Here is a 240,722-nt window from a genome sequence, read left to right as displayed (position 1 = left end):
CCCGTAAACCCTAGTTAATAGGAAAACAAATATGATAATACGAGAAAAAAGAAGCACAATGTGAATATAATAGTGTAAAGTTAGATGAATTAGACGCGTAAAGAGACCTACTTACGTCTACATATATGTATGTATATATATATATATACATACAAGTACACATGTTAATGAAGAATAAACTATAAGAAATGAGCTTTTATGCAAGGTGTTCCAGTATTTACGTTGTATCTTTGTGCATATTTCATATGTCTCTGTACGCCTTTTCTTTTTTTTTTTTTGGTTTCTTCTTGGTTTTTCTTTTTTTAAGATTCCTAGAATCTAATTTTTGTTATGTAAATTGAAATAAGAAAAAAAAAAAGAGAAAATGAAAAGAAATAAAATTAAAAAAAAATTAGATGTTAAAATAATATTATTTTTTATTTTTCAAAGATGTTACATTTTTTATTTTTTGAAAAAAAAAAATAAATTAAAAACATTTTTATTTTCAACTTTTAAAAAAAAATTATTTAAGCAAGAAATTTTTAAATATCTTATGCACACTTTATTAGAAAAGTATTATAGTAACGTTATAACAGCTAATTTATGAAAATAAAATATTACCTAAGTAGGATAATAAATCAAATTGAGTAAAGAGAAATATAAATAACATAAAAAATATATAAATTAAAATAAGCAAAAAAAAAAAAAAAAAGATCAGCTATCCCTCCTGTATGAGCTGTGTATAGGTATACATACCAGCGTATATAGATATACGTGAGTATTTATCTATATATACACATGCATGTAGGTATACTTGTAAATTTACAGATACTTATGGATACATATAGATGCCCTTATAAATTTACAAAAATATATACATGCATGTAGGCATAATTGTGAAGTTACCTAAACATACGCATGCATATCGGTATTCTTGTGAATTTACCTATATATACACATATAGATACATGTAGTTAAACTTGTGAATTTACCTATATATACACATATAGATACATGTAGTTAAACTTGTGAATTTACTTAAACATACACATGAATATAGGTGTACTAGTGAATTTATGTATAAATATATATACAGATACATGTAGTCATACTTGTGAATTTACTTATATATATGCATGCACGTAGATATACTTGTGAATTTACATAAATAAACACATACAAATAGGTATTCTTGTGAATTTACGTAAACAAACCCATACAAATAGGTATTCCTGTAAATTTACCTAAATTTATGCATGCATGTAGATGCACTTGTGAGTTTACCTAAACATACACGCACAGATATATATAAATGTACTTGTAAATTTACCTAAACATATACACACAGATATATATATAAATGTACTTGTAAATTTACCTAAACATATGCATGTATATAGATACACTTATGAATTTACATGTAAATACAAGTACAGATACATGCAATTATACTTGTGAATTTATCTATAATTACATATACTGATGCAGTAGTTGTGAATTTATCTATAAATAGGTATATATATATATATATAGTTATACCTGTGAGTTTACTGAAACATTCATATGCATATAGATATACTTTTTAATCTACACATATGTATATAAAGAGATACACATAATTGTGAATTTACATAAACAAAAGCATACATATAAGTTTACTGGTGAATATAAATAGACACACAGATACATATATGTATATCTGTGACTTTACATATACATCCGCACACACGAAGATATACTTGTGAATTTACTTATACATCTACACTTACATCGATAAACATGTGAGTTTATCTATATATATACATATAGATATATATGTAGTTTTACTTGTAAATTTACAAAAACATATAGATACATCTAAGCATATTTGTTAATTTACACAAACATACAAATTCATATATGTTTACTTATATATTTACTTACACAAAAGTACGCATACAGGTATTCTTGTGAATTTACCTAAACATACACATACAGATACATATATGTATACTTGTGAATTTGTCTATAAATATCTATATAGATATATGTAGCTGTACTTGTGAATTTACATAAGCACACAAGCATATAGATATACTTGTGCATCTACGCATATATACACAAAGATATACGCATAATTGTGTATTTACATAAACAGGCACTTATATAAAGTTTTACTTGAGAATTTACCTATATATACTCATAGATATACACATAATTTTGAATTCACCTATACATACATACACATACATACATACATACATACATACACATACATACATACATACACATACATACATACATACACATACATACTTACATACATACACATACATACATACATACATACACATACATACATACACATACATACATACATACACATACATACATACATACATATATATATAAGTGTCTATTTGTAAATATATGTACTTATATATATATATTTAGAGAAAAAAAAAGCTAGTGCTACAACAAATAACTACACGCAGAATATAGAGTGTTCAACTAAAAATATTTTCAAAATGAGTAAAGATAAATTTATTATCATAAATAATTATTTTGCTCCTAAAAGAAACTTCAAGGAAACGCTGTGTGCCCAAATGAGTCCGAATGAATTAAAGGATATCGATAGCCCTGTGGATTCTGATAATGTGCTAGTAGAAAAAATGAGAAACGAACAGGAACAAGGAACAGAAGGAATGAATGTCAATGGGATGACTCAAAATGCATTGGTTCTACATAAAATTGAAAAAAATAAGAAGAAAGATGAGAAAGAAGTAAAATGTAGGGAAAATAACAAGGGCGAAGAAAAGAAAGAAGGTAAACGTAAAAGACAAAGAAAAAGATATTTAAAGGTACCTAAAACTTGTGATAACGAAGGTGATCAGAATAGGATCATTACTAAGAAGGTGCAGTCAGATGATTCTTCTTCGTGTAGCACAAGGACAAGTCAAAATGGTACATCATCCAATGAAGGGAAATTTAACGAAGACAAAAGTGATAAGAACAAAAAAAATAAAAAAGAGGATGATGATGAATGGATTGTAGTTGCTGAAAAAAATTTAGGATATAAACGAGACTCATGTGCTAAAATAGCTTTAAGCGATAGAAGAAATTTAAACGCAGGAAGAACTACAGATAGTGGAAGATATTTAAGCCCTAGAAGAACTTCAGACTTTATGAGAGGTTCATACATTAGATGTTTGTCCGTTAAAAGAAGTTCATCTGTCAAGAAAAATTCATCTGCTGGGGAAAATTCGTCTGCTAAGGGACATTTGTTTAGTAAAATAAATTTGTGCGATTCATTAAATATGGCCTTTAAAAGAATATTTTTCTTTAGAAGAAATATGCCCCCAATGAGAAGTTCTCCTCCTAAAAGAAGTCCATCTGTTGGAAAAGATTCTACTGTTGGAAAAGATTCTGCTGTTGGAAAGGATTCTGCTGTTGGAAAAGATTCTGCTGTTGGAAATAATGCTGCTGTTGGAAATAATGCTGTTGTTGGAAAAGATTCTGCTGTTGGAAATAATGCTGCTGCTGGAAAAGATTCTGCTGTTGGAAGAGATTCTGCTGTTGGAAATAATGCTGCTGTTGGAAATAATTCGACTATCGATATAAATTCGATTCTTGAAAAAAATGAGGACTTGGAAACAAATTCTGCTGATGAAAAAAATTTGACTGTTGAAAAAAGCTCCTCAGAAGAAATAAATTCTGCTGCTGAAACAAATAAGGCTTTAAAAACAAATTCGTCTGCTGAAAAAAATGAGGTTTTGGAAACAAATTCTGCTGCTGAAAAAAATGAGGTTTTGGAAACAAATTCTGCTGCTGAAAAAAATGAGGTTTTGGAAACAAATTCTGCTGCTGAAAAAAATGAGGTTTTGGAAACAAATTCTGCTGCTGAAAAAAATGAGGTTTTGGAAACAAATTCGTCTGCTGAAAAAAATGAGGTTTTGGAAACAAATTCGTCTGCTGAAAAAAATGAGGCTTTGGAAACAAATTCGTCTGCTGAAAAAAATTTGGCTCTTGATAAAAGCTCGTGCGATAAAGAAATTTCAGAAGACAAAGTTCCTAAGGAAAAGAAAAAAGCCATGAAAAAGAAAAGAAAAGCCCAAAATAAAAAAGTCCTGGAAAAAAAAAAAGCCAAGAAACGAAAAAGAAAGGTGCAAGATAAAAAAGTCCAGCAAAAGAAAAGACTTAAGCAAAATAAGGAAATTCAGCAACGTAAAGTAATTCAGGAGTATGAGTCAGTTCAGGTGAATGAATTAGTTCAGAAATATGAAGCAATTCTGGAATATGAAGAAGTTCAGGAAAATAAAGATGTTCAGGAAAATAAAAAAGTTCCGGAATATGAAGAAGTTCAGGAAGTTGAAGAATTTCAGGAAGTTGAAGAATTTCAGGATTGTAAAGAATTTATGGAATTTGAAGAATTTCATGATTGTAAAGAATTTCAAGAATATGAAGAAGTAAAGGTAGGTGAAGACGTTCAGTATGACGAATTTCAGAAATGTGCAGAAGTTCCGAAAGGTAAAATAACTACGATAAAGAAAAAAATTCAGAAAAGAACGAAAAAAACACAAAAAAAAAAAAATTCCCAAAGTAAAAAAGGATTACAAAATAAAAAAGTTCTGAAAAAGCAGAGAACGCCTATCAACAAATTAAATAAGAATAACAAAATAATTTCTCGTAATAAAAAAAATTCACTTAAAAAAAGAAATAACAAGGAAGAAATAAATGAATCGGATGCTATTAAATTATTTGATTTACCTATTTCATCTGATGAAAGCATTGTATCTGGCGATGCATTATCAGATGTAAGTATTTCATCAGCGTTGAATCTGGTATCTGGAGTTAGCAGCATATCTGATGAAAACTTGACATTTGAAAAAAGCATAGATATTAGTGATTTTATATTTTGTGATGACTTAGTCTCATGTGTTGAAAGCTCTTTTTCGGATAAAAGCACTTCAACAGAAGAAAGTACAGCATTTGAAAAAAATAGTTCATTTAACGAAGGGAACTCATGTGACAATAGGAACTTATTTAACGAAAGGAATTCATCTGACGAAAGTGATTCACGTAACGAAGGAATTTTACTCACAAAAAACACATCATCAAACAAAGGCTCCACATCGGACAAGGGCTATTCATCTGACAAGAAAACCTCACCTGACGAGGAAATCGCATTTGACAAGGAGGAGGCAGTTGACAGAGAAACCGCAGTTGACGGAGAAACCGCAGTTGACAGAGAAACCGCAGTTGACGGAGAAACCGCAGTTGACAGAAAAACCACAGTTGACGGAAAAACCGCAGTTGACGGAGAAACCGCAGTTGACAGAGAAATCACAGTTGACAAAGAGACCGCACATGACAAAGAAACCATAGTTAACAAAGAAGAATTAGTTGACGTGATAGCCGCAGTTGACTTAGAGGACGCAGTTAACAAAGAAATAGAAGCTGACGTAGTAACCCCAGTTGACAAAGAAACTGTAGTTGATCTAGAAACCGTAGTTAACAAAGAAAAAGTAGTTGATGTGAAAGCTGCAGTTAACCAAGAAGTCTCAATTGATCAAGAAGCTGCAGTTGACATAGAAACTTCTGTTGACAAAGGAACTTCTGTTGACAAAGGAACAGCAACTGACGTAGTAGCAACAACTGACGTAGTAACAACAACTGACGTAGTAACCCCAGTTGACATAGAAACTTCTGTTGATAAAGGAACAGCAACTGACGTAGTAACAACAACTGACGTAGTAACCCCAGTTGATAAAGGTACAGTAACTGACATAGTAACGCCAGTTGATAAAGGTACAGCAACTGACGTAGTAACCTCAGTTGACACAGAATCCGCAGCTGATAGAGAAACTTCACGTGAAAGAGAAACCACAGTTGACAAAGATACTTCATCTGACAAAGACACTAAGTTTAAAAAAAAAGTTACATTTGGTGGAGTATACTTCTTAGATTGGGAAACAAAATATGATAAACTTCTGCTAGAATATTATAGTGCGTATGAAGAAAGAAAACGTAAGTCTTCAAAAACTAATTTAAAAAAAACAGAGAACAATGAAAGAAAAGTTGTAGCGAAAAAAACTCATGCACAAATGAGAGACAGAAAAAAAGTTGATTCTCAAAAAAAAGGAACTAACCAAGCAAATGAAAAAAATGAAATGGAAAAAACAAAAAATCATAATAACGACGAGAGAGCTAAGGAAACAAATGAATTATCTGTAGACATACGCAAGAATGATAAGGATGACTTACAAAGTGGAAGAAGTAACTCGAGCCACAGAAATAAAGAGAGAGAGGGAATACATAAAAAGGAAGAAATGCGAGAAAGAGAAGAAAAAGAAGAAAAACAAAAAAATACACAAAAAGAGAACAAAACTGAAACATATTCATATCACGGAAAGTATAAAACATACAAAGTGAGTGACAAAAATGCACCATACAAAGGATATGAAATATCCGATGAACATGAAAAACGTGAAAGTGATTCAAACAAAGATGATGAAGATTATCACTTAATAATGAACAGGGAAAGTATAGGATATAATACCAGCGCACCCAGTGAAACTAAAAAGTATCCCGAAGATAATTCATGGCAAAGGAATAAAAGAAAATATAGAAACTCTGATGATAATGAAGAAGATTATATAAAAAAGAAAAAAAATTATGAAAAGTTAATATATAAGGATAACAGTTCAAATATGGAGGGGAAAGAAAGAATGAAAAGTCTAAAAGAAGATTCAGCATATGAACGTACAAAGAGTTTAGGTCGGGAATTAAGATATAAAGACTCGGATAAAAATTTAATGACAAAAAGGTGCAGTAGAAAAATGAGAGAATCTGAACGTTTTAGCGAATATAAGCATGGTGATATTGTCAATGTTGATGAACGTTCCTGTGGACACAAGCATGAGAATTATGATGAATATGACAATCATTATAATAATAACAAAGATATTGGTGGAAAAGATAACTACGTTAATAAGGAGGGTCGTTCTGAGAAGGTTTACCCAAGAGACAATGAGAAAAATAGCTATACAAACATCGAAATACGGAAAGGAAATTTAGAAAATGAACACCAAAAAAATGCTGAAGAAGAGGGAATTGAAAAGGACGAAGAAGGAAAAGCTCCATATAAAAATGAGTCTAAGGAGGAGCAAAATTTTAATCCATCTGGTTTATTAGCTCAGCAGAAGAATTACAAAAATGGGGTTGAACTGAGATATACCGAAGGTATAGACTCGGAAAGACCAGACAAAAAATGGAGATTGTACGTCTTTTTGAATACAGAGTCGAAAGAACCAGAGGGTGAGTTTAAAAAGCGAAGATCAAAATACGAGCATGCATACAGAAGTGTATACATGTTTACTATATATGTGTATGCATGTATGTATGTGTGTAGTATATATGTATATATATATATATATATATAAACATAAAGCCCATACTAAAATAACAAAAAGTGCAGACACACATTTTTACATAATTCCTTACTTGCGATCGCTAATCCCTTTTAACATTCACAATTCTTTTTCTTGTAGATATATTATACATACACAGAAAGTCTTGTTATTTATTTGGAAAGGACCCATTAGTTGCGGATATATTATTTGCTAATGATACTGTATCTAAACAACATGCAGTTATTCAATTTAAGAAGCGCCAAAATAGGGTCGTGCCTTTTCTCCTTGATCTTAATAGCACAAACGGAACCTTTTTAAACAACATAAATATTGAGCCGAATAAGTTCTACGAATTGAAGTAATTGCAAAATTTTGCTAAAATAAGGGAAAAATTATGAAAAAAAGCAAAACTAAATATATTCATATTATTATTTTACATGTATGTGTGTGTGTGGGTGCTTCCGTCTTCCCGAAGTTTCCATGCATTTCTTATCTTATTTCTTACTCATTCTGTTTATTTTTGCCTCTTTTGTACAGAGTTACCGACGTGTTGAGATTTGGGTGTTCAGGCCGCGAATTTGTCCTACTTCAGGAAGACTAGGGTATTACTTTAAATGATTAATTTTTTCAAAATAAACAGTTATAAAAATGGAAGAAATATTAGCATATGAATATATGCGGATATGTGCGCGAATATATATATTCATATGTTTATGCACACATTTATAGAAGCATATATTTACACACCCATGTAGACGTATATATGTACATACACATATAGAAGTGTATATTTACACACCTATATAGAAGTATATATCTACATACACATATAGAAGTATATATTTACACACATTTATAGAAGTATATATTTACACATACATATATGTGTAATGTCAATACACTAATATATGAGTATATATTTATACGTAGATATATTGTTTACACGTATATTAAAGAAACAATTTTTAGATGATTCATTTTCGTCCTATGTCGTATGCAGCTGTTTCTTTTATCATATTCCATACATACACCTTGCCGTGTTTTTTGATTTTTAATTTATGCAACCTTTTATCAATTAACATCATCTGTAATGTACAGTATAACATCAGATGTAATTCAACAAACTTGAAGTTATTAAAGTGTAGTTCTTAATTTATAAAAAAAAAAAATTATATATGTTATATAGCCTGTATACAATTTCTTGGGGAATGGGCATATAAGATAAAGAAATAAAAAAAAAAGTTCACCGATTTGTCATAAAATTTATTAAAAAACTAATACAAAATTTTTTAATTTAAAAAAAGTTTTTATATACATAAAAAAAAAAAAAAAAAAAAAATTCAGATATATATACCAGAGATAGACTTAAAAATATTTACAAAAATTAGAAGCCGAATATATATATTTTGTGTAAAAAGCAAAAATAATATTTGAAAACTTTTTTTCATTAAAAAAATACAAAAAAAAAAAAAGAAGGAAAAGGAAGATGAAAAGAAAAAAATGAATAAATAAAAAAGAGAAAAGAGAAAAGAAAAAAGAAAAAAACAAAATGCGAAAAATACAAAATAACACGCTGGTTCATCATAATGAATCATTATGATGAAACATAATTTCTCTTATGTAAAATAAAAAAAAAAAAAAAATTAATTATCATATTTATATATATTCATATTTTCAAAATTATCATTTAAATCATCTATAGCTTTAGTTATTTCGTCGATTTCATCAAAATTTATATCATTAGAATCAGAATTACTACTATTCTGGTCTTCATGTTTATTATCATTATTATTACCATTATAATCATTATCACTATTTCTTTCTTGAATCCTAGGGGAATTCTGTATGTCGTTGTCCTTATCAATATTCCGTTTATGACTACCATTTTTTAAACTTTTTTCCTCGTCAGATGATGGTATATTATTCTCCTCTGTAATATTACATTTCTGTTCACTCGAAAAAAGATTAGCCTTGTAATTCAATTCATCCAATTTAATTGTCAACGTTTTGACATAATTGGAATTATTTTCAATATTATTATTTACGTAATTGCGATTATATATCTTATGTATACTTTTCTTATTCGTTTGGTCTTCTATTATATCATACTTTTTTTTATCATTATTTTCAACTGAATCATTCGACCCTTCCTTTTCTTTGCCAAATTCACACATGTTATCTGAGTTTCGATTAATGGTTTTATTTTCTGATGAATAATCTTTGCAATGAGGAACTGGTTCTGCAGTGTTATTCGTATTTACGTTTACATTTACATTATTTTGTTCTAAAATTTCGCAGTTTTGAGAGTCTTCCTCACGTTTTTCGCAAGAATAAGTACTATTCTTTTCCTCAATAAAGGAAACATTAATAGTACTTTCATTACTCGCATAAGTATTTACTGAGTTTTCCAAATTAGTGCCTTTCTTGTTATCTGTATTTACTTGATTAAACGTATTGTTCTCCGTGCTGAAATCAAACGTATCAAATAAATGATCATAATTTTTTTCGTTCACATTGTCAGTGGAAAATTGCTGCTCATAGGCAGTATTACTCTGTAAGTTGTTTTGCAAAATGTTTTGAGAATTAATTTGAGAATTGTTCTGTGAATTATTCTGTGAATTATTCTGCAACTTCCTCTGCTGCTCATTCTTCGTACATGAACTGTTCCTGTAATTAGAGTAACTGTAATGAAATTCACTACTCTCATATGGATGAATGTTATTATTATTATCACTTATATTAAATGGAGCACTGTTATTTAATTTATTAGTTATGTTTTTTCCTTGGACTGATATTTCTGCATTAAACATACTTGTGTCTGTAATTATATTATTAACTTGTGTATCTTTTTGTAAATAATTAGAAATTGCATCAGAATTATACGATGAAGGATCTTCCTTTATATCGCTGTTTCTTTCATTATTTCCATTAAACTTCTGACCCTTGTAATTTTCAATTTCTGATAAGTTAAAATTGTTATTGTTTATGTCGAAATGTGCATTTTTTTGATTGGCTTCATTAAATATTATATCTACATGTTTGAAACGTGTTTTATTTGCAGATGTCACTATTTCTCTTCCAGCCATATGTAAAGCTGAGAGGTCATAATTTGAAGGATTCAGACAATTCATCATATTAATATTATCAAAACTGTTTTTGCTAACTTCTCCTAAGGCTGAAAAATTTTCTTTCCATTTTTCATTATTTAAATTGTTCCTACAATTGATATTATTAGAACTTCCACAATATGATGTGTCCTCATTTTGTGTCTGTCCTAAAGAAGCAGGAGAAGCCTCAATTACTGCTTCACTTAGAGTACTGTTATCAATTCCATTCTGGTTAAATAATTGCAAATGTGAATTATTACTAATATTATGAATATTACTGAAAGATTTATCATTATTAAAGTTTAATTCGTTAAATACGCTATATTTGTCTTCAATATCATTTTTTTGTTTAGGTGATGTATCGTCCACTTCCTTTTTTTCAGTTTCTTCACTAAAAAAAGAAAATATATTTTCATTATTACATAGAGCTGCCCTTTTGTCATCAAATAAAGTATCCATTAGTTTTTGCATACGAGTATTCGTATTATTATTAAAACTGTTTTCTTCTTCATTAAAAAATATTTTATCTGGTCCATCATTTTTATCCACCTTATTTTCGGTATTCCATGGATCATATTTATTAAAAATTATTTCATTTATATTAGATAAATCTTTATTTTCTTTTTTTTTGTTTTTATTTTTCTTTTTTTTTTTTTTTTCTTTTTCATCTTCACTATTTTTCCTTTCCCTTGCGATTACATCGTTTTGATTAGCTCTTTCATTTTCCTTCTCCTTTTCTAACTTCTCAAAAATACATAACTGATCGTTGATATAAAGCAAAGAATTTAACGTAACAGAAATATTTATGTTTCCCTTGTAATCGGACAACTTATTAATACTCTTCAAGACTTGATCTTTATATCTTGCTACGATATTAATGCATTTCGACTTTTCTTCATCATTATACATGTACTTAATTTCTTTCAGACTTTTCATAATATTGTTTATTTGTGACAAGCTTAAAGGTAAAGCATGTAATATATTATCGTCTGAAAAAGATGGAGATGTTTCTGCGTTTTTCACAAAAAATTTCTCAGTTTTATTTATAATAGGGAATGTTATGCCTTTCTCTTTTAATGATTTATATTCTTCAAAAACAGCAGTTGCTATATGTTGATGAAGTATAAATGAATCATGCCATAATTGAAGCATGAACAGAATTTTTCTTTTTATAAAATGAAGTCTAGGATCAGTTGCTACTCCTGGATGAATTATAGGAACAATAAGGAATTTGGATAATTTTGATTTCACATCTTTCGTAAGTGATTTTTTTAATGTTGTTGTTTTTAATAAAGCTGCTATTTTTTTCATAAAACTTTCGTCAATAAATCTAATAAAAAATAAACCTAAATTTTTAACACAGAAATTTAGAAATTCTAATGATATAACTACTTCTTCAGGTACATGTTTCCGTTTCAACTTTTTCCCAATAAATTTAATAGTATAAATGATTATATTAATTTTCTCTTGCATATATGTTAACACATTATATGCTCTGTACACATCTAAAAATATAATATCATTTAAACAGTTTATATTTCTGTCATTATATTTTAACATTTCATCTGAATCAATGTTTCCATGATTTCTTAATAAATTATCAAGACAAGAACAATATGTTTCATCGTTTGTTATATTCCTTAAATTATTTATTTCATTCGTGTAACCATTGCCAAATCCAGTTATACTATAATTTTCATTTAATATCTCTTTATTATTCAAAAAACTTTCTAAATTTTGACTATTAATAACGTTCCGGGTATTTTGCAGCTTCGTATTATTAACGCTATTATTATTTGAATAACTGTTACCTGAAGCACCTTTTTTGTTATTATTATTTTTGTTATTGTAATAACTCTGAGTATCCTTATTTTCATTTTTCATGAATGCATTATTTTCATGATTGCTAAAGAAATTAAAGTTTCCTATTCCTAAAGTACTATTTTCTAAGCTAAATTTTTGCACTGAATTTTTTACATTACTCAAGTAATTTAAGCTTTTAGCAAAATTCAAATTCACAATTTGATTTTCATAAAAAGCATTATTTGATGAAAAGCTTGATTTATTATTATTACCACTGTTGTTATTGCTGCTACTACTTGTAGAACTACTAATATTGTAATTTATATTGTTCAGCATATTGTTAAATGATTTCACACAGTTATTTGATATAACACTAATATTTGAACTATTAAAAATTCCAATCGACTTCTTTTTCCCTGACTTAGAACTATTACATGAAGAATCCCTTTTAACATTTGATCTACCATTTGTGGACAATCCTTCTATGCCGTTTTGAACATTCCAATTTTCATTCTGTCCTTTTGTAAAACCATTATTAGTACAGCTGTTGCCATATCTTGCAGACTCTTTAATAAATATATTATTTCTCCCTTGAAAATTTATGCTGTTATCTTTCGTATCTTTTCTTTTCCTGATTCCACCGCTATCCATTATCTATGTTTTTCTAACATGTAAATAATAACATACATACATATGTACACATATATATATATATATATATATATATATAATATATATATATATATGGATAGACAGGTATATTAATATATAGATATATTACAATTTTATTTATATATATAAAAAAAATAAAGTTTTAAATTCTTCTTTTTTCTCTGAATATATCTTAATGAACGTACTTCAAAATAAGCAGTATATCTTCAAACTTAAGCAGGATACTTCCATTATATCGTTTCAAATTCTACACAAATTGTGTAGGAATATATGTATATAAATTATGGTGTAATTCCTAGCAATTATGGCGCTTGTTAGTTTTTCGCGTATATATACATTTAAGTGTGGTGAAATATATTAGCACTTATATATATGTTTACATAAATGTGGACACGTATGTATGCGCTTATGGTGTTATGTACAAAAATTTATGGATAGAAACCTCTAAATTCTTATGAATTTACAAAAATGAACTATGTAATAATAAAAAAAAGGTATATTTATTTTTTAAAAGAGGCATTTATGCCATACACAAAAAAAAAAAAAATTGTAGTTACGCATAATTATATATTTAACTATTATATTATGAACTTTTATTTTTTGAACTTCAGTATAATCGCAGATATTTAATTTGTATAAACAATTTTCCCTCTAAAGAAGTGATTTTTTGAATATTTAGATAATAATATATATTTATGAATATACCGAATATTTATGTATAAATAAAAATTTAAATATATTTATATATATTTATAAATGAACTTCTAAAAATAGAATGTTTTCAAATAGGGAACTGAAAACAAAAAAAACAAATTTAAAAGTTAAATGAATTATATATGGATATGTACATATATATTGGAGGATTGATTTTTTTTATTTTTAGTTTTTCTTCCTTTTTTTTGTACCTTTTTTTTTTTTTTTTTTTTTTTCCTTACAATAAAGTTGCCTTCTATTTATAATTAGAAAAAAAAAAAAAAAAAGCTTAAAAATATAAATTTTTCTTTTTTTTCTCACATAAATTATATTGCACACATCTAACATTTTAATCTGAACTTGGAGGATGATGTTTTGCAAGATTTTGATAAAAGGAAAAAATATATATTGATAAAAATACAAAAAACGAATTGGTGAGAAAGAAAAAAAAAAAAAAAGAACTATAACATAATAAAATAAAATGGGGAATATATGATTTGATATAATATGGGTATAAAATAAATTTATTTGAGGGCAATATATAATTAAAAAAAGCATTTGAAAAATGAGGCACACAATGTTACCAGTAAATATAGGTATTGCATATAATTATATATATATATATATATAGTATGTATGTATAGATATAATTGTAAACTTTCTTTTTGCACAATGAAATAAGAGTTACAATTACAAACGTCATTTATAAGTATAAGATGGTTAAGCAAACATTTGTATATCTAAACTAAGTAACAAATAAGTGAACAAGATAAATGAAAATAAATGTGTATTAATAAATTAAAAGTATAATTTGTTTTTTGTTTTATTTATTTAACTAAAAATGAATGAAGGGGCTGTTTGCTTAATTTGTTGTGTATAAGTATGTGAAATTATTTTCCCTATATTTCACAATTATTTGAAACAATTTTCCTCATATGTTTGCGAACATTATAAATGATTTTGTTTCGTAAGAATATTAATATGTCTTGACATTATTGGAAGTTTTTTTTTTTTTTTCTTTCCCTTTTTACCTGTTTAATGGTTTTATTTTAAATAAATTAAATTGGCCGAACTTGTGAATATGTTATGAAAGCTCAGGCATATATTTATATCTGCATATATATTATATATGTATATGTGTACATCTTGGAAAGAATTTAAAATGATTGTTATTGAGATTCAATTCTCAAGCAGCAGTGTGAGTAATAGTAATATAATATAATGCTATTCTTGTTGTTACTTTTTTTTTTCATTACTAGTAATAATTCACTTTTCTGTTTAATTTTGAAAAGTAAAAGTCCGGCGTTTCTACCTGTACACACCAATCATTCTAAGCGTAAGAAGGAAAAAATTTACAAATACGAGTTTTGGTTTTCCTATAGGAGATATGCATGTATGTGTGTAGCATATATATATATATATATTTACATATATGTGTATATTATCGTATGGATGTCATTTCCTCTATTTTTTAGATATTAACATACGAAACAAGAGTAATAATATCAAACGATATTACGTAAATGAACAAGTAGGTAAGACAAATTCTCAAAACAGAGATATATATAAATTTGGTGCATTTGATGAAGAGGGCTATGAAAAAGCAGATAACGAGCAGTTAAACAATGAAGATGAATTTCATCGATACGATGTTTTGGATGAGGAGGGTGAGCACAACTTAGATGGTTTAAACTTAGGGGATAATGATGAAGGTTTAGCGGACTATGATGAAGATATAGCTGCTGATGGTGAAGGACGAACGGGTAATGGTAAAGGATTAGCGGATGATGATGAAGGCATAATGGATGATGACAAAAAGTGGATTGAATCAAAAAGTCATGTGACGGATAAACATAGATATAATGTATACGATAATGAAATAATAAAAAAGGACACAAAAGAAATAGACTTACAAAAAATGGATCAAATAGATAAGGAAAAAGGTAAATTACCTCCATATATATATGAAAGTGGAAAAGCATACGAAGGTATGTCAATGGACTATGAGCCAGAGGTATACGATTTTCATACATATAATAAATACTTTGATGACCTATGTAAAGAGAAAAAATCAACAATTGATTCTTATCAGCTGGATAAGAATTTATTAGATGATACATATTTTGATGCAAAAAAGGGAGGACCAAAAACATTTGGCTTTAGATTCAAGCAAATTCAACCTGTAAAATATCATGAGGGTAGAGCATACACGTATTTTTTTATGCATTCACATGATGTAGAATTATCTCCAATTTTTTTAAATGCTTTTAGAAGAGTAGCAATAAAACATTTAAAAGGAGGTAGAGTTACGGCATTGCGAATACCTAATATGAAACATGAATTTTACTGTATAGTTGGTGTAAGAGAAAATTTTTTTGATTTAGCACAAAACTTGAGACAAATAACTTTCAAAAATGTGCCTGAAGATGCAGATATGGATAATTATATAATGGGTAAATTTCGAATAAAGGGTCCAATGATAGTTGTTGCTGGACATATGCAATTACCTGACAATATTGAAATTATTAATAAGAATCAGTATATATGCTCCGTTGCTGCAGGGAGTTATTTAGAAATGGATGTAAAAATAGAAAGTATTGAAGAATATGTTATGCCTGAATATGGGTCGCAGTCAAGAAATAGAGATATATGTAAAGATAACTTTATACATTTTAGTAGTAGCTGTACACCAGTAGAACATTTTGGTTTTATAGGTCAAAGAAGAGGAATTAATTTAGATACTTTAGGTGAAATTAATATTTTAGAAATGCATACAGATGGATCCATAACGCCCAAAACAGCTCTATTAAAAACAATAGATTATATTTCAGAAAATTTTCAATATATAGAAAATGCATTGTATCGTAATTGTCATACATGTGATGATGGATCAATTGATGAAGAATTTAGGAATCCAGAATTTTATATGGCCAAGGACAGATACGTAGATGTACCATGGAATAAATATAAAAGTACTTCAGAAGAATTAGAAGATACCAAAAAATGGCTATATAGAAAGGATGTACACAGACAATATAATATAGACCCGGAAAGTGAGGAATCAAAGCAAGAAAGAGATATTTTATGGGAAAATAAGAAAAAATTACAAAGCGAAATTGACAAAAGAAAAGAACAATTAAAAAAAGAACCTTCTACGTCTGAGGGAGAGATTGTGCCAAACGAAGAAAGACATGATTGTTTACTTGATTGGCCTGTAGATAAATCGGAAAGAAATATGGATCCACCTAGGTGGGTTATTGAAAGACCCTTGGATAAAAGTCCTCATATTGGACACGAAGAAATTTACGATGAAGGAATTTGATGCAGAAAAAATGTGGAAATGGAAGAAGTGCATATTTTTAAATTTAAAAATGAAGATAACACATTTTTTTCATATTCATGTTATTAGAAAAAAATACTTCCTATGAAAAGAAGTTGTTTGTTCCTTTTCTTCTATTTTATTTTTTCATTTGTACATTTTCAGAGTACGAATATGCATAACTGTGAAGATACATATATGTATATATGTGTTATATATGTTGGAATTTTTTTGCGTAAGTGCGTGTATGTTGGTAAAAACACACATATATAAATACTGCAAAAGGACAATTGCTCTCTTACAACAATTATGAATTAAAAAAATAAATTAAATCAAAATTTAAGTCTTTCTTTTCGTTTCTGCCATGTACATTGCGTATTTTTATTTTTTTTTTTTTAACAAAAAAAAGACATTTATGCACATGTCTGAACAGAAAAAAATATTTATAAACATAAAATATACGTATAAATGTATATAAGAATTTTTTAGTACATTAATTTTTTGGTTTATATTTTAAATAAACTTTTGTCAAATGTAAACTTCATAAAAACATAATAAAACTTTTTATTTTCATTTATGTTATGCAAATTAATAAGGTATTTTAAGAATTTTTTTTTCGTTTAATCGTCAATCCTTCAATATAATTTAACATAAAATAGAACAAAACAGTATTAAAACAACGGTAAAACAGTATATTAGTTGATAACCAAAGCGAATGAAGAATAATTTAATAGAATTTAATTTTAATTTTAATTTTTTTTTTTTTTTTTTTTTTTTAAATCACAATGAGAAAAGAAAATTAATCAATCAAAAAATGTAATTTAAAACAAAAAGTAATCGTTTTTTATTTTTTTAATGAATCATTTTTGTTAGGTTCATTTTATTTTCCTCTTTTATAAAATTTTTTTCTGAAAAATATATAATCAATTTTTTAGTTCTTCAACTTGTATTTTTTTATTATTTTTGCTGAAACTGATTTTGGGTGTACACTGTACATCAGAATTGCCGCTTTATTGTAAAAATTTTGGAACATTTGTTTATATATGTAGCCTCGAATATTTGTGTGTATGTGTGCGCATGTGTATATATGTATATATATATATATTTATATATATATAATATATTTTTCTTGTCTAAAACTCGTGAATATAACATTTTTAACGTTCTGCATGAACATAAAAAAAAATCATTGATTTTAATCTTTCTATTTTTGCTTCAAAAGGATATCAACAAAAGCATTTTTTTTTAAATATTTGAAAGTAAAAAGCGCATCTTTGCATTTTTTATAAGCGAAACAGGGAGATATAACTACACAAATAACTGAATGGTCATAAAATATTACGGATCAGCTGAGCTTTTTAATACATGACTGAGCTATTATTGTCATTTTTTAATTTTATAGGGGAAGAAGCGAAGGGAAACAGTAAACCTATACATTAACATATATATGTAACTATATATGCTAACATACATGTTATTAAATCAAAATGATAACATTAATATCGGTGTGCTCGTATTTATTTTACGCACACAAAGATTCTATATTAAATTTAGTAGGATTAAATAATAAGGAACAAGAAAATAGAAATGATCAAAATAAGGTAAAAAATGCTAAAATAAAAAAATCCTTAAATGGAGAAAAAACATCTCTATCAGATTCGGATATGTGCAGGAAAAAATTTATCTTAAGAACATACAGTGACGTTGATTTTCATATAAAATTACATGGTAAAAAAATGACATGAATGAGCAAAAATATTTAAGAGATATTTTAGTATTAGTTTTTTATTTTATTTTATTTTTTTTTTTTTCCTTTTTTTAAAATGACATGATTTAATTAAAGTAAAATTTTAAGTAAGACTTATTCTTTTTAGTTTTCACTGTTTCTTTGTTACCAGCAATAATGTATTAACTCATACTTTAAAAGTGCATTAGAATGTGCAGATTATAAATTTTTTCTCTGCACTATTTAGCTTTACATAGCTTCGCATTTCTTGTATTTCTTTGTATTACATTATATTACACTATTTTACTTTCATTTGATGCTTCTCCTCCTCCTATTTTTTTTTTTTTTTTTTTATAATTTTCATGTCCTATTTAATATTATATAATCCTTTTTTCTTTGTGTATCAAACTTTTAACTAACATCAATTAAAACATTAACATAATTTAGACTAGAATTTTGTCATCAGGAAAACCAATGTTGTGCCTTAATTTTAGTATAAGCTTATGTGTATAAATAAGCATTATATAAGTTTTTTTTTTTCTTTAATATCTTGAATTTTTATATTATTTTTTTTATTAATTTTTTTAATATTTGCATTATACTGTATTGTGCTGTATTATTGTATATATTTATTATATTAAGTTAGGTTTACATGTTGAAGCGCTGAAATTAAGAATGAAAATAGCTATAGACACTAATTAAAAAAAGAATACTTAAGATACCTTTAAATAATTGTACCGTCTTATATTCAATTGAATATATCATTATTTAAAGTGGACTTTGTGAATAAGTTCTGCATTTTTAAGAATAATAAAAGCAAAAATTAAAATAAAAAGAAAACGCACATTTATAGGTGTCTTCATAGATATATATATATATAGGAAGAAATTAGTATGTATCTATACCATTTCACTTTTTTAAGCACAAAATTTCATTAAAAAACAATAAATGGAAATAATATAATATAAAACAAAACAAAATAAATAAGTAAATAATTAAATGAAAGCCAAAAAAAAAAAAAAAAAATGCAGCTACACTTAAGAAAACGTTTTATTGTGTGAAAGTAAAAAGATAAGACATTCTTTTAATATGTAGAAAGACGAATCTTTTTTTTTTTTTTTTTTTCAAATAGAATAATAATAAATGTAAGAATAAGAACAATAGCATTAGAAAAAAAAAGAAAAACCTAAAAGCAGAAAAAAAAAAGAATTGTTATTGGAAAAAATGGATATTTCCGATGATAAATTAACTGACGATAGTTCATTTAACGCAGATGAAATAAAAAAAAAAAAAAAAAAAAAAAAAATATGTAGAAATTTTCTACGAAAATGAGTGTGATATTTATTCTCCTTGCATAGATGTAGAGGGTGTATTATGTGTTATTTCAGATAAGGGTGATATACTTAGATATAAATTAGTATATCCAAAAAGGGATGAAAAAAGTAACAATTTATCTGCGGCATCTTCATCAGAAGAAATAGGAGATGATGAAGATGAACACGATAAGGAATATTTTGATTCCATTGATGAGGAGAAAACTGTAATGAGCATAAGAAATGAAAAGAAGAATACCAAATATATACAGGAAGAAAAATATTTTAACACTGATATTATGACAGAATGTTTGTGTGCGGACAATGATTATAATTTCTATATATTTGATCCTAGTAATAATATATAATATATCAAAATATAATATATACATATAAAAAATAATAATGTTACAATATCTTACTGTTACTGCATCAAAATATTTGTATATTACTATGTAGAATATGATAATATACTATATTAAAAAAAAAAAACAAAAGAGCTGTTCAATTGTTTAAGTTAGTATAAGGAATATGCATTATGCATTCGCCTTATTTTTTTAAATTTATTATGCATCATCTGATTACATTTTTTTTTTTTTTTTTTTATATGTTCTCATAGAGTTTTATTGTTCACATGTTTGCCATTTTTACATCATATCTTTATCACATGATTACATCATCACATCATCACATTATCATATTATAACATTACCACATTATTATATTATCATATTATATCTTATTTTCCCATTTTTATTTTGTCATGTTTAACGGATACGTTATAGTAACAAGGGGACTGATGGTTATAGACAAGGACAAAAAAATTGAGTTATACACTGATGAGTACGAGGATCAAAGCTTCAAAGGAATAAGCCACTTATTTTACGATAAGAAGGGGAATATCTTATATGTAGTAGATTCAGGTAATATCAACGAAGAGAATAAATGCAATTTATATTATATAAATAAAGATATTGAAACAATGATATCGATAGATGTACAAAATATTTCTTATGTTAAAAATATCTGTATATATCAAAAGGATAGGGTAAATGATATATATGTTTGTTTGACAAAAGAAAATAGAATCTTAAGGTTAATAAAAAAGGGGAACTCTTACATTAAAACCGACTTTTTGTATTTGAATGGAGCTTATTCTCCTTTGTTTATATGCACAGATAATACTAACTTCATCCTTTTGCTAAAAGATTTAAGTGATTATGAAAAAAGGGGAAAAATAATAGAAATAAATTCCAATGCAGAAGTTATTAATTCCTTCTATATAGCCGGAAATCAGTTCAATGGTATTTGTTATGACAACAACATGAAGAAATATTTTATAGTAGAAAAAAATATTATTTATACATATTAAAAAGACATATAGACAAGCTATTCGAATATTAATTATGCAACAAGCAAATTTGTGCGGAGGAGTAACAGAGGAAGGGGGAAGTTATATCGTATTACCCTACGTTATATAATACCACACTACACTGTATCGTATTACACTACATTATGTTCTCTTTTTTACAAGAGACGGGTGAACAATTGTATAGGGTAAGTCTAAAAATTTACTTCTAAAATATTCACACACTCACGTGTGTAAGCATTTGTTTACATTAATTTTTTATATTTTTCCCATTTTGCTTTTCTTAAGCTTGTTTTTTTTTTCTTTTTCATGTATTACTACTATTATGTAAATAATTTTAATGCACTGCCCCCTTTTTCTTCCTTATTACTATTAAATAATTTGAAATATAACTTCTGCTTTATTTTAACTATACTTTTCGATATACTGTTTGTATTTCTATATTTCTATTGTGCATTTTTTTCTTTCAGTGTAATGAGCATCATTCATTATTACTATAGCAACAGATCGTCCAAATCTTTCCTAATTTTCAGTTTCGCATTATTCTGCATATTTAAAGTTATAGCTAATTTACTTGAAATATGTGGTTGCTCAACTAATCCTGTGGACAGTAAAGTATTGTTAACAACATCAATAATTTCATCATCCGTTAATTTAAGGATAGCATATTTTGTTTTATAAAATCGCAATAAAGATGAATAATATGCATACGCTAAATACAAGAGCTGTGTATTAGACATCCAGCTATTTAAATAATTAGAAACATTCGTATTTTTTAAAATATAATCATTTGAATTTAATTTTTCTATATTTAAATCTTTTATTTGTTGATAAAATAGTTCATCAGCTTCATTCAATAAGATAATACTAGTACCTTCTCTATTGCATCTAGCTGTTCTACCAACCCTATGTATATATTGTTCCCTCGATATAGCACAATTCACTTGAATAATTAAAGTAACATCAGGATAATTCACACCCCTAGAACTTATATCTGATGTAAATAAAATACCAACGGATTCTACAGAAAATCTGTTAGATGTAATTTGTCTATGTGCTGCTTCTTTTTTCCTATGTATTTCGTATACGCTAATTTTGAGCTGATTTTTAAAAAAGTTTGCATAAAATGAAGTTGCTCTAGCTGTAGGGAAAAAAACTAATATTTTGTATGTAAATTGATTTAAGCGCATATGTTCAATTAGTAAGTTGTATAAAATAAGAGTTGTATCTATTGCTTTATGGAATATAACATATTGTTTCAGTTGATCATTTGTATGTTTTGAAGTATCTCTTATACAATTTAAAAATATATAATCAGTCTTACACATTTTCTTTCTTATGTCATCTAAACTATGACATAACGTTGCTGAAAAAAGAAAATTCCTTCTACTTTTTGGTAAATAAGTTAATATTCGACTAATATCATTTTGATACCCCAAACTTAACAATTGATCAGCTTCGTCAATTATTAACATTTTCAAATTTTCAAATAAGGTATTAAATAAATAGGTGCATTCAAAGTGATCTAGTAATCTTCCGACAGTACAAACAATAATATCTGGTTTAACTCTTCTAATATTTATTTGATCTTCTCTTCTTTTTATTCCTCCAATTAGAGTTAAAACATTAATATTATTTTTAAAGGTTAATAATAATTTTGCTTCATTATATATTTGGTTTGCTAATTCTCGCGTAGGTACTATTATAAGTGTATGGACGCTTAATATTCTATTTTTTATGATATCATCAATTACTAAAAGTAAGTACGATATGGTCTTACCGGTTCCTGTTTTCGCCTGAACAAGTAAATCGTTCTTTTTTCTATCTTTTATTATATTTTCATATATTATTTTTTGAACATCTGTGAAGTGTTTGTATTTAAACACTTCTAATAAACTCTTTTTTGTGTCTTCATCAATTTCGTCCGCATCTTCTATTGTTAATTTTGAGCCTTCATTTTTTATATCATAATCCGCGGTAATCTTCTCAAAAGAGTGTTCTTCTGTGTCTTTTGTATTAACACGTGCTTCATGATTTTTATTTTCCACCTCTTGTGTATTTGTACATTCTATGTTATTGTCCTCTTTGAGTGTCCACGTTAATTCCTGATTATTGCTTCCTTCGTTTGTAGTAGCATAACCACTGGTTATTTCGACATTGATTAATTTCCTACCATTTGAATTTTCACAAAATGAGGAATTTTCTATTTTACTAATATTTCTTCTTCTCGAAGTGTATGATGTAATACATTTGCTCTCTGATTTTAGCAATTTACTTTTCCTTTCCCTACCATTAATCTCAAATGAGTTCCTTCCTATGCATATATATTTATAGCTGTGATTGAAGAAAAATAAATACGTATATTTTTCTTCAAATGATAAAATATTTTTGACTAATTTGTTACAGCAGTACTTGTTTTTGAGGACAACTGAATTGAACATTTTCTTAAAACCAAAACTTTTAACCTGGAAAAGTACGTAGATGTTTACAAGTTCTTAAAATGGCTCATACGCACGTAACTATCATTATATGTGAGAAAAGTAGTATTTTACATGTATATACCAATAAATACATCTACATATATGTATACGTACTTGAATATATGCATATATACCTGAATATATGCATATACATCCTAATATATATATATATATGTATGAAATTTTTACATGCTCTTCGACTTTACTTTTTTTTCGCTATATTTCCTTATTGTAGGCATAGCTTAAAAATTCTGAGAAGATAAAGGCTATAACAGAGGTTGAAAAATGAATATTTTTATACCTTGTTTTACATACGTTACTTGAGCTATGGAGTGTATAATAATATTAAGTGTTATGTGTATATATATATATATATACCTTTTCCATCTTATTTTATTTATTTTTTTAACAAATCTTTCACTATGAACATGTTTATATTATGTACTAATAAAATATTTAGAAATTTTTTTTCATGTGTTTATGTTTGTAACTGAGTTATGTTTTAACATATGCAGAAATAGCTACCATATATATATATATATATATGCATATTCCGACGTGTATATTGGTTGAATAATTTTGGAAATATTACAATTTATTCTTTACAACACATTTGTATATAGTAATACATTATATATTATGGATTAAGGAGTAAGCACTAAAAAAAAGAAAAAAAAAAAAAAACATGGATGAACCAAAAACTATAGAAAAAAAGCTACAAGATGAAGGATTACATATGGAGAATATTCTAAAAAATGAAATTACTCAGGGGAACGATGGGAATGGGAAAAATGTGGAAATTCATATAAGTAGTGATAGTAAGGAGAAAAATGGCAATTCATCGAATAGTGGTAATATAAGTAACCCATTAGGAAGAATAGTAACAAATTGTGATAAGAGTAATAAAGGAGTAGATAATATTGCAAATAGCGAGAAGGGTACATCCAAAAATAATAACGAAAGTGATAATAACTCATTTAGCGGGATTGATAATAATAATGTAAGTACTGAAAAGGAAGAAATAGAAGAAGTAAATGAAGACAAATTGAACGAATTGTTTGATGACTTCTTAAAAGACATAGAAAATGTTTCCACAACAAAGGATAACAACCAAGATGGGGAGAAAAAATTAAATAAAGGAGATGCACAAAAGGAGATAAGAAGAATATTAGCTAATAAAAATAGCTCACCGTTTGAAATCTTTGAGATATGCGAAAATATAAATATGGAGATAATAAAAAGTAAATATAGAAGATTATCTGTCCTCATTCATCCTGATAAATGTAAGATTGAAAAAGCTAGTGAAGCGTTTCATATTTTAAATAAAGCATATGAAGAATTAAAAAAAGATGATATTAAAGATCAATATAAGAGTGTCTACGAAATAGCCAAAAAAAACATAATAAAAAAATTAAATTTAAAAAAGAAAAAAAACGAAATAGGTGAGTATTTAAACCAAAAAGAAGACGAATATGAAATTAGTAAGGAGGTGAAACAGCTAATTAATGAAGAATGTGAAATTTTACTAAAAGAACAAAAGGAGAAAATAGAATATGCTCAAAAATGTAAACTAGCCAATCTGAGATATGCTCAGGAAAAAGAGGAAGAAAAAATGCAGGAGGAGTTAAAAAAAGAAAAAGAAAGAAAATTATGGGTTGAAGGACAAGACGAACGGGTAAATAGTTGGAAAAATTTTAAAAAGGAAAATTTGAAAAGTGAGAAAGAATTTCAGTTATATAAAAATGTAAGTAAAAAGAAAGAAGAACGAACAGAAGAAGAAAAGAAGAAATTGAAAAAACTTCCTATTAGCAACAACGAGCAAAGTAATATGCATAAGAAAAGAAGAAAAAAATGATAACACCAGTATGTATAGATATTTTTTTTAAACCAGTTAATCATGCTTGGTGTTATATAGACATGAAGATAGGTATGTAGTGTTTGGCTTATATATGTTCAGACTTGTAAGAATTTTTTATTTTATTTTATTTTTTTTTTTTTTTGTAAATTCTTACTAATTTCATCTTCAAGCAAACAGTTATTCATTCTTCAACTTGATATGCATTGACTGTTTCGAAAACTAATGTAGCTCGTTTTTATTATTTAAACTTGTAATTTTTTTATTCTGCTTATATAATTCAAATGTATGTAATTTTTTATTAATACATTTTTTAAAAATTTATATTTTGCTGAAAGGAGTGGCGCAATGATGGGAATTTTTTTTTTTCTTTTTTTACGTAAAAATTTTAAAATTTGAAAAAATGTATGAAAAGCGTTATCAACAACATAAGTTATTTTATTATCATTACTACTACTATTAATATTACTATTATTTATTTTATTTTTTTTTTATGCAATTATATAACAGGAAAAGACGCAATTGTATGTGCTACAATAAGAAGTAATATTGTATTATAATAAGGCACACACATCCTTTTTTGCAACAAAGATTTATATTGCTTTAAGTTCATCATTATACACTTTTTTATACAAATGGATTAAATTATTTACTTCATTTTTTGTCAAGCTGTTTAGTGGTTTTTTCCTTATTTTTTCATACTCTTCTGCGACTGCCCTAGTTAAGTAGTGTTTTATGTCCTCATTATTTAAAAATATAATTAAGTTTAAGATACACTTTAAAATGGCTATTTTTACAAATGTTTCAATTTCTTTACTAAGTAACAAAAGCAATTCATCGATAATAAAAACTTCTTTTTCGGGTACTTTGTTTTCTTTTAAAAAATTCGTTTTATTTCCACTCAGTTCCATTTTTCCTTCGGTACTTTTGTCCTCCTCATTCAGTTTTCTCCTTTGATTATCTCCTTCGCTACCACTTTCAACTGCACTTTGGATTTCACTTTCATTTTCATCTTTGCTTTTACTTTCGCTTCCACTTGCGCCACTACATTGGTTTTTACATTCGCTTCTATCTTCGCTTTCACTTTCACCTCCGCTTTCACTTTCACCTCCGTTTTCACTTTCACCTCCGCTTTCACTTTCACCTCCGCTTTCATTTTCACCCCCACTTTCACTTTCACTTATACTCATATTATCGCTATCACTTTCATAAACATTTTTACAATTGGCTGCCTTCATTTTAAGATGAGAGTTCATTACCTTATTGTTTAGTTCGTTGTGTTCCTTCCTCAGGAGAGTGGGTGTCATTTTCCGTTTTTTGTTTTGACAATGTTGTGTTATAAGAATTTGATCAACTACGTGAGGTCGCTTCTTTTTCATCTTACTCATTTCGAGGTTTTTCTTGTTAAATAAGGAAAAGTAAAGCATTGATGAGAGAATATCACAGTTTCTACCAATTTCGTCAACATCGTAAATGAGATTATTTTTACTTACTTGAGAATGCCTGTTTTCAAATAAACATACACACGCAAAAAAATTTAGCTTATGTAAAAAATGATAAGTACCTGCGTCTCTTTCTTTTATATATTCTGTATTAATTCTATCAAATTTATAATTACCACACAAAAATATTTCATCCTTTAAAAATTGAAAAATTTTTAATTTCTCATGACTTGTTAATACGGGATCGTTCATATAAAACAGTATATTCTTATTGCTTTTGCATTCATTGCTTTGTTCTTTTTGTTTATCCTGTTCTATTTCATCAAGTGTAATATCTGTCAATTTAGCCACGGAGTTCTCCTCATGGGGTAATTTTACACTATTAGAAACGTCTATTTTAAAAACGTCGGAAATGTTGTTATAATCATTGAACGTATAAAATATGTTCGTAAGTAGTAAGCAAAATAAATATATCATAAGGTCATTATTAAGGGAGTTAAACAGATCAAGCAGTAAACTGTTTATTTCAGTTGCGTTGAAATATGTGTGAAGAATATTGTTTTTAGAGCAATTTTTAAAAAAATTATTACTGTAATTGGTGTAGTAATTATTTTTTAAAAAGAGAAAATCGTTATCTTGATAAAAGTCTAAATTTCCCTTACGCACACATTTATTAATGAATAAATAGTAATAAAAACATGGTTGCTCAAGTTTATACATTTCTATTGAATCAAAAACTAAATTTTTAAAATCTTGATACTGAAGAATGTAATTATTGATCCATTTATTTTTTTCCATTTTTAAATACACATTTAAAAGTATAACTATGAAAATATATAAATTGCTTTTATCTTTCTGAAAAGTTTTAAGGTATCTTTTTGCTAAAAATATTACTACATCTAGGCCATATTTTTCTTCGTCTTTAATAGTAGTAGATTCGTCCTCATTGCTTTCCTTGTCTATATGCTCATTCGCGTCGTTATTTTCATCGATGTTTATTTTTAGAAGGTCCTTATTCGTCCTTCCAACAGTTTCATCATTTCCTGCTTCTCTTTTCCTCTCATTTCTACAAAATTCATTAAATTTCCCAAACTTGTTATTCGAATTATCTTCTTTCTGCCTAAAGTTTTCTAATAATTTAAAAAGTATATCAAATTCTATATTAAAATATAGTATGTTTAGACAAAGGCTACTAGGTACAAATAAGATAGCCCTTGCATACAACTTCCTTGTATAAAGTATATTTTTTCGTATAGTATAAAAATAGTAAAGGTAAAATAACCATATTAATTCATTCTTCATATGATATTTTAGACTATGCAATATAGCATTTTCTAATTCATCTTTTTTGTGCTTTATAAAGCAAAAGTTAAAATAATGTAACCATACTAGAATATTATTATAATGTTTTTTTAAACATGATTGAAAAATTTTAATTATCCTTTTTGATAAAGAGTTATCTGATAAACTATATTGTAATAATTTTTCTAGTTTCTTTTCAATTTTTAAGATGCAATTTTTATAATGTTTAATATCATTTTCAATTTTATGTAATGACTTTTTTATATTTTTCCATTTCTTGGCACATTTTTCCTTTTTCATTTCTTTTTTTAAATTAATGTACTCACAATGGTGACTTTTTATCAGTATATTATACTCTTGAATTTCCTCTGTTAGTTGATCTTTTTTTTCTGACTTTCTCTTTTCCCTTAAACTTTCTAGGTTCATCTCAAATTCTAAATATAAAATGAAGTTAATTAATAAAGAAGAGGTACCAACAATTGAGTATTCGTGATGTCTTCTTTTATTTGCAATTGCTCTTATTTCATTTTCTGTAAATATGCCTTTCCTCTGCAAGTCGTTAAACTCGTAAACCATATTATCCAAAAATTTACATACCTTGTTCATCATTGTGTATACACTTTTCAGAATAGTACATTAAATAGGGGTTTCTGGGAGACGGAGGATAATGTAACTAAATAAAAGGCATACAAGGACACGATAACAAATGAGATAATGATATTAAGACGTAAACAGGGGGTGGAAGACGTCAGAAAAGGGGATTCCAAAGAGACAATTGCTGTTCCCACATTTACGTGAACGGTTCCTATAGTCACGTAGTATATGTATATATATATATATATATATATATGTAATACAACTGCATAAAATATTTGAAAGGTTAAAACATTAATACAGGATATATATATGAATATATATATTGTATATATTCACATATGTATCAGGTGAATCACAGTGAACTTTTTGCTTTTATGTCATATCTACATCGCTTTATTTACTACTGAAAAGGAAAATTTTATAATTTTTTATGCTTTTAGCTCATTTTTCTTTTTTCATTTTTTTTTTATGAATTTTTGTGTCACAAAAGGACATAAAGCAAAGTAAATGCTGAAGATAATTGATAATAGCTTTTTTAAAATTATAAACGCAGAATTTTTAAAGTACTTTTCTTAGAAACTTCAAATATAATTTTAAAAGTGACACAGAAAAGAATTCTTCATTATACTGAAGAGAAAAGTAGTATAAAAAGAGGGGAAAAATTTATCTTTGCATAGGCACTATTTTTCCATATATACGTATATATATGTATATACGTTATACAGATATTATTATAATACGTATACTGTTCAATTTGGCACGATGTTGAGAAACGTTGCTTAATTTTTGTTTAATGGTTCACTGAATTTACCATTTTGACAGATTCTTTATTTTTTCATTTTGCTAAAAGGTTTCTAAGTACATCTGGTACCAAATGGTTCGCTATTTTTTTTTTTTCTTTATTCCTCATTTATACATAAAAAATCCAAAAAAAAAAAAAAAAAATTTTAAGAAAACTTCATATAATTGTAAAATAAAAAATAAATAAATATTATATTTATGATATTTTACAATATATATATGTACGTACATATATTTATTGCATATACATATATGTACTTCTGTATAACAGGAATCATCCTATTTTTGCCTATTTGTATACTTGTGAAAAAGAAGAAAATGGAAGATACTGTTTTTATAAGCGGGGATTATGTTAATGTTGAGAAAAATAAAATAAATAAAATTAATGAAAATAATTTTGAGAAAATTCATGACAGTGAGTATGACAGCATATACAGAAGTAAATGTTCAGGGATCTTGTTAAAAACACCATATTATCCTTATAAATATGATATAATGAACAAAAGCCACAAGTATATACCCAAAGTAGGTGATCTAGTAATAGGTATAGTAAAATCAAAGAAGCTAGATTATTATATTATGGATATCAATTGTAACTGTGAATGTATTATACACAAAATTGAGAGTTTTAAGTATGCTACAAAAAGTAGTTTTCCTAACTTAATGAACGGTACATTGCTATATATGATAGTGGAAAAAATTAATTTGGATAATAATAGTGTTGTTGCTAGCTGTATTAATTCAGCAGATGTAAAATCATGGATAAATTATGAGAATTATTTGGGGGAATTAGTAGATGGCTTTTTATTTCCAGTTAATATTTCTTACTCAAAAAGCTTAATAGGAGACAGGTGTTATATATTAGATTTAATTGGGAAAGATATTAATTACGAAATAGCAATTGGTCATAATGGAAGGTTATATGGGACAAAATATATAATTTATGTATATGACATTAGTGACGAATGTATGTGTATGCATGTACGCAGGCATTCACATGTGACCGATTAAAACATTTCCTTTTTCGTTTATTTGTACAGGCGAGTACATGTATGTAAGCACGCATATATAGATGCATACCTTTTCTTTTCTTTTCTTTTTTTTGTTAGAGTATGGGTTAAAACGGATGATCCGCAGGAAACTAATATGATACACAGCGCTCTGCGGTACTCCTATGGGATGACTAAAACACAGGTATACTTTTCGCAGTTTACACACTTTTGAACAGAGTAATCTGACACACCATGGGAAAATTATGAAATGTTTTATTTTATTTTATTTTTTTTCGTTTATATATTATATTTTTTTTTTTTTTTTTTTTGTCTTTTTTGTTTCATTCTCCCATTTTCCCCATTTGCATATTTACAGCTGAAAGAATTATTTACGTTTATAAATATTTTTTATGGTTTTTTCTTCTTTTAGATGGATGTTTTATGGAAGTCTATTAATAACTTACGTAAAAAAGCTACATAAAAAAATAAAATACGCATGTATGTAAGGAGGATACACTTCTTGATGGTTGTAAGTTACTTATACATTTAACTGAATTATCTTTTGGCATATGATATTTTTAATTTGGATCCTTGTAATTCATAATTTTGTAAAGCTGCAAATGAAAAATATATAAAAAAAATTGAGATGAAATAAATATGCAAAATGCACATAATATATATATCGTACATGAACATATACGCCCAAAAATCGACGATAATATATTTTCTTTTTTTTTATTTTAATAAACATTTTTCAATGTTAGAACAATTTTTTTTATAGTATTTTTTGTGTATTAACTTAATTTAATTTTCTTTTTTTTTGGAGAATTTTAAAATATATACGTATTGTATATAATATCGGTTTCTATGGATGGGGATATTATATATAAGTACACATACATTCAAGCGCACGTGCACATATTTATAGGTATATATATTCTATGTAATACTAGAACAATGGTTTGCGCAAATTGTTTTTCTGATCTTATTACCTTTCATTGCATAGGTTGCTGCTGCTTCGTCAGAATAGTCAACAAAGGCAACATTTCTTTGTGGAATAATTCTAGCTTCAATAAATCCAGCAAAATTTTTAAATAAATCATTGAAAGCTTGAGTGTTAACATTTTCTACAACATTTTCGACAAATAAAATTTTGCATGCTATTACTACATTACTTTGTATAGGCACGAAGTTGTTCATAGGGTAAAAAGGTGGATGATACATATTATTATTATTATTAATATTATTTCTTTTTGACAAATCTTCGCCTTTTTTTTTATTTTTTTCTTCATATGCTTTTGCTTGGGCTTTTGCAATTAATGCTTGTTTATCCATTTGACTTAAATCAATTTTCTGTTTTTTTTCTATTTCAATATTATTCATTATATTAAAATTTTTCATTTGCATTTCCAAATAACTCCTATGCATTCTCTCAAAAATTTCTTTTTGTCTTTGCTCTCGTTCAAGTACTTGTTTTGGTTTTTTTGGCTGTTTTGATCTTTCAACAAATGTACCATCTCTTTTTGAATGTATGTCACTTTTGTTATGAGAATAATTTATTTGCATTATTTTTCCGAATAGTACAAATCCTTGTAATGCATTTAATGCTTTTGTTGAACTTTCAATATTGTCATAAACAATCCACGCTTGTCCCTTTCTCCAAAAGGATTTCATAACTATTAAATCTTCAATTACTCCATATTGTTTGAATAGATCTTTTAAGCTTTTTTTCATTTCTTCAGATTTAATTCTATCATTTAAATTTTTTACGTATAATGTTTCATTTGGCTGTATGCTTGGATCAGCAGTAATTACTTTATTATACTTTAGGTGTTTTAAATATGCTTTACTATTCATAAAATTCATATTATTATTATATACTATATTTTGCTGTGTTGGATACATAGGCATTCGTAAAGGATTTGGCATATTATCATTATTTGGATACATATTCATTAGTGCATTCATATTTACTGGATACTGGCTATACATTGTCTTTGCATTACCCATTGCTTTTCCGTGCATATTGTAATTCATATTTGGATTGCAATTTGGATTCATATTATAATTTGCGTTATTATGAGAATTATTTATAATATTATTAGTATTGGCATTTTCATCTGGATTTACATTCGCATTTGGATCTGCACATGAATTTGAATTTGCACTCGTATTTAAATTTACAGTTGCACTGGAATTACCTGAACTGTTCATATTATTCGAATTATTCAGAGTTTCAATGTTATCTGCATTTCCTGTGCCGTTTGAGGGTATGGAATTTCTTTTAGTACTATCATTATTGGGGGTAAAATTATTAGCATTCATAATATCCCCATTATAATTTTGCTCCAATTTGATATAACTTTCATTGGTAATATTATTTCCTTTATTCTGCATATCTACACTACAATAATTCGAATTTAAAAGTATGAAATTTTCATTTTGTACGTTGTTTGTGCTATTATTTCTATTATTAGTTGTTTTATTTATTAGTTGATTCTGCGAACTGTTATGAATATCACTAGGTATCGGATGTATGTTTGAATTCGTGAAAGGTTCAATAGTCCCCTTATTATTGTTTGCATTGTTTACCGTTTTGCTATTCATCCTTTTTTATAAGATCTCATTTCATTATTTTTTAAAATATTTCTATACATTATGTATGTATAGCTATCATTTGGAGAATTATTCAAGATCGCTAATTAATGATATAGATCATACTACTTTAATGTATTCTTAAATTTTATTTTAATGGATAATGCAACTATGTAATTATGCATATATAAATATATATATATAAATATATATATATATATTACTGCATACAAATGTTTCGTACATACGTAACATAATTCCCATTAAGCTAATCAAAATATGTGAAAACGTATACGACAAAGAAACGATAGCTCGACTATGTAATAATTCATGTAGTTAATAAAATTTGAAATAATAAGGAAAAGCCAAAGGAAATAGCAAAATAAAATATTAATTTAATTTTATTAGTGCTTCGCCATTATAAATAAAATCCTTTAAATAAAAGGCAAATTTTATTACATTTTTTTTGGATAAAATGTTAATATATCAGGTTTTCCAAGGGATATAAATAGGATAAAAAAAAAAAAATATATGTTCTATAAAACAAATCAGTTCCGCATATATATATAATATTTTAATGAGATAATTTGTAAAAATAAATGTGTTTTACATTTTTTTTCTTTTCCTTTTTTTTTTTATGTCAATTTTCTTGTTTTAAATTTGAACAGATATTATGTACAATAATATAATACATATTATGTTTGTGTACAATTTGAAATAAATTTTCTTTATAAACTGTAATTTATACAATACAGAAGATTTTATTTTCTTTTACTTAAATATTAGTCGCTCTTCAAAATAGGTTAGGCATATATATGGTGTTTTTTATTCCCTCTACCTTTTTCGATTTAATTCCATATTATGATATACCCATATATATATGCATACATACGAATTTAATATATGTGTTAACACTTCTTGACAGTGGTTCTCTTTTGAGGAGGTTGAAAGCATTTGTATGAATACGAGTTTTACACTTCTTTGTAAGCATTTTTGTATTTTACATATTAGAAAGAAGTGCATTGCTTCAGAACTTTTTTTTATAAAAATAGGACATTCTTTTAAATCATTATTTCTTCATGTCACTGAAGGGAAGTTTGTGGATTAGAAAATGTGAAAATTAAATATAAAATTAATGATCCTCTTTAATAAAAAAAAAAAACATTTGCTTATTCACATATGACAATTTCATTTTTATTATATTTTTTCGTTTTTTTTTTTTAAATCTTTGAGTTATTACACACTGATTCATATAAAGAGGCTTCACTTCCTATTTTTATTATATTACTATTTCACAATTTCACTATTTTGTCATTTAAGGACTTTATTAACCTTCGTTAATTTTGTTTGTATCATTTTTGAAGGCGCCGTGAGAACACACTGTTATTTTATATAACTATTTTGTGATTTTCCTTTTTCGCCCCTTTTTTTTTTTTTTTTTTTTTTAAATATATACACTAAAAAATATGTCTGGTGAATTAACAAATAATGACTTTCGTATTGTTTTTGATAATTATGAAAGAGAAAAAAAAGAAAAAGAAAATAATGCGTTACTAAAGGAGGAAAAAAAATTGAAGAGAAAACAAAAATATTTAATAAAAAAAAAAAAGAATGAAGAAAAACAGGAGCAAAAGTACAGAGATAGAGCAGCAGAAAGAAGAAAGGGCATAATAAAAGATGTAAAAGACGCAAGTGTATTATATAACAATGTAAATAATACGATTGATGAATCCAAATTTATGGGAGGTGATGTTGAACATACACATTTGGTAAAGGGTCTTGATTTCTTATTATTAAATAAAGTAAGAAATAAATTGATTGATAAAATTAGTTCAGAAAGGGAAAAATTGAAAGGAAATAGAACTACTGGCATCGGTAGTAGTGGTGGTCTTTTTTCTAATAAAATACCTTCCTTTTCGAATGATGAATCAAAAAATATTTTTAAATATTTTTTTTTGTATGAACATCCACACCACATACATTTTAAGAAAAAAATTGAAAATATTTACGATAATATTATGAATAATATGAAATTTAAAAATTATAATAAGAATATTCACGCAATTAATTATAAATATAACATAGGCATGGATGTGGACAAAAATGATGTACCCATTAAATATATATATAATGTAGATGATATAAAAACGAAATATACATATTACTTAAAAAACTCTTTTATTGAAGAAATTGATACTTGTTTTAAATGGCATATGGAAAATAGGAAAAAAAAAAAAGTGAAAGGTTATCAAAAAGGCCCCTAACAACGAACCTTTTAAAAAAGGAGGAACACATTTACGATGATGACGATATTGACATTTTTAAAAAGTGTGATGATACGGCTAGTAATAGTAATAATAATTTAGAAGAAAATAGTACCAACTTGTTAAGTAATGTTTACAATTTCACTAATAGTAATGTAAATAACAGTAAAGGTATAGATACCAAAACGAGTCAAAATAATTATGATATTATAACGCAAAAAGGAGTCAGGGAAGAACTCGACAAAGAAAAAAACGAAGAATATAAAATGTATGATATGAACAATAACTTAAATTTATTTAAGCCTGAAAGTATTCTTAGAAGAGCAACTAGCAAAGTTTCAAATGAAAATAAGAATAGTTTAACTCAAAACATTTTTGCAGATACTTATGAAGAATGTTACCCAGGATATGGTAACAATTAATATTTTTTTTTTCATTTTGTACGGTTTTTTATTACATAGGTAAAAAATCTGAAACGGTAAATATAAAGTATACGGTTAACGAAAAAAAAAATGACAACAGGAAAATAGCTGTGTCATGGATACAACGTGAAAAAAAAAAAGAAAAGGAATAATAGATAGCAAACGTATGCGCATATATATGTATATATATGGGTCTTCAATGCTCATTGATTAAACGTTCGATTAATAGCTAGTCCTGTATTGTACGCATGTGCTCATCACAGAGCTTTTATTATGTATTAACAAAACTATTCTATGAAACTCGTTTACCTAATTGTATATTACTAGGGGTTTTATAACAACATAACAACCCGTAATTTATAATAAGTAATAATGGCAAATGGTGAAAAACATGTATGAACTTTCTTTAATCGGAAAAAAGAAAAAAAAAAAAAAGACTGTCTCTACATTTTTTATCATGCACAAAACGAAAATGTTTGAGTTGTAAAATTTTGAAAAGCTGTTGCACATATAGAAAAATATATATGTATACGTATATAAAATATTTATGCTTACTCTTATAATTTTTTTTTTCAATATTTGTTTTTGTATTCAAGAAAAAAATATATTTTTTTTGTGTGAACATTTTTTTTTTTTTTTTTTAGTTGAACGGATATGAAATATAAAAAAAAAATTATGGAAAATACAGTTAAAGTTGAATATACTTCATTATTTTCTGATATTTCCCGCTCTTCCCTTTTTTTTATATAAATTTATAATAAAACAAAAATTAAGAAAATGCTTAAGTTAATAATTAAATTAACGAATAATAAATATAATAATACACGTGATATTTCAAAGCACAAAAAAAATTTTGCACTGATATATATTTAAAATATAAATTAGGACGAAAATTTATCTAAAATTATAGCCCATTTTATACTATTTTAATTTGTAAGGGCAGGCAATAAAAAAAATTTCATTAAGAAAATCATTCATTAATGTTTCTGTATATATATTACATACGAATATCGTTTGTGACTTGTATATTTATTTTTAAAAAAATAAGAAAAAGCAAAAAATTAAAATTAGGATCATAAGGATCCTAAATAAAGAGCAAAAACATAAAGAAAAAGAGGTAAAATAATAAGCTTGCACGTGCTTTTTAATTTAACAAATTATATTAAATCACTTAAATATTCTCTAATTATATGTATACTTATTTTTGTATATATTTACTAATAAGAAACTCTGACAATGGTATAGCAATATATAAAAATCATGCACGTTATTTTAATAAAAAAAAATTTTTTTTTATATACGACAAACGCCCATAATATATAATTATAAAATACTCTTTTTAAATTATTTATTGTTTATAATCTGTAGCAAATATATTTCGAACAATAAAAGTTTTTCGTATATTTTACAAATATACGTAAAATAATTTATAATTTTTTTGTGACTATTTAAAAAGAAAAAAAATTTTAATGTAAATTACAATTATCTTTAAAATATTGGTAAAATTTATGAATAAAATATATGAAAAATTAATGGGGCAAAAATTAAATGAATTTATATAAAAAAAAAAAAATATATATTTATACATACATATACGTATAAATATATATGGATGTACGTACGTTTATGTATATATATACGTATGTACGTACGATGTCATTTTACATAATTAGTTGATTCACATCGCCGATTTTTTCATCTATGCGTAATTTAATACATAAACTTATTTTTCAAAGGAATCCTCTGTAATTCCGTATTTCTTACAAATTCGCAGAATCAAGAGTATATTAGTATTTTTATGTGAAATAATGATTTAGCAAATATTCGCTACATATATATATATATATATATAATGCTTGTATAGTTGTGTGCATGTTCTTATGCTTACATTCCTCCGCGGATACGTATCTTCACAGATGCTTACATTCATATGTACATACATACATACAAAAATACAAAAATACAATATATTATATACACATGTATGATAATGTTTTGAATTAAAAAATTAGAAAATGCTAGGAAAGAGGAAGCTAGTTGAGGCCCAGCAACAGAAAAAGAAAAAAAAATGGATTGAAGAATTAGATGACGATTCAGAAGAGATAGATTTGGATTGTTTAAACAATTTAGATGAAAATGAAAATTTTGATTTAGAAGAGGAGGAAGATGAGGAAAAAGAAGACCTGAATGAAAAAGGAAAATATCTGAATAAAAAGGATTTAGAAGAGGTTGAAAAAGATGATGACACAAATGAAACAAACAATGATGGTAGCATATGTAATGGGAATAATAAAAAGAAAAAAAGGTATGACTGGATGAGTAGCGATGATGAAGATATATCGAGTGATGAGGAAGAAGAAGACGAGGAGAAATACGAGAATGGGCGTAAAAATGGAAGCAAAAATGAAAGTAAAAATTTAGATGAACAAAATAAAAGTTCGGGAGATCATAAAGAAAGTAGTAGTGACACAAATAGGGAATTAAATGAAAAGGAAAATGGAATTTTAAATTTAATAAATAATAAGGAGAATAGCAGTAATAATAATAGTAATGCAACTATAAATAGGGCAGAAAATGATAATTTAGTAAATGAAGATAATGATACTAATAATAACATCCCGGAAATTATTGATAATATAAATAAATATTCAATAAATCCATTGGATGTAAAACTGGAAGAAATTGAACATATTATATCTTTTGTTTATTTCCAAAACATTCATTTTAATTGTATTACGGAACATTTAGTGGAATTTTTAGAGAATTATACAAACAATAAAATTATACAAATTAATTCAGATAAATCAACCAATTATACAATTATATATAAATATGATGAAAAAAGTAATGACAAGGTTATTATAAATAAATTTTCACATTTTGGGAAATTATTTGTTCATGTGAAAAATTATCAAGTAACCTTTAAGCAAATTGTTGTTTAATAAATAAAAGTTTTTCAAAAGTTTTCTTTTTTCTTTTTTTTTTGTTTAAAATAAATGAAAATAAGACGTAAACATTTAAATAAATGTTTATATAAAATATTCCTTTTCAGTAGAAAAATAATTCCATTTTTTTTTTTTTTTTTTTTTTGTATTTTTTTGTTATAATTAAAAAAGGATGTTCTTAGGCTACTTAAATTAAATGATACTGAATTCATGGGGAGAATAATAAAGTAGTTTGCTTTTATACATATATATGTCTACATACTTTCATACATATTAATTTGCGCGTAATTTTCATTGTTTTAATTACTGGATTAATTTTTAGTATTTAAAATGATTATATAAACATTAATTAAAAAAATATATATTTTTTTTCATTCAAGATCTACACAAGCATATAAGAAGAAAAGCAGTTTCTTTATTTTACAAGCACCATCCCACTACAAGTAATGAAAAAACAAATGAATTTCAGTATTAATTCTTTTTGTGCCCAATTTTTGTAATATATTAGTTAATGATAAATGTACACGACATTTTATGATTTTTTTCGTTTGTCTCTATTTATTGCCAGTTTTATTGCACACTTTTTTTTTTTATTAGTGAATACATACGTAGATACATATATATATGTTATATATGCACATAAGCATATAATTTGTGTTAGTTTTTTTTTATGAAATTTATAGAATATATTTTAATATACCATGTGCATATATGTTAGCGTTATACATAACATTTTTATTCTCTTATATGAGCATTTTTTATGTACACAGTATAATTAGCTTTCCGCCCATTTTTGTATTCCTCCTTTTGATTTGTTTTTTTTTACCATGTAGGTACTTTATCCAAGTTGTAGTTAATGAAAAAAACAAGAATAATTCGAATTATGTATGGATGAGATAATAAAAGAAAAAAAAAAAAAAAGGGCTTACAAAATGTTCTGTATCACTGTACAATTTATGCTATGTGATTTTCCGTGAAAGTCCAGTATCATTTTTTGGATTGTGCGATTTGTTTACGATTGTATGTATAAGCATACGTGTTCTTACCTTTTTTTGTTTTCAAATAAAAAAAGAAATGAAGGAGTATCTTAAATAAGAAACTTTTTTTTGAAACTGTATTCGCTTTTTCCTTTTTTTTTTTTTTAATTTTATTTAATACAGCTCGTATATACTTGTTTATATATATACATACATACGAATTTGTATACCTTTTTTATATATGTTGTTTTAAGTTTTTTTTTTTTATTTCTCAAAACTATTTCACGGAAAGGGACCTTTTTTTCGTGTGACATAATAACAAAAAAGATATTACTGTGAGAGAAAGCTAAGATAGGGAAAAGCCTTTTTTACAGACTTTTTGTATCCTTCTTTGGGTATATTTTTGTATTCTTTTTTAATAAAATAAATATTTTTTTCTTTTCTCAGTTGTCTATGCAATTCTTTAAGAATGCATTCTTAAGCATTAGAAGGAATAAATATTTATATTCAAAAAATTCTTTCACATAAAACAGATAAACGTAACTGTTAAAAAACTTAGAAAATTTTCATAAATAAAAATAAATTGTGGAAATATACAAATTAATTCATTGTTGAAATTTCTTTTTCTTTCTTTTTTTTTTTTTTATGGTTTTTTCATAGCATTCGGTTTATACCAATAGTTCAAATTTCATTTCTTAATCAGTTCAATAATCACAAATACACGTATAATTCATGTAGAAAGAATAAATGTTTTCTTTTGTAGCACTATACACACATGTGTAAAGTGTTAAATATTCCTAAATTATGAAAGTGTCAAATATACAGAAAATGTTGAAAACGTTGAAAATTAATAAAATTTTTTATTAGGAACATTTGCACATGCTGAAAATAATTTTTATGGGCTTTAAAAGATTGGCATAACTACTATATAATCATTTTTCATATCATTTTATTGTCATATGAATTTGTATAATTTGTTTATTTTATATATACTTTTATGTGTACTTACTTTTCTTTTATTTACGTATTTTGCTCGTGTACTTTCACATTTTTGCAATTACAGTTATACCTTCAATGCTGTGTAATAATCTTATATACACTAATACATATATATGCACATGTATATATATATAAACATATATATATACACATATATACATACACATATTTACATACACATATATACATACACATATATACATACACATATATATATACACATATATACATACACATATATATATACATACACATATATATATACACATATATACATACACATATATATATACACATATATACATACACATATATATATACACATATATACATACACTTATATACATACACTTATATACATATATGTATATACACATATATATATGTATATCTTAGGAACATGTACATAAGTCCATATAAATTAGGCACTATTTGCATATATTTATTGTTTATTTTGTTTTGGCGATCACGATAATAAATTAAATTTTGACTGAAAGGAAAAAAGAAAATTTCGCTTATTACAGTATTTTATCGGAATAAGCAATTTTTTTTTTTGTATATAATTTAATGCAATATTATACAATTTTTTTATACTTCTCCTTGTTTTAAATTTCAATATTCATATATGTGAAATTTGATTTATTTACAAAGTTTAATTTTAATTGTTCTTTTGCGTCTTTAAAAATTGTTTTTTTAGTAATTTTTTTTAAAATAAAAAAACAATGGCAAATGATAGTGGAATTAGCGTTATTACAAAAATTGTGGAATCTGAACAGAAGAATCAAGTACGAAAATAATGCTTTAAAATGTGCGTTGCATTGGCATATTTTAACACACATAAGCTTATGAATATGTAAATGCATAAACATGTGTACATGTGAACATATATACATAAGTATAAGTACGTACTTCTTATTTTATGCAAAATTTGCATTATCGCATGTAATAAAAAAGCAATGTATACGTATCTGCCTTAAAAGGAAGAATTAAGGGTTAATCTGCTTCTCTAGTGTATATGTACGCATGCACGCATATTATATATATATATATATACATACATATATATGTGCGTTCTTTTCCGTACTAATATACTCTTATTTCCTTTTTAGATACTACATGATTCCATTTTAAACAAAATGCCATGCTATGACAAGTACGCAGAGATTAACATTTTGTCTTCGGAAGAAGTACAGTTGTTAAAAAAATTTCATGATTTCAACAAAAAGGAAAAATTCGATTATTTTAAGGAAAATGATATGATTGTATCTGTATTATTTAATTGTCTTCAAACAGATTTTAATATTCATTTAATTCAATATGTATTAACAATATTTTATGAAATTATAAGAAATGATGGAAGTTCTTATAGTTATATTTTAAGTATACTAAGTGATAAAAACTTATATACCTATTTAATGAAATTGTGTACACACAACGATATTTATATAGCTGATAAAAGTTCTTTCCTACTGTCTGGGAGCTTTTGCTATAACAATAATTATTTTACAGATACAGAAATAAAAGATTTTATTTTAAAAATAGACTTTTTTAATGTAACAGAAGAAGGGAAAATGGATATATATATAAATATATTAAAAATAGATGAATATAGAAAAGATATATACGAATTAGAACAATTTTTAACAATAATAAATAAAAATTTAGATTTGGCTAATAATAATGCTAATAAGCAGTACAAATCCGTTTTCTGTGTATGGTTACTTACATTTAAGGATTATTTTATTAGGAAATTATATAAAAACAATATTATTATAGTTGTAATTAATTTATTTAAAAAATGTAGAGTAGAAAAGATATTAAGGGTATCTCTAAATATAATTAAGAATATAATGCATATGGATGATTGCTTTGAGATTATAGTAGATAACAACATAATTCAAACATTAACTGTTCTACAATATGACAAATGGAGAGATAACGATATATATGACACAATAGTTCAGCTTTTACACAAATTGGATCAGCGCGTGAAGAACTACAGGTACGGTGCCTTCTCTGTTCTTATGTACATACTTGAAAAGTGAATCATATGTATACGTCAAATTTATGTTTATTCAAATGGTTCATATTAGCGTGCGCTTAAATAGAACTATATGATAAAATTAGTGAACGTATGTACACCTACTTAATATGTGCGCACGTTACTATAAACTTGTAATTTTGTATATATACACAGATACATAAATACATATATTCATACATACATACATACACACATACATATATATATATATATGCATCTCTCTGTTTTTTATAGCAATTTTGAGAGGTACTGTCATGAACTTTCAAATGGAAAATTAAAATGGTCCATTTTGCACACAGAAAAATTCTGGCTCGAAAATGTAATGCAATTTGAGAAGGATGAATTTAAAGCTATACAACAGTTATCGGATATAATAAAAAATTATGCCCACAATTTTGCACATAAGAATGATTCAAATCAAACAAAAGAGGAAGTAGACAATGTGACAGTGGCTGTAGCATGTTTTGACATTGGAGAGTTTGCAAGGTTATATCCAAATGGAAAGAAAATTTGCCAGAAATTTAAAATAAAAGAAAATGTTATGATTTTAATTGCAACAAAGGATAGGGATATAGTTCGAGAAGCGCTGCTGTGTGCGCAGAAAATTATGTTGAATAACTGGCAAAGTTTATCAAATGCAAAATAAAAAGTGGTAAGTTTTGTGAGGAAGTGTAGCTTGGAAGAAAATCTGACGCGTTCCATGAGACATTGAAGTTTATAAGTATGTTTTGTATATGTGTTTACGTATATGTATTTATCATCTGTGTGTAAATGTGTGTGTACTGCATACATGCACGAATATATATATATATATATAGTTATGCAAACTATGGAACGAACTAATCGAAAAAAAGGGCAGCTGTGCGTAAAATTATTGAAGCACGAAGTTCTCATTTTAAAAATGTTTTGTATGTACTTTTTTTGAATACATTACATTAAAACTAATTTTTTTCCACGTAAAAATCTGTCGAAATATTAAAAAGGAATCACGAGTTTGATATTAAATATAAAAATAAGAACGTGATTACGTGCACATTTAAGAATGTTAGTGCATCATTTCACTCCATTTTGTATATTTTTTAGCATTTTATAAATATTTTTTTCTTTTTATTTTATATATTTTTTGCTTTTTTTGTTTTTGAATTTTTAACTCTTATTCCACTTTTTTTCAAATATATTATTTTAAAGGTGCTGAAATTGGTGCACATATACATATACACATGTATACACCTATATTATTGCGCTATTTAAAAGAAGCCAAAATAAAAAGGTTTATTTTACGATGTGAGTTTATAAATAAAATGTAATAACAAAAAAGAGGAAACTTATATTTATATACTGCTTATGATGAGCATTAAAGAACTTATCGCATTCGTATTATTTGCGCAGGTCATACAACTGCTTACATACGAAATGACGATTATAATATAGATGTTGCAAAGAAGTGCTTTTTTAAATGATACTTATAAAATGTGTTCAGAATCACAAATATATGAAAAATGGCGGCATAAAAAAAGGACAAACGTATATAGCAAAATAATGAATTGGAGTGGTGATCGGTGAGTGCTAAATAGTAAACGGCGAGCGACATAAATAAAAAGTCAACCAAATGTCTTAGGTCGAATAGCGCGTTACTTCTTCAAGAAATAATTTAAGTCAAAGTGAAAAGGTCTATGTAAATAGTTTGTGAAACTTGTTGATTTATCAAAAAGCTCGTTCATAATATTTGATAATAGATCTCTTAAGGGGATAGTTATATAAGAATCAAGTTCCTGATTTATGTATAACTTGTCCGTCTTTAAAATATCACATTGTAAATTTTCCTTATTAAAACATTTATCGCATGCAGTTGATTTATGTTTAATTTGCTCTTTTTCAAAAGGATACACCTTCATTTTATCATACTCACTATAATATTTTCCCATATCTTGTATTTTATCCTTTTTAAAATAGGACAAAACATACCTATTTTTATTTTTATACGATTTTTTTTTTTATATATATATATACCCAATCCGTCTTTTTTTGAATCTTTAATATCACCTTTATAAATACCATTTTTTAAATTACATGAACCAAAATGAGAAAATGCATTTTTATCCCAATAACCAATGTATATAACATGGTTAGAATCAAATGAAAATTTTAATGGTATGTCTGAGTTAATGTCGACACCATCATATGCCTCTAACTTTCTTGCTAATATTTTTGCATTAGATAAACTTAAGTTAAATTCGTTTTCATTTCCTTCATTAAATTGTAATTTTTCTTCATAATATAATTTTCCAAATCCTTTTTTAAAACCTTGTTGTAAATTTCCACAGTAAATTGTGTTATCTTTGTGTCTTAAAATGTAACAGAATTTATCGATTACATCATTTTTATAATACCCATGATATAAAATTTTATTATTACTATCAATTAATATTCCTATTCCATTTCTCTCATAATTTTGGGAAAAATAGCCATAAAAAATATATCCATTTCTAAAAAATATTTTGATTTTTTGTGAACTTTTATTTATATTAGACAAATGTAGTTTAGATATTTTTTCATCCTTAATATATATATTAATCTTGTCATGTATTCTATCCTTTACAAAATTTCCTTGAACAATATATTTCCTATTTTTTAAATTGAGACTTCCATTACCTTCTCTGTAGCCATTTTTCCAAAAGCCCAAGTACGTATTTTTATTCTCATCTTTATTTTTAAATATGCCGTATCCATGAGGAAGAAAATTCTTCATTTCTCCTTTGTAGAAAAATTTTTCATTGTTAAAAAATGCCTTAGGAAATTGTTCATTTGTGTTTGGTTGTCCTCTATTATTTATTGGCCCAAAATACTCACTTTTGTCCGCGTAAATTATTTTTGTTAACCCAATATTTTTACTCAACAAAGGGAAATACAATTTCTGTTCATTTTTCATTTTCATATACTCGAAAAATCGTTCGTGTAATATGTTTGTTTTATCATGTTTATACACAAGGTCTTCGTTAAGGTTTTCCTGTTTTTCTTTTTTTTTCGTGAATCCATTTATTGGAAATGTCCACTTAGAGTTGCTATTACTTTTGGTGGCTTCATCATTTGGAAGGTCATCTTGTTGGCCATCTATCTGTCCGTCCTGTTGTTCATCATTCTGTTCATCTTGCTGTTTACTACTTTCGATGCCTAATTCGCCTTTTCCGTAAGAAGCATTACTCGCCAGGGGTGCGTAAATGTTTTGGTCACCTTCTATCACATTAGCCGCTAGAGAACTGGAGAATTTAGACTCATATGAAAGATTATAAGAGGGATAACCAATTAAATTCCTAAAATTATTTTCGTTTGACTCAAAAATATCCTTCTTCTTTTTGATATTTTCTATATTGCTTGAACAATAAAAGGAGTAAATGTTCCATTTTTTTAAATAAGGAAAATAAATATCGACAATATCTTGTGGCCAGAAATCCACATTATTAGTAGAACTGTAATCTTGCATAGCTGTTTTTTCTATTTGATTCATAATTTGCTTGCTGAGATTTTGTTTCTGATCCTTATCATTTAACTTTTTCTTCCTACCAAAATTAGCTTTAATTAGTAGGGGACACAATTTATTAATTTTATTTGTCTGTATTCTTTTTACATATTCTTTATCAATCAATGATATTATTCCCTTATCTACAATTTCATCATTCATAAATTCTCCTTCATATAAATACCAAATATTGAAATGTTTGAAAAGTAATTTTCCTTTTCCGTTTCTTTCTGCATTTAACCAATCTCCATCATATATTAAACTATTAAATTTATCATATAATTTCCCCTTTCCATTATATAATCTATCTTTCATATTACCGACATATTTACAAAAGAATTCTTTGTTCTTATCATAAAATATTAATTCTTTATATTTAATCTGTGTAGGGTCTTCCATGAATTTTCTCTTTAAAAAAGTAGTGGACCTCAATTTTTCTATGCTACTTAACAAATAAGATATCGTGCTTTGTTCCCCTTCCCCTTTATTACATTCTTTCTCTGAAAGTTTTTCATTTGGATCATAACGCCATACTTCATTTACAGTACTTTTATTTTTATGCGTATATTGGTCTTTATTTATTTTATAATTTAACCCTGTATCAAGGGTCGTCATATCCTCTTCATCCTTCTGATATTCAAACATTTCAGAATCTTCATAGGCGCTTTCATTTTCCAGTTCCATACATTTTTTATAATTTTTCATTAATTTTTCTACTCTTTTTTTGTGAAAAGTGTATGTAAATAATTTTAGTTCATACCACGTAGTAGTATCATCTTCAAATTCGTTGTTGTTCATGTATGGGCTTTCTAAAAGTGTGTTTAAATTTGCTGTTTCATTTTCCATATTAGGTAATATATTTGAATGTTCAGAATAAATTTGAATTTTGTTTTTTTCATTCTGGAATGTTCCAGGAGTACTACATTCGTTCTGTAAAATTAAGTTGCACATTTCTCCTGTAATTTTTTCGTCCCCTTCAAATATTTGAAAAAAGTTTAAAGATACTTCTTTCATTCTTTCACAAATTAAATATTTATTTGTTTTACTTAGGTTATAGCATATATTGTCGTTTATAGTTATTCTATTTCTTAACAGAGAAAGGAAGGACGGATTTATTTTTATGAACAAGTTAATATATCTTAAATGGCTGTTGTTTAACCCGTATTCCTCTTCTTCTTCATTACACATAAAGAAGAAACATGTATTTCTTTTTAAGTCATCTTTCATATTGCGAAAAGAGTAAGAGAAAAAGTGAACAAACTTTAAAAAACAGTTTATATCATTTTTTAAATAACTTTTATTAAGTTCATTGTCTTTACCCTCATCTTCTAATAAAGCGTAGTTTTCGAAAGATTTTTTTCTTTTCTTTTTTCTTTTTTTTATCATTTTTTTAGGTTGACTTATGTGGAGGTCGTTATTAAATGAGGAACATGATATATCCCCATTTTCATTTGTACTAATAACAGTACACAGAGTTTCCTCTTGCTCGTTATCATGTGTGATATGATCTTCATGTCTCACTTTATGGTTGAGTTGTTTTTGCTTTTTCATTTTGTTTTTATCTGTCCTCCTTTCGTGTTGTGCATGTTCATTGCTTACCATTTTTTCTGTTTCCAGAGAATATTTTCCTTTGTTGATCTTCCAGCATATTTTATTACTATAGTTGTCGAAGAAGTATAAAAGTAAATCACTATTTATTATTTCTATATAACATGGCAATAATTTACAACATTCTATTTTTTCCACTTCGTTAGAATCATTTGCCTTGGGTATGAGTGAGTTTTCTACGATACACGTGCTATTCCATAATTCGCTTATTCCGGGGCATGTCTTTTTTTTTTTTTCTTTATCTTCTTCTTCTTTATTCGCTTTTTTGTCATTTTGTAAGAAGATTTCAATTTCTTGAAGATCACAAAAAACAAAAATCGGTTTAGATGATAAATATTTCATATAGAAGAAAAGTAGGACGTACTCAAAAGTCGCTTTGCAGATTAAGAAAATTGTGTGAAATAGTTTTATGGGAAAAATTGAAGTTTGGATTATCTTCACTACGACTGTTATTTATTTATTTTTTTTACTTTTATTTTTACATTTACTTTTACTTTTTTTTCTATATTTATTTATTTGTTTTTTTTTTTTTTTTTTTTTTTTTTTTTTTTTATCAAATAAGGAATACTTCGCAATGTTTAAAACGTGTATTTTTATTGTGTGTATGTTATAAAAGTATATTTTGTATAGGATTAATAAATTATTTAAATAAATTCATTAGCTCATTCAAAAGACAAGTATTCCAATAATCCCTGTGTTGTTCTACATTATTTTTTTTATAATTTTTAAGTATTTTATTAATAAAAAAAATGGAAAGTAAAAGAGAGATTTTCTTGTATATCCTCCTCATTTTCATGACATTTTTGTAAAATTTTGTGTATCTTTGTTTTTTTTCTTTTTTCAATCTTTTTCTAAATGATTTCTTTTCTTTAATATTTTTTTCCAAATCTGTGTGATTCAAAATTTTTGAGTAGTTATTGCATATACGCTTGTTTAGGTTTTCCTTCTCATTTGTCTGCACTGAGATGATGGTATTGCTCTTCATATTTCTCTCCCTATTGCATTTAGTACTGTAATTATTACAGCTATTATTACTTCTGTTAGTACTGCTATTATTACTTCTGTTAGTACTGCTATTATTACTTCTGTTAGTACTGCTATTATTACTTCTGTTAGTACTGCTATTATTACTGCTGTTAGTACTTCTATTATTACTGCTGTTAGTATTGCTATTACTACTGCTGTTAGTATTACTATTTGTACTGCTGTTAGTATTACTATTTGTACTGCTGTTAGTATTACTATTACTACTGCTATTAGTGCTACTATTTGTACTGCTGTTAGCACTGTTATGCTTATTAATGATATTACCTCTATCGCTGCTCAATCCAGTGTTCATTTTTCGTATCTCGCTTTTTATAAAGAGAGATATGCTGTGAAATAAATCGCCAATGTCTTCTTGTGTTTCATAAACTTTGTACACATCAAAATTTATGTTATGTTATAATCATAAGTATTATTATTTTCTTCCTTATATAACATGGTATATTTTTGAAATATATCTATTATTCAAGAAAGCTCAAATTCTCTAAAATTTAGGGGGTACTTTTATGTTACCTTTATTTAATTTTTTTTTTAGTTTTACTTTTCATATATTTTTATATTTGTATAATATACTCATATAAAAATTTTATCATGACAAACGAATGTATATAAAATTTCACGCTTTGTATTGCTATTTCTCTTATAATTTTTTTTTTTTTTTTTTTTTTGTACATAATAAATAAAAGGTTAATGTTTAAATTAATCTTTTTAAATGATATTTTATTTTTGTTGGACTTGTTTAGTTTCTTCATTATAATCCTCCCTTTTTTCGTGGCCACTCGCATTATTGCTAGAAGGAAAGGATTAAAGATATTGCAACGTTCGCCTATTTCTTATTTCACCTATGGAAAAGGATACATAGGACGTTTTGTTTATAAAACTAAAGCACGTTGAGTTTTTCTTATGTTAATACTTAACAATGATTATTCTATAATTTTCTTTTTTTTTTTTTTTACTCTTTTTTCTACTGTCTAAAGAATAGTTAGATGTGTCTAATAATTCGCGGTGTACCTCCCTTGAACATTGTTCTTTTTCTATATTATAAAGGAATATAATATCACTTAAGCACTTGACAAAATAATTCTGTATATATATAATAACTTTTATTTCTCTACTTCAATAAGTGCACTAGATTGATTGAAACAGAATTATAATATTTTATTTCATCTAGAAAATATTCGTATGGTTCATTTTTCCACATGCTGTTATAGCAAATTTTAAAAAAGAAAAATTTAACTTTTTTTCGTAATTTATGTTATACTTTTGTTCAAAGAAAATTTTTCTTTATCTTAATTTAAACTGTGTTCTTTTTCAATATTTTATTTTATTTTAATTTTTAAAAAGATCACTTCGGTATATGAGTATTTGTTATTTTCAAAAAAGCATATGCTATTTTCGTCCCTATTGGCATTACCCAAAAAGACAACAAAGGAAAAGCCATTTGCTAGGTTATTCTGCAACTCTTGGTACATGTAAAAGAAGTAACGTATTACATTTATTTTTTTATATCTTAAAATTTTAACAATAGTTATATTATCTTTATACACCTCATATATATACATATATTCAATGTAAACACCTTTTAAATAGGAAACACATTTTTATTCATCTCTCAAAAAATTGTACAATTTTTTTTTATTCGTTGATGAAAAAAGATTTTAACTATAAAAATTTCTTTATATTAAATATTTAATGGAACTAAATAATAGTATCGTTATATTAATATATTTTTAAATTGCTATCATGACTATTATTTATCCATCATATAGCTATTTCTTTTTCTTCTTTTATTCTTTCCATCCTTTTTTCCACCATTTCCTTGAGCCTATTGGAATATGCTATCTGCAAGAATTTCCATTTCTCTATGTAGTGGTAATAGAAAAATTGGTACATACACTCAATTAAGTTACCTGCGTTATATTTATTTACTACCTCTTGATTACTTATAGTGATGTTACTAAAAGGGATATTATTATAGTTGTTCGTGTTATTGCTGTGAAAGCTAACAAGTTTCAAAACTTGCTAACATGAGTAAATACCTTATATCTATAAATGCTCATGTGTAATGAGGGAATAATAAAATTAGTATGTGTAATGCCATTGACCATTGCATTTTTAGGAAAATTTAAAGAGTCTCCTAGAACATTTACCTAGAAAATATTATTTAAATTTTTTGTACTATTACTGTAACAACCGACGTTAAGTTTGTACGAGTAAAATTTGTCCTTATTAATATTGCTTGTTACGGCCGATATTCTTAAGTTATATAAACACAGGAATTTATAAAAATATGTTTCGTATTTATATTACATCTCTTTCAATAAAAATTATTGACCTTTATATCAACGTATATAAAATTGTAAAGATGTAATGAGGAATATACATAATAATGCGTTATATATACCATACGTTAATAATAATTATATAGAACTTCTTAACCTTGTTTATGTAATAAACAAGGAAATTTTGAAGAGAGCCTTTAAGCTTGATAACGTGATTCACATTTTCAGGGAGAAAAAGAAAAACTATATTTATGAACTTACCGTTTTCATTTACAGGAAGAACTATTAACAAATAATTCTAGCTGTTCAGGGACTTCCATAATAAATATAATAATAACTTAAATGTTTATGCAGTTTTTCAGTTTTGTTGTTTGATACCACTTTTATATTTTCCTAATTTGATATTTTTAACTTGAAAAATTAAATTTTACCATAAGTTATTTCTTTATTCTTTATAATTTTCATTAAAAAAAGTCTTTTTTATTTTCTTTAATTTCTGATCTGCTTTTAAAATTTAATGCCGCATTTTTAGCGTGTGACAGACATTCAACTAAATAAGCATGTCTAAAGCAAAAGTTTTTATTTTATCATATTTTAATGAATACTGCTCTGAGTTTTCTACATCCATTATGAAAGAATTACTATCGAATAGTTCTTTTGTTTTTATTATGTTATATTCAAAGCAAGTCTAAGGGGCCCTTTGATCGTTCCGACAAGGAATAATACTTTGAATAATTTCCTTGTCATTTAAAAATTTTAACATTATCAAGATGTAACAAGTGTAGTAAGGGGAAAATAGGAAAAATTATTTTTAGCTTTCCTATATTCATTACTGCGTATTTAATACTCGACAGATAAAAGAATAGTGTAAAAATAAAACAAAACAATGACGAAAAAAACAAAAGAAAAGCTGGAACTACATACCTACGAAACCTTACCCAGTCCTTATATGTTGATCAGAAAGAAAATATATTATTTTATAGTCCTTCCTAACTATATCTTTTATACATAAGATAAAAATAAGAGATAAATTCCTATTTTTCACATTTTTCAAGAGTTTCCTCAAAATGTATTTTTATTAACGCTTGTAAAATACGTTTACTGTATTTTAAAAATTTGAATAAAATAAAATTAAAAAAGAAAAAAAAAAAAAAGAGGAACTACCCAATTCAGTACTCAACATATAATTAAAATACATTGTTCAGTATAAACAATGTAAAAGAGTGCAATACTTTTTCGCAAAATTTTTTTTATTGACATGTATCTTAAATTTGTGCTCTTTTTAGAATTCTCGCAAACAGCTTTATTCCTTTATAAAATTTTGCTAAGAGTTTCACCATCATGTTGAGAAAGTGATAAGCAGGTATGTGTAAATGCGTAGGGTGTGCTTATATATATATAAGAACGCGTATAACCGCATGAATATGTTAACTTGTGAGTAAAGTTACATTAAAAGCTTCGTTATTGAGTTACATTTACGATTTTACAATTTTATTACATTTTCGTTAGTTGTCTATTTTGGTTTTACCTTTACGAATTTCACAAAAAATGCGATTTAAGTGTAGTGTGTGCAAAATAAATGATCTAATATACTCCAAATAATTCACATGAGGAAAAATACGGGGAACAATAATTTGTGAAAACAAACAAGATTAATTATTTAATAACAACTCTTTAATCTTTCATGATTTATTTTTTTTTTTTTATAGATAAATAAGTTTTTTCCCCTTTTACGGATTTCTAATTAAAAACTGTTTTGGGAAAAATATAAAAATACAGGAAATTAACTATTATTTTATAATACATATAAAAAAAAAAATTGAAAAAATAGATTGTTCCATTTGTAAAAAAATCTTCTTTCCCCATTTAACACTAGTAAAAAAAAAAAATAAATAAATACCCGACTTCATAACTTAGCAATCAGAAATGATATATATCATTTCGTACAAATAAAAAGTGTATATGTAATAAGGAGAAATAAAAAAAAAATAAAATAGTTAAAAATTAAAAAAAAAAAAGAAGCAAAAACATAAAAAAGTGAAAAAATAAAAAACTTAAATAGTGTTCACTGTGAATTTAAATAATAAAAAAAGAAAAAAAAAAAATAGTACATTTTAAATAAATTTCATATAAAAGAATAGTGATATAATTCTTTTAAATTAAGTATTAATATGCTGTATTCTTTTTAATGTATCAGTATGTGTGTTTTTTTTTTTTTTTTTTTTTTTTTTATTATGGATAAAAAAAGTAACATAATATATTACATAAACTTCAATAATTGTGTATAACATTTAATTGGTGGATTTGTGTTTCTTTTTTTTTTTTTTTTTTTTTTTGTACATTTTAGTAGTTACAGAAAATAGAAAACCCAATAAAAAAAAAAAAAAAATAATAATAATATAGGTAATAATAAATTAGGTAATTAATTACAAAACAGATAAAAGAATAACAAAATTAACAAAATAATAATATGAGATAAAAGAACGAACAGAGCAAATAATAAGGTGGTATAATAGAACAAAGAAAAATAAAATATAAAAACAGAAAAGGGATAAAATAACATTAGGAGAAAAAGCCAATATAATAAGATAGAGAAAGCATTTTGGATACAATTTATTCGTTCATACGTCATAAGGGGCACGCAGAGTGTAAGAAGAAAGCGAAGCACATTAAGAGGCACTTACGGAGAGTTATGAGGTTAAGAAATAAACATATGTGCACATATGTATGTATCAATGTATGCATATATGTATGTATCTATGTATGCTTATATATATGTATCTATGTATGCTTATATGTATGTATACACATGTATATATGTACGTATGGGACATAATCATTTTAGGAATGTATATGTGATTGCAGGATCACAGTGTTGCAATAATAAGGTGCTAACTTATACCTACATTTTTTCCGCCTACTTATTTTATTTATGTTCGCAGTCAGGATGGATAATAAGGAAAGCATCAAGTTATACGTAAAGAAAGTAATAGAACACCGAGAAGTTGAAAGTAAAATAAAAAAATTAAGACTAGATATAAAAGAGTTGAATAAAAAGTATGAAAAAACGGAAGATAATTTAAAAGCCTTACAAAGTGTAGGTCAAATAATAGGACAAGTATTAAAACAATTAGAAGACGAAAAGTTTATTGTAAAGGCATCAAGTGGACCGAGATATGTAGTAGGGTGTAAATCTAAAATTAATAAAAGCAAATTAGTAATCGGTACAAGAGTATCATTAGATATGACTACCTTAACAGTAATGAAAAGATTGCCTTGTGAAGTAGATCCTTTAGTATTTAATATGATAAGTGACATAGATAAAAGTGAAAATAGTAAAAATAAAGTTAATTATAATCAAATAGGAGGGTTAAGTGAGCAAATAAGACAAATGAGAGAAGTAGTAGAATTACCAATACTTAATCCATTTTTATTTAAAAGAGTAGGGATCAAAACTCCAAAGGGAGTATTATTATATGGACCTCCGGGTACTGGAAAAACATTATTAGCTAGAGCTATGGCATCTAACATTAATTGTAATTTTATGAGAATTGTTGTTTCAGCAATTGTCGATAAGTATATTGGTGAAAGTGCTAGAATTATTAGAGAAATGTTTACATATGCAAAAGAACATCAACCATGTATTATTTTTATGGATGAAATTGATGCCATAGGGGGTAGAAGATTTTCTCAAGGAACTTCTGCAGACAGAGAAATTCAAAGAACACTCATGGAATTATTAAATCATTTAGATGGTTTTGAAGAATTAGGAAATGTGAAAATTATTATGGCTACTAATAGACCAGATGTCTTAGATCCAGCTTTAATCAGACCTGGTAGATTGGATCGAAAAATTGAAATTCCATTACCTAATGAAACGGCAAGGATTGAAATTTTAAAAATTCATGCAAATAAAATGACAAAGCTAGGGGATATCGATTATGAATCTGTTTGTAGATTATGTGATGGTTTTAATGGGGCAGACCTTAGAAATGTATGTACAGAAGCTGGGATGTTTGCAATTAGGGCTATGCGAGATTATGTTATTGAGGAAGATTTTTATAAAGCCGCAAGGAAAATTAATGAAGCCAAGAAATTAGAAGGAAAAATAGAGTACGAAAAGATATAGGAGGGTTAAGATAATCTAGTGCCAATAAAAAATATTTACGGGTGCTCAAATAAGCAACTACTTGGGAATATTCTTCATTCACAATAATGGTGCACTTTTTGAGAAAAGAAGTAGGGTGTGACTTTTGCAAAAAAAAAAAAAAAAAAAAAAAAAAAAAAAAGAAAAGCATAAAAGAGTTACATAGAAAGTATACTAGTTGTCGAAATTGATGATTAATCCCTAGTTTTATCGTTAATTTTAAAAGCTATACGAAAAAAAGTAAAATTCAAAATGGAAAAAGAAAATTGACAAAACCAAAAGAAAAGTAAAAAAGGAATATATTAAACTTATACTTAAAATTTTAAGTATAACTGCTTTTACAGAAAAAATTTCCGTGTACGTTACTTCTGTTTTTTTTTATTTTATTTTTTTTTTTTTTGTTTAATAACGGTAGAAAAATACATTTATTTCATGTATCAATTAAACAATCTTCATTCAATAAAACTGCACTTAATGTGTATAAGTGAGTGTATATATGTATATAATCATATACTTTTATATATGTAAGTGAATGTACAATGATATAAATGTTTATACATATAAATGTACATGCGTCTAAATCCTATGTATGCACACTTCTTAAAAATTTATAAAATTTTAACCTTTTTTATACTTCTTTCTTTTATTACTTTTAATTTCACTTAATTCAAATTCCATTATTTGTCTCTTTTCATTATCCACCGTCTATTAAAAAAAAAATAATAATAAAAATAAAAGAAATAGAATAAGATAAAATAAAACAAAACACAGATATGTATAGACATAGGTATGTATATTTATGAATGTTTATATAGGTATTCTTGAATTACTCTCTGTTTAAAACATTTTTGCAAACCTTATTAAAATCAAACTCTAACAAAACTACTGATTCAATGTGCTGCGTTCTTGGGAACGTGTCTAGTGGAATAATTTCTTTGACCACATATCTGAAGGGATAAAAAGTAGTTAAATATATATATGTACATATATATATAATAAAACTTTGTGCGTACTCCCATGGACAATATAACTTTTTTTCGCTAAAGTAGGTAAAATAATAAATGAATATACCCCAAATTAATTAAATGATTAATGTCCCTAAATTGACTGTATGGATTACATGATATGTAGATTAAAAACCTGCAGCATAATCCTCTTAGCCATCTTCTAAATATCTGTGATATGGGTAAAATGAACGCATACATATTACCTTATTTTTACTTTATTTTGTTTGTTTTGTTTTTTTACTTTGTCATATTTTATTTTATTTCTTGTTCTTTTTTCTCTTTTTTTTTTTTTTTTTTTTTGTTTTTACCTTTTCACACCCCTTTCGAGGAGGGTTAATAATTACAATGTCGGGAAATGGTATGACAAATTCTGGTACGAAGGAATAAGCATTGAAGAAAATTAAATCAGCATAGAAATGTAAAGGCATTGTATTAATCGTTCAATTATTCATTTATTTATTTGTTTATTTATTTATTTGTTTATTTATTTATTTGTTTATTTATTTATTTGTTTATTTATTTATTTGTTTATTTATTTATTTACTTATTCATTTCATATATCTCATCTTTTATTTTCCTTACCACTGGGGGAGCATTTAGCTTTGTCTATGCCATTCGAACCTAATGTCTCCTGTTTGATAGCCTCCAAATTTTTGTTATTATCATTGCAAAACTTTTGAGAGTTCTCTTCATTTAAGTTACTGGAAAAATCTTCAGCTCCTTTTTTGGAATCCCATTGAATTAAATTGTCATAGATAAAATTTGGTAAACTCTTATATGGCGAATGGATATTCTATAAAATTTAGTAACATGAATGTACTATATAAAAACACATTTTGCTTACACATTCGTATCCATATAATACATGTTTGTATATATATATATATATATGTATGTATATACATACGTATGTGGACACATTTATGTAACAGCAGATTGCTCTATTCTTAAACCTGAAAATTCTCTATGACCTCATTTTTACTGTCCATTGATATGTAGATAGAATTTATTTTCCTTTTCAAATCACTATAGAAGGAATATTTTTTATTTTTTATTAGATTAATAATATATCTTCTTATATGCAAGTTCATTTGTTTTAAATTGTGAAGGTTAAATAAATCTAAATTGAAACACTTTATATTTCTTATATTATTTATGTTGATGTTTTCTTCTAAACAATTTATATTATCCATTGAATAATCCACGCAAATAACTTGACTAAATAGATTAGAGAGGGGTAATGAATAGAAACCAATACCACAAAATAGATCAAACACGCAGGAGTTGTTCGAATTTATTTTATAAACTTTAATTAATTTAAAAATTATTTGAATAATACATGTATTTAAATATTTATTTGATTGAAAAAAAGTATTAGCTCCTACTTTATATGTATAATTATCAAAAGTATGATAAATATAATTTTGACCATATAAGACAGTTTCACTTTTTATTTGTTTTAATTTATTCGTTTCTACATTATATAAAACACCTTTAATCGATTTATCTTTCAATGCTAAATTGTTGGCTATATTTATCAGATGCTTCCTCGCTTTATCATCTATAGAGTAGCCAGTAAAGTTTATTAAAATTTGTTTTTCAGAATTATATATACTTAATTTGATGCTCACACTTTTTAAATATCCATTATTATTTATTTTGTTAAAAATATATATATTGTTCTTTTTAAAATTCTCATTTATTTCTTTTTTAATTTCTACAAATGCATTTTGTATATGTTCATCATGAATATAACATTTGTTTATATCACAAATTTCATAACTATGTTTTTTAAAATAGCCTATTGACAAATGATCAGTGACTGAGAAATTTATGGATGTTTTGTTTCTGTAATGGTATTCATCTGCATATATAATCTCGTATAATTTTGCTAAGTTTATTTTTTCTATTTCAGAGTTAAACATACTTTGTTTTTTGTGGACATCACTATTATCGTTATGGCTCTTGCTGTAATTTCCCTCATCAGTATGACCAATGTAATGGGTACTCATTGCTTCCTCATTTTGGAATTTATTTTCTATATCCACTGAATCTTTTTTTTTATAAGATTGATGCACTAACAATTCTTCTTGAATATTTTTTCGCAATTCTTCGTGCTGACCCTCCTCTTCCTCCAAATCGTTTCCTGTGTATTCTCTTTTTATTTTTGAAATGTCCAATAATTCACCTTCATTCTGTTCTACTATTTTACAAAAGTAGTGATCATTTTGTAAGTAATCTTTGCTACTAACTAATAAATGTATGTTGTATTTCTCGCAAAGGCTAATCAATAAATTTTTCTTTGATTGTCGTTCAAAGTTATAATTAATATGTTGGTACATACAACCTCCACAATTAGAAAAATACTCACAGCGAGGTATTATTTCATATTTACTCTTTTTGGTCTTGCACAGTATTTGAAAAGTTATTTTTTTCTTCTTTTTATTTATGTCCAAAACTTTTAAATTAACCTGTTCATCGGGAATTAATAAAAAAAATTTTAAAAAAAACAAATTATTTTGTCTTGTTGCGTAAATAGCTATTTCTCCGTATCCATCTGGATCGAGCTTATGCACCTGCAATTAGAAAATATTTATACCAGAATATGTGCAACTATACGGGTACATGAATAAACAGATGCCCTAGTTTGGAGGAATACCCGAATGTAAGCATATATATATATATATATATATATGTAACACATACATATATGCAGGAACCTTTATGATAAAAGGAAAAAAAAAGATAGCACTGTCCGGTTATGTAGAAATCTATAGTGCTAATGCAAACATCGTGTGCCATATTTGATCAGTACTTTTTAATTGTTCTCAACGGTACATTCATATGCACATACATATATATATATGTTCGTTTACACTCGATTGCTTGTTTATTTTTCATAAAATACTGACCTTTACGCCTTGAAGAATTTGATTCTCACATATGTTATTATATATGTTATTCCTATAAATTTTGAATTTGTCATATTCTTTGCTTTTGTTAAGTGAAATTATTTTACTTTCACAAATATCACTGATTTTTCTCTTAAAAATATGGTAGTTATATATAATAGTTTTGAAATTTTTACCAACAGGAAACTTATTGCAATTGAAACGATGCATTATTTTCTATTTGTTGTTATCAAAATAGTGTTATTATTCATTATAGCAAAATAACAACAAAAAAAAAAAAAAAAAAAAAAAAAAAATTTTAAGAAGACTACAAAGTGTTCAAATATTCATACATTCATAACATGCCATTATATTCACAAGCTATTTAAAGAGAAGATTGTTCGAAAAAATATAGGGTTAACAGTTTTGCAAATAAAAAAATAAAATTAAAATTATATATATAATTGTAACTGCAATATAACAACACAAAAAGGAGAAACCTATATAAGAATTAAAAGTTTAAATGAAATATAAAATACGAAGTGACGGATACACATTTTTGTTAACTATTTCATATATTCTTATTTTGTTATTTTTCAGAGAGAAAAAAATGATCAAAACTTAAAATGAATTAATTTCTTTACCATAATGTGCAATTGCAAGTTTTGTTGTTGTCTTTGTAAATATAAAAGAGCATTCTTCACATGAAAACAGACATGCTAAAGAATTAAAAATAATGTGCTAGAAGAGTTAACGTCTTGTCCTTTTGTAACGCCCCTTTTTATAATTAGAGGCATATATTAATTGAAAAATACAAGAAAATTTTCCTTGAATTAAATATTTTGTGAGATTTATTTTTTAATAATAACACTGAATGATGAGATATTATAAGATTAATTACATGCATCAGAATTGTATCTTCCCCCTTTTTCTTGTTTTTAAAACATAAATTTTTATAATATTTTTTGCAGTACCAAAAAAGCATTATGATATAAAATTGAAGGGGAATTTTAATGAGCCATTAATAATGGTTCTAACAAAATATATAATGCAACAGTTTACGTGCAGGCATATCTGTATGATATACATGTATATATATATATATATATATATATATATAAGTAAATAAAAAATAGGGTCATTCTTAATTTCAATTATTTATAAAGTCCAAATAACACTTTTATTTTAATGCATCACATTTAGTTCAAAAGCAAAAAAATTACAAGTTCCAAGTTACAGATTTCTATTTTCACTAAATTGTGAAACGAAAAAGTAGAAATGGTTATTATAATATTAACTATTGATCTTATGTATATACACATATGTATAAGCAAATGTGTTGTCTTGTTCAATTTTTATCTTATTTTTTTCTCATTTTAACTTGAATATTTTTGTGGAATTTTGTTAATAAAAAATAAAAAATTTTTAAAGGGAAATAAATGGGAATAGTATGATAACACGTTATTAAAACTATCGTTGAATAAATATACTTTTTTTTATTTATGTACTTGTTTCTTTATCCTTGTTCCTTTTTGAGGTTCTTTTGTATATATGCGTATGCGCATTTATTTTTTAAGAAATTTGGGAAGTTGCCTAAAATATATTAAATTATTGTTTTTTTTTTTTTTTTTATTAATAAATATATAATGGAATGAATATAATTTTAATACCTTATTATAATACTACTTATTTAATTATTTTCTTATATATTCTTGGAAGTGTATTTTTTTTTCTGAAGCAATTGATCACAAGTTTAACATATTTTTCTCACTGAAGTTAACTTGTTTGTTCATAATAAATTGTCAATTTATATATATTTTACATAAACATAAACATTGTAGATGTTTACAATATATGTACGTATGTATGATATATGTATGTATATATATATATATTTATTTATGTACACAATGTAGTACCTATTTGTATGTTTATGCCTTATTATACATATATATCATTATCACATGAACAAACTTGTTATATGTTTATATACATTTATATATGTATGTATTTATATGTATGTATATATATGTATATTAAAAAGTATTTAACTTAAAACACAAAATATTATTTAGCTTTTTCCTTTTCATAAGCTTTTCATTTCATTATATTTCCCTTTTTTTTTTTTTTTTTTTTTACTATTCTTAAATTGATATTGTTATTTATAATGATAATAGTTTCAAATATTATATATTTTCTCTATTTTTCACACTTTCATCTGTCACAAAAAAATATTATAAGTTGTATTTTGTAAATTGAATGTATTTATACTATATTATTTTCATAATTTTTTCTAATTTTTCATTATTAATAATTTCATATTTTTGCCTGTTCATGTTTCCTTTTCCTTTTCATTTTCCATTTTTCTTTTTTTTTTTTAGTGTATGTGTGTATATTATTTTAACTTTTAGTTATCACTTTTAGTTATCAATTTTATTTATCATTTTATTTATCACTTTTATTTATCATTTTTATTTATCACTTTTATTTATCATTTTTATTTATCACTTTTATTTATCTATTTTTTTTTTTTTTTCTATTTGTTTATAAATTTGTTTTAAAAGATGAAATTATCTTCTATAATTTTTTTTCTAGTAATATTTTTTTTGAAGGAAAACGTCTGTGTTAAAATTCATACTAACGATTCAGCAATATTTGATATTAACAAGGTATTAAAAAAAAAACTTTCAATATTATACAGAAAAGGAAACAACTTAAACAACTATTTTTTTTCGTATATTGAGAAAAATGGGAAAAAGAACAAGTGTTACAAATACATACAAGATGCCCTGTATGACTCCAATACACAGATAATGAAAAATGAAATATTTAAATGTTTAAACACAAGTAAAGACATATTACACAAAACATTCCATGATGTTATTAACAAGCTTTTTTTATATATAAAAAATGTCTTTTTAAAAAAATATTTTATTTTTTTTCTCTTATATTTAATAAATATTAATTGCGATAGCTTGGTTTCTCAAATGAATGACCCTTATATATTAAATAATTACAACTTGTGTGAAAATGCCTCACCTGCTATGTACAATTTGAAATATGAAGAAATAGAAATTCCTAATAATAACAACATCAGAGGTTGGTTAATTAAATCAAACAAAAAAAGTAACAAATTATTTTTATTATTACATGGATATAATAGCAATAGACAAGCCTGTTTATTCTTTTTAAATATTTTAAAACAATTAAATGTTCATCATGATACTAATATATTTATACCCGATATGAAGAATTTCAATGAAAGAGGTGTAGATGACATATATAATATTTTAAGTTATTTCAAAAAAAACATGGCATTAAATGACGTAAATGTATATACACAATCATCTACAAATCTTCTTGTCCTGTTATTATCAAAACATTATAAAAATAAAATTGTTAGTAAATCAAAACAGAAATTTATAAAAAATATTATACCTTATAATAACGAAAAACCAAAAGATGAAGATATAATTTATATTGATAAATACATATTTGATTCACCCATACTAAATTTACACAGAACAATCAACATCCATTTCAATTTGAGTGATATACAAAAAAAAATTAGCGAAGAAAATATGAAAGCAAATACTGATATAAATAATGTATATGATAGAAAGACAATTTTAAACTATTTTATATCCTTTTTTATGTGGCTATTAAATAACCAATTAAAAGGACATTTATATGATTTCAATTTTAATAAATTAATTAATGAAAATAATATAAACCCATCAAATATTTATATTCTACATTCCTTTAATGATAATATTTCCATGTTGAATATACTATCCCAAGAGGTAAAGGAAAATCGATTACTGCCATTAAAAAATATTTATATATTTAAAAATGGTAGGCATGCAAATATATATGAATCGTCCAAAAGAGAGTATAATTTAATAGTTAAAAGAATTATAAAGGGATTTAATATATTGGATTTTCTTTATTATATACCTATGAGGTCTAAAATGAGTTCCCTAAATTCTTAAAGTAGTATCTTTACAATGTATGGAAAATGGAAAATAAGCAGAGAAAATGGAAAAATAGACAGCGTAAAGATAAGGGGAAAATATTTTAAAGTGATGAAAAATTTTAGTTTGACAAAATAAGGAGTATAACAATTATATTAGTGCAATATAAATTTTACCTATGAAAAATTTTTGAGAAAAAAAAAAAAAATAAATAATATGTCAATTATTACGAATTAAAATAAATTAGCATAAATGCATATTTCATAAAAGATAAGAAGTTATTAATTATTAACTATGTATGCATGTATGTATAAATATTATATATGTGTTATGTTCAATATGTAATATATTTTATATTATATATATTATATTTTTGTTTATCTGTTGTAAAACTACACGCCCTTCCCATATATTATTTAAAAAACTCTTTTTTAGATACACAAATTAAAAAAAAAAAAAAAGGGTTTTAATGTTTTTATTCCTTATAAAAAATATTTTATAAATTAATTTTATTGCTTTTATATCCAATTTTTTCATTTATACATATTTGTGCAGTCATTTATATACATATATATGTATACTCATTTTTACGTATGTTGAGTATGTTTCTGTTTATTAATAAATGAACTTATTTATACAGGTATTTTTTTTTTTTTTAGAAAATACAACTTTTGCATACTTTTACAAAAAGTCAAATTTCTTTCAAAAAAAATGCCTTATGCAAAAGTTTTATAAGGTATACATAAATATATATAAGTTCATGTATATATACATATATATATATATATAAACCTTTTATACCTTTTTTTTTCTTGTAATGATTTATTAACACAATAATATAATTGAGTGTTAACAAAAAAATATCATTGTTTTCATATGATTTCATAGTTCAGAAAAATGCATTATGTGGGTGCCAAGGTATAGCAGCATATGCACATCCAAAATTTATGTAACGCAATTCTAATAAAAAAGGGAAAAAGGATAGTGAGAAAAGGTTTCTTCCGATAATACTTTGTTATAATATATGTTATTGATGTTTTTATATATGTATTTGTGTGCAAGTATATGTTGGCTATTCTTGTATGGGTATTTACTGATGCGGTTGTGTATTCTTAAGTACTACCCCTTTTTACCTATTTTTTTGTGCGTATCTTCTTCTAGACTTAGTGGATGGTAAATTAAGAACTCTTTTTTTATACGATTTCCTAGCTTTCCATTTAAAGTATAGCATTTTTTTGGAATTTTCTTCTTCGTTTGTATGATTAGTTAGAACATAAATAGAACTATTGAACAAATTATATATATATATAGAATAACTATTTTTTGTTTTAATACCCTTTTCTATCCTTTTTAATGTATGATTATCGCTATCAATATGGTATAATTTTAGCTGTGGTTTCTGTTCTATTTTATCTTCTATCTTTGTGCTAATTTCATACTTAAAAAAATTACAAAATTTCTTTTTATTTTTTACATCAACAAATGTTCTAAAAAAATGAAAATTCTTCGTTAATGAATTAAAAAATTGCATATGCATATTCAATTGAAAGTACTGATGTAAAAATACGTATATTATCTGCTGCACGTTATTTCCGTTGGTTACGAAAGAAAATAAAAAAAAAATTGCTTGATAGAGAAATATTCAAATAAACACCATTTATTTAATTCGAACTTTACGCGTTTGCTAAACATTTACATGAAGATATGAATACTTTTTTTTAAATTTACAAATATAAAACAAAAAAAAAGAAAAAAATGAAAAGGGAAAGGAAAGAGAAATTACCTTTATACTTTTAAAAGATGCATAATATAATGTGCACATTTTAGCCAAAAATAAGAAAAGAAACGAAAAAAAAAAAAAAATTCACTACAAAAAAACTAGTGTTATTTATATGTTAGCTCAAAAGTTAAAGAAATATTATTCTTTTTAACAGTGCAATACAATTTATTTCTTTGTAGGATACAAAGCGATATTACATACTTGTAAAAATGAGAAACTTACATAATATGTATTAATTTGAACAAAGAATTCTTAAAATTCTAATATTGTTCGTCCAAATAGTTTAATATAACGTCAGCTTACTTAAATTCCAAAAATAAAATAACAAACTAAGTAAATTTACGTAGGTTGTATGTGTGTATTTTTTTTTTTTTTTTCTGTTAATATTATGTATATTTACTTTGTGTTTAACCATGTTAGCTACGGAGAAGAATTTATTACTTTTTGAAAGAGAGACCATATTTCCAGTTGTAGAGGAAAAAAAAAAAAGAAAAAAGGGCTATAAGTAAACTTTTCATTTTTGTTATTTTTAAGGAAATAAATTTCAATTGACTTCTTAATCATAAGGAACAATTTTATATATTTAAAACCAATAATATTTACTCGACCATTTTGTAAAACAATTCATGGATTTTTTAGTTACTGCTAGATCTTTTTCCTTTATTTTGGTGTTTCATTTTGTTTTGCAGTTATTCCTTTGGTAGCACCAGTACTAGCTTTCTTTGCTATTGTTAAGCCCTTGTATCCACCTTCGCACGAAAAACTGTGTTGTTATCTAATTTTTCTGAACGTACCACAATTAGAGCCATTGAAATATTTGTTAACATTGCAAATCTAAGTATGAATTCAATTGATAATACAAATTTATTGTCCTTATATTTAGGAATGTTTTCATTTTATGAATAAATACTTTTTCAATATCTATCATTATACAAAAAATTACTTGAAGGAGTGTTATAAGAGACACAAAAATGAAGAAAAACAAATTCTTTTTTACATCAAAATGGAAAGGATCTTTTATTTCCAAAAATACTGTAGTGTATATCAACAAAGAAGCAAAAAAAACAAATAAAATATTACTGTATTTCCTTAATTTTAAAAAGAAAAATTGATTTAAATTTAGCTGTTTTTGTTTATTGAATAAGAAAAAAATAAGATTGATTATGCTTTCATTCATAGTATATCTACTTTCTTCCAAAGTATATTTATGTTCATTCGCAATGTATTCACGTTCACGCCCTAACTTCAATATAGTATATTTTATTTTATCCTTTTTTACATTTTGTTCACGTACTGAGACGACGGTATGTTTCTCCCTTGGAGTATCATCCATAAACCGTGCATTATTACATATATTTTTATCTGATATGTATTTATATGAATCGTTGTAATTTTTAGATATGTTAAAACGTGAAGAGGTATCTTTTGGTGCGCGTATTAGTTGTCTGAGTTTTTTATTTGCTTCGTCCATTTCGTTCATATTTTTACAATCTCTAATGTAATATACAGAAGGTGTATTGTTACGTATTAATTTATCTAAATTATTTGTTTTTTGATAAATATTATTTTCCCATTTATTGCATATTTCGTCATGAGCAAAATGCACTGAGCCTTCATTTTTTAGTACAAAATTAGTATTTTTGAAGTACCTTAAATTCTGCGACTTTTTATCTTTTTCCTCATGGCTTCTATTTTTATAATCTAGGTTTTTATAAAAAGAATAGTTAACACTTCTATCGGTTGAAAAAAGGTGTTTCTTAAGGAGGGAGGAATATTGAGGAAATAGCTTGCTCAAGGTATGTATTAAGTTTACTTTGTCCAAAGCGAATACAGCTTTTCTTAACTTACATTTTATGAAAAAGTAAAATACGTTATTTAAAAATAATATATATAATTCTATGATGAGAAAGTACAATATGCAAATTACTCCTTTAGTGTTGGTATTCGCCTGTTCATATAACGTGTCACTGTCTAATAAGTTATAGAATACGAAGAGATTCAAAGAATAAAGAAAAGTGTGAACAAGAAGAATCCTCTTTTGATATTTGAATATATTACAAATAATACAATTTATGTTATTAGCTAAGTACATATATGCATTAATATTTCCCTCTATATATATTCTGCTTTTACGGACAATAAATATGGGGAAAAAAACGTTATCTTCATTCGTCCCCTGTGTCTTGATAGGGTTACTTCGGCTACAAATTTTTTCTTCCCTACAATAATTATTACTATTGTTATGGAAAGAATTTTTTTTTTTTTTCACTTGTGTTACATCATTTGTATCCCCACTGATATTACGATCTCTACATTTTTTCTCATTCTCCGAGCATATTTTTGCATTTTCTAATTTTGTTGCCTTACTTTTATATTCTTTTAAAGGATAGCTCTTATTTTTAAGCTTATGCTGTTTTTCATTTTGTTCCTTATTCTCAATCTTTATAAAAAAATATTTCTTTGAATTGGAATTTACAGCCTTATGAATTGTTATTTGAGTATTATGTCCCCTACTTATGTTCTCACGGACTTCTTTAAGTCCATAACTATTATTCTTGATAGTATTATGAATTCCACAGTTATTATATAAATCATTGTTCACAATGCTTGTGTGTTTTCTATCTTCTTTTCTTAATTTTGAATTATTAGTGCTATCTTTTTTCGCAAAAGTTTCATGTAGTCCACTATTTTTTAGCAATAACTTTTTATTATCTTGTTTTAATATGTCTTTTTTGTTTATTGTTACATTTTTTGAGTTATTTCCATTTTTATAGTCCCCTTTATCGGTCATCTTCATATCGATTTCTATACAAATACGGGAACTTCTACTACTACTACTGCTCGTGCTGCTATTACTACTACTATTACTACTACCATTTTTTCTTCCTATTAAATTACCATTTTTGTATTCATGAGTACTAGATTTCTTAAGACTAAGAGAATCTGCACTATCTGTAGTGCTATTATTTTCTTCTTTAGACATATTGATATTGTTTTCTAACTTCAGATTTTTACATATGTTTGTTTGTTCATTGTTTCCCTCACATACTAATTTATCATCTTTCAGCTGGTGGGCATTACCGTACACCTCATTTCTTAATTCCGAAATTAGAACATCATTAGTATGTTCACTACACTTGCTTCTTTCATCTTTACAGTTTTTCTTTTCCCCTGCGTTTTCTCCATAAATTATATTTTGTAAATACTTTTGTCTATCTCCTTTCTTGATCACCTCTTTTTTCTTCGACCTTTTTTTTATTTTTTCTAAATTGCTTGCTTGCGTCACCTCTTGGGTATGTTTCTTTTTCCTTAAGCGATCACTATATATTTTTTTTTTTTTGATTTGATTTTTCTTACTCCTCACATTATGATAAGGTATAAATTTAGTTATTTTTTTTGATATCTCCTTATGATTTTTTAATTCATTTAAATAATATTCGTACTCTTTATAGTTGCTTAATTTTATTTCTTTGCCTATTAGTCTCATTAGATCGTTATGCACATTACAATTATTGATATAATAATTTACAACTTTTTGCTCCTTCCCTTCTTTATGCATGGGAGGAAGGTTATTGCTACCGTAACTACAAGCATTGTCTACATTTTTTATAATTTTTTCTGTGTCGTTTGATTTTTTTTTATCATTAAAAATGGGATGTTGTATGGAAGATTCATTAACTTGAATATTATATGAATGATTAGAAAGACATGTCTCCATATCATATGTGCTTGTTTTATGTATTTTTGAAATGTTTACATCGTCCATATTACCTACATAATTTCCAGCTTTTTCAATGACACCCTTTTCATTTATATGTTCTCTACTTAAATCATGTTTTACTGTTGTCTTTGTTTTATGTTGCATGCTATATGATTTGTTTATTTGTTTATAATTAGGATTGTTATTTGTCATTTCGGAATTATTTATATAAAGATTAAGGTCGTGTTCTTCCTTTTGATTCGCTTCAATTTTCTCTTTCGCATAATAACTATGGCTACTATGTTTACTATCAGTGCTACAGTTGCTTTGTTTACTATTACTACTATGATTACTATGACTGTTGCGCTTAATATAATTCGTAGGGCTCACTTTTGTGCTATTATTTAAGCTAGGAAGACGCTCACATAGTACACGTTGAGAATTGTTTGTTTGCTGAAATGATCTAGCTGTAGTTACTCTTCTGCTTGATTTTGAAATAGTCTGAAGGTACCTATGTTCATATATTTGTAATAAATTATCACAACTGAAATTAGTATTTTTCACATCACACATAGTTCTTTTAACCGTGATGTTATTATTAATAAAGTTATTATCAACTTTTGGAAGTAAATTATTTTTGTTATTTGGCGTATTTACTCCTGAGCTCTCTTCACTTTTATACCCCTTTATAAATGAATTATATTTCATATCATTGTAATTGTTATGGTAATTATACTTCATATCAGTAAGATTGTGCTCACTTGGAAACATTACTTTTTTTTTTATTATTATAGAATAATATTTTTTATATTTGCTAGAACAGTTCTCAGAGTGCTCATATTCTTCTTTTACGTTGTTGTATCTTATCATTTTGTTAAGAAGAGTAGGCTTTTCTTTTCTTTTTTTTTTTCCTGGTGGTGATTCCAAAGGAAGGCTGTTACCCTCGCTAGTGGATATTCTAGGTATATTATATACAGAATCATTTTTTACATATACTTTGGCATTGGTCATTGTTGGTAAAGTCGAATTAGTCGAATTCTTATAAATATTGTTTATTTCTTTTCTGTTATTGTGAAAATTTGATTTATTACATACGTCATTATTTTTTAAATATTGCATTCGTTTTATTCCTTTTGTACTTGAAAAAAGAAAATAAAATTTAGATTCGTTTTTTAAATAAGAAATAATTTTACTGTTTTTTTTTTTCGAACTACATGAGTTATTATCTATTCCCATGTTCCCTTTTTGGGTCAAAAAATCGTTTACTGGAGGAACTTTCATTTTTTCTCCCTTTTATGTTTTTAATGTTTTTTTCCTTATTCTTTTCTTTTTTTCTTTTTTTGCCCCTAATTGTTAAATAAAGTGTACGAAATGCAAGTTTTAGACATGTCACAAAAAGAATAAAGAAATGAATGGATGAGTTAATAAAGAAAAAATAAAATATAATGATAAAATAATTGCAAACAGAAATGTCTGAAAAGTATATTTTATATATTACGAACAAAAAAAAGTGATAACTAATAGCACTTATATAAAACTATTCTTTCCATGTTTTTATATTGTTATATAGTGCACATACCGATAAAGGAAGAAAAATAATAACAAAAAAAAACAAAAAAAAAAATTCAAGTATATTAAAATTTAACCTTAAAAAGTAGTGTATATATTAAATATTAATTTTTTAAGTGCCCCTTTTTTTTATGAAGTATTGTAAGTATCGTGTTAGTATCGCTAGAACGAAACACATTCAATGCCATTTTCTGTTCTGAAAATTTCTCGTTACCATTCGTTGTAAGCATTTTTATATATTTTAAAATTTGCATAACATTTTTAAATTTAAACATTAGGAAGTTTGCAATTTAGGAGAACCATTTGTGATAAAAAAAAAAAAATCAGTACTATGTTAAAATAAAAGACTGAGCATGTACGCGTAAAACAAAAATACCTTCGTAAAATTCAAAATTCAGGAGCTGAAAAAAGGTGGAGCAAAAAAAGAAAAAGAAAAAATACTCTTAATAGCGGAATTATGTGGACGTTCAGTTTACTGAAAACGGGGAATAAAAATTCTGGTGCGTGTATGAAAAGAAAATATATATAAAAAAGAAATATTTATTATTATTATTACCGTTATTACATCTCTGTTAGCGCTTAAATGATCGGTACATTCGGCATAAATACAAAACGTTGTCCCTTATATCTTTAAGAAATGCGCACATGTACTATTGCTTTGTCTTGGGTGTGTTTACTTATATATATGCGTACACATAGTTTTCATTATTTTAAAGACACAATTGCTAATGTTTATATAAAAAAAAAAAAAAAAAAAGGACAGGAAAACATGGTGGACACGGTTTAAGTAAGTGAATATAAATACTAATCTATGAAAAAATATATTAAAAATAAAAGCTTCAATTTAGGAATTATGAAAGAAACGATTTCGTAAAAAAAAAAGCCTTATGTTAATTATAAAAATATATAATATGAAGAATAATTACAAATATTACTAATTTCCCCTTTTTAAAAGCTATTCTTGTTTGTTATAATATTATCTTGTTTATTTTTAACAAGAAAAAAATAATTTTTTTTTCTCTCTTTTTCTTTTTTTTTTGATAGGAGTGTATATGGGTGAAGTCTTTAAAAATACAAATATATATTATACAACGTATGAGATGCAAATTATTATTCTTGTTTTCATTGAAATTATTTTTGCGGAAGAGAATAAAAATACGTTAAAATGTATTTCCTATATATTTCTGTTGAGTAGCATTATTTTTTTTTTTGTAGTGTAAATTTATTCCAGCCACTCATTTTCCTATGTTGAACGTCGCTTAACATTTTTGGAAAAAAAAAAAAAAAAAAAATACGCTTAAATAGGCTATACATTTTTATGTCACAACAAACAAGTAAACTTTCACAAAAAAAATTTGCACATAACATTTGCATTCACTTAATTTGGTAGATACAAGTACAAATATTTACAATAAAAAAGCGCTTTTTGAGAAAATAATTAAATTAAAAAATAAATTAAAATAAAATAAATTAATAAAAAAAAAAAAAACGAAAATACATTTTAAATAAATGAGAGTTGATACAGTAAGTATAATTTAACGAATAAGCCAATTTTAGCTTCTTTTTTTTTTTATATGTTCATTTTTTTGTTATAATGCCTTAATGTCGCTACTTAAAAATGTTTATTGCTCCTAAGAAGTTTTACTTTATATTTCATTATCTTTTCTTTCTTTTTCTTTTCTATTTTTTATTTCATAGTTTTTTTTTTTTTTTTTGCATTATTTGCGGTTTATGTGAAAGTATGTAATTTGCAATTCTTGAATAATTTATATTTTATAGTAATTATACATCAAAAAAAAGAAAGAAAAGGAGAAAAAAAAGGAATTTATCTCAACAAAAATTTACATAAAAATGCTTATCCCTTAATTATACGTACATACTTATGTATACGTGTAGGTACATACATATGAATATATATATGTACATTTAAGTACATATACACATATGCATGCTCTGCAGTTGAAAGACAGAACATAAAATAATATACTGACTTTTTTGCATTTTTGGTTAAAACTTCCATTTTTTGAAGTCCAATGAAATATATTGAGAGAAATGTTCCGGAGAACAGATCTTACTATGAAGATAGGGAACATGGGGCTATGAGAAAAGAATATAAAACCAACTATAAAAGAGTGTTATGGCCAATTAATGTTGGAATATATGATGTTGATGATAAAAATATAAAAAAGGAATTGTGTTTAATTGTAACAAACATACCTGTTTATTGGACTAAATGCGATATTACTTGGTTTTTTAGAGAATATTTTTATAAGTTAGCTATTAATGATAGTATTGCTTTCCCCTTAATTGAACAAGTGTATTTAATTAAGAATGAACCTTCAGCAATTTTGGCTTGTCATGATGGTGCTTCAAGAGAAATAATTCAGAGCTTATCTAGTTGTATGCTAAGAAGTGTTAAGGATGAAAAGAACATTTTATTAACAATTCACCCATACTATAAAAAGCCTGACGAGGATGAAAAGGAAAAAGTGAGACATAGAGAAAGGGAAAGACAAAAAGAAAATGAAAAACAGGATAGTGAAAGAGATGCATGTCATGTAGAAAAGAACGTAGAAATAGAAGAAGAAGGCTGTAATGAAGATAAAAATAGAACTGTCAGGAATCTCCGAAAACGCTCATTAACCCCACCAAGAAGTATGAAAAAAAAAAAAAAAAAATTAAAAAAACAAAATAAAGAGAAATAATGTAAAAATAAAGTAAAAAAAAGTAAATTAAAGTAAAATAATGTAAAATAAAAAATTGAAAATTATTTATAATATTGATTTTAAAAAAAGAACAAGTTGGATGTAAAAAGAAATTTATGCAAGGTTTTTTGTTAAATTTAGACTGCCACATCGCATGTATTAGTGAATACAAGCTGTCACATGTATATATATATATATATATTCACATACATACATTTACATATACTTATTTATGAAGGCACGTGCCGTAGATTACTCAACATAAAATCCATAATTTTTAATATGCATGTGATTCACCTAATTTCTCCCTCCTTTTTTTTATTCTCTTGAAGCAGAAAACGGAATGGAATGGCCAAGAAATCTTGATGTAAGGAGTTGCAATAATCATGAGCTGAGAAGGAGACTGTGCGTTTTCGGAAGATATAAACCTTTACATTGGGGGGCAAAAGAATTATCACTATTCTTGAAATACTATTTTGAAACATTAAAAAGGGATAACGCAAATTTTGAAATTCCAGAAATAAGTGATATGTGGGCAGATAAGGGAACACATTTAGTTACATTTGCTTGTAAAAATGAGAAGTCCAGATTTAACATGCTGTTAATAAGAGCGTGTTATTTAAATGAAGAAGATGCAAAAAATAATTTAAAAAATTCTTTAAGAGTATGGGTTCAATTTGAAAAATGGACACCCTATAAGAATTCATTTACAGATAGGTACAAAAATAATAAAATGCAGAGAAATGATTTTTTTAATAAATATAATCCTATTCATGAACACTCTATTGATAAGAATAGTTATAAAAATAGAATCTTAAGAAAACCATTATATGACAGTTTTTCAAGAAATAAAACAAATTCCTTTAGAACAAATTTGAATTTACATAATAAATTAAATCATACCTCAAATTACATTTATCATAAAGAAGATAGAAACAAGAGAAATTACAATAATGTAAAAAATAATTATGCCAATAGATCCCGCTCCCCATATTTTAACAAATACAAAAAAAAATATTCTCCATCTCCTTCCCTTAAAAATTATTATAAAACAAAAAAATTTAGAAAATCGCATTCAATTGATTCACGTAAGGAAGAAGTGGATAGTTACTGGAGTAAGAGTAATAACAAACCCCATAATCGTAACTTTTCACGTTCTTTCTCGAGAAAATAATAGTGCAGAAAGTAAAAGGCAATTAATATAAAATATTGAGTGTTTCTATACGTGTATATATTTAGTGTTGTGTTACCCTACCAAGTAGCTTCAAAGCATATTGTTTTCTTGAGTAATGGAGCAGCATTACAAGCATTAGATAAGTTTGAGAATAGTATTCATGCTTAACTACTTTAATTAAAAAATAAAATTATGAAAAGTATTTTTTATCTTACTTTAATAAATAGCAATTAATGCCAAGCTAGAAACTATAATATCAGATTTAGCTAAATGAATGGTTATATAAAAAATGGCATTTTTTTTTTTTCTTTTCAAAATTGGAAGCAACTATTTTGCCAAGATATTCTCAGCGACTTTTTTCGATAATCTTTTCTTCCCCATAATTTTTTTACAGCATTACTTTGCCTTATTCACGCATTCGTCTATTCATTCTGTGTTATTTCGTACAACATATTATATAATATGTCGCCGAATTTATCGCTTAAATTTTTTCCTTATTTGTTTTATATATCCGAGCATAAGTATAGAATAGTATGTAGTATTTAATCACATTTTGTTTGCTTCATGTATATATATATGTATGCATGATACAACTAATGTTTGCGGTTCATATAATTCAACAATTCAAAAAAATTGCACCATGAAAAAATTTGCAGTAATTAATACGTTGAGAAGTTTTATTACGTCTTAACTGTCTGAAATATTAGTGCGTCTGATAAAAGGAGTCATATATTGTAACATAACATAGAGCACTTTTCAGAATGTAGTTGCCAAGTAAATTTGAGTTACGCTTTGTATAAATTATTTTGTTATAAAATTTAAAAACAAGCAAATATTTAAACATATAATTACACAAATAATTGAACAATCAGTTAAATAATCAATTAATCAATTAAATAATCAATTAATCAATTAAATAAACAATTAATCAATTAAATAAACAATTAATCAATTAAATAATCAATTAAACAAATTAAACAAATTAAACAAATTAAACTAACATTTTAATATTTAAATAATTAAACAAATTAAACAAATTAAACTAACATTTTAATATTTAAATAATTAAACAAATGAATAATTAAACAAACATTTTAATATTTAAATAATTAAACAAATGACTGATTAAACAAATAAATACTTGATTAATTAAACAATAAATAGCGCCCAAGATACGCTGAAATTTTTTTCGTAAATAAACAATAATTAGCTCTACTTATGGGGTATTAAGCAAGATGTAAATATATGTAAATGTAGGCCAATATTCATGAATACATGTATAGATGTAAATGTATACAAGTCTAGTGGCATATATATAGACAAGCAAAGATGTAGATGTACTATTCCATGTGATCACTTGTACAAACAAGTATAAATAACTATTACACTCATGTAATTTATTTGTTCTTGAATCAATGATAAGAAAATTACCTCTTTCCTTAAGTTATATATATATATATATATATTTGTAAAGCGAATTAAGTAATTATATAAACTACTGCTTTTATAAAAATAGAAACAGTATCTTCTTTAGGCACAATATATTATAGATATGGATAGTTTTTTGAAAAAACAAAATTATAAAACAAGAATTATTAATACTCTTCGAAGGCATTAAAAAGGGAGGCGGAAAATATTAAGTGTATGTATACATGTATATTTGCTCAGGAGTATATAATTCCTTTTTTTAAGACAGCAAGTTGCGCAAGGAAATTCTACCTTTTTCAGTAAAATGTAAAACTAATTAAAATTAATACTATCATTATTTTATATAATATTTTGTACAATTTCTTGTTGTGTTTGCTTTTTAACTATGGTTTTTGTGAAGATATCAATGTAAAAAGGAACGTATTGTTTTCGCTTCATCTACTGTACATATTTGTTTATTTGCACACTTATTTTCCTTTTATAGTAGTTTCTTTTAAGTTTACCCCTTTTTTTTACAAAAACTAACTTAAAAGAAGATTTTTTTTATGGGCGTTTATATATATAACTGTACGTGTATATATACATGGGTATATGTATGTGCATATGTGCTCATATATGTGAGCAAATTTTTTTTTAAGTAAAACAAGAACAAAACTTATCTTCATTTGAATCATAATAAGAAGTTTTCTAACTCTATAAATTCTTGGGTATTTAGTGCAAGTTCTAACTTATTTTCATCCTCATTTTTAGGAGTACTGTTTCCACTTGTTTGTATTTCACCGACATCACTATAATGTGGACCCTGAATTAAATCTCTTTTTTGTTTTTGTTTTTCTATTACTTCATCTATTAGATTTAAACATATAAGAGGAGTAAAAGTTTCTCCCCTTTTATGATTTTTTATATAAGGAAATGCTATTAATTCATTTATGTGCTTTCTGATTATATGCAAATTAGAAACCATTGTATTATCTAATATTAAAACATATCTGCACAATGAAATAATCTGATTATTCTTTTTATTAACTTCTTTTTTTAATGCTTTAATTTTATCCTTTTTTTTTTCAAGTAATGTTTTCAAATCTTTGTTATGTTTTGTTTTCTCTGTAAGAAAAATGTTTAAAATTGACAATACTGTATCATTCTTTTCACGATATTTGCTATTTTGTTCAATTGCATTATGATTTATTTCTTTTATTGCTACCTCGTTTTCGTACAACTTCAATTTTTTTCCTTTCCATTCTTCAATGGTAGATGTTATTTTACCACTGGTATGTTCAGCAGATTTACATGCTTCTATAATTTCTTTTTTTAAACTATTTATTTTCAGTTCCGTTAATATATTTTTTTTCCTCTTTCTTAAAAACACATCTTTCTGATTTATTAATTTCTCATAAACTACGTTAGACGCTCTTTTTAATTCTCCAATTTCTTTATCTAAGGTCTCAATTTTTTTTTCTTTAAATGAGATATTGTTTTCTATATTTTTAATTTGATTTTTTAATATACTCATTTGGAAACACGAAGGAAAACGATACATATACACATGCACATATATATATATATATATATACATTAATGTACATGTGAAAGTTTGGATGTATGAATATGTACAGGATAAGAATATTTTGAGATGATTAGTTATATAGAATGCACAAATTTACTCACGCCCATTTTAAGATACCTCTGTTATTTGCCGCTTGCAATTTTCTTATAGTAACATTTTAATGTTTCATAAAAAAAAAAAAAAAATACAATTTATGGGAGAATAAAAAGAGTATATATCTTTTTAAATGTTCATTTAAAATTTTTATTTTTTGTTTTAATAATTATAGTAAAGAAATTATTAGTGGAATATATTAACAAAAATGGTAAAAAAAAAAAAAAAAAAAAAAAAAGTAAAACACGCGTGTATATCTATTTATCCATTTACACACTTATACTCTATGTAATTATAAAATGGAATGTTATTTTTAGGGTATATTTTATTAAATTTCACCCTATGAATTCATGAACAACACTCCTTCTTAAAGCAAAATAGAAAAAAAGTTATTCCATTTTAAAATAAAAAAAAAATAAAATAAGAGTTTAGTAGTTTTTATTTATGAACATTATTAAACTGGATGCACATTTCTTAATAAAAAAAAGAAAAAAATTTTGTTATTTCATACAAAAGACAATTCTAATAAAGGAAAATGAAAAAAGAATAATTAAAAATATGCATCTTAAAAATTTTGAAAATTGGGAAATGTACCTATACATATGTATATACATACAATTATATATATACATATACTTATGCTTCTCAAGTGGAAGCATATGCAAATATACACATATGTACATACATACATACTTTAAAGAAAGGGCAAACTGAGAATTTCCATGATTAAAAATTAATTAATTAATATTCAAGTTTTTAAATTGTTCCCATTTCTGCATCTTCTAGAAAGGAATGCATAGAATATTCACTACTGGTAAAAGATTTTTCATGATCTAATAAATTCAATTCTTCCTTAATTATTTCCTCCTTAATATTTAAATTGCAATTATTAACTGTTTCATTATCACTAGAGCAATGTTCGTTATCAGTATTTTTTTCAAAAATCTCTTCTCTGCTAAGATACGATTGTTCCTTTAGCATATCATGACTTTGATAATTTAGTTCATCTGCACTGATTAAATTACACTGACACATTTTGTCCACCTTTTTAGGACTTTCTTTCGTTTCTTCGAAGATATTACATTTCTTATAAAAAGACAAATACGGGGCAAAAAACGCAACAACACTTCCTAAGACTGGTGTTGATGTTATAGCACTTTGAGATGCAACAGCAGCAGGAACAACTGTGTTAGGTATGGTTGCTGATATGGGAGCAGTTGAAGATGCAATTGCAGGTGTAACAGCAGGGGAAAACGTGAAAGGGATACATCCACAGCAAGTTCCTGAACTAATCGATCCAGTTAAAGCGGCAACGAACGAAGTTAAATGATGCGGCATTTTTTAAAAATTTTCACAAAAGGGAGTTTATATATGTATGTGTATGTATACGTATATTATGTGTGTATGTATTATATCTATATTATGCGTATTATACAGGAAAAGTTAAGATATATTCAGGATAATGAATAGAACTGTAAGTTAATTTAAAATAGTTCAAAGATGTTTCCTTAAAAAAAGAATAGGGTACAAAAAAATTTTTATCCTGTTTTACTTTTACTACAATTTCAAAATAATGTTTCTTCTTAAAAATAAAAAAATAGATGAACTCAATTCACTCTGACAATACGATGAAAATGAAAAAAGTGTAAAATATGATAAAGAAAAAAGGGAAAAAATTGAATTAAATTAAGTTAACAATAAACTATAATTTATTATTTAAGCAGATTTTTATATTTCATATTTGCTTTTTTCTGTTTACTTTTTACTTTTTTCATTTTTCTTCTTCTTTCTTTTTTCTTCTTTCATTTTTTCATTTTTTTTTTTTTTTTCAGTGAAAAAGAATACAACATTTTAAAAAATATATTTTTTCGTGTCACTAGAAAAATACTCAAACTTACCCAACAAAACAAAAGTACACTTGCTTAATTTTGTGCTATATAACTGTTCGAATCGAAGTTTTTCCTCTTTTTTTTTTTTTTTTACCTTTTAAAACGATATAGCGCATTTATGCTGGAAGATGAAAAATAAAAATTTACAATTTTAAAGAAAAATCTTATTAAATGTTACACCCATATATATAGAATCGTATAATACCTTCTATAATGTCACATGGAAAAAAAAAAAAATCATATTAAATAATAATTCTTGTATGCCTACATGAAAACATTCGAGAAAAAAGAAGCATGAGAGTTAGAGTTTAAATGTATACAGCATGCATAAGTATACGTAAGCATACGTATTAAATGTGAGTAGTATTGTAACTATAAAAAAAAATAAGGGAATACATATGATGTACTTTAAAAAAAAAAATAGAATTTGAAATATAATAAAGTTGGCTGATTTAGACATATTTTAATAGAAGAGCATATCATTACTAATTAATTAAATGAAGTGAATATATATATTTATACTTGTAATATTTTTGAATTAGCATGTCAGGAAGCGGAGAATTTTTCTGCTTTTGTTTTGTTTAATAACAAGAATGGTGCATAAATTATGTAGATTGATAAAAAACAAAAGTATATTCACTTTTTGGATTAGACATAATTTTTATGCACATATATAATACATATTCATATAGGGGTACATATACACATATGTATACATATATATATATATATATATATATATATATATATATATATATATATATATATATATATACATGCATATTAAAAATGTGCGAACAATCAAAGAAAAGAGAAAAACTATAAAGTTAATAGTTTATTTAATTATACTGCATTACGGTATTTAAGACGCAACTTAGAAAAATGAATTTTACTCAAATAATTTTAGTTATATACCAAAAAATTTTTAGCGTACAATAATTTGTTTTTTCCTAAAATCAAGAGTTGGCTTTCCATAAGGTATTGCAAATCTCTAAAAATTTTTTTTTTTTTTTTTTTGACGGAACTTTAAAATGTTTGTCTGTACATAATTGTGTTAAAATTTTACTCGTATACTAGTTCTTTTTTTCTTCTGAAATAATTAGAATATCATATCTTTTATTTGTGTTTTAAAATTTGTCACATATTTTTTTAGTGTTAAAGATTTTACTACTTTTCATAGTTCGTATCCGTTTCCGCTAAATATACATACAGTGCATCAACAGCCCATATTTTTTCTCTCTTTTAAGAACATAGTATGTGTACAAAATAATTTTATTCTTCCATTTTTTTTTTTACGTTGCTGTGAAAGAAATTTTATTTTTTTTTAAATTATTATATAAGTGGGTAAATCCTAAAAAAAATTCAATTTTCAGAAATAAAATTATGATAGTAAAATTTTATTTTTAAAGATTTCATAAAAAATAAAGTACCAAATTGAGGATGTTTTTATTAAGAAAAAGAAGGAAATTTTAAGCATATAAAAAATTATACTATTAAGTGAAAAAAATTAGTAGAAATGGATTCTCAACTTAATTTATTAGATTTATGGAAGATAAAGTGGTAAAATTAAAAAATAATGAAGAAACATACATATTGTTATGGAGAAAAATTTTATATTATGGGAACATAAGAATCTTGTTATGAAATAATATTTTTTTAAAATAACATAAAATTAGTAAAAGCTGGGGAAATTATAAATAATAACTATATATATATATATTGTACTCTGTTTGGTATAGAAATAGGAAAGAATATTAAAAAAAAAAAAAATAAAAATAAAAAAGGAAGCAAAAGAAAAACTTGCTATGAAATAAAGATCATTTAAACATGAAGTTATCAATAAATTATTATCATCAAATTTATAATCATGCAATAACGTAAGGAATAGTAAAGAAAATAAAAAAAAAAATTTTCAACAACATGGGTTCAAGAAATAAAATGCTATTTTATGGAAACACACAAATGGCACAGAAAAGATACGCGAGTAATTTTTTATCATTGTGTAAAGAAAAAAGTTATGATTATGAGAATTATCAGAGCTGTATATCATACATTATATCATTCCTACCATTATTATTAATTTGTGTAATTCATCTTTTAATTAATGTAAATGGTTATTATATTGGAAATTTATTTTTAATGATATCCTATTTGTTTTCCTTTTTTTTTTTTATATTATATTATTCAAATTCTTATATTGTTTTTGTTCTATTTGTTTTCTCCTCTTTTTTAATATCACTATGTTTACATGAGTTTGCGCACGCTCTTGTTGCTTATAAATATGGAGACATAACAATGGTATATAAAGGTTATTTATATCTGGATATTTTGAATTATTTTGACATATTCCATACATTAGTAATACCTTTAATAACATTATTTGTGACAGGATTTAGTTTACCAGGAAATTTATATTGGTTGCAATTACATTTTATAAAAAGTACATATCAGTTATCATTTATTTTTTTATCTGGCCCCTTGGCAGATATTTTATATATCGTACTAATTGTGTTTTTTTATAATTTATGTGCTTATTTTAAAAATAAAAAAAATTTAAGTGTTTATCCACAATCTATATTGTTTATATCCTTAGCAACTTCTGCTTCTTTCCTAGTTGATTCTTTTCTTTTAAATATATGCCCTATTCTTGGATTTGATGGATGGGGAATCGTTGAGCCATATCTGCCTTACTGCATAAGGAACTTGTAAGGAAAAAATGAACAGCATGAAAAGGCCTATGATCACGTGTATAAGTATATAAGAACATAGGGATATGTATATGTGTATATATACATACGGGCATGTGTATTTGTACTTATGGATATGTGTATATGGGCTTACGGATATGTGTATATGGACATATGTATATATGTGTATGTACATGTGTATATATGTTAATATATAAATATGCGCATGATGCTTATTGAATGGTACTCATGTAACATAAAATACATAACATTTTTTAACGATTTTTCTTTTTTTTTTTTTTTCTTAGAATCAACGAAGAGATTGTATACACCTATTTGTCTTATATATGCCCCCTCCTTGTTTTCATATATTTTAATTTTATTGAAACAAAGTATCTTTTTTTTACAAACATTGTTAACTTTATATTAGAAAGGATTTTGGGAATTGAAATATCACATGTAACAAGTGGAGTTAACTCTTTCCCAACATTGTATGATTACCTTAGAAAACTATAGGAATACTTATATATATTTAACGGGACATTTTTTATCACAATTTTAAAAGTTTTACCATTTTAATATTTTTAAAAGTATGATTTTTAATTTGTATATACGATTATATATATATGCGTAGAAATAGTGTTTCCTTTTTTTTTTAAGAATATAACTTATTTGCTAATAGGTAGTGGGTGGATATAACTTTTTTTTTTTTTTTTTTTGGTGTTTTAACATAAGGCTAAACATCTTTAACTTTATAAATAAACAAGACTGTTATGTACATGAGTACTCAAAAGTGAAACATTCAAGCTACAATAGTTTTATAACTACAGTCGTCATTTTCCTTCTTTAAAAAATGTGCACAAAAAAGGTAGTATGTTATTAGTTTTAAGGATGTTTTACTTTCATAGGACTGCTTATAAAATAAAGCTAAAAATTACGTTTTCAAAATATACATGTATTTATATATATATATATATATATGCATGTCAAAATTTGTACGATACTTATATTATACTGTTGTTTGTCAATGTTGCAAAGTGTGTTTAATTTGGTGATAGTATATTTTCTTACGCTCTGTCCCATTTTACTCCTTTTTTATGTATATACACAAATTAACATATAATTAATTAAAAAAAAGAAAAAATGGAGAATAAGAAGTGGAAGAGTTATATTTAAAATGAAACAGCTTAAAAACGTGTGGTAATTTCTGAGAAAAAAGGTATGTTGACATAAGTGTACGTACATAAATATATATATATATATATATATATAAATGCATGTATAGTATTGTTACATGTACATGGGCGCAATTCGTATTCAAGTACGAATGTCTCTATACTCAAAATTGTATATTAAAGGGCATATACAAAATAGGAGTATATTGTGACAGAACGTTTTATGTTAATTCAAGTAATTGTTGATTATTATAAAGGGTCTTAATATATCCGAAAAATACACGGGCAGGTTATCAGAAGAGCATATTTGCGCTTTATAATTCTTATTATTAATTAAATTAATATTTATTTTAAAAATAGAATAATAATAATCGGCAAATGTATCAATTTTTTGTAACGTATGATATATTCTATCCATGTATGAAAATCTCATTTTTTCTATGGCAGGATAGACATAAAAATAAAAAAAGGATGTTAAAAGATATTTCAGTGCTAAAAATATCATATATGTGTTTTTATCTATATTCCTTTTTTTTAAATTTTCTTCCTTCTCCTTCAGTGTTACTTCATATTCTTCTGTAACATTATTAATTGCATTATTCGTATAACTGTTTTTTATAATAAAATCAATGCATGTGACAATATTGTTACAAATTAAGGAAAATATATTATATTTAATATTCTCATATTCTTCCATAAATGGTTTTATATTACTATGTTTATCATCTTTTTCGTCCACTGATAATGCTTTACATAAATTTATTATAATTAATGAAAAATATGGCATTTTGCGATAATTTTCTAATTTATTCTCATTTATAATTTTTACTAGGATTTCTAAAAAATTATTAATTTCTTCAAAATTTATTTTATTATGGTTAATATTATATATATGAAATAGAATGGACTGCATTACACATTCATAGGAATTAAAATCCTTATCCTCCACTTTTTCCTTCATTATATGAATGTCATTGAGCATTAGCTCTTGATTTACGTAGAGAATATATTCCTCAGAATGATTTAACATAATGTAGCATTTGCCTATTTCATACATTTTTATTAATTTTCTAAAGTTTTCACTTTTTATGATTTGCAGTTGAGAACTCGATTCCTTATTCGAGCGACGATTGCTACTTTTACTGTTACCACTGCTACTGCTATTGCTTCTGATAGGGCTATTACTATTGCTCTTATTACTTTTCGACTGCATGTTGCTCCTTGAATTACAATAAAATTCTAAATTAAAATTACTTTTCGTTAAGGACTGGTAGAAATTTTGCAAAAAGCTCCTTGTTTGCGAACTTAAACTTAAATTATTGCATATCTTTAGCATATATGCAAGGGTTAAATTAAGATTGTATTTTTTGGTATACATAATATAACACATGCAAATTATTAAACTTATACTATTTATTTTCTCTTTAGTTTGATCTTTAATGCCCTGATTACATATTATTAAGACATTTTCTTTTTCCTCATTTTTCTTTAAATGGTTACCCTCATTATTTTTTAGTAGAAATTCGTTTTTACCCATGCATATCCTTAAATTATTGGTATAACCTTTGCCACTACCTACTATACTGCTACACTTTTTTTCTTTTTGTAGTTTGGTAAGAATAGCTTTATCTTCTTTCACACTTGTAATATGAGCTAAACTGTACACAACATCATAGACCATACGAATGTCCAAAAAATTGTAATAATTAACTGATTCATTTCTTAAGGAATTTGTATTTTTTTCCATTTTTCTCTTCAGTATGTTGTACCTGAAATAGTTTAATACTTCATCATTTTTTATATCAAAACCAGAGGAAGTAAAATCGTATATATGTTTTATTCTTAAGAACCTGTTTATAAACGAATTGTTAATATGAACGATATTTCCCAAGTACAAGTTACTGCAAATTTTTATGGGGTAATTAATATAGGGAACAAGTTTAGAACATGCATATTGCTGTATATTGCCAATCCTAGTACGACTGTTACTATTACTGTTACCATTATAACTTTTTATACATAAAAAAAAGTACTCCCCTTCAAATTTTGTGTATCCCCCCTTCAAAAAATAGAAATTAGCTTTCGTGTTTAAAAAATGTTTGCTCAATAAATAATTGTAATTATTTAAATATTCAACCTCTTCATCCTCATAAAAAATAATTTTTATATTTTCTTTTGACTTTATCTCATTCTCTATTTCCATAATCCTACTAACATTGTTAATGTTAACAGAGTTCATTATATGTCCTTCTTTAAATAGTTCTTCAGATCTTAGGTCAATAATGAATAAGCTTTTGTTCTTCCCTTCATTTATTAGTAATTGCATGTAATTGTACATGTAAAACGAATTTATTAATTTAAAAGGTGACGCATTCTTGTGGTATGATTTTGCATCTGCCCATTTTTCATCCTTGTTATCATTAACTGTGGCACTTTTTTCCGATTTGCTTTTCGTAGTTTCGAAATCTGTTCTTTCATAAATCATTGTTCACAAAAAAAAAAAAAAAGAAGAAAATTTATAAGAAAAATGAAAGAAAGTCTAATTTGTTCATTTAATCAAATATATATTCTCCTTTCACAGTGCATGTGAAACATATGCACACATAGTAGCAAATAATTTATATTATGAAGAAAAATATGTAATATAGTAAATATGCAAAAAAAAGATAATATATAATATAAAGCATATAACATGTAATATAAAGTATATTACGTATAATATAAAGCATATTACGTATAATATAAAGCATATTACGTATAATATAAAGCATATTACGTATAATATAAAGCATATTACGTATAATATAAAGCATATTACGTATAATATAAAGCATATTACGTATAATATAAAGCATATTACGTATAATATAAAGCATATTACGTATAATATAAAGCATATTACGTATAATATAAAGCATATTACGTATAATATAAAGCATATTACGTATAATATAAAGCATGTAACGTATAATATTTAGTGTAACACATGAAGCAGTAATATTCTTCCTATTTACTTGTCCCTCATTTCAAAAAGGAAAAACTTGAAATATTAGATCACGTGAAATATGCCGTTTGACAGCATATATATTATATATATTACATTGTGATCTACATATTTGAGCCCCATTTTTTTTTTTTTTTTTATAATCATTTGAGTAAATGTAAAATAAAAACATTCTCTTATTGAGCCTCCCGCAATGAGAATTTTACATTATTTTATTTTACGCATGAAAAGATGAGAAATTTCCATGCGAATAAGTAATCATTTTAAGGATAATGTTGCGTAAGATTAAAGAACAGTAAAAAAAAAAAGAAAAAAGAAAATAATAAAACCTACTATGAAATTTTTCTTTTCCTTTTTTTTCACTCCCTTATTATTTTCATTTTTTTTTTTTTTTTAAAATGAAGAACTAAATTTTAAAAAAAAATTTCTTTTTTAAAAAAATTATAAATATACAAATTTTTCTCGCTGCGGCTATCTGCTCCTGTACAAACCACGAAAATATGCAATGACTGAATATATCCATGTTGAAAAGCCCACTAATGGAAACAGAGATAGTACAGTTAGTTCCTTTGTTTATAATGATAGGTGTTCCCTTGTTTTACTAATGGATGATGAGACGACAAAGGAAGGAAGAAAAGAAGAGGATAAAAGTAAAAACAAAAATTCTGTTAACAACTGTGAAGGAATGTTGGATAACGGTAGTTTAAAATCAAATGAAAACTTTATAATTAATGGATTAATAAAGATGTTTGATAAGGAAAAAACAAGTAGTGATAAGTTAAATATGGTAAATCGTGAGTTAAACAAAAATGATGATGAATCAAACGTGGAAAATGCACAGTTAGAAGATTATGAAAAGAAAGACAAGGATAAAAAAAATGAACAAGTTCCTTTTAAGAGTAACATAAAATTACAAGTAGGTCTGGACTATTCTAATTTTGAATTGGATACACCTTATAAAATTATTAAGTTCATTAATAAAGGTTGTCATTTTCTTTATTGGAGTAGTGATGTATTATTTAACGAAAATAGTAAAATCTCAAAAGAATTTATAATGAATGAGATGAAAAAAAATAACTGTGAAGAAATAAGAAATAGCAGATTCCTTTATTTTGATATAGAAAAGAAATTATTAGTTTTAAAATATGACAAGAAGAACAACAATTTCACATATGTAGGGGAAGATGATTTTATGTATAAATATTTTTTTCATCTGCATGAAAAAGATTTCTTAGATGAGACTATTATAAAAGAAAAGAAAAGCTCTATTTTAATTTACCCATACACATATACGAAAATTTGGAAAAGCTTAACTAGCTATATTAATGAGGAAGTAATTGATAAAATTGAGCCAGTTAATAAAACATTTTGTTCATCCTTTTTAAAAGAGGTAAAAGAGAAAAACGATTTATTTAGGGATGAAGAAATGAACTTGTATAACCAACCCTATATGTTTTATTCCGTTATTCCGAAGTACACGTCTGGTGGGAATTATCGGAAGAAGCTTAACATACTTAGGAACCATAAAAAAGAAGACAGTGTGAAAGAAGAAGAAACGAGGGATATCGCGAAGGATGTAGCAGAAAAAGAATTAGAGGAACTAGATGAGGAACCAGTAGAGGAATTATCGGAGGAACAAACAGAGAGCGGTTTGCCAAATGATTATTGCGCCAATAAAAGCTACTTCGAGTGCATCCACATTGATAATAAACATAAAAAGTATGTTCCTACAGATTTAACTATGAAAAATTTAGAAAAATATTGGATACTGAAAGAAATAATTCAACAGGAATATACGTACATTTATTATGACAATGAAAAGCAGGAGGGGTTTCGCAAGTTTGAAAATAAGCTTTTTTATATTTTAGGTGAGTTTCAATTTGCTTTTATTTTATTTCATTTAGGTTTCAATTATCAATCCTTTCTTCAGTGGAAGAAGCTCTTTGAACTTGTTTCAAACTCCCAGCATTTGATAAGTAACTTTGCAGGTATAAAAGAAGTTAACGAGGGGTTATGAATTATTTGTTGAAAGATCGAATGAAATGTAATACTCTCGTATTTTGACATAATGAACTTATATATATATATATATATATATATTTATGTGCGTGTTATGTAGCAATGTCCATGTTTTGTTTTACTCTTTTTCTTTTTTCCTTTTAATTTTTCAAGGCTGCATTAATTTTCTTTGACCTTTTTATCGTAGATTTCTTTGAAGAAGTTTTAAAAGTTATATTCATCCATTTAAATTACTTAAGTGATGATTTTTTTGACAATGCAGAAAATAGTTTCATTCTGTTTGGAATTTATAATATTTATGAAATAATCAGTAATTTAGAGGATGTTAATGTAAATATAGTAAAATTGGTAGATTCTATAGATACAATTATATACGCAAAACTAGGGCTGCATTTGCCTGATTTATCTTTTGTGTATGAAGAATTTCAACCAACTTATGTAGATGACGATTAGAAGAGAAGAAAGTAAGAAGAAAGATTTAATAAGATGCAATTAGTAATAAAGCAAGAGAAAAAAAAAAAAAAAACATTAATACATATATAAGAATATTTACGAGCAAATTTCCTATGAATATCAAAAATTATTACGTAGAATATATATACTATTTGTAATAATTAAAGGAAATTTTAACTAATTGAGGCATCTTTTTTTTTTTTTTGTTTTTTTATTTAAGCTGTTATATTTTTAATTTCTATACTTTTTTTCTGTTTAACACTTTTCTGTTTTTTCGTAAAATATGAATCGTTCACAAATGAATTTTCGTGTTGTCTTATTAAAAATTAGGAATTTAATTTTTTTTGATTATTTTCCATACATTTGATTACATATTTTTGCTATATATTAATAGAGAAATAGGATTTTTTTCTTTTATGCATTTTCTTATTGTTATTGCGGTGATTTTGTAACAATTCTTTGCATATTAACACGTACACAAATTATATACTTTTTTTTCTATTTTTAAAAAAACACATATGAAAAGGATAACGTAACAGTTTTTTTTTTTTTTTTTTTTTAAATCTTTTTCACACTAGCATTTCTTTATCTTTCACCATTTGTAAATATATACATTTTGTAAACTACATAACAAACAATATATTTAAAACTAGGAAAAATATAGGGTTCGCTTAAAGTTATTAAATTAACTCACCTACAAACCAACCAAGTGGGCAATTTGAATTTCCAGATAAGCTAAAAAAATAAATCTCATATAGGTCACAAAATAGTCGTATATTATGCAGCATATTATGTCATATATCAAGTGGCCAACTGTATAACCAATTAAGGTACAGTGAATTAAGACGTATATTTAAATTTTATGACATTCAAAATAAAAAATGACAAACTATTCCTGTGCACATATAGTTGCCTTATTTTGCGACAACATAGGAAAAGTAGTAAAGTTGTCCTTTTACGTATGTATATACACAATACTATTACATACGTATGCATATTTATATGCCTTTATTGTTTCCACGAAGTATATTATATGTTACACGTGTTATATAAGAAAAAATGATAAAAACATAGCAGGGAAGAAATATAATAACGAATATTTTCCTATAAGAATTTACCCAATTTGATAAAAAAAATTTGTTTATTTTAAAAAAGAAAAAAAAAAAAAAAAATGGAACACTTAAAGTTCCAAATTTATCCCCTTTTTCTTGCATATTTTGAGTATTACGTGTACTTTTATTTTTGAATTTTTTCTAATTTCTTCTATAATGCAATGAAAATTACTATGTATGTTACCATTTTAAAATGGACGATGGTGGTATAATTTTTAGTGCACATTTATTTTTTCTCCATTAATATAAAATTTTTTTTTTTTTTTATGAGAACCTAACACAAACAAATAAGGAATATGGTTCTATTTTTCAAAAGAATGCATTGCTGAACATATTTTACACAAGAATATTAACTATTTGTTTTTTTTATGCAAAGAGAATTTTTGCTGTAAAAAATTATAAATTTTATTAATAAAAAAATAAAGAGAAAAGTTTTTTTTTTTTTTTTTTCATTTTTGTTTAATCTTATATATTTTTATTTTTTCTTAAGTTTTCATAAGAGAAAATTAAAGAGAAATAAATGGGAAAAGCATCATCTTTGAATTCAATCCATAGTTTTCAAGAACTCAAAACATAATTTCCTTCAGTATTAAGAAAACAAGCGTTCATATTTATGCATATATATATATTCATAAATACCTTTTAAAAAAAAAAGAGTACTATTATATACAAGAATAATTCATTAAGGACGGTGTTTACCATAGTGCAAAATTTGAACGGTGTTGGGAGAAAACAGTAGCACATACATGCACGTTGCATTTTCCATATAGCTGCTACTCTGTGTATATTTATATATATATATGTTTATGTTTATGTACAAACACATTTTTTTATGCACCTACTGTGTGTTCTCATATAATCATTCTTCAGTAGTTTGTTCTATTTTTTATTCGCATATCATTCATTTTTCCTTAGCTTATTCTTATATTTTTTCATCATATGTAGTTTATTCAACTATTGATATTCCCCCATTTTTGTTCTCCCATTTTTCGTAATCTCCCATTGTTGGTCCTGCTCTCTGTTTAGACTTCAATTCACTGAAATAGCTAAAGTCCACGTATTTATGCAATGTTTTGAAAGATGGACCTGAACATGTATAACGAAACGAATAATATGGAGGATATTAGGGAATTTATTTACTTAAAGAAAGAAAAAGCAAAGAGGGAACATATAGAATTGGTGAAAAATAATATTGAGGATATTTTAAATGAAGATGATGAAGAAGCTTTTGAACTTATTGATTTGCTATTTTTTACAAAAGAGACAAATTATATAAAAAATAATATGTGTATTTGTATACATTTATTATCTCACTTAATAAATGAAATAAATAGGGAGAAAATAAAAGAAAATTTATATAAATATATTTTAAAAAGATCAGATGAAGTAGGTTTTAGTTATTTTGAAAGAGCATTTTTTTGTAAGAAAATTTTATGCTTTTGTTCTGAATATGATAACTTACTATCAGACTTACAATTTGTATCTCCTTTTCGTCAGTTATTTATGAAATGTGTATCATTTCTTGATGACATATTTTATAGTAATGAGAAGTTTAACGAAGTAAACCATAAATTACGTATGCTTAAAAAAGGTATAATTAATAAATTGATTTTAATTTATTCAAATATTAGTAATATGAAGAATAGAGATAAATACCAGGAAGAAGAAGGAAATATACCAAGTGAAGAAGCAGAATTGGAATATCTTTTAAATATTTGTACAGAGGAAACTCCCCTTTACCTTGTCGTTGAGTCATTTGGTTTGTACTTATGTACTATAAATCAAACTTGTGCATTATATAGAAAAAAAATGATAGATAGATTTACTAATATTTTTATTAATATTTTAAATACTAATAAAGAAATATTACTAAAAATTACTAGATCATTTAAATATTTTTTTCAAATATGTAAAGATGAAAATATGTTTACTGTTATATTAAATCTTATTCATAGATATGATGAAGTAGCTTTAAGAAATGCAGCTTCTTTTTATTATTATTCGGAATTATATAACCAGAAATATTTATATAATGTATTAGACATTGTTATAAACATAAAGAAAACGAAAAATATAGAAAGTTGCGATTTGTTGTATTTTATTATTTTTTATAAATTTCATTTGAATAATGATAATGACTGTATATTAAAAATGTTATTTGAAAATTACAAAAAATTAAATGCTATTAAATTTAATGAGAAAATTATATTTTTAAGGTGTGCTACGTATCTCCTCTCATCATATAAGAGCAAAGAAATCAAGAATACTATTACTTCAAATGAAGCTATGATAACAAATTATTTAAAAAACGATTTAAATGAAGATGTAAAAATTGAATCTCTAAAGTTTGTCAGGCGCATAAGCAGTATTTTCAAAAATGATAAAGATATATATAATATATTTTCAAAGAACATTTTGGAACTCTTAGAAAAATATGGAAAAAATAATGATACCTTTTTATATTTCTGTATTTTATATTACATCGATTTGGTTAGTGTACTAGAAGTTAATGAGAAATTGTTATCGATTTTGAAATCTCACATAAACTTCTGCTTAACAAAACAAGTATTAAAACATGTGTATGGTGTTAATTTATTCTTATTTTTGTATATAAAATGTACTCATCCATCTGTTAAGAATATTGACAATCAAATCAATGAAATATTACTTAAAAGTATATACAATAAAGATGAACTGTTTTACTTATATGATATAAATGAAATAAGCAAAATTCCTCTTGACAAATTCTTCTTTTACGTGTATTCTCTTTTGTTATTACTTCAATTCTTGATGAATGAAGATAATAAAATGGTTTATGATTATCTAAATAGTCTGAATAAAGATTTTTCGAGTTCCATCTGTTTTGATAAAATAGGTAAGATACACATAGAACATGTGTTATTGTCTGAAAGTGGTAAAAGGGAGAAAAAAAAGACTGGAACAAATTTATATCATCATAACAAAGTAGAGCACACCAATAAAATAGAGGGTAGGAAAAACAAATTAGACAATCTGCATATGCTCACGTTTCTTATTATATTATGCATCCTTCACTATTTGCAAGAGAAAAAATATGATAATGCGGAATTTAGGAAAAAAAATCAGAAAACCTTTCAAAATTACGTACTTAGTTTAAAAAAAGGAGGTATACTTAATGGACATATCTGTGAATATCAAAATTATGTGGATGACTTCCACATATTACTAGATGTATTATTAATGCAGAAAGAAATATTTCAATTAATTTTATACTCCTTTTACATTTACCTATTTATATATTGGAACAATTCTCGTTATCATTATGGTAACAAGTTTATATTAAGGAAGTTTACTTTTTTCCTTTTTTCCTATGTAAATAAGGTTTATCTAGATCCAAATGAAAAACAAAACTGTTATGTGTTGTTCATGGTATGCTTCTGTCACCCAAGTCTCTTTTATAAAAATTTGAGAAATAGCGTAAGCAGAAGAAGAATGAAAAATTTTATTTGTAAGGAACTATTAACTAATATTAATTTAGAAGTAGTAATAGCTTTTGTCTTAAAGGGATCTGATTATTATGACAGTACATTACATAAAAATGTTTGTATACATTTAGTTGAAACCTTTTACATTTTGAAAAATGTAGGCAATAGTCAGAAAGAATGTGAAGCAGAACAAGAGGATATATCTAATTCCCGTCATAATGAACTACGTAAGGATATGCAAAAAATAAAAAGAGAAGGTATTTCTGCATTAGTTGTTAATAAAAAGAAGAATTGTATTGAAAAAAAAGGTTGTATAAAAATATCGAAGAGACAAGAATTAACAAGCATAAATAATGTAAATATAAAAGAGCAACTAATTTCATTTACAAGTAAATTGATTGAAATGTTGGATGATAAGAGTGTGGAAAACATAAAAGAGGAAGAAATAGAAATATGTAAAAGCCCATACGATACTTTATATGTGGACAGAAATGTTTATCAACCGACAGTTGTAGTTGAAAGCAAAAATATAAAAAGAAACAAACATTTATTTTCTATGTATGATGAAGAAACAGCAGAATTAATTATGGAAGAAGAGTTAAATAAAAGTAGAAAGACAAACAATAGAAGTACGACAAAAGATAAGAAACATAACAACAAAAACAAAGGGATGACAAAGGAAGACTTAGAAATGGAAGAAATAAAAAAACAAAATGAAATTCGAATTAGGATATATGAAATATTTGAAAGAAATAAATACCTTTTAAAATGCATTAAATTAATGAGCTATATTCGTGATATATTTGATATGAAATATGTAAATATATTTATAAAGAAAATTATGATTTTTTTAAAAAATGATTTAACAACTAGATTTGCTCAAAAATATTTGTATATAATAATTGATAACATGATAAGTACAAAATTGTTAAGTTGTAAAAATAAAATAACAAGATGTTTGTACAAAATAAGTAAATATAACAAAGTAGGTGGGTCAGCTTTAATGATTTTCAGTTCTTTTAATATGAATGAAAAAATAACTTACGTACTGACATTATTTTTAATTCCAATCGTTTTTCATAGCATTAATATTATAAATGATAAAGATGCAACATTGAATATTTTAAAAACGTTAGATATATTATTACATACTAAAACGCAAATTAATGACGAAGATGCTCTGAAATGTTTACAAATTTCTTTTGAGAAATATCCAGATATTGATGTAGAACTTGAATCATTTTTAGACAACTTTAATTCATACTTATTGAATAAGAAAAATATTAGAGCACTTTTAGAATTGTGCATAACACAAAATGAAAAACGTAGAAATGTTATAATCAAGTCTCTCTATAAATATGTAATGGGTGATGAGCAACAAAAAGAAAAAGAGAAAAATAATTTTGATATTTTTAAAAACGAATCAATATATACATACATAAATATATTTAAGAATGATTATAATAAGGAGACCCAAAAATACTGTGAAGAAATTATACGCAAATTGAACATCCCTTGTGTCACGGACCAATACATGTTAATAGATTCGTTGCAAAAAGAGTGTTGTGACTTCCAAGATATGATATGCAAAAGTATTGTAGTATCAACCAATAAACATAAAACGAAAGAATTAATTTTTCAGTTAACATCTAAATATATAACTTTTAAGGAATATGGGAAAATAGGAATACTGAAAACGATGGAAAAGCTGGCGAAATCGTACTATATTACCGTTATTGATGATGTTGAATTTGTTTTAAATTTTTTATTAGGTTTGTGTTTAGAGGAAAAAAGTGATATAACGAAGATAAAGGAATATGTTATTATTTGTGGTACTTCACTAATAAATTCGTACAATGAATATCTTGTAATGAGTAAAAAAAGAAAAAAGAAAAAGGAAAAAAGGAATATGAATGTAGGAAGAAATAATGCAGTAGGAAGTGCCAAGGGGAAAAAAGAGCTTACGACTAATAGTCACAGTAATCAATTCTCAGATGAAGACTTTTCAGAAGAGGATGACGAATCGTTAGATCCCTCTTCTGATTCAATCTACGGTGAATGTAATAAGGGAAATGCAAAAACTAAAAATGAAAATAAAGATTTGGAAGAAGGATTCAAAAGAATTTATAATGTTTTAAATAAATATAGAGATAACAAAAAAAGTAAAAATAAGAATATGGTGGACCTAATCGTGGTAATGTTTTATGGATGTTTAGGACCAAATTTGAAGAAAGAGTTGCTAGAATTATTAAACAAACTAATAGAACAAATTTTACACAAGGATACGGATAATTTTACGCAAATTGAAATTAGCACTATAATACCAAAATTTATAGAAAATCTAAAAAATGGTAACAAGCATGATTCTGAGGATGAGGAGGTGGGAGAAGAGGCACATCCCACACACCTTGGTTATAATCAGATGAAGACAAATGTATCAAACAGTTTGCATAGGAAGAAAAATGTAACATTCGATATTAATGAGAAAAATCAAGATTCAACGAAAAGTACAAAGAAAGGGAATAAGAACAAAAGTGATACTACTTCAAGTAGTGACCGGAAAAAAGGTGATGAACAAGAAGGGCATAAAAAGAATAAAAAGAAAATAAATGGAGATAAAGGAAATAAGACTGATAGTTTAATTTACTTAGAAAGCTATGATGTGAGTGTTTTTGTAGAGGACATATTTTCCATCATTTTTACGAACAAAGAATTAAAAATAAGAAAAGGTTGTTGTTTGTTGCTGGGAAGTGTTGTAAAAGCTCATGGTATGGCTATATTAAAGAAGTATAATATTTTGGATAAAATAAACTCTAATATTGACTCTGAGGATGTTATTAAGAGGCAAAGTTTTTATTTAGCATATGGTAGTTTATTTAAAGTGTTGAAAATAAGATTTGAGCCATATATTTTAAATAATTTTAAACTATTATTAGAATGTTACAAAGATAATGTAAATAACATAAAGGTCTTGGGAATTAGTATTATTGAAGAAATATTAAATGATATAAGCCAGTATGCCTTGAAAAAAATACTCCCTTTTATAGTAGATAATTTAACGAATTCAAGCATTAAGAATAAGGACATAATTTCCTACTTAGAAACATTGCATATAATTATTTCAAAATTTGATATTCTCAATTATATCGATAATAATGCTTTAATGAATTTAATAAATACCTTGTGTGAATTAGTTACAGAAACAAATGCTAAGGTAAAAGAAATATGTATTAAAATTTTTAATAAATTAGAAAAAATGATAAATAATAATGATATGAAAAATATAAGCAGACAGCTGTTATCGTGCATTTACTCCCCTAATAATAATAACTTAAGTGCCTTTTTAGATATTTTTTCATCCATATCTTTTGAGTATAAAATTGATAATATTTCTTTATGTTTAATATTGCCAGTAATTAAAACAGGCATAAATAATATCAGGTTAGAAATAAGAAAAAAATCACTACAGATATTTTACTTCTTAATATATCTAGTCTCTGATCCGTCCTTATTTATTATTTATTACGATAGCATATTTGAAATTTTAATACACTTACTTAATGATGCAATACCTGAAATAAGGTATCTTACTGCTAAGTCTATTGGAAATATTTGTCAGTTTATGGATATTAATATTAAATTGTTTTACATTCAACACATTTTTAATATTCTCATAAATGCCGTTTCATCAGTGGAAAAAAGCGGAGTTTCCTTATGCTTATCTTCCATTTTATCGAAATGTTCAGAAAAAATTGCAAACATTTTCATATCCAAAGTTGTGAAGCTGATTGATGTGAAGAAATACAATGAAATAAAAAATGAAGCAGGAAAAAAAATAAAGCAAATCGATGATTCGATTAGTAAATTTGATGGAAGCATTATTAAGGGAAATAAGAAGAAGGGTAGCAAACAACGGGGTAAGTCTAATGGTAATGGCGAAAAACATGTAAAATTCATAGATGATGATGAAGAAGAAGTGGAGAATTATTATTCAGATGATGAAAGAGAAAGTGAAGGTGAAAATGAAGATGAAAACGAAAGCAGGGCAAAAGAATATTCTATAAACGCAGATGATGATGATTTTGACAGTGATGCTGATTATGATGACATCACGGGCTCTGATGATTATAATGAATCGGATGATGATGAAGCAGATTATGATGATTATGATGAACAAAATAATGCTGATTCTGAAGAAAGTGGTGCAGAAAAACATGGTACTAAAAAGGGTAAAGGTAACAATGATGCATACAAGGATAAGTATAAAGAAATAAAAAAAGGATATGATGAAGAGGACAGGAATGAGGAAAATGAAGATGAAGAAGAAGATGGAGAAGCATATACTGAGGATGAGGAAGATGAAGAAGAAGAGATGACCGAAGAAGACAGCGATAGTGATAGTGATTACGAATTAATGGAGAAAAATTCTGAGAGGAAATCTCATTTTCTGAATGGTAATTATTTAATAGAAAAGGATAAAAGCAAAAATGAATATTGTAAAAAGATAGATGATGATTTAATAAACTGGAAATTAAAATACGATAAGAAAATTATAAAAAATGGAAACTCCAAAGAAGGATTAATAGGATTTTTTATATATATGCCGGAGTGCGAACCAAATTATACAGAAAAATTTTTAAAAAAGATTTTTCAAAAGTTATTGTTATGTTTAAATGATAGCGATGAGAAAATAAGAGATATTACTTTAAGAGCATGTAAGGTATTAATTACAGTTTATTCAAAAAATAATACTTCGTTAATTTTAAAATTTATTGAAAATAAAATCTATAATGGCTACTGGAGAATTAGAAGAGATAGTGTTTCTTTATTAAATATATTAATTGAAAAAAATTTAGAAATTCATAAAGAAGAAAAAGATATAGAAATATTACATGCTTTACACGAGAGGTTTTATTTTATGTTATCATTGATTTGTATTATGAAAAATGATACAAATATAAATGTTAGGCAAATATCGTATAATATATATAAGAATTATGTTAACAAAAGAGTTTTACAAGAAATGTGGCCAATATTATTAAAAAAAATAACGCAGAATTTATCATCTAAAAATAATTCAAAACAGGTTATCAGTGCATTAACATTAGGTGATTTAGTTTTTAAAACTGATTCGAATTCTTTGAAATCTATTTTGGAAAATCTTATTAATGATTTTAAGACAACAAAAAATATATCTATAAGAAAAGGAATAGCTCTTGGATTTTACGAAATATTCTCAAAGAACAAATTTAATAATTTAATAGTTAACCAAATTAATGATATTATTTTTATGATAAAGGAATTAGCTTACCATAGAAATACTTCAGACATAATAAAATTACTATCTTCGTTACTATTAAATATAGAGGAAACTGTTATGAAAGATGTTATTCTTGAAATTATTAACCATATTATTTCTTCTAAATTGTCCAAAAATGGAAAGAAATTTACCTTAAAGCAGTTGATGTATTTTAAAAGCATTAAATTATTACTACATGCTCACACGGAATTAGTAATAGATATCATAGTAGATAATGCATTAATACCCCCGTATACAGCTTCTAAATTAAAGTTATTATCCTATGTGTCTTATGCAAAATTGGGTGTATATACTCATTTGTTCTCAAAAATTACTAATATTTTTATAAATTTAATTTATTCCAGTTCGAAGAATTTGAAGGATAGTGGACATAATGCCAAAAAGGACTTTACTGCTGAGGAAGATGTTTATGATGATGACAACGATGAAGATGATGAAGGTCACGATTGTGACAAAAGAAAGTGGGAAAACTTAGAATTGTATAAAACTGATATGCAAATTGAAGATATAATACTTTACGTAAAATGCTTTCTAAAAAATATAAATGAAAAGAACATAGATATTCTAACAGATATTCTCTTTTCAGAATTGAAAAAATGTCACAGCAAAATAAACTTATCCTACGCTACCTTAGAAAAATATAGAAATGAAAATGGAAAGGATAAAACAGAGGACAAGTTTTTAATAACGAATTATTCAAAAATTATGGATAAAAATAAATTAAAGAAATTAAGAAAGTTTGAATATTTCAAAGGAAGTGGAAAAATAAGAGAAATAATTTTATCAATTTTTAAATATCTATTAGACGTAATAAATGAAGGAGACATTTCTTTATTGAATAATGAGAGGACAACAATATCGAAGGATAAAAATACGACAGATCTAGGTAACAGCATTAATATGAAGAAGAAAATAAAGAAAAAAATAAATTTATTAAATGTGAATAGGATAGATAGGTATTTAAATTTTTTATCAAACTATACCCTAGTAGACATAAATATTGAGGTTTTGGAAATTTCATCTTTAATATATATGTATTTAATTGAAATGGCTAGGAAATTAGATAGTAAGTACACATTTGTATACACATTTCACAGTATTATAAATAAGTACACCACTGATAGTAATTTGAATGAAATACCTGAAGATAAGTACGAAATAGTAGGGTTAAATGTATGCGAACGATTGTTTTCTTCGTTCATAAATATATTCACAGATGTAATTTTATTGTCAACAAATTCAGATATAAAAATAAAATCAATTGAAATTTTAAGAAAGCTTTTTTTATATACCAATTCAGAAATTACAAATCCCTTTATTTTAAAAATTTCTGGTATCTTAATACGTGTATTAACGAATAAATACATAGAACAAGCCAAAATTTTTATCTTTTCCACTTTTGAAATATTAATTAAAAAGGGAAGTAATCATATAAAACCGCTAGTACCGCAACTCCAAACATGCATAATAAAATCACTAAATAACGATAAGTTAAAAAATCAAATTATTCATATTTTAAATATTATATCAGAAAAAAAATTATCAAGAGTTGATTTACTTGTAAATGATTTATTGAATAACATTAATATACAAATTAATTTGCAGCAATCTGTAACTATATTAATGATATTGTCAAATATATTAAATAATTCGGATGTTAATTTAAAAAATATTTTAAATAAAATAATCAATTTGATTAAGCCGCTATTTGATCATAGCAATAATGACGTACGTTTTTATTCATGTAAAATTTACGTACTGTTAATAATTTTTCATCTACCAGGAAAAAAGCAATATTTGGAATCCGTATTATATGTAAAACCTACTTTAGATGTTACATCTTATTATTTCATGTTACACATAAGTGAAGTAAGTAATTTTTATGATATTTTAAAGAAGGAAAATTCGTTAGATGCTTTTAAACAGTTATATGAACAGATGTTAAAGGAAGAAATAAATAGTCTACAGAATATATGCTACAACATATTTTATAACTTATCAAAATGTGATGATGACTGCATATCTTATATTTATAGTATTATCAGTTATTTAAAATTACCTCCGTTAATCATGATTTCTAAAGAAATACATCAAAACTATTTTAAGGGGATTAAACATATATTTAATAAAAAACCAGATATATATCATGAAAACATACCAAACTTTTTAATCATTTTGGATAATGTGCTCTTGGCCTTAACTAACACAGGACAAGTGTTTAAGTTAATGGTACGACTCGCATGAACCCTTGGGCATGCATATGCATTGAATGACCTGACCTTTTCCTACCCGCCTGTGCATATATACATATATATATATATATATATATATATATATATATAAATGCATGTATATTTTTTTTTCTTTTTTTTTTTTTTATATGTAGGGAGAGAGCTGCTTAAAATGCATCCTGGAAGTAAACGATGAAAATCGGTACAAAATGAAAATAAAATTTTTAAAAGACAAAATGGAGAGTAAAAAATATAACCAACTGCTTGAATTTGCAAATAGTGTTTTGGCCAAGAAACGTAGCACAACATTCGAATCCGAATAATAACACATTTTTTCATTTGCTTTTCAGAAAAATTTTTAAATTATGTACTCAAAATACATACATACGTAAATACACATGCGATATATATATGTGTGTATATATATGTACTTGTAAAAAATGACTACGTTCCTAATTAGATCCATGGGTATAAGCATTTTAATAGATTCCGGATTTTTCCAAGTGTGTATATTATTTTTCTTGTAGCTATAAAATTCACAAACCGACTTCAAATTTTGTATTTAAATGTTATATTTAAATGCTGTATTTATAATGTGTATTTCACAAAAAATACATTGAAAAAAAGAAAAAATAAGTATTTTAACTTTTAAATTAAGAGCTTAGGTTTTAAAAAAATACATACAAACGGTATTTTTTTTTTATGTCCCTACTTATCCATATCTATATATGTAATGTATACACTAATTTGTCTATTTACTTATCCATTTTATTGGGCTTGCTCCATGCGCAATAATTTGATTTTGTCACCCCTCTATGTAGTTTACTGCACCTTACACAAAAAGAAGCTCACTTAAGATGTATTCGTCCACTCCTTACTCTATTTCTTTGAGACACGAATTGAAAATTCTTGAAAAGTTTATATCTACGACACATAACAGCTAAATTATACGCTTCAAGATAATCATTATTTTTAATTTTAAAAATTTGAAATTTTCGTATTCCTGCTTCGTTGTAAGTACATATGTATGCATGATGAGCGGAATCGTAGAAGACACCTCTATACCCGCTTTTATTTTTATCAGGCACAATTTTTATTTGTTTTCTTACATCATGATCATATTTAGTCATTAAATTACTACAATTATGTATACTTAAAGGAGTTTTGTTACTTTTTTCTTCTTTCTCTTTTTGTTTGGTATATTTTTTTTGAAACTGTTTGGATAATATGATAGCTTTATTTCTAGCAGATTCAAATTTTCTTTTCTTTTTACAGCTAAAACTTCTAAAAACTTGAATACCTTGTTTATAATAATACACTAAAAATCTTTTTAAAATATTATCGTAAACAATATTTTTTCTACTATTTTGAATTAAACCAATGCGTTGTCTTCGTTTTTTCTTGGGATAAAAGAATTCTAATCTTTTTCCTAAACAAGTATTTATCACTCTTTCATCTTTTCTTTTCTTTTTTCTTTTTAATCCTACACTCCTACCACTAAAAAATTTTTTATCATTGCAAAATAGGCTTTCCATATCGACAAATACATTATTTTTGTTAATATAATAATTACTTTTATAGTAAGGATAGATGTTGTTAAGCGATTTTTCTTTTGAGTTTATTACAGTACGCTTTGACAAATACAAAGAAATTTCGAGATCTTTTTTATCTTCATTTTCTCCCTCCCTTCGCATTTCATCCTTTTCGTTTATCCCATAGCTCAGTATACGTTTCGTTTTATTATTAATAATGGTTAAACAATTTTGTAAAAAATATTTATTGCATAATTGATATCCCTTGAAATTATGTCTATGCCACACAGCATAGCAGTGGTATCTAAAAATCATTTTTTTTTTTTTTTCTTACTCGTGTACTCATTTTTATATATATGTGTATTTTTTGTAACATTTATGCTATTTAAAAAAAATGTTGCTTTATAGAATGTATCTTTTATTAACGTAAACTTGATTGTATATATGTATAAACATGTTCACATGTAACCTTACTGTTTAAGCACACATAATATAACATATGAATAGATACATCCGTATATATTCATGCTAAATTTAAATATTTACCTGTAATTTTTTTTTTTTATCTTGGGGATAAGTATTTTTTAGAATATTAAAATCGATTTAATTATATGTTCAGACGTATATTTATTTATTTTTTGGCTATTGTGTATAAAAGGATACTGCGAAAATATCTTGGAATATTTTTTTATTTGTACATAATAAGATGCTTTCAAATAGTTGTAATTTTTTTTAAGGTATAAAAATAAAATAAATTTTATTTTTTAAATGTTTTTTTTTTTTTTTTTTTTTTTTTTTTTCCCATCTCAGAATAATGTAATAATTATATGAACATTTAGTGAAGAATGTTATTGAAAATGAATTTGAAATTAAGAATTCCTTTTTAATAAATTTGTGTATTAATTAAGGCATGTATGTATAAACATAAATAGTCTGGTAAATGTACAAAAGGAAAAAAAATCCATAGTGTACATCCTAGTGTGTATTAATATGTGTACATATAGATAAATTACAATATACTAAAATAGTTCTAATAATGTACGAATTGAGTACATATAAGTATATTTGTATGATATATATACATATATACCTTTTACATACAATACTAATCGTATGTAAAAAAAAAAAAACACTTTTCAAAATATATAAAGAATATCATACACATTATTCATATGTTTCTACAGATGCAATAATTTTTACAACGTACATAAAAATATGATGGGATAATTAATAGCTTCATGTTTTTCTTTTCTTTTTTCCTATTTTTTTCTGTTTTTTTTTTTTTTTTTGCGTCCTTTCCTTTTCTGCTTCTTTGTAGCCTAATGTGGGTTTTTAAAATGAGAAAAATGGAATTTTTCTTTTGATACCTTTACAATGAAAAGCAAAAAATTTATGTGAATAGAACCATGGTTATATAAGAAGCATATATAATAATAGCATGTTCACGCGAGTCTTTAAAAATGATATAAACTTAATCTTAAAAAAAAAAGTTCTTTTATTTGAAAGTACATCCAAAAAAGGAAAAAAGCATATATATAGATATAGATATATTTGTATATATGCTTACATATATATGCACATACATGCTTATAAGTATATTATGTAACTAAAAATAAACTACAGAATCAAGGCAGATTAAATACAAAGCACTGAAGGAATGAATAACACGTGAGGTAGGATGAAATTCATTTTGATCCTATTTAAGCTAATATTTCTTTTACAAAATCTAAAAAAGCATGAAAAAGTTTTTTTGGTGATGTGTACTTCAGATTACATTGTTAAAGAGGTATCATGTTGCCCAAATAGAAACAACAAAACATTAAATTTTCTAAAGGTTGGTAATAATAACTATACAGATTTTTTTAAATTATACATGACTAAAAAATTCAAGTATAAGTATAAAAATTTCGTAGAAAAGAGGATAAAAAAAGGGAGAATCAGGAATGAAATTAATCAAAAGTTGAAAAAAAAAAATAGTGCTTATATAGTAATAACTGAAAAGCTAAGCAAATTAGATCCAGATCAAAAGTATTTTAAATATGATAAAAATATTTTAAAAGAATATGAAAATATAAAAGATATTTATAAAAATAAAAAGTTAGGAAGAAAATTCAATCAATATGATTACTGGTATTCATCTAGAAAAAAAGAAGCGAAATATAATTATAGTAGACATGTAAATTTTACTATAACTGAAAACAAGTTTAATTTTAAAAATGTATTTTCTTATTTTCACATATTAGAAATAGTTCATGAAAAATTTAAAAACAATTCTTTTTATATTAATGGTCTTCAATCGTTTATAAATAAATATTATGACCCTGTTACGCAGAAACGAATTAAATATTATGATAAAATAAAAGAACAAATTGAATTGAAAAAGAAAAATGGTGCAGTGATAACTAAACAAAATGACAAAAAGCAAAAGGAGGATGAATGTAAGGCTATAAATAAACGCGAAAATGTAAATATCCTATCTGTTCTGGAGAGCTTAGAAAATACAAAAGAGAAACAGGAAAATAGTAACGAGAAAGAAGAAAGCGGTGAAGAAAAACAAGTAAACAAATATGCAATTACATCAAAAAAGGAATTTTTCGAAATGATCAAAAAGAATTTAAGTGAATTTGAATATTCCAATGATGTAGATGATGATGGATCATTTAAGCTTTTTGGTTCATCTACAAGTTGTATTTTAAAGAAAAATGGTCCTATAGCATATGATATTAAAAATCCATTTATGAAATCAAAATTATCTTCAAAAAGAAGAAGATTCAAAGAAAGAAAACTATTCGATATAATTAATTTTAAATGTAAAAATAGAAGAGAACGATTGATGCAAAACGCAGTCAGAAAGTTGTCAAGGAGAAAGTTAAAAGATGAAAAGTATATTTTAGATCCAATGGAAGCTATGTAATATACGTTCCATTACAAGAATACATATATGCACATACATATATATATGCATACCTATAGAAATAATACCGTTTTTTGTATTTTTGTTTAATTTTCCACCGAGTTTTAGTACTAGTGTAAAAAACAAAAAAAATCAGTAAATCTTCTCCATTTGTACCTTTCACATTTATTTGCATATGTATATACGCATGTATTTTTTTGTGTGTTTAACATTTGGTATTTTTTGATGTCACATTTTTTTATTTTTATGAAATCTTCACCACCAAAAATGTGGTTAGTACATACGTATTTTTTTATTATGCTAACAAGTTGAGCTGTTAACCATTATTCCACTGAATTTTACTTTTTTTTTTTTTTTTTTTTGCTTTATTTTTTGTTTCCTTTTGAACCTAATTAAATGCGCAAAATATATTTCTGTCTTATGGTTGAAGGAAGCGATCATATGTACATACGATGTTTATACGTATTTGCATAAAAAAGAAAATAATAATAATAATGCGCAATAAAGGCAAATAAGGGAACCCATCTGATAGCATTAAAGCATTTAAACTATAACGGTTTTAGAAGTTGCTCTTTTTTTTGTTTTTATTTTACATTTGTTTTATATGTCCTTAAAAAACAAATGAGGTGTGTAAGGAAGAACAGGAAAAACATTTATAATATAGAAGAATTTAAAAAAAAAAAATTGTGAAAATGTAAGAAACAATGCAAAAAAATTAATTCAAATTAATGAAAAAAGATTGTTACCGAATAATGTAATTGAATGTAATCTAGTTTTAAAGGTAATAAACTTCAATTTCACACGAAAAAAAGAAAAGTTAAAAGAAAAAAAAAAAAATTAACACGTCAACGTTCGCATCAATGTGTAAAAATTTAAGATGAATATACACAAAATACAACCAAATGAAGCAAATTCAAATTAAAATGTTTTAAAATTTCCTTTTTACTTTGATCATGCAATGCTACAATTTCTTTACGTTATTGCTGTTAGTTCAGTATTTTCCCCTTTTATTCTTCCTTCAATTCTGAAAAAAAGTTTTCTAAGGTGCTTTTTTTTTTAATTTGAGAGATTTTCTTTTCTTGCGAAAAGAGGTTATCAACACTTTGGTTTTTAGTAACTCCTGTGAAGAATTTATCTAAGAAATGATTTTCTTTCTTTTCCTTATCATTTTCTACTTGATCCTTTGTCGAGTTCTTATATAAGTAACCAGTTTGTTTAGTATCCGAAAAAATTTTCTTTTCATCTTCTGATATATTTTGATTATTCTTATAATATTTGTCGTACATCTCTTTGCGTTTTTGTTCATCATCCTTATAATCTTCCTCGTAAGTATGATTTTGTTTATAATTTTTATAATTTTCATCTTTAATCTGTCTTTTTAAATATTCATTCGTAATTTCACTATGTAATGTACTATATTCATCATCTACAAGACTCAAGGACAACATCATGTTTTTGATATTCTTAAACAGTCGTGATACTTTAACAGCTAATTTTTGATTCTTTTTATCATTTTTAAGTATAGCAAACATTCGCATGATCCATTTATCGTATAATTTATTTAAAGATTTTAAGGTATCAACTGCACTTTTATTTTTACCATCATTCATGTAATCATAAGAAATATTTACAAATAACTGTTTGCAGTAAAGATCTACTCGAGATCTCATTTCGTCATATTGTTCCCACGGCAATAAAGTAGCTGATTCGTTTTTGTTTGAATCATTATCTAGAGATAAATTAGGATTGGCTTGTAATAATTTAACAAGTTTTTCATATTTCATAACATTACATTCACTCATTACAATATATTTTTTTTCTACGTTATATCCAAGACAACTTTCTATTTTGTTAGATCTCGGTTCTATTTCATTTTTCTTTAATCTGATAACTGATATTTGTTCAAAGTTGTCAAAATATAAAGGATAGTAAACACACTGCGAGTTTGTTCCCATTTCATCATCAGGATGGCTATCCCTATTTTTCTTAGCATCATCCTTATTATTTTCTATTTTTTCATCTTCATCATATAGATCATTATGAATTTTTTTATTAGCAACTTGCTCATTTTTATTTAGTGTATTTCCATTCTGCTGTTCTGCGTGTTGGTATTTAGACTTATCCATCTGGTTATATGTATTCAAATTGTTTAGGTCAAATATAGGTACCCAATCATAAACGATATTATTATTTTTTTTAAACACAGGATATAAGCCGTATATAAAATTGGATGTATCTCTGACATATGGAATACCGAAGTTGGATATATTTACCCAATTCAAATAATGACAAGAGGGGAGGGATAAAACATCATCATATAGTATGGTAATATGATATGTGTTATATTTGCTTGGTTTTAAATCAGTAAAATTTTCGTAAACCTTATAAAGTGTACAATTATAAGTATTATTTATGTTGTAACTATACACATTTTCAAAAATGTACGGACAAGTAATTACAAAAAGTAAATAGTCATATGCACAAAGAGCTACAGGTATACCTTTCAATAAAAATGTATTGATAATATAACCATATGCAGAATATATTCTAAGAAAATTGTTCGATGTAACTATTGCTACAAAATTATTTCCATTTGCCACCCCTTTTATTAATTCCTCACTTGGCAAATATTTATTCCATATAACATTATCTTTTAAGTTATGAAAACATAATATACTATTACTTTTTGAAATAGTTTTTTCATAAGGATTGGATGCCAATGCAAATCCATATGCACTTAACGATGCAGATGTAACATTATATATATCTGTAATTTTTTTCTTTCCAACGTCTTCACCTCTAAATAGGAAAATATATATATATGTCTTATTTCCTTCTTTTTTTTTGGTTATATGTCCTATATCATTCCAAAACATACACCACTGATCATTTATATTTTCTGGTTCTTCGCATAATCCTGGGCATAAAACAATAAAATCGTCAAGGTTAATTTTTGTAAAACTCTTCACTTGTTTTTGTAACATGTCTACTTGTTTCTTCAATTTTTCTAATTGTTCAAATTTTTCTTTAATATAACTGTTAAAGGCAGTTACACTTTTTTGATCATCGTCATTATCAAATAAATAACTGTTGTCCTCAAAATATCCACTTTCTCTATTATTCATTATAACATCTTTATTTTTATTTATAAAATTTTGTATATTATATTCCTTTTTGTTATATTCATTATCTTCACGATTTTTTTTATTGGTAAGATGTTTCTTACTATGTATTCTGTATTTATCACTTTCATAACTATTATATACATCATCTGGATCCTCTTCTGCATAATTATCAATGAAATTCATTTTGTCTATTTTTTTTCTTTCGTAGTACTGGTCATGTTTATCTTCTCTTTTATTTTCTCTGCCTAAATCTCGATCCTTTGCCATCTTTTTATGGGACAGATTGATGAAGTTATCTTGATTTTCTTCATCATCAACAAATATTTTTTTTTTTCTTTTTTTCTTGTTTAGATAATTCAAATTACATTCCCCTGAACAGGATTCACTATTCCTCTTACCGTTACTTCCGGAGAAATATTCACTGCTGATTCTATCTTTCTCATTTTCGTACGTAGATGAGCTATGTGCATTATTATTATTATTACTACTATTACTATTACTGTTATTATCTTTTTTGTTTTTATCCCCATTGTAGTTATCTTTAAAGGAGTCTGTGCCATTATCTATGCCTTGCATCTTATTTGTTCCTGTATGAATTTTATCCGTTTGATCAGGATAGACAGGATCGCATATGCTTCGTTCTGTATACGTGTCATCTTCCGAATCATCCCATTCAATTTTTTTTATAATTTTTTTGCTATCTAATTTTTCATTTGCCAAATGTTTTTCCTCTGCCAGAAAAGACATATGTAAATAGTCATCAAAATAGGAGAGATCAAAATGCGATATAATATGATCACTTTTGAATTTATATAAACAGTACTCCAATTCAAATTCCCACACACAAAATAGATTGTCACCACAACTTAAAGAGGTTAATAAAATTACGTTATCCGAAATGGTAATAAACTTAGTTGCAGTTATGTACGATTTATGCATTTCTGTACCTGAATATTCATAAACTTTATAATTATATAGGACTAAATATCTTACTATATTTTTCCCACATAATGCTATACAGAGATTTTGGGGATGCCAGTCACAGCTTAGCAAATTCTTATAATTTTTGGAAAAATCAAAAATATCTTTAACTTCTATACAATTCTTATCATTGTTCGAAACTTGTAAATTTTCATTCGTTTCTATTTCTTCGTTATCCTCTACAGAAAAGTTTTTTTTCATAATATCATAAATGTATAAATTTTTATGATTAAAAAGAGCTATATTTTGATTATTATTACTTAAACAAAAATTATATACATATTCTTGTATAGGTATTTTAACAGAGTTTTGCAATTTTTCGTTATAAAAAATTAAGGTGTAATCTTTGTACAATATTAAAGAGTTAATAACATTATTGGTGGTAAAAATCTCTATTTTAATTATATCGCATATTTTTCTATATATTAACTTTTCATAAACAAACATCTTATTTGCTCCGTCCTCTGCGCAAAGCCATACATTTCCCTGTTCAAAGGCAATACAAACATAGTTTGTTTCAGCATTGTTTGAAGAGTCATCTTTGATGCTGAGGTTGTTAATGACATTGTTGTTCATATTACTATTCATTCCGTCACTAATTTTTTCATTATTATGTCCGTTATTACCATTTTTATCATAATTAACTTTGCTTACATCATTATTGAAAGAATGAACATCATCCGTTATACTCTTTTCTTTGTTACTTCTAAGATGCCTTTTTATTATTACATTATTCGAAATGTACACGATTTTTTCATTCTTTTCTATATCCTTAACAATATATATAGCAATATTCTGAGCACGAATTATATTCTTAATTTCCTCGTACGTATATAACTTAATTCTATTACCACTAATTAGTAGCAACTTATTGTTGTAATGTCTTAAGAAAAGAGTACTGTTAATGTCCGCAAAGTATAAATCTTTCATTTTAGCATTTGTACTTTTCACAGAAGTTTCCCCCTTTCAATTTTTTTTTGAGCAAAAATGGTCGAATACACGTAAAAGCTATTAAAAAGGTAACAATGTTGAGATATGCAAAAATGAAAAAGTATTTGTATAATTACATTTGTACCTTTACACTCACATGGTTAAACTTGTACAATTAGTTACGTAAGCTCACATGCGTTTTTCATATAGCTGCTCTCTTTTTTACGACTTCTGACTCTTCAGAGTAAATATCATTTACCTTAAAAATGAGCTTTTACAATTTTTTAAATAATCACGACTGTAAACAATACTTTTAAAGTGGCATATATATGTATATATATCTTTATTATTTTTTTTTTATTAAAATTTTTGAAAGAAAAAGTTGTAACAATAAAATTAATTTTTTTTTTTTTTTTTTCTTTTAAAATAAGCACACCAGTAAATAGAAAAATAGCATTAATTTGTATAAGTACATTAACACAATGAAAACAAAAAAAAATTATATTAATATGCTAGTAGAAAAATAACTCACAAGCAAATAAAACAGTATACATATATAACTATGTAATATACACTACATACATATATGTGTATATCTCAAGAATTAATTATATATGTATATATAATGCTTTTAAATTTAATGCATAATATAATATGATATTACACTTTTTCTTCTTGATTGTTTTAGATCAAAAAAAAAAAAAAAAATAACAAGTCATGAAGTGTTCCTTTACATATATTTACAAAAATGTGGTATGCATGTATAAATACGTATACACATATATCTTTAAAAAGTAATATACTGTGTATAACAATTTTATCGAAATTTAATTGTTACACCTTCAAAAAAGATTGAAAAAAAAAAAAAAATTATGCAGAATAAGCAACGTACGTAAAAAGATATTAACACGAAAATATATATGAATGAAATGTACTGTAAGAATATATATATATATATATGTATATGTATTGGTAGCTGTGTAGGCAAGTATAAACCTATTTGTTCAATGTGTGGAGTAGTTTCAAAAAGATGAGCAAAAAAAAAAAAATTATTTACAGCAAAAATAATTTATATTTTCAAAAAAGGGTATATATAATAAACGAATAAGTTCACTAATCCGCGTAATATGCGCTTATTTCTTTATATCTTTGAACTTTCTTCTGAAAAAAAAAAAGAAAAAATATCAAAATGAATAATGTTCAGAAAATATAGTTACGTTCTCTCGTTTCAACTTTTACGTAATTTCTCTAATATTTCTATTTGTTTTAATTTGTTTGAATTTTCATTAGCTTAAATCTTTTTTTTTTGTTTTTCTTTTTTTATTGTTACTGTAAATGTTTCCTTCAAATTTGATACTTGACACAATAAACTGTGTACAATGTCTGAAAGTAACTTAACGCCAGCATATCCTTTCGGTTTTATTGTTATTTCAATGGCATTTTGCAGAGGATGCGGTTGCCTGTATGCTGCGAATGTTACCTTGGGATCTTGACAAAGAGCTCTAATAATAAAAAAAAAATTGTCGAATATAAATAAGGTTTTTCCGTGTAACGGTGGACGTACACTTATATACATTTATAACATTCGCTTATTATCCTTTTCTTAAATATTCGTACTGTTTTATTAGATTTCCCATCGTATGATCTTCCAGTTTTATTGTAAATATGTTGCAGTCACCTTTTTCTGATATCTCACATTTAACTCTATCAAAATTTTAAATATAAAAAGGGGAGTATAAATAACAAAAATGCTTTAGTTTTTTTTGTTCTTTGAAACTATTTAAAATGTAGAGTTTACTACAGTGTGCAATATATCATGTAAATTAATTTGTTATAACTATATGTATATATATATATGTTCATGCATGTATATGAGGCGGTATCATTTTCTGTATTTTACAGCTTTTTCAGTTTATGTGTTAAAAGGTTATAAATTTCATGCAATTTATGCAAAGAAAAAAAAAAAAAAAAAAAAAAAAAGTAAATATTTCGACATGTGCTAACTCGTATATGTACAATTAATGATATCTTTACGTTAAATGAGTCATATTTATTTTTATAATTATAACTTTTATAATTCGTTTGGTGCCAAAATTGTATAATATCTTCTTATGTTCCCATTAAAACTACTTTCTGTTTGCTTTGTTTCTATTACATTCACTCTTTCTATATATATTCATGCATCGTGTACGTATAAACATATATAAACATATAAAAACATATTCATAATTGTTTCCCCCTTTTTTAATTACTTTTTTTCTCCTGGAGCAAGCACAAGTAAATCGATATTTTCTGGTTTATTAGATAACGTAGGGATAGACATTATAGCTTTTACTTTTTTACCTTTTTTAAAATTATACGATTATTATGTTATCATTTGAATCCTTTTTATATTATTTTCATTTAACCCTATATTTCTTACTGATCTTGTAAAGAAGGAATTTAATAATTATTCTTCTTCCTTATAAAGGGTAATTCATGAAAGAATAAGAAGATATGGAGATATGTAAATGAAAAATATAATAAATATTAATGAACTGAGAAAATTATATGCAACTAAAAACGAGATAAATATATATATGTAAATAATATTTAAAAAAAAAGTGTTCAAGAAAATAAAAATTTTATTTTTGAGTTAACATATTAAAATTTTATTATAAAAAGGAAAACGTATCCGACTGTTATTATTCATTAGAAAAAACTTTTTATTTTTTTGTAATACCAAAAAAGTAGAAGCATCTAGGGGAAAGGTAAATATTTATAGCAACAAATTCATTCTTTTCATAAATTTTTTTTTTTTTTTTTCGTGAGAAAGTTACGTAATAAATATAATGTAAGCTAACGAATTAAGGAAAATGCAAAATTTTTTGCTGTTAATAAATATGCCTTTTTGCAAAAAAAAAAAAAAAACATACATATATATATAATATGTAAATTTTGTGTTGCACAATTTTTTTAGCATTTTTTTTCCATTATAATGTTAGCTTTTTATCTATGTGTTTTTTTTGTGTGTTATTGTTCAACAATTTTTGTAATTTATTTTACATGTTAAGTTTCTGTAAAAGTATCAACTTATATTAAGGGAAAATATGAAGGAATAACAAATATTGACATAAAACCCCCCTTCATTGAATTTGAAAAATATATGTAAAACATGTAACCATTTAGTCTTGAGAGAAAATTCTATGTTAAATGATTATATACTTTTAAAAACAACAACATCACACTTTACATGAATATATATATGTGAAAGTACGGATGATTACATATCATATATATACAAGTAAGGTGAACATTTTTAATTGTAAGTGCCGAAGAAGTTAATTCCTGTGAAATACATATAAAAAAGAGTATGTTGATTGTAAATATAAAAATGGAAGTTGAAATATACCTACTATACAATACCATAAAAATAGGTATAAAACAAAAACAGCGTTAAAAAAAATTGCTACTGCTTGATTCTTTTTTTCAAATAAATAAAACTAAGAGCTTCTACAACGGAAGAAGGAGCGAAGTAGCAGTACATTTTTACGCAACAATAGCAATGCATTCTGAAAACTATAAAAAATGCATATTTTTTTATGCAAGGGTGTGAAATTGTCAAGGTGTTCTTCTATATAAAAAACTATTTTACTTTTTTAGGTAATTTTTCCACATTCTCTTTTGAACCTTTTCATTATTTTGAGGTGTCTAATTTTATTTATTATATTATTCTTTTTTTAAGCTTTCTCAATGGTACAACTTTATTGATTAACTTTAGCGATACTGTTCTTTCTATAAATTTGACCTATTATATATTTTTTTATCAATAATTATGATAGATTAAAATGAAATTAAATTTTAATTGTTACTATATCTGAAAAGAGAAATAATTTTTAATAAAGCAAAATAAAATAATGAATTAAATGGTGATAAAACTCTCACTTAATTATGAAGGGTATGTTATAATACAAAAGTACACGTGTTCTTACGTATGTACCTATAAGAACAAACGGTTGTACGTGTGTATTATGTAGAACAATTTATACGAGCATATTTCATTAAACTTTTGGCATATTTATATGGAACATATTTATATAAAGGACTTTCTTTTTTTTTTTTTTTAACATTTTTGGGTAGATATAATTACACAAAATGAAAATAGGAATAACAAAGGAATTTTTGAAATATTTTCCTGCTTGTTTTTTTTATTTATATATATATAGATAGAAAAAACATGTAGGTGCATAAACTACGTCAGTATATTCATATATAAAGTAGTGCTTAATATATTTTGAGTGTATTGCTGCTGCTGATATGCATATATAATTGTCCCATTTTACATTTACTAAGAAGGCTTTTTCTTTTTTTTTTTTTTTGTTTACCCTTCGAATGGAAAAAGAAAAAAATAATCTTTTGTAAATTTATATGTCTCCTTTTATACGTACACATTTATGTATGTATGTATGTAAACACTTATTATTTAAGCACTAGTACGTGCTTCGGTTAGACAGAAGAAAACATTTCATTTATTACGAATACACATACATAAAATCACACACAAGTTAACGTTTTATAATGTAATAAGAAAACAATTTTCGATGATATTTGTTATCTTTATATTTTTAAAATATATATAATTTTAAAAGTTGCTTTTTTTTTCTTTTATTATATATGCAAACAGCAGAAATGTGTGTATGTATATAAGTATATATATATATATATATATATATATAAAGAAATGAAAGAAACGAAAACTTTTCATAAATAGGCTTAATGGCTTAAACATAGTAAAAAGTAACTATTTGGTGAAAAAATATATATTTTTTTTTAAATGTATGAAGAATTAAATACTTTTTATATCATTTTATATTGATTTTATCTTTATAAAACATTAGTGTTATACTTTAATTAAATTCTTTTTTTTTCGTCCTTTTTTGCATTATTGTCCATATCGTACAAATCTAACAATATTTTTTATTTTAATTTTTTCTTTTGCATTTTGATAAAGATAAAAATTTTCTGAATAATTCAGCAGTTGGAATGGATGCAACTTTTTACATTATTCCTTTTTTTTTTTTTTTTTCTTGTATTTTACCACATTTGTGAACCACTTATGCATAATTTTTTCTTGTAATTAGGGGTATATAGTAAGGATCAAAAATGTTAATGCTTTAGTAACAGTTAAATTGAGGAAGACTTGTGTTTAATACAAGTAAACGTAAATGTATCTCTTATGTTTTTATTTTTAATCAAATGAGAGAAAGAATATACGATAATGTAGCATATCATATAATAGAAAATACAGTAGAATAATGTAAAGTAACAAAGAAAAGAACAAGTAAATAAAAATCTTATGAAACCATTATAGTGTCACGTTGCATAAGCTACTAGAAAAAATCATAAAGGAAGAATAAAGTAGAAAAAGTTCCTTAGAAGATCAAACTCAAACATATATATTGTGACAAAATTGGATTTCTATTTTAATTAATTGTGTATTTTAAGTATTATAACAACAGCAACAGTTATTGTAAGATCATTTAAGCGTATAGAACCTAACTAGTACATTCTGGGTTCTTAAGGTTACAAAAATATCACATACAAAAATTAGAAGGACAAATTAAATACAGCGAGGTACCTATTTGGGATGCTGAGAAAAAAAAATATTTTTTCACCATTACTTATCAATTATAATAAATACGTTATATTAATAAAATTTTCCCTCTGTAATATAAATGTTTAAACACAAGTATATTTATTGTAATGTTTACATAATCACAGGGCGATAGAAAATTTGCATAATGTTACTGTTGCAATTGTTTATATTAATTAGTACTTTTTACAAAAAAAAAGGCAAAGGCAGTATAAAAGGAGAGTGAAAAAATTGATAAATCAATTTTCTAAAGCATTTAGGAAAAATTAGACAAAAAAAAAAAAAAAAAAACAAGAGAAAAAACTAAATTAAAAAGAAGTAAAAGCAGAAGCAGAATACGAAGAAAAAGAATAGATACAAAATAAAATGGGGGAGAGCTATGTGCATATACACAAGAATGAAGGGGAGAACATCCTACTAAAATTGAGTGATGATGTACTTACAGACGAATTAGAGTATGCACTAGTTCCGCAGTATATCTTACCAAAGGACAAGAAACAGAGGGACGGGTACTGTATTTTGAAGAAAAAGAATTTTATTATTAACAAAAGAGAAATAAAGGATATTAAAAGAATGAAAAAAGGGGTAGATGGTAAATTAGGAAATAATTTCAGTTTCTCACCTGATAGTTATAATAACAAATATAATAGTGATATTAATGGAATCAGGAATAATATTAATGATAACTGTAATAGTAATAGTAATAGAAATGGTAACATTCATGGTAATAGTAATGATAACAATTATGAAAACAGTATGAGTAGCAGTAATTGTAACAGTAATTATAGTATTACCGATAATAACTACACTACCATTTGCAATTTAAAATATTTTAATTCTTATTTAAAAAATTGTAAAAGAAACGAAAAAATTGCAAGTAAATTTTCTCAAGTGAACAGGAACGAAAAGAATGAAAGAAAAAAAATAATAAAAATGTCATGTAGCAGTAGAAGCAATTACATTTTCTTTAATAGATTAAATAAGAAAAAATTGAAACTTGCAAAGGGAAATAATTTGCCTCTCTCTCCTGTCATTAAGAATATTGATGAAAGGGCAAATAATGACATGAGCTGTAGGAAGGAAATTTTTGTTAATCAGTTAAGTAACTCGTCCAAAATAATTGTAAATTCAGCTGAAAGAATAAGAATTTTAAAAAAAATATTTTTCAAAATTAAAAGAAAGAATGAAAAATTGTTACGTGATAAAAATTTTGTGGAATCTAATCTGAGTAGGTGTCTAACAGATGCTTCTACTCTGCATGAGTGTGATGTCACTATCTCAAAAGTGGGAAAAGAGAAGGAAGAAATATATAAAGAAAAAGAAATATCAACAAACAGGACCTTAGCCATCTCTGGTTTAGCAAAGTTAAGTAAAAATAGAATATATAATGGAGAAAATAATAGCATATTATGTCAAGACGCGTTTAAAAATATCATGATTAAACATAAGAAAAACAATATAAAATGTTACAATGGTACTAAAGAGAGGAAAGAACAAATAAATTTAAATAAAAGTATAAATGTTAATAAAAAAGAATACTTTAAAACTAATAACAAATATGCAAATATAAGTATACATTCGCTTAAAGAATTTTTAAAGGATAAGAAAAAAGAATATTATGAATATGGTGTGGTGTATGAAGGCAAAAAAAATAGAGGAATGAAAAACTTCCTTTTTTTAAATAAGGAAAAGGCAAGATACATTAAACCTAAAGAAAATACAACATTTAACATAATTAAAAAGAGAAACTGTAGTATAACTCGCAATAATAATTTTGGTAAAAATAAAATATGCGCGAGTGATGATGATGCTATCTTAGAATATTGTTCATCAGGTATTAGCATAAAACAGAGTGGCATTACTAGAATTACTAGTATAGCTAGTGCTAGCAGTTATAGCGGTGTTCTTTCTACTAAAGGAAGCTCAATGAATGACGTAAAAGGTAGGGAGAACAACATAAATAAAGATTATTTTTCTTGTTCTGTTAAAAAGGACATAAATGAAAACTTTATTATGCATAAGCACCCTGCGAATGGTGAAAAAAAAAAAAAAATAAAAAACAAATGCCCTATCAGCGAAAATGATAATAAAATATTTGTAGATAATGAGATATACACTAAGAATGGGAAAGAGAAAATTCTGAAAAATGTATCACTGGGAAAGCAGAAGAAAGATGCGAATGAACAAAATGAGGAAACCACGACAGAAATAAATAAAGGATTTAATATTAAATGTTTCCAAACAAGTAAAAATAATAAGAGGTATGAAATCAAAAGAGGAAATAACTCAAAATCCAAGAATAAGGTAGAAGTATACTTGTATGATGAGGAGAAAGGTGGAAGGTGGGTTGCCAATCATGAAGGAAAAAAAAAGGATGAATATGAAGATAAACTGGCTAATTTTAACGTATATAGATGTAAAGTAGGTGCTAAAAATAACAAAAATAAAGTAAAAAGTAATATTGAAAATAATGTAGTACACCCCAATAATGACAGATTTGATGTTAAGTATACGAATTATGAAAATGATTTCGACTTGTTTTGCAAAGATGTATACAAAAGAATAAAGATAAAAAGAGGAAGCACATTTCACTACGTTTATGAAAAAGATAGGGAAAAAAATAGAAAAGATATAAAAATAAATCTGGCATACTCAAGATACATGAAAAAAAAAAAAAAAAATGGACTCGCCGACATATATGACGAAGAAAAGTGTACCAAAAAAAAAATGTTTTTTTTTGAAAAAAATAAATTAAGGCTAAAAAATTTTATTAAGAATAGTGAACTATTTAATTTATCTAGAAAAGTAAATGGTATTCATTTAAAAAAGGAAAAAAGATATATGAGAACAAAAGAAGATTTAGGACATTTGGCAAGTTACAATTTTATAAAATCTGATGATTCCATAAGTAAATCTGAGAAGTTGAAAATGTGCAGAAATGAAAATTACGTCGATAAAGAGAATTTAAATAAAAGTAGTACAGAAGAAAAAAAAAATAATAAAATAAAAGAAATTGCATCTACAGATACTTTAGGTTTAAAAGAGGAGAAAGGGAAGAAGGATAAACAAATTAGGAAGGAGGAAAATGTTTTTCGAGATGAAAAAAAAATATACAGTGCGAAACCTTTTGAAGATGTAGAAAAGAATATTGAAGAAAAACTTAAAAAAACAGAAGACGAACAATATGAAAGTGATAGAAAGCAAGTTAATATGTGTGATATAGGTAGTACAAATCATTTAAAAAAAATGAACACTTCTGAATCATGTAAAGACAGTGCACCCTATTTAGAAGAGGCAAGTTCCGAAAAACAACTAAGTAATGAAAACAGGTCAGTTAAAATACAAATTAGTAACGTTAATAATTCTATCAAATGTGATAATGAGACAGATGATAATATAGATGGTAACGACTATTTATCAAGTGTTAAAAAAAAATTGGAAATCGACAATATGATTTGGAGTCTTCCTAATGAAAACAATTGTAATAATTATTACTACGAGAAAAAAGAAGATCTTGAAGACGGAATTGAGGGTGAATTTGGGAAAGGATTTAAAAGGGAAGGCGCAGGAGAAAATGAAGACAAAGTTGAGCGCAAAGTGGAGATAATAAAAAAGGGTACAAAAGAACTGCGTTCTTATTTTATGAAATTTAAGTCTTTTCTTTTTTTTGAAAATATAAAACGTTCAAATAGTATTATCACTCTGAATAGTGAAAATGGATTAAACAAAATTATTAGAAATAATAAATTTCATTTAAAGAGAAAAAAAAAAATAAAAAAATTGAAAAGTTTAAGCTTACTAAATATATACAATACAACAAATATATTAAAAAATAATACAAGCGAAAAAATGGTAAATACGAAGAACAAAAATTCTGAAACTTGTAATTCTTTATTGGGAGAACAAAAAGAAAAGGATAAAGTAAGCTTTAAATTTTGTGATTTTTTTTTTTTTTTTCATTTCATTTTTGTACATGATGTAGAATTGTAAACGTAGATAATTGCACTTTGGACATATTTCTGTGCAGTGCCCCTCTTGCCGTTTTTCCTTTCCTTATTTTTCTTTTTCGTTTATTTAAAAAAAAATTTTTGATTTTATTTTATTCAAAAGGGAAGAAAAACAATCGTTCTTGACTTAGATGAAACACTTGTTCATAGCACGTTAAAGAAGGACAAACATAATTCTTTTAAGATACAAGTAATTATGAAATATTATATATTTAAAAATGAATATGACACTTTTTTTTTTTTTTTTTTTTTTTTTTTGCGTGATTTATTGTTTCACTATTTATATATATATTATATATTCATTATAAATTATATGTAAATTTATTTTTCTTTTTGTAATTTTTTATATATTTAGGTTGAGTTGAATGAAGGGAATTGTTCAGTTTATGTAAATAAGAGACCAGGTTAGAAGGGAAAAAAGAAAATACAAAAAGGCGCACAAAAAATATAATTAAGACGTATACCGCAAAAAAAAAAAAAAAAATAATACAATAAAACACATAAAACTTATGTAACAAAACATTTAATTATAACATTTTCTTTGTTTTTATGAAAAGGTGTGGACAATTTTTTAAAAGAAATATCAAAATATTTCGAAGTAGTCATTTTTACAGCCAGTCTACCGAAGGTATAAAAAGGAAAATTACCTCTTTTATCATTTTGAAAATAGTACATGAGAATTTTATTTTAATATATTTCATTTTTTTTTTTCTTATTGATACAGTATGCAAATGCTGTTATTGATAAGTTGGACAAAAATGATGTTTGTGCTTACAGACTATTTAGGGAATCTTGTACTTTTTTGTAAGTTTATTAGACAAGGAAAAATAAAAAAGGAATAATTATATAGTCATTACATTTTTAATATACAATATGGAACTATTAAAAAAAACAAAACAAATTCATACTTTGTACACCTTTTTTAGGAACAACAATTTTGTAAAAGATCTAAAAATGTTAGGACGGGATTTAAATAATGTTATTATTATTGATGTATGAGAAAAAATGCGTTTAATAGATACTTATGTTTATGCATTTAAATTTGTATATGTACATATGTTTATATGTGCATACGTATATATATGAATATTTATACATGAACACATGTGGGAACTTTTCTTACTCCCCCTTTTTAGAATTCCACATTTGTTCACAAATTTTGCGAAGATAACTGTATCTTAATTAAAAGCTGGTACACATATATTTATAAGATCACTTTAATATATTTAAATTATAGATATTAATGTTTTTGTTATAACTACTTACCCCTTTATCTAACATTATAAAAATTGTAATTTTATATTCTTTACCTTTTAGGTATGATGACCCCAATGACAGGGAACTGTACAAATTAATACCTTTTCTAAAAAAACTGTCAAAGAAGGTAAAATGATAAAATTGAGATAGCTAGTTCTGCCAAATTAATATATGCTACACAGTACATTAAAATCCTCCTATGTTTTGAGCTCATATGAGCCACATGTATCTAAGTATATTTATACACATGTATACATATTTTGCATTTATCCTTCATCCGCTTAACTAGTCTAATTTTTACGGTTAACGGATTACTGTTTTTTTTTTTTTTTCCTCTTAATTTCTCATTTTAAAATAAATTTTTCTTTTCTTTTAGAAGTCAGTCTTAAGCGACTTAAAGAAGTATAACAAAAAAAACAAAAAAAAGATTTTAAAATACCTCTAAAATAATGTAGTTATCTCATTTATGGTTTAAATGGTTTACTATGTTAATGAAGTCACCTTCCATTTTACACCCTTCTAATATTTGGGTGTCATAAAATATCTATATTAGTAGTAATTCTGATCACCTATTTAAGTTAATATATAGGTAAGCAGTACTCTTACATTATATATTTTCATAAATTTTAAATGTTTTTTCCAAATTGTAGTTTTTTTTCAAAATGAAATGAATTAATGGGCATATATACACATTTTTAAATGATTTAATGAAACTCACGTGTATTTTGCACTTAGGAGTCATATAAATTATACATACAGAGCATATTTATGTAAATATGTTTTTTTTTTTTTTTTTTTTTTGAGTTAAATATAGAATTATTTTTTAATTTTAATATTATTATTATTAAGCTATTAAATATCTTAGCTTAAGTTATTTATTTTATATATACAAATTTTACAATATAAAAAAATAATAGTGCAGTAAGATATTATACAATGTAACAACAAACGAAAGCATAAATTGATTGCTAAAAAAATGCAAAAATGTTTTACTTAAAAATCACTCAGCGGTATACATATTAAAATTCGAAAATAAATCATATGTAAGCTATGTCTTGCTCACATTTTCGTAAACATATTAACAATGAATATATGGAGGAAAAGATTTAGTGCGTAAGTTTTTTTTTATATGATCACGTTAATTTTTAGAAAGCAGTATTTATATCCTCTCTGGCTTGTTATTCTTAGTTAAAATATGAATTTTTTGGATGGAAAAAAAAAATATATATATATATGTAATAATACGCAATTGAGACCCTACTAATTTCCTACGAAGTCGGTGCGTCGATTTTTTTTTTTTTTTTGATTAAAATAACATCGTGTAACTTGAAGAAGCATGCTAGCTAAATAGGAACATCTTTAAATTTTAACGCAGCATTAAATTTTTGTTAGAAACCGAAAAAAAAATAAGATCATATATTACTATTTATTTATTTATTTATAAATAAATAAATACATATATATATAATATATGTATTTACAAAATTCTGCTCAAACATATTCGTCTTGCGGAATTTAAAGAATATAAGAACATATAAAAAAAATAAACATTTTTGTTTTTAACTTAAAAAAAAAATATATATATATTTAAATTATGTATTTTATATAAAGAAAAGAAAAACCAAAGAAAAAGGAATTCATTTAATATTTTTTTCTTGCTCAGGCTATGCAAAATATTTTTTATTAAATTTTCTTTTTTCATAATGAAATTTTTTATTTTTTTCGTTGCATTTCATTCAATTGTATATTGAATTACTTGAATTTTTGTTAAATTTGTATGTGGGTGAGTTAAATGCAAATAGAAAATTTCACTCCAAGAAAGGAAAAAATAAACATTTTTTACTTGTAGTTCAGTGTATATATATATATACATAATATTACGTATGTACTTCATTTTATACGCAAATTCATTACATGTAATTTTTTTTCGTGATCCATGCTATCCTTATATAAAGAGGAAGAAGTATATAAGCTAAATTGTAAATGTGAAAAAATATTTTTTCGAAATAAAATTAAAAAAGAAGAGAATTTTTTACAAGTGATGATTATATAAAAATACGATGTGCTCTCGAGTCCTGAGTGAAAATACTGAACTCAAACATACTCAGTTGAGCGGAAGTTTCAGATGAAATTAAAACAAGTATCTGATGAAAAAATTCGTCTTCACTGTTTGTTTAACAGTTAAAAGAAGAAAAAGGTTTCTTAAAAAAATACGTTATACGAAAAAAGAACACGTGACAAATTACGTTGCTTTGCATATTATGAATACATGGAATTTGTGTTATTTCAGTGTATCATACGGTTACAATCGTTGCTATATTAATTTCCATGTTCTTATAAATGCATACGTACATAAGAATATATATATATATATATATATACATGCTTACATGCATACATACATGTGTATATTCCAGTAAGAAATAATATATTGTTATATCAACAACGCATATATTATTAAGCACAAGCTTGAATGTTATGTATGTAAAAAGTAAATGCTTAAATCATAAATGCTTTTTGGTGTGTATCAAAAAAATGTAATAAAGGATAATATAGACGATTTCTTAGAAGGATGTATAATTATATGATCATTTTAAAAAAATAATATTGACAAAATAAGGAAAAAGTAAAAAATGGATTGACATTTATGTACGTTTTTTTTTTTTTTTTATTCTTGTATAATAAATAAGGAATTTTGCATAAATAAAAGAGTTTTGTATTGTTGTCATCGTTTTTAATCAACTGTATAATGTCCACTTATTTTTTTGTTAAAACATCTATATACTGACAGCGTCCTAATAAAGGAATCGAAAAGGAAAAAATATATGTTAGCAAAAAGTATGTTGAAAGGTAAGTAAGAAGCCTTTTCTTAATAAAACATGTACATGTAAATATGAATATATAAATTAGTTTATTATATATACATATGTACATATACAAAGAGTTTATACCTATTTTGTACAGTTGCAAAATTCGGATGCATATTCTTTTTATGTCATCGTATTCTACATCAAATAGCTTGAACCAATTCGTGCTCTGGTTACATTAATAAAGAAAAAGTAAAAAATTAATAAATGCACATGGAGTTATGATGTAACTACAGTTATAAATATTATATAAAAATGTATTTATTATATATGTATTGTATATATATGTACACGTTTTATACTTTAATTAATGGTATATTTAATTTGTAAGAAGCTAGGAAAATGCTAGCGACTGCTATACAGCGTGGCTGATATTCACAGCAAAGGGTTGTTCGCATACTGAAAAAAATAAAGTATATCAAAATAAATAAATAATTATATATGTAGAAATGAGTGTTAAGGAATATTACACCCTGCAACTTTATGAACAATACAACTATATTACATACTTTATGAAAAAAATCATGAATCATAAAAGATATTAAAAGGGGAATATCACGTGACATTTAAAAAAAAAAAAAAAAAAAATGAGCAAAATATTTATTAACCTATCATTTAAAAATCCCCACGCAATTTGTGCTAATTTTTTTGTTATATCACCGTCAAATTTGTTCAAGTTGTTAAAAAGAGAATGAATATAAGGTAAAAGAAATAAATGCGGATGTTGAATTATTTTATGAACTAAAAATCCAATCTCTTTTAATATCAGAAGTTCGTAAGTATAAATATCAACCTTCATATTTTTATATTCCTAAGAACGAACGTAATTAAGAAAAAAAAAAAAAAATAGTATGAACAGAGCAAATCCACGTAATATTTTCCAGTGGCATGCGCAAAATGCATTTAAAATAAAAGTGTATACATCACAGTTAATATATAATTTATATTTGTATATATGCACTATTTTACGGTAAGCAGTTATTACTTGCGATTCTATGTCTATCTTAAAATGCTCTAACTTGATATTTTTCAGATCAAAATAATAGTGTTTGCTCTTTAAATCTTCATATTTATATAAAAAATAAAAGGTGCTAATTATTTTATAAACACGACAAAAGTTCTCTTCTAATTTACAAGACAAGTAGAGTGATGCGGGAGCTATAATCTGAAGAAAAACAAAAGTTCAACTCTTACATATGTGAAATATGACTTATGTATTAATGGGTTATCAACAGGACCACTGGATTTATATATATATATATATATGTATGTATATGTGCACGTACACAGGTTTACATATATGTATACACAAATGTACAAACGCAGTATTTCTGCAATTCGTTAACCTTCACGTCATAATCAGTAAGCGATTTTTTAAAATAAAAACGATGAAACAAAACCTGGCCAGTTGCTATTGTCACAGCCTTCAGTTTTAAAATTATTCCAGCTTCTTGTAATAACTGGCATCCGTATATTCTCAATTTTAATTCATCACTTTTTGTAACATTCTTTTCTTCACTTGGAGTTTTTACATTTTCAGTATTGATTAATATTATATCATTTATCATATTTTACAAAAACTGATTTTATCCTTTAATATGTAAAAAGGAATAAGTTGTCACAATTTAAAAATATAACAGTTGTGATAAATAACATGAAAATAGGAAAAACAAAAAAATAAGGCTACTAAAAAATAGAACGTAATAAATTCAAAAAAAAAAAAAAAAATTTATACGTAAATGTGCGAAAATACAAATAAAACAGCACATAGATATTTGATTTTATAAAAAATATTGACTATGACAGAATCGGTCTTTCTTTTATAAATGAAAAAAAAAGGAAAAGAAGAAAAATGGATGATAAAAATGAAGTCAAAAACCTAAATACCACTGCGCATCGGACTACATGGTATGAAATTCGTCCTAACACAATCGTATTAAAATTTTGTGTTATGTGCATAGGTAGAGTTAATATGTATATATATATAATATGTGTTTATTTAAAATATCTTTTTTGTACTTGTAAACAATTTTTTCATGTAAAGGTAAAACGTTGACGCGTATACGTAACACGCATACTCATGCTTTATGCCTTAGAAGAGAACTTACCCGTGCGCCCTTGTGATCTACTTAATTTTTTAAAAGATTTTTCATATGTTTATATTTTTGTGTAAGCTTAATTTTTGCATTTTGCAGTTCTTTAAGTTTCATAATTTTGTATAAAACAATGTTAAAATTATTGTGTTCAAAAACATTTATGGATTTGTCTGAGTTAAATAAATTTCCTTGCAAAAATTTATTTTGTAAGAATTTTAAATCAGCATATTTAAGCATGCCTTCTTTTAATGCTTTTTCATAATTAATATCGTAAAATTGTTCATAAATAATTTCATCAATTAATTTAATTAAAACATGTAGCACGATTATTTCAGAGCTTACTGATAAGTATTGTTCCCATTTTAATAAGTCATTTATATCAATTTTGGAAAGATGATTTAAATCATCATAAATAATAATTCTGATAACAGCTAATAGGATGGGATCTATTATGTTATCAGTACCTATGTAGAAATATTTTTTCTGTTGAGAATGGTGAAGTTTTTCATCAATATAAAATTTGTTAATACGTTCTTTCATTGTAAATATATTATATTCATTAAAATATTTATTTTTGCGTACATAATCATTTAATATTTCTTTTTTTTTTCTTGTAATTTTTGCGTTCTCAGCATTATTAATATCAAACCTCTCATATACATTATCATTATGAGGAATAATATTTAATAATTTAAACAGTTCTACTTTAACCTGTGGTAAACTCTCTAGCATTATAAGAGGTAATTTATCAAACCCTAATATTTGTATAATTATCTCTCTTATTATTTTCACATCAAAATGGAAATAAATTCTTGTACTTTTTTTTTCTATAAATCCATATTCCAGTAGTAAAAGATCATTACTCAGCTTCCCGTAGCTTATTGTAATTTCTTCATCAACCCCTATATCTTCTGAGCTGATTAACTCGACATTATAAACATTGTCAGTTGGTGAATCTTTCACACTGTTATTATCATTAGTGTCACTGTTACACCTGCTGTTACTGCTACTGTTACTACTGCTACTGTTACTACTGCTACTGTTACTACTGCTACTGTTACTACTGCTACTGTTACTACTGCTACTGTTACTACTGTTATTATTATTATTATTATCATTATTATTATTATCATTATTCTTATTCGTATTTTTTTCGTGCTCTTCAAACGTCTTTTCCTCTGGCTTGTCTTCATATGCACTCTCTTCTGAAATTTCATTTACTTCCTTTTTTTTTATCGAAATATTGTTCGTCTGGCTAACACATACACTGCCATCATAATTGTGATACGTTTTGCTGTTCTCATCAGTTCTGTAACCACGTGTTTGGTAGAATTTTTTTTTCCTAATTTGCTTGATTTCCTTCTTAATAATAGAATTCGTGAAAAGATTCCTATGATTGCAAATATCTATTATAGGTATTAAACACATATATCTGTTTTCATCTTCTTTTTCTTTTTTTTCATATTCGCTAAAATCATATTTAGAACATTCCTTTACACTAAACTGCTCAGCAACTTTATAATCACTGATCGTCATTTTTATGCTACTGTTTAAAATATTATCTTTTAAGTTGTTATAATGCCCATTTTCTTCGTCCTCTTGTTTTATTATTTCATTTTTTTTCTTATCTCCAATTAAAATTATGTCGCTTTTTATTTTTATAACATGGGAAGAAACATATGAATATATGTGCATCAAAAAGTTGTAATTGAAAAGTTCATCAAACGATTTAAATAGGGAAGAATCGTAAGTAACCGATCTAATGATGTGTTCAAAGTTGTCATTTAGGTGATTACATTTGCCATTGGAGAAATTTTCTTCGCCACTTATGGGGTTACTGTTTATCCCAATTTGATTAAATGTATCCTTATAGTAAGAGTAATTTTTGTGATCATGATTTAAATTCTGTTTCTGTACGTTAGAGTAATCTGATCCAAGTAAAATGAATTTATATAATTCATTCTGATCAACCATGTGGACATGTTGCAATTTTGAAATATATAGATTTTGAGTTTTTCTACAAGTGTTACAGTTTTTTAAATAGTGTTCAATTTGAGAATAATATTTGTTATTTGTAAATAAAATTCTATCTATAATATCTGAGTGGATAAATAGAAAATTATAATCATTATTTTCATTGTTTTTGTACAGATTTACTATTTCATGAATCATCTGTCTTCTAAAATATATAATATTTTTAATATTTGTATTATTAAAGAGAAAAAAGGAAGAATCGGAAAAGAACAAGGGCAAATGACTTAACATTTTTTTATTTACAATGTAATTGATATAATATTCATAATTTTTATAAAACAAAAAACTTTTTTCATTTTTAAGTGTAGCGTATGAGTTTGCGTGAAGCATTGAATTTATTTCCTTCATATGATGGAAGTTTAAGGGAAATGCTTTATCTGCTTTATCATTTATGTGTAATATATTGTTATTTTTCTCAAGAAACATTGTTTGTTCCTTTATATGAAGTTCATTTTTACATAAATCCCTTTTTTCTTCTATTTCTTCAAAATATTTATTCAATAAGAGGAAAAAGGTGTTATTAAAGTTATAAGCATAAAGTAGGATGTTTACATATTTTGAAATAAAATATATATATGTAATTATTAATGTTAATTTGATATCCCAGTATTTTAAATAAATATGTGGTGATTTCATAAAAGAAAGGAAACTAATATGTCTTGTGTATATATCATACATTAAAATTGCAAGAGGATCTAATTCTTTTACTTGTTCTTCCATGTTATTCTTAAATATATATTTTATATAATTTACATTATAAGAATTAGAAAAAGAATTTACAAAATTTTGAATTTGGTTTATTACATGATCAAAATTAATAATGTATGAATTAGGAATGCTACATATTACTTCCGATTTTTTAATTTCTCTTTTTGCGTTCATGCAGAGTATTATATTATCATCGTCACTTGTATAAGTATAGTTATCACCATTAGGTTTATATTTGATCTTTTCACTACCATTTTCTTTGTTACTTTTATTATTATTCTCCCCTTTCACTTGTTTTTCAAAATTTTCGTTAACTTGAACCTTATGTTCTTCTATAAAATCATAGATTCTATTTTTTGTGTATGCATAGCTTTTCCGACTATGTTCAGTAAATTTAATGTTTTGTAATGTTATCCCATTTCTCTCTAAATAGTTGACCAAGTTATTTATAGTAAAATTAGTATTTAGAGAATTATTCATATATTCGTATTTTCTGTTCAATGTGCTATCTAAGAATTTACTTAAATAGTCTAATGTACTACTTTCTTTGCTTATATTTTCCTCCTTAGATAATTTTAAAGGATTGTCTTTCTTTTTCAATATATAGGAAGCATGTTTATGCTTTCGAATAAGTCTACTCTGCACAACTGGAGAGTCCTTTTGCCTATGAGGCAAAACATTTTTTATAAAACATGGAAACAATTTTATTTTATTTATATGTATTATCTTATTTTTGGTTAGAAATATATTTATGAGTAGTACTATACATTTTAAGCAAAATGATAATTTGTTACTCATATTATTTGGCTGGTACACGGGGGATCCCACGGGTAAGTATACACGAATATGCATATACTGATATATACATACATATATATATATACATACATATATATATATACATACATATATATATATATACATACATATATATACATACATATATATATATATATATTTATTTATTTATTTATTTATTTATTTGCATTTACACTTACACTTAAACGTATATACATGCCATTATTGCGTCACTTTATGGGTTTGACATACAGTAGCATTTACAATTCGGCTTAAAAGTGTTTTAATTAGGTAAGAACATCTTTCTTTTTATAGCTGCATAATAGGCGAAAATTATCAAGTTTCTACAAATTAAAAACCTACACAATATGTGAAATACATATACAATGCTATTTCTTCTTTTTAAATGGGTAAAATTTATTTTTCGTAAAAATGAAAAACCTTAAAACACTTACTTTTCCTTTTATGCACTAAAATAAGAGTGCATATATGATCATTGTTTACCCAACTTTTCAATTAATTCATTTATTCTATGATGATTTAAAAAATTTTAAAAAATTGTAGCACTGTCAATTTTAAAAACATGTTGTTTTTTACATATAAAAAAATTAAAGATCATTTGAAGAAAAGAAAAAAATAAAAAACGCGAAGAATCCTTATATATACACATGAAAAAAAAAAAAAAAATTCACATTTATTTAAATATTTCAGTTTGATTAAATTTTTAATTATGCTATTGTAGAATATTTCCTTCATGTGAAAGTAGGATAGCTGGTAAAAGTGTGTATGAACGACAATGCTGGCATAGCATGTGAAGGGAAAACACAAAAAGAAAATAAAAGTGTGTCCTTTATATTTTTTAATATTTGCATACATATACATACATACGTACATATACACACACATACGTGTGCACATATTCTACTTTTTTCTAGTCGAATTATGTTTCTTATAAGTTAATTAATTTTCTATTTCATTCTACATATTATTTTTAGGTAACTTGGCAAAAATATTGTATGTAACATAAATAGAAATGCTAAGAGATGGGTCCTGAGGCAAGGGTGACTTTTCCTTTTGGAATACGCTCAAAACTTTTGTAACTTTTCTTTCTCTTGTCCGTGCTCATATAAATACATTATCGAAGGACTATCGTATAGGTATATAAATATATATATATATATATGTTGCAAGTTTTATAGAACTAACTTTTCAACTGAAAAATTAGAACTTATATAAGCATCTTTCCTCTCGCACACTTCACCTCTGGATGTCCATTATAACATAAAAAGTGTCTCACTAATTTTCAAATTCCACAAGGAAAATGTGAAGGACACAAAATATATTGCGACAAAAAAAAAAAAAAAAAAATTCACTATTGTTAGAACCACTTAAAATAAGAAATATTTTATGGAAACAAAATGTATTGTTATATGAAAGAAAAAATATATGTCCTCATTAATGAGGAAAACATACTAAAAGGAACAGAAAGAATATATAATAAAATAAAAAAAAAAAAAAAGCATTTTTTTTTAAATTATAAAAAAATTAAAAATTAGGGAATTATTAAAAAAGGCGCAAAAATTGCAAAAAGAATAGTAGGTGTTCACAAATACAATTGCATAAATTGTATATATAATAACATACATTAAAACGTTATAAAATAGGCATATTTACAATTCCACATATATATATATATTTTTTTTTTTTTTTTTTTCTGTTCAACATGCGTGATAAAAATAATATAAAAAAAAAAGGAAATCTCAATTTTATGAACTAAATTTTAAAATTTCAGCAAAAAATTATAAAATAAAACTTACGAAAATAAATACCTTATAACAGACTGTGTTTTTTTCAAAAATTGTACTTATCGTTCAAAGCAATATAAACATTTTTTTTTCTCATTTTTAATTTTTATATGTTCCCTTTTGTTTAAAGCCATATATATTTATATATATATTAATTTTAAAAAAAAATTTCCAATTTAATAGGACATACTTGTGTTTCTTATAAATCTACACATACATACCTACTTACATATATATATACACTTAAGCACTATATATATAAGCGTATTTATATGTTATTACCCTTTTAGCATAAGTTTCTATAACTAATAAAAAAAAAAAAAAAAATCCTACCTGTTATAAACGCATTGATTTGAGCAAAATGGTAATGAGTGATGTGAAGAAGGAAAACTCACGTAAGGAAGAAGATCGAGTTGTGGAAAGTAGCGGATTATTCGATAACTTTTTTGAAAGTATGTATGAGCAAATGCATAGGATTGATGAATATCAAAAGGACATGAGTAGAATGATGAATTCTTTAAGAGGTCATTATTTGAATAATGATTTTTCGAAATATTTTCCTAGCAGGAGATCACTTTTAGACTATGATTTTAGAAATAATAGAAGTACTGACCTATTTTTATCTAAACCAAAATATCTTTTTAGAGAAGGGCACAGGAGTATACCACCCATGGATATTATAGATAAAGAGAAAGAAATTGAGATAAAAATGGATGTTCCAGGTTTAAATAAAGATAATGTGCAAATAAACTTATACAATGGTCAATTGGAAATTAGCGGTGGTTGTAAGAAAACAGAAGAACAGAAGGACGAACAACACAGATATTATGTAAAAGAGCGATCAGAGTCATCCTTTTATAGATCCTTTGCCTTACCAGAAAATGTTTGTGAGGATGATATTAAAGCTACATTTAAAGATGGCGTTTTAAAAATTGATATTCCCAAAAAGGACGTTATTCCGGAAAAAAAAAAAAAAATTGAAATTGAATGAGAATTATCATTGCCCTGTGAGCTTTTCTAATATATTTTTACCATTGCTACTGCTATAGTTCTTGAGATAATCATTACAGTAGTTATTGATATGGCTACGTCTTTATTCTTGATGTAACTATTGCATTTTTTTTTTTTATTTTGATGTACATTAAACATGAATATCGTTCCATCATAATGTTTCTTATTGATTAGTCTCATCTTTTTTTATTAGCAGTTGCTAAGCTTTCAGTGTGAATATGTATGTACTTATGTATTATTATTGTCATCTTTTTGTACATATGTTTTCTTGTGAGCAAAAGTATAGTATATTTTCGCATTGTAGTTTGTGTTATTAAATTTTTATGTGTCTAGTATGTAGAATATATTAAACGTTCGAACATGTTAAATATATGTAAATGTATGGAAAAGTACGCAAATGTACGTAAAAGTTTGCAAATGTAAGAAAATGACTGAAACATGCTTTTGTCAGTAATTTTATGAAAACTTTTATGTGCCGAGCAGAAATGAGAATTTTTTTTTCAAAACACACTAAATGAACTCAAAGAAGATGGTGCTCAACGTTAAGCATTTGTATTTTCCATTTTTGGAAAATATTATCAAGAAAAAAAATAAACTAAAAATATGCACATAAGTATATAGTATACATATATATTTCCTAGGTACGAATTTAAAAAAAGGCGATATTTTTAAAATTAGTAATTTGTAAAAAAATGTATTGATGTGTTTCTAGCAAAAACAATTATGCTCTAGAACACAATAATTTTTTTTTTTTTCAGTTTCTAAATGAATGTTACATGTTTAAAAATTTGATAAATTTGCATTTTTCATAAAAAAATATGAAACTTTTTTATTATTAAACAAATAATTCTTCTTTTCTTCTCCTTTATTTGAAAACTTTTTAAACACATTCTATTTGTTAAAAACGTAAATGTAATCATTGAAAACATTACACCTTTCTGCGAAGAAATTAAAGTTTTCCAAGGTGAAATTTCACGCTGCAGGGATGTACATATATACACATAAATATATGTTCATAAACATGCATAATATATATATATATAATATATAGAATAATTTAAATTTGTTTGAACGAGTTATATAAAATTATGCTAACAGTGCACATTGCCAAATTGCTTTCAAAAATTGAGGAAAAGAAATACTTTAACAAATGTAAAATATGACAATACAATGCATGAGAAATGTTTCGGAATATTTTTTCATAAAAGCGAAAATACAAATTATAGTTAAAAAAAATTGAAATGCAGAAGGTTATTTTATCAGTGTTTTCGTAATATAATATATTATTCACGTGGAACCATTACAATAATTTTAAAATAAAATATATAATTTTTTTTTATATATACAAACATATTTTATACATTTGGAAATTCTTAATACATAAGTAAATGCATATGATGTAGATAAATTATATAGTACCACACATAAATATCATTCCATCGTAATATAGTATTTTTTTTTTCCTGAGAGAAAAAAAAAAAAAAAAATTAATTAGACAAGAAAAAATGTAAATTAATTTTGTTAATCATGTTATGTATATAAAGCAAAGTTACACTTGTGAATATATTAGTATCACTTAAACTTCTTTATGTAATTGAGGAGGAGAGTGATTTTCTGAAATCAGGTGGGAATTACTACTTCTGTTTATGTCACAAAGGTATGCGGCAGACTGTCTATGTGTATTAGTGTTCGTGATCATGTTTGTATATATGTGTGTTTACGTACTTATGTATGTTAATATCTACATGTTTTTACATTTATTTCTTTTTTTTTAAGCTTGTTTGAGAGGATATAAAACGCCAAATATAAAAGGTGAGAAGTAACAAAATAACAAAATAGCCAAATGACAAAATGTACCCAGAAAATGAGGTTGAGCGATTAATACTACTTGTTGGGGAAAAAATTAACAAAAGTGCAGAACAGCTAAAGCCATTCATTAAACTTATCGTAGAAGAGAATTGGATTGACTCCTTAGAGAGCTTAAAAAATCTAAGTGATGATGAATGGAATAGGTTAAGACTACCTATACGACTGGTAGATGAAATTAAAAGAGAATTAGGACTTGTAAAGGGAGAAGATAAAAAGAAAGAAAATGATGAATTAAGTGAATCAAATTCTCCAAGTAGAAATAAAAATAAAAAGAATGATACATTGATTATAAATAAAAAAATGAAGAAAGAAGTAAAGGACGACGTTAAATATAGGCATGGTCAAAGGGAAGATAGCGAAAAGAGCAACAATAACTTTAGAAAACATGGCATTTCAATTAATAGCAATTTTGAGCAAAGCATTCACACTTCAAATCTATGTCATAATAAAAAGGTTGAGAGAAAATGTGCCGATATGTCTAAATTGGAAAACAAGAGTACACTAAACCACTCTGTCATAAAATGTAATATGGAAAAATTAGAATACTTAATTAAAAATGATGTAAAAGATATTCAGAAAGAAGATGTTTTTTATTTGTCATATGAGAATGACAATTCTGGTTGCATTAGTTATTCAGAAGAAAAAGTCAGAACAATTAATAGTATTAATGAAACTGAAAAATTAAAAATAATTGATATTAACGATTTAAAAAGCATAATTCCAATTTTGTGTAAAATAGTAAAAAATATTTTAATAAATCCAAATATAATAAACACAAGAATTTTGAAGTCAACAAATGATATTATGAAAAATAAAATATTAAAATATAAAGAGACAAAAATTTTTTTATTATCCATTGGTTTTGTTCAAATGCATACTTTTTATGTAATGGAAAGAGTTGATACATTACTATTGCTGTGTGTTTATGAAAGTTTGCAAAATGTAATTAAGGATACTATAAAAATTAGTAGTCCCCTCAAAGCAACCTTCGATCCTTTTAAATCTAACATAATTTGCGTGGATAATTTAAAAAAGGGGGAGCTAAAAAGCGATGAGCAGATAGATAAGCTACTAAAAAATAAAAAGGAGCAAGTAGAAAAATTAATGAATCAGTCGGTTGAATTAAACCCCAAAATATACTTATATAATAAAAGTTCAAACATAAATGCAATCGAACGTTCGAATGGAAATAATGAAGCAAATGAAGGGGGAAATGATACGACAAATACACGTGCACATGCGGCTGAAAATAAAGGTGAACATATAGTTACAAACAAAATTTTTAATTCTTACGATTCCGATGAAGATGAGAGTACAGGAGATCTAACGCATCTTATACCAAATATTAAAAATTTATATAAAGAACAAACGTTTAAGTCTAAGACTAAATTAGAACTGGAAAAAATATCCAGCAGAAAAATGTATTACAAATCCGTTTTAAAAATATTGTTCCCGGATTCGTATGTACTGGAAATGTCCTTTTCCGCCGGAACCTTAATAAAAGAAGTGAATGCAAATATAAAAAAGGTATGGCACAAAAAATGGCAGTATTCGAAAAGTGTTCTAGAAGCGTAAAAGTGTGGATTTTTATGTCGCTTTTTTGTTATGTCTGTTCATTATATGTTTTATTTTGGCTAATTTTTCGATTCATACTTTAATATTTCTTTTCTTTTTAAGTTTTTAAACAATTCAGTCGCATCAAGAGAATGGTACATATATGAAACACCAGGAATATGTAAATTTGATCCCCACAAAAAACTGTCCGATTACAATCTGATTCCTCACGCCCTTTTGAGATTTAAAGTAGATGACAAATGCATCTGTTCTGGTGATAGTTCTTTCTTATCTGAAGAAGCCATTGCAAAGTATTTTTTTAAATCATAAAACGTGGTAAAAACACAATGAACATGTAAAAAAAAAAAAAATGTAGAGTAACATTTTGCACGCCTACCTTCACTTTTAAAGGTGTTCTTTTTATTGTCTTCAGTTATTTTTTGATTTATTTGCTCATTTATTATATTTTATTTAATATTTCACATGATAATTTTAATACTTTTTTACATTTAATTCCCCCTTATGTTCTTTTTTTTAAAGCATAAGAAAATACATTTGTGTGTCTATAATGGATAATAGAACTTATTGAATAACTCTTATTTTATTTTATATTATTTTTTTTTTTTTTCCTATTAAGGTGATTAAGCTTATATTGCATCGTTTTAATTTTGATTCATTTGTGTTCTTCAGATGAGCTTTCATTGTAAATTTTTTGTGTTTAATTACGTAGTTTTAAAAATTTCAAATCTTTAAAAAATGTTGATAATTGCGCATGTACACATAAGTAATGGCGTGAAATGATATGAAGAAATGCGGACGAATTGATAAAAATTAGCAGAATGAACAAAATAAGCAAAGTGAACAAGATGAAAGCAGCGAGGAATAGTAAGAAAATTTTGTAAAATATGAAGGGGAATTAACAATACACATGTAACGCTGTTAACTACGAAATAAAAATAAATTTGTATAGCTGAGCAATTAGAAAAATAGAAAATACGGCTAACTAGTAATTTATACATACGCACATATAATATATATATAAGTACATACATGTAACGTATAGATGTAGAAGGTACGAATTTATTTTGCGGTAAAACGAATACACAAATTTATTAGCTCAAAAAATAATGTAAAATAGCTTTTGAAAGATATTTTTTGACGAAATGGTTTCATAATTATTATCGTACATTTCAAATTTGAAATAAATATCTTCCATTTTTTTACTATATATATTATTTTTTTCTGAAAATAGCGTTTGAAATTCCTTTTGGGACTTTTCAAATTCCTTTTTTGTTTTCCATTTATCTATAATTAGGTAAGTATTAAAACTTTCATCATTATTATGTTCATTATTTGAATTAGAAAATGTAGAATTCTTAAAGATGCTAGTTTCACAAAAGCCTTTGTTTTTTTTATTAATATTGCTAAAATGTTCCACAAACTTTAACAACTCTTTTTCGTTTAAAGTGTCTGAGTTACTACTTTCAGCGGAATTATTATCGCTGTAATTATTACTATCACTGTTGTATTGTTTATCGGCAATATTTACTTGTCTAACTACGATTATATCGTGATTGTTTTTTATTCCGTACATATTCAATTCATTTTTTCTGTATAGCCTGTTCATGTTCCATCCTAAAGAACTACTTATTAATATGGTAAATATGGAACCTTTATATTTGCTCATTTTATGTAACCTTTTGTATGAACGTTCAAATATACATATATATGTTTACATATAAAAGGTTAAATACATATAATACATTTTGTATGTGTTGTTACGTGTGTATCTGTCTTTTACTTATATGTAGAGTGAAAAGTTCACCCAAAAAAATTTGCAGACATTTTATAACTAAAATGTATTGAACATTCGTGAAAAAATAGCCAAAAATTGCGAAATGATGCAATAGTTATTCTTTATCACGTGCATAGAATACGAATATATCTAATTTTAAAAAATGTCCTTTTTCTTTTTTTAAATTTGCACATGTAAATATGCACATTATCGCATATTTATAATTTTTTTTTTTTTTTTTAATTTTTCTTTCTTTTGGAATGATGCAATGAAATTATTTATCATAGAAAAGAACATAAATTAAGCGGTTTAATAAAATAAAGTAAACAAAAAAACCAAATAAATAAATATAAAAATAAATAAATAGTTTGTATGACTACTGATTCTTTTTCATTTTTGTTTTCAATATATACTATTATGCTTTGCTATTTTGGAGAATTTCATTCTTTCATTTTTTTTTTTTTTTTCATTAATTAAAATTGTTACGCAATAACGTATTTAATTTTATAAAAATTGTTCTACTGAGAGTGCTAAACAATATTATGAAAAAAAATAAAATTTGAAAACAAAGAAATTAGGAAGTAAAACAAAAAAATAATAAGAAATAAAAAATTAAGTAAAAATATAACGTGAATAAAGTAAAATAAATTAAAGAAAACAAAAAACGCAAAAAAAAAAAAGTAAAAATAAAGTATTTATATAAAGTTCCAAAAACGTTTATACATATGGAAATTGTGGCTTTTAAAAAAAAAAAAAAATACTTTGCATTAAAAACAATTCAGTGTTGTTCTATCAAATTTTCGTATAATTTTTTAAAATGTAGTTATTTTACCCTATTTAACATTATTATTACTATTCATGTAGTGATAAATAATGAAAATAGAAAATTCAATACAGCTAAAGAGAAAAAAATTGGTTAATTACACACATATATGCATATATATATGCAGTTACAAATATGCAGATTTTTTTGACAAAATAAAATGAACTCAAAAAAAGAGAACGTTAAAATTATTAAAAAAATAAAATATGAATATTATAAAATAATAACTTGCATATATCGTAAAGGTAGTTATGCGTATCCGTTTAACTTTTGTATTTAACAGCTGTATTACATATATATGAATACTTATATATCATGTATATACATGTATGTGCACGCTTATATATCATGTACATTTTTAAATTTGTGTATTTTTACACCTTTTAGATTTATATATATTTGTGCGTTTTCATTATCTATGCATTAAAGTTTACCGTGCATGTTTCTGCATTATTTAATTTTATGTATCCCATATATTAATGCATTGCGTAAAGGTGTACATTTGGATATTTTAATTATTATTGTATTTTGCACATTTATGTAATTCCCATATTAGCTTATATTTATGTGTGTTCACATGCATATTAAGAACATGTGAAAAGTTATTTTGCAATATATGTTATAAAAAAGGGATAAAACGCAACAAAATGATGCCATAATCTCGTGCAAATGTATATATATATGTATTTATTTATTTACATACACACATATATCTATGTATCTATATCTATTTATATATATATGCATATACATACATCATTATTCAGATTGTTTCTAAATAGAGCACTATTTTGTTTTAATTTAATTATTGAATTTATGTATTTTAGCCATTTTAATGAATCTTTTTGCTTACAAAAATTGTGTATATGCACATTTGAGTGAGACAGTTATGATCTTCATTATTTGATATGTGTTAAAATATAAAAATAAAGTTTAGTAACCCTTTTAACTTTACATGTATGCACATATGTGTGGCTACACAATTTTTGCGTAGTGTTTGTTAAACATTTTGGCTAAATTAATTCCTTAATGAATGTATTAAAATATTTTTCGTGTTTGTTCCCTTTTTTCTTTTCTTTTTTTCCCCCAGCTACTACACCATCATTATAACCCCTTACTTTTTCTATTAATTTTTCTGTTAATTTTTCTGCTAAGCGTTCTCTTAATCTTTATCTTAATTTTTTAGTTCATATTTCTGCTAAGCTTTCTCTTAATCTTTATCTTAATTTTTTAGTTGATTTTTCTAATAATCTTTCTTCTTTCTTTTTTTTTTCTTTTTTTCTTTCTTTTTTTCTTTCTTTTTTTTTTCTTTTTTTCTTTCTTTTTTTCTTTTTCTTTTTTTCCCCTTTTTCTTTTAAAATGTCATATGAATCATTTGTGCTAAAAGATAATGGAGTTTGTTTGAAGCGAAATTACGACTGCGATGAATTAGATTTCAATGATGAAGATGATTTTGTAAATCTTACGAGCTTTGATAACAATACATACGAATATAATTTAAAAAGTAAAATAGTGAGTCGATATGGAAAATCAAAGGATGATATAGAAATATTCCCCCCAAAAGATAATTCGGTAATTAATGGGACGTTTCTTTATAAAGATAGACTTACGATAAACGATGATAATAGTGAACTAAAAGCTAGAATAAGAAATTCCTTGTGTAATAATAATAATAATCTTAATCTAGATAATAGTAAGAGGGAGTCGAACTTAAAATTAGAAGGGATATTACACGAAAATGATTACTTAATTCAATTAAGTAAATTAAAGAGACATGTTATAATTGAAATATTTGGTGGGAAATGTTTTATAAGGGAATATTTATGTACAGAATTTTTGAAAAGAGTAAAACAATGTTGTCATGTAAATTATGTAAAATATAAGAGCGGTTTAATAAATTATCGTGATTGTAAGCAATTATTAGCTGAAAACAATAATATTGCAAGTATAGAAGCTCGATTAAACGCCATATTAGTATCTTTACCCCCTTTAACTTGTATCATTTTACATTCTAGTGTATTTCTAGTTATTAAGGAAGATTTGATACGAGATGATTTAATTAAGAAATTATGTAATGTTTCTAAAAAGTATACAAGTTTATATAAAGTTGATGTAAAGGTTATAGAAAAAAGACCTTTTGAATTTTGTGCCCTAGAATGTGTTTTTTCGAGTGCTATTGAACATTTACAAGCGGAAATGAAATTACTAAGTAAAGATTTTGCAGATATTAAATTTACCTTAAAGGTTACCAATTACCAAGACATTTTAACAAATTTACACAATTTAAAGGAACCAACTAATATCTTAATGAATAAAGTAAATTCCTTTATTAAAGCTTTTCATGAAATATCTGAAAATAACGGTGATTTAAAAAAAATGGAATTAACTAAGAGTTATTTTAATCCTAATAATAATGAGGAAAATAAGGAATCAACTAGTCAAGATTTACAAATGCTACTGGAATATTTCGATCAGGAACTTCATCAAATACATGACCAATTAAAAAATTTATATGATTTAATGCTTAATTTAGAAAATAAAATTGTTTCTGATTTATCACTTTCCAGGAATAATTTAATAAGAATGGATATAGTTATAAGTTTAATTAATTCGGGGTTTGGCATAGGAACACTAATAACAGGTACATATCTGCATTACAATAGCTATACCCCCCTTTTTTTATAAAATAAGATGAAATGCTCCTGACAAATAGGCCAAGTGACGTGTGCATATATATTACAAGCTCGTAGAATGCATGTGTGTGGATAATATACATATAAAGTTATATAAATATACATACATATATATATATAAATGAAGTTACTGTAAATATAACACAGAAGTAAATGAGCAAACGTATGACAAACTCGTAAGTGTAATTAATTCTTAGTTATTTGTCAAATATTTAAGTAGCAGATAATATATATATGTATACAAGTATAAATGATAAAAAATAATGATATAATTTTCCTATTTATTTTTTCTTTTTACAGGGGTTTTTGGTATGAACTTAAAAATAAAGCTAGAAGAACACGATTTTGCTTTTCTTTATGTTACTGGTTTAGTTACCTTTTTATGTTTATTAACTGTAATAATGTCTGTTTATTTTTTTAAATGTATTCGAATCTAATCGAGCTTTACTTCGAAGAAAATTTCTCTAAAACATTAAATTACAGTTGAAATTATTGACTTAATAATACGTGCATATGCATTTATATGTCTATTTGTGTGTCTATATGTGTAAGTACGTGTGAATTCGTACGTTGGTGTATATATATATATATATATATATATACATATGAACATCCGTATTTATGTATGCACATATATGCATATGTATATGCGCATAAATGAATACTTTGTTCACATTCATTTGAAGCATTTTCTTTCGGTTTAAGTATAAATTATCTTTGTTAAATTTTAATATATGGTACGTGAACTTATGAAATAGCTAAAATAAAAATTATATTTAAAATTACATACAATTTTAATAGTACTACAATAAGAAATATGAAGAATTTTACCATCATGTTAATTTTTGCAGTAATTTTTATTTATATCATTCTTCTTTTTTTTTTTTTTTCAGTTAAATTGTATTTTTATTTTAATAATTTTGTATTTAATGATACATAAAGTGCTCGATGTTTTATTGCTTTATATATGTTTTCTTTTTTTTTTTTAGCACCTTAAAATAAAGCTTTTAAATATAAAGCACTTTTAAATCTTTTTTTTTAGTTTTTGTGTAACTTCAAAAATTTTAAATTATTTACGAGCAAAATTTTTTTAAGTACTGTATTATTCTTATTTCATAGTATAATTTTTGTGTATTTTTTATATATGTATATATATATTATATATATAAGTATACACATATAATTCGAACTATCCCATTCTTTAATGTTTGCACATAATTATATTTTTTTAATATGTAAATTTTTTTTTTTTTTTTTTTAACTATTGGTCTTTTAATTACATTATATTAGAAGATGTAGAATCTTCGTTAACTCTTTTAAAAAAACAAATTTCCAACTAGTACATGTTAAAGTAATCTGAAGCATGTATTACATGTATATATGTTCTTATATGCATATGTACGTAATTGTATATCATATTATATATATATATATATATATATATATATATATATATATGTTATACAAACCTTTTAAAATTATTTTTTCATTGTTTTTTACGGGCCATAGTTGAAATTAATTTGGCTATTTTTTTTTCAAGTTCTGTGAATTATGGAAAAGCCACTTAAGCAAGTAACTTTGGAGTGAGTTTTTAATAAATACAAAATTTCATTATTATATATGAAATGTTTTTAAGCATTATGAGAAATGTCATAGCATATTGTAAGAAATGTGTTGACATAAAATATTTGAAAATGTAAAAATGCTTAGAAAGAAGTGAAAAAAGTATTATCTATCTATATAAATATTTATATATGTACTCATGAAATGTAAATTCTTATTTCTCATGATTATATAACTCAAAACTTAAGGAGCTCGCATGAGCATTTTATAAATACATATGTATATGTGCTTATATACTTGTTTTCGTTAACTTGTAATATTTTTATATTATTATTTGTGGATGTATTAACTTATCATGCTCCAACTAATAGTACACATCAGCACTTCACCGTAAAAAAATGTATATGCATGTATCTAGGGTAAATTGCGATAACATGAAATTATTGATGCTACTGTTTTTAACAAAAATGGTTTTTTGTAATTTTAAAAAATATGTGAAAAGTGATTATAATTATATAGTACCATTTATAAAAAGGAAAAAGCTGTATAATCATAAAATAAATTTTAATGTAAAAGTTTTTAAGAATTTTAGAAAGAACACATCAAATAGATATAATGAATTTTTGTATGCATATTTTAAGTTATAAAAGAAAAAAGAAATTTTACATTTCATTCGTTCACATACATTAAATGATATAATATGTAGATAACGTAAATGTTGATCGTTGTATGAGAACGTGTAGACGTATTAAAGTTTTCTTGCATTTATGAGAATGCCTAAGATGTCTATTTTTGCTTTACATCTATAATAGAAATATAATCTATTAGAAATGTGTACATGCATGTATATGTATATATATATGTATACATATATAAGCATGAAAACATGTATAAAAAATTTTGAATGTTCTTAATTTTATTACAGAAAATGTCTATACAATCCTAAGAAACCAAATGATCATGAAAAGGAAAACACAAACGTAAAGGATGAAGAAAAAGAATCAACAAAAAGAAAAATTGTCGGTGAGGGGCATGCAAAAACGAAAAAGTTAAAGGGAAAAAGTGAGAATGAAATAAAAAAAGGCTCTTTATTTAACTGTGCCGTTAATGAAGATGAAAAAATAAACGATCTGAGCTCCCCCAAGTTTAATCCTGTTCATTTTGATGTAAGTAATTTATATTTATCAGAAAAGGATAAAGAAAAACACAAGTTTAAAGATTCTTTATTATTTACGTTCCTTACAAATACATTTAATCAAATAGAAGAACTAAAAGGTAGTGGGACGGGTAGTAAAAAAAATGTAGCAATTATTTTGTCAAATGTGTTTAGAGTATTAATTTATTATAGCCCGAATGATTTAATTCCTGCTGTTTATATAACATTAAATAAAGTAGCACCAGATTATTTAAATGTAGAAGCAGGTGTAGGAGAAGCATTGATTTTAAAAACCATGTCAGAAGCATATAGTCGGACAGAGGCAAGTATAAAAAAAGATTTACAACAAATAGAAGATTTAGGAATTATAGCGGAAAGTTGTTCATGTAAAATGAGAACCATTTTTCCTTTACCTCGTTTAACTATTCAATTTGTATTTAATGAATTAAAAAGCATACCAAATCTTAGTGGTTCAAATTCTCAGCAGAAAAAAAGAGAAGTAATTAAAAAGTTATTAGTTAGCGCAAAAACCACTGAAGCGAAATATATTGTACGATTTTTACAACAACGATTAAGAATAGGTGTAAATAGTGCAACTGTGTTGCAAGCACTGTCGTATGCTTTTATATTAACGCGTCCCAGTATTCCAGATGAAATTATAAGAGAGGGCAAGCTGATGAATGATAAGTTGTTAAATGCTAAGGTAAAGGATAAGGAAGAAGAAGGTGATGATAGTGATAATACAGTTGAGAGTGAAAAAAATAGTATCAAGGGAGAAGGGAAAGATGTTAAAATAGAGAAGAAGGAGGTTTCTGATAATATAAAGAAGGAAACAGAAAATTTGGGTAAAGAATTTGATTTCTATTCTTTAGTTAAAACAATTAAGTTAAGAAATGAGAAAATGAATAAACCAAATTTATTTTTTAACATAGAAAAAGTGGGAGATACTCGTCTTCTACCAATATTTAAGGAATTAAAAAAAGCGTACTGCGAAGTAAATAGCGATTCGGATATTTTTGAATGTATGGAAAAATCTGTTAAAAGTGCTTTATGTGAATTACCGAACATTGAAATTATCATTCAGAATTTATTAAATGGCGATGATATGAATATGTTAAGTAAAAAATGCACCGTCAAAACAGGAGTTCCTGTGCAACCCATGTTAGCAAAACCAACAAAGGGAATACAAGAAGTTTTAGATAGATTTAACAATGTGACATTCACATGCGAATATAAATATGATGGGGAAAGAGCACAAATTCATTATATAGATAAAGATAATATAAAAATATTTAGTAGAAATTTAGAAACTATGACTGAAAAGTATCCTGATGTTATACAAATAGTTAGAGATCAAATTTCAAGTGGCGCTACTGAATGTATTATTGATAGTGAAGTTGTAGCGTACGATATAGAAAATAAAAAGATATTACCTTTTCAAGTTCTAACAACAAGAAAAAGAAAAGATGTAGATATTGAAAATATAAAAGTAAAAGTATGTCTATTCCCCTTTGATTTAATTTGTTGCAATGGTGTATCAGTAATAAAGGAACCATTAGAAATTAGAAGAAAACTTTTGTACTCTTTACTAAAATGTAAGGAAGGAATTTTATCCTATGCAACACACTCTGAAATGAATAATATTGAAGATATTGATATATTTTTACAAGATGCAATTGAAAATAGTTGTGAAGGTTTAATGGTTAAAACTCTACTTGATAATGCTTCCTATGAGCCTTCTAGAAGATCACTAAATTGGTTAAAGGTAAAAAAAGATTATATTGAAGGGTTATCTGATTCAGTTGATTTAGTTCCAATAGCTGGTTACTATGGAAAAGGAAAAAGGAGTGGAGTTTATGGTGCATTTGTTTTAGCTAGTTATAATTCAGAAACAGAGAATTTTCAAACAGTATGTAAAGCAGGTACAGGTTTTAGTGATGAAATTCTAAATACGTTATATGATTTATTGAATGATAAAATAATACCTAATAAAAAATCGTATTATGAGGTTTCAGATAAGTTAAACCCAGATGTTTGGTTTGATGCTCATTACGTATGGGAGGTAAAAGCAGCCGACTTGTCCTTATCTCCTGTCCACACTGCAGCTATTGGGGTTTATTCAGATGATAAGGGAATAGGTTTAAGATTCCCTAGATTTCTTAGATTGAGAGAAGATAAAAATGCTGAGCAAGCTACAACTACGCAGCAAATTATTGACTTTTACGAAGCTCAGTTTACGTCTAATAAGAATAAAAATAATGATTTCAATGAGGATAGTGAAAGTGAATAATCTTGCAACAATGGAAAATTGGATACATATGTGTGTATGGGGAAATACCTATACGATTAGATTATCACGGGTGCAATTGTATATGGAAGGAATTAACACATACAAGTATATGTATTCATATATATACGAACAAAATTAGAGATTTATTTACAAATGTAAGAAATCGTTAAAAAAGAATTAGCATTAACTCATCGAAAAAATTAAAGTCCTAATGATTAAAGTATATGACACACAATTTTTATATCATCTACTCTAATGACATTAAATATATGGATAATATGAGTTTTTTTTTTTTTTTTTTAAATGCAGTTTTTTTGACCAAAAAATTAATATTTTTACTTTTCAAGATGTTTACTCAACATTTTTATTTATCACTTGTCTTTTTTTTTTTATTAAGCATTATACGCAAACCTATTTGTATTATATGGCTTTTTTCTAATTTTCAAGTTTTTTCATTGAAATTATGTACATACTTATATATGTGCATATGTACATACATATATATACATACATATGTATATATAATAAACAAATATTCGTATATCTATATTACTGGAAACCTTTCCTTCTACTCCTTATTTTCTTTTTTCATTAAAACAATCATCGCACAAATACATCTTCACATAAATTTTACATAAGAGAAATAAAACAAAATACAATATTTTTTTATATTTTTGTTATTTCCACTTATAATTTAGTATTATCATCTTCAAATGAAAAAAAATTTTTTTTTAATGAATCACAAATATTTAAAAATAACTTTACGATTTTGTATTCCAGAATATTGTGTACATTTTGGATCATTAAAAAAAATTACTATTTCAAAATATAATTGTTCCTTTGATACATTCCTTCAGCAGAGGACTGAAGTATGTGCATATATCAGTACATAGAATGAACACGAAATAAAATAAAAGAAATTGTAAAAATAATTATTTACAATATTTTTAATGTTCACTATTCTTGTTTAATATAAAATGAATGAGTGTATAATTCTGTAACATTAAAGAAAAAAAAAAAAAAAAAATACATCTAAAAGTATATACAAATTCATACATGTTTTAACCGATATAGGGTAAATTTCGGCGGGAATTGCATTTTCTGCAGTTCAGTTAATATAAAAAAGTTTTACGCAAAAAAAAAAAATGGCACACTTTAACTTTATTTTTTTTTTATTTTGTTTGTTTTACTTCATTTTATTTTAAACTATGTTAATATTGTGTAATAAATTGCAAAAAAAAAAAAAAATTATTTGCGTAAAAATACTTCTGATGAAGCGGGGATTAAGTGTATATGTATATACGTACATATAAATATATAATTTTTTTTCCTGTTAATAAATTGAATCACATTCAAATTTATATGCAAATTCTGCCATATTAATTATAAAAGATACGTGCATTTTTTGTAGTTTTTAAATATAGTGAAAAAATATTTTAAGCAGGAATTGTTTTAAATGCCCATCGCTACTTTTAGAATTTTCGTCTAAAAGGAAAGTGTAAGTGAATATATAAAAATGCAGCTTAAGTGTAATTGATTATACGTAAACAAAATTACGTAGGGTGAGTTAAAACTATTTATAAAAATCTTCATATGAGCGTTACATATCCATATGCATATATATATACATATATATATATGTACCGAAGTAACGTGTTACGGCAAAAGTATAAACGTTTTTGAAAGTAAAATAGGAAAAAAAAGAATGACAAAAAGATAAGTAGTAAATATAAAACTATATGCGATTATAACACCGAACATTAAATTTATGTGCCTTCTCTGATATTTTAAGAATAGGCAAGGTGTCTCATGTTGCATTTAATATTATACAAAGAAGCACAGTATTGCAAGTAGTCAGCACAACATTTTGAATTATTTTTTATTTAACATAACAATTTTGAATAGGTCATTTCGTACTGTAAACCATTTTAACATATAAGCAAACGTGATTTTCAAAATATATACACGCATCTACATATGTTTGTAAATGAGTATTCAAAAGAAATATAGAAAACTCTATACTTTATTATGCGTAACATAACATATTATGTTGTCAATGTAAAGGAATTATTGGTGTTTACCCATTTAAATATACATAGACATAAGGAGACATGCAAAGATACACCAAGGTACATGTAGAAATATATATATTAAGGCACAAAAGCAAAAATGAAAAAGCTAGGAGTAAACACAAAAGCAGGTGCCAATTTAAGCTGCCTAAAAGAAAACGATAACATTTTTAAAAAGCCAATAGAATTTAACAAAAATTTAAGAAGGCTAACCTTTTTAAAGAACAAGAATACTGAAATTGGTAGCAACGAAAATTCAAATAAGTGTGACAAAACAAAAGTGAAAGAAATAAATGATGTTTTTAAAAATTGTATGGTAGCATTATCACATAATAAAATATGCACAAGAAATGCATTTGACATAAGAATTATAGACCATTTAGAAGATTTAGTAAATTTAAATGATGAAGAAATACATGAAGATTTAAATGATGAACTATTGGAAAACGGTGATTTTAATTTGTCTTTTACAAGAGCATCGAAAGCCATTGAAGGAGCAACAAAAGTTTATGGTTATAGGGTAGAAGCAATATATGATCAAACATACAATTTTTTAACGAATATGAGTATTGCAAAACAGAATGATGTAAATGAAGAATTAATAGATGATAAAAAAACTATAAATGAGCTTTCACACAAAAAAATGAAAAAAAGGAAATTAGAATTTTTTCAAGAGTCTTCAACGTTAGCTAAACCATCTGATATAACTATAGACTCATTAGCTGTCTCAAATATATCCGTTGACACGTTTTTTTTAAAATTAAATAGTACATATGATCATTCTTCAGGTCATGGTTACTTACTTCCTAATTTAACACTAAATAATGATTTGTCAATACAATTTGATGGTGATATAGATACATTTGAATATAAAAAACGAAAAAGAATAGAAGAGAAAAATGCAAAAGAAGAACATACGAACGAAGATGAAGTATCCAACAATACAGAAAGTAACTTATCTCTCATTAAGCAAAAGAGAGCTGTATGGGATAATAACAACAATGATGAGAATAATCTAATGATAAAGAATTACAAGAAAGACTTATATTTGAATTCAAACATATTGAGGGATATTCTTTTTGGTCCAGGAAGTGAAGACTTTAACTGTTTAAATATATGCCCCGAGTTAGAATATTTTAAGGAAGAAATAAAAAAACATAAACCAAAAAGATCAAATTCGAAGGAATTAGAAGAATGGGATGATGGAGATTATTATAACGTAAATGAGGAAAGTACGAGTATTGAAAAGACTGATGATTTTAGAGTTGAAAATTTAAAAATGGGTTTAAGTTTGGATGAACATATGACTGTGGATAATCTTTATGATGGCAGTGATTATAATAATAATGGAAATTTAGGAGAGAGTGGACTTCTGAACAGCAGCTTTAATAATAATAACAATAATAATTCAGTTTTTAATGATTACAAAATCGAAGATTTGAACATAGAGAATGTGATGCAGGAATCTTTAGCTTTTGATAATATGAATTTAAACGATTCAATGGGAAATCATTTTAATTTTTCTCAAAGTGTTTTATCGTTTCAGCAAGGTGGTAATAATATAATGGGAGATGTATCCTTACCTGAACTTATGAAGAGCGAAAATAAAGATTTTAGTCTTACGAATTCGTTAGGGGGGAATATAAATTTTAACACACAAAATATATCATTATTTAAGAATTCACAAGGAGTATTAACAACTAAAAAAGATATGATATCTGTTATTCCAGATGAAGATACATTATGGAATCGTAATGTTATGACATTTGAAAATAGGTTAAATGCAATTGATGTAAATAGTAAATTTAATTATCACTATTATATTCCTAGTAAATTAATGACTAATGGGAATTTTAGAAATTTAATGGATTTTGCAAAAGGTTCTTATAAAAATAAACAAACAGTACTCCATAATATTATTAATAAGAAAGTGAAAACATCTTTTGATATATCATGCATTGATTTTGAAAATCTGTATGTCGAAATAAATGACATAGAATTATCTACATATGATTTATGGAAAAAGGAAAAAAAAAAGTATATCTCAAATGCCCTTTTTTCTATTGATCAGACATCATATATTTTCGAAACCAAAGATAATTGTATAAATTGTGTAAATACAGTAACAGATAAGATAATGAAATTTTCGAAATCAACAATTACGACATGCAATGATTATAATACTGATATGAAATTAAATGTTGTCTTAAATGAAATTAATGACAATTTTATAAATAACGATGTAGATGATCAAATAAATTACACAGAATGTAAAAATGTAGATAGTAATATATGTCCAGAAAATATGGAAGATATACAGGATTGTCAATTACAACAGGGTTTAAGTTATGCTATAGACAAATTTTATAATATGGACTTTGAAGACATATGGCAAAATGAAAATGAAAACGTTTCGAAACAAGATAGTAAGAATGATAACACGTCTATTCTTCAACTTCACAGAAATATTTCTCATGCTACTAGCTTAGGAAATGTAAACATCGAAAATATTTCAAAATTTGTTGACGTTTCTAAAATAAAGAAAATTCTTTGCCATATTGTCAAGCCAAAAGAAAAGGATAAGGAAAATGAAAATGATAGGACTTGCAATTCGGAGCAAACAACGGATGTAGGAGAAAACGATAAGGTACAAAATGTAAAGAAATGGGCATGCATATGAACACAAACATGTATATAACATATGACATATATATAAATTTATTTGCACATAGATAAGAAGAAATTGCACTTTTTTTTTTTTTTTTTTTCCATTTTTATTTACCAGATTGTACCGTACAGTGAGGAAAAGACTACAACATTTAAAGACATTATCAACGAGGTAATTTTATGAACATGTTGTATGCGCATTTTTTAATAAGTTACATTTAATTACATGTATCCGTGTTATATAATTTTGTGTACACTTATTTCTAGATGGATTTACATACGAATATATATGTATATATATAAATATATATATTTGTATATTCTTGCATATGTGTGAATATAATATACTTTTTTTATTCAGACAAAGTCAAAATTAAACGAATCAGAGGTGAATGGAACTTCCATTCACATGCTTTTTGTATGTCTGTTGTATACATGTAATGATCAGGGTAATACTATTTAATCTATAAAAATATATAAAAAGAACTTTTTCTTTTTTTTAATTAATATTATGATGAGAACGCCTTTGGTTAAACTTTGGCGTACCCAGTCATAACTTGACGTTGTTCAATTGCATCAGCAGCATTGTTTTCTGTTCGATATATGTCTGCTTATATATGTAGCTATTATATAATTCTATTCTATAGTGGTATATTTTATTTTATTTTTGAACTTTTTAGAATTACTTCTAGAAAAAATGCCAAATGACGAGGATTTTTATGTTCGATATGGTTTGCCTATAGAATACCACATTAACACGGATAGTACTTTAATGCTGAATAATTGAAAGGAGTATATTATTTTAAATTGCCATGTTTTTTTTTTTTAACATTAAAATGTTTAAAACTATTATTAATGTTAGAAGTCTATACATTTGTTGAGTGCGTGTGCATGTGTATATGTGCATATACATTTTTAAGCTCTCAAATAATTTCGCAAACTTAGAGAAATAACTAAATTAAAAAAGGGCTTTTTTAGAAATGAATATATTACATTTTTTTTGATTAAAATTAAAGATATTTATTTAGTTTTAAAATACTTCAAAAGGTTTCATAAGTTTAATAACAATTAAAAATAAAGTTGTAATTCTGATAAGAAGAGCAATGAAAAATATTCAAGAAAAAAAAAAAAATTATATATATATATATATATGTACATATGTGTATACAAGTACTCATATAAACATATGCACTTATAGACATATACTAATATACACATAAACATATCCACATAATAATTAAACGAATAGATAAATGAATGAACAAACGAACGAATAAAGGAGTTCATTTTAAAAATATTTTTATCAAAAAATTAATTATAAATCAAACTCGAAAAAACTAAAAATTTGCCTATTTGATGTAGCTTTTTGTTTGTCCAAATCCGTTCCCATGGAAAATGAATTAAACACTAAAATGAAAGGGAAATGGAGAAAAATTAATTCGAGTCTAACACAGTATAACAAAATGAAAGGAAAATAAAGAAAGATAAAAAAATAAACAAAACAAGATAGCGTTTTAAAGAGTACTAAATCTTCTTTTTTTTACTTTTCCTTTCCATGAAAGTCATTCCTTCCAAATAGGTTTGATCTACTTGATCATTATGTTTGATTAAATAGATTCTTCTTCTTAATTCTGCTATCATTAATAACTCTTCTAACTTTTCAACGGGCCATTCGTTTTCTGGTAATCTGAAACGGTGTACAGAAGTGAAAGTTAGATAAAAAAAATAGTACGAGAAAGAAAAAAAAAAGATCTCAAAAGATAGTTCTCATATTTTAACATATGAACTTTTTTTGAATATTTTTTATCATTAGTTAAAATATGTATTATATAACATAATACTTCAAAATATGTAAACATTTTTAATCTATGTAGATATTTTAACAAAATTATTGTGAATGATAATTCTTCTTTTATATTTAACATTTCACATAGTTCGTTCCCTAATTCGAAGTAAAGATGAGTTAAGCTTCCAACGCATGCTGCTGTGGCGTCAGACAAAAGAGCTCCAGCCATTTCGTAACACTCAGGAAATTTTATTTTTACTAAACTGTTTTTTTGTAATCGCTTTGCGTAAAAATATTCAATGAGTATCTCATCGCTTTCATTTATCTACAAGAAAAGTAAAACACGGCGTATATATAGATTTATGAATAGTTATATATATGTATCAATTTATGCATATATTTATATTTAGATATAAAATAACTTTTTCTACTAGTTAAAAAAAAAAGAAATTTTACTTCATCTTTTCTATATCCGTTTTTGCATTCCTCCAGAGCTCGATTGCTTAAGAATGACAAACCGGGTAAGACACAACATGGAATACAAGGAACTTTCTAAAGTGTTTTATTTAAAATATTGAATTGTTTATATATATTTTTATATAAGTGTATGAGCACGCACGTGTGTACGATCTATGCATAGTGACATACCGCTTCTTAAGGAATTCTTTTTCTTACCACGAAATCTAAATGTTTGAAAGGTGTATCATCCACATATATTAAATTTTTAAGTTCTTCTAATTTTTCGCTTAAAACAATTTCATTTTCCATTTTATAAAAAAAAAAAAGAGATATTTTAGAAAAGCATATAAGGTATAAAAAATATAATTTTTTATTTCTATTTTTTTTAAGAAGCAGAGAACAGTATTCAAGCTAGAAGAATATATGTATATGCTTGCTTTTTTGCTTTATAATAAAAAAAGCTTATAAATACCCTCCTAATGTAAATTATATAAACATTAATTTTTTCTTGTTAAATTATTTTTTTTTTTGAATTATTTTTCTTATATTTTTATTATAGACTTTTTTTTTTTTTTTCTTTGACATAAACCTTTGGAGAAAAGTTAGACAAAATATTATTTTAACAAATTAAAAGTTTTTGCTTGAAGTATTTGGTATGAGTATCTATTCAGAAATATAAAATAACATTTAATTATAAAGTTATTAATGGAAATGCTCTTTCTATGGTGTTTTGTAAAATGTTCCCAGAAATTTAAGTATAATGTATTCTTTATTGTAGCACACGTGGATGTTATTATGTTATGGATATATTTATATATGTGAAGTATGTGTGTAAGTGCATATACATGATTTTTTTCTTTTTACAGTAATTAGTTATACGTTCAACTTGCGTTGCTAATATTTAGAAGTGTTCAAGTTTTTTTTATCATTTTTTTAAAAAAAGACTGTTTCATTTTTATTGTTACAATACTTTGAACGAAGATATTTCTTGATATATTTAACACCGAAATTTTCATTTTATTAAAAAATATTATGTCATATTAAGCTTGCAAAAAGACCAAAAAATTAATAAAAAGTTCGATGAATTATTTCTTTTTATTTTTGAAAGAAATCTGCCTATAATTAAATCTTTTACTTTTTTTTTTTTTTATTTTATATTCTTCATAAATATAATTAAGAATTGAATGTGTAGCAAGGAAAAATAAGCCCTTTGTTTTAAATTTAAAAATAAAATAACCGTAATAATTTTTTTTTTTTTTTTGAGAGAAAACATTTGAGATATCGAAATAAAATTATTTTTGTTATTTTACCATATAATTACTGTGGAGATATGATGCGTAGATGAACCAGTTAAACAATAACAAAAAAAAATTTACATACGCCCGAGCAATGTTTGTATAGGGTTTAAATTACTAGATAGGTTTTAAGTATACCGGTGTACTAAAAAATAAAAAATACTGAAAAGCGTACAGGCCTAAATTATAATTAATGTAGATATAACAGTAGCTTTTTATGTAACTTTTTATTTTCGTGTTTTTTCATATTATAATATTGTCATTATTTTATAATTTGAAACGTTTACTTTTATTTTCCTTTTTTAATTTCACCAACCGTTAATATTACCCTTTTGATGTCACTCCATTTTAATTTCACGCTTTCCTAATTTTACCTTTTCTTAATTTTTTCTTTTGTTAACTCTATCCCAATTAATTTTACTCCCCTTTCACCTTTTTTAGTTTTATGCTTTTAAACATTACCCTTTATTAATTGAACTTTCTCAGTTTAACTTTTTTCCCTTAATAATATTAGAAGCTCTCAAAATTTCAAAGAAAAAGAAAAATGACCTGAACTTGAAAGATACTGCTCAAATATAATTATCTTTATGTAGACTTACTAATTTTCAATTGTACCTTACATGAAAAGGTGCTTGTTTTTCATATATTTTTCTAAACATAAATAGGATGAAGATATAGATATAAATAACATTAATATATATATGAGTACATATATATATTTATCATACTCATTACTATATAGATATACGTGTACATATATAGATATACGTGTACATATATAGATATACGTGTACATTTATAGATATACGTGTGCATATATAGATATACGTGTTCATATATAGATATACGTGTACATAAATAGGTATACGAGTACATACATAAATATATGGGTACATAGGTAGTACTGCTGACACTTGTATTTACTTTAATCACTTAATTTAATTTAAATATATTTAGAAAGTCAAATGAGCGCTTACGTCCCTAAATCTTTTATTTTATATTATTTACTTTTAGATTATCGAAAAGAAAATCGTAAGATAGTTTAAATATAGTACATGATATAAAAAAAATGGAAAAAGTTAAAGTACTCTACATAAATCTATTTATCAATTACCTTTTATTTTGTTTTTATTTTTTTCATTTCAAACAAATTTTTTTTAAGACCTACTTGTAGAAGTTACATATTTATTTTTTAAAAGTTTCTTATTTTTTATATTTGAAAGGGAATTTTCAAAAATTTGTGGAAAATTATTTAAGGAACATTTTAATATATATATATATTTCTTTGTTTTTTCATATTTTATATTGAATAATCTTTTCTACACCCGCATATATTAATAACTTGTGTAGAGATAATAAATTTAGTACATGTGATTATACAAGTATATTTATGTATGTATACCCATATATATATCATATGTACTTGTATGTTATCTATACTTTTTTGGTATGTCAACCTTATGTATATTTTTTATTTATACGAATAATGCATATATTTTTTATATTTATTGTTATATCTATTTTATTTTACATACTGCATATCGTACCATAAAATGCGTATTGCATCGCTCATCATAAGATAGGTGTTTATAAGTATACTATTCATGTAAGAAAATAAGTATATATATATATACATACGTACACACATACATACATATATACATACATGTATACATACATACATACATGTATACATACATACATGTATACATACATATATACGTGCATACACACATACATACATATATACATGCATACATATACATACGTATATACATATAATTTTTTTTTCCTGTTTTTCTTTTGCTTTTTTTAGATATTTATGTGATAATAGTTATAGGAAAATTAAAGAGAAAAACAGGAGTGATAGCAGTTTGAAGTGAAAATTTTCATTTAATTTTTTTTAATTTTTTTTTTTTTTTTATGTCATTAGTTTTTGTCCGTATTGTTTATTATCTGTGTTGATCTTAAGTTATTTATGTATTTAAATTTAAATATCACTTTTGTTTTATAACTGTATTTTTAACTATATATATGTATATATATTTTATTTTTTACCATCATTAACTTTTCATTGTTACATTTATATTTGTAATATTTTATTTTGTTGAATTTTTGTTTTTTTTTTAATTTTGAAGAAAAGAAAAGAACATTTGTAATCATATACGCACGTATAATTCAGACAAATATTCTTGCACATACAAAGTGTGTAAACGAATACAGAGATGTATGTATATATTCATGCATCATCAGACTGTTTAAATATATGTCTGCTCAATTTTGCCTATATACATATGTATTTATGTGAATGTATGTATGTGTATATATATGTATATATTTGCATACATGTACTAACTGACAGTTACATTCATCCGCCTGAATAAGCATACTTAAAATTACATAGGAACAAACACAACATAGGTACCTACAAATATAAATGATAGTAATATTAGAAGATGGAGCAGGAAGTAGAAGAAAAATTAGAGCCAATAAATTTTATGTGTAAGAATGAAAAGTTACAAGATGATATAGATGAGAAAAATGGATCTCATACGAAAAGAACGGCTTTGTTATATATGAGTAATGAGGAGGAGAGTTATTTTTTAACAGATATATATCCCTTATTAAAAAGTTATATGAATGATTGCTCTCCATGTTATTATTATAGTAAGTCTTTTTTTTTTCGAAAAAACATATTATACCTTTTTTATTCTATGATTCATAAGTTTAGAAACATAAAATACATCATTGAAATTTTTAATGTTTGTTTAAACCTGATTATAAATGAAAATGAAGAATATCAATTAATTTGTATTGGTATAATTTCAGAAATTTGCAAATTGCATAAAAATGATCTACTATTATTTGATATTTATAAATATGTTAATGTTGTTTCTATGAATGTTTTAAAAGTTTTTTATCGAAAAGTTATAAGTAAAGTAAAGAGAGGGAAATTTTTGAAGTCTGCAATTAATATATATAGAAAAAGACATAAAAAAAAAAAGTTCTTACGAAGTTGCAAGGACTCGTTAGAAGTTGTTAGAGAAATAATTTTATCAAATTACATAATAATAAATTTATATCCGCAATTGTTAAGCAATAATGAAACTTTTATAAAAATTTTAAGTAAAATACTTTCAGTTCTTAATATATTAGACATTAAATATTCCAAGTCTTTCTTTATAGAATATATTACATATTCAAAAGAATTAATTTTTAAAGCTGCATATAATTATCATTTTCGGAATTCCTCATTACTGTTAAACAATAATTGTTTAGAAAATGAAGATAAGCGGAGATACTTTTTTTATCCACATAATATCAAAGGGGATGTTTACAGTTATTTATTTAATGATATAATTACCTACTCTGAGAAATCAAAAATAGGACAAAATATTGAATGTTCTAAAATGAGTAATTTTAATACTGATAATTCAATTAATCATAACGAATATTTTAATGAACACAATGTATTTGAGGAAAATCATATTAAAAATTCTTTAACGAGTGAATACGTAAGTGGTTATAACAATGAGAAATCAAGTATCGACATGTGTACTAGTATCAGTAATAATGATAATATTAATAAGAAGATGGGTATGGGATACTATTCCTTTAACAAACACATATTAAATGATAATGGAACGAATACACAAAGCATCCCATTTAATGATAGTCGTCGTTATTTCTTGAGAAATAAATTAAGGATAGTAAAAAAGGAATTTTACAAATATATAGATTGTGACATATTTGAGGTTGATTTCTGTAAGTTGTCTAATATTGTGAACTTAAAAAACAGCGTTATTTATATGTTATGTTATTTTTTAAGGATGAGTACTAGTAGTAAATATTTTCATTATAAGGAGTTTCTAATAGAAAAAATTCTTGAATTTTTAAAATATGATACATGTTATTATTCAATGGAAAAGAAAAAGAAATTTATTGAATATATTCGGTTTATGTTACACGAAAGTTTTAAGGAAAATATAAAATATTTTTTAAAATATTTTTTAAATCCGTCTACATATGAGAATTATTTAAATTATAATAACACTTTTTTAAATATACATGTATTTATATTAATACATGATATACTTTATTATTTTAAAGATAAAAGTGTATGGAATTATAATGTAATAAAATGTTGTATATTTAATTATTCATTTGTTATTATGAACAAAAATAGCTTTATTTTTATTCAGAATATATGTGTTAAATTACTAGTTCACATAATTGAAATACTCTTCAGAATGAATAGTAGAAATGTGTCCTATTTTTCTCTATATTTTGATATTTTAAACATAATGTTACATAAGAGCAATTCATTAAAATATGAATTGTTTAACCTGTACAACAAAATAGTGAAAGGTAACATGAATGATATTGCCGATTTTAAAAGGCATAGAAAAAAAGGGAAAACGAACAAAGTTTATAACAAAGGCAATATAAAAAAAAAAGTAAACTATTTTTATTCACACAGGAGTTATGTTAAATATTATTCTGATGATGCATTTTACCCCATATTATTAAGAAATTCTTTAGAGGAATCTAGGAAAAAAAAAAAAAAAATGTTTTACAAAAAAGTATTAATATGAAAATTAGCTCATATATGGCAGATTATACTTGTAAAGGTGGGGGAAAAAGAAGAAAAAAAAAAGTAATTGATAATATTTATTATAAAATTGAGGAAAATCAGGATATGAATGAATTGTTAAGAGAATACAAATATTTGTTATATGCCATTTTTGCATGTATAAAAAATAATATTTTTTATATTTATTTGTTTTTTAATAAAGAAGCAATTGTAAATAAGCAAAAGGAAGAGAATAGTCAAGATGTGCAGGAAAATAATGAAAACAACTTACAGGACTGTGAAAAACATGAAAAATCCAAGGAGGGTGTGCAACAGGACCATTGTTTGAATGAAACCATTGATGAAGCAAAGAATGTGTCACTAAATGATAAAAATGATAAACATGTAGATGGAAAAACTTACAATAATGATAGAAAGGCGTCTAAAAATGGTAATGACGTATATATAAGGAAACATAAAAGTAGTGAAAATAACCTAAATCGAAATAGAGAAAATATATTATTGAACGAAGATGTAAAAATGAATTATAATGAATGTTCTAATGAGAATTCCTTGGATGGGGTTAGTAACGCATACCTTAATATGGATGATGTTTCTAATAATTTGTACAGTATGTGTAAAACGTGTATGAGCAATAATGAAAACAATGGTAATAAGGGAGAATTTAGGAATTTTACTGATAGCAGGAATTCTTTTACGCATAATCAATCTTGTTCAAAATTTTTTTGTGATAATATGAATAAGATTAACTATAACACAGATAGCAATGAATATATACCTTTAAATTTTTTATCCAAGAATGATGATTTTCTTTTTAATAGTTACAATTGCTTAGTTAGGAGTAAAGAAAATAAATTTAACCATATGAACCGGAAAAGTGAAAATACATGTGCCATTAAAAACAGTTATACTAGTAGCTATGCAATTGAGAATGATTTATCTAACTATATGAATGCTTATAATAATGAAAATGAAAAGAAGTTGAACATTATTATTTCCAGTTATATTCCAGAAAAGGGCATTTGTTCTAATTATGATAGTAATAATTGTAATAATGGTAATTCTATTATTACAAATAATCAATATGAAACTATTAATGATAAATTCGAAAATGCAGGGAACAATAATTATGTATATGAAAATAATAATTGGAATAATTTAAGTACAGAACAAAATCTTAATTTTTATGGTATGAGTAATTGCGACCCTAAATTGATTGAAGATGATAGATGTGAAAATATTAAGAATAATGAAAATGATTTAAGCGAAAAGTGGTCAGTAAATAAGGAGAAAAAAATTGTAAATGAAGATGATACCTTTGAAGACATGTACGATATACAGTATACTAATTTTTCATATTTGGAAAATGAGTCCGCTCTTTGTTATGAACTGAATGATGAATGGCTAAAAATAATATATAAAATATTCTACCGCATGCTCATATGCTCCATTTTATTTAATTCTTGTTTTTCGTTTGTTAGTGTGGTAAATTTAAAAATTAAAAGAGAAAGTGTAAAAAGATGTATGAAAATAAAGATAATGAAAATAAGGAAAGCGTGTGATTCTGCTGATCTAAAATTTTGCGGCAGTGGTAGTAAATATTCGCACATTAATATGAATGTTAATAATTTTTTAAAAGAAGACAAAACAAAAGTTTTCCATTGTGTGAATTATATAAAAAGTGAAGAAAAAAAATTATTATACATGTGTGCCAACATTCTAAGTTGTTTAAGTCGGAATAATTTCCATGATTTTATGAATTATTCTATTGATATTTTATTTAAATTACTTTTTCAATATCCGCAAATATTTTATATTTTTCAAATACTTGGTGCGTTGAGCAGTACAAGTTTATTATTTTGCAAAGTTTGTTTGAATTATTTAATTATGAAGATGAAGAAGTTTCTAAAAATTAAAAATAATTTCAAACCATTACTTTATTTTAATAAAAATATGAGAAGTAAATTGTTAAGGGACATATATTATTACAAAATGATGTATAAGTTGTGTTCGCCGTACGAATGTTTAATTAACGTCTGCGATACTGATAATTCAGAATCAAGCACAACATATATTCACGAATCAGCTTCTTGTAAGGATAAAGGTGCATATAGAACATACAATTTGAATAGTGGTAAATATTACAAAACTAGAGAGGATAAGAGGCTATTAGATGGTCGGTGTTCTTATATTTACAATGGCATTAGTGCAAAAAATGAATTCAACTTAATGAGGCAAGGAGGTATATATGCGTTTGAGGGGTTAGTGAATAATAAAGAACGTAAAACAAAAAGAAATATTTGGAATAAGAATGTTCAAGGAAAAATATTAATGTCTTTTCCGAAAAACACAAAATTGGATAATTGTATACCTTTCAACAAACAGTATTATGTATGTAATATAAAGAAGGAAAAAAGAAAAAGGAGAAGAAGACATGAGCGAATATATAAATCTGGGATACCGATAGATTATTTTGATTCGCACATTTTAGAAGAATATGAAAATGAAGTAGGTCATATGAGCAATCTTGAATCGAATTATAAAAATGACGTCTTATTGAACAATATAAACTTGTTTAAAGGATTTAGATATCATCATGAAGTAAATTTTGAGCATGCGGATCAAAGTCAAACTAATAATTTAGAATTAGATTATTCAAATGAGGTAAAAAAAAAGAGAAATACTGATTATATATTTTGTGACTTAGGAAAACGTGATATAATAAATCCTACAAATTTTTTATTTATTTATGATGGTAAATTTTTAAACATAAATGGCGAAAAGAAAAAAATTAACAAGTATATACATTACGCACAATTTAATAGAAAAATTTTAAATTACTATTTATCAGATGAAAATGAGAGTTGTACTCGTTCACTATGCAGATTTAATTTGCTGAAGAATAGAAAGAAGGATAAAAATATATTAAAAATGCCTGTTACGAACAATATGACAATGTTTGATATGATGAGTGCAAAAAAGTTAAGAAGAAAGATAGCAAAAAAGAAAAGAAATTTAACGTCTAATGATTATATTAGAACAGATCACCATATTATGGGGTATAATTCGTATTCAATGAACAATACATTTAATAGTTATTTGTCATATAACGAGTTAACCATAAAACTTATGTACTTTATTTTGACAGTGATAAAATATTACTCTAATTATTACGTTCATTTTATAAACGAGCTAAAAATGATATGTGATATTTGTTTTGACATAATTTTGAAAGATAGTAAGTGCATTCAAGTGATTAATTTATTAAAATCTCTCCTTGAGACTATATGCTTTGTCACATTTGCAAATGAACTTAAAATGAATAATAAAAATGAAAAGGGACTTAATTTTCAGCTTGAAACATTTTTTCATCCCTATAATTTAAACTATGTTAAACTTATGAAATATATGAATACAAACGTGAATGCGAAAATGAGTCCAAATATGAGTGAAAATAACAATTTAATGGGAAGCCTTTATAATAGTGTATATGGATATCAGAACGTGAACAATGCAGAGAAGGCTTTTTTAAATGCGAATGAGGATAGAGGTGAGCGTTCGAATACTCTTCAGAAGGGAAGTAAAATTACTGAGGATATCGGAAATAACGACAAGTCGTTTATTGTTGGAAGAAGTGGAAATAATTACCTTAAATATAATAATGAGGGGTGTAATCAGTTACAAGGGAATAAGATAAATTATAAGTGTGATATAAAGGAAAATTTTTTAATTGATCATTTTTTAAGCTGGTTTGAAAGGTTATATTTATCTTTTCCAAAATTATATAGGATGTTATTTTGCGAAATGTGCTTACAGTTACCAATAAAAAACTTTATGAATGAACATTTTCATATTTATATGAAGTCTTTAATAGTTTGTTTAAATTCAAAAAATATAAATAGAATAAAAATTGCATTAAAATCAATTGAGCAGAATGTGTGTACTGTTAATAACAATGATATAAAATGTAATATTTCTTCTTCTTTTTTTTATAAATACAAGAATGGAAAGAAATCGTTCATTTTTACTAATTTAATGAAGTTATTAAAAAATAAAATTTCTTTTCAATTTAACTTTAATAGCATATATGAACAGAAATATTATTTAAATGATTTCTATAGAAATTTATCTAATAATTTCCTGTGTAAAATAGGTGTAATGCATAGGAGGAAATATCTATTGGAGGGAGAAGTAAATAAATATTTAAATAGAGCATTTGTGGAAATATTATATACTATCTTAAGAATATATTGCAAATTTTACGAAAATAATGAATTAATTAACAGTTATTATTATGATATTAACAATAAAAGTAATGTAAAAACAAACTTTAGAATAGGTTTTTTTTTAAAAAGGCAAATAAAAGAAAACAGCAAAAAAAGGTGTATCCAGGATGTCCATGTATGTAGAGAAGCATTGAAGGAAATTAATAGAGGCCTTTATCGAAATAATGAACAAAAGGAGCTCTTGAGTAATATAATAGAAGAAGGTTCAATGAGAAACACTCTGATAAATTTAAAAATAGAAAACACATGCTCTATTGATAATAGTAATATCAGTAATTACAATATATCTGATAATAACAAGAAGCGAAAAGGCATATTACTTGAAGATGAAAATGAAAGTACACGTAATGAAGAGGGAAAAGTAACAAATATTAAAACGAATGAGTATATGTACAATGAAAAAACAAAAAAACAAAAAAAAGAAAATATAGATGAACAGATCATTAATAGTGGAAATAGAAAAAAGGTCAGAAGAAAGTCAAGTAACGTTGGTCATGCAATTATAAAAGAGGAAAAAAAGAATGAAAAAAACCTAGAAAACGAACCGTCTGTAATTTGTAATGCAAATATTGTTGAAGAAGTAAATTACAATCAAACAATACAGAAAAATAACAACTGCTTGCATAGGAATAGTATGTCAAATATAGGAGAAGCTGAATCAGACAAGAACTGTAGCAGTTCTTGGAATAATTTTAATTTGTTAAATTTACTCATGAATGATATTTTTAACAATAAGTTTGATAGCGTTATAAATCACATAGATTTTGAAGAAACGTTAAATTATTGTTATAAAATTTTGAAGACTACAATGAAGAGTAATAATTCAAAGTATTTGTATTATTATAAGAAGTCTTCAACAAACCATTTTAGGGGAAAATTTTTTATTAGGATGCATGCAGCAACAAAATTAAGGTGGACAAAAAAGAAAAAGAGGAAGAAGAAGAACAGAAATAAAATGTTCCTTTTTTTTAGTTTTAAAAAGCTAAAAAATGTGAAGAAGAGAAAGATGTCTGATGAAATCAGAGATGAAAAAGAAAAAGGATGTAAGAAAATTAAGGTCAGTTCTGCTGTTATCGGAAAAGATACAAGGAACATTTATCCAAATGCTAACGGTGCAATGAGGATAGATATTTGGAGGAATGATAATAAGGAACATTGTTTTGAAAGGTTAGATGAAAGAAGTGAAAAGAATAAGAACATATTTCAAACGCATTCTGAAAATATGAATAGTCATCGAAGTGATTACAACTGTAAGGATCAAAGAAATTATTTATATGATAAAAAAATGAAATCATTTTTTATACAAAATACTAATTTTAATAAATATAAAAGATTTATTGATAATGAGAAAATGAAATATTTCTGTAAAAGTGATCTATGTTTTAATTGCATTCAAAGAGATTTGAGGATTAATTGTTACAGGATAGTAATTACAATATTTATTTTCATATTTGATCATGCAAAGTGTATATCAGAATTTTACGAATATATGGTTAAGGTTGGTTCTATGAATAATGATTTTAAGAAAAGAGACCACAACAACAGTGTTAGTTGTTTAAATGATGTTAATAAGGCAGAAGAAGCAGATGCTACTGCATCTACGCAGAAGAATTTAAGTGGTTGTAATGTGTTTTTCAAAAAAAGATATAGTAAAAGAACTAATTTAAGAAGGGGAAAGAGTTCAAAATATGAAGATTTCATATTTTCTAGCAAAATATTTGCAGAAGATAACGAATCTGCGCATAAAAATTCTATTTATGATGATACTGCCTTCAGAGAAAAAATAAATAGCATATGCAGCGATGAAAATAAAAGGTATTCATTCGAAACGTGTCAATGCATAAAGTATCTATATAAATATACTTTTATTTATAGAGATAATAATAATAAATTTATAAGAAAATTAATGTACTGTTTTTTAATTTTGTTAATTGAAATAAATGAAAAAAGACCAAAGAAGGACGAAATGGTAGGATTCAAAAGGATAGTACGAAATAAAAAGGATGAAGGAAATGTGGGCATTGAATCTATTAGGGAAAATGAGAACAGATGTGAAAGCAATTGTGATGATGATACATGGAAGGATATATTAAGGCAAATAGTTAAACATATTATTAGGAGAATTTCTTTGATTCTATCTAATAGATTTGTACTATTGGGAAAAGAAAATTTTATTTATATGAAGTATCATAATAATGAAATGGATGTATCATCATTTATTTATACATTTTGTAATTTAATAGAATATCACCCTCATTTCGTACAAATTAGTGTGCAAGGTTTAAAATTTGTGGAAAAGGTTATAAAAACTGTATTAAAGGTGCAACCTGTGGAAATTAAAAAATGCTTGAAATCTTGCTTTTTTTCAGATTTATGTACGCATATATGTAATATATGTAATGAGTCAAAAATCAAGAAGAAAATTTTTGGTTTATTATTATTATTAAAAGTCATTAGAATTTTGCACCCATATTGGGTAAAATATAATATATACAGTATCATTCATATGTTATTAACTTGTTATGAAAGATCAAAATTGAAATATGTCCGAATTGTACAACTGTTAATTGAAGAATGTTTTTCCTTAGTAATTTCATCCTTATATATCGGTTACGTTGGTGAAATTAATACATACATTTTAAATAACATAAAGACAGCTGACAACACATTTGTAGATGATGTAAATAATTTATATACTAATAACAGCAATGTTAATGACAAAGATTTTAGGCTATTAAAATATGTTAAGAAAGAAACAGTTAACAAAATAAAAAGTGACGTAGAAAAAATAAGAGCTTTTTTTGGGACGAATGAAAAGGCGGCGCATCGTTGTAGTGAATCTGATAAATTGAAGCTACATCATTCGACTGAGACGAATGAAAATAAAAACAGTTCCATAAAGGATAAACGTTTATTAAAGGGAACATGTTTTTGGTATAATAAGGATGAAATATACACATGGGATATTCTGACATTAAGAAAAAAAAATAAAAGGAATGAAAAGGATGTAAGAAAAATGAGTAAAATATTAATTAACATATTAAAAATATTTATTTATAATTTAAATAAAGAACAGAAAGATAGATATTTTATAAAAAAGGCATTTGTTATCGTAGCAAAGATAGTAAGATCCGATGTAAGAGATTTGTTAACATATAAATATTGTGAAAAAAATAATACATGTTTGCAGGATTTATTCTTGAAGCATTATTGTATTACTAACTTTAGGAAAGCTTCGCTAAATCGTAAAATTACTTACGTAGATATATACTGTTTTTTTCTATCACAGAAACCGTATATAAAATTTGATTTTAACATTATAGGAAAATTAATAGAGGATATTGTGCAAATTATAGAATGTTTAGGAAAAAAGGATGATAACAATAATTATTTCAATTACATTCTAAATGGTAATATAGTAAATATGTGTCCAAACAATGGTATGAATATAAATTTACATGAACACGAAAATTTAAATTTCATATATGATGAGAAGTTAAACTTTAACTCAAATGATATACTTAATGAATTTAAGAATTTCAGTGCATGTAATCTTAATTTGGATAATTGCCCAAAAATTATTAATAATGCTAATATGTTAGATGGAAAAAATTATCCTTATACTAATGTACACAGCAGTAAAGACAGCATGAATGACATGGTTTCTAATATGTATAACAGTAATCTCAATGAGCAGAAAAGTAAAGAATTACAAAATTTATATGAAAAAATAAAAAAAAGGGATCGTAACTGTTTTTTTCCAACTAAAATGGAACACTTGACTGGAGGGGATAATAATAATGAAGATTATAACATAAGTATAGCTGTAAATGAAGAAAGGAATATGTTATCAGGTAACATTGATAGAATTTCTAAACATTTTAAGGAATATATTGATAAAAAAAATTACGAAAATTATAATATGGATGATACTATAAATTATAATGAGCAGAGAGTGAAAAGAAAAGTTCTAAATTCTTATTTTTCTTTATATTTTAATAATAAGTTTTCTGAGTGTACAGAAGGAAACGATGAAAGAAGTATGCATAGATTTAGTAAAACGCTGAATAATAATTTTGTAATGGAAAATATAAATATAGCAGACAACTCTTTAGTAAATTATAACAAAGAAGGAAATGACAATATGATGGATAATTTAATAAAATGGGATGACCATTTTTACACAGATATAAATAGTGAAGTGAGAAATAGATCAGATCTTAATAAAGATAGTATAAACTATATGAATATTTATAATAATAATTATTTTAATAGAAATGTAAACAAAGGTACATCAAATAAAGAGGAAATAATTTATAATTATGTAAATAATAAGAATGTCAATAACGTAAATAGTAATAGTTCTTTTGTAGGAGAAGAACAATCGAATTATAAGAGTAGTTTAATTTGTGGAAGTGCGCATGATCACAAATTGAACAATTTTGAATATACGAAAACGGAAAATTTAGGTAACGATAATTTAAATTATAACGAAAATAAATGCAGCTTAACTGAGGAGAATAGAAATGTTGAGATGAATATGAATAACATAAATTTAGGTGACAGCCAAAATATAAAATTTAGTAGTAACTATTACAATATTAATAATAATAGGAAAGATGAGTATAAAAACTATTACCAGGACTTTTATTTATACTTTAAAGATAAAGAGGATATGCAGTTGAATCAGGTTAAGACATTAATTGACGAGAAAGAGAAACAAAAATATAAAGAATATACTGGTGTTAGCACTGGAAATGAAATAAAAGAAAATGGAAGTAAGGAATATATAAAGAATTTATTAGAAAAGGAGCAATTTGTAAATGAGGAAATTGCAGAGGAGCAATTTATGAGGAAGCAATTTTTAAGAGAAGATTATAACATTGTTATTGAATTTTTTATGTATTTTATGATGTTCGTAAGAATTTATTATTCTCATCCGCTGTATAAGTATTTATTGCCAGTAGTGAATTCAGTGACATGTGAGAAGCACATATATCTATACAATCGTTGTATACACATATTGCTTAATTTTTTATTTAGCAAAGAGAAAGAATTATGTGTTAGGGCAGAAGAGATCTTATTTTATTTAATAAGAAACGATGAGCAGGAAAAGGATTTAAGAAAGAATGAAAATACGAATATAATGAGAAAGGAAGACATTAAATCTAAAGTTGTGAAAAATAATACAAATAATGCAGAATTAACAAGAGGTGTAAAAAGATTAGAAGCAAATTATCCAAGTGGTAACAATACAAAAAATAATATTTCAGTGGATAGAAATGTTTTTAAAAATGATGGTAGGTTTAGTAGTTCGAAATTAGTAAATATAAACAGAACTTTTTTAAATATTTGGAAATTGAATAAGAGTGATTTAAAATTATATTTGAAGTCTATTTTATGTAATTTATCATATGCCTTAAAAAAAAAATGTTATCCGCTGAGTAAAAATTTTATTGTTGGTCTTAGTAAAATATACTGCCTATTTCCTTATCTCTTCTCTTCATATTTATTGCAAGGGTTTGTTAAGTACATAGAGCTATTTAATGAAAAAGGTGCATATGATAAAAGTGATAGCAAAGATGTGGAGCAAATAATGGCAATTTTTTATAACTTTTTTAGTATAGCCAAATTGACTTATGATCAATTTAGGGATATAGTTGATTTGTTATTAAGCATTCATAAGCGTGTAAAAAAAGGAGGTACTCTTTCTATAAATTATTTGAACGAGTCGAAGAAAACAATGGAACATGAAAGGAGTTATGGTAGCGGTTTGATATTTAATGAAAATAGGTTTAGTAACATTAGTGAAACTATTGCAGATGAATACCGCTCCATTTTCGATAACGGTAATGTTGATAGAGATCGAAATGTATGTGCTGAATTGTGTTTTAAGGGAAATAATTACCATACCAACAATAATGGAATTAACACAGGCATGTTCGAAATGAGGAACGATATGTGCAAAAGTGTTAATAGTTGCATAGGAAATGATGTAGATAATAATACGAATACATATAAGGAAAGAAGTGTATTAGAATATTTCATTGCGAATAATAATAATAGCCGTATTGGAATAAATAGTTTTTATAAGTACAGTTTAAGCTTGTTGTGTTGTAACAATTACGAACATGCTTTTATGTATTTTATGAATTCTAGACAAAACTACAATTTGTTTTCATGTTTTGTGTCCGTATTAAATTTAAAACATTTAACTGGATTAAGAAAATACATTTTTAATAATTTTAATTTCCTTACTAGTATTCTATTAAGATATATTTCTAATGTTAGAACAAATGCAGTTTTGTTAAATGTATTTAGTATATATTCTTTTAGTATAAATGATGAACTAATTAAAGAAATTATCACTCTTGATAATTCCCAGTTGAATGATTTTATTTACAAAAACGTTGAAATGAATTTGGAAAAAAAAAGCATATTATACTTGCGAGAGGGTTTAGAGATTCTTATTGAGAAATCTGGTGAAGAAGAAGATAAGGAAGGTTATTTCAATGGGAAAGGTCAATCTATTAATTCATCTCTTTTTATTAATAACAAATTTATATATAATTTATTCTGTGTTATAAATGTCGTTCACGTTTTAGTAAAACATGAACCTTCTTACATTTATATGAATTTTTATGAAGAAAGAATTAAAAGAAATAAAACAAGTATAATTGAAATATTGTATGTATGTGTGTGTTATATGATTAGTCAATATTTATTTTTGGAGGATAATAATTTCTATCTCTTTTTGAATAATAATGAGTGCAAAAAATGTGTTAAAATATTTATAATTTTCTTCCATTTTTCTGGGGATTTACATAAATACGTAAACTTAGATGCTTTAAATGTATCAAATGGTGAAGTTGAAAAGGATGTACCTAAAACGTTAGGAAGAAATAACAATGGGTATAAACGGAATGCATTCGATAGTATGGAAAATAACAAGTATTTATTTTTTTTGAGGACTAATATGTTTATTATGCTATCTTTTATTATATGTACAAGTAGAAATATAAATTTCAGTTATTTAATTAAATTTTTTAGAAAACATGCAATGAGAAATTTATCATTCAGAGAAAAACGATTTTTGTTTTTTACTGTTATACATATTTTGCATAACTTTAATTTTTCAATTCTAAGAAAATTTTATGAAACATCTGTGAGATTTATAATTACACCAATATTAGAAGAATATATCCGGATTATTGAAAATATAGAATATATAATTTTTCAGGATGCTGAAAATAGGTTAATAAATACACATGATAGGGAGAACACAAATGGTTTGAATAAAAACGGCATTTTTATGATTTTTCTTGCCAAACTGTTTTCCGATTCTTATATTAATTGTTTTAACAATTTTAATACTAAAGTAGAGAAGGTGAATAGTAATAAATGGAAGAATATATATAACCGGGACTATGCAGAAAATAATCGTGAAGATATTTCTTTGAATAATAAAGACTCAAATAATGGTAGGATTTATTATAACAATGGATTTAGTAATAATAATAGCATTAAATGTCGTAATTATGATGTGTATGTAGATATAAGACATAGGGAAGAGCATAATGGTGCAAATTTAAAGTATAATAACGCATACGGGAATATATATTGGAATAATAAGTACACTACAATAAGGCCCATTAGGAATGAGGAGAATAGTTCTTTTATATATAAGTTGAATGACAACACAAATCCATCAACAGTGAATAATGATTATTGTTTATTTCATATGTCAGTATTTAGAGGAGAAAACAATATTAGATTTTACCCTTTTTATAGTTATAATTTATTTTTTAATACAAATGAAATTGCGTACACTTTAAAAGCTTTACTAGATTATAGAGGTCGTTGTATGGAAACAATTGCAAATAAATTAATTATATGTAGTTTGCTTATAGATATTGTAAGAAAAGTGAAATGCAAAAGAAATAGACGTTTGTTATTTATTTATGTGAGAAAAATTAATAAGAAGTTTATTTATTCTCCTTCAGAATATATAAAGCAGTTGAGCATTCGAAATATAATTAGTATTTATAAATATTACTTTAGTAATAGAATAAGTGATTTGAGAAAGATTTATCCTTATTTAATATTTAGCTATAAAAATGAAGAAGAAAATTTAATCAGAACAAATTTGGAAGAGTTGAAAAATTTAATTACTTTGCGTAGTGTGCAAAATAGGAATATTTCGTATAAAAGTAAGATTTGGCAATGTTATAAAAAAAGAAATTATTTAAATTATTTTTATTTTAACGAATTTAGAAGAAATAATAGAATAATGGACAATAAAGAACAAAATGATTTATACAGCTATTATAAGAATATTTATTTGTATAATGCGGGTAATTACACACGAAATTTATATCATTATGTGTTCAAAAATAACAGTTTAAAATGTTATGACTTGTTTAATCATAGAAACTTCGTTATTAACCTTATAAAAAGGGATGGAAGTATTTTAAATAAATTACACATATTAGAATTTTTGTTAGAATATAAGTATGATTTTTTTAATATATACCCATACATAATAGCTTCAATTTTGAAGAATTTCAAAAAATTTACCGATAATATACATATTAATAGTACAAAGAAGCATTTTTTAATATTTTCCTTAAAAGCTGTACTTGAATTAATAAAATTCAATATTTTTTGCAGCTGCGTGAATGATTTGTTTTATATAAAGAATAACAGAGTTGTGTTAAAAAAGTTCAATAATGTCGAAAATATAGAAGCAGATAATAAAACAGAAATAGCTTATTGTTTTGAGAAAGGAAGCTCCAATGGACATGTTGACACAACTATGGTAAGTTACAAACTGAGGGAACGAAAGCGGAACACCATGTTGAATTGCAATAATAATAAAAAAAAAATTTCATCTTGTTACGAGAAAGGAGGACAAACCGTTCATGAAAATAATGTAGGAAAATGCAAAAATGGATATTACAAAAAAAACAAAACATTAGCTCAATTAACAGATGCAATGTATAATTATTATATGAAAACTATAAATGATGATAAAAGACAGATTTTTCTTATCGGTATTGTCAATGTAATTAAAAAGTACAAATACATAAGTGTTAATTTTAGTATTTTGAATGTTTTTACGAATATGATTATTTCTTTTTTAATACAAAATGGAAATGAGTTACATGAAAAAGATGTAAGGAATAGAATTCTTGTTATCCTTGAGGATATATTAAGAATTAAGGATAATGTAAAGATTAAGTATTTGGATATGTATAAGGTGCTGATGAGTTTTTATCAGTTAAAATGTTCCAAAAAGGAGCGTTTTAGAAAAAAAAAAAGTGTAATAAACAGTGTCGAAGAGAATGTTAATAATATGAAGAGTTTATCTTTAAGTATTAACCAGGTTGATACTCAGAATGACGAAAATAAAAATGGCATAAATAAAAATGAAAAGAATAAGAATAACGATGTAGTAACAGGGAATGTTTTTGAAACTAATAATTATAATAAAGATGGACAGTATAATACTCAAAATAACAATGATTCATTTAAGTTAAATAATTACAATAAGGAAGAATTAAATGTACTTTCACATGACACTGGAGGAGTGGACCATTTAAACAAACGTCCTTTTACTAGAAGGGTGTCATGTGAATTGAAAAATATGGAGAACCTTTTGAGCATGTGTTCCATGGATAACACAATGAAGTTGGAAAAAAGTAATTATATGAAAAGTGACGCAACTAGGAATAATGTGATAGAAGGAGACTCTAATTTTAATGTTAATGATTGTAATAGAATAAATAATAATCAAATAACAATTATTAATAATTCATATACATTTAGTGATATAAATAAGGGAAAAATTATTAGTGAGAAAATTACTAATGAGGAGAAAAGTGTTAATGGGAAAATTACGAATAAGAATTACATAAATAAACTCGAATGTATTTGTGAAATAACGAACAAACGATACGATAAGTATATTATAAAAACCATTTATATGATATTAGAAGTGCTCTTCAAATATGTAAATAAAAGGAATATTTGCAAAAATTTACATATGTTAAGTTGTATTTTCTGCTTACTAATAAATTCTAATAATGTGAAGATTCAACAGGCAATTCTTTTTTTAATTCATCACATAATATTATCACATAATTTACTTATGCCAACTTTTATTAATATATTAAATAACTGTGATATTAAGGAACAAAAGCGTAGAAAAGATAAATGTTCCCACTTTATTTTTGATAGAAGTTTTGAAAGGGAAGAAAATATATGTAAGAAAATTGAGTTTTTACATGAAATGTTAATATACATTTGTCTTAATGGAATGGATGAATATAAGATGACAAAGGTGTATTATGTAAATAATGTGCTATTTGTTAATGTGAAATTAGAAACAAGCCTAAGCATATTTGGGCTTTTCTGTCAAATTCATAGTAGGAACATATCAAAACAGTATGAAGATTTAATTAGATTTCTTTTATTGCAATTCTTAAGTAAGTTAAAGTGTATAGCACGCTATTGCTTTCAGAAAAAGAGAAAATTAATAGTTCTCAAACAGTTAATATTTTTAATAAATATGAACATACATTTACTCGAAATGAAAAATGTATTATACTTTTTTGAGATATTACAATTATTACTACAAATGGAGCGTAAAAATTGTTCAAACTTTAACTTGTTCATTTTAAACATTATTGAGAACCATATAACAAATGTATACTCTGCTGGTGATGGAAGCTTATATAAATGTTCCTCTAATGTAAGTTCTGCTGATATGTCTTGTTCTTCTTCTTTTGACGAAGATGAGGAGAATAGATTAAGTAAAAGAATGGAAATGAAAAAAATAATAAATGAATTAAACGGAAAAACGAGGAAAATGTTTGAGGCTAGCCATTACATAAAGTACATAAATAGTATGCATACAAAAAATTGTAACTTGCGTATTTATATGTATAATTATAAAATCTTAAATAGGTATCATTTTTCGAAGGATAGGGTAAGATATGAAAAAAGAAGGAAAAGTATGCTATACAGAGAAGTACTTCATAAAAAAAAGAATAGTAGAAAGAATAATAATAATAACTTATGTACACATTATTTACATAAAAGGGTAAGTGAAAACTGTGCTATACTTAAGAATAGCTGTGAAAATGCAGTTCCTATTAGTTGTAAAAAAGATAATAAAAGGAAAATACTCATGAATAATGAAGATGGTAAAAAAAATACAAATAAAGGGATAAGAAAAAGATATTGCAAAAGAATAAAATTTTATGATAATTTATATGAAAGAAGTATTATTGAGGAAGTTTTATGTAAGGATATATTTTTATTGAGGAAGAGAAAAAAATTGAAAAAGATCATATATAATGAAAATGAGAACTTACGTATAAATTTATCTTCTGAAGAGAAGGCTTCTATAATAAGTAAATTAATTATTTTTGACTATTCTGATGACTATTTTTGTTACGTAAAATATTATGACATATTGTTGCATTTTATTAAAAAGGAAAAGGAAAAGTATGTTGATAAGTTTCATTTTATTGACATGAAAAATAAGTTCTTAAGTTATCTTTTACCAAATATTCTAAGAGGGACATTTTCTTTCTTTCCAAAAATTAAACATGCATGTATACAAATTTTTCAGAAATATTTCTTATACAACGACCTGTTTGAAACTATATGTTTCTTATTTAGGAATGATTATTTTAAATACATTATTGACAAGTATTTTATATCCCTTTTTTTACATATTTTATTTTCGTTTTTTAAGCATAATGTTGATACATATGTTTGTATAGAAAATCAAACCCAAGGATTGGTTCCATTTTTGTGTAAGAAGAAAAATGAAAAAAGTGAAAAAAATTTAAAAAATGAAACTAAAAGAAATAGACATGTTCTCAAAACACAAAGTTTTGATAGTAATACGAACAACATGAAGAACAATTCTAAAATTAAGAAAAATAATATAGCAGAAAAAAGGGATGTTGAAATTAATACAGAAAACTATAATGATGATTTTAATAGTTGGAAATATTATTTAACAAAATACTGCATAGAGCAACAACTTTTTATAAATAGATGCAAAGAAAAGTTCGTTAAAGCCAAATATTTATTTAAACCTATATTAAGTTTAGTGAGTATTTTTAAGGATTATTGTAGATACATGTGGATTGAAATTTTTCCTCAACTTTTTAATATTTTAAGTAACCAACAAATTAATCGTTTGAATTTTTGTATTGTACAGTTTCTTTATAATTACATTAGAATTTATGAATCGTTCGCAAACTATTATAAAGCTAGTAACTCAAGAAATGAAGGAGAAACCATTTCTAAATTTAGTACGTGTTGGAATAATAACAAAATATACCAGAATAATGTGTTTGCAAATGACTATAAAATTAACGTATTAGAAACCACGCTGACATGTGTATTTAAGATTAACCTTATGTTATATATCCCCACGGAAATTATTTTTTATTGTGCGAAGAATTTTTGCACATATGAAATTTCGAAGTGCATGTTGCAGATATTATTATTTTCCCATATGAGGAGAATAAGGAAGTTTGAAAGCAGGAGTGAAGTTCAAAACGCGTATGATGTTGAAAATGGGCAGGAAACTCAAAATAGGAAACAGAATAGAAATAAGAAGCCTTGTGAAACGAAGGATCAAAGTGAAAGTAAGAAGGAGAATATGTTGGCTATAAGTACGAAACAGTTAGGTACAATAGATGAAAATAACGAATATCTGGTGAAGAAAAACTATAATACTTGTAAACATATCATCAATTTTTTATTAGAAATAAATAGTTCTTTAAACGAATATGATAATGTGTACGCTTTAAGAAAATACTATGTAAGGAATAATGAATTATCAAACACTTTATTCTTTAACCATTATAATCTTTATTACAAAAACGAATATTCTTATCTAAAACATTTCATTAATTATGAAAATTTACATTTAACAAAAGAAGAAGTAAACATTAATAAAATAAATTGGATGGATAGTTTGAATTATTTTAATAATGTAACATCTATTGAGAGTTATATGAAATTAACCGATTTAAAGGAAAGAAAAAATATTTATAACTCTACAGCTATTGATTTGAGTGGGGGTATGTCGATTTCGAAAAAAAAAAAGGAAAAAACTACTGTTTTTTTGAATTGCAATTATGAATCGTTAAGAAGTAACTATATAACAAATTTAGATAAGGTTTATAGTATAATAAATGATAATTTAAAATGTATGCAAGTAGATAAAAAAATGGAGGTTATAAATATAGAGTGTAGTAGTGAAGAAAAAAAGGATATAACAACAAAAATACCACTGGTAGATGAACAGGTAGGAGGTAAGTCGATAAACGGAGAAAATGATACCTGTGTGAAAATTGTCGAGAAAGAAAAAAATGCAAAAGTTGATAAAGGAAATTTGAAAAAAAGAAATGTAAATGCGAAAAGCAGAAAGAGTGGAAGAAATTGTTTAAACAGTTTAACATCTAATAAAAGAGATAACGGAAAAATTCAAACAACTATTGATGATTACTTTAAGAGTGATAAAAACAGTTTAAAAGTACAAACGTGTGTGGATACTAAAAACAATGACGATAATAACAAGAATGAAAATGACATGGTTGATAAGAAAGATGAGATCTGTGATAAAGTTAAGGATCTCCCAAATAATGGGAATGAAAATGAGATTTGCATCAATCATAATAATAAGAATGTTTGTACCAACAATAACTATTTAGCCTGCATAAATGAGTTGAGCGCCCTGGAAAATATATGTTGTGGTGGAAGTGATTGCATGAACAATATTGCGCATTTATACTTAGAGAAAATAATTGATAAGTTAAAAGAAAATAATGACATAATTATTGAGAATATATGTTATAATGAACATAATGGGATTGATGAAATAGATACAGGGAAGAATGAATTGTGGAAAATTAATTCTGGGCATAAAGATATGTTATGTAAAGAAGAAAATAAAGTCTTATATAACATGAATAAACAGGGTAACACACTCCTAATGAGAAAATTAAAATTTGATTTGAAGAGTAAACATATAAAAAGAGTTAAAGATAACATAAATGATGGAATGAGTTTATTACTTAATAAAGTTAGGCAATTATTAATTTATAAAAATAGTAACATGAGTATTTTATGTGCACATGCAGAATTATTTGAACATGCAAGAACAAGTATAGAAATTATAAAAGAATATTCTATAAATAGAAAAAATACAGAAAAAGAAGAAAAAGAAATAAAATTAATATACCTATTACATAACTTATTTAATATTTGCAATAAAGACAAAAGTATTTATTTTTATGAAGATATTAACAATATGAAATATGATTATCTGTGGAAAGTTCTTTTTTTAAAAATTTGCAAAATATTTATGGAGAACTGTGGTTTGCTTTCCGTATGTAATAATGGAAGTGTAGAAAATTCAAAAAAGAAAAACAGTTATCGCGCGTTATGTCATATTAAAAATATGAGAAAAATGAATATTATGTCCTACAGTTATTTTCACAAAATTTATGAGAATTTTATAAATTATAATAATAATACATCCGATGCGAAAGGAAATTATATGTATAAGATAGAAATAATAAAAATGAATTTAAAAAAATTAATTAAGAGTAACATCTGTAGCAACACTTATAATATACCATATAATATGCTTGAAAAATACAGTACAGTGTGTGATGAAACTGATTTGTGTAGTAAAAAGAACTATCACAGAAAAGAAAGAAGAGTAAACATATTTCATGAGGAAAATTTTATGTATATTACAAATATGGAATATGAGTATTTTAACATATGTATTAACCTTAAAAAATTAGAAAAAAATAATTTTCTTCTTAGGGTAGTGAAGAAATTGAAATGTTATATTAATTCATTAAATCTTATTAACACTTTTAATTTTGATTCCTTGCCAATTGTTAATTATGAGAAGTTTAGAAGTGAGTTTTTTTATATGAAAGGAAGAATTCTATGTAACATGAATAAGATTATTTTATTTTTGTATAGAAATAACTTTATTGAAAAAAGTACTAAATCAAAATGTGTGGGTTGCAAGAACGTGAATAAGGGTAGCACGAGGGGAGACGTTGGAAATGAAATAATAAATATTAAGAATGTTATTCAAGGTGAAAATAGCTCCAAAATGAAGAAGATCGATGAATGTAACAATGCCAATGTAGATAGGAGCAAAAATAATGGTAATAGTAATAGTAATAGTAATAATAATGAAAATAGCGAAAATGCTAATAAGAATGACGACAGTAATAACAATGCCAGTAATAAGATGGGGGTTCACAATAAAAATCCATTGGGGGAGAAAGAGGAACATATAAATAGTAACACATTTATGGAAAAAAATGAAGAGCAGACTAATAATAAAAACGTAAAAAGAAGGAGAAGAAACAAGAAATTTCAAAAATTAAATAATGAAAACGTAGATGAGAATGAGAACAAAAATGTGATATTAGATAATAATCAGTTTTGCCAGAAGGAAACTAACAACGGAAAGGAAGAAAATAAAGAGAAACAGAAAAAAAGAGTTAAAACAGGAAATAAAAAAAAACAACAAACGAAAGATAATGTCGATTTTACTTGCAAATGTGATAAAAAAAAATATTATACTTTTGATAGAAATTTAATTGAAGAATGCTTCCTTACATCATTAAAAATGTACCCACTTAAGAATAATTCGTGGATTGTGTGGGCAGATTACTGTAATAAAACTTTTAAGGAGAACAAAAATACAACATTTTTTTTAAGTTCATTAATTTCTTATCTAATTTACTCAAGTTTGAATATACATAAAGCATTCTACTACTTAAGTAACGTATTTTATATGTTAAATTATAATAAGAACGACAATTCGATAATTCAGACGTTCAATAAATACAGCGATAACATATCCCCAAATATCTGGTTATTCTATCTACCTTTCTTAATGAACAATGTAAATGTGAAAGGGGAAAATTATTTATATTTTCATAAAATTTTTTATGTTTTAATGCGTAAATTTCCACAGGATATATTTTATGACTTCAGAACTCTTCATATAGATAGAAAGGACAAATTATATTATTTGAATGAAATTAACAAAAAAATAGGAATAAAAAGTAATTCATTGTTAATTAGAAATAGTTATAATATTTTGAAAAATACAAATAAGAAAAATTGTGAAAAGAATAAATTCGAAATTCCTAATATTAAACTGTCAAATGAGAAAGAAAAAAGGAGTTCTCACAAATATCAAAATGATTCCATTGAAAATGTTAAGAGCAGTGCCACTCAAATGTTATATATTAACACAGAAGAGGATAAGGTATGCAATGTTCAGAATATGAAAACGTGCAATATAACGAATCATAAAAATATGGGCATATTCAATGTACCTACTGAAAATAATAACAGAGGAACTTGCACAAATTGTGTCAGTAGCAATAATGGAGATAGTGCAATTAGTATAAGGAATAATGGACAAATTATGATGCAGAAAATGAATATGGTAGATTTTGGTGCAAATAGTACTAATAGGAAAACCCAAATGGGTGTAAATAATACAGAACTAACTGATGTAATATGTATGAACACTAGTGCAAACTCTGTTTCGAATGATGTCGCGAATATTAGCACGATTAATACTGCTGCTACACGTAGTACAAATGAATACACATATTCTCATTTATTCAAAGACGGCTTTGATCAATTATTGAATATATATAAGTGCAAGCACTCGGATATTTTTTTATCGTTGGATCATATATGCAACGAAATTTTGAATTACACCAGATTTCAGGCGCATGAGGAAACCTTTCATTTTGTAAATAATTTATTTAATCAGTGTATGGAATTTTCATATTCTCAAATACATGTATCTAAAATTATTCAAAAATTCACAGAAAAACATATTATGTATAAGCGATATAAGGAAAAAATAAAAAAAAATTATATAACTAGTAGAAAGTATACTACGGTGATTAAAAGAATGAATATATTTTGGAGAGAATTTAAAAAGGATCTGAAATATTTAAAAAAAAACGCGCGTATTGAAAAGATTATAAATACAAAAAAAGATAAGGGAGTAAAATCGAAATTATTTGAAGGTCAGAGAAGGAAAGAAAAAACAGATATGGATAATTTAAAGAATGTTAAAATAAATGAGAATCAGTATAAAGGTAGTTTCTTTTCATTAGGTATTTTCACAAATTTTGTCAAGAAATGGAAGGATATGCTTTTTATAATTATTTATTCATTAAAAGAAAATCAACATTTAGAGGATTTCTCATATTCCTTATATGATATGTTTTCAACTTTACCTGTAAAAGTTGAACTACCTGGACAAAGATTGAAATATATAGGAGAATTCTTAAATTATCACTGTAATTTAAACCTATTTGTTCCTACGAATATTATCAAATTAAACTCGTCCATTCTTTCTACTGTTCGAAACAATTACTTTTTGAATAAAATTAGTTTATTAACAAGTGATGGAAATATTTATTATTACACAATACAACCATGCAAATTTATTCGTTACAAATCAGAACATAAATTTATGTTATTTCAAATTTTGTTAAATAATATAATGTTTAAGTTTGCACACACAAGAAAGAGAGGTTTATCACTTAAAATAAACATAAATACTCCGTTACATCCTTCTTTTAGATTAATGGATGAATCTACTGAAGATATTACGCTGAAGGAACTTTATAATGATTATGCACTGGTCGTCAAAAAAGAAAAATATTCCATGGATAATATATTAATGAATCACAGAAATCTCATCAAAAATACAATTCGCACGTTTTTGATAAATAAAATTGTATCCTTACTTGAAGAAGAAAGGGAAAAAATTGATAAATGTGTAAAGGTTGAAAATGTTAAAAACAGCGAGCAAAATAAGGAGCAAAATAACGAGCAAATTAAGACGAAGAACAACTCACCTAGGAGGAAAAATGAAAAAAAGGGTCTAGTACAACTGAAGACTATTAATAATGATGAAACCAATAGATGTAAGAGGGGAATAACATCAAAAATTGATACAATGGAGGAAAAAACTTGCAAAGGTAGCGAAAAAATAATAAATGCGAGTAATTCTAGTGTCTGTAACACATATGAAAATGGAGAAATCTTACGAGACATACGTTATATGAATTATGGTTCATTATCTTATGAAGAATTAATATACTTTTTAAGTAAAAATGAGTGGTTTTCTGAGGTCTTTAAGGAATGTGAAAGGAAAAGCTTAAAAAAACATTTTAGAGATATTTGTAAAATGGTACCCAGGAATATAATGAGAAGTTACTTTTATTCTATTCAGAATAACTTGGAAAGTTATTATATCTTGAATAATCAATTTGTTAGGAGTTATTCACTATTGTGTATGTTAAATTATATATTCTTTAGGTTACATATATCTTTAGATAAAATACTTTTGTCGAAGCGTTCAGGTAGAACTACGTATTTTGAAGGAAAACCTTTATATATGGATTTAGCAATCGCAAAAGGAGTGTACAGAAAAATCCCATTTAGACTAACAAGAAATATTCAAGAGTTTATAGGTTTCGAAGGGTTAAGAGGTTCTTTCCCTTCTAATTTTTATGCAGCAGTTATGGCTTTAAAGAAAAATAGTAGTTATATAAAAAACTTTTTAAATCTAACTATTTTGGATGATTTCCTTTCGATACATATTTATAAGGAGAGTCGAAAGATTTTGCAAAAAAGATCAACCAAAAAACATGAAGAGAAATTGAACGCATACATAAATTCATTTTATATAGGAGATTTAGAAAAAAGAAAAATTTTAAAGAATGCTGAAGAGTATGTAAGTAGCATATGTTATCGAATTCTATTTCTATATAAAAACAGATTGGAGAGTAGAAAAAGCACATCAGTATTAAAAACCGGAGATAGTAAAAAGGAGACAGATATAAATGTATATGAATACTGTTCAGATTTACAAGATATATCATTTTCAGAAATATCATCGGATAATAATTCTGAAGATTTAAGTATTAAGGAAGATACAAATGTGAAAAATGTGAAAAAAACGAATCAAAAAAGGAGTAGGAAAAAAAAAGAATTACAACCCAAATTATTGAAGGAAGCGTGTGACAATAATAGTGAAGTCACTCAAAATATAAAAAGTACTGTCTTAAAAGATAAAATAGATAATAACAAAAACACAGTTGAAGTGGGTAACAATATTCCAAATATTGAAAATAGACAAACGAATAAAAAATCACAAAGTCATGCACTTGTCGCAGATAAGGAAACAAATAACGAATCAAATGCAAAGAATAACTCTTATCATAATAGTAAGCAGAAAAGAAAAGTTAGAACAAATAAAACTGCAGAGAAAAAACAAAACAATGAAGAACTAAAGCATGTAGAACGCATGTTAGAACAAAAAAAGTTAGAACATATTAGTAGCAAAAATATTAAGAATAATAAATTAAATGATGTTGAACATACGAGCAATGAAGAGACCTTTACAGAAAACTGCCAAATGGGAAATAGGGATGCTGAAAATACTACAGGGAAATGTTACGAAGATAATGATGTTGTCATTGAAAGCATTCAGCAAAATATGAATCACAAAATAACAGAAAAAAAATACATTCAGCATGTAAACAATTCTGTAATAGATTTAATGGAAATATCTATGAATAAAAAATACTTAAAAAATATGAAAGGAACGTGGTTTCCGTGGTTTTAAATTGGAAGTTTGTTCACATTCACCTTTATATCTTAATTAAATATATATTTTTTTTGTTGTATACTCCATTATTACGAGGATAGTAAAATGAGACTTTTTTATGAATAATTCTAAATGGAACATTTTTTTTTCATTTTGTATTGCAAAAAAGGAGCTCTTTTTTTTTTTTTTTTTTTTTCCTGTATATATATATATATAAGTATTTACTCGAATAATTTAGCTGTACACACTTATATATGCTTTTTTATCAATTTATACATATATATGCACAAAGATTCAACTTTTTGGTTGGCCAACACCCATTGTTAAATGATAAAATTTTAAACAAATTTAATCCAGAACAAAAAATTCCAATTCAGCGGAATTGTAAAAAGGAGTGATAAACACATTTATTTTTGGTGTTATGTTAATAAAAAAAAAGTACAAACATATATTTATAAATTTGGACATGTGTATACATATTTCCATGGGAAATGGCAATGACGGAAATATACAAACCAATTTAGCGAATTTAATGCAGTACAGAATTTTTCAAACGGGTAAAAACAAATAATTCTGACTTCAACAATGTAATAATATTCATTTTTGATCATACATAGCATAAAAGAGTGAATTAAAATTGTCATCATGTTTCTTTTTTATTATCCTAGCATTATTATATAGTTTTAATAATATTGAATTGTTTAAGCAAAAAGAATTATTTAAGTTCTGTATTACTTGTGCATATTTATTTTGTTGTAAATAAGCCATATGTTTCCAATATATGGATTTTACATTTTGTGGATTTATTATAGCTGCCTTTTCTGCATATTTAACGCATTCATTGTAGTTACTCAATTTATAAAAACAAATTGATAAGTTAGTTAATATTTTTTCCATATATTGTACAAGTTCTTTTACGTTGTCCTCTTTTTGAAGATCTGAAAATTTTAATTTCTTTTCTTCAAAAATTAAATTATATATTTCAGAAAAACGGAAGATATCATAACCTTTCTTGTATTGAAGTGAAGCAGCGTAGTATAATTTTTTTTTGATAAAAGTATTCCCCATTTCATTATAATTATTTAAATTTTCAATTTGTTCTGATACGTTCATATTCCATGGATCTTTTTTTTTACAAATAATTTTTACAATCTTTATTTTTAAAATAGCATCTTTTTCGTAAAATGATTTATCGAAGTATACATTTTTTAATGCTCGTTTAAAGTAAGAAATGTGATTTGTCTTTTTCCTTCTTTTCCTCATTTTTTCTATTGCATATTTGTCATTTGAAGTACTTTCATTGAAATTCTTACTTTTATGCCTAATTGTTTTCGTTAATAATTGCCTTTTTTTTTTATGAATATTTGTAATTCTTTTGTAAAATTTTTTTCTTTTAATTTTTTCAAAAGATCTGCAACAAACGGACATATTTACTATTTCATTTTTGTAATTAACTCTATCGATAAAAAGCTTTTGTAATGAGAAAAAATCTTCACAAAAACGATTAACATGTCGTTTCTTTAAACCATTTATCATAAAACAGCCTTTCCCTCTATTTCTACTGTAAATTAAAAATTGAACAAAATTTTTTTGATCGTTTAATCGTTTACTTTTCATTGCAGAATGCTGATCGATTATTATCTTGTTGCCTTCATCTAAATCATTTTTGTTGTCCTTAGGATCTTTAATTTTACATTCATTATTTTGAGAATTGTCTATTTGTTTTTTTTCGTTAATACATGGGGAACCTATATTCAGTTGATTGAATTCTGGATTATTTGATGAATTATCGTTTATATTATTATGTTCAATGTCTTCATATAGTAAATGATAGATAAACTGGTTTTCTGAAAAAATATTTTTATTTTTTGTTAAGGGAATAATTATTTCATCTCCTTCTTTTAACCCCTTGAAACATTCGTAAAACCAAAAGGGTGTTGTAAAACAAGATCCATATGAAAAAAGAAAATACGCATTGCTTTTTTTAATGTTTTCATTATTATCACAAAAATGAAATGGCAAATAAACTTTTTTATTTTTTTTTTTGTCCATATCTTTCCTTATACTCGTATAAATTATCAATTCACACTCGGAATCAATAATAGGTTTATTATTAAAATTTTTTTTTTTATCATGTTCATACACATAAAATAGCATCTTTTCTATATGGTTCATGCTGATAATTGATGTGACATTAATCGTTTTAGATTTCTTAAAGTCAACTACTTCTATTAACATTTCTTTCCTCTGATTAGTTAAGTCACCACGAATAGTATTATACGTATTATTTACCTTTTCAAATGTGTCATTCCTTTTCGTTATTTCAAGATTTCCCCTTCCATTTATTCCGCTTACTATTGTTTCGTGTACCTCGCCATTATAATCATTACAATTATTTCTACTAGTATTGCTATTATTGTCGCATGTGTTCTTCTTATTATTATTACTATTGTTATTATTAACATTTGAGAAATGTATTGGGTTCCTTTTATTTTGCTGGGGGGTATCTGAACCGTTCTCTCCTATATTTCCTACATAATTTTTACTTGTATCTTCCACTGTATAATATATATGAAAACATTCTAAACCTTTGAGAATAACCTTAGACATTTCTTTCTTTTTCATGCTCTGCAAAATTTTAAATAGTCCTCTATATTTTAAATTATTTACATCAAAAACTGTGTGAATGTACTCTCTTTTTTTTCCCTCTTCTATAAAAAAATCAATGTAATCATTTTTTTTTGGCGTAATAATTCCTTTTCCTTCTTTGATAACTTCTTTTATTATCGTTTTATCATCATTTAAAGCATCAACTCTTCGAAATTCTTTTAAATAAACAATAAATGTACATAGATGTTCTTCTTTTAAAAATTTATATCTTACATCATTTATGTCATCTAGTGTCAAGAATTCGCTTTTTTCATGCATCTCTTCCAGCTGCATTTTTTCTTTACATTTTTCATCATTCTTTTTTGGAAGCATTCCAGGAATGGTTTCTATTTTGTCATTTGTTGCAGTTTCTTTTCTAATTTGATCATTTTCTGTATTTGCTTCTTTTTTTTGTTTTTTCCTTTTTAGTAACAATTCTATATCGATAGAATTTAACTTAATCTTTTTAAATTGCCTAACTGTATGAAAGCTTGAATATTGATCAACACATTTTTGTTTAAATCTAAGGGCTTTTTTAAAGGCAACTCTAAAGTTATCCTTTTTATCGTATTTGCTCTTTTTTTCGGAATTTTTAAAAATCTCTGTAATTCGGAGAAATTGGGAAAAAGACATCTTGTAAAAGTGCGCATACAGGCATAAACTTCATACTTTTGTATATATATATATATATATATATATATATGTATATGTATATATATGTCTGCGTTCAATACATTACTTTTGAAGGATTTCGGAGCCTGTATAATGCAGACCTCCTTTGGTTTCATACATTTTGCCGCAATTTCGCATATGTAAGGTAATTTATCTGCAAAAAGCACATATATATATATATACATACATATAGTTATATGCCTGTGTTGGAAATATATGAGATGCAAAATATTCATAAATTTTATTACAAAATAAGAAAGCATAATAAAACAAAGGAATAGGAATGTTAATAATAAAAATTAAAAGAAAAAAACTCTGCTCAGAAATCAAAGGGGGCATAAAATTGCATAACCATTTTTCCCTAAGTATACTTGAGCAGTTGTAATTTTGTCCTCATGACCTAACTCATAATATATTACTTTAAAGAACGGAAGGAAAACGTATGTACTCTTTGTATAATAATAATGTTTTGATATTATTTTATTTTTTCTGTTATAGAAGTGTGCTAAGAAATTTCACTTTTTCACTTATTTTTTTTACTTTTTACTTTATTCCCATTTCCTGGACTATAGTAATTCTTAAAAAAAAAAAAAAAAATGATAGCATAATAAAAAGTATTATAACGGAAGAAAAAAAGGAAAACAAATAAATAGCCCCAAAGTGGATTAATACCAAAATATATGGTACATTAAAATATTTACCTCTCCCAATTGCTTGATAATTTTAAAGGAAAATGTGTCTTCACTTATTGCATAACAGTCATTCAAATATTCACATGGTGCTTCATCATCACTGTTAAAATTGTAAGCTTAAAAAATAGAAAAAAATTTATGTCATATTTGTATGAATATGTACTCATATATATATATATATATATATTTAATATAACACAGGTAATTTCTTATATAAAACTTTTTATAAAGGGGCCATTTACTTGGAGCTTCAGAATCAGTAATCATTTTTCAAAAATAATAAGTTTATATAAATTCATTAAAAACTGAAATAGCAAAATTTAAAAGAAAGAATTGATAATTTTTTCCAAATATTTCCATTAAATTACTAATTGAAAGAAAACATTCAAATATTAATAAAAATAAACGCAGACAAATAATACTAAAACACCTAGACGATAAAAAGAAAAAGAAATATATTCTTAAATTAGAATGTGCGATAAGTACTAACGGGTAGTTATGCTTAGAAATAAATAGAAAAAAAAAAAAAAAAAAAAAAAAAAAGGTATTATGGGCGTACGATATGAGCCAACATGATAAAAAAGAAGTGCTATAAAAATAGTTAAAATGTTTGTATTGTAAAAGGTTTATAATTTAATATATTTTAGCATAAAAAAATGCATTTTAATAATCTTATAAAATAAGCATATTAGCTACATGTAATAAAATTGGTGAGTAAAATAACTTTAAATAGTAACTATTAAAATCAAATATATGGAGGAAACAAAAATAGGGGCAACTTTTAAGTAAAGTTATGCTTATTTTAAAAAAAGAACAATGGTATTTTAATTATTTGCACACATATTTATGTGCAACTTAGGAGTACCCATATGAGTTAAAAAAAAAAAAAAAAATAGCAATAAACTTGGAAATGCTTAATTGAATTGTAAATTTTTATAAATTAAATAAATATACATGTACAAATTTATATATATGTATATTCAGATTATAATAATTAATTAAAATACATGTACAAATAAAATAACCAAAGTACGAAGTAAAAACTCACACATTTATATTTAATAAAAAATTCTAATAGCACTTTTTTTTTTTTTTTTTTTCACTATTAAATCTTTTCTGAATTTAAAATGAGTTATCGAGTTCACTAAAAAAGTATAAGATGCATTTTAAGATTGATATTGTATGTCATGATAAATAATTCTTCCTCAGTAATTTGTTTCGTTTATTGATATAATAATTTTCAAATGATCCTTAGATATGTGCATATATTTAACTTCAAAAGATAACATATTTCAGATATTACAAAGAAGGTATAAGTAAAATTTATATCGATAGAATACTTAAGTATTTACTGTATTTACTACAACTTTAATTTTTTTTTATTCAATATTTTACAATTCTTAATTCTTTAATTTACGTCCACTTTTATATGTATCTATATACCAACAAATATATATATGTATATATGTCCTTTCATATTTTTAATTTTTTCCTTTTTTTCTTGCAGTGTTATGTAAATTTGGAATTTGTCCAGTATTCCTATTATATTTTACTTTGTATTAAAGCTTATGTGTTCGCTTTTCTTGTTTTTTTTTTAATACAAATAATCTTCTAAAAAAACCGTTTAACATTATGATAAATTTGGACTAACTATTTGTGATAAACGAAATTTGCGGCACACTACTGCTTTCTCACATTCTTTTTTTTTTTTATTGTTCTCTGTCATTTATTCTAATAATTTGAGAAATTATGGGTTTCGAATCTAGTTCTAAATTTTTTCTTTTTGCTTTTACAAAAATTTGCTTAAAAGCCCTGTTTTGGGCTTCGAGCTGTAAGATAAGGGGAAAAAAAAAAAATATATAAATATATACATACATATGCATAGCATGGGGTATATGGAAATAATAGGATTTATAATGTTTGGTTACAATAAATTTAACACATTTTCATACTATTAGTTGTATAACTTATTAAATCAACTTGGAAAACTATCTGCGTTATAAAAAATGATAATGTACATATATATATGTGCAATCCCATGTTTAGGTAATTCACGTGTACGTTCACAAATAAGAATTACATAGTGGGGTTAACGAAGTTCATGAATATATATGAAATATCATAAAAAGTATTTTTCATTTCAGAAAATATTACCGGTGTAGAGGAGTCATAATTTTTACTCAATTTCTTATAAACTTCATTGTTCAAATAAAATATATTCCTATCATAGGCTTTGTTTGTAATATATAGAAACATACCACTAAATGCAAGTAATGACCATGTGATATACTTCGTTTGTTTTTGCGTTCTGTTCTGAAAATACCTGTACACAACTTTTTTCGCATTTTTTTTATTATATATATTAAATTCACTGAAAAAATTGTTACTGTGCTTGTCGTTCGTCATAGTTAACATATATTTATATAATTTTAATGCTTTTAAATATATGCCAAGGTCCTTCACATTTTTATATTTTGTTTGTATTCCTTAAAAAGAAGAATACGCACACTTTTGTGATTTATGCCTATTCGGCTTTGAAAGTAATAATGTTGTAACATAGTTTGTATTGTTTTGGTTTATGCAGAATTATTTCATTATAATTTTCTGATAAATGTTAAAAATGGGAAAAAAAGTCCATATACATATATATATTATATATATATATTATATATATATATATATAACATATATAGATAAATAGATATATAGATATACCCTCATTAAGCAGTAAAAAAGGAGCTGTTTATATAATGCCTTTCAATTTTAAAATAACTTCTTTCAATTTTAATAATTTTTTTTTCCTCTTGTTCTTAATTTATTTAATATCATAAAAGTTCAAGGGAAAGGAAAAAATAAAGTATCTGTTTAAATAAAAATATATATTCAAAAATGTTTTGGTTGGGTGTATCTTTAATAAATGCTTTTAAAAAAATGATAATATTCATATAGTAATTGAAAAGTACATTTTATCAATTTTATTGCTTTAAAAAATGGACTGAACGAAATTATATGTGGCCTTTTATTATATTAACTTAATAAGTAAAAATTATACATAATTCAACAAAGAGGTTATGTAAAAAATTTTTTTTTTTTTTTATGTTCTTTAATATTCTTACAACCAGCATAATATATGCATTTTAAAATATTTAATTACGATATTTAAAACGCTTTTTGTACCATTAAATATTCGAACATTTACGAACTAGCTTTATTAAGTAAAATAAAATTTTCTTATATAGATTTAAAAATTAAACTAAATTTTTTATATGTGAAAATCTTATTTTACATTTAGTCGTCTTAATGCATATAATACCTCAGAAAAAATATATGCTTTAAAACGTTACGAAATTTTTTTTTTCACTTTTTTGGATTAAAACAAAACATATTATATATACAGAAAATGTGAACTTACGCATATAAATGAATGTACATATATATATGCCCATAATTTAATATATACATAAATACAAATTAATGAATTTACACATACATATGTAAATGTACACACTTATGTGTAAATAAATGTACACATATATTAAGCTTCAACAACTTCATTTAATTATATGTTAAAATCAATTAAATGATGTTTCAACAAGTTTACAGCATAATGTTACTTTTAATAAAAAAACAAAAAAGTATATCCAAATATAACTTAATATATTTTTACGCTATAAATAAATGTTTACAAAAATATATATATTTACTTGTTCCGTTACAGCTACTTTTTCAATTTACAATAATACGAAAAAATTAATATATACATATTTAGTTTTCTGATTCATCTTTATTTTTTTTATGCTGTTAAAAAACTATTAATTTTTGGCATGTTACCGGTTTTATTTGATTATATGCTTCAGACCTCTAATAATTAATTTATTTTATATCCATATAATGATATACATAGATAAATAATGTACATATGAATATATATGTTAACGTTCAACCGATTTATTAAAACTTATTATTTTTTATTTTATGACATAATATATATATATATACAACCGTTTTTGTACTTAAACTATTTATTTTTAAAAACATAATAAATTTTTTTGGTAAATTTTTTGGTATTTTTTTTGCAATTCAATTTTTTTAGATTGAATATCATTTTCTGCTATCCACTTTTTTTTATTAAATGAAATAGTGTTTTTCTGATTTAACAACATTATTACATATTATTTCGTTTTAACATATATGCACCTATTTTTTATTGTGTATGAACATAATGGTATACGTAATTTTATAATTTTGTTAACTTAATTGCTGCATAGTCAATTATGTTCAGATAATGCTGCAATGTAGTTCGTGAGTTCTTATTATAATATTTCTTTTAAAATTCATATGCGTGAAACCAATCTTAGTATTTAACTGAAAAACAAATTTGGAAAATTTAGAAAAATTAAACTAAAAATAATACCCATATTTTTTTTAACTTAATTAGAATCAAATTAGTATTCGGTATGATCCTGATTATTCAAATAAAAATTTAAATATATTTTTCTTTAATTTTAATTTTGTATTATACATCAGTATATAGTTTTAGGTAAATATAGTTTAGTATATTGCCCTTAGTTTAATATCTGGAGATACTTAAATTTTATGGAATTTTGTTTTTTCTTAAATGTAAAACTTCCTTTTTCACCTTTGTGAAGAGATAAATAAAAAATAGTACAGGGTAACAAGAAATAGGAATAAAAAATCGGTGTACCTTTGCATGTGTGTACCTATTTGAGGGATAAGGAATAACCAGAATGGGATAATTTAAAATGAGATTATATTAATATAAAGAAAGTTTATTTATTTTTACACAGTTTATTAAGAACTAATTATGGTTTGATTTATTGTTATAATCGGGTTAAATTATATTTGTATATGTGTACTTACAGTTTGATAAAATGATGTATTTTGTTTTTAAATAGAAAAGAGGAAAAAAAAAAAAAAATTATCTTACGGTATAAGGAAATATTGTAACGTTTTTTTTTTTTTTTTTTTGTTATAAAAGTGCTATTACATTGCACTTATATAATAAAGAAACAGTCTATATATAATCATTGGGGCTGTTCTCAAAATTAATTATGATAAATAGATGTTATAATTATACGAATGGAAATGCTTTATACAAAATTGTTCAATTATAAAAAAAGAGCTAAAAAGAAGAATCTGGGCATTTTTTGTGATATCATAATTATTAAAGTTTTCGTACTATTTTTATTTTTATTGTTAATGAAAAATGAAGAGAGAGATATATATGAAAAAAGCGTGACTATTTTTAGCAAACCTGGGCAGTTCTTGTTTGATGTATTTTTTGAGTTAAATGATGTGGATCAAATTATTATGATAAGAGAAATAGATAAAAAAGAAGGAAAGCTTATAAAATGCATAAATGAAGAATGTAGACACAGTATTTTTACACATTACAGCAATTACTATTTCAACGTTATTAAAGGAGGAAGTTATGACGTATGGAACATAAATTCTGTTAATAAAAAATGGCTGGAACTAACCCATAATAATACGAATAAGAATGAAATAGCATTTCAAAAGAGAATACAGAGTTTTAGAATTTTATCTGAGGAAAAAAAGACAGTAAAAAAGAGAAAAAAAAGGGACATAGTTAAAGAGGAGGATATATATGAATTAAAGGATGATGACGAACATAAGAATCAGTTGCCTACTGCATCAAATGAGGTGTCAGAAGGAATTATATTTTTTTGTTTCATATTTATATCAGCAACAATGTTACAATTTATTTTATCAAAAATCCACCAATTAAATATTCCAGTATCGGTTATTTGGTTTTTATATGGAATGTGTACATATTTGATAGCAAAAAATTTGAACGTGGTTGAGGAAAATACTTTGCATAAGTCTATAATTAATGCAAGGAATATTGATTCGTCTGTTTTATATTTTATATTGTTACCAATACTGTTATATGAAGCCACCCAAGATATTAATTATTACGCTTTTAAGAATTTTTTATATGGTGGAATAGGGTTAGCAGTTGTGGGTGTAGCATTACAGGTAGGTATATTAGGAATATTGTTTTATTATTCTTTTATGTACAGACAAGAACAGTCTCCTTTATCTAGTAGTTTTTTATTAGCTTCCATATTATCATCAACGGATCCTGTTGCAGTATTATCGATTTTAAATGTAGTTGAAGCTCCATCCAAAATTAGTTCTATGTTTCATGTGGAATCTTTAATAAATGATGGGAGTTCTGTTTTACTATTTCAATTTTTTTTTTATTTAACAATAGGATATAAAGCGAATGCTTCTCAGTATGTTATTCTTTTTGTGAAATTATTATTTTTAAGTCCTGTATTCGGTATAGGTATGGCAATGTTAACTTTTGCTTGGATTAACTTATATAAGAAATATTATTATAATCAATGTTTAGCTACAATAACAATGTGTTATTTATGCTACTTCGTTTCGGAATATTATTTTAATTTATCCGGCCCCCTTGCAATAGTTTGCTATGGTTTATTTATTAATGCATATGGTCATATTGCATTAGATGAAATAGCACAAAGAAAACATAAAGAGATAGTAGAACTATTATCTCTTATGGGTAATTCTAGTATTTTCATTATATCAGGAATTGTATCATTTGGAATGATGGAAAATGTATTTAAAGATAATTTATATTTTTTTTTCTACATTGTACTAACGTACATTTATTTAGTGTTTGCTCGAACAGTAATGATATTGATATTTACTCCTTTTATGGCACGAATTGGGTACCCTGTTAACTGGAAAGAGATATTATTATTAATATGGGGTGGATTGAGGGGTGGTATCGTGTTAGTTCTAGGGTTACGTATTGAAGCAGAAAATAAAATTAATGATAAATTAACAAAAGAACTAGCCTATTACATCAGTGGTAGTGTGTTATTAATATTAACAATTCAAGGATTAACATTTGAGTGTTTATATAAAATTTTAAATGTTTACCCACCTAATCCTTTTAGAATTGTATACTTAGAAAAAGTTTTAAAAATGATTGATTATAATTTTAGTATTAGAAAAAACAACTTAAAGAACTATTGGCTTTTTAAAGGCACAAATATATTGCACTTTTCTAATAAAATAGTACCTGAATTATATTGGAGAAAGATGAACAAATATGGAGAATTTGATCTAAGGTTGCCCGATATATATGCATGTTTACAAGACATTAGTTCTTGTAATATTTCTTTATGGGAACAAGAATATGATTCGCAAACAATAATAGAGAGTTTTGATGATATTTCTTCTAACGGAAAGGAGAGTTTTTATAACAGGAATGGAAATAGAATACCAGGCAAAGAAAAAAAAGAAAATGTAGATAAAGAAACCGAAGATGTATGGAAATTGAACAATGGAATGTCTAGTATTATCACACTTAAGGAAGTTCACAATAATAAGATCTTTTCAAATTATGAAAGCACAGACAGGAATAAAGACAATGATAGTGCAATTGATAAAAAAAAAAAAGGAAAAATAGTTTTTACAATGAATTAAAACGGAAGAAGAACAACTTTACTGATATTGAATTTGAGGATAATAGTGATGAATACAGTTATATACATAATGAATATATTAACAATAATAATAAAAAGAAGAAAAAAAAAAGTAAAACCAGAAATGGAAATAATAAGTATAGAGTAGGGGAATTTATTACTAGAGGACGAATAAACTATAATAATTCATTTAAGGGAGAAATGAAAATAAGAGTTATTAGGAATAATGACAATTATCTTAGTAGTTATGATGAAGATGAGCACAATAATACAAATGTTAATTATTCGTTATCATCAAAAAATTATGATAGATTAAGTAATAACTTAAATGAACTTTCAGAGAATGATTCGTCTTATTCTGAGAAGGTTTGTGATAATAGTAAAATAAAAAATTTAAACGCATTTAATTATGATAAGATTTCTATAAGAAATTATGATCGCTTAATAAATAAAATGAATTATAGAGAATTCAAAAGAACCAAAACTGAGAAAGAAAACTTTACAGTTATCGATAACATCGTAAATAACAATGACATTAAGGAAACGTTCAATCCGAAATATAATTTAAGATTAATTGAGCATGCTACTGATTTTCCTAAAACATTGAGTGATAATATGCTGGTTAGAAGTAATGTAGATAATGAAAATGAGAATTATGAAGATAACAGGAGCAATGTTGCTGATGCTAGCGATAAAAGTAAAAAGAAGAAAAAGAATTTTTTAAATTTTTTAAGTGAGCACAATGCGTTTGAAGAGAAGGGAAAGGGGAGAAAGGAGGAAAGCAATACAGAGGAGGAGTATCCAATTAAAAGTATTAAATATGATAAAATTACTAAGGAAGAGGAGAATTTATTAAATGATTACCAAAATTTGAAAAAGATTGGAGAAGACAATAACGAGGGTGCCTCGCGTGTAGCTAATTTAGAAAAAGAAGATAACGAATTGATAATGAATGATAATTTTATTATAAAGATTCAAAAGGAAAAATCGCCTGAAAATGAAAAAGGGGAAAAAGAAGAAGGAGAAGGAGAACAAGATAAACGGAAATATAACGAAAAAGAAAAGGATGAAGTAGGGAATGAAGATATTCAAGAAAGATGTAACAGTTGTGGAGCTAATGGAGAAATGATATCTGTAGATGATGGTATGAATAATGAAGACATAAACAACGAAAACAATCAAGAAGATTATGATGAATATTTAACTTATAAAAACTTGTTTGCTTTGGATAGTAATGTAAAGAGAATATCTTCCTTTTTTAATAGTAATTATAACAAAAATAATTATCTGAAAAACACTGTAAAGAACTCATCTGAGTTAAACATTTCTACAAAGGGAACTAACAGTAAAAGTTTGGCGTTAATGAATAATGAAATAGAAAAGAGAAAAAAAATGAAAAATAATATTAAATATAAGTGTAAGATATGTATGGGGGGTCTTCCTTTTTGTAATAGTTCTTTAAGAAAGAATAGTTATTCAAATCTATTAAGAACAATGGGAAGTAGGAATGAAAAAAATTATGATGATAACAAAAATTCCATGTCAAATTATAAGTACGCAATTAGTAACGTAGGAAATAATATTGATGTGTGTGATGGTACAAATGAAATGCAAAAATTACAAAGAAATAATACAACTGATTTAATAGCACAAAGATATGATACAGATCAAACCATAAATTTTGAATGTGTAGAGGGTGTTTATCCCAAAAAAAATGTTCCTGCATTTTATAGCTTTTTGAAAAGGCCTAAAATGAAAATAAAAAATAAGTTGTTCGGTGAAATAAGAAAAGCAAGAAGTCATGAAAGTTATGAAAATAAAAAGGTGAAGTCAGGTAAATCTAAGGATGATGTATTTTATAGTTCCCTTAGAAAAAAAATTGTTAGAAAAGAAAGAGAAGGAGAATTATATATTATGATTTTTAATACATGTAGAGAATTATATAAAAAGTTGTATGTAAACGGTTTTATATCAGGTGAGTGTTTATTAACACTTACCTCTATTCTAGATTTATCAGCTGATTTTGCTTTAAAAAAAGTTAGAATGAATCCTATCAAAGCATGGGCAGATGCATTTGATAAAAGCAAAAACAAAAATAATAACAAAAAGAGTATTGATCATAGAAATGGTTTTGAATATGAATTTAATGTGTTATTGTCTAAATTAAAAATCAATAAAAAACATTCTTTTTTCTTTTCTCCAAAAGTGGTGAATATATTTCTTGTTTACGAACATTGTATGAAAGATTTACAAATTATATTATCATATGTTGATGTTCATCAGTGCACATTAGATAAAGGGGGGATTACTATGAAATTATTGTTAGGAAAAAATTTGTTAAAAAGTTATTATAGAAATATAGAACTTGCAAAAAGTCTTATCCCGCAACTTGTTAATAAATATAAAGATGTCATAAAATACTGCCTTATAAAAATAGGAGCCGACATGTTAATGCATTTAAAAAAAACGGTAAATCTTTTTTTTTTTTTTTAATTTTATTGAATTGTATTTTGGTGGCGACTACAGGGTTAATTTCTGCTCGTTATATACTATTCGATGTGTTCATTTCGTTGTGCATTTTTCGTTTTCTCACTTCCTCGTTGCGCTTACCGTTACAGCTCCATTTTAGCAGTTTATTTTAATTTTTTTTTGCTGAACAGAATAGATATTGATCATTTGTTTGCATGTAATTTTTTCCTTTGTTTTAGATTGTCAATGAACAGGCAGCCAATGGACTATTGCTAACACAAGACAATGAAAAATTAAATGGTATATTTGATGATCAGCAAATAAAAATTAATAGGTATAGACCATATTTACATTATATCTTAAAAAGGAACATGCTTAGGATGCTTATTAAGAAATGAAATGGAGCCCCATATGAACATACATTTTAAAGTAAAAACGTACAACAGTGGAACCTCTTTTTTTTTGGTTATATGCCTTTTTGAATATTGTTAAATCTTTTATTCTATTACATGAAGCGTAAAATTTAATGAAAATTCAAGAAAAAGAATATCGCAATGCAGCAGAAAGTGCACCTTCATAAATTCGTCATTATATGAACACATCGTTATATTAGTTTCTTTTTTTTTTCTTTTTTTTTTGGTATATATATCCATTCAACGTATATAAATAACATATTTTTCTAACTTATTTTATATATAGTTTATAACAAAATTATATTTTTACATTATTATTCATTTTCATCATTATATAGTAAGAAATATATGTATATAATTTTTATAGCACTATTTTTAATTGCAAAAAATTACTTTAATTCAGCATTTATTTTTTTTTTTTTGTTTTTTATTGCAATGTGTCATTAAGTGATGAAAGTAAACTTTTTTTTATATTTTGTGTTTTTTAACGTTATACAATTTTTTTTATATATTTTGGAATAAAAATCTTAATTATTTTAATATTTGTGTTCTATAAATTTTAAAAGTATAATCAATTAATATACCCCAATATAACTGTCTTCACCCCTTTCAATTAAAAATTTTGTGCACACATTCGATATTTCTAGTATTCTACTATTATTTTTTAAACAATATAAAAGAATATACAAGAAAAAAAACTATTTAAGTATAATAAATTAAATTTAAAAAAATAAATTATTATATTTATATGCATACTATGACTTTAATATAAAATGGAATTTAATTTATTCTTTTTCTTTTTCTTTTTTTTCTTTTTTTTCTTTTTTTTCTTTTTTTTCTTTTTTTCTTTTTTTTTTTTTTTTAAAGCACTCCTTTTTTTTAAAAGACATAATATATAATAATGTTCATTACAGTATCCTTTTTTTTTTGAAAAAAAATATTACTAAATATAGGAATGGTAAAAAAAAACAAATAAAAAAAAAAAAAAGAAAAAAAAAAGGAATTATCACTATTATTTAAAAAATTTTATTTTAATTTTTCCATTAGGATATTTTTATAAATAAAATTCTCTTGTACCCTCAATACAACAATCATTATGCGTGCTTCTACAAAAAAGAAGGTATCGTTTTATAGAAGTCTTTTATAGGCCTATAACATCTTTTTTTAAAAATACGTATACATATATAATTACGCGCAATAAATTTTAATAACTTCCTCGTATTTTTTTGTTATAATTTAATGTAGTACCTGTTATTTTTTAAATTAAAAAAATTTTTTTTTTTTTTGTATATTTTTTCGAAATAACGCATTTGCGTTATCTGTATTTATTTACATAAAACAGTTTTTTTTGTTTCTTGTTTTTTGTATATATTTACCTTTATTTAAAAAAAAAAAATTATGAACTTGAATTTAAAATTTCGTTTGTGAAAAAAATGTATATCATTAGTTATTTTTTTTTTATGCAATTTTATATTATTTTTTATTATTTGACTACGTAAATAGTGAAATGTGTATATATTTATATACATTTGTTTGTTTTTTTGGAGTACATTTTTCCGTTTGATTTGTAATAACTAAAATTTTTGTAGAATCACTTCAATTATAAGTGTAAGAATTTCGATATAGTTTTATTCTAGCTATATATGTATTAGAAATTATATTTAAGAATTTGTTTCAGTTTTTATTTTTTCGTCAGATACATATAACATGATACGTTGTTATAATCAATTCATGTACATATGAGTTGCGGAATTCATGCCTTCTTTAAAAATGATCAGAATTCGAAGAAAAAATGAAATCTGTACTATAGGCATTGTATTATTGAATTTTTTTTTTTTTTTTTTGCATATTTGATACCTACGTGTATATATATATATATATAATAAAGTACATATAATATATATATATATAAATATACACATGCATAATACATATAAATATATACACAAAAATAAATATTACGACTTCTTTTTTTCATATTTTTATCAAAATGAATAAAAATCTCAAAATTCTTTAAACTTGTAAAATATTTACCCTTAAGCCATTTTCGTAATTTATTAATAATTTGTGTTATCAAAGAATGACTGTTGAAAATTGAAGGTGGGGTTTATTACATGTATGAAATGACATACTAATAAAAATGAAGAAGGCAAAAAAAAAATCAGGAAAAATAGATAAATAGAAAAATAGCAAGAAGAATTGATAAATTTAATATAGTGCCGATTTAATTGTTATCATATATTTGTACATATGTACATAAACACGTGTATATATTATATATATTTAGAAGCGTATATGCATTGAGTTATATATAAATATATATATACCAATGTTAAATAAGTTTTATGAAAACGCGTAGAGGATGAATACAGATTGTAATTGTACAAAAATATTATAACTATAATATTTACAGAGAAACATGCGTCATAAAAATAAAAAAACTTTATCAAAGATTAAAAAGAAGCATGCATCATATAGATTTCTAATACAATTTCGTTTTCGAGATACATTATTTATTGGTAACATTTAAAATGTAAGATATTAAATTATGATTATACAGTAATGTGTGATCTAAGTACGGTAATATGAATATATTATAGCAATAACACATAATATATATATTTAAGCAAAATATACATGGTCGTTTACTTTTGAAATGGAATAAAGAAAAAAGAAAAAAGGATATATAAAACAGAAATATAGAAACACAAAATTACAAAAGAATAAAGAAACGTATATTTTTAAAATAATTTTTTTTTTTTAATTTATGAGCTCAGTGAAAAAAAAAAAAAAGAAATATATTAAGTTAATAGTATATATTTATATAATACACGTATATACATTTAATAGTATTTTAACTCGCTTATTTGATCAAAAAAAAAAAAAAAAAATATATACATAAACATACATCACAACATGACATTTTACATATATGTATATGTATCGTTGTAAATAAAATGTTAATTTTGCATTTTTGCGATTTAGAAGAAATTAAATAAAAATTATACATGTTTTACGAAGAAAAAAAAAATATTAATAAGAAAATGAAAATAAAAAAAAGAAATAAAAATAAAAAATTTATTTATGTTTATGAAATAAAATTAAAAACATATTCAAAAGAGAAATAGAAAATAGAAGAGGATTGGCGAAACGTAAAGAAGAGCTTATTTCAGAGGCTTTAAAAATATATATATACATATATATATATATAATATAATATATAAGTTTTTTTTTTTTTTGTTTTTTATTCGTTTTTTTTTTTTCTTTATATAAAAAAAAAACAGTCAATAGTTTTTTTCATATATAAAATGAAAATACATTTATCATCAGATGAAGTTAATTTACTTATTTATCGCTATTTAGTAGAGAATGGTTTTGTACATACTGCTTATGCCTTTTTTAATGAAGGAAGTATATCAAAAAATTCTTATTATATAAGTCATGGTGAAAAATTGCCAAGTAATGCTTTAGTATCTTTTTTACAAAAAGCATTGATATATATATATATAGAATATCATACTGACAATAAGGATGGAAAGAAAATTACGTGTGAGGAACCTTTCTCCTTTTTCAGAAGACATGAATGTTGGAATGAGGAAAATGATTTATCAGAAGAAGATGATAACAAAATAGAAATTCGTAAGGGTGAAAAAAATTCTAGTAATAATTTAAACAGTTTAACTACGAGCAGTAATGTTTTTGATAATAACAATAATAACGGAAACGATAATAGTAATAATAATAGCGTAAGTAACAATCGAAATATTATCAACAGTAATAATAGTAGTGTTAGTACTAATAATAATAATAATTACAAAAATTACAGTAATAACAAAAATTATAGTAATAACAAAAATTATAGTAATAAAAAAAATTACAGTAATAAAAAAAAATACAGTAATAACAACAATAACGATAATAACGATAAAATCAGCAATAACGGTAATAACAGCAATAATGATAATAGTAACAATAACAATAAAAGTAATAGCGATAATAATAATAATAATGTGAGCAGTAATCACGTTAATGATGATAACAGTAATGAGAATAATAAAGACAATGTTAACAATAATAACGTTGTTAAATCGAAAGTAAACGATAAACCGAATATTTATAGAAACAGCTTTTCGAAATTCGCGAGCCTAAATTACAATGATAGCAATATTTCTTTTAAAGATATAAAAAGAAATTATGCAAATATCTTCGCGCAAGGTAAAACTACCAAGAAAAGTTCTTCAAATAAGAAAAAAAACAATAACAATAATATTACAGACATAAATGAAAGCGTCATAAAAGAGGAATCAAATAGTACCACGGGTAATAAAAGAAAGAAAGCTAAAGTTATAAAGTCTTCTAACAAATCAAATCAAATAGAACCTAATGACAACAATAAAAGTAATGATATAAATAACAGTGTTTTACTTGACCATAAGAAAAAGGTAGAGAGTAATTTGACTGAATCCAAATGTGAAAATATGCAATCCATGAATTCTCGTACTTCAACGAAAGATTATATTGTTGTGAATAATAAAAATAAAAAAGGTAATTTTCGAAAGCAGAATAAAGGAAGTGATAACGGAAATTACATAAGTAATAACAATAATAATAATACTAACAATGGTATTAGCAACAACAGTATTAGCAACAACAGTATTAGCAACAACAGTGGTAGCAACAACAGTGGTAGCAACAACAGTGGTAGCAACAACAGTGGTAGTAACAACATTAATAGCAACATCATTAGTAGAAGCAATAGTAACAGTTATAACAATGTAAGCAAACGAGAACCTATATTTGCGAGCATTTCGCAAAATAGTAGTTCATCTGTGAAGAAAAAGAAAAAAAAAAAGAAGAAAAGCAAAGAATTTTCTTCAAATATAATTAATAGTAAGAAGACAATAAAAGTTCCTTTAAAAAAGGAAAAAAAAAATATTTGCAAGAATATTAAGCTGGAAAAAACACCCCCAAAAGTACCAGATAAAGAATTAGATAACAAGTTAGTAATTAATAATAAATATAATAATGGTAATAGTAATGACATTAGTAGTGATACTAGTAATAGTAATGTTATTAATAATAATAATGATATAAAAAATATTGATTCTATTAACGATATTAAAAAAAATGGTTCTAGTAATGATAATAACAACACCTATGATTTTAATAATGAAGATATGGATAATTGTTCCCTTAATAGTATTAGTAAATTGAACGAACGAGACAGTATTAATCATTTTAGTGATAATAATATAATGATGACTAATGATAAGAATATGAATGATGATTACATAAATTTAAAGCAGAGTAATAGTTTTTTTTCGTTTAATTCTTTAGAAAATGCTATAAATGATAAAGAAAAAATGGAAATAAATACCCTCAATTCAAATTGTGATATATACAGTAACAGTGTTGAAAATAATAAAGAAGATACATTAATTGTAAGTTCATCATCTGTAAATGAAAAGCATTTAAATGACACAATGATAGAAAATAAAAACGCATCTAATAATGTTAACATAAAAAAAATGAACCATTTTAATGTGAGCGATTATAATTTCAGTTTTACAAATTACCTGCATAATAAAAAAAAAAATATTATTTATAATAAAGATAAAGTGTTTCACGTAAATAATAATGATCTTAAAGGTGTAATGATGTTTGACCAAACTTATGAACACGATGTTCAACAATTAGGAAAACATGAATTCTGTAATAATGATAATACAGAAAGATACAACAACTACAATAAAGGAAATGTATGCATAGAAGAGGAACGTATCAGTACAAAGAATAAGACAGGAGCAGACGAGGTGGAAGAAGTAAATGAAGAAGATGAATGTATTGAAAAAGAGAAGGAAAAAGCAAATGATTATAATAATTTTTTAAAAATGGATGAAAAAGAAGGACAAATAAATGATGTAGAAAATTATAGAAATGATCTTAATAATGTGCTTTTAAAAAAGATTATTCTAAAAACATTGAATAAAGGGAATAAAAAATGTAAAATAAATAATATAATTAAATTGAAAGAAAAGACAATAAATAATGAAGAGAATAATAAAGAAATAGATGAAGAAGAAGAAGAGGAGAATGTCGACTATGAAGAAAGAGTAGATTCTGATGATGAGGATCATGTGGAATATGACGAAGAGGAAGGTTCTGACGTTGAAGTAGAAGTTGATGGAATCGAAGAAACAGGAGGGGGGAATAAAGACCACGAGGAATATGAACATAATGGGCAGGAAAAATTGTGTCAAAAGGAAAAAAAAAGTGGTCAGAAAATTCATAATGAATATGAAGAGAATTATAATAAAGGTCATACTAATGATTATAACGATAATAATAACGAAGATGATAACGTGGATGGATATCTTGATATGGAAAGGTATAATTTAAATGTAAAACAAAATTATGAAAGGAAAAATAGTATGGAGAAGAAAATAGCCAATAATGAAGCCAAAGGAAAAGAAGAGAAATCAAATGAAGAAGAGGTTGTTTGTCGACCGTATTGGTCATGAAGATGGTTTTATAGGAGAAAAACAAGATTACTGTTTTTATAAAGAATAAATTTTGTAATTTATTTATTAAATGGAGAAGATTCTATAAAATTTTTTTGTTAAATTAAGAAAAATGTGATGGAGACAACTTATAACATTCCGTTTTTATGATGAAGATATTGAAAATTAGATCTAGTTTAAAAGAAAAATTAAATAATTGGAATATACATATATGTGTATATGTGTATGTAGGCACTTGCATATACTCAGAATTTCTTGCCACCATGCACTTTAATTTTTTTCGTTTACAAAAATTACTCATTATAAGATAGTAATTCTAAAGAAATAATAATAAATATAATTTTTTACAGAATCATTTTGTATTATTTTGATTACCATAAATACACAATTAGAGCACCTTTTTTCTTTTATATATCCTTTTTATATTTACGAAGAATTAAAATGTATGGTGTAATACGTTAAAAAAATAAAAAAACAAAACAAAAAATAATAAAAACAACAAAAAAAACATTCCCTTAAGTAATATTTTTTTAAAGTATGCGTAACTTTAAATCACAATGAAAATATATCTTAAATAAGTGTATAAATCACGAAGCTTAATTAGAGCAAACGCCATACTTTAAAAATAAGGACCATTTTTTTTTTTTTTTTGTTTTAAAATATTTTAGAAGACAAGACCACTTTTTTACAGAAATATAGTACTTATTATATTTATTACCAGAACTATATCTCTTTTTGGTTTTTTCTGAAAAAAGTAATAAATATTTTATTATTATTGGAATTATATAGCTTTCAATGAAAAACGAAAATAAGATAAAGGAACGAAAAAAGTTATGAGGAAAAATAAGTTTTTTTTTGAAAGTTGGAAAAATATCTATTTATTTAGTAAAAGTGAAATTAGTGTTTTATATATTATGGTCAGAAGATTTATATATTAGTTTGAAATTAACATGAATAAAAAAATTATTATATAGAAATAATATCGTTGTGGTTGTAGCATCATTATTCTTCTATAAAATATTTATGTTGCATGTATGTAATGTTAATTTAAAGTTAAAAAGTATATTTAAAATACCAAAAATAATTATATATTTAGATGTATGTTCCATACAGTCCTTTTAAAAAAATGTAATTTGTTGTTATTAAATTAATAGAATTCACTTTTTGTTTTTATCATAACGTATTTAAATATTACACACACATACAAAAAAAAAAAAAAAAAAAGGAATTATTCCAAATTAAGAGAGGATCCCCAAAATGAATTTTTTTTTTTTTTTATATGTTATATAAAAATTAATAGTGTTTATTAAATGTAATAATATAAATATGACAAAAAAAAAAAAAAAATAAAATAAAACAAACATAACAATTAAATTAAAATTTATGTACATTTGATTGTTTTTTTTTTAATTTTATCTTAAAAATAAAAATATTGTACTCTTGGGTGTCATATACATTGAAGCTATAATAATGCATATCATAAATAAAAGAAACAAAATTAAATCTTTAGCTATATATATGTAGTTTTTTTTGAATTTGTTATTTTAAATTGTTAAATTTCATTATGTTTTATTTACCATTTGTTTATGCTAAATATATGTATATACTGTTTTTTTAATGTTTGATAAGTTGAAAATGTTTTTCCTGTATATAAAAATTCATTATGACTATAAAATTGGGCACCTATATATGTATACGTATATATACATCATTTGCATGTATATATGTATTTATGATATATATATATACACGCATGAAGAATATAGCATATTTATGCTCAATTTATATAACACATTTGTTTTAAAAACCTCCGCACTTTTTACGCGTAAGAACTGATAATAAAACTTAAAATAAACTTTATATGATATTAAAGTCGTAAGAATGGAGATGAAAAATTTTTTTTAATTTTCATAAATCAACTTAAAAATAAAGTAGAAAGCAAAAACCCATATGCTTACACATATATACATATATGTGTGTGAATACATAATAAAACCTTTTCTTTGCACATAATTTTATAATGAACTTTTTTCAAAAGAGTCAAAGAGAATGTTATATTGATATATTAAATCTTTTCGTTCTTGTTGATATTCATCTGGGGTTATACATTTTTGTAAATCCTGATTTGTGTGTTTCAAAATAAGTATCCATGAATCTTTTATACTCATAAATAAGATATGGGGGTTTGCAATAAGATTTTCGTTGATGTCACAGTGAAAACCTTTTATTTTACTTCTAATTTTATAAGGTTTATTTTTATAAATGATCTGTAAAATAGTCATATTTTCATTGATAAAAATAGTATTTCTTTTTTTTTTTCCTGATGTGTCAGCCTTTATTAATCTTTGATCATATTCAATTTTTACATTTTCTTTAATTAATAGTTTGAAATTTTTATCATTGCTACCTTTTAAATCATTCAATATATTAAAAAAGAAATTACTGTATTTGCATAATGATAAGATATATAAACCATTTAGCTGTTTAGAAATTTGAAAATCATAATTATCTTCAGTTGTGTAGAAGTCTTTGGAAAATATATCATCATAAAAGGAATATGAATTTTGTAATGAATGAAGATTATTTTCTTTTATAGTTATGTCACTTTTGTTTCTATTGAATTTTAATAAAATATTTAATTTTTCTATAATTTTTTCATTGGATATCATAAAATTTGATGACTTCAATTTTTCTATTAATTGATCTTCTTTTATTTTTTTTTTCGACTTTTTATGTAATACTTCCGAATTATTAAAAATTAAACCAAAACATTCTTCTTCTTTAAGATCATTCTTTAAGTTGAGTATAAGTTCATTCCTAAAAGTTATTTTGCTTAATGAAAAATATTTGGGAGTTACTTCTCTTTTATTTATTAAAAAATAATAATTATCTAGTTTTTTCCCACACAAATCGTCTAATACATCCTGCATAACATTCTTGTAAATTTTTTCTGACTTACTATTAAATGTGCACATTTTTTTTTTTTTTCGAACGCTTGTATAACTTTTAATATATGTACGTTCTATTTTTCACACAAGCCCTAAAGGTAGGAGTTATGGAATAGCTAAGATTCTGTTAAAATGCAGATAAGAAAAAATTAAGTAACAATTAAAAAACAGATAAGAAATTGTTAAAAAGCGTATTAGCGATAATTAACGAACAATTAAGGAACTTCTAAGAAGTATATTAATAAAAATTAAAGAACAATTACGAAACAAAAAACAGATAAGGAACAACTACGAAACAAATTCGGAAAAAATAAGAAACAGTTAAGAAATAAAAAGAAACAAAATAAAATACTCATAAAATTGAAGAATCACTACGACGAAATGCGCAAAAAAAAAATATATATATATATTTAAGTAGACGGGAAAATATAAATTTATGTTACATCTAATTTACAAAATTCTCAAAAGGAGTTTAGCAAGAACTATATATATATAAATAGCTGAATTCATATTTAAATTTTCAAATGTTATTCTTTTATTGCCTGTTATTTTTTATACCTAAAATATGTTATACAGTTTAAAAAAAAAATTCTTACTTCTAACGTAGTTTTTGACTTCATTATTTTCAGAAGTGTTCATTCTATCCGTTTAATCTATGCTTCATTTTTTTTTTTTTTTTTTTGGAAGATGAATAGATTGTATAATTAAAGTTCAGTCAAATATAAAAAGTGCTCCTACTTCATATTTTTATTTTTATACAATACATTCAAACGTATAAGTATTAGTTTAAGTTTCATATACATTCATTATAATTCATTTTAAGCAAATATTTCAATTTTTAGTTATTTTGCACTCGTTTAGGGAAAAAAATTTTTTTTTTGAGGCACCTATTATATACCAACTCGTAAGTAAATAAATAAAAAAATAAATATAAATATATATATATATATATATATGTACATATTTGTGTATACACAAATACATATCATTTTTTGTGAATTTTATATGTATTTCCCTATATCCATTTTGAGACTTTTTATTATTTTCTCCAACTATACTTGTTTTGTTCAAAATAAACGATTATATTTTTCCTTCAAAATGTTGTACACTGCTCGTATTTATTTAGTTTTGAAAAACTATCCTTCATTCAATTAATTGTTAAAAATCTTTTATGTATATACACATGTATGAATATATGGACATATACATATGAGAATATGTACTCTTATACATATGTACTTGTGCATATATAGACGTATACGCTTATATACATATACGCATATACATATATATGAATATACACATATATGAATATACACATATATACATATACACATATATGAATATACACATATATACATATACACTTATATGAATATACACATATAATAATATACACATATACGAATATACACGTATATGTACATATATAATTATGTTTAAAAATATATTGTTCAACATACAAGGCAAAATTAAGGAGAAAAAAAACTTTACAACATTTTTATATTAACCCTGAGAAAATAATTAGCATTTTTCTACTTGCATTCAATCGGAAATAAAAAAAATAAATTATCACTCTTCCTATACGAAAAAATGTCTATAATTTATGGTTTAGTAGCAAGAGGTAATAAGAATTATAGATGCATAGATAAAACTATATGCACGTAGTTTTTACCGTGCTGTAAAAGAGTAATGATATATATGTATATATATATACGTAATTATATATAACAGCTAATATGTACAATTATCATGTGCATTTATGTGTTTATTCCTTTTTTTAGAAAAAACTGTATTGGCAGAATATACCGAATTTGGAGGAAACTTTTCAAATATTAGCAGACTACTTCTTGAAATTATACCGCCGCATTCCAGCAGAAAATCATATATATATGATAAGTACTATTTATAAAATAAAAAGAAAAGGAAAATGAGCATAACAATGTAAATAAATATGAATGCAAAAGCATAATACCCATAAGCATGCAGTTATCCGATAAAAATGTAAAAATATAATTGTTGTTCATTTTTATAATGCGTAATTTAATATGTATTTTTAGCTACGTTTTTCACCAACTTGTGAAAAATGGTATCACATTCATGGCTATGACTGACAAAGAATTGGGTTTTCTAACGCCCTATGCATTTCTAGATGAAATATCTAAAATGTAAAATAGTAACTTGTTAATTTTGAAATATATTCTTCTTTATTTTGTAAAAACGAATCTTAATAAGTTATGGCGTTCTAATATCTACCTTCTTTTTTTTTTTTTTTTTATTTATTTTCATGTAATTTGTATGTTTCATATAATTTTACAGATTTTTTAAGCACTTCAATTACACTTCTGATTTAATTACTTTATCGCTGGATGAAGAATTTAAACCTGTCTTGAGAGAAAACATGGTAATTATGAAATAAAAGCTACCTTATTTATCTATTTGTTTGTTAATTTTTATTTTTTTTCTATTTGATAATAACATATTGTTGAATGAAACAAAATATTGCTATGAGCACTGTAATGTGAGAAGACATGGAAACTCTAATATATATATTTTATATATAAGTATGCATATAAGTACACACAGTTATACCCAAGAAGAAGTACAAAAATTTTTCATAATGATACATATTTTTTATCTCATCAGCGAATATTCAATAACTATGAGTCTAATGATGTACATAACATAAAAAACCAAATTAGTAATATTCAAAATATCATAATTGAAAATATTGAAAAAATATTAGAAAGAAGGGAGAAAATTGATATATTAGTCAACAAAAGTGAAAAATTATATCAGGAAAATATAAGTTTTAGAAGAGAAGCTATGAGATTAAATTTGTTTATGTGGTTTGAAAATAACAGATTTACTATTTACTTTGTTTCAACCATAGTTATATTTATCTTCCTTATCTGGTCCTTTTATAATATATAAAAAAAAAAAAAAAAAAAAAAAAAATAGAAATAGAAATAGCATTTTATAAAAATAGAAACGATGGGATGATACAAAAGGACACTATGCTTTTTTTAAAAAGCTTGTAGATAACAAAATGGATAATCATTACAATATATAATTAGTTATTAAGTTTATGGTTTAATTTTTACTCCAACATTTTAAAAGAGCAGTTTTTTTAAAAAAAATATTGAAGAAAAAACGTTATATTTTAGTTCTGTTATTATTCCGTTGGCTCTTCACATGTTGTGGTGTAGGTATTTATTATATAAATTTGTTCATTTGTATAATATACAAGTTATGTTATTTAGCTTCCATTATATATCCCATCCTTTTCTTTTTCCTCTCGCTTAACCTTCATTATTTCTTCATTTATGCAGCCACGCTTATATATATATTATATATGTGATATATTTTCCTTGTTTGTTTATTACTATTTACCAATAAAGTATAATTTTTGCATAAATTCAGTAGAGTACAAATTATCAAAATAAAGTTGATATATAAATGTATGTTTGTGGAAATTTTTTTTTTTTTTTAAATTATAAATTTTTTATAAACATAAATTTCAAATATTCATGTCAATAAATATTACAGTTCCGCAAATATGCGATACTATGCATGTAGGACGAGAAGGAAAAAATTTTACGTAGGTTAAATTATGATTGGTTGTGAAAACTGCATTCAAATTACATTAAATTGATTATGTTGCAAGTACATATGTATATATATATATATATATATAAGCATATATGCAGCTAATGGCAGGTAAAGGAAAAATTGAGTATATTTGAAAAATTTTATGAAAACTTTTTGGTAAGTTTGAATATAAAAATTGTTTCATTTAATGTTTTTTTTTCTTTTAATTTTGTATAATTGAACTTGTCCGTTATATGTTCATTATTCATAATTTCATCTGGCATGTTTTTTTTTTCCAGTAGTAGGTAAATAACTCCGTTATTACTAACATATTCATGAACACTTAATAAAAATTTCAAAATTATTTCTCTTCCATGTTTTCCACCTGCGTAGGAAGATACGATATCTGTTCTATTCATTTCATCCTGTCCAGTTACAACATACGGTGGGTTAAATAGGATTAAGTCAAACTGTTGGCATTTCTTTATGTTATTAAATAGGTCATTGTTAATTATTTCAACGTTTGAAATTTTATTGTCACGCGTTAATTTTCTTACGCAATTACAAGCATTTTTATTAATATCAATACAATAAAGAAGGTCAATTTTTTTGTTTCTTTTTAATAGCATCTCATATAAGGACAAAATCAAATAACCGCTTCCCATTCTATAAGAATTTAGTAATACATTTTGATAGGCACATATGTGTAAATATAAATGTAAGTTCATGAATAAAAGACTGAAGTTATATATATCTTCATAAACATTAAAAACTGCGAATTTACATTCAGCTTTCTTTAAAACAAATATAATATATATATATTTTTTTTAGTAATGCAATGTCATTTTTGTGTACATTTCTTTACATGGTCATTGGTTACAAATGTTTAAATGTATATAAATATATATATGTACTTATACATGTATATATTTATACGCATCCACAAGTGTGCAAAACTTTTACGGTAAAATTTATATATTGTACATTATATTATTTTATTTTAAAAGTTACCCCATTTCTAAGGCTATATTCACTTCCGACGAAATGGTTTCAATATCATCTTCTAGTGCTTCAATAAAAGTAAACGTGTCACTACTCGGTGCGTACACATTATTTCTAACTTCTTCGTTGTTGTAAATGTAATCAAAATTTATTTTAAGTTGGGGATAGTCTGACATTATTCAAATGTTTTTGCGAATTATTAACAATAATAATTATTGTAACTGGTGTAACTGTTACAATAATGATTATAATGAAGATAAAATAATAAAAAAAAAGTTTTTGATAATCATGACGTTATATTACTATGTTATAAAGATACGACATTTATGCAATGACGATTAGGTAGGTACATAGAAAAGGCTACGAATTTATCTTTTCCAAAATATATACTTCTTTTCATTTCTTTTCTTTTTTTCTTTTTCTTTTAAATTTTAAAATTTTGGTAAAAATTAAACATTTTTAGTAAAAAAAAAAAATGAAATACTATAATATCTATGATGTAATAATGATAATAAAATTCAGAAAAGAAAGTCATATTTTGCTTGGCCCTAGTATATTTTCTGGACCATTATTTTTAAAATTATATGATGGTAACTTCTGTAAGAGAGTCTTATGTACTTCGTCTTCTAGCATTCTTTCGTATAACCATGTAAATCTGTCAGATAATATTTCTTGTTTATTTAATTGTTCATAACGCAACGTCCAGTATATATTCTATAGTTAAAAAAGGTAAAAATGAAAAAAAAAAAAAAAAAAGCATGAACATTATATGAAGCTTTTTCTTTACTTTTATTAAATAAATTTTCAGATTTTACTTTTATATAAAATGAAAATATGAACACAATATTCAACTGTGTAAATGGTGAATCTTCGTTATGGAAATACTAAATACACAATACGCAGTACACAATATTAAAAAGAAAAAAGTAAAAATTATACTTTTAAAGCTGAAAACCAGTAGGGTGCCGTTATAAGACCGATGAAAAATGGTCCAACGTTTGCTTTCGTCCAAAAATAATCTTCATTAAAAAATTTACGATAACTGAAACTAAACGTTTCAAAAAAAAGGTAAGGCAAGTGGAATAATGTAGTAGTAGTTTAAAATAAAAATAAAGGAGAACAGATTTTCTTGAAATATGTAATAAAATAATTTTAGCTGAAATTATTTTAAAAATGTTCATCATACATCATGAATTAATTTTTATTTAAATTTGTCTATGTAATACTACTATTGTACAAACATGCTAATTTATGCATATGTATATGTTTGTATAAATACTCAATTTTATTTATTTTTATTAATGCCTATTGCTGCACCTTTTACACCAGGAGAATCCGCTAGCAAAGCATTTAGAAACCTTTTTTACGAATGTGTACATTTTAAAGATTTGATATTAATTTACACAAGCTTAAATAAAAGGAATGGGAATATATATATATATATATTTTTTCATAAAAATGTGTTCATGTAATTGTTCGTTCATAAAATTATATGTTTACATAATTATTTAGTTATACAATTATTCGTTTACATAATTATTTATTTATATATATTTATGTATTAACATTATTTTATATTTATATATATATATATATACCGCTTCGGAAGTATAGAAAACAGTTTTTAAAAATAAATGGATTGCATGAGCGAGCAGAAAGATTTTGTTAATATAAAGTATCCTAAAAAAAAATATTTAAAACATAGTGTGCATATTCATTTATTTATTGCCATTTATTATTCACTTAATTTCAATTGTATAGCTCTGATAGCATGAAATTATATACGGAACATGTTTAAAAAAAAAAAAAAAAAAAAATGTTATAAGATCATGTTTTGCGGATATATCTATGTATGTTAATAATTAATGTTATTTCAACTGCTTGTGAATTTTTTACATGCAAGAATTACTTTTTACATAAATATTTTTTTTAAAGAAAATAATTTATTTCGAACTATTGTAGTTAACAGTGTTTAAGTTTTGAGATATATTATTCAATCCCCTAATACATATTTGATGGTGCACATTTTTTGCTCATTTTAAAAGCAGATTATTTTAAGTTTTCCATGTTAATTATAAATAAAAAGGATGAAATGTAACTAAAAAAGAATGTAAATAAAATTAAATAATCTTATAGAGTAATAAGCATACATATATTCATATGTATATATGCATATAAATGTGCTACTTTGAAAATAAAAAAATAATCATTTAAGCTGAATTGTAAATGAGTAGCCGTAAGGAAATACTAGGGGAAAATGGAAAAACAAAGGTTTTCAGGTATATGCATGTTTTTATATATAAGTATATTCTCTAAATAAAAATAAAGCATATTTTAAAAACAAACTTATGCAAGAATAAAACTTTTAAAGTGTTTTATCGATGTAAATGTTAGGTAATTAACGATTATGTTTCTTCTTTTGGTATGCCAAAAATGGAAGAGACCTTTCAGTTGTGATACCTGATCATTACTCATATAATTATTATTATATAAATTAAAAAATCGGTCAATTAATAATGGAAATAATTCACCGTTTAAATCTAATGCATCTAATTCGTTTAAACACATTGCACAGATGATCAATTCCTCTGAATTAAATGTTTCTAGTTTTCTAATTATTTCTCGAATAATACAATTTGTTAAAGGTCTATATATTTCCTTAGCTTTAGAGAAGGGTAAGATGTACGTATCCATTTTATTTAAATATTCTGATTTTTCCCTCTCTCCAAAATTTAATCTTACCAATGCAATTAATAGTAACATAATAGTTCTTCCTCCCAATGCTGGAGTTCTAAAAAAAATGGAATGCAAAAAATTTTTAAAAATTTTAGGTAATGGAATATTTACATTTAAATGAGCATTTTTTTCATCTAACAAGTGTTCATCTGTGCCCTCAAGACAATAAATTTCGCTTTTTTCTACAAACTGTTCTCTTTCACTCTTCTTTTCTGTTTGTTCTTCTTTTATATATTTGTACAGATTGTTTTGCACATTCTGGTTTTCTCTTTTAGTATTGAGTTTTTCTATATTTAACGAATCTTCCCCTGCGCATATTTCAAAATTTGATATGTTTCCAAAAAAAAATTCATTTGAAATATGATATTGATTTACATAAAAAGACAATTGCGATGAGCTCATAATTCTACTGGTTTTATTTGATATAATAAGTGATAGACTATTTGTGTATTTTAATAATAACGATGTATCATATCTGTGTGTATTCATGTTAACTATTAGATCTATGGGTTTCTTGTAAAATCTAAATAATCTGGTTAATAATTCAAACATAATAACTCTATAGGGTGGAGTACTGCTGTAAATACTTTCAGTAATTTTTTCTAAAATTATATTTTCTAGTTTTCTATAAATATCGTATAATTCTTCCATAGATATAAGATTATCATTAATATCATAAGTAGGGTGTATTTCATTTAAATATTTTTCCTTCGCTATTGATCTAGAGTAGTCTTCATTACAATGTTGCGAGCTTTCCTTACTTTCTAGAGTAGTATAACTACTGGTGTTACAATTTGTATTGCCTTTTTTCCCTCCCCCTACACTTTCCTTATTTTCATCCCCTTGTTTTGATGCTGCACTATCGTAACATTCTTCTCTTAAAAGGTTTATTTCCTTATGTTCAGTAGAGCAATGCATTTTCCCTAGATTTTCTGTATGACGTAATTTTTGCTGATTCAAATTAAAAGCCTCACTAGTACATAAATTATCGTCTTTTTCATATGCGGTTTGAAGACTGCATTTTATATTTTTACCACATATTTTTGTATTATTGTTATAATAATTATTAATATCTGCATTAGAAGCGGAATATTTAAGTCTATTATGATCATCTTGGTGGCATTCCAATTTATGAGATGCCCTATAGCATACGAAAAGGCGACTATGTTGTTGTGATCCTTTTTGATCGTTATGATAGGATTTTTTCATGTTCTTGAAATCGGAATGTATATTTCTTTCGTTTGAATTTATAGTTTTCATATTGTAGGTGTCATATTGTTTTATCAATATATATGCTTGTATACAATTTAGTATGGACGAGAAATCATTAAGTTCTAGCTGCGAAATTTTCTCCTTCATTTTTAATATTTGATTTACTAGTAATGGTAATGGATGAAAATAATTTAGCCTAGAGAAGCCATCAGCACACCATGATATATATTTTATATTTGTGTAATTTATATCATCTTTGACTGGTTTATATAACTGATATAAAATATTTTTGTTAGGCTTTATTTTAAGGTTTGCTAATCCTCTTAGGAGGAGTCCTGAAAAATCGGACCGATATAACTCATTTTTTGAAATATTTTTTTTTAAAGTATTATAAAGAATATCTAATAAATTCTTATTATTGCACCCAATTCTTCCTATAACATGTATTAGAAAGGGTAATCTTTTTACTTCTAGTTCATGAATTCTATTTATGATTGTGTTGTAGAATGGAATAATATGACAGTGTATTTGAAAATCGTAAAATAGAGCTAAATCATCCAAGATAAGTTGAATATCTCTCATGGGGATATGGGCATGCTTTTTTGAAATAATTTTTGCAATTGAATAAATCCATTCTCTATAAACTAAATCCTGATATTCTGTTAGCACTCTTAATAATCTATGTATTGATATACCATTTAAATTTACTGAAGTATTATATTTACGGAAAAAATGAAATAACAATGGTTCAATTGTTAAATAAACATTTTTGTTGGATATTTTGCTTAAATAATATATTAAATCTATAATTTCATAGCTATTAAATAAATTAGCATCTTTTTTTATATTATTACACAATTTTTGTACTTCCTCTGTGTTACTGCTTTTTAACCATTGTACGTTGACTATATATGTCTGCGCTTTTCTGTTTAACTTAAATGCTGGCTTCATGAACCCAACCCTTTTGGGAATTGGGGCATAGCTGAAATGTTTTACATATTTGTAATTATTAAAGAAATGTTTACTTTTTATGTGGTAGTATTTTGAACCAACGTTCTTCTTGTGCAGGTATGTATTCATTTAAACGTGAAAATACACGTGCATAAAGATATGTAATTACATACATAAGTACATATACATATATATTATATTCTCATATAGTTACACATATGTACATTTATTATTTATATTCAAATATACTGTTCCAAAGAAAGGCTCTATTACTATCTGTTATTTCTTCTAATGTTAATTATCCCTCCCCACTTTTTGCTTATAAAAAAGAGCTATTTTTAACTAAGGGTGGTTCTCATCAAATTTCTAGTAAACGTTTAAAATTTTTTTAAATTAGATATAAATAATAACAAAATAAAAAAAAAAATAATTTATTAAGCATGTATATAGGTTTGTATTGAACACATTTTATTTTATGCTACATGGTGTTAACTCACTTTTTGATAAATTTCTTTTTAAAAATTTGTTATTTTATTTTATTTTATTTTTTATTTTTTTTTTTGTCACATATATCAACAGATTTTCTACAAAACTAGTACAAAACAGTTAGTAAAATATTTAATGATATAAATCATATTAATTAAATGAAAATTTATATATAGAAAAAAGTCATTAAGGAATAATATTTATAACATAGCATTAACATAATCAGAATATATACATCTATTTTTTAAGCTCTTGTATAGCTAATCAATCAATTTCACTTTTATAATTTTTAAACTGTATAATAGAGTAGTATTGCAAGGATACAAATACTTTTAACGTACTGATTCTGAATCCTTTGTGCCGTAAAAATATAACTTTCTTAATAGAGAATATGTGGGAACTGGAAGGGAAAATTTAAAATAATGTTCTTATACTTTTTTTTTTTTTTAAATACTGGCATATTGCATTTTCCCCTTTTTACAATGTGAGTAAATATAACTTCATTTTATATATGTACAAGTGCCCATAAATAGTGTTATTACCTTTTGTGATACATTCCATAAAAACACACTACCATATGGGACATTAACACGAGAGGGCACAAGTTTCATAAAAGAAAGTACAGTAAATTTTACTTAAAAATATAGATATAAAATTATAATAGAATACGGTCAAAGAAATACATCAGATGTCTTTAAACTTGAAATAGTTATGTGGAATTTACACATAATAATATATTTCAAAACAGTTTTTGTCCTTGCATACAACATAATTTTGATGACCACGAAAGGTTAATATTATATACGCACATACGTTTCAGTATACTGGGGTATTTCAAATGATATTTTTTTAACACACTACAATATAAAATTTCTTTAACTTACTATGTATATAATAATAAGTATTTTCTCAGTAATATATACGTATATCTTTTTATGTTTATCAACGAAATAAGGTTTCTATTTTTTAAACAGTTTTTTTTGTTTAAATAAAAGACTTCACAATAAGGTTTATGTAACGTTTTTTTAATTATGTTTTTGTCAGTTATAAAGCTTTTTGATTTTTACAAAGGCTCAATTTTTGTGCATAATTACACATATAAATAAGTTAAGAATTATAAAAATTCCTTTTTTTTTCATATATCTTAATTACAATTTGTGTTAAACATATATAGCGAGGAATATAAGCCCATTAAAAAAAAAATTTAGCCTACAGTATATAATTGTTCAAAATTTAGCTATGTAACTATAAAGAAATATATATATTATGCTTATTTTTTTGTTGCTTCTATTAAATTTTGCAATATCTTTTCCTCACATACATTTATTTTTTATTTAATAGAAAAAATGGAGCAATAGGTGGTGTACTTAGGGGTGTTTTACGTTAACACATGTAGTACTGGGATTTACATTGAAAAATGTAAATAGTAAGGTGAAAACTTTCTAAAACATTATTATCATTACGAAACTACCAAAATTTAATTATCTGTAATTTGTGAAAAGTACTTATATAATAGTTAAAAGGGTAAAATAATAGCAGTAAATTTTTTTTTTTTTTGCAATTTATATTAACATGAGAACAAAAGGAGGAAAGGTTTTACTTCATATTTATATGAGCACTGCAACTTGCAAAAATTTGTAACAATTAAAAAAGAAAAAAATAATCGTAAGGATAAATACTTTATTTATATTTCATTTATTACATTTTTTGATCGATTTTAAATAAAATTCATTGGAGTAAATAAGAATTATAACAATCTTTTGATTTTTTTTTCCACAAAATTTCATTACAGCAAAAAAGTATACAGAAAAAAAGAGAAAAAATAGTTATATTGTATTATATGTATGCATATTTATATAGCAGTATGAGAGAAATTATATATAACACATATGAATAAATTCTTATATAACATAAAATAACGTACAATACCAAAAAATATATATATGTGAAATATTAAAAAAGGAAAAGGTTAATGTAAAATCCATAAAATCATCTCAAGCCTTGTAAAAAATTATGAGATATAAGTAAATTTTACATACATACCTACATACGTATATATATATATATATATGCATATATTTATGTATATTATACATATTTTTGCAAAAAGATAAAATTAAAACTGTGCTGATGTATATTATATCACACTGAGCGTGAACAATATATTATTAATATTTTACGGCATTTAGAGGCAAATTTGTGAATATAAGAAATACACATATTTAAACGTATTCATATATACAAACTTATATGCTAACATTGTGTATATATAACCTATAACGTTACCTTTTTTGGCGACGAACACGGAAAATAAAACAAAACATTTTATGCTTTTATAGGCTATATATAATTTTTTAATTAAAATATAAAAAAATGGTTTCAGTTAAAAATAAAATCCTGAAAAGCAATCCGAGCGACTTAGAAAAAGAAATTGCACAATGCTTGGTTGATATAGAATTATCTAGTTCGTCAGATATAAAAAATGATGCGAAAGAAATAAAGTTATTATCATGTGAATTAATAGAAGTTGAAAAAATAAAAAAAAAAACAATTTTAATATATATTCCCTATAAAATATATGTTACGTATGTAAGAAAAATACAGAGAAAACTGATCAATGAATTAGAAAAGAAAACCAAGAAATATGTTGTGTTAGTGGCTAAGAGGACCATATTAAAAGCAAAACAAAAAACAAAGTCCTTTAAAATCATACCAAGATCTAGAACTTTAACAAGTGTATATGATTCAGTTTTGGAAGATATTGTATCACCAAGCGAAATAATTGGAAAGAGGTAAACAAACGAATGAATGTATGGATGAATGAATGAATGAATAAATAAATATAATACTTATATGTGCGTTCATTTCTACGTTTATATCATATATATATATGTACGTGTATAATAATCTAATAATATAAATATATTTACATTTGTTGCACATTTCGTGAATGTAGTGTGTATTGTATATACATGTTTTTCAATTTACCGCAATTTGTTTTTGGTAGAATAAGTATGAAAGCAGACGGGAAAAGAGTGTTCAAAGTAATGTTAGATTCAAAAGAAAGACAAAGAGATAACATTGAAGAAAAACTTATTAGTTTTGCAGCTGTATATAAAAAAATTACAAGAAGAGATACAATATTTTCTTTACCTCCATCTAATGAAAAATGAGGATATATATATATATTAGCATTTTTTATTTTAATTAATTTTTAATTTTAGCACGCATTGTTAAGAAGTTTCAACACTTCATTTTACATAAATGCATTTATATGTATATGTAAGTATGTAAATTTTTTTTTTTTTTTTTTAATACCAACATAATAGTATACTTGAAAAAAAAAAAAAAATATAAAGTTAAAAAACCAACTTAATCTTTAATGCATTTTAAATTGTTAGATCAAATGGAAAATTTTGATTATAATCGTTTAAAAATATTTAAAAATAAATGAAAAGTTGTCTATTTGTATTTTTTCCCATTGTTAAGTATTTTAAAAAATATGTATGGTAAAAAAAAAAAAAAAAAAAATTTAAAACAAATAAAAGATGTATATCAGATTAAATAATTCAGGATGTAAAGAAAAGTGCATCTATTAAAAAATTTTAAAACTCTTGAAATTCCGTTTGTTGTTATATTTTAGAATGGTATTATATTATTTTTATTACATCTATTTTAGATGTGAAATTACGTATGTCATAAAAATAAATTACTCAAATAAATTAACAAAAGTGACCATTTAAATTTTTTTTTTTATTTTTAAGATATCCATTAACAGATATTCCAATTCGAAAAATTAAGTCCTTTTGTTGTGCATTATTCCTTAATATTTTTATGTATGTACATATAAGCATGTACACATATTATACACCAATACCTATTTTGGTTGAATCTAAAGGAGGCCAGAAGTCATTAATAAGGCGTTGGTTACACTTATTAAATTTCCTTTCAATCAAAGACAAAAATTCCTTTTTTAAGAAATTGTTTTGCGTTTTCCACTTACTTATTAAGGCAGCCCTAAAGAGAAATAAATACACAGGTACATATATATATATATATATATATATGTATGTATGTACATGCATATATGCATTCACGTAGTTATATAATGACACGATGGTGTATATCTACCAAATTTAACCTATATTCAAATCATAAATGTATAAGCATATATAATATGTATACACACATATATACGTGCAATTAACTATCATGACGTGTCATCGTAAGTACTCACCTATTATTTATTTTGTTACTTCTTAATGCATTTATAAAATGTTTAAAATTTTGATGGTTACAATTGATAATGTCATTGAATGAATGAGAATAAAAAATTTTAAAATTTGACATTTTCGGAAACATTGACCCATCTAATATAAAAAAGGCAAGGTAATTATAAAAAAGAAAATCATTTTCACTTAATTCCTTTGTAGTTATAGGCAAATATTGAGAACAAGGTAAATAAAAAGGTTTTACACAAACAATAATTTTATCATTCTGAATATCATATTTCGCTGGTGGTATTTTTTCATATCCGTTGATGTAAATACAGACATTTGTTATTTTTCCTAAATCTGAATCATTTATATTTAGACAATCATACATAACATATGACTTTTTATTCTTCATTATATAATTATATAAAATATATTTTGGGTAGGGCCTAATTAAGGGGGAAGTGGAAAATGTTATACGCACATATAAATATATATATATATATATGAATATTTATATGCATAAATGTTAATGCATAAAAATTGGCATTAGTAATTACCACCGTATAAATAATGGTGTGTGTAAATGCTAAAGTAAAGGAGGTGGATTTACAAACGTTAATACGTAAATACTAATGTATGTACACACATATATATATATTTGTACGAGCAAATGCGCATGAGCACGTCTTTCAATAAGTTTCCTTAAAAATATTATTACATACAAATGCAACATTTATTTTCACCTGTTTTTATACAAGACCGAGGTGGAATTAATATATACAGGAGATTTCATATTTTGGGTAAAGTAGGCCTTTTTATTATTAAAGCTTAAATTTGAATTTCTTGTATAATCGTTACGTATTAAATCAGAACGAATTGCAAAATGATCTATAAATCCTTGAACAACTGAATAATGTATTATTCTTCTTGATAATTCGGATGGGGCTTTTTCTAAAATATCGAAATTAATACTCGTATTAAGTTTAACGTTAATTATTTTAATTAAATAATTAGACAGTTTAAGTAACTCATCCATTTTTTTTTTATCCAAATGCATAATGTAACAGAAATTATTCTTGTCATCTGCAAAATAAAAAGAAGTGCATAGGTTTAAATAAAAGTCAATATCATTATCAAATTTTAATTTAAAATCTTCCAGAACATTGCTATTCATGTTGTTGTCGTAATTTTCTGGTGAAAATGTGTTTTCACAGTAGGAACTTTCACTGCTGCAGCTAGACAGTTCATCCTGGTTAACTTCGTCGTTATTTTTTTTAAAAAATATATTCATTAAATTATTATTAATATTATTACTTTTGTTCCTGCCATTATCATAATTATCATTACTACCAACGTTGCCAATGTTTCCAATGTCGTTACTGCTATTATTGCCCTTCTTTTTTTTTTCTTTTTTCCCGAATCTTACACTTAGCTTGTAATCATATGAAAAAATCGATTCCATATATAAGCAAGATACTAAGAGACAAGCTAAAGGAATTGAACTTGTCTGATTTATAGCTAAAGATTTTAAGCAAACATCCGTTAAAATTTTAGCGTATCTCGTACTTATTGGCAGAGACAGGATAAAACTACCTGTAAGCGTAATTCCACTTTTATGCTCTGGATTAAATATTTTTATATGATTTTCAATACTTTTTCTTGAAGCAACTTTATCATCTACATTTTTAAAAAGAAATTTGATATCTTCGTATAAAAAATAAATACAATTAAGATAAATTAATCTTTTTTTTGCCTCTTCAAATTTACACTTATCTGGTTTATTAATAAATGGAAAATTTTCCACATTTTTTATTTTAAAACTTAATAAGTATAAAATTAAAGAATCAAGGGGATAATTTAATATTGGACAGTCATTATGATTTTTGAAAAAATAATTGTAATAATTAGAAGAATATAATTTATATACATGCCCCTTTTCCATTTCTATTTTCTTTTTATTCTTTTTATTTTTTTTTAATAAATGTAAGATTCTACCGGCTCTTCCTTTTCTCTGAAGTGAAGAACTTTTACTAATATTGTCAATAATATAGTAAGAGTAATCATTTAGAGTCGAGTATATTTTCCTCTTTTCTTTTCCGCAATCCACGATATAGCGAATGTTAGGCAAAGTAATGGACGTTTCCGCTATATTTGTACTTAAAATGCAAATTCGCTCATTATCTTTAGGGTTATTAAATAAAAGCATTTGTTCATTCATAGGTAAATTGGCATATAACTTGAAAATTTTTAATTTACCTGATCCATCGCTTCCCTTCCAAATGCTTGAATCCTTTTTTATGTTTTCATTTTTTTTTTTTTTTTTTTTTTTGGTTGTTTTTTAAGTTTTCGATTTTTTACCTCATTCTGCTTTGTACCACTATTTTCCTTTTCTTCATTCTCAATAATTTTATCGTGGTCTTTCTCATGCTCTTTACAGCCATCATCATCTTCTTCTTGCTCCTCATTGCTAACGTCTTCTTCTTCTTTCTCTTCACAACTATCGTCATCCTCCTCTTGCTCCTCATATCTATCTTCGTCTTCCTCTTGATCTTCATCCCTACTTTCGTCTTTCTCTTCCCCTTTTTTATAATCATTTTCACAATTTCGATCCTCACGATAATCATTATCTCCATCTTCGACAATGTTCCTTTTCTGAATATCACTTTTCCCACAACAATTAGCTATAGTCCCATTTTTCAATGTTCCCAAATTATGTACTTCTATTTCATTATAAAGTTCTGACTGTTGGTTTTTATTTTTATTACATGCTTTATATTTTTGTTCTTCTTGTTCAATTGGATAATCTTCCCATGTTGATAATTGTTTTGTAATTATATTCTCTAATTTTTTTTCTGAACTGTTTTGCTCATAATTTACCGATTGATCAGTTATATCTAAGGCGTTAATGGTGCTACACACACTTTCATCATCATCGGAGTCCAAAAATATAATTTTTTTTTCTTTGTTTTCATCTGTATCTCTAATAAAAAAACTAGATTTGTCATTCATATTATTTTCCTCTTCACTTAAATCAAACAAGTGTGTATCATCATTTAAACCATAATTTTTTTCTGCATTAAATTCATAAAAATTGCTATTTTCTGTACTTTCTTTCGATATTTTTAAATTACTAAGTATGTTATATAAGCGATATATTTCTTCCTGACTCGTTAAGAAAACTAGTATACTACCAGGTGGTAACTTTTTATGAACTTGTATAATTTTTTTTTTAGCTTCTTCAATATAATTTTTTGGAGTATACGAAAGAAAGTGATCGACAACAGGAACTTTTTCCGTTGGGATATTAATTGAAGTGTAATTTTCAAAAATTTTATTTTCAAAAAAGCTACTGTCATTGATAGTTGCAGACATAATTATTACTTTAATTGGTATAATATCAGATTCATGCGTAAAATAATTTTTTTTTCTAATTTTACAAATTATAGATAGGAGACCTAAAATTAAATCCATGTTTATACTTCGTTCATGTGCTTCATCTAAAATGATAACACTATATTTTGATAAAATAAAATCGTTTATAATTTCTTTTAGTAAAATACCTTCAGTCATAACTTTGATTTTACTATTTTTCAAAAAATTTGATTTTTCAAATCTTATTTGATACCCAGAAATATCATCAGTGTTTAACTCCTCATTCAATCTATTTGAAATACTCTTAACAGCTATTTTTCTTGGTTCTGTAATACCAATAAGATAATTATTTGAGCAAAAACCATGTTCATACACGAATTGCGGAATTTGTGTAGATTTTCCACAACCAGTATCTCCATTTATAAAAACAACATCATAATTTAAAATTGCTTCAATAATTTCCTGTTCATATCCTAAAACTGGCAAAGATAATCTCATCTTTTCTATATTTTCTTTTCTATTTACACTTACACATTCGTAAATAACTTTTCTTTTATTTTCATATATTTCAATTCCGTCCTTGTAATTTTCCTTGCAGTTTTCTTTTCTTTTTTCAATTTCTTCATTTTTGTCACCTTGCATATCTTTTTGTTGGATTAATCCATCGTCTGATGAGATTTCATCACTAAATGTATCTTCCAAATTAAGAAAAGTTTTACCTTCACTACAATTACTTACAGTAACTACTTCAGCGTCACTTATAACTGTCTTCTTATTACCATCTTGTTGACCACTATGATAAATTACATCATTTTCATTTTGAACATAATTATTTAATTTTTCCCCCATTTTTATTTTCGTTTCCCTTTCATCTTTTTCTTCTTCTTCTTCTTCTTCTTCTTCTTGAATATTGTTTTCTAATTCTTTTTTCTGTTTACTTTCTAAAAACTTTTTCTTTTTCTTGTCTAATTTTCTTTTTATCATTTTTAAATTATTGGGTAGATCTATTTTCATTTCCTCATAGGCCTGAAATAATCTTTCTAAATCTTTATTATTTTTATCAATATTTTTCGTTTTGTTAAAAGGAATCATATAATTTCGATGATTTAATTTTAATTTGTACTGTTGGAGTTTTTTAAATAAAATTTCTTTTTCTTGTTCCTTACTTTCTTTTAATTGAAATTTTAATTTTTTCATCAATTTCTTTCTGGATACATTTTTCATAGAGCATAATTTTTTATATTTGTTTTTTTCCTTCTCCATTGGTTGTTCACGAAAATATTTTTCTCTATTATGGTTCTTGTCAGACTCGTTTAAATTGTCCCTTAAATCTTTTTTATTACTTATATTTACATTATTTGTACTATCTAATTCTGGTTCATCTTTTTTCTTTAGTATAGTATTTGTTTGTTCGCCTGTTTCATGCGGAAAAGGAGTACTATCAATAATTAAATTGCTTTTTATACCATTTAAAGACGTTATATTGCTTTTTGTAATTACCTTTTTTACTTTTTTTAAATGTTTTTCTTTTTTTTTCCTAATTCTTTCCTCGTACTCTAGTTTTCTCTTTTCTTTGTTCGTTAAAATTCTTTTTTCAGAAAATTCGATTGGCGTGTTATTATGTTCACAGTTTTCAAAAGTTGTATAAACAGCATCTAATTTATTTTGTCCATTCATTTTTTCACGTAACATAAAGGTGACAAATATATTATTTAGATATACTAAGAATTAAACAACATTTTATAAATATATGGTAAAGCATTATTATTAAGCTAAGAAATGGGTTGAAATACATAAAAATTCAACTATTATAACTATATCTGTACAACTTGGTGTACAGATAAATAAACGTACATACGTATATATGATATGTATGTACATATATATTATAAAACACAAATGTATACCTCGCGAATAAAAATTAAACGAAAAGGTCAACATATAATCATTATTTCTTATGTTTAATTATCTTCATATTTTTTCTATACGACATTTTCTGTGAATTTTATTTTTTTTTTTTTTCTTACGACATTATCAGTGAATTTTTTATTTCCTTTTTCTTTTTTTTATTTTTTAAAAAATCATGTATTAACATAAATTTTATTTTAACAAGTAAAAGTAAAGAACGATAATTATATTACTTTTTTGTTTTACAGAGTTATGAAATAAGAATGCTTTTATATAAAATAAGTTTATTTAACAGGCGCAAAAGAGCTAACGTAAAGTTTAACTAGAAAAAACAAGGAAACGAATTACTGCATAAAATATATGTACGTGCTACGTATATACCAAAATATAGTTAAATATTAAACTTAGTAATTCACGGTGAATATATTTGCGGTGCAAAAAAGGAGAACAATATGTATTAATTCTTTTAAAGTTAACAGGAACATATATATCTATTTTATTTACAATATTAGTAAGTATATGTTTATATATTATTTATTTTTTTTTTATTTCACGTGAACATATATAAGTATATGTATACATGATTTTGAAAAGTGAAACATCTTTTAAAAGCTTTTTCAGCTCATCAATATTTATTTTCATTTTGTTACAACTTCTTTTTAATTATTTAACAACTAGCGCAGTTTGAAATTATAATTTTGTTTGAATTTCAGATCGATTTTTTGCATAATGATATAGCAGTAACATTTATACCTGAATATACACGTATGTAAGCTTAACATTTAACACATTACGAATAATTCTAAATGTTTATGTAAAATTAACGCACATAAAATATTATAATTTACCAGAAGCTAAGTAAAAATGTCAGGTAACAATAATAGAAAAATAAGCCGCGTAATCAAATATGAAAATAGCAGTAATAAAGATTTCATTAGGAAGTATTTAGTAGAAACAAGAAACGAATTTATAGAAAAACAAATGAGAGCATTATATGAATGCCGGGAAATATATAAAGATGATATAGATGAAATAATAAATATTCTTTCGTATGCATTAGAAAATAATGATAGTGCACTTTTAAGACATGAAATTGCATATGTTATAGGACAAATAAGTAATGAGAAGTGTAATGATATTTTAATTAAATTATTAAATGATAAAGAAGAAAATTTAATGGTTAGGCATGAAGCTGCTGAAGGGTTAGCTGCAATAGGTAGTAATTCAAATATTGAAATTATAAGAAAATTTTTAGAAGATGAAAAAATAGAAGTTCGAGAAACATGTGAATTAGCCCTAAGTTCGTTATTAGAAAAAAATAAATATACAGTATGTTCATGCGCTAATAAAGATAATAGGAAGGAAGTTTTAAAAAATAAAAAACGAAATGGTGAATTTGTTTCAAAAAAATATAATACTATAGATCCAGTTGTATTTACATTGAATAATAATAAAAGTGTTGATGAATTAATTGAAGACTTAAATAATGAGAATATTCCTTTAAAATTAAGATATGAAGCTTTATTTAAGTTAAGAGATTTAGAATCTGATGTATCTTTAAATGCATTAGGTGAAGTTTTAATAAAAGATAAAGCATCAGCAATTTTTAGACATGAAGTTGCATTTGTGTTAGGTCAAGTATTGAGTTTAAACTCTTTGAAATATTTAATGTCATCCTTGACAAATATCAAGGAACATGAAATGGTTAGACATGAAGTTGCGTTAGCTTTGGGATCTCTTGGCAGCTTAAATATAAATTCGCAAGAATATAAAAATATTCAGAGTGTTATTATAAGTACTTTAAAAACTTATTCAAAAGATAAATGCAGGGTTGTATCTGAAAGTTGTCTAGTTGGACTGGACTATATAGCAGAAAACTTAAACATTGCATTTGAAATAAATTAATACTTTTTTTTTTCCTTTTTTTTGTACCTCTTCCCTTTTAGCTTTTTGTTATTTAAAAATTTGTTATTTTTATTTTTAGTGTTCATTTTGAAATGGTTAAAACTTCATACCATAATTATCACATGGAGAAGAGAAAAATATTTTTTAATTCATGTAACATCGTGTCATTATAGATGATGGAAACAAGTAAGAATAACGTGATATGGAAACAATGCCTTACGATTTTTACCTCTCATGCGCATCATTCTTAAATTATTCTACAAATATTATATGTATATATATATATATATATATATATATATATATATATATAGATGTACATACATGTGTATGTATATATATATTACAATTGTTAATATTTCCATTTAATAGCAAGTTCAACTTCTGACAATAACAAATGCCCCCTTTTTGATTAACAAGTAAATATAAAGATAAAATCACATCATGGGGTTAATGAAAATTGCTTAAGTTTTATGATTATCTGTTTCATTAAATAGAGAATTAAAAAAGGGAGAACAAACATATATATTATGAAATTGTAAAATACGTCTTCGAGGCACCAATTACACAGAAAAAATAAAGCAACAAAACGTAATAGGGCTAAATGTAAAAAATAGTTTTAAATTCAACAATTTTTATGCTCTTTTAAGTGCAAACAGTAATATATGTGTATGATGTTAATTTTTTTTCATTTTATTAAGTTTTATTTTATTTTAAATTTAATTTTATTTAATTTGATTTGATTTGATTTTATTTTATTTTATTTTATTTAATTTGATTTAATTTGATTTAATTTGATTTAATTTTATTTTATTTAATTTTATTTTATTTTAATTTTTTTTTTCTATTTTTTCTTTTACTGCATAATTATGTCAAGCACGAAGTAACATTGCATCTTGAAATTTTCAAATATATATTTAATAGGAACCATGGCAAAATATTATATATATGATGAATATTTTCATTTAATGCTCATTAAATTAAAATCTTTTTCCTTCATTCGTTCATTATCACATCTATAGTAGTTATATCCTTTTTTAAAACCACTATTAATTTGAATATATGTTTCACTTTAACAAGTCATTATTTTTTCGTATGTTTTGTGGATTCTACTTTTTTTTTTTTTTTTTCGAATATATTATACTGCTCATTACTATGTAAGTTTAAAAATGAAAATAGCATACCTTTTTTATTGTTCATTTGAGCTCGACACATATTTGTCAAATTTAGAGGGATGCTCATTATGACGGAAGTAACTATAATAGACTGTTAGTTGAAATTATGTACAGGTAAGGGATAAAAAGTTAATATATTTATTACTGTACCCAAATTATATGATGAGTAATTAGAGCAACCTTTTCATTAAATGTATCTATGCTGTAAAAATTAATTTAAAAAAAAATGTGAACTAAGATGTACCTTTTGTGAATATATATTATATGTATATATGTACACATATATATAAACATATTTATGCATATATATATAATGCATTTTTAAAAAAAAAAAAACTTTCATAATAATTTTTTACTTCTGGTGTCTATATTATTTATTTATGCAAAAGATAAAGTACAAATGAGCACATTTACCCTTTTCAGTTGTCATTATTTTTTAAGAGATTTATATTAAAGGAGTAAGGTGTCTTAACGAAATTTTACTAAATGGTACATATTTTTCCAAGTTTGATTTGTTATATATTTATATATACATACATATATACATAAATATACACATACATATATACATAAATGTACACATACATATATACGTATGTTCGTACATTCACATATATATTTGTATTTAATAAATACAATATTATGAAATAATTAAATTTTCTGAAATATTTAGCAGTGGTGAAATTTTTGAATAATTTTTTTTGTACAATTACAAAAAAAAAAAATTTTTAAACTAAAGGGAACTGTTAAAAATTTTGAGTAATAAAATATTACAAAAAAAAAGAAATAAAATAACAAAATAAAAGAGATGTAAACAAATGAAGCAATCACTTATTTAAGAGAATTGAAAAATAAATATATACACTACAAGTACTAATTGTGTTTAATATAACTGTGTGATAATGTATAGAATAATGTTTATATATCCATTTTATTAAATTGTGTGTTTTTATTTATTTTTTTTTTTTCGAATCCTTATTGAAGTTTATTTTATCCTAATATATTATATGTGAAAAATGCAGAGCAGTCAAACAGGTAACACTAGAATACTTATATTTTTGTATATATATGGGTATGCCCGTATATGTGTGTGTAAAGGTATTTATAAAATGTAAATTTGTGCTCCCGTAGTAACATTTTTTTGTAATAAAAAGGAACAAAGAATGAATATATTTTTTCGTTTCCACAGCAAAAAAATGTAAATAATTTTATTTTGTAGTTCATTGCTCAGGTGCAAATGTACAAATAATAAACAATAAACAAACAATAAGACACTGTGTAAACGACGGATTACAGCAAAAGTAAGATTTTTGTTATTGCACTATATAGAAATAATTCTTCTTTTTGTTAATATATTGGTTCCTACTGCTTTGTAATTCTTATCGAATTTTGTATTCCGTATTTTCTTATTTTTTTTTTCTTTTTTTATATATAACTTTTTCCAAAAAAAAAAAACAATAGAGAGAATAATATAAATTTTATCCCACTAAATACTTTTTTATAATTAGATGGAAAATAATTTAAATGAAAATTTAGGAACCATCAAGGACTTTAGCTTATTTAAAAAACTAAAAGAATCTATTATAAAAGGCAGTGTTAATGAACTGTACAAAATTTTGTTAGGTTCTATGTTAGAAAATATAAATGATTCTGATGGAAATAGAAATCATATAATTTGTAATTATAACTATGCAGAAGCTGTTTATTTTTTTTACGTTAATCTAATTATCGAAAAACAGGAATTTGCATCTGTCTTTTGTAAAGATAAAACTGAAACGAATAGACTGGAATACATAGTAGAACATTTAAAAGGAACTAAACTGAAGCATGAAAAAAATTTGGAAAATTTAAAAAATATCATTACTAAAAATATAGATAGTTGTCAAAAATGTTTAATGATTTACTACCTTTTACAAAAGAAATTTATAGAAAACATTTCTTTGATTATAAAAAATGAAGAAACATTAATAAATTTCATAAAAAGGGAAATTTTTAAATTTAATTTTAATCGAATAATTAACAAAATAACATGTCCTAAAGGTTATGATAATGTTGATTATGTTGTATTAGAGCTCATGCTAAACGGAGCAAAAGTGTTTCAAGTAGACTTTAATTACCAGTTAGATACAAGTAAATTAAATAAAGTGAATCTTCAGTTATTTACTGAGAAGTTTTTAAATTTGGATAGCGAAAATATATATAATATTATACAGAAGTACGCAGCTTATGAATCTTTAAATTTCTTTTGCAATCTAATACATAGTGAGTTTAAAAAAAGCAAAAAATTATTAATAAAAGTTAATCAAAAAATATGTAAGCTGGATTATTGTATAAATAATGAAAATTTAAAGGTATTTAATAAATCTGAACTGGAAGAAAATGTATCTGAACAAAATTGTGATAGTTATAAAAATGAAAGTTTAAATATTGATAAAAGTAATAATAATAGTTTTAGCAAGGATCCTATTCCTTATATTTATGCGCACATATTTCTTCTTTTAAATCATAGTGAAGTGGAAAATAGCTTACAAAAGGTTCTAAAAGAAAAAATCATACTCTACTCCTTAATGTTAAACTCCTTAAGGTATTCAGATAATTTTATTCAGCTAATAATATTTAAAATTATTAATTCTAAATTTATCAATGATGATGATTTTTTAAATGATTCAAATAAAAAATTAATAGTTTCTATATTTTCCTACTGGGTTAAGCTATCAGATGCGTGTATTATTAAAATGATTAACACGAGTTTGCCTTCAGGAAATATTTCTACTGATAAATTGAAAACAGACAGTTCTTTTCTAAAAAAAAATTTTGCAGACTATGATATTTTTAAATATATGCAGTGCTTAATTTGTGGAATATACTTATTATCGCTAATTAAAAAAAAAAAAAAAAAGGAGTCATCAAATTTGTTAGGACAGTCCAGTGTACCAATGAATGAACAGAGCGCAGTTTTTCTTCCAAAAGAATATAATATAGAACATCTGTCCTTAACCAATTTTTTTATTGACAATGATGGCTTTATACATTTTATAGGGTTTGTATTTTCAGAAAATAAAGAAGTAATTAATAATTTATTTAATTTAATTTTTAAACTTTTGTATTTTGTGAAAAATTTAAAATTTTACATTATTAAGAATGTAAATTTTAAAAATAAATATTTTGAAGAAGCATCCACGTTTTCATGCATAAATATTATATATAACATTCTTGACGTAACGAAAAGGTTACTTGTAAATTCTTTTGAAATTGATGAATATACAAAAAATTTATATAAAAAATATTTAAAAGAAAAAGAAATGACTTTTGAACATATAACCATGTACACACTGTCCTTATTTATTAATCACAAGGATTATTATATTTGTTTTTATGCAATTAAGGTAACGCACTTCTTCACGCCCATATATATAAATACGAGAATACATTCTGCATTCCTGTGAAAATGAATATATATATGTACAAGCATATGTGGACACATGCACAAGCCTAAAATATATATGGGCCCATACAGCGTTCCCCCTTTTCACAAAAAATTCATGTATCTATAATTCATTTATTTATTTATATTTAATATTATTATTTATTTATTATTATTTATTTATTATTATTATTTTTTTTTTTTGTTGTTGTTATCTACACAGGTTTTAATAATTCTCATGACTGATTCTCAAATTCGTGATTCTTTGGAAAAAGCATTTATTTTTGAAATTTTTGATTCATTAATGAGCATAGATTTGTATAGTGAAAAGTTGAAAAGGAGTGAAGAAATAAAGAACATAAATAACTTGCTATTTCTTTTAATTAAGGCAGATATAAAGGATAATAAAAATACAAACAAGTCAACAAATATAATATTTAGTGATAAGCAAAAAGAATTTGTAAAATATATTGAGCGTATTTGTGACAATGATTTTAATTTAATGGATTTAAAAACCATGTTTGAGTTTTTTTTTGTCATACTTGTTAAAATAATTAATATTGTTATAAAAAGAGTACAGTCGGTTTTATCGATAGAAAAATATAAAATTTTATTTATGAATGTTTATGAAGTTGTTGAAATTTTTATGAAAGAATTAAAAAAAGATAAAAATAAAAAATGTAGAATATTTTTTTGTTCATCAGTTATTTATTTATGCCACCTAATTTCATATGGTATGTATAAAGGAAAGACACGTTCATCTGTTCCTTTTTTTAATGTTGTTTTTAATTTAATAAAAAATGTTGAAAATTATTTATCATTAATGTATGACGATTTATGTACTCTTAAGGATACATACGAGGAAACACCTGAGGAACCAGTATATTACAGTAGTGACAGTGACACGAAAAGTGTAAAAGATATGCATATTTTATATTTTTATACTACTATATATAATGAGGAAATGCAGGATGATAAGAAGGTTACCACGTCTGCAACAGGTGGTACTATAACAAACGGTAAAAACAGTAGAATTAATAATTACCACAGTGACAGTAATACTAATTATTATTATAGGAGTGACGAGGTCCCTAATTCGGATACTTTAAACCAATATAGAAAGTTTATGAAAAGGAATCTAGTGAAAAATAAAGAAAACGAAAAAGTTGTTTATAATTACATAAATTCATTTTTTTTTCTGTGTGTAAGCAATATGAATAAGAAAACGAAGTTGCATATTGTAAAATCTTTTGACTTAATTGTTAAATATATGATTAAGGATGAATATAAAATAAATAGGGTTAAGAAGAAAAGTGGTATTTTTTCCTTACCTGTTGTTATTATTAAGGATATAGATAATGAAGAAAAAAGGTATAACTTAATTATTGATAAATATGATTATATATTAAAAAGTTTTGTAGTTGATTTTTTTAAATCGAATAGATATTTATGCTGTTTTTTATTATCGGTATTTTGTTTTAGTAACACAATGATTTTATTTTTAAAAAAAAAGAGTTTCTTAAATGATGACTATAGTGAGAAGTTATATGTATTAGACTGCTTTATGTTAATAAATTCGAAAACCTGGTTTTACTTGAATGTTGTAATGGAATGTTTGCGTAAATATATAAATAAAAATAAAGTTGATAGTTTCTTGTTACGAATTATTAATTTATTAATTGAAAATATATGGAAGATCATCATATATATATTTTATAGCGTTAAAATAAATACTTTTTCAATAAAATCAAAAACATCTAGTATATATATTTTTATGAGAGATTCACTTTTATTATTTTTAAATTTTTATTCCACATGGATTTCATGTATGACAGACTTTTCATCAAATGTAAACTTGTTTTCTGCTGATCTTATGTTACCAGAGTTATTCTACAAGAAGTTACCTTATTTATGCTCTCAAATATTAATCTTCTTTAATTTTATTGAATCTAATTTGTATTCTCTGAGTAATAATGAAACTAATATATCACTGTTAATAAAGCAGAAAGAAATTATGAATACCATTTTAGATTCAATGATACATTTAATAAAAGTTAAAGGTTCCAAGTATTACGAAAATGAACTAAATAACCTTATTCAATTTAAATTAAAATTAAAGAGGATAGAAATCCCGAAATGTATAGATGTATTATCACATTCGTGGGACTATGAAACGATTTTTAGCAAAGCAAAAGATGATCTAATGAATGATGGAGGACAAAAAAATCATATGTTCAGGGAGAAATTAGAAGAAGCAAAAGGGAGCAATGCTGTCCAAAAGGATAAGTCAAGTATATATTTTTATAAAAATGAAAGAATGGAAATTAAGGGGGGTATTATTGTATACATGTGGATAAATATATATTAGTGCATAAAACATATTATGTGTTATTCTTTGAACAGTACATTAATGTATTACATGTTCCACTTAAAAAATATAAACATATGCATTTGTATGTGTATATATAAATATATATATATATATTTATTTATATTTTCCCCTCCTTTTTAGCCAGTTATATACCTTTTATTACAAACGTGAATGATAAAACAGCAAAGCATTTATCGGAAAAGAGGTATGAAAATACTGGGAACATCATTATAGATGATGATATAAGGGATTTTTATAAGAGATCAGCAAGATCTGTCTCCAAGTCCCGTTCTCCTTCGAGAAATTTTTATTCAAAAGATAAAAAATGCAAAGAAAGTGAAGAAAATGAAAACGAGATGAGATGTAATAATGTAACTGATGAATTAAAAAAAGAAGCCGCTTTAGAGAAGGCTAAAAAAATTTTAGAAAAAAATGCTGCATTGAAAACGCAAAAGAGAGCAATAATATTGAATGAAAATAACTCAGAAATGAACAAACACCAATATTTTAAAGAAATGAAAGAGAAAAGAATTGAAGTTGAAAATAATGTTAATAAATATTTCATAATGCTACAAGAGTTTCTGGAGTGGGATTTTTTTGATTTGGAGAATATGGAAAAATACCGAAATTGCATAAGGAAAGAAATTCCTATACGTTTTAATAGCGAAGAAGAATATCATAGGTATTCAAAAGAGCAGAAAAAAAAAAAGCCATTTTGTCCAAACGAATAAATATATGAGCAAATACCTAAATGTATATATGTGTACATATATATATATATATACGTATGTTATGTATAGTGAAAATAAAATGCACTTTTAAGTATACTCATGCAATGTTTTTCCATCCGCATATTATCCATTTGAACAGTCCATTTATCATGTGTGATAGTGTAAGATATTTGTGTATATTTTTATTCCTTCTTTAGGTTTTTTAGACCAATGGTTTTAGAAGAGTGTAGATGCTGCATTATGAATAAAATGTTTGGTGATACGTATAAATTTGTTATAAATATTATAGGGAAAAAAAAAACACCAAATTGGGTGATATGGAATATAGCTGCATCTAATGAAAGTAATACTAACCTTGATAATTTAAAACCAATGGATTTGATAGTTTTAATTCCATTTGAAATAGAAGAAAAAAATGATTTAATAAATAATAACAAAGGAACTGTTAAATATGAGCATTTAAAAGAAATTTTGAAAACATATAATCATCTTATTGGATTAGTAGATGTTTCATCGAATAAAACGGAAAATATTTATGATATTAAATTAATTAACGAAGATAATTTCCCGTCAAAATTAGGTAAGGAAAAAAATAGATTAAATGTAAATTGCCTTTCTTGTAATAAATTTCATGTCTATTTTTTGTGTAACTTAATGACAAATATAAGGGAATTTCAGAGCGTATATATAAGTAAAAACTCTTCTTTATTTAATATAATTCTGAATCCTACTGAGTCTAATAATTTGAAGGAAACCAAAAAAAAGGGATACTACAATAAAGCTGGTTTTCATGGGGAAAATAAGGTAATTGATGAAAAGAAAGTAACCTTATCAGGTTTGGAAAAGTACATATTAAATACTATGAAAAGCTACAATTTACTAAATGAATCCCAAATTGAAGCTGTTAAATTAGTATTTTTAAACAAAAATAATATATCCTTAATACAAGGACCACCAGGTACTGGTAAAACAAAAACCGTTATTGGAATAGTGTCTGCCTTGTATTCCTTAATTAATATGAATAATGAAGATAAAAATGAAAAACTAAAAAAAAAAAAAGATGTTTCTCACAACGAACAAAGTTTATCTTGTAATAAAAAAATTTTAGTTTGTTCCCCATCGAATTCTGCAATAGATGAAATTGCTAAAAGAATTCTGAATGAAGGTCTAATAAACTTTATGAGTATAAAAGAACAACAAAATTGTACTAAACACAGTAGCAGTAGAGACAACAGCAATTTTTTATGCAATAACAATTCAAGTAATATGAATAATAAAAGATATAAGAATAAAATGAATGAGAAAAATGAGAAATATGAAAACAATAAAAAGAATGAATCAAAAGATATTGCTGTAGAGTACAATACTAGGAACTTTAATATACAGACAATTACTCCTAAATGCATTCGAATAGGAATATCGAAAAAAACCCATGAAGAAATACAACCTATTTCATTAGATTACATATTTAATAAACGAAAAAATATGGAACAAAACTTATATGAAGTTCATTTTAATAATAGGAAAAATAAGTTAAATTTTTCTATCAAAGCCATAGATCATACTCAACGGAAAATGCATGAAGTAAGAGACAAATTAAATTATAATAATTCTAAAAAATATTGTGATGATTATCATGAAACAAAATCGAAAACATCATGTGAGAAGGCTGAAAACATAAATGATTTCTTTTTTGAAGAAATTGTAAATAATGTTGATAAAAAATATTTGGAAAAATTATTGTATTTATTTAATGAATCATATTCTCATTATTATTGGAGTTTGGAAAAATTAAATTCTGAAAAGAAGAATTTGGAAAAACAAAAAATAAAATTGTTAGAAACAGATAAAGAAGTTGGTTCTTTTTATTCCAACAGTAATAAGGATAATATGATATCAGAAAGTGAAGTAATATTTAGTACTCTATCAGGAAGTGCATCGCCAGTAATTGAAAATTTAGAATTTGAATATTTAGTAATAGATGAAGCATGTCAATGTGTGGAATTGAGTTGTTTAATACCTTTTAGGCTAAAAATAAAAAGTATTATTATGGTAGGTGATCCGAAGCAATTACCTGCTACCACATTTTCTGAAGATTGTAGAAAATATGGGTACAGTAGATCGTTATTTGAAAGGTTATTAATGTGTAATATGTCTAGTGTTTTACTTAATGTTCAGTATCGTATGAGACCAGAAATTTGTTATTTCCCGAATAAGTACTTTTATAATGGTTTAATTAAAAATGATGAAAATTTAATGAACAGACCATTATTTTATTTTCATTATTTAAATTTATTTGGATGTTATAAGTTTATTAATATTGATGGAATAGAATCAAGTACAAGTAATAAGTCTTATATTAATTATGTGGAAGCTTATTTTATATTCCGGTTAATATTATATATTCAGAATTTTATGACGAATAAAAATAATGATAATCCAGTACCAAGTTTGTATAAATTGTCTTCTAATTTTAATTTAAAGGATATAGGTATTATTTGTCCCTACCTATCTCAAGTACACCTAATTAGAAAAATGTTTGAAGGTTATTTTGCAGACAATAATTATCCCGAAATATCAACAGTTGATGCATTTCAAGGAAGAGAGAAAAATATTATAATTTTTTCATGTGTACGATCGAATCTTCAAGCAGTGGAAATTTGTAATAATAGTAATGAAATAAATTTAAAAAGAAGAAATAATTTAGCTCTTCAAAATTGGGAGCAGAACGATTGGGATGATCGAGAACTGGATGGATTACATACCAGAAAATGGCTGAAGTTAAAAAACAAGAATTTTTCTAATACTAAAGATTTTAAAGCGATACAGAAATTTGGAAATAACATAGGTTTTTTAAAGGATGAAAGAAGATTGAATGTAGCTCTTACAAGAGCTAAGGATTCTTTATGGATAATTGGAAATAAGAGCAATTTAGAAAAAAATATTACCTGGGATTCTTTAATAAAAAATGCAATTGCAAGAAACTGTTATACAAATTTAAATTTAAATTTTAATAGAAGTACTACGGAAGATAACATAAAAGAAATAATTGATGATTTTTTTTCCCATATGAATAATGATATAAGAGAAAATGCAAATTGTAACAGTATTGAGAGTGATATAAATTACGGAATATGTAGTGTTTCCAATTCAGAACATAGTACAAAGGAATCAAGAAAAAATAATAAAACGTTATTTAAAGAAAGAAAAAAATTTATTGGAATAAAAACAGCTAATATAGATTTAAATAATGATAAGAAAAATATTAATTGGAATTGCCCATCTGAAAAAGAATTTAGTTTCAGCAAAGTTTATACTGATAATAATAATTGGGAGTACCATAAAACTAGGGAAAATGGAGCTATGGAAAACAAAAATTATAAAAAAAAAGACAAAAAGAGAGCAAACGAGGTTATTAAAGGAATAGAACTAAGTAAAAAATCTTTAAAGAAGAGGAAGTTCGAATAATGTAATGTGCGTTGAACATGTGCTTTTTCTTTTGTGTATATTAAAACGTACACATATGTACGCATACGCACATATATGAACAGCCACATATGTGAACACACACATATACACATACATGAAATGTATATTAATTTACGAAAGAATACCTCAATAAGTAAAGGTTATAAAGACGTTAATAATTTGATATTATGATTATCGTCTTAGAGTTTGTCTTTTCTGTTTTTAAAGAAGAAATTATTTCTTCTTCTTTTTTTTTTTTTTTTTTTTTGTTTTTAAGAGAATAATGTGTATTTGTTTAAAAGGTGGGAAAATATATCTTAAATTTAAAGAGAATATATTGTTAAAAAATTAGTTTAAAAAAATAATAGAAAGAAATAATTAGAATTTGTGCATAGTTGCAAATTGAATATACTTTTCCTCTTTAATTATTTTTAATATTATTGTTTATTTAATTCTCATTTTTAGGAACAATTTTATATATTAAGAAAACCATATGCATTTATTGGTTTTAGAGTAAATTAGATAAATAGATAATGAAGGGTTGTTTAAGGGAAATACCATTTACTGCCTATTTTTGGAACTGTTTTCACTATTTATTTTTTGTTTTTATTTTATTATTTATAATTTACTATTTACTATTTATAATTTATTATTATTATTTTATTTTTTTATTTTTTTTGTTACTCTTTAGATGTTTTTTTTTTTAAAAAAAAGTTAAAAGGGCATAAAATTGCAAAACTATTTATATTCCCCTTTTTATGTTATCCTTTAACTTACATTATCCATACGTTTACATTTAAAGAGAATTTTATATAAATATAACAGATAAAACTCTTCAAGGTTAAGTTCACATGAGCAATCATTTACACTTCTAATTTCGTGTACCTGAGGGTAAAGTAGCTACTTTTTATTATAGACAAAGGTTAGTTTTATGCAAATGTACACAAAACCTACATATATGTAAATGCTTACAAATCTATATATATACATATATATGTAACTGTATACATTATATAAAGACAAGAAGGTGCATACGTGAACATTCATGTTAATTAGGGGAAATT

At 24.9% G+C, this 240,722-nt stretch overlaps 52 protein-coding genes and 1 pseudogene across 53 annotated transcripts; 28 read left to right on the top strand and 25 right to left on the bottom strand.

The window, feature by feature from the left end:
- Positions 1-2,486: 2,486 nt before the first annotated feature.
- On the top strand, positions 2,487-7,971 carry MKS88_005325 (FHA domain-containing protein; the record flags this gene model as incomplete). The annotated part of the gene is made up of 3 exons (XM_067218577.1): positions 2,487-7,275; positions 7,509-7,728; positions 7,908-7,971. The coding sequence occupies 3 exons, from the start codon at positions 2,487-2,489 to the stop codon at positions 7,969-7,971; spliced, it is 5,073 nt and encodes a 1,690-aa protein (XP_067070539.1).
- Positions 7,972-9,013: 1,042 nt separating this feature from the next.
- On the bottom strand, positions 9,014-12,931 carry MKS88_005324 (TOM1-like protein; the record flags this gene model as incomplete). Its single annotated transcript, XM_067218576.1, has 1 exon — positions 9,014-12,931. The coding sequence occupies one exon, from the start codon at positions 12,929-12,931 to the stop codon at positions 9,014-9,016; it is 3,918 nt and encodes a 1,305-aa protein (XP_067070538.1).
- Positions 12,932-14,807: 1,876 nt separating this feature from the next.
- MKS88_005323 (DNA-directed RNA polymerase subunit alpha) lies at positions 14,808-16,967 on the top strand (the record flags this gene model as incomplete). Its single annotated transcript, XM_067218575.1, has 2 exons — positions 14,808-14,853; positions 15,121-16,967. The coding sequence occupies 2 exons, from the start codon at positions 14,808-14,810 to the stop codon at positions 16,965-16,967; spliced, it is 1,893 nt and encodes a 630-aa protein (XP_067070537.1).
- A 2,947-nt stretch (positions 16,968-19,914) lies between these two features.
- On the top strand, positions 19,915-21,375 carry MKS88_005322 (uncharacterized protein; the record flags this gene model as incomplete). Its single annotated transcript, XM_067218574.1, has 3 exons — positions 19,915-19,948; positions 20,049-20,357; positions 20,789-21,375. The coding sequence occupies 3 exons, from the start codon at positions 19,915-19,917 to the stop codon at positions 21,373-21,375; spliced, it is 930 nt and encodes a 309-aa protein (XP_067070536.1).
- Positions 21,376-21,866: 491 nt separating this feature from the next.
- On the bottom strand, positions 21,867-23,813 carry MKS88_005321 (ATP-dependent RNA helicase DBP6; the record flags this gene model as incomplete). Its single annotated transcript, XM_067218573.1, has 1 exon — positions 21,867-23,813. One exon carries the CDS (start codon positions 23,811-23,813, stop codon positions 21,867-21,869), a length of 1,947 nt encoding a protein of 648 aa, XP_067070535.1.
- A 724-nt stretch (positions 23,814-24,537) lies between these two features.
- Positions 24,538-25,707, top strand: MKS88_005320 (DnaJ protein; the record flags this gene model as incomplete). The annotated part of the gene is made up of 1 exon (XM_067218572.1): positions 24,538-25,707. The coding sequence occupies one exon, from the start codon at positions 24,538-24,540 to the stop codon at positions 25,705-25,707; it is 1,170 nt and encodes a 389-aa protein (XP_067070534.1).
- A 593-nt stretch (positions 25,708-26,300) lies between these two features.
- On the bottom strand, positions 26,301-29,060 carry MKS88_005319 (U3 small nucleolar RNA-associated protein 6; the record flags this gene model as incomplete). The annotated part of the gene is made up of 1 exon (XM_067218571.1): positions 26,301-29,060. The coding sequence occupies one exon, from the start codon at positions 29,058-29,060 to the stop codon at positions 26,301-26,303; it is 2,760 nt and encodes a 919-aa protein (XP_067070533.1).
- A 1,107-nt stretch (positions 29,061-30,167) lies between these two features.
- On the top strand, positions 30,168-31,322 carry MKS88_005318 (exosome complex component RRP40; the record flags this gene model as incomplete). Its single annotated transcript, XM_067218570.1, has 3 exons — positions 30,168-30,766; positions 30,959-31,043; positions 31,272-31,322. The coding sequence occupies 3 exons, from the start codon at positions 30,168-30,170 to the stop codon at positions 31,320-31,322; spliced, it is 735 nt and encodes a 244-aa protein (XP_067070532.1).
- A 74-nt stretch (positions 31,323-31,396) lies between these two features.
- MKS88_005317 (U1 small nuclear ribonucleoprotein A) lies at positions 31,397-33,448 on the bottom strand (the record flags this gene model as incomplete). Its single annotated transcript, XM_067218569.1, has 2 exons — positions 31,397-31,455; positions 31,834-33,448. The coding sequence occupies 2 exons, from the start codon at positions 33,446-33,448 to the stop codon at positions 31,397-31,399; spliced, it is 1,674 nt and encodes a 557-aa protein (XP_067070531.1).
- Positions 33,449-34,902: 1,454 nt separating this feature from the next.
- Positions 34,903-36,274, top strand: MKS88_005316 (RED-like protein; the record flags this gene model as incomplete). Its single annotated transcript, XM_067218567.1, has 3 exons — positions 34,903-35,544; positions 35,661-36,111; positions 36,162-36,274. The coding sequence occupies 3 exons, from the start codon at positions 34,903-34,905 to the stop codon at positions 36,272-36,274; spliced, it is 1,206 nt and encodes a 401-aa protein (XP_067070530.1).
- Positions 36,275-38,137: 1,863 nt separating this feature from the next.
- On the top strand, positions 38,138-39,064 carry MKS88_005315 (uncharacterized protein; the record flags this gene model as incomplete). Its single annotated transcript, XM_067218566.1, has 1 exon — positions 38,138-39,064. One exon carries the CDS (start codon positions 38,138-38,140, stop codon positions 39,062-39,064), a length of 927 nt encoding a protein of 308 aa, XP_067070529.1.
- A 2,701-nt stretch (positions 39,065-41,765) lies between these two features.
- Positions 41,766-43,733, top strand: MKS88_005314 (V-type proton ATPase subunit H; the record flags this gene model as incomplete). Its single annotated transcript, XM_067218565.1, has 3 exons — positions 41,766-41,828; positions 42,153-43,045; positions 43,322-43,733. 3 exons carry the CDS (start codon positions 41,766-41,768, stop codon positions 43,731-43,733), a joined length of 1,368 nt encoding a protein of 455 aa, XP_067070528.1.
- A 985-nt stretch (positions 43,734-44,718) lies between these two features.
- On the bottom strand, positions 44,719-48,554 carry MKS88_005313 (MORN repeat protein; the record flags this gene model as incomplete). The annotated part of the gene is made up of 2 exons (XM_067218564.1): positions 44,719-45,014; positions 45,098-48,554. 2 exons carry the CDS (start codon positions 48,552-48,554, stop codon positions 44,719-44,721), a joined length of 3,753 nt encoding a protein of 1,250 aa, XP_067070527.1.
- A 298-nt stretch (positions 48,555-48,852) lies between these two features.
- MKS88_005312 (MORN repeat protein) lies at positions 48,853-49,551 on the bottom strand (the record flags this gene model as incomplete). The annotated part of the gene is made up of 1 exon (XM_067218563.1): positions 48,853-49,551. The coding sequence occupies one exon, from the start codon at positions 49,549-49,551 to the stop codon at positions 48,853-48,855; it is 699 nt and encodes a 232-aa protein (XP_067070526.1).
- A 425-nt stretch (positions 49,552-49,976) lies between these two features.
- On the bottom strand, positions 49,977-52,166 carry MKS88_005311 (annotated as a pseudogene). Its single transcript has 5 exons — positions 52,090-52,166; positions 51,455-51,512; positions 51,167-51,278; positions 50,170-50,290; positions 49,980-50,046 (listed from the first exon to the last, which is right to left on the bottom strand). Coding segments are annotated over exons 1-5 (435 nt in total).
- Positions 52,167-54,485: 2,319 nt separating this feature from the next.
- On the top strand, positions 54,486-55,667 carry MKS88_005310 (26S protease regulatory subunit 10B; the record flags this gene model as incomplete). Its single annotated transcript, XM_067218562.1, has 1 exon — positions 54,486-55,667. The coding sequence occupies one exon, from the start codon at positions 54,486-54,488 to the stop codon at positions 55,665-55,667; it is 1,182 nt and encodes a 393-aa protein (XP_067070525.1).
- A 212-nt stretch (positions 55,668-55,879) lies between these two features.
- Positions 55,880-59,814, bottom strand: MKS88_005309 (SAM dependent methyltransferase; the record flags this gene model as incomplete). The annotated part of the gene is made up of 8 exons (XM_067218561.1): positions 55,880-55,911; positions 56,309-56,390; positions 56,542-56,632; positions 56,757-56,860; positions 57,001-57,062; positions 57,275-57,485; positions 57,646-59,268; positions 59,605-59,814. 8 exons carry the CDS (start codon positions 59,812-59,814, stop codon positions 55,880-55,882), a joined length of 2,415 nt encoding a protein of 804 aa, XP_067070524.1.
- A 2,333-nt stretch (positions 59,815-62,147) lies between these two features.
- Positions 62,148-63,575, top strand: MKS88_005308 (uncharacterized protein; the record flags this gene model as incomplete). The annotated part of the gene is made up of 1 exon (XM_067218560.1): positions 62,148-63,575. The coding sequence occupies one exon, from the start codon at positions 62,148-62,150 to the stop codon at positions 63,573-63,575; it is 1,428 nt and encodes a 475-aa protein (XP_067070523.1).
- An 884-nt stretch (positions 63,576-64,459) lies between these two features.
- On the bottom strand, positions 64,460-70,318 carry MKS88_005307 (uncharacterized protein; the record flags this gene model as incomplete). Its single annotated transcript, XM_067218559.1, has 3 exons — positions 64,460-64,517; positions 64,691-65,044; positions 66,582-70,318. 3 exons carry the CDS (start codon positions 70,316-70,318, stop codon positions 64,460-64,462), a joined length of 4,149 nt encoding a protein of 1,382 aa, XP_067070522.1.
- A 2,321-nt stretch (positions 70,319-72,639) lies between these two features.
- Positions 72,640-74,485, top strand: MKS88_005306 (uncharacterized protein; the record flags this gene model as incomplete). The annotated part of the gene is made up of 2 exons (XM_067218556.1): positions 72,640-73,261; positions 73,644-74,485. The coding sequence occupies 2 exons, from the start codon at positions 72,640-72,642 to the stop codon at positions 74,483-74,485; spliced, it is 1,464 nt and encodes a 487-aa protein (XP_067070521.1).
- A 2,098-nt stretch (positions 74,486-76,583) lies between these two features.
- On the bottom strand, positions 76,584-77,426 carry MKS88_005305 (uncharacterized protein; the record flags this gene model as incomplete). Its single annotated transcript, XM_067218555.1, has 1 exon — positions 76,584-77,426. One exon carries the CDS (start codon positions 77,424-77,426, stop codon positions 76,584-76,586), a length of 843 nt encoding a protein of 280 aa, XP_067070520.1.
- Positions 77,427-78,329: 903 nt separating this feature from the next.
- Positions 78,330-78,911, bottom strand: MKS88_005304 (uncharacterized protein; the record flags this gene model as incomplete). The annotated part of the gene is made up of 1 exon (XM_067218554.1): positions 78,330-78,911. One exon carries the CDS (start codon positions 78,909-78,911, stop codon positions 78,330-78,332), a length of 582 nt encoding a protein of 193 aa, XP_067070519.1.
- A 2,471-nt stretch (positions 78,912-81,382) lies between these two features.
- On the top strand, positions 81,383-82,665 carry MKS88_005303 (site-2 protease S2P; the record flags this gene model as incomplete). Its single annotated transcript, XM_067218553.1, has 3 exons — positions 81,383-81,575; positions 82,077-82,167; positions 82,458-82,665. The coding sequence occupies 3 exons, from the start codon at positions 81,383-81,385 to the stop codon at positions 82,663-82,665; spliced, it is 492 nt and encodes a 163-aa protein (XP_067070518.1).
- Positions 82,666-83,550: 885 nt separating this feature from the next.
- On the bottom strand, positions 83,551-85,809 carry MKS88_005302 (mitogen-activated protein kinase phosphatase 1; the record flags this gene model as incomplete). Its single annotated transcript, XM_067218552.1, has 1 exon — positions 83,551-85,809. One exon carries the CDS (start codon positions 85,807-85,809, stop codon positions 83,551-83,553), a length of 2,259 nt encoding a protein of 752 aa, XP_067070517.1.
- Positions 85,810-86,833: 1,024 nt separating this feature from the next.
- On the top strand, positions 86,834-88,800 carry MKS88_005301 (AAR2 protein; the record flags this gene model as incomplete). Its single annotated transcript, XM_067218551.1, has 2 exons — positions 86,834-88,316; positions 88,535-88,800. The coding sequence occupies 2 exons, from the start codon at positions 86,834-86,836 to the stop codon at positions 88,798-88,800; spliced, it is 1,749 nt and encodes a 582-aa protein (XP_067070516.1).
- A 2,192-nt stretch (positions 88,801-90,992) lies between these two features.
- On the top strand, positions 90,993-101,250 carry MKS88_005300 (translational activator GCN1; the record flags this gene model as incomplete). Its single annotated transcript, XM_067218550.1, has 2 exons — positions 90,993-100,925; positions 101,083-101,250. 2 exons carry the CDS (start codon positions 90,993-90,995, stop codon positions 101,248-101,250), a joined length of 10,101 nt encoding a protein of 3,366 aa, XP_067070515.1.
- Positions 101,251-101,775: 525 nt separating this feature from the next.
- On the bottom strand, positions 101,776-102,774 carry MKS88_005299 (AP2 domain transcription factor; the record flags this gene model as incomplete). The annotated part of the gene is made up of 1 exon (XM_067218549.1): positions 101,776-102,774. The coding sequence occupies one exon, from the start codon at positions 102,772-102,774 to the stop codon at positions 101,776-101,778; it is 999 nt and encodes a 332-aa protein (XP_067070514.1).
- A 1,363-nt stretch (positions 102,775-104,137) lies between these two features.
- Positions 104,138-105,373, top strand: MKS88_005298 (protein AMR3; the record flags this gene model as incomplete). Its single annotated transcript, XM_067218548.1, has 1 exon — positions 104,138-105,373. The coding sequence occupies one exon, from the start codon at positions 104,138-104,140 to the stop codon at positions 105,371-105,373; it is 1,236 nt and encodes a 411-aa protein (XP_067070513.1).
- Positions 105,374-106,380: 1,007 nt separating this feature from the next.
- Positions 106,381-110,409, bottom strand: MKS88_005297 (MCL1 domain-containing protein; the record flags this gene model as incomplete). Its single annotated transcript, XM_067218547.1, has 1 exon — positions 106,381-110,409. One exon carries the CDS (start codon positions 110,407-110,409, stop codon positions 106,381-106,383), a length of 4,029 nt encoding a protein of 1,342 aa, XP_067070512.1.
- Positions 110,410-111,522: 1,113 nt separating this feature from the next.
- Positions 111,523-112,732, bottom strand: MKS88_005296 (DNA-directed RNA polymerase II subunit RPB11; the record flags this gene model as incomplete). The annotated part of the gene is made up of 4 exons (XM_067218545.1): positions 111,523-111,570; positions 111,740-111,911; positions 112,027-112,113; positions 112,662-112,732. 4 exons carry the CDS (start codon positions 112,730-112,732, stop codon positions 111,523-111,525), a joined length of 378 nt encoding a protein of 125 aa, XP_067070511.1.
- Positions 112,733-116,407: 3,675 nt separating this feature from the next.
- MKS88_005295 (NLI interacting factor-like phosphatase) lies at positions 116,408-121,750 on the top strand (the record flags this gene model as incomplete). The annotated part of the gene is made up of 9 exons (XM_067218544.1): positions 116,408-119,962; positions 120,152-120,238; positions 120,404-120,452; positions 120,606-120,676; positions 120,773-120,852; positions 120,975-121,041; positions 121,185-121,240; positions 121,366-121,432; positions 121,682-121,750. 9 exons carry the CDS (start codon positions 116,408-116,410, stop codon positions 121,748-121,750), a joined length of 4,101 nt encoding a protein of 1,366 aa, XP_067070510.1.
- Positions 121,751-124,062: 2,312 nt separating this feature from the next.
- MKS88_005294 (cyclin) lies at positions 124,063-125,740 on the bottom strand (the record flags this gene model as incomplete). Its single annotated transcript, XM_067218543.1, has 6 exons — positions 124,063-124,100; positions 124,257-124,341; positions 124,475-124,571; positions 124,781-124,983; positions 125,158-125,337; positions 125,519-125,740. The coding sequence occupies 6 exons, from the start codon at positions 125,738-125,740 to the stop codon at positions 124,063-124,065; spliced, it is 825 nt and encodes a 274-aa protein (XP_067070509.1).
- A 561-nt stretch (positions 125,741-126,301) lies between these two features.
- On the bottom strand, positions 126,302-129,808 carry MKS88_005293 (uncharacterized protein; the record flags this gene model as incomplete). Its single annotated transcript, XM_067218542.1, has 1 exon — positions 126,302-129,808. The coding sequence occupies one exon, from the start codon at positions 129,806-129,808 to the stop codon at positions 126,302-126,304; it is 3,507 nt and encodes a 1,168-aa protein (XP_067070508.1).
- Positions 129,809-131,974: 2,166 nt separating this feature from the next.
- Positions 131,975-132,604, top strand: MKS88_005292 (small heat shock protein; the record flags this gene model as incomplete). The annotated part of the gene is made up of 1 exon (XM_067218541.1): positions 131,975-132,604. The coding sequence occupies one exon, from the start codon at positions 131,975-131,977 to the stop codon at positions 132,602-132,604; it is 630 nt and encodes a 209-aa protein (XP_067070507.1).
- Positions 132,605-134,475: 1,871 nt separating this feature from the next.
- On the top strand, positions 134,476-136,377 carry MKS88_005291 (PUB domain-containing protein; the record flags this gene model as incomplete). The annotated part of the gene is made up of 2 exons (XM_067218540.1): positions 134,476-136,020; positions 136,171-136,377. 2 exons carry the CDS (start codon positions 134,476-134,478, stop codon positions 136,375-136,377), a joined length of 1,752 nt encoding a protein of 583 aa, XP_067070506.1.
- Positions 136,378-137,164: 787 nt separating this feature from the next.
- Positions 137,165-137,734, bottom strand: MKS88_005290 (uncharacterized protein; the record flags this gene model as incomplete). The annotated part of the gene is made up of 1 exon (XM_067218539.1): positions 137,165-137,734. One exon carries the CDS (start codon positions 137,732-137,734, stop codon positions 137,165-137,167), a length of 570 nt encoding a protein of 189 aa, XP_067070505.1.
- Positions 137,735-140,024: 2,290 nt separating this feature from the next.
- Positions 140,025-141,795, top strand: MKS88_005289 (CorA-like Mg2 transporter protein; the record flags this gene model as incomplete). The annotated part of the gene is made up of 2 exons (XM_067218538.1): positions 140,025-141,306; positions 141,659-141,795. The coding sequence occupies 2 exons, from the start codon at positions 140,025-140,027 to the stop codon at positions 141,793-141,795; spliced, it is 1,419 nt and encodes a 472-aa protein (XP_067070504.1).
- Positions 141,796-143,355: 1,560 nt separating this feature from the next.
- On the top strand, positions 143,356-146,367 carry MKS88_005288 (DNA ligase I; the record flags this gene model as incomplete). The annotated part of the gene is made up of 2 exons (XM_067218537.1): positions 143,356-143,546; positions 143,847-146,367. The coding sequence occupies 2 exons, from the start codon at positions 143,356-143,358 to the stop codon at positions 146,365-146,367; spliced, it is 2,712 nt and encodes a 903-aa protein (XP_067070503.1).
- Positions 146,368-148,536: 2,169 nt separating this feature from the next.
- MKS88_005287 (condensin complex subunit 2) lies at positions 148,537-151,890 on the top strand (the record flags this gene model as incomplete). The annotated part of the gene is made up of 4 exons (XM_067218536.1): positions 148,537-151,083; positions 151,222-151,275; positions 151,465-151,552; positions 151,784-151,890. 4 exons carry the CDS (start codon positions 148,537-148,539, stop codon positions 151,888-151,890), a joined length of 2,796 nt encoding a protein of 931 aa, XP_067070502.1.
- Positions 151,891-152,418: 528 nt separating this feature from the next.
- MKS88_005286 (GINS complex subunit Psf3) lies at positions 152,419-153,657 on the bottom strand (the record flags this gene model as incomplete). Its single annotated transcript, XM_067218534.1, has 5 exons — positions 152,419-152,510; positions 152,648-152,790; positions 152,988-153,214; positions 153,346-153,441; positions 153,565-153,657. 5 exons carry the CDS (start codon positions 153,655-153,657, stop codon positions 152,419-152,421), a joined length of 651 nt encoding a protein of 216 aa, XP_067070501.1.
- Positions 153,658-157,099: 3,442 nt separating this feature from the next.
- On the top strand, positions 157,100-183,258 carry MKS88_005285 (uncharacterized protein; the record flags this gene model as incomplete). Its single annotated transcript, XM_067218533.1, has 3 exons — positions 157,100-159,100; positions 159,196-170,474; positions 170,670-183,258. The coding sequence occupies 3 exons, from the start codon at positions 157,100-157,102 to the stop codon at positions 183,256-183,258; spliced, it is 25,869 nt and encodes an 8,622-aa protein (XP_067070500.1).
- A 579-nt stretch (positions 183,259-183,837) lies between these two features.
- Positions 183,838-187,520, bottom strand: MKS88_005284 (tetratricopeptide repeat protein; the record flags this gene model as incomplete). The annotated part of the gene is made up of 6 exons (XM_067218532.1): positions 183,838-186,491; positions 186,629-186,715; positions 186,914-186,979; positions 187,102-187,138; positions 187,263-187,369; positions 187,496-187,520. The coding sequence occupies 6 exons, from the start codon at positions 187,518-187,520 to the stop codon at positions 183,838-183,840; spliced, it is 2,976 nt and encodes a 991-aa protein (XP_067070499.1).
- A 1,442-nt stretch (positions 187,521-188,962) lies between these two features.
- On the bottom strand, positions 188,963-189,668 carry MKS88_005283 (uncharacterized protein; the record flags this gene model as incomplete). The annotated part of the gene is made up of 2 exons (XM_067218531.1): positions 188,963-189,082; positions 189,408-189,668. 2 exons carry the CDS (start codon positions 189,666-189,668, stop codon positions 188,963-188,965), a joined length of 381 nt encoding a protein of 126 aa, XP_067070498.1.
- A 2,691-nt stretch (positions 189,669-192,359) lies between these two features.
- Positions 192,360-197,625, top strand: MKS88_005282 (sodium/hydrogen exchanger; the record flags this gene model as incomplete). The annotated part of the gene is made up of 3 exons (XM_067218530.1): positions 192,360-194,741; positions 194,771-197,227; positions 197,467-197,625. 3 exons carry the CDS (start codon positions 192,360-192,362, stop codon positions 197,623-197,625), a joined length of 4,998 nt encoding a protein of 1,665 aa, XP_067070497.1.
- A 3,323-nt stretch (positions 197,626-200,948) lies between these two features.
- Positions 200,949-204,161, top strand: MKS88_005281 (LisH domain-containing protein; the record flags this gene model as incomplete). The annotated part of the gene is made up of 1 exon (XM_067218529.1): positions 200,949-204,161. The coding sequence occupies one exon, from the start codon at positions 200,949-200,951 to the stop codon at positions 204,159-204,161; it is 3,213 nt and encodes a 1,070-aa protein (XP_067070496.1).
- A 2,015-nt stretch (positions 204,162-206,176) lies between these two features.
- Positions 206,177-207,136, bottom strand: MKS88_005280 (uncharacterized protein; the record flags this gene model as incomplete). The annotated part of the gene is made up of 1 exon (XM_067218528.1): positions 206,177-207,136. The coding sequence occupies one exon, from the start codon at positions 207,134-207,136 to the stop codon at positions 206,177-206,179; it is 960 nt and encodes a 319-aa protein (XP_067070495.1).
- Positions 207,137-208,702: 1,566 nt separating this feature from the next.
- Positions 208,703-210,043, top strand: MKS88_005279 (SNARE protein; the record flags this gene model as incomplete). The annotated part of the gene is made up of 5 exons (XM_067218527.1): positions 208,703-208,733; positions 208,894-209,008; positions 209,170-209,277; positions 209,429-209,513; positions 209,756-210,043. The coding sequence occupies 5 exons, from the start codon at positions 208,703-208,705 to the stop codon at positions 210,041-210,043; spliced, it is 627 nt and encodes a 208-aa protein (XP_067070494.1).
- An 818-nt stretch (positions 210,044-210,861) lies between these two features.
- Positions 210,862-211,878, bottom strand: MKS88_005278 (methyltransferase; the record flags this gene model as incomplete). The annotated part of the gene is made up of 2 exons (XM_067218526.1): positions 210,862-211,366; positions 211,712-211,878. The coding sequence occupies 2 exons, from the start codon at positions 211,876-211,878 to the stop codon at positions 210,862-210,864; spliced, it is 672 nt and encodes a 223-aa protein (XP_067070493.1).
- A 355-nt stretch (positions 211,879-212,233) lies between these two features.
- MKS88_005277 (ATP synthase-associated protein) lies at positions 212,234-216,730 on the bottom strand (the record flags this gene model as incomplete). The annotated part of the gene is made up of 4 exons (XM_067218525.1): positions 212,234-212,416; positions 212,642-212,750; positions 213,446-213,465; positions 214,163-216,730. The coding sequence occupies 4 exons, from the start codon at positions 216,728-216,730 to the stop codon at positions 212,234-212,236; spliced, it is 2,880 nt and encodes a 959-aa protein (XP_067070492.1).
- A 2,730-nt stretch (positions 216,731-219,460) lies between these two features.
- On the top strand, positions 219,461-220,260 carry MKS88_005276 (40S ribosomal protein S7; the record flags this gene model as incomplete). The annotated part of the gene is made up of 2 exons (XM_067218523.1): positions 219,461-219,879; positions 220,095-220,260. The coding sequence occupies 2 exons, from the start codon at positions 219,461-219,463 to the stop codon at positions 220,258-220,260; spliced, it is 585 nt and encodes a 194-aa protein (XP_067070491.1).
- Positions 220,261-220,950: 690 nt separating this feature from the next.
- On the bottom strand, positions 220,951-226,353 carry MKS88_005275 (DEAD/DEAH box ATP-dependent RNA helicase; the record flags this gene model as incomplete). Its single annotated transcript, XM_067218522.1, has 4 exons — positions 220,951-221,104; positions 221,325-221,750; positions 222,048-223,576; positions 223,663-226,353. 4 exons carry the CDS (start codon positions 226,351-226,353, stop codon positions 220,951-220,953), a joined length of 4,800 nt encoding a protein of 1,599 aa, XP_067070490.1.
- Positions 226,354-227,448: 1,095 nt separating this feature from the next.
- On the top strand, positions 227,449-228,489 carry MKS88_005274 (deoxyhypusine hydroxylase; the record flags this gene model as incomplete). Its single annotated transcript, XM_067218521.1, has 1 exon — positions 227,449-228,489. The coding sequence occupies one exon, from the start codon at positions 227,449-227,451 to the stop codon at positions 228,487-228,489; it is 1,041 nt and encodes a 346-aa protein (XP_067070489.1).
- Positions 228,490-231,172: 2,683 nt separating this feature from the next.
- On the top strand, positions 231,173-239,658 carry MKS88_005273 (AAA domain-containing protein; the record flags this gene model as incomplete). The annotated part of the gene is made up of 4 exons (XM_067218520.1): positions 231,173-233,050; positions 233,312-235,421; positions 235,601-236,141; positions 236,388-239,658. 4 exons carry the CDS (start codon positions 231,173-231,175, stop codon positions 239,656-239,658), a joined length of 7,800 nt encoding a protein of 2,599 aa, XP_067070488.1.
- Positions 239,659-240,722: the final 1,064 nt, after the last annotated feature.

This window comes from Plasmodium brasilianum, chromosome 14 (assembly GCF_023973825.1).
Source record: "Plasmodium brasilianum strain Bolivian I chromosome 14, whole genome shotgun sequence".
Classification (NCBI taxonomy): domain Eukaryota; phylum Apicomplexa; class Aconoidasida; order Haemosporida; family Plasmodiidae; genus Plasmodium; species Plasmodium brasilianum.
The sequence above is the reverse complement of the archived record's forward strand: the minus strand, read 5'-3'. Positions and strand labels throughout refer to the sequence as shown.